Raw genomic sequence first — 288,358 nt, 5'->3', positions numbered from 1 at the left:
TCATGTTTTCATCTTCAAAATGAAGCAAAAAAAAATAAAATTCTCTGTGGTGTCATTAAGACCTGTCTTCTGTCAATCACTGCGCAGTTGAGCCCACACACAGACCCACTTTTCCTGCTGTAGTTCATAAAATTAGCAAGGATGAAAACTAGATTTCACTCAAATAGGATGAGCAGGTTATCATTTTCTACTGGGAGCACCTCTACCTATTTCATTTTAAAAAAGAAATCACGACCAGTAAAGCAGAGCAAATGTGACATGATACCAGATGAAAAAAAAAAAAATGAGTGACGTAAACCAGTAAAAGGAGGCAGGAAATAAGCCAACACTCCAATCACACCGGAATAATCCTTTATGGGAATTTCTGGAGCGCAGAGTGCAGTGCAGATTTCCGCCTCCTTCATCACTCATAGAACTGGAGGTTTTGCTTCCTGAGGGATGCTTCAACTTCCCACTACACACAGTTCAACACTTGTACAACATTACAGGGAAGAATGAAGCTGTTCTGAAGGCAAAGTGTGGCCCCATTCCTCACCAGGTAAATAATATTCAAACAGTATATTGCCTGTGTTTCCATTACTTTTTCTTCCCACCTGCTGTATCTCAATATCTCATTATGATATCCACATGTATACAACCTGGAGCTGTGTAAAACTGCAAAGACAAACGGGGCTGATATGTTATTCCTGCACTGAAAAACTCATGCACTCCTAGAAATAAGGGTTCCAGAAGGGTTCTTTTTCAAGGACTGAGGGTCTACCCAGGTCCATTTGCCTCTGAATAACCCCTTTTTGAAGAAAAACTGTTCTTTGTAAGACTGTAAGACTCAGTGTTCCACTGAGAGCCCTTATTATCCAAATAACCCTTTCTCAAAGAAAGATTTCTTCAAGGATTCATGAAGAACTCTTTCATCAAGGGACTGTCAAGGGTTCTTCATACCACAAAATAAAAGGGTTCTTGGGAGAATCTCCTGTGTGGGTTCTAGATAAAACCCTTAAAATGTAAAAAGATTCTAAGTAGAACGGCCAGGTTGGTTCTAGAAAAAACCCTTGGAATATAACATGGTTCTCAGTAGAACCACCTGAGTGTGTTCTAAATAAAACCCTTGGAATATAAAGAGGGTCTTGGTAGAACCCCTAGATTGGTTGAAAAAAACCCTTGGAAGATGAAAAGATTTTCAGTAGAACAACCTATAGATATCTTGGAATGCATAAAGGTTTTCAGTAGAACCCACTGTGGCGTTCCAGATAAAGCCCTTGGAATATAAAAAAGTTCTCAAAAAAAAAACTCTTGGTGGGTTCTACATAAAACCCCTGGAGTAGAAAAAGGTTCTCAGTAGAACCCCTTGAGTGTCTTCTAGCTTAAAACCCTTGCAAAATAAGTAGGTTCTCAGTAGAGCCACCTGACTGTGTTCTAGAAAAAAATCCTTAGCAGGGTTCTGGCTGAAACCTTTCACAGATGGTTCTGGTTATGACCCTTTGCTGAATTCTAGGGAGATTTATCTGAAAAAGATCCAAGTGGAGCTCTTACAAAATGTCGTACCAGGAATCAGGAATTTAAGGGTTCTCCAATGGGGAGAAGAGCCGAAGAACCCTTTGTGGTTCTAGTTAGCACCTTTATTTGTGTAGCGTGACGGTTGAAGACAGATTACATTTCATTCCTATCATGTCTATAGTGTTCTAAGCCTCGAGTGTCTCCAGACATTTAGCAGCACACAGCAGCAGCAGTCAGCATGCGTGCAGATACACACACATGAAATACAAACAGCCCTCAAATGTACCTCCTGGTTGAGTCAAATGAAAAATGAAAGCTGTTAAAATCAGCCTCCCCATTCGTTTTATTATTCTGCTTAAACCATGCTTCAATGTGATTAAAATAACACCAACTGCAGAAAAGGCTTGGATAATAAACCAAGGGGTTGTGCGTATGTATCATAATGCTTCATTTAGGCACTAATTCAAATTGAAAAACAATATAGGCTTGTAACGGTGACATGATTTGCTCATGCTTGTTTTCTGCAATGGCTTTGCTTAGAGCTGAGAACCTCTTAATTCGAGGAGCTGGGCCACTTTACATATTTCAAACAAAAACAACATTATATTGTTCACAAAAACCTAAATACAAAGCAAGCAGCAAATGCTTTCTTTTCCCCAGACGACAATTTATCAAATGCTTGCCCGCTAGAAATGATTTCCTATTTCAGAGGAAAGCAAGAGAAAATTATATCTAATTTTTCCATCAGTTCTGTTGTCATATTTAGAGAGAAAACATTTCTTCAGATTTAAATTCACTTGTACTTTGTGTTGAGGCAGATAGAGTTCAAACATGTTTTTTTAAGTTTTGAAACCAGCCATACTTGAATGTTCTGTGTATCATTCATTATTCTATTCTATCTGGCAAATGAAAAACAGAAAAAACAAGTCAGAATTTCATCTTTTTTTCAATTTTTTGCGCATGAAAAAGGTAAAATAATTGTGTGTTTTCCTTCATGTTCAATGGGTAATCAACAGAAACATAGAAAACCAAAAAACAAGATTCTGTTTTTGAGATATTTTCAGATTAGTGGAGTTCTGCTTTTTCCTGACCATGCAAGCTTGCTGGAAGTGATGCACCTCGAAGGAGCGCGCACAGTGAAAAGTGGAATACTATCACAGCTAAATTCCACCAGACGGCGGCTGCGTCCCATTACGGTTGCAACACGTCAGCCGGAGCTGATCGCAGCCATTCTACACAATGCTTGTGATTCCACCGGCAGTGCCGTGCCGGAGCCACATGCCAGACAAACGACACTTCACTTCAGCTCACTTCAGTTCCAACTATCGGACACAGACGGAAAAAAATACCATCCTGTCGCTGTCCTCTGGCTGCTAGACAGAGGGTCCATGTTTCAGGTTGCATTGAGGTCGAAGTGGTGTTTGACACTGAGACAGCGGAGTGGACACACCCCCAGCGGTTCAGAGCAGAAAAAAAAATGCAAATTTTTTCAAGATTTTGAAATCTAATTTTATATACCTAGCCATCAGAACACACATTTAGTGCTGCTTTACACAATCTTTAAAAGGTGAAATACAGTATGAAAGAACTGCAAGATTCTGTCCACTTGTTGAATTCATACTTCAAACAAAAAGAAGGCAGCCTATCACTGAGTAACTGCTAACTGCTGCTAACTGTAGCTGCCATTAGCTAGTTGGTGCAGTAAGTTGTGCAGCTAGTTGCAGCCCTATTAGCTGACTCTGCCTGGACTCACTGTCGCTCAGTATGCACTCACCATCACTCTTTGCCACTCGATCTCTCACGCCCGATCAACTTGTACTCTCACCAAACAGTCTGCAGAGTTTGTCAGTTTACCTTTATCATCTGGGCCCAAAACCGAAATACTCCCAAATAGGGGCAGACGCATTTTTCTTTTTCATTTTTCTCTTCTTTGGTGGTATAAGCTGCACACCACTATACATCAAATCCATACAGAAAAACCAGCAACTGTTAAACCACTAGACAGGCCTCCAGCAAACTTCCCAGCTTGCTTACTATTCTGTTTGGGTTGCCTCCGCGCCCGTCTTTACTGCACAATTCATGGTGGCCCATAAAGGCCATTACAGAGCAGTTTAAAGTGACAAAGCATGTGATGTGAACAAGAAGCAGGGAGGCCATTATCACTGTCTAGGGTAAAGCTGTGGTGCCAAGTCCAGCTGGTACCAGCCGCCCCCCGGCAGTGCCCCCATGGCGTCTGAGCGTCCGCCGAGTAACACTCGGGTCTCACAACTGTCCTGGAATACCGCTGAACGTCATCAGGATTTAATGAGGTGACAGTGCATTGTATCAAAAGCTAGTAGGGGGTCTACTACTGCCTTCCACTCTCCCCTCATTAAAAGCCTTTTAATGGGCTCTGAGGAGGGTGAACCTCCTCTAACTGGCTTAACGCTTGTTCAGGTTGTCAAAGAAAATTATTATTGTTTAAGGATGAACTTGCCATTCAGCTCTGAAATATTGATTTGAGTAAACTTCAAGGGAGTCGCTGGCTGACACTAGTATAATGGCGCAGTGTCTATGGAGCTAATGGCTTTCAGAGACTCAAAGAAAGAAGAAAGAACACAGACTTGACTTTAAATTTAGCAAGTTAGGTGAAAAGTGACACTGGAGGTGGTTGGAAAGAATACTGATATTTGCCTTTTGACACTCCATCATAACTCTGCACAGTCCTGTGAAGGTACAGCATGTAGTCAAGTCAACAAAAAGAAAAGGTTAACTTGAACATTGACAGTCATTTTTGGAGAATTTACAGGCAACCTGATGGCGTTTTCTTGCCATGTGGTTGGTAAACAGATCAGCTTAACATTATACTCTTATATATAAAAGTGCTAACTAGAAACGTAAAGGGTTCTTCAGCTTGAGGCTCCATAGAGAACCCTCTTGGTTTCACCCAGAGCATTCAGGGGAGTCTATCCAGAACTGTTCCACCTTCTAAGGGTGCTAACAAGAACCCACACAAGGGAGTCAACCAAGACTTTTTATATACCAATGGTTTTATTTTGAACATACTCAGAGGGTTCTGCTGGGAACCTTCTTATATTCTAAGGGTTTTAACTAAAACCCACTAAGGGGGTTCTACCAAGAAGAAGATAAAGCCCCTTTCCAAGGTCTTGGTTCTTTGGAGGGCCTTTTTATGTTGCAAGGGTTTAAGAACTTCAACTATCCTTGAAGAACTCTTTCTTAAAAAGGGGTTCTCTGGACAAAAAAATGTTCTTAAATGCAGCCCTTAGTCTCACAAAGAACCCTTGGCCTTATTTTTTGTTCAAATAGGGGGTTTGAAACATAGACTGTGAATTAAATAAGTTGAAATTCTATTAAGTACACAATCTATGGTTGAAGTCACTGTTTCCTCCACCTCCTCCTCTCCAGACTCAAGGAAGATCAGGCAGGCTACAGGAAAGCTGCAGGAACGCAAGACAAGTGCAACACTGTAAACCGAGTATAACAAGTGACGAGTCCTCCACTGTAAGCTGATCAGCTGTTTGTAACTGACAGTTCTCTGTCAATGTAAAGCTGAGCCTGTTATCCTGAAAACAAAAGCCCACTGCTCTGAAAATAAACACTCTGGAGTTTCAGTTCAGTGACTGCCTGAATAACTGCCTGCCAGACTCCATTAAAATATTGTCCAATTTAAATGTTACAAACATCTACTCCTTCTAGAAAATTATTAATGATTTTTATTTTACAACTCATAAATGGACGTTTAGTCATTCGGCAAACATTCGGCATTAATTTGACTCTAATTACCGTTAAACAGGCAAATGATGACAGTTGGAATATACTTTTCAAAGGTGGACACTGCAGCTGTAACGTTGCTGTCAAAGAGGTAAGTTTTTCCTAATTTCTGATGACATATCATGGTCATTTTATGATTTATTACAGTAAATATATAACAGATTTCTCCATTAAAGTGAATGCTGACAGTTGTTTTTGGAGAATGGGTGACATTTACAGGCTCTGTCGGCAACCTGATGGCATTTTCTTACTGTAACAGCATAGCATGGCTGGTAAACAGATCAGATCAATCAAAGTATATAATATGTTTAAAGAGCATCCCCCAACAGTGACTTTTCATGTTCGTGTTGATTATGTACTCTGCACTTTTCCAGTTCACGCCTTAAAATCGAGCCTCGAGCCAGTCAAGATGAATATATTCTCCACTCGGTGTGACAGCTTATGGAAATCAAACAGGCACAGGCATTAGAGCCCTGCATGTTGAGTGTTTTTTTTTTTTCAAGAAAACTAATTACATCATTAACCACATTAAAACGACTTTGCATTTCAGAAAAGGGCAAACGACTCCTATAGTATAAAATGTAATCTGTTTGTGTGTCATAGTAACGTGGAAATAAGAGATGGTGCCTCTTTGAAAATTAAAGACTGGGCCAAATGACACATTAATTAGTATGCCAGTAATTGTGTATTTACTCAGTTAATGTGTGCAGATGCTTAAAAGTAGATAATAGACCAAATGTCCTTAAGGTGCTGTGATTAACATAAAATGAGCTTTCATGTTCCAGTCAGGCGTGGTCACGCTCCTAATCAAGGTTTACGACGCAGCCATGAGGCTCAGTGGTGAAAATGAAAATGTGCGTCTGGTGATGCTGAGGAATGAAAACCTGTAGTCAGAGTCTTAAGTCAAATACTGTACAGATGTGAAGAAAACTGATGTAGATATGTTCAGATACCACTATTGTTGCTGTCATTCAAAGGTCTGGTGTGTAGAATTTAGTGACATCCGGTGGTGAGCTCGCAGATTGCAACCAACTGAATAAGACATAAAAAAAATATGCTTAATACAACAGAGTACAGTGGAAAGATACAAAAGAAACAAAAAAAGAAAGAACTGCAGCAGGTACAGGTTTGAAGAAGTGACTGCAACCACTTTTTTTTGGATCAGCAGTTTTACATATAATTGAGTAATATTTCAGTACTGTAACAGTACTTGTACTTGAATACAGATTTTCAGTACATCATTGACCCTTTTTACTTGTTACCTTTATGTTTCAGCTTTGTTCTCCTTGTTCTTAACTGTTATGCCTATTCGTCTCCTGTGTAAGTAAGTGAATCGAAAGCGATGAAAAAAACAAAATCAAATTCTTTCTATGTGTAGGCCTATACATACTTGGCCAATAAAGCAGATTTTTTTATTTTAATTCTGATAACACTGGCTTTGCAACTGTAAAGACGGCAGCCTACAGTTTGTTCGAATGTTTTTATGCTTTATATGTTTTTATCCAATTTGTCATACATGCCTTCATTTTTTGAGAACATATTAGGGTTGGGAGATGTCTACCGAGTTGGCATATGATAACGTTCACGATGAATCATCGACGTGGACAAAGATATTGTTGCTGGGTCTAAAAGGTCTCACCACCACGTCTGTAACTTTGTCGTGTCGTGGAACTTTGGCAACAGCTTTATGGCAACTCTGCAGGGACACCCTACATCAAATACAGAAGGCTGTCAATTCACGATAGTACGATGGTAGAGGACTCGGTGGTCGACGACTGTGAGCCGTCACGATGGACGACGGCCCAACCAAACAACATACAATTCGGTGTAAATGAGAGGTCAATTCAAGCTGTTACCAATAGTTATATTTCCTAAGTTTCGAGGTGAACTGCAGTTCTACAGATGGATGTGTGAGCTCTCTGCTGTCAGCTGACCTCTGGACAGCTCTTACAGATAATGCTGAGAATGCAAAGACTTTGATGGGATTTATGCTGCCATTACAATTTCTGTCACTCTAAAATAAAAAAAAAAAGGTTCAAGAGCATGACCTCCATACTAGTGATTCTGGTGACAGTGAATGACACTTCAGCTGCTAATCTTAAAAAAAAAAAAAAAAAGAAAGAAAGAAAAAAGTAATACATGAATCTTTTTTTTCCACTGACTGCCAGACTCTAGTGAGGACTGACATTCAGACAGCCTTGTCAAAAAAGTCTGGAAACAAAGTTTAGGGCTGTGTTTTTGTTTCTTCTCTCCCTCTCTTTTTTTTTTTTTAAATGCACATTTATCATGTGTTGTGCACGGTGAAATTGAGAGACAAACCTGAAATCCCTGAATGATTTTTGCACAGAGGCACTTTCTGCGATGTGAGGGGAAAGCTATAACTCTTCAAAACAGCAGTTATCCCCGCCAATCTATAAACATACATCATTCGGCAACAACACATTCATCACAGGATGGCAAGAAAAGAGCTGAGGAAGGGAAGGTTTGCGTAATACCTCTGATTAAATCTCGGGAAGGCGGCACAAAAGTTACATTCTCAAGCAAAATCATTTGTTCTTGGCAAATTAGTGTGGGCAGGTGCTATTATTCTCGCATGAACTCTTTGGCTTTTGGGAAAGAAATTCATCTTTTCAGAAATAGGAGAGAGCAAATCACTGTGAAGTTATTCAATCACTACCTAGTGATTCAAGTAAAATTACCTTTTTGCTTTGTATGCAACTACTGAGCTTCAGTGTGGATGGCATTTAGAACAATGATAGCGACTGTCAAAGAGAAGTCGTCCTGGTTCACAGCACCCAGGGACCGAAGGAATAAGAAACTTACTGAACTCACAGTAACTGCACAATTTCACTTTAAAGCTTCATTTACCCCTCAGATGAATAACCTATTGCTCCCCCTGCAAGGGCAAAACGCCGCTGCCCGAGACCCTTCCTTTAAACTTGTCAAACTTCCAGCAACAACACCTCGACGTGTTTAACTGACCCTTTCTTGCAAAAGCGCTACTGAATGCTGCTGCAATATGAATAAATAAGCAAACATACGCTCATCTTGTGCCCCCTCACACAGCGTACAGTTCTGAACTCAATTTCACACTCCACTGCCTTCTCAGACAATTTAGACAGGCTGATGCCAACAGCAGAAAGTGAAGAGACAATGCATTTATTTATCGACTTTTTGGCAGAAGGGAGGATTTGTCAGACTCAGTGTGTGCGTGTGTGTGTCTGTGTGTACGTGTGCATGTGCCCATGCACCTATATGTGACAGAGACACATTGGAGGGAAGCAAGAGAAATGTGATTCAGCCCCGGAGAGACGCAGAAAGAGCGCGCGGGAGAGGAAGAGCGAGACAACAGGCATATCCAGGGGAATTGTTTTCTTAGTCACTCATCCGGTGTTTGTCCCAGCGCTCCCTCAATGTGTCTGAGGAGGACATGAAACGCTCCGCGTCCACAGAGAGACAAACTCCACCGCGAGAATGCTGACAAATAAAAATGACTTGCATGGAGTTTAAATACAAGTAGGCCAGTTGTCACAACAATTCAACGCAAATATTGTGTGTTCCTTGTATGTTTTATGCATTATATACACTATACAAGGTACATTAGTCCAGCTGTCTATACACTGTACAGTAGCACTTTTATTTACATACACTTAGGGACGAATAAATCAATTAATCTTTTGTACAATCATGAAATTTTGCACTTAAACCAGGAGGATATCACGCAAAGAGGTGTGTATATGCATATGTCCTCATTACTAAACGACAGAATAGGTTGATTGTCAATTACCTCCAACACTAGATATATTACTAGTGGAGAGTTCCGGCAGCAGCAGGCTTACCAGACCTTATCTATGTTATGTAAGTCACATGACATAACTCGCATGACATTACACACATGGTTTATGTTGTAAAACAGTCACATTTTGCTTAGGTTGAGGCAATAAGACTACTTGATTAGGATTAAGAAGAGATTGTGGTATCAATTAACTTTAAATGACTCAATGTTTGCTTTTCATTTCACACAGGACTTTAACCCCTATCTCTTGGTTATCTGAAACATCCAACCAACCACCTCCGCCAAAAGCGGACTTTCTTGCTCCTTATACTTCCCCTGCAACCACCAGGGGGCATCACCTAACATAAAATGGACATATCGGTTGGAATAAGCTGCTTGCTGCTTTGGACAAACGCACATTTTTCTGGTGAGGATAGGCTGGTGCGTGAGTGATGAACAGGGCTGGAGTTTGTCCACAGTTGATCTCTCAAACCACTGGACTCATCAGTCTAATACTTTTTGTGCACATTTATGACTGTATGCCCAAGGACTTTTTATGGCTGCGGTAATTCACAATTTCTGAAAAAAACTTGAAAAACATATTTTAGTGCCTGCTGTGTTTTATTCAAACTGCTGACTTCTCACTAATCTTAACAGGTGGCAAAAATCACCAACTGCTAGGCTAAAAACAAGCCTTACCTATAGTCTGTTGCAGACACATTGTGGTCTTTGTCATGGCTCAAAACCACAATAACAAAAACAGACAAATAAGAAATTATTTAACCAGTGTATATACTTAGAAGCACAAAAATTAAGGAGAGAGGAACAAATCAACAAAATCTGAGCAAATCAACATTATCAGGAAGCCAAGCCATGTGGCGGATGGATCAAAACCGTGGCGCAGACGTGCCATGCCCAGTGGAATCAGTGGGTAAAACCCTGCTGTGCATCTGCACAGTCACTACTTTGGAGTGTTCAGTGTCCCCTAACAAACAAATGAGAGATGCAGAATTCATCACAAAATCAACTGTAAATCACTTATTACTGAACCAATTTTCATTAAATTTGGTTTTCATGTAGAGATGCACCGATACCGATACCAGCATAGGGTATTGGTCCGATACTGTCCTCACGTACTTGTACTCATTAAACTACTCTGATACCCCACACCAGATACCACGTCACAAAAAGTAGCCGCTCGACACAAGTAAACATCTGAAGAACCGCCACGATGCAGAGTTCAAGGAGTTTGCTGATGTATGTATGAATTTTAATGGAATTATTAAGTTCTTATATCGGTGCTCGGTATCAGCAAGTACCCAAATGTAAGTACTTGTACTGGGCCTGAAAAAAAGTGGTATTGGTGCATCCCCAGTTTGCTGTGAGAAATTGAACATGACATTGGTTTTGTAAGTTTCTCCAAAGATGCACAGCTTTGTCTATAATATTGTTTTAAAGCTCCCTGGTCTCTTGTAATGTTCTAAATAAATAACAAAATGCTCTAAATAATAATGTTTAAATTGAGAAGTTTGGACTTACTGTGCTATTTATTGTTTTCTTATTCAGCTTATAAAGTTAGGTGCACCCAGGGATGCTCAGTTACAATACCATTATAATATTCTATGCATCTTAAAGAAAACTCAGATGATACTATATACATAAACTTTTTAAAAAACTTTCCACATATCTAAGAAAACTTACACTACACTTTACTACATGAATAACTTTATTCAAAACATTGTAAATCTCCGCTTAATGGGTGTATGCAATTTTTGTGTATTTTCTTTAATCAATCATTGATAAATCATTAAAATCAACAAGACACAAAACACATCTTTTCACATCTAAAGTTTTATTTAAACAAAGTGGCACAAATGAACAGAATAATAAGGCTCTCAATCAATCTGCTCTTGCCTGTGAATAACCGATTAATGGTCAATCATTAACATCCTTACTCCATACAGAATCTGTCATTAGTAGTTCAGGGAGTTCTTGTTGCATTACAGGAACTGTAGGATCCAGTGCTTTCTGAGTAGGATTCATGCCTCTTAAACAATGTGCACAGCTAAACTGTGGGAGTAGTCCTTTAAACCATGAAGAATAATTGCACAGTGTGGTGCCACCACGGAATAAAATTTGTATTAAAACAGAAAAGGAAGCCTACAAAAGAAATGCTTTTTGTTCTGTTTAAAAGTCATGAGACCATTACTCGACTGCATTTTTTTGCCTCGCCCTGTCAGCCTCTTTATGCTCGGGGTCTAGAAAAAGCAGCCGAGGCTCCTCTTAAAACAGATCTTTAAGTCTTTATTTCATATCACTTGCACACACTTTGCAAAGTGACGTCAAGGACAAAACCTTTAAGCTGGCAGGGGGAAAATAGGGTGCCTTGCCAAAAGATGAATTTCTGCCTGGAAATTATTCAAAGCACCGCCATGTATAAAATATCCAAGTGTTCCCCAAGTAGAACTGGGGGTTCGGGTTCAATGAGCAGTTCCTTATCACAAAGACTTTGGGTAATTGACTCAGACATATCAAATAAACTTTCCACAAAATTCACAAGTAAGCAGGTATGACATTCTAATGGACTTCTTCATTAAGTCTTTCGGCAGGGGGTAATGTGTTTGAAATTAATGTGACATTTTCGACTCCAAAGAGTTTCAGTCTTCAGTTATTTCTCCGCGCCTAATGCTCACTGCGGATGTAATTTATGCACAGTTGTGATCTAATACAAAGCTGTGTTTTCTAAGCTGCCGGAATCCGACATCTAACACTGAACAACACGCACATGTGCGCGCATATCGGCGCGGGGAAAAGAGCAACGGAGTGCCAGTGGGGTTATAACAGGTATCTGATTTGAGCAGAGGTTTCTCACTGCAAGAGGAGTCACGGGGTCAAACAGTCTTTCAGGCTGTGGCCACTACTTTCTAAGACCGCTGTGTGAGCAATTGTGCGTAGATATTTTTTAATTTGATTGAGAATTTCCAGCTATTTTCATCAAAATGTGCAGCATCTGCAATGAAGACACATTCTTCAGTGTGTTGGTCTGGATATGAAAAGGTCACAGAAGCAGATGCTTATTCAGTTACTGTATTATACTGTACTTTTGAATAGGTGAGGCTCCAGAGGCTTGTATATACACTCTTAGAAATAAAGGTGCTAACTAGAACCATAGTCCCTATGGAAGAACCTGTTTTGGTTCATGGTAAAACCTTTTCTTAAGCTTCCACTTGCAACCCTGTCAAAGAGTTCTACCTGAAACCCAACATAAAGGGTTATACCTAGAACTATCTGTGAAAGATTTTACCCAGAACCCCCAATAAGAGGTGCTACATAAAACCTTTCCATGTTGTCAGAGCTCCACCCAGAACAGTCTATGAGGAACCTCCCCATATTCTAAGGGTGCTATCAAGGATATACTCAGAGGTGTTCTACCGAAAACATGGGTTTTATCATTCAAGGGGTTCTACCAGGAAACTTTTTTATATTCCAGTGGTTTTATCTAGAAGTCATGTAGGGGGTTCAAGCAAGAACTATTTTATCTTCCAATGGTTTTATCGCAAACACACTCAAAGGTTTCTACTGGGAACCCCTATATTCCAAGGGGGTCCCACCAACAACCCTTTATACTACAGGGGGTTTATCTAGAATCCCTCCACAGGGTTCGACCAAGAATCTTTTTATATTATGATACAAAGAACCCTCAACAAAAGAGTTTTTCAAGAATTTCAACAATCCTCAAGGAACTTGTTCTTTCAAAGGGGACTCTTTGGATGAAAAGGGTTCTTAATGGAACCTTTAGTCTTACAAAGGACCCTCTATGAACCTCTACTTCAAAAGAGGGTTTTTCAGAAGCAACCTGTTCTTGGCAGAACCTTGGGACCTCAAGAAGAACCCTTCTGGAACCCTTATTTCTAAGAGTGTAAGGCACTTCGAGTTCTAAAAGAGCACTTTTCACAGGTCTGACAGTAAAAACTGTCAAAAAGAACGTAAAATCACCTGAGGTTTGACCAGCACTACCGTGTCTCTTTGTGCTCTTTATTCTTGAAGAGTCACTTTCCCTGTCAGTCAAAGTGTGATACATGAAATTATAAAATGGTGAACATGCTGTAGTACTGTAACTAAGGACACCATTTTTAAAAAATGGCAGCAAAAGAAGATGAACATCATCTTCTTTCCCTGCAATATGAAGGGGTTAGTCTTCCCCAGTTGAGTTTTATCCAACACTCTGCGCTATTATCATCATTTCCCACTAAGCAGAAGCTCCCCGGATACTCCCCAGAGAGCGGCATTGAGCTGTACTAGCGCCTTTGCCATGTTACCATGGAAACATTCCCATGGCATAGCCCATTACAGAAACAGACACTTACACATCATTTCGGAAAAGCTTTCCGGGAGGAAGATTTCAACCCCAGTGTGAAGACGCTGCGATTGTCTTTTGCTCAAAACTTTAAACCTGAATCTTGCATTACCTGTGCAAGAATATGTGGGGCACTTTTTTTAGGCTCTGTGCAACATTTAAAGGGACAGTGCACCCCAAAATCTAACAAATACATATTTTCCCTCTTACCTGTTGTGACATTTATCCTTGATTGTGTTCTTGTGAGCTGCAGAGTTTTGGAGATTTCAGACATAGATGTCTTTCTTTTCTCAAGGTCTGTGGATTATCTTGAGTCACCAGTTTACGATATCTGTAAAGAGATACTGCTGTGGAATTTTTCAATTTTATTTATTTATTTTGGTTCTTTGAGCAACATAAGTGCCATTCAGTAGGGCTGGGTTATATGATTCATAAATAATATATCTTGATATTTTTAGGCTGTGTTGCAATACATGTCGAAGTTAAGTTTAATTAAGTTAAACTTGTAGTTTCTTTCTTCAAGAAATCGCTCCTCCAGACAAAATAATGTCAAAGGGGGGAGCAATCAATGCATTTTTAATAGGCGAAATTCTTAAAAACAATTAACTGATTAGTAATATTAGTATTAGTAATCCTAATTCCTAATTTTCACTAACAAACTGTAAATTTCAAATGTATGATCTTATAAAATATGATGCATTACTGTCAATTACACTACTCAATAGCCACTCTTAAAGGCATACAAAATGCAAGCTTTCACTGATGAACAGTTTACTTGTTTTGTGGGCAACAACCCACAATAGCCCACATTAAACAATCTGCCCACAATAAACAAGTAAATTGTTTATCAGTGACTGCTGGCATTTTGTATGCTTTTGAGCCTCACTTCAACCATGGACATACACCAAAACGATCCAGATGGATGAGTAGCACTAGAGGCCAGAGAAAAATAAGCATTTTTGATTTGGGGGTGAACTGTCCCTTTAAAGTTGTTTAGTCAGTTCGTAGCAAATGCTGCTGGCCAAAACGTTTAAAGAAAATGCACCGAGGCATCCCCAAAAACATTCAAAACAAATTACACAGAACTCTTCTTTTAATCCAGAGGAAGAATGCACCGTATAATAAAATGTACTGTAATCATCTCTAAAGTGCTGACTCATTTCATCAAGCCTAAATTGAAAATAACAAACAACCCCCTAGCAGCCCCTCGCCTCAGCATCTGTGTCCTCCATCACCTAAATGAGGACCTTGATGAGGTTAAGTACAACAGTAGCCCCTGCCCGATTGTTCCACATATTCAGCTGTGGGGAGCCATTATTCTGGAGGCCTGCTTGGTTTTGATTAAGTCACGTTTTATTACGCCGTCTCTGCACCCGTGTAATGAGTCTGGCGTAAGGATGATAAAGCTTTGATAAAACATCCAACATGGCTGTTATGACTTCTCAGCTCTCTAAAATAAATAAAAAAGGCTTTGGTGAATGCTGAGTCTAACTCTCAGTGGCAGGATGTTGTTTGTTTACCTCGGGGGAACAGAGAGAACAGAGATAGGGTGGGCAGCTTTTTGGCTCCAACTGCAAACACCCAACCTACACTCTTAGAAGAAGAAAGTGCAAACTAGAACCAGAAAGGGTTCTTCAGCTTGTTCCCAAAAGGGGAACCCTTTTTGGTTCAAAGTGAAACCTTTTAAAAAGGTTCCAAAACACTTTCAGAGAGTTCAACCTAGAACCAACATAAAGGGTTATACCAAGGATCATCTGTGAAAGATTTCACTCACAACTCTGTATAAGAGGTTCTAAAGGAGAACTCTTGTAATGGTTCCACCCAGAACCCTCTCTGGGGGTTCAGTCTATAATGTTTCCACCTTCTAAGGGTGCTAACAAGACCCCACCAGGGATGTTCCACCAACAGCCGTGTAATATTCCAAGGCTTTTATCTAAAACCCACCCAAGGAGGAACCCTTTCATATTATGGTACAATGGTACCTTGATAAAAGAGTTCTTCAAGGAATTCAGCAACCCTCTCAGAAGGAGAAAAGGTTCTGGATAGATCCCCTAAGGTTCCTAACAGGAACCCACCCAGGGGATTCTACCAAGAACTCTTCTATATTCCAAAGGTAATATCAAGAATCCAGCTAAGGCGTTCACTTGAGAACCCTTTTTTGTTCCAAGTGTTTTATCTAGAACCCACCCTGATAAAAGAGGAATTCAACAACCCTCTCTGGGGTTCTAGTCATAATCTTTCCACCTTCTATGGGTCCTAGCAAGAACCCTTTTATACTCAGATGGTTTCATCTGGAACTCGTCCACAGTTCTACTAACCCTTCTATATTGCATGGCATTTATCTAGTACCGACCCAGGGGGTTCTACTCAGAACTTTTTTATATTATGGTACAAAGAATCCCTGACAAAAGAGTAATTCAACAACCCTCTCTGGGGTTCTATGCATAATCTTTCCACCTTCTATGGGTCCTTCCAAGAATCCTTTAATATTACGAGTGTTTTATCTAGAACCCACCCATGATGCTCTACCGAGAAGTCTTCTACACTGTGGTCCAAAGAACCCTTGGCAAAGCTCTTTCTTTCAAAAAGGGTTCTTCGGAGGCACATGTTTCTGGGTAGAATCCTTTTGAAACCGTTGTTTCTAAGAGTGTGCTCCAGTCAGACGTGTGCTACATCACAGCGTGCATGCCTTAAGCCACTGTCATCACTCACACCCGGAGCGCTGATTGCTCTATTATGACATATCATTACTTGTGTGACTAATGAGTCACCTAGGAATAGGTTGAGGTGAGGTTATCAATATTGAGGAGCACTATAATAGGTGGACCTTTGCTGTGAATACAAGATGACTCATGATGGATCTTTTGGTGTTGCGATGTTGATTTTTGAAGTGACTCATCACTTCCATATGACCTTTAATTGCACAAAGTGATAGTCAATTCATCTTTGCAGAAAAAATAGCAAAAAAGCTCAACTGTGAAGTCTTAAGGGGGCTGCATTGCCTGCTGCTGATTAGTTTGGGTTGGACCAGATTAAACTGAATGGCAAGGGAAATGTTGATTAATGTTAGAGTCACTTCAAACTCACCTTGATTAATTCCACAGAAATCGTTATTAGTGCTGAACTACTTTAGCCCCTGACAAACAAATAGTTCATTTCCTAAGCTCATAACCACACGCGCAGCACACAGTCATTTGACAATGACATTTCTGCTCATCAACGCTCCACCAAATTGTTGTGTTCCCATTTGTAATCAATACATATGCCAACACCGCTTCCCACTGAATTATTTGCAGAGGGCATCGACAGATGAATGACAATGTGTGCAGCCACATTTTGTGCAAACTTACTGCTCCAGGCGGGCCGTGCGGGTCCTAAGGAGTTGGAGACGGTCCAGAAGCTTTAGGCGCTTGGACACGGAGATAAACAGCCACCTCTTCTCCTCCCAGCATGCCACCTCCATTTACCAGCAGGCCCAGTAACACCTGTTCCTGCTGAGGTGCGCATCAGGAATGACATTTTAACATCTGTCCCCGAATCCCTCATTGAATCTGTGCTCACTTTTAACATTACAAATATGATGACCTCACTTTCAAAGGCAAAATTTGAGAGGTTCATTAATAAAGCGAACAAAATAGCATCATTATCCAACTACAAAAACTCCAGTTACAATGAAGGGCACACCAAGTACACGGGAAGTATGCTGCTTCCCTCATAGAGATGTTCTGATATCATTTTTTCTTTCGAGATAATGATTATGATACTTGAACTTTGTATCTTTTTAACAGCTGCAGACCACTTACCCTGTATGAATATATGATGGGCATGATATCAGATTGTGCATTGATTTGTGCTCATGGTCCAGCATTTTAGGCTGTATTGGATGCATTTCGGATAGTGGTATCATATTCGGAACACTTACCAAGTTTTCAAAAATGGGCTCTCCCACTGAAACTTGTAGAATGAAGGGGAAGCATGCCATTTTTACACCAAATTTAGCACGTATATGCAAGATTTTTTTTTTAAAAAAAGGGCACATCTGCCAAAATAGGCAAGTGGCTTTCTTCCCTTCCCCCTCTTCTGTCACGTCTGACGTCACAAAAACATTATCAATGAAGCTGTCGAGCCACAAAAGGGGCGAATATTTGCTTGTCCGTCCGGATGTCATGTTTCCATCACTGCTGATCAGAGCTGGACCCAATAAATAATGGTGACTACTGCAGAGTCATTTGACTGGAGAATGAATGCAGATTGTACCTTTTCCAGCTGAAGACAAAAGCCAGGTGTTAGTGGGTGTTAGTGGGTTTTTTGTCCATTGTAAACTTTGTGGTGGACCCTTTAATGAAACAGCATCAGCAAACAAATAACATAACATACTTAAGTATGCAATACCTGGTGAAAGTATTGACAACAATTCTTTTAACTTCAAGATGAAAACTTAGCAGAAACCATTACTGTGTTGAGCTGATCTTTGTAAATGTCTTCCTGATCTGATTCAAAATAACAAAAACACCGGGGGCAACGCTTTTGAAATTCCGCTGCGACCAGTAAAACAATTTCTCCTGATTGTTTTCACGTCAAAATGCCATTTAAAGTGGCAAAAGTTCTCCTTCTGTGTAACCCCTCACAATCAGCGCAAAGGATGAGCAATCAGTTTTGGGGGAGCGTAAAGCAGACACTGGCTGCTTAATTGGCTGTCAAGAAGTCCGACTGAAATAGCACTCCATTCATATGATGTGATGAAGAAGAAGAGGAGAGTATGGATGCTGGGACTTGAAGTGGCGGTGTGGGGGTAAAGCTTTTGTGTGGCTCAGTTTATTGGTCGGATGACTCATGCCTATTGTATAAAAGTTTGAGCGACTTAGACAACAACTTCATATGTCTGACTTATTATCCTCCATAACTTTAGAACTTATAGAAATCTGAAGGTTGCTGAGCTCTACCAAGAATCCTAAAAGTTATCAGCTATCAATCAAAAGTAATAAATGACACTTGCCTACTTCTTATTGTGAACCATAAAAATAAGGCTAATAATAAGTGACTGAGGCTGTTGTCACCAAACCAAAACCAAAAGGGACATGCAAAAACTAAATGAAAAGGTTAGTGTAGACTCTTGTCTCTAAACTATGGCCTTACCCCGGAGAGCTACATACTGCAATGTAGTTAAACCACACGACAGGGCCATTAAACTAAGGCAAGGAACATAAAGCCCTGATGGAAAGACAGAAAGAAACTCACTGAGCAGTATACTCCTCTCTTGACATTCCTTTTGACAATTACTTATGTAATACAATTGCTTGCCAGCTGATGGTGGGAAGCAATTTGACAGTTTTATCACAACTTTGACAAAAGTAATTTACTCGGCTCAGTCCTTCTGTGCTTCTGTGGGAAATAAATCATCCAAATAAAAATAAATAAAGGGCACCCCACCAGGATTTGACAGTTCAATGTCTTCCAAGCCCGGCACAAATGGTGTAGTCTTCACCTAGCATCATAAAAGTGTGAGTTACCAGGCCTGTGTGCTGTGATCCATCATCTGTCTGGGGGACACTTTGGTGGTCCATTGCTGTTCATAGGACAGCTGGGACTATAACCATGCAGCTGCTTAAAGCTTAGCTTCACAGAAAGTGTGATTAGTTTAAAGAAACTGGATTTAGAATGGCTTTAGAGTTTATTTTTCACATGTGTAGGTATTTTAAGCTGTGTGTTCGGTGCCACATAAAGTTAGGATCGGTGTGTGTGTTCCACCACAATACAGTGGCTACAATTAGTCAATTAATCGATTAATCGATTGAGAAAATTAGTCGCCAACTATTGTGATAATCGTTTCCTTGGTTCAATCATTTTTCAAGTAAAAACATCAATTTTTTTTTGGTACCAGCTTCTTATATGTAAGGATTTTATGGTTTTCTTTGTCATTAATAATAGTACACTCAGACAAGTAAAGGTTCCACAAAGGTTCTTCCTGAAGGGCTGAAGTTCCACCCAGAACTATGTGCTTATGACCCTTTTTTGAAAAAAGAGTTGTCAAAGGTTAACCTTAAGCCTTTTCATCCAAAGAACCCGTTTTGGAAAAAAGAGTTATTCAAGGATTGTTGAAATCCTTGAAGAAGAATCCTTTGTACCATAATATAAAAGGGTTCTCAATAGAACTCACAGGGTGGATTCTAGCGACAAATCTTGGAATATACAGGAGTTCCCAGAAGAAAACCCTCGGTGGGTTCCAGTCAAACTGTTGGGATACACAAAAGTTCTCAGACGAACCCCATGGGTAGGTTTTTGTTAGCGCGCAGAGAGGTGTTGGCAAGGTGGAACGGTTCTGGACAGAACCGTCACAGAGAATTCTGTGCGGAACCGTTACCACATAGATGGATTCTCTGCACAACCTCTCAAAGAGTGAAACCTTTCATAGATGGTTCTAGGCACAGCCCTTTATGTTGGGTTCTGAACAGAACTCTGAAATTTTGACTTCTCTGACATTTTAATGCAGAAATGTTACACATTCCTGAAATATTCTAGATATATTAAATACTTTTGGCCACAATAATCATGTAGTCTAGTATCGTGACAGCCCTACCCCAAAGATGTGATCACGTATAAAAGTTAAAGTTGTCCATGTTTGCAAAAATGTTTGTGTAGTTCTTCTTTTATTGAATAGTCAAATTTAAATAAGTCAGAATTAGTGCACATCCACATGGTAAAATACATTTTTCATGTTCTTTCATCAAACTTTAACAATTGCACCAGTAAGTTATTACTTCAGCACTTTAAGATTCATTTCCACTGGGTGTGGTGACATAGCATTTTAAAAAATAATGTGCATTTCATTCGACGTGAAAGCTCTTTTTAAGAGTTATTATATTCAAATTAGCCTCAGTGTTTTGCGTTATTGATGCTGAAAAATAAATATAATCTGATGCACACATAATTATCTTGGGTGCCATCATCTTTAATTCTCGCAGGAGAGCTAAATCTTTGCATACCATTATAGATTAGGGTTGCTGTCTGCATACTCATTTCACTGGGAATCAGTCATGTTTACTGATTGAAGATTAACCATAGATCACATGAGCGTTTATAAGCCACACAACATTACAGATTTACAGAAAGACGACTCCATTAGTTGTAAAATATATTCGGTTCATGCCATCCAGCACAATATTTCTGTGAGAAAGCATCGATACCCCCTGGATTGAGCTTGTTGATCGTGTTGCAGTTGCTGTCGCAGTGGGAGCCGGCTTTGATGTAATATTGTGATATTTCATTTGATTATGCTGATTTGATTGTGCGAGGTCATCCATCCTGCCTGATGTCTCCGATATCCTTCAAAAGCATTTTGCTTTATTGGCTTGCTGGTCTACACACTAGAATTTCAATGGTTGTTTGATGGTATTAATGCACCATTTAAATGCAGACCCCGAAGTTGGGGGGGGGGGGGCGGGGGGGGGGGGGGGGCATGCGAGGAGAGCATGCATGGAATCTGAAAGTCAGATGTCAGAAGAGTCAGTGGAGGGGAGGAATTTTCTCAAAATGCAGACACTACACTGGAGTGGAATATCAAATGTTCGAATCTCTTTCACAGATTTTGTAGTGTGGCTAAAAAAAGGGAATTCTCTCTCAAATAGCACCAAACTTACAATCACCCACTTCACAATTTTTTTTTTTTAAAAAAAAGGGCTCAGCCAGGCTTATGCCTCTTTGACAAAAAAAAGCCAAGCTTTTTATGCACGCAAATGAAATGAATAGGAAACAGATGTGTAGCACACCTGAGATGAAACTACAACAGTCATTCTTTTCCATTCAAGGCAACAAAGGGATCAATTTTTCCAAAATTCCTACAGAGAACCAAATTATATACAACACCTGCAACGAAAAATCTAAAACATCAAGGCCAGAATGAAACACAGATTCATGAAAAAAATTATGTTATGTGGCAGGGTTGGGTGCTGTTCACATTTGAACGGATACGGGTACCCAGTGGTAACTTTCTTCAAAACTTGACTCTTTCTGTAATAAAAGAAAATGTGATTTCTGATGTAAAAAAAATAATACCAGACTTTTCAATTTCAACTTTGTTATAATTTAGAAAATGTTACACACCTCATAAAATAAAATCTCTCTCTGCCTCTCACAAACCCATCCCTACATCCTGCAGCCAGTGATCAGGGCAGAAACAACCTGCAGCCTGTCAGTCTGTCACCAGGGCATTTAACAACTTTTTTTTTCAGAATTAGCACATATACAGTATAACATATACAGCTCTAGAAAAAAATTAAGAGACCACTCTCACAAATGTTTCTCATAAAACTACTCCGATACCCCACACCTGATACCACGTCACGAAAAGTAGCTGCTGGACACAAGTAAACATCTAAAGAGCCGCCATGATGAGAGTTCAAGGTGTTTGCTGATGCTTACCTTCATTCTTTGGACGCGTCATCATCATCCTCAACATCATCCATTAATGACCGCAGAGACTTTGGAAACTGTCCATAAAATCCCATGTAGGTCCATGTAAAACTGAAATAGATGCACAGAGTCCACCTGTAGACCGCAGCCAGCCGCTGTCCAATAAACTAAATAGGTGTAAACTAGTTGAATGTCTCGGTAAATTAATCCGAACACGAAGAAAAAACACTGCCGACCTTTTCTTCGTAATAAACTGCTACAACTTCTCTTTGTGAACTTATTCTTCACCAAAACGTCCTGACAGCTCAGGACACGCAGCTTCACTCTCTGGGGTTCACAGCGGGGTCAATAAAACTGTTGCACACATGGCCCCACACTCATACCTGTCCCCCCCTAAACAATGACAGGTAGGAACTAATTAACTCTTAGACAAGAGGGACATGAAGAAGAAACTTAAATACTACACATGTAAATATTAAATTAAAATACTAGGTAAAATGCTGTAAATGATAATGAAATAATTATCATATATAACAGCATTTATAATAGTAAACTTAATTCTGCAAGTCCATAATGTTGTGAAATTATTATACTGAAATATACACAGTAAAGTGCACAGCTTACTAAGGAACACAAAATCAGTAAAGTAACTTTTACAAATAACCTAAAAATGTAACATGTATAGTTAACTATGGTTACACTTGTAGCACAAAACAGCAACAATGATTTGTTACATTTAGAAAGTGAGCATCTAATGAAAATAAAACGTTTTAAAAGTTGAAAGAATTTTAATGGCATTAAGTACTTGTGTCTGTACTTGGCATTGGCAAGTACCCAAATGTAAGTACTTGTGGTATCAGTGCATCCTTAGCTTTTAGTATTATATATTATATTATTATATTATATAAGTTTAGCTTTAAATATAGGCTACTGTAGTTTGTTTGCTTGGATGTGTTGCCTTCCTCAGCTTTTGCACGTCACATTACAAATATTGGAGTAAGTGTTGTCTGCATCGAGTTTTGGAAAGTATAATCCTACTTGTGTCTGTTTTGGGCTCACTGCGACTTGAGCAAGCTGCAGGCTTAACATTGTTCTTTTTCTTTCTATCTAAACACAATATTACTCTCACAGATACGTACATTTGATTTAATGTGAACCTGTACCCAGTGGTACTGATGGAATTCAGTTGGTACCCTTGTCTGGTACCCAACCCTATAGCCACTATTTTTCAAGTAATGTCTCCATTTGAATATAATCAGCACGTGTTCACATGCTTACATTTACTACAGTGTTTTAGATGTCAATTACGATTATTGCCAATGCAACAGCAATTAGCACTATTACTGGAATTGGACGTTTAATCAGAACAAACTGCATTTAATATTAAACATCTCCTCTTTCTGCTTTGTTAAGAAAAACGGTGTCTGAAACTTGGAAGAAAATGAAATGTGTCCGCTGAGTCATTGCTTGGGGAAATAAATTCATTTAGTCATACAGAGGTGCTAAGTTATTTATTGCCTGTCAGCATGAGCTGTTAGTTCAATTTAATTTCTTGCCGCAGAAAGAACAGAGATGCTACAGAGGAAATTTGAAGAGAATTACTTTATTTATGCAAACAGGATGTGTTCTTTTAAAAAAATGACATCAACATTTTTCAATACCTTCTTTTAATCCCTACAGTGTTTCCCTGTAGTTCCACAGTAACATCTAGAGTTTGATAATGGACTGACAAGATATCTTTTTCATAAACAAACTTGTGTTTGCTCTGCTATTTTGACCATTTGCAGTGGCTACAAGCAAAAAACATTAAGAGAAATGCCCCCAAAATGTGAAAATACTGCAAACACTAAAACACATGAGTGAAAGTGAATTTAAAAAACACACACACAAACAGCAGACACCAAAAGAAACACAAAGAAGAGAAGTGGGAGCCTGAAAAAAACGATGAAAAACACCACAAATACTAATGAATATGTAGTTTGTAATTAACTACCTAAAATACATGACAAAAAGTAGTTAAACACTGAAAAAGCTACTGAGATTTGAGTTAAACTACCGTCCAGCTGAACAGCTTGTGGTTATCAATACCACAACACTGCTATTTATTTATACTCTGAGGGCCATCGATGTTTAATTTAATGGTAATCCATTCAGTACTTGTTCAGATATTTTATTCTGGACAAAATTGCTGGTCCAACACACTCAAAGACGAACAAATCAGACATCCACATTACTAGAACCATGCAGTTACGAGCTGCTAAAAATTCCCTCATGTGACAGAGTGTGTTCCCGTTGTGTTTGCACCGTTGCTTTCTGTATTTGTTTTGGTATTTGTAGCAAGTCTGGATAGCAGTGCATCCCTAGAAGATTCTTTACAGAGTGTGTATACACTGAAAAGTGAATAAATGCACAATATATTTTTTTTTCTTTTAAATTGAACCTTGCTCCAAGTCATTCCACTAAACATCTCATGGATTTGATCCAGAATCCTTGACTTTGCAGTCCAGCGGTTGAAACTGATGAAGATGTCTAACAGGGAGAGAAAGTTATTGCAGACAACTGGCATTTCTTGACACCCATGAAGTATTTATTACAATATAAAATGCACCAAATCTACTAAGTATGTAGCATATAAATTCCTCCAGAAAATCTAGTCCATAACTAAAGTACCTGGAGTCAGTTTTAATAAAAACAGAGAGGGATAACATTATGTTTAGTGTTTCTTCCTAAGCAGAACATAGAGTCTCTTAAAGTTTTAAGAGGCTGTTATGTAAAAAAAAAAAAGTTAAACAAAGTTAAGAAGATAAACCACAAATAGCTCTTGAGAAAAGTAGTGTAATGAGCATCGCTAACCCGAGACTTGGGCTCAACGCTGAGGAAAAATGACAGGTGCAGCTATTAAAACAGTAAACCTGTGGACACAAGAACTTTTGTACGACCTTGTTTTTGACTTTCATAATGGCACCATTCATAGGAGCTTCATACCTCAATATCTTAGCATGGTTCGTGAAGCTAATTTAAAATCTAAAAAGTACTCCCTCAACAAAACACTATCATCTCACCTCCATCAATCCATTTCCCAGCCTACTCATTTTGAGGTCTGCTTAAAAAGCCATTTATCTGCTCACGCCAAATCATAATTGGCATTCTAATAGCAGTAAAAAATGACACCGATAAATACTCACCAATCATAGTCACCACAAGCACTTTAGAATCGTTGCATCCCTTTTTACTAAAGTGGACGTTTTCCTCTTCAAATCATCAATGAGCACAAAGATACCTGCACATAAATGCATAGAGAATGACGCATTTAACCCTCCCCACCCTCGTTCATCCCATGAAATAACCCTTTTAAATGCAAATACCCAAGAGGCAACTGGCTTCTTATCGTACATTTCACTGTCTCCTTTGGGGTTGCTGGGGTAGAGAGCTGTTTTGCTCTGCATCTGCATGTAATTGCACACACACACACACACACACACACACACACACACACACACACACACACACACACACTGCAACCTTACAGTTTATACAGGAACAAAGCAGCTTCAGAATAAATTACAGCCAAAACAATGCAAGCCGAGAGGATGCTATTAATTCTCGCCGCTGCATAGAGGTACAGAAAACAAAAAATTAAAGTTACTCTGGTGGATAAAACTGGCAGGTTCTTTAACTTGATGTATAGGTGAGGACAGCTGGTCTAATTATCTTAGATTTATTTCATTCTCTGTCTTTTGCCTGTAATGCCATGGGGAACAATTTTTGGTTCACTTTGCCTCACAGGTATCCATTTAAACCTGGTGTTAAGATGGCAGCACATGGTATTAGTACGCATACTTCAGTCAAACAGGTGTTCAGTGAGGAAATGCAGCAGGCGTGTCTACTGTACATGACACACAGCGCTGCTGCCACCTACTCTGGTTTGCAAACCTCGACCTGCATCCACAATAACATCTTTCTGATATTTTAACATTGACTCAAGTAGACCCTCCACCGCCATTTTTCAGCCTTCTTACTAAATAACACCATTACTAAGAAAACTTGACTTTCATGCTGCTTTGACTATTGTGACTTGAATGTGAGCAGATAAATCATCTTTTGCTTCTCCTCTGCACAGATTAGACAAATCACCATGGATGTACTGCGGCAGGTTAACACTGCCATCTAGTGACCAGAGAGAAAAATGCATTTGGACGTACCATGATTGTACAGTTTTTCTCACTTTCTCTTTGAAGAATTATTTTGTTGTTTACAACAGATTTGAAGCTCTCATTCTTTCAAGCCAGCTGCACATGTTTTGGCACGTGTGTAAAATAGTAAATACAATACAATCTTTCATGGTTTGAGCTGTCAAATGCAAAATGACCAGTTCAGTTATCAAAATCTGTCAGAAATACATGTATATTCCATGAATATCTGTGATATCAAATGTTTCTGATGTTTGCTAAACTGTCAGATGAGCTGTCAGGTGACATAATGAGGCAGGAATCACATGGAGGTTATTTTGTGGCAAATATTTTTTTTTTTATAAAGGTGAATTTTCTGTTTATAGTGTAACACGTTGCTATACAAATAAATTGATTGTGTATACAGATGTGTATATCATTTTCCTGTGCACTGCAGTAATGTTCAGTCTTTTTTTTCCCAGTTAACTTTTTCCAGTTTCTGTATCAGATTAACAGAACTATTATTTCTGTGAGTTCATATCTTGCAAAACTGCAAATATGTTTTTTTTCACATGTGAAATGTTAATATTAATTTCCCCTGGTAATTATATATATGCATATATATTTCATTTTACTTTTTTGCACCAAATGCATGACAGCCAAGCATTGTGGGTGATCACTGCTGTTGACTCCCTCAGCCCTGCATGGGTCGATCTCAAAGTTCACTTCAGTTTTTCAGACAAATGGAACGACACTTTACTGACAGTGGGGATTCCCCTGAGGGCAAGTGCTGAGAGCACATTGAACGACTACTGAAACGCAGCGAATAACTCGGTTTTGAAGCATGAATGAAATGTTTTAGGTGAGTTACGACCTTTTGCAGACTAGAGTTGTGATTCCCCATGAAACAGCTGCACTTACAGTTGAAAGAATTTTAAAACGGTTTCAAAATATGAGCCAAAGCGACTGAAAAAAAAACTGTCATCCCAGAAGACATTCATTCAGGAGGTGTAGGACAGGCTTGTATGTGTTTAATTTTCACATTAGTCATCATCATTCCAATATGGAGTAATAACACAACATGGTTTGAATGGTTCCCTCACAGATCAGTAAATCAGGGGATCAAAACAGAAAATCAGTTCTATGTTGTAACACAAAAAATTACAATAAACAGTTTGCTGAATTATCTCAAGAGTATAAACCATTAAACCATAACAAAAATAACAAACAAATCATGCTAAACCATTTTTGGTACACAAGGCTTTTTGCCATCACTTGCTTTCATCAGGGCCTTGATGGCCCTCGCCCTCATTTCCAGCTCCAGAAGTTCCAGCTGCTGAATAGACGGCTGACATACTGCAGGAGCACGACTCGAAACAGGTCCGCCTTGAAGAGGTGAACCAGCATCTGCAGACTGTGGGGGTGCGCTCTGTAACTCCTCCTCTTTGCTCGGAGCGGACGAAAACGCCAAAATCTCACTGACACTTTTGTCTATGTCGCTTTGGATGTCCTTCTTTGCCTCTGTTGGTTGAGTGCCCCCGGGAGGTTCGGGATTTGCTTGGTCAGGGTTTGCACCTTCCCTGCTGCTGTCTGCTGCTTTCACTGCACCGTCCGCAGCTTTAACAGTCTGCTCCTCCTTGGGTCCCTCTATGTCGCTGTCGTAAGTGTCTGCGTTTATGCTTAGAACGTCACTCTCCTCGCCTGAACCACCTCCCTCTGCAAAGAAAATTAAAAAGACGTTCTAAATGTAAAATGAACCTTTTATAGCCATTTTCTTGTCTTTTAAGTCTTTGACTGAGCGCCTGGGGATGTTCTTTGTGCAAATTACATATTAATTACCTTGCTTAGGGTCCTCAGTTTTCGCAGTTTCTTTGAGGCAAGATGTAGAGTCCACATTATTGTCTTGCCTTGATGGAAAAAATAAAATAAACACATAAAAGTTAAAGGAAAAGCACGAGAATACACTCTACTTCCATGCTCAAGTTTTTTTTCCCCTAAATGAGTTGTTCACTCACTGGCTTTCCAAGGTCTCGTTTGTGTTTTCGTCAGCATTTCCGGGTGTCAGCTCTTCCCCTAGACACAGACAACAGCTTTAAGTGAATGGAAATGTTTGTTTGTTGTACCAGATTGCTTTAAGCACAGAAAGTCCAGCTGTGAAACATTTGCCAAACTGGCCTCAAGTCTTACCTGCCAAGATCTGAGTGAGATTTTTCTCAGAGATTGGCTCCAGTTGCTCCCAGCACAGCTTTTTGATTTCCTCTAAACTGCAGTCCTGTGAATGATAATGTGTTTAAAAATATCTTTGATGATGGATTGTGTTAACAGCCACTCAAGCAAACAGCAAATTAGTCTTATTCCTCTATATGTATATAGATACAGATATCTAGATATTATTTCTTTTTAAAGATCCAGCTTGCAAGATTTATAGTGATTTATTGGCAGAATATGGCATGAAAGGAAGGGTGAGCTTAGGCTAACAATAGCCCTTTAATCAATAGTTATTACATAGTTTTGTTATCAGTAGAAAACATCAGTTTTAAGTGTGAAAACGTTTAAAACAAAGACAGAATCTTATATAAAACTGGCATTTACATGCAGCCCGATGTATTCCAGGCGTACAAAGATTATGAGTTTACTATTACCTTGAGTTCATCTGGCAGCATTTTCCGTAGCTTCTTGTCTCCCAGCACATGGAAACACTGCTCCAGCATCTCCCTCTTGTCAGTGACATAAGCAGTGATGGGCTGGAACGGCAGGCTGAGGTCAAGTCCCCCATCCTCGATGTCACTGCCAATCCTGTCCAGCTCAGGGTCAGCGAGTTCATCCTTTGAGTCCTGCTTTAAGAAAACCAAGATCTTACTGAGACACTGTGACTAAGGTAAGAGAAGTTAAGAGGAAAAACTCTGTAAGCATGACTAACTTAAAAGAATTTAAGTTTTTGAACACTGTAACATTAAGTTTAAATTTAGTACTGAAGGCCTAGAAGGTTCTCCAATTATTTGGAGTGCTACTTTGGGGAATAATACAGGAAATCAACCAATATTTAGACTTGTGTTCTGTGTCAAAATCTTTTTATAACTTCGTGTTGTGAAAGTTTGGAAAAGTTTTATATGCATGTCACTAGGGCTGCCCCTGAAAACTCGTTGATTTGAGTCATACGTCAAGAAGACCCTGATTCAACTCACATTTTGTCAGTCGAATCTCTGCACTTTTGTTTTTTAGCTGTGTCACTGTACAAGGAGCAATGCAGGAGTTACAGCTTGGCAGGCTGTAAACTTTATGAACCAAGTGTCAAAACAATCACAAACCAAACTGTGATGTAAGCAGAGAAGGGTGATATAAATGAAGGGCAGGGACACCAGACAGTGTGAGGCAGGGCAGCATGACACCAGTCTGCTGGCTGCTGATAGTGCTGTCAGCAGCGCGGCAGGAGAGATGCTCAGTGGTGCGCTGAGATTTTATAACCTAACTTTGAGGAGGACGCACACTTTCACTTTGTCTGACCGTGTGGCAATCTGATGTTTTCACATTACAGATGATGAAGAAAGGCATGAAAACATAGGACAAACCTCACAGACTCATGCAGGCTGATATATCTCATCTTCATATTGAGCAGCCAAATCCAATCCCACTGACAAAAATCTGAGTCAGGCACAGCCCTACAGGACACACAGATCAAATCGACACTCAGCTGAGCATCTAGCTAAAAATAATGCCATAATGCAAGAGTGCTCCAGTAAATTCCTTTTTAAATAAATGTTCAGGTTTTTTGGAAACCATTTTGGAGAGATGTTAAATGTCAAATGCTCAGTTTTGGGGCAAAAACCCTAGAGTCGTGTAGCAATTGTGCGTGCAAAAATAAGTACAGTAGTCCAAATAGATAGAGTTGGAGCAATAGATGGTATATGAAAGAGATTAAAATCGTATTTAATATCCCATCTGTGGTTGAGGGGAGTTGTTTTGCCCCGCCCTCTCCTCCCCAGATATGTGCAACATCATAAACTGACTATAAGTAGCGACAAGTCCTCCACTGTAAGTTAATCAGCTGTTTATTCCTGTCAGTTGTCTGTCAATGCAAAGCTAAGCCCATTATCCTGAAAACAAAAGCCCACTGCTCTGAAAAAACACACTCTAGATTTTGAGTTCAGTGACTACATGTCTCACTGCCTGCCATACTCGTAACATATTGACATATTAACATATTAACATATTGCTTAATTAACCGTTATAAACATCCATGCCTTCTACAAGATTATTAATGATTTATTACAACTCATAAACAGACACTTACTTGTTTGGTGTAAATTCGGCATCATATCATGGTCATTTTATAATTTATTACAGTAAATATACTTCAGATTTCTCAGCACATAACTATATTGTGCCAAAACTGTGGAGATGACTATTGCTGCTTTCACAAAAAAATGATCACAGTGGGAATTTTAATGATCGTCAGTGACTGAGATGACATCACTTTACTATTATGCCCCCCTTAAAACCAGGAAAAGACACCACTTATGTCAGATCTATTGCAACAAATCACTATAATTGATCGTTGACAGTGATACACATTACCAGAAATTAACGCAGCAAAACATATTTAAAAGAGAACTGTACAACAAACTGCAAAAGCCAAAAGTATAACAACACCATCTGCCAGTGTCAACGTCTATCAAACAAGCTCTTGACGAACAAACATCAAGTTGGATGGCAGAGTTTCTGCACCGACGATATCAGACCAGATTATTGATAAATTCGTCTAAAGAATTGAACCCATGTTACAATTAAACAAAAGAAGAAAAGGCGCGGCTACAATGTTGCAGTATTAGAACGTTGGAAAGTTCGATTGTATCAAATTAGGAAGCGAACACTGACGTCAGAATTCTTCTTCTACTGTCTATATAAATGAATAACAGCAAACAACAGAGACCTCCATTATATCATTAAAGCTAATAAAATAATTTATTACGTTCTTCCAGACTGATTTAACATCACAGTTTGTGCAACATCAAGAACGCGTTTCAAACGGTACACACGTACCGCATCTCCATGTATAAACAAAACATAGCATTAGCATGAAGCTAGCCTGAACGTCTCACCTCCAAGTTGGATTCCGTACTTCTGCGTTTACCGCTGTCGTGTCGCTCTTCAGACTGCGAGTGTTTCCTTTTCTTCTCGGTGCTACTTGATTTCTTTTTGAGCATTTTCGATGTAAGTGTGCTTGTTTCTCTCTGTGGAGCTGTTTACTCGTAAGTTCACCGGCTAAAGTTGAGTGTCGCGGGTTAAAATGCGTCAGCAGGAAGCGACGACTTCTTCTTTTAGGATCGGCGATAAATCACCCTGTTACCGCCACCTATCGGGTTGGAGCCGTCTGTCTTTTCTAATCAATATTTTGCCGCAATTTTTGTCCTGTTTCTGACCGTTTTTACATATTGATATTTATATTACTTTAAATGTTTAGTTTTGGCTTAGTTTTCTATTAGTTTTGTTATTATTATTTTTATTACTACTACTACTACTACTGCTACTACTACTACTACTACTACTACTACTACTACTACTACTACTACCACTATCATTATTATTATTATCATTATTATTATTATTATTACATGGGGGGTATTTGTGCAGGGCAAGATTTATGTATTACCATACAAACACAACACTTTTTTCCAGCCTAAACATAGACTACTGTATGCATCAGTGCCTCCTCATGCTGGTCATTGTTGACCAATCTGATTAACTTGACTAAAACTAAACATTTTCTGCTACTTTTCTTCTTCTGTAATCTAGTTTTTATTTTTATTTCCGTATTTCCGTTAACTAAACTGTTTTTGCACACCTAGTTTTAGTTTAGTAGCTGACTATAATGACATTGATATTTACCTTACTATTTCACATCAAATCGGCTGCTGTGAAAAAGTTACAGTAGAGCCATTAATTTACACTTGTTTCAAATGTGATCAAAATTGCTTTCAAAATGACTTGCATTTAATTCCAAGCATTTAAAATGAGCATTGCAATGTTAGACAATAACCATATGTCCATAATACACCTTTTTCACATCAGCCATTCTGACATGAAATAATAAAGTAAACACAGGTGTTACCTATGATATTAATTAAGGGTCTGTTCCATTCAGGTCAGATGTCTGCTACACTAAATGCAACGACAACGAACTTAATGAATTGGTTGATATAATTGGTAACACTTGTGTTTACTTTTTCACGTAAAAATGGCTGCCATGAAAAAAGTGTATTATGGAAGAAGAACTATATGATGTACTTTGAATGTTACAGCTGCACATACCGCCTGTATTTTGACTGAACCTTTCTCTCACAGCGAGAGGTGCCGTTCCTGTGACCTCTCAAGCTGTTGATGGAAGTGCAAATACATTCAAACTGTATCCCATCATCATTTTACACTTCAAAGCTTGCTCGGATTACTAGTGACAGTCAATCACAAGTCCCCCCCTTCCTGTATTTCACACGGTCTCGCCATCTCCCAGTTTCCATCTGCTTCACCATTTCATCAAATGCTGTGTATCGGATTCATTACAGCAAAAAACCTTCAAACCTACTGCCGCTGCTCATTTACATCATTCAGGGTTTCACATTTTAAATCAGACAGCACTATCTTCATTGGTAACATATGTTTCAAAGGAATTTACAAAGGAATATGGGGTCGCATAATAATGACACATAGGTCAAAAATGTTTACAGAACTTGGGCTACTAGAGAAAAATGCAAAACAGACACTATCTATGGCTATAATGTGTTATGCATGGCTTATAGAAAACACATTAAACTGTGAAACTAAACATAAAAAAGTGCATTTATTATTCTACATAGGTAAAATATGAGAGAGATGTTATTCTGCACTTAAAACTCAAAGTGAAGCGAGACATTATCCTCAAAAACAAATCCTATTCTCTAACATAATATTCAAGGTTGAATTAGATGCGCACACACTGTAAAACATCATACAGGAAATTACTGGAATCAACCAATCATTTAACTTAACATAAATACATGTTTAATCAATTAAACATATCTAGTTTTTACTTTCAAACTACTTCAGAATTTATAAACACGAGTTCTTCTGACTTGAAGCCTTTTGAGTTGAATTAATGTACTGCTGTCACTTGAGATCATTTTAAAAAAGTAAATTATCTCAATAAAATATTAATAGGTCAGCAATAACTTAATTTATTTCTAAACTTCAGAGTCTGAGTTTGAGTCAGACTTCTCAACTTTTCTTTTTTTTACAGCACATGTTAAGCTAAATCACAATTTCACAATAACGAAAACAAAGTTAACTGTGATTCAGGTCAGTATCAAATTCATTCCTCACCCACACTTAGTTGATTCAACTTAATATGTTGGGCTTATTGAACTTGATTTCTTTCTGAACTTCACTTAACTAAATTAGTTTTAGGGCTGCAACTAACAACTATTTTCATAGTCAATTAATCCATTCATATATTTTTTAGCAATTATAAGCATTGAAATTAGAACATTTTGCCTTTTTTTTCTTAAAAAATACACTCAAACCAATTAATCAGTTATTAAAATATTTGGCAATTAAGTAATAGATTAATAATAGGTTAATATAGTTAATTATTATCTTATTAGTTATATTATGTCAGATTTCAACCTATTTAATACCACCTATGGCTCCAACTCAATATTTGGACTGCAGTGCTCATTTTTGGACAAGCAAGTGTCACACATATTATTTAAAATAATTATACAGCCTCACACTCTGAAAAACAAAATCTTAAAAGCCATAGGAATAAAAAGATCAACAGCAAGATTGATAAATATACCTTCAGACAGGTGCATGTTTTATGTCAAATATTTGTACTGTTCATAGTAAATATCCATGGCTTTGTACGGAGGAAAACACAAATATTATATTCCTTAAAAAGTTCATTAACTTCTCTGAAAGCGTGGGCTAACATTAAACAGATCTCCCATTACATTTCACCAGTAAACAACTGTGCTGCTCTCTTCAGCAAAACCTCCTTATTACCACTCGGGTAGCCATGCATTTTCTTTAGCTGGACCGAGACACAGGTTTCAAGGTGGTGACGACACGAGCAAGCTGTAAATCACTCTAATTGGCTTCCCTGCCTCTGCCTGAAATAAGGCGGGAGCCAATGCGATGGCTGCCCAGGCGCCATGGCGACAGCTGTCTCCACATAATGCAGGTTGTTATCCTGATGCCATCCGCCAAATTATGCAGTGGATATGGTGGGAGGTGCGCATCGATCACAATCACGTCACAATGTGTTTTCTTTGCAACATCTGCTCCCATGTGTCTGGATATCACCTCGTTAAAAGGGCAATGATGGAGCTGGCACTGTTGAAGGGGACATTGCATTTGGGAGCCATGAAAAGAATCAGAAAAACAACCACACTCTGGATATGAGTGAGTGTAAATTCTGAAAAGTACAGCCCAACTAATTCTCAAAAGTTGCAGTTTGTGATAAAAAAGACAATTATATTCACAATAGCACATTACTGCATTCTTAAATTAGAGGATTCTCACAAAAATACTGTTTTATGATTCTCGCTTTGTCTTCAAAAGGGCAAGAGTGTTGAATACACATCAAGGCTCTGTTGTCTAATGAGGAAATTTGCCTAATCAAGAGATGTATAGCAGTGAAATGAATGTTTTTTGCCACTCCTCTCATTTAGCATTGCTGCATAATGCATGGGAAATAATGAATCACAAAGAGGAAGAGAATATTTAAATGAGTGAAAGTTAGATTAAAAAGCTAGAGGAGTTTATGAGAATGTCTCACCTCAAAGGAAACAAAGAAGAAAAAAAACAGGAACATAAGAGGATAAAAAACTCATTGAAAAACAAAGTCAATGTGGAGGAAAAAAAAAGGTATGAAACACAATATAAAATAAATCCAGTTCAATCTGTTGCAGGAAAAACAATGAAATTGAAACTTAAAGTTTGAGGCCCTCCTATTTTTCTTGATTTCACAGCTGAAAAGCAGCAAGTACATTCATATATTTCGTCTCTAACATTCTTCTGTTTGGAATTTGCACATTATATATAAATACATCATACATTTTTGACAATACACTTTGATTGGATTCAATTAGCCATATCTGGGTCTGTTTACACACACACACACACACACACACACACACACACACACACACACACACACACACACACACACACACACAATGCCACCTCCACATGTCTTGGTGTAGCATAATTACATAAACTAATCCTAAAATGTGTGCTGTCATTACAGATTACTTAAACAATTAGACATTTCAAACAAGACCTTCAAGCTAATTGTTGCTTTCCACAGAAAACGGTGCAGATTTACCTTGGAGCACACAAATCAACCCTATCCTTGGTTAAATTCACCCATCAGATGTGCACATTTCAGTACCTCTGGTATTTATGAGCACCTTTGTTGAAACCATACACGTTTCTACGTGTGAACAGACAACACTGCAATTAACACCTGTCCCTGACAAATCAACACATATTGACAGTATGTGCAGAATAACAAGTTCTCTGGTAGCAGAGATCGATGTGCATTTTTTTTTACCTTGATTGGCTTGAAACACACCTGAGACTCAGGCTCAGAAGCTGCGCTTTGAGGCGTTTTTGGATCATCTTTACTGTCTTTTTTCCAAGGAAACTCACTGTTACAGAGCCTCACATAAATACATGATACACCACAACATAACCACATGAGAGACATCAGGTAAATCCACATTTACACACATATACTGATATACTTCTAGCTTGTTGAGCCTCAGTGCTGTGACGTATTTCCAGGTGTACAGTATGTGGGATTTCATTATTAGAGAGGTTTAAATCAAGCCCTTATCGAATCTAGGGATGCAGAGCTGTGGAGAGATACTGGTTTGTTTTTAGATCAGGGGTGTTCAATGTTTTTATCAGGCCATGGACCCCTAAGTCAGCAACTGTTGTAGCATGGCTAATGTTAGCAGTGTTAGCCTCACCCTCTGCACTTTTGCTGGTGGTTTCTGAGGTGGAGGGTAATAATACAGCTAACTTTCTTTATTGTGCATGCATTGTAAAAACTAATTATGTTTCACAGTGTGACAAAGCTGTGGTTAAAATCTGCTTTAAGGACAAAGAACGCTTGGTTGCAGTGAGGGAAATATCATGGTTTGGGTTATAATAATCACTCACACAAGATCTTCTGTGAGCGTGGGGTTACCAGCCAGACATGACCGAGGTAATGAGCTGTAGGACTGTTCACCTCCGCACACACCTCCCTCAGCTGCTGTTAGAGCATGAGGAGGAGGAGGTTATCTGTTATATTAATAAATTAGACCTCAACCACATTCTTTGGAAATGTCAACAAAGCTCTTGCCAGCTGAAATCAACACCCACATTGGGGTCAGCTGGTCACCCCAAATTACATTTGGTTTATGTAACCACTGCAAAGTTTAAGATGAGTCATGAAAAAAGTCAGATTTGACTGGCTGTGTCTTTAAAAGCAGACTACTTCTAGTGATCCAGTGCCGCAGGAGTACAGCTAGAAGTCAACTGACCAACCTGACACTCATCTCTCCAGTTAAAGTGGGAGAAAAATCTAACCAAGGCCACGTCTGAGCCTACTTAAGAACATCTCATGTCTACTATAAGAGTCCTTTGACACTGAGTCTTTTGATAGACCATTGACATTGAGACGCCTTAATATTACATCACATGTCCAGAGACAGAGCTGTACAGATAATGGTCCTTCACTGAAGGGTTTGGAGAGGGGTCTTCCACAAATCTCCTCCTGTCTTCCACAAATCTCCTCCTGCTATGGCCACACAGTCAAAGCACCCCCACAGCGAAAGTGAAATAATGCAGAAAATAAACTCTCTGCGAGCAGCAGGGGTCTTAATTCAGAGCATTTTTAATGGCTGTCCACACTGTCCCTAACTATGTTTTCAGTGAATATCCTCAGCTGTCATCCCTGATAACACTCTGCTCTATAAGCTTCATTTATCCTTACACAGCTTTGTGCAGCAGGCTGACAGTTGTCACCAATTAATTTTAACTAATGTATTAGTTGTCAGTAGTTGTACAATTATAACCAGTGGACAAGATTTTGTCTTAATTACTACTCTTGTCCACGCTTTAGAAGTGTTTCTTTACATTTGAAGCAACGTATCTACCACTAATTTGCCTTGTCTAAATAACATTCCAGCTCCAAAACTGTAATATTCGAGGCAGGTGAGGCAATAGTGAATGGGTTGCTATGGTGGTACAATGATAACAAGGGGGGAAAAACACCTTCAAAAATGCAACTGGAATACATCTGTTTGCTTGTATATATAGAGATTTCACAAGATGATTAGGGACACAAGAGTTTAAGGTCAGAATTCTGAGAAAAAAAATCAGAATTTTAAGTTTAAAGTGAGAATTGAGAGGAAAAAAAAGTAAGAATTCAGAGAAAAAAGCAAAACAATCAGAGAAAAAAAAAAACTGAATTCTAAGTTTGAAGTGAGAATTCAGAGAAAAAAGTAAGAATCCAGAGAAAAGAAAAAGTCAATTCTGAGTTTAAAGTGGGAATTCAGAGAGAAAAAGTATGAATTCCAAGTTTAAAGTCAGAATCATGAGAAAAAAAGCTTCAAAATTTGGGGAAAAACTGCAATTTTGAGGGCCACATGTGAAAAAATTATCCGAATTCTGACTTTTTCCTCAAAATTCTGACCTTAAACTTAGAACTCTGACTTTAAACAAAAATAATTTATTTTCACATGTGGCCATAATTCAAATAAAGTTTTCAAAAATGGCTGTGATCCTCTTCCATGAGAGATGACTAATGAGCCTGCGTCACATTAAAAAGATGAAATGGTTGAAAATAACTCTGATTTATAAACAATACTGACTAAATATTCACATTCAACAGTTTAAAGTTATCTCCTTAAAAACAACTAATGGCAGCCCATAAAACACTGAATAATGGCGCTTAAGTACTAATCACTTTCTTTTTGGCTCAGGATCACAACACAACAGCTCTCCTGCTTCGCTCATTCAGCATGGTGTTAACTTAAATATCAATTGTTCTCACTTAAGCAGCAGCTTTTCTCCACGGTGCTGCTAGGCAGCTTGTTAGAGGACTGCAAAAACAAGCCAGTGTGTACGCAGTTGCTGCCTTGAGTAATGGAAGCCAGAGATGTCTATTAAAAATCTATTCATCCCCTCGCACCGCCTCCTACAGTAGAAGAACTGTAGCTCATCAGCAGCAGCAGTCATTGAGGAGGGGAGATGGTTTTGAATCAGGTGGGGATTCAAAACAGGCAAAACAGGAACAGAGAAACACTCTTACAGTGTTGCCTTTTCGCTTATTCCACAGCAGAGTCATCTTTAAAATATTCACGAGCCCGCTGAGGTTTGAATTAGACATGTTTAAGTGCACCAAGTGTATAGCCTTGTTGGAAAAAGACAAATACGCAGGAGCTTTGGGGGATCATTATGATAAAAAAAATGTGTCAGACAACACTGCCTACAGAACATTTGAGAAGCTATGGCTGCAGTTAGAGTAAATGTTGAGCGTATAAGACACTTTGAATTTGCCCTTCTTGGATGAAGTACCCATCTGCAATAAATAAATGAATGAAGAAATGATCTTGCGGTGACCTAAGGCCTCTGGCTTTAAATAGTAACGATGCATGTATGATATCTGAGTTGAGTCTCTCACTGAGCCTCCACAAAAATCTGAGTGAGAATAAACATTTGGAAAAACAGTTCAAAAGAAAAGAAAGCAAAGATGGCAGCTTCAGTTGGAAAAATCTGTCTGAAGGCAAAGTAAAGTAGTGCAAACATTCTAAATACAGTGCACAAATAATCTGATTCTGATTTCTGCATGTGAAAATTAATGTTTTTGTCCAAGGAATCTAATGAAATATAACCATTTCAACTCCTAGCTGTTGAGTTGACTCAGATTAAGAAAGGCAGATTAAGCCAGCAGGAGCCGAGAAGTCTCGTTGCAACTATCTGAGTGTCGCAACTAAGCAACTGACATGGATTTTTTTTAAAGTTTGGTTTGTGGAATCCTTGGAATTAATTGCACATTTTTGTAATAAATGTCAGAGCACAAGCAGGCCCAATTCAAACCCAACATCAGGAATATGAACAAAATTTTGAAAGGCAATATTTGGAATATGTATTAAAACTAATTTCTATAACTCTTGAGACATGAGACCTCAAATTACATGGTTAGAAGTTCATTGTTTGAGTTTCCAGTGGCTCTAAAGAAATAAAAGAATATTAATGAATAAGTTAATCATAAGAAAAACAAAAGAAACATTGAATCCACTTAAGATACTCAACTGTTGCTATATTCCCAGTAATAGCCAGTAAATGCATTTACATTTAGTAATTATTGCTTTATATATTGTTTTTTCCCCCTGGCAGTTCCTGCACTTAATTGTAATTGTCATATTATGCACAAGGAATTCACAGAAAAAGATGTGGCATGTAATCCAGCGTCACTGCTTTTATTTTATTTTGCAATTTCCAGCAGTATTGGCTGAGTTTGTTTGGCTGCACTATAAACCAGTGGAGTCTCACAGCATTTTGTGAAATAGTGACAAAATAAAATTTATAGATTTGTGTACATGGACACAAGTCCTCCATTTTTTGACCTGTTTCTTTCAAACTGATAACCACAGATGTAGTACAAAGTGTGAGAAGCCAAAAGTCAAAATTGATAGTTTTAAGGAAGTCATTTTAACCCGAATCATGACATTTTCCTAAACCTTTATCTGTAAATGTATTTCAGCAAGCTTTATTTTGAAAATGTAACTAGATGTTGCATATTTATTACCACTACTAGTATTGATTATTAACTGTGGATGGTACATTAGTGTTAGTGTCATGAAAAAGGGACACTTTCTGCCAATGCACATGAAACCAATGCACATGGAAACAACTTTAAGGTCAAGAACGACCCGTCAAGGTTAACTGTTGCAGTACATTAACATAAATGAGAGCTGCTCATAATCATGGAAAATTTCAACATCTAAATTTCCATAGCAACTGAGCAAAGCCAATCTGCTGATTAGGGATGTATGAAAGCTCCAGTACAAGTGAGTCAGTGGACCTTGAGTTGAGATCGTCTTGCTAATGGATGTTTCTAAGGTCAAGAATGAACTGTGAAGCTCAGTACTGAATCATATTTTGGGTTGAGAGTTTTTTCATATTGTCATTGTTCCTCCTCGTACCTCAGAGAAAACAGCAGTGTTATTAATTCAAGTGTATTAGTAACAAGACAGAGGGAAAACAGTAACCTATATTCTAGTTTAAGGTATTGTCATGACATGCTTTTTCTTTCAGAAATACTATTGACCTTAAACGTATAGCTAACAATACCTGACAGATAAATGAGGTAGCATGACTGTGCATGTGCATGACCTTCCATAATGTTCTTGCTATATTCTTTATATGATGCATTTCTTTTAAAGGTTTGTTTGTTTGTTTGTTTGTTTGTTTGTTTCTCATGAGAACTGGGTCCAATGCATGCTTCATTCCTCCATCCCAAATCATTTGGAGAATATTAGCCTTAAATACCCGAGGAAAATTTTAACAAGTGGCTTTTTTTTCCCACAGCCGCTGTCTATTTCACGTAAACCAGTCAAGTGATGTCACTCATCTTCAAATTCCAGCTGTCGCTGCAGTCGTTTTTCGACTGGCATAAGCCCCTCACTACTTATACTATAAGCCTTTGTGTTTAATAAATAGCAAGATTAAAAAAAGTGCATTTCTTCACAGGACAGGCAGGAGATAACGCAGTGGAAGTGGGATGAAAACGACACTGACGTTTCTCATCTGCACACATTCATGTGGGAGCATCTTAGGAATAAGCAACATGTAAAGGAGTGGGGGTGGGGGGGTGAGGAGATATCGGCAACTCACCCCATCTGTGCTCCTGCCAAGAAAGAGCAATGAACTTTGAATCTTCTTTGGAGCACAACCAGCAGCTCACTTGCGAGGTTCCCAGGAGCGGTGCTCCGTGTGCGTTCCAGTTAGACTGAGTGAACAAGCAGGCAGAGATAGCCTGTCTGGTCTAGCAGGGTGAGATGAGGACCAGGCACAGGATGGGATTTGGTTTCCCTCTCTCCTTTGATTCAGTAATTGAGGGCTAAGATTCGGAGAAAAACTGACAGGGCTCTTGGCCCTCAAGGGCCAACCCCTAACCTCCCACAATCCTCTGGCACTGGTTCATTCCCAGAACACTCAGTCTGGGCTGGGTCCATACATTTCTCATTTAACAGGGAACAGAAACGGAGTGAGATGAGTTCATTGTTATCTGTTGGCTAGGGGATTGTTTGAGACTATACTTACCACCTGGCTTTCTTCTGCAGCCAAAGTCAGATCAACTTTCCAGGAACTGAAGTATCTGTAAAGATAGCAGACTGCAGGGCGGAAAGGTTAGCTGAGGTAAAGGATAAAGTGGCTTAAGAAAAGCCACATTAACATATGAAAACATTTACAAATGTCAGTGTTTCACCACATGTGAATATGTCCAACATGTTTACAGTGTATCATGTCCATTCTACATTAAGACATTTAATTTTATCTTGTTTCTGTGCAAAATTCTTGCTAATTTTTACAGAGGAGCAACAGAAAACACCCTGACTCACAAACTGACATGAGATGTACACGGAAAATGACAGAAAGATTCTGTAATGGGTGTTTAAAAAAGCCCAGAATATCATTGGTACTCATCATTTGAGCGTCAGTGAAACTGGGGAGGTGAGGTACCTGCGCAGGGCCCAAAGGACACTGAAAGACTAGAATATCCACTCCAGCCACAGTCCTGCTGCTAGCTGGCAGGAAATACAGAAGTACCACCAGACTGAAGAGCAACTTCTTCCCTCAGACCACTTTTTGTGATGTGAACTTTTTCGGCTTCTGAAGGGGGCACAACAGGAAATGGAGAAATTTGACTGGGGTACCAAGTTTGCCCAACTATTATTAGAGCACAGAACTAAAAGGGGCAAAACTTAGGAAGGTTCAGTTACCACTAAACCCAAAGTACAGCTGACAGATGGAAATGCCATGACTCATTTGTTTTGCATCTTTGCTTCCACTGAGACTCCTTGCTCTAATATGAATATTATGACATATATGTCACAACCACCTTTTGCTTTAAAATGGGCTCTGCATTCCCCTAAAAAAATAACATACAATATATCCTCATGTGCCCCCTACAAATTCAGTGGCAGGAATGCTGGCGAAAACAGAGAAAAGTTTGATGCGTCCCAAGGTAGCTTTGAAGGGACAAGCCTTTGCAGCTACCTCTAAGTATGACTGACAGCAGCCAAGCCTGACATATTAGTGCCATTTCCAGCTGTCACAGAGATATTTACACTCACATAAGCCCAGGGTTTATCCATGACTAATTTTTGGAGCAATTTCCCTCTCACGCTCTATGTCTTTAAGGCTTTCTGTGAGGAAATCTAAATCAGGCCAGATAAAAAAAATATATATACAGAAAGACAGTCAAGGAGCATCATTTTTAAACATTTGTTAGCAAATATAAACTGCTGGTACATAGAGTATATATCCTGTTCAGTATTTCCACAGAGGGGGATGTGTATTAAAAGGTTTGTCTGCATTAAATACAGGCCTGACACTCTGTCTTTCCATAGATGGCACTGTTTCATTGCAGAAGAGACAGACGGGCTCTTTGCTGCCCAGAAACAATGATGCAGCGGCAGACTTCAGTTCAACACAAGTATGATGTCATGCTGTCACAAACATTGAACCAGTGCTCCATTATAAATATTGTTTAAATTAATTTAAAATGGAAAGAAAACGTAATATGTTTATGAAAAGTATTTTAGTGAATATTTTAGTGGTTCTACAGTTTTTGTCCTGTGTTCCATTCAAAGATGTAAATATGTTTTTATGTCTTTCTTGTGCAGTAAATTTTATATATAGGCTATATATGGTGTGATTCCTGTTTAATAATCTTAACATGTCATAACCATTCAGGCGGTGGAGGAGAATTAATTATTATTCTCCCATGAGGCTCTGAAGAGAGGGAGGAAGTAGGAGTGACTACTCAGGAGTCTGGACAGCGTCTGGACAAAAAAATGTCTTTTGTGAGTCTCAAGTGTATATTAAAGCCCCTCTATGCTGAATATTAACTTCAGCGTATCATTCTCTATTTAATTTTGATTGCACAGAATGGCTGTAGAACAATTTTAATCATGGTGTAATTGATTTATTCTGTGTGTTGACTGTGGCTGACTCATGGCAGAAAAAAAGAAACCTGAATGGTGACTGATTTGCTGTACTTCAAAACTCTCAAACCTGATATACAAGGTAAAGGTACATGGTAGATTTATTTAGCATTTTAGAAACCGGGGTTGTATAATGAGAAGTTTTATTCCCTTATTGCTAGTCGCAAAAACCAATGTTAAATGCAAAATTTATATTAAGTAGTTTGGTTGAATAATAATAAGTTACAGAAATAAAAATAAACAAGCTATTTTGCACAGTGGAGTGTCGAGGGTGAATTAAAGAGTTTACTTACAGCCAGAGAGAAGAAACTTTTCTGTAGTCGTATACAGAGTGATAGTATATGAGTATATGAATCATGGATATCTTTAGCCATCAACTTCTGCTATACTTTGTGTTTAGTGTGAATTAGCAAATAGCATGCTAACATGCTAAACTACAGTAAGGTGGTAAACATTACAGCTGCTACATGCATCAGCATGTTAACATTGTCATCATGAACATGTTAGCATGCTAACATTAGCATTTCTTGTTATTGTATGCTTTCACACATTACGTAGCATTAACATTAACTCAGTTGGTCCCAAAAGGGAAAATTCACCACTTTTCATGTGGGTGTCCAGTCAGTGTTGATTGTAAATGTAGTCAATTGAGGCTCATGGAGCCGTGGTTGCATCGCATGTACGTTCCCGTGTTATCACTTCTACTGCTAATACTTTATTGGACAAAACATTAGTGTAAAGTGACTCATCTAGCATGCCCCCTGGCCGTCTAGAGAAGGAGACCAGAAGAAAAAACAGAATTAGCTGATTATAGAGTACAAAAATTAGACACAGAATGATATAAAATATGATAAAATTCTACATTTTGAGTGGTAATTGTACATGTGTTTGATGGAAGCAAACTCCTGCCACATCGTGTCATGCATTTTGTACAGTTTTTGGCAATCTCATTTTGAAACATTCTCTAAAATATGTGGAAAAACAGCAGACTCAGTTCCAACAAATTTCTGTTTGGTGCTGCTCCAGTGTATTCTGCTCCTCACCTATGATGGCCTTTTGCTCTGCGCTGACCGGAAGACGTATTTTGTTCAGATGGAAAGATGCTCTCCCTCCAACATATGGCCAACGGATTAGAGAGGTCATTTGTTATATCCACCTAGAAAAAAAAAAAGACTGAATTTGAATGTCACTTAGCAACTTATGACCACTTTTTACTGTTGTACATTCTGAGAAGGATTAAATTGAATTTGTCTTATTTTGTTTGATAGCAAGAATTTGAAAAAAGTACTACTAAATGTATACTTGCACCTAAAAATCCTGATTTCAACAGGGGTTGTCAGTGCAGGAATAAGTGTCTTGCTTTGCCGCTCCAAAATGAAATAAACAATTTAATGCTGAATTATGAAGGACTTTGACCCCCTCATCAATGACTGTTAAGGCGCCCTTGAGCAAAGCATCTGGGTCGTTTGGAGCTGACAGCAGCAGGAGACTGTTAAAGGCTGGAAATGTGTATGTAAAGGTAAAACAGGGCGTTGTACTGAAGGAGTTTGCATGCTGAGCAAAACTTAACAGGTTATGTTAAGGTTATAAACACAATCACACACACACACATATACACACACACGCACATTATAGCGCAATATCAAATAGGCAGGACCTGGGACTTTGGCTTACAATGTGAGGGCCTGTCATGCACTGTCAATCAGACGCCCTTCAGCTCTTTGGTTGGAGGAACAAAAAAGCCTCCAGTGAGCAGGCTGATGACTGATTATGCCTGACAATAACGTTTCAAAAGCATCACGCCTCCTAAATATGACAAAGCAAAGCGTTGGGTGTGGGCTGCTGCAATCCCCAAACTACTTTCAACTTCAACCGACTGCTGCAAAACTACAAAATGCAATACATCACTGATGCTTTAACTATTGATGTTCTCCTGTCACCGGTCCACTGTGTACCCTCGTCATCCATCACAAGTTCCTACCTGTCTCTTCTCCTTCTCCTTACACCTGTACTCTTTACAAATGAGCTCCCACGATGCAGCCTGTCTATCCCACCAATATCAGCCGCTCCGCACTATTCTTCACAGTGGAGATGAAGTGTTTGCCTAGATAAAACAGCTCTATATCTGAGCCCGACGGTCAGATCGATAACTGGGATGGATATGAATGCAGATCATGATTTTTTGCTTCGCTGTGAAAATAAAAGGCTTCAGAAATGAGGGAAAACAAAGAGTGGTTTGGCTCAAGCTGGACCTGATATAGCCTGTGTTGATTGTTTCCAATCAGAATTGCAGATTAGAAATTTGCACTTCTATCTGAGAGAAAAACATGCATATTAACAGTCACATAATTACCACATATTGGCAGATTACAAGGGCAAAAGTTAAATCTGTTAAGAAACCAAACAAAACTTCACCGCGTGTGACCTCCTGTGTTTCTGCGCCTGCATGCAGCCAATCAAAGTTTTAATCTGCTGTAGTGACGGATTTGGAGGCCCATCCGACTATCAGTAAGGTGTCAAATGCAGATGTCGAAGGTGTGAAAATGTTTCCTGGCAGGGATACTCCCTGTGGAGTTTGGTGTTAGGCACACTTTTCTGTTTTTCACACGCAGAAATGGTGCCAATTCTGAAAATCGAGTATGTATCCAGATAAGTAGAAGGTAAAGTTCTGGGCTTTGTTGAATTTGACTCTTTTTCTCTCATACTCTAACAGATACTGTAGTTTTCTTATCACTGTCCATTGAGGGACTGCACACTCGAGAGCTTTCCTCAAAGAAAACGTGTGTTTTGATGGGATATTCTCATTCCTTGCTACGCTTTCAGGGCTTTACAGGATTATAGGTTAAAATCTCTCCAAGCAATTGGTCGATGTGGTCATACCTTCTGTTAATGCTGTCCATGAAGAGATCCTTTCCTAAAGCGACTATCACATAAACAAAATCTACATGCAAAATGTACAAATGTTTTCATCTGAAGTCTTCAGATGGGGTCAGAAAATCAAGTTGGTATTTTGAACAAGACAAGAAATGTATGCAATATATTTTAATCATCCAAAGTCCATTGTAATTCTTTCACTTTCAATAACCTACATTTAATATACTATCAGCTACTGCTGAATTCAATACTCAAGGAATTAAATATTAAACACCATTATAAGACCCAATCCTACATCAAGTTCATTGGTTCTTGTGCAGCACTCAGTCATATGCTAGCTCCGTATATTGGCCCTCAGTAATCAAAACTTATTAAAACTTTGAGAGCCACTATCTTAAAAGACATCTCAAATGCGAAGTAGGTGGGGTTTGTGGTGAACTGCTCGACTGTAGCTGGTGAGCTAACTGTTAGCTCAGCCACTGGAGCTTCTCTCCGCTGTTCTGATTACTTTCTTCTGGTAATTTGTTCACAATTGCAAATGATTTTGTTCAACAAAAAGCTGTTGGAGAGGGAAAATAAAGCTCTCTCAGATAAGAATCAGCTTGCAAACTCCTTAGATTAGTTTGGTCCCTAATGGGACGATAAGTTCACAGTTTATCCAAGAAACTTTATCTTAGAACACTCTGTAAAACATAGCTATTTTGTAGAACAGTTTATACCCCAACAGAGCTGAAGTGGACGGTGCAGCACAGCTAATAAGCTACAATAGCTGCCTCTCTTTTGGACACTCCGGACCTTCATCTCCACATTACGTCAGTCAACCTTGTTACTGGTCTAGAGCACAAATTTGCAAGGGAAGGCAAATTGTTTTATGTGTCTTCAAGCAGGTCCTCTGATTCCATGAAATATTGCTGTTTCAAATAACAGAATAACTTAAGAGCTTACACTTAGAGAACAAACTCTCAATAGAAATTGATAGAAACTGGAGACCCCTCATTAAGTACCTTTCATCTTGAATTTATGAGATAATCTACATTTTACACCCTTGTAATATTTCAGTATCATAAAAATGCAGAGGAAGAATGTGAGTGAGTTAAAATATGGGTTTGGTTGAAATTATCTTTTGCCTCTTTCTCCTTTTGTTTTCCTCCTCAGTTTATTCTCCAGTGTTTCTGAGAACTGACTGAATATCAAGTGAATATCTGTATAATGCATCCTTTGGTGTTATAATTGTTAAACTGAACAACTAAGTCACCATGTTTTAACCAAACTGCTCAATAAAAATATGAACAAAATTCCCTTTGTTTCTTTGCAGAGCTACAAAAAAGAAATTTAGTCTAAAAAACATCACTAAATTCAGCGTAAGTATGACAATCTGCTTTCTTTTTTAAGTTTTTCAAGAACAAACTCCCACTTGGCCGTTAGCAAACAGCAGTAATTGAAGTTTAAATGCTGATGCCCTCCCCTCACTCAGTCTACAGGGGTTAAAACCTGTCAGGTCATGTCTAACATTTGTAGAAGGGCTTGGGAAAATAGCATTTTGGTGCTAAAACATATGTACTTTGACCAAAATCTGAATGTTCAGATTGAAATACATATGGAACATTATTATATTCTATATATTATATGATATAAAAACCTGAAATTCTGAAGTCTTGTAAAAATATTGCAGAACCTGATGACATTTTAGTATTAAAATGTTGAAATTATAGAATGTTTCACTGGGAAAATAGTGTGATTTTTAATGAACGAGCACAAACCTTGGACAACAACCCATCATTAGCTGCTGTACTGCATGTCACCACCAGCTAAGCAGCTGGGCGTGGCCTCACCCCACTGACCACAGCTTTGATGGAGCAACCTAACCTATGTCCTTGTGTCCTACACCGCTTGGCACGACCTGCTCATTAGCAAGGTCCAAGGGTCCAAACCTGCCATCTGTCCCAAGGCTAAGGTTCAGAGCGGCCCCCGCTGTGCCCCATTGCACTCCCCGCGGCCCTCCCAGTCGAGATGCCAAGGAGCAAAAGGTGACATTCCAACTTTCTGTCTCCCTCGCTCTCGCTCAACTCCAACTCCAGTCAACTCCGGGGTTAGGTTTATTCTGAGAAAGCTTGGATCCAAGTAAGACTGCCACCGTTGACTACAAACAGAGGTAGAGAGAGTTTGGTGTGTTTGTTTACAATGTGGAGAAGGAGCAGGGGAGAGTGTGCCTGCATGAGAGTCTCAAATCAGCAGCATCTGGCTTTGAACGTGTTGCTGTGTGTTTGTGTGCGCGCGCACTCACTCCCTGCACACATTTACTCGTACCCATTGGCAGCGTGTGCCAGGGGGAGATGAGGATGGGCAGAAAGATGTTCAAAATAAACAGGGTTTTTTTCTTTTTTCCTGTTTTCCCTAAAACACTTCTCCAGGGGGCACTGGTACTTGATAGAGATGTGCAAGCCGAGCTCAGCATGACAATGTTCCCTCGTCTGCTCTAAAAGTCGCACAGACAGACCGCGGAGCCGTATAGAAAGAGGAGGATCAAGAGTGGTGGGAGGAAAGAGTGAGAGACAGCGCTGCAACTCTCCTGTCAGAGCCTGAAGCCCTGACTAGTGCTGACGCTCATCTCATGTGTCACCCAGACTGAAATTAGGATGGGCTTCGACAGTCATAAATCAGGGGCAAAGCCTTTCGCAACTGTTGCAGCTATAAATGAATTTCACCGTTTAATCACTTGAAAACTGAAAGAATGTCAGTAAAGGAAGTCTGTTAAGGAAGGGTACAATTTATTTTCCCAGGTAATACATGTGGCGAGTACTTTGAAGCAATTTACTTAAAGGTAGTAAGTGTGTGCTGTGGCGAAATGGAAGGAATCGATATATTGACCTGTATGACTCCAGTAAATAATTTCCAGCAAGAAACTGCTGTTTTCACCGACACAGTATGTTTCAGAGGAGAAAAGAAGGATTGTGCAGTGATGTTACAGGGAAGTTGACCTTTGACCCTTTGGATATAAAAAGTCAGCACCTCATCATTTTATCCATGGCTCACTGAGAGGGGGTGGTGGAAGCCACACCAGATGGAAAACTAGCACCACAAGTAAGAGAGAAAATCTGTGTTTTTGATTTTGGGGGTGAACTGACCCTTTAAAGACAAAGTGGACAAAGTGGACGTTTGTGTCAAGTCTGAAGAAATTCCCTCAATGAGTTCTTGAGACATTGTGTAGTAAGGATCTTTTACAAAGTTTCAGTTGTATTCAGTTTAGTTTTTTCCCCCCACAGAGCAAATCACCTTCCCAACAAAGTTAATTAGACATCTCTGGCCAGGTTTCAGTTGTTTTCCTCACACAGAGTCAGAGATAGCAACAAATACATCAAAAGTATCTGGTCGGGGCACCCTGGTGGCTCTGTTAGTGGAGCGTGTGCTCCATGTACCGAGGCTATAAGTCCTCAGCAGCAGCCGTGGGTTTGATTCCAGCCTGTGGTCCTTCGCTGTTTGTCGTCCCTCCACTATCTCTCCCCCTTTCCTGACCTCACATCACCCGTCCTGTCAATTAAAGGCATAAAAGCCAAAACATATATATTTTTTATAATTAGCATCTATATAGTATCAAGTATCTTGTTAGCTCTGCTAATTTCCTACATTGTAGATTATCAAGGCATGTTGCAGGTGGGAGGCTGCGGAGTCAGGGGTGCATGATGGGTAGTTTAAGGCGGTAAGTGTATTACTACTGGCCTGCAGCACATGTGTTTGCTAACTGTTCTTTTCTTCATTTGTATTTTAGTGTCATTCAGTAAACTTGCTTGAGAATCCTGTAGCTTGAGGAAAGAAGCCAAAGGTAAAGGTGTTAAATCAAAATATGATCAGATATTGCACTTTTGTTGCTGGAAAAAATATGTCTGAGAATGAAATGCAGCTTGACACAATGCCATCTGACCACATTTGACTTGGATCTGGCCAGCAACAGCAACTTCCTGTTTCACGGTGAAACATCAAAATTCAACACCGTGCCACGGTAACAGAGAAGTGAAATCTTTTTGGATCCCACATGCAGATCTTGAGGTAGATCTGACTGATTCTGTAGGAGGACTTTGTTAAAATGCAATGTCTGGAAATCACCAAAAATGATCATTAAATTCAGAATGGATGACTTCCTGTTGGGTTCAGGCTGTGACCGAGGCATTTTTGTACATCTGAGCATGATACATGTGCCTACCAAATTACTCAAGAAGTGTAATAAGTTACTTTTTACTTATCACTCCTTTAAAAAGGTTTACATTCCCTTAGCTGGACAATAACTGCCGCAACTCTCTATATGTACACACACACACACACACATATATATATATATATATATATATATATATATATATATATATATATATATATATATATATATATACATATATATATATATATTTAAAAATCATGTCACATGATCTTTCTGACTGTACAGCAGCATAAAGGTGACACACAGTGTATCCACAGATCCTGCAATCTTATTCCTGACCTGAACCACTAGGGGCCAGTAACAGAACATCTGATCAATATGGACACAGCAGTTCAACATGTACCCTGACACTGCTCACAGATGGACAGCTCACCAAAAAACATGCTATTTCCAAACCACTTTATATGAAATATACAAGAGCACACTGCTGATGGGTAATAAGTATAATGTATTGTGTAATTCTGTTTATAATTTCATAACAAAAGTGACAGCGTCTACCTTAATATTTATGATATGCTCTCCTGCAGGATACAGAAAACGCTCCTCTCAGGTATCTAAGCCAGGCCTGCAGCAGGATGGTATAATTTCAGGGAATATTGCAGCGAGGATGCACAATAGAAAAGAAGAAATAAAACATGGCATTAATGTCGTGTTGCAAATGACTCCACCTTTGATGCCTCTCCAGTGAGCATTCAACACAGCCACCTCTTTGTCTTTCTCTCTCTCTCTCCTGTTTTCTCTCTGGTGACAAACTCCAGCCCGAGTCTTATATGTGAAGTTTCTATAGCAACCCTGTTGCCAGCATGAACTCATCAGTTAATTTCCCCATAGGCTGTCTGACAAAGAGAGAAAAACAAAAAAGACTTTGGGCATCAGGTTGACTTTGCGGGGGTGAGGTGTGCTTCTTGATCTCCGCTTGTGCTCAATGTCTAATCTGCCACTGCTGAATTGTAACCAGTGGGAACCAATCAGAATCAGGTTTTTAATGCACTGGACAGTTTTGCCCAAACATTTGTCTGCGAGCAGAAATAGAATTTACCTTAATAAGGCTGCTGTGTTTAGTTGTCTGCCTCAGCAGTATTTTAGCTGCATGTGACAGCACCTGGTCCACTTGACCTAAATGTTACATTAACAGCCACTTGCACTATTTAGACTTGAATTAACCGACTTACTGTTTTAACTTATGATCACGACATAAAGTAAAGATTGTTTTCATGGATAAGGCTGACCTTTTTTCATTGGAAATGAAAATAAACTGATCACTTGTAAGTATACTTCGACTTGTCTCCTTTTATTCTTGCTTTTAGAAATTCTGCAAGTTTGAATATTGTCCTGCACACAGAAATGAATATAAAGCCAAGAAAGTATAAAATAAATCAAGACACTGTAGCACTTTGTTGGTAGTAATGCCCATATGAGTTATAACAGAGGGGGAAAATGCAGAAGCACTTCTATAGTATTTTATAATACATAACTTAAATTATGGGGTACACTAACTCAGCAAAGAATTATAACTACTTAGCATGTTGGATTGATTATACAACCCAATGTGCAAGGTCAAACAAACAAACAAACAAACAAAAATATTGTTGGGTTACTTTTTCTCAGCATATTAGGTAGTAAAATCAACCCAACCCAACATACTGGGTAGTTAAAATTCCTTGCTGAATTAAGATAAACCATAGTTTATGTTACGTATTGGAGGATGTGTGCTACAACTAACTGTTAGTGTCTCTCTAAACAATGCCATGTGCGTCACCTCTTCCCAGGAAGTGCATGACAGAGTAAACAGTCAACAGGAAAAAGCTGAGTTTGAGAGCAGAGGACAGGGCACAACCTGCCTTGTTAATGTCTCCCTGACAGCAGGAGATGCCTAATGTGGGTGGAACACACACAGCCTCGGCATTGATGGGCATTCGAGGGGGCCGCTCACACGGCTGGAGATCCGGCAGCTTTTAGGCTCTGGCTGTGGCTCCAGAGGTCTTTGGAAATGTCAATCATGTGCCCTTGGACCCACATGCTGTGGCCTGGGCTTTACAACTTAACTTGGCCCTGCGATGCTCTTGCAATCACAAACAGCTCAATAGAGCTTCATGCATCATTCTGCACAGTGAAGCCTTAAAAATCCAAGTAAAGTAACAATAAGCAAAACTCTTTTTGGGTGCAGGGGGTCCTTAAAGCTTATCTAAGGAGCGTTTAACTGGCTATGAGACAGTCTGAGTACTGATGCCTCTATATGACCTACATAAGCACATCTGCGAGAAAACTGGCTATTTCTATATGGTTAATCTTAATGCCTGCCGCCAGGTCTGATTCTCTGTGAAATCAGATGAAGCAAGCCTGTGTTTACATTTTTCCCAGGCAGAGTAACAGCGAGTAGTGTGTTAGCCGGTTGAAATGAAGCAGAGTGAGATTTTTACTTGGGTAAAATAATTTTTGGTGTTGTATTTTGCAGTTACAGTGGTGTAAACACTAACAGTTTTGTTCACAGGGGCACTGAAAATCAACACAGTATTGAAAGTCCTTGTAGTAGCTTTAAATTAAGCTGTTTTTCAAAGAATTTCCTCTGCTTTCAAACTAAGTGATTAAACTCCAGAAGAAGTTCACCTATTTTCCCTTTAATTAGTACCAAATCAAATAGCTCTCTCTCCCAAAAACCTATAAGGAAATTATTGGAAAATTATTGGCAAACCGAGCCCCCTCCACCTTACTACACACATTTTTAAAGAAAGAAGTAAGTGCTTTAACAGCAAACCTCTGTCATAAACTAAAATCAAAAACGCTGTAAAACTTGAGAAAAGTGGCTGCCAGGTTGAAATGGTCCAATAATCCAAAAACGAAATGCAAGGCAATATTTGTCGCGTTATTGATTTTGGCCTGCTGTTTATTTTTTATGAGCCTTCTCATTTTCTAGTACGTTGACAAGACGAAACATAAATTTGGCTGTGTGTAATCACTGGCGCATCTACTCGTTTCCTCAAATACAGCCTAAAGTAATATGATTTACAACAACTCAATCATTTTATCTACGTCTGTAAACATTTTAAACACAAGTCTACCACTTGTCATAACAGATGCAGCCTAATAAGTTCAGGTAGAGCAGCCAAACACTCACATAGACATTGATTTGCAGTTCTAATAAACAGCATGGCTAAATGTTTGTGCAAAAGTTATTACTGCTTGCTATGCTGAAAGCTGGAAATACAAGCATCCAATAGTAGAAATGAAATTTTAATATTGGAGGATTAACCAGGGAAATGTTGTGCGAGTAATAAAAATGTTTTCCAGGCCCTGACTGAGGACTGGACTGCAGACGAGCCAGAAACACTTCCTACAACAAAAGTCTGATCTTTCAGCTGACAGTGACATATTTTATTGATTTAAAAGTTTGCTGTATCAATACAGAAGTGATTTTTATTTCATTTCTTTAAGTTTTACTCATTCTCAAGGCCTTAAACGTCGAGTGTTTTTAGCACACTCTTCCAAGTTCTTGAGAAACTCAAGAAGTTCGTCCTCACATCGCCAATGCCACAAAATCTCGCCATCCAAGAGCTTTTTACCTTCTGACTGAATGTGAGGACAAAGACATTTTAGCCACCTTGCTATTTTGTCCTTGTCAGAGTAAAGTCAGAAGAGAAACAGCCACCTCAGTAGCAAAAAGCTCTGCTATTGCACAATGAATGGATTTCAATTTAAAAGGAAAAGTTCACGCCATGAACCATTGCCATCTACTTCCATTATATTCGAGAGAAAGCAGACATCTCTACAAGTGACATCTCAAAAACGCTGCAACTCACACCAAGACAATCTAGATGGATAAATACACTGTAAAATAACATACAGAAATTTAGTGTAATCCACAAATCTTTTCTCATTAACTGAGATTAAGGAAACATGTTAAGTTGAAGTATTGGCTTCTCTACCGACTTAGTTTTACACTGATGACGACTGACTGCTATAAACAGCTGGTCAACTTACAGTGTAGTGCTAAATGTAGCTTGTTAGTGCCAAATTATAATGCTTGCACTCCTGCAGTGCTCCTGCAGCCTGCCTGAGCTTCCTTGAGCCTTTTCCCTGAGAGGCAAAACATGTATTTTTGATTTTGGGGTGAACTATCCCTTTAAAGAGTCATAAACCTTTTGGGGTTGTTGAGTAATCATATAAAATGTCAAGAAAACGGACAAACAAAGTGTTTCTTGGTAGAAAGTCAAAATTCAGCATGTTTATGCCGTGTAACTCCACCTGTTTACGAATGTAAGAAGCGTCCTTTATAATGTATGAGCTGCTGTCAAAGAACACCAATTAGTAAAAGCTGTGGTTCAGAAGGAGGCTACGTTCGCCATTCATCTTCATGATTGCTCTCAGTTGTAACACTTTTTGGTGCACAGAGCAAAGTCCCCTGAAAGACTGCTATATTTCGAGGTATCTGCCTAAAGTGCTCTCTCCTCTGCCTGTGAAAAGGCCTAATATAATCATATCGAGCCATGACAGTACTTCAAACCAAGCAGAACAGACAAGACTAAAATGGCATCAATAATATTCCAGCGCAAGTTTGGTGGGGGGGGGGGGGGGGGGGGCAGGAAAGCTTCTTAAACTTTTACATAAAAAGCCAAACAATTTTGTCAGGAGTTTCATTCGGATGGCTCGGTCACGCCAGGTAAAAGCTTTGACATTGTCACTGCCACATCATAATATAAACTGCGTTTCTGCCTTTGTGGCTGTGACACCGCCGTCTCTATCTTTTCCCGATTGTGGATGGACCCGCCACTCAGCTCACCTCGCCACCTGTCAATCACACGTTTCACCGACACATTAATGACCCTCATTATGTAGCACGGCCATATGGCACGCCACTACCTGTGTGTGTGTGTGTGAGTGAGCACGTATGCCTGCGCCACCGTCGTCCTGAAAGCAGATTGCGCTGGAGACGAGGCCAAGCTCTTGGTCACCTCCCTCAGAATCTCATCGCCGTGGCTACGCTGACAGAGGAAATATGGCCGCGGAGCCGGGGGGGCAACGGTAATGGACTCTTTGCATCTGCTTCAGAGTGTCATCCCAGATGTCCCCTTCTGTCCGGCAAGAGCAAGAGAATGAGCAACGGGCAGAGTCGAATAATCGCCGTGTGAGGCCACCGAAGGGTGACAGGGAGCTTCTGAATGGCACTGAGTGTGCAAATCACGGTGAACTCCTCACCCTTTACATATTAAAAAGTGTCCATCTTTGTGACAGTCATTTCTGCATCGAAAGGGGTTCATGTGGGTTCTGCAATCAGAAAATAAACCCACTGAAGTCAGTCAAAAGAATTTAACCTCCAGCATCACAATTATTTACAGAGAAGATTAAAGCTGATATTGATTTGAAGATCGGTCACCAACATGGAGACCCCTCCATCTTCTGGCTGTTCAAGCAATTACCAACTTTAACTACTTTGCAAAAGCAACTGATCTTCTTCCTAGAAACTTTTGTATAAGTTTCACTCAGATGAACTTAGTGAAATGAAAGGCTTTCCTGGAAATAATTCACACATTTTCACATTTTCCTTCTGTAAAGCAAACTGTCACAAACCCGTACAATGAACCTCATTAAAAAGTAGTTGAAGTAGCTGTACTTGAATTGAGAAGATCTATGCCAGACAGGCTTGTCAAGTTTTGAATTTCACTCTGTGTTGATGTGGTGCGCAGGAGGCTCTGAGACCGGTGATGATCAGTGACGAGATTAGACCTGCGCCGTGGCGTCTTTTTTTGTGGTCTTTCAAAAACATAACACACAAGAGCAGACATGAGCAGATTTGATTAAACTATGTCTTTATCTGCTCTAATGTAAGCTATAAATGTTAGCATGTCCGGCTAACTAACGCTATCTAACAAGCTGTAGTAACGTTATCTCCAGCTGAACTTCTGTTACCATTGCATTTGCCAAACTCATGGATTATACCTTGGAGTTGCATTGTGATTTGTTATTCGGGGAGTTTGAGGAGGGGGACGCAAAACCTTTCAGAAAGTAACAGTGAGGAAAAGATGGATGAGTAAGGTGTATTTGTGTGACTCTGTTGTTGAAAATGTACAGGAAAAGTGAATTCACGGTAATATTTTGCTTTTTGTTGGGCTTCTTTTTATAGTCATTATCAAGAAAATTGTCTCCGTTTAGTGCAGCAGGATTCAGGCTTATTGTGGCCTAATGTAATAACTGCATTGGTCAGGCTGACCTACGCCGACTGACTTCCTGCTCTCAAGAGGCTTTTGCCTATTTTTCATCTGCTCTTATCCAGCAAATGCTGCTCCCACATTGTGATGGCATGAAAAAAAAAGTAAAGCAAATACACATACAGTACATTTGTGCAAACTGGGACTCATTTTCAACTCAAACACAGTAGCACACAGCTTTTAATTTTTTTTTTGGTGAGAAAAAAATTACACAGGAAATTTTTTGGCAGATTTGGCAGAGCTGTTCTAATTCCCTGATTAGGCTTCCCATTGATTCACAGCTAGACTCGTATTTAAGTCTCTGCAAAATATACCCAGAGATTTTTAAATCAAAATAAACTGACAATTAACATTTACACAGAGATATTATTTAGGGTTGTTATTGACTGATGCCTGATGCCACATTCCCGTTTATTTTTAGACCTTTTTAGACCTCAGCATGAACGCTACACATTCCTCCATCTCCCTCCTCAGTCGGTCCCCGTCCTCAGAGACGACTGCATGCAGAGGAGCATCGCCTCCTCCTCTCCACTGTCAATGTATTCCAGTGATGTGGGACGCCAAATGGGCTGGAGCACGGTAATCAAAGCTGCTGGAAACACAAACAAGCAGCTGCAAGGCTGGGACCGAAACACACGTCGCAGAGCTCCCTTCCCTGGCAGCCGAGAGCCGTTGTGCGCTCGGTTTTAGGTGATCTATTTGATAAGTAAAGTGGTTTGATTAACTGTCTAACGGCGAGGTTAAGATAAGAGCATGCACAGCTTGTAACACTCGGTGAATGACTCCAGAAATGTGGTTTTGGTTGATAACGAATTACCCGACTCTGAAAAGCAATCAATTACTGATGATCATTTAAAAGCAATTTGTTGCTAATTACATTTTAGCTCATTTCGTCTATTTTTGTGCACCTACACTAGAAGGAGAAAGTGTATTTGTTGACTCGCTGCCCTGCAACACATTAAAACTGTGAGGTTAGATTTTTCTTGGTCACACTGTATTTTACAGTATTAAGTAATAAAATGTGCTGAGCCACACTTTGTATTAAATTAGACCGAAACAAGAAATAATGTTCCTTATTAGACCTTTATTAGACACATTACTACAGAACTCTACTGTACCTTTATTAGACTTTATTAAAGGATAATTAGGGACACATTACAACTGAGTTTTTGTCAGATCTGATACAAAACTAGAGAGCTCAAAGGCTAACTGAAAATAAACACAATTTTCTTTTACCTACAGGCACATATGAAAACTTTGTAACTTCTATAAATAAATCAGTCACTCAAAACACAACCTGTCAAGAATAAAAACATAAAACTCGTCACTCCGACTAATACTTGGATCTGGGGCACGAAGCTAAAGTCACTCGCTGGAGCTGTGTCTCTCCGCTCAGGCCTCTCGTTTCCTTACGGGCTTCAGATGCAGTAAGACAACTGGAGGGGGTGAGGAGAGAAGATGTGCTGAATCCAAAAGTCCACACTCGCCCAGACTTGCTGACTCGTGGGCTTTGCAGAGGGGTTACGGCAGGCCTTTGCCAAAATTCATCTAGTCTGCGAGGGCTCTCATGCGAATATTTGGTGTGGGCTTTGTGCAGACTTCCACAGGAGTCTGCTAGCCTTTAGACTGTACTAGTGAGATTTCTCACGGTTCACCGCTCTGCTGATGTGATCATAAAAGACATCAGGTAACAGAGGCTTGTTCTTGTCTTTGGAATAAGGTCTGGAACAAGGCCTTCAGCTCCTGGTGATAATAGCAGGGGGCTAATAACATCCATCTGGTGTTTGTCTGTTGAGGAGTGACAATCAAAATGTCTGGGAAGTCGCCATCAATTCATTCATTAATGTTGTCCTTGACAGCTTTGTATAACTAAAAACCCCAGTTCCAAGACAGTCGGGTTGCTCTGTAAAACGTGAATAAAAACAGAATGCAATGATTTGCAAATCCTTTTTTACCTATATTCTATTGAATCCAGTACAAAGACAAGACATTTAATGCTCAAACTGATTATCTTTATTTAATGTTTTGTAAATATACACTAATTTTGAGTTTGATCCCTGCAACATATTCCAAAAAAGTTGAGACTGAGGCATGTTTGCCACTGTGTTACATTACAGTCATTGTTTGGGAACCGAGAACACTAACTGCTGAAGTTTTGAAAGTGAATTTCTTTCCCTTTCTTGCTTGATGTACGACGTCCGGTGCTCAACATCTGCAGGCAGGTCAGTCTAGTACCTGCACGCTTTTACTAAAAAAGCCAAGTCGTTGTAACTGAAATGGGCGTCATCTTGATTGGCAGCATATGTTGCTCCAAAGTCTGCATGTGCCTTTCAGCATCAATAGGACCTTTGCAGATGTGTACAATTAACTTAATTTACCTGTGGAATGTAGCATAGGTTTTTTACCAAAGGATCAAAAAAATAATATTTGGGCGTGTATGTCAGAGTGTGGTGTGTTCAGGGTGAAAAGGTTTGTAGGCCTTTTTTTTTTCTGCCAGAATGACTCCAGTTTAGTTCCTTTTAGGTCATGAATGTGTAACTGTGTGTTTGTTTGGTGTTGTGCAGTTTGGTTCAGGGGAGACGAGGGGTGAATGACCACATGCGCGTGAGAGAGCTTAGCTTTCAAGGACTCCTCAGTTGTCCCAGAAAGTTCATGACATCCCGCTTGTTGGTTTACTTTCACATAATTCTGTTTTTCCTTTTCTCTTTGTCCTGAAATTGGACATATAGCTTCTAATTCTCCTCCTTTTTTTACACTCCTCACTCGGTCTGTCCCCCATGTTGTCTATGTTAAATATTCCCTCCTCTCCGGCTCACAGGTGTGCCCTGATTTATCTCCTCCCTTTCCCCCTACCTCCCCCGTTCAGGTGGAAAGGTTTTTTTTCATGCATTTTCTTTTCCTCTCTCTTCCTTTCTGCCACAAGGTGATTTTTAGCAACTTTCCCAGTCTCTTGTTGTTGCCCTTTCTCCCAATTTTTTTTTGAAACATCTTGCAGCCATCAAATACAGAATCAGTCTATATTTACAAAAAACAATAAAGGTTTATCAGTCTGAACATTAAATATCCTGTCTTTGTACTGTATTCAGTTGAATACATGTCAATACGCATTTGCAAATCATTGCACTCAGTTTTTATTTTTGCTGGGTTTGTGTTGAAATATGTTGAATTTCTCTCAGGGGTACAAACGTCACAGAGGGGAAAGACAAATCTTTTAACTCCGCGACAAACTCTTGACCTTCATCAAGGCTTCGTTTGTCCCATTCAGACTTTCTGGACAGCCTCGCATCCCTGCAAACCCACGTATTCACGATGAGTACTTCACTCATTGTCAGATTCCCTAAAATCCGGGTCCGTTAGGGCTCAGTCTGGGCATTTGATTTCACCAGTAGAACAAGCGTGGCACAGGAAGCCCACAGAGCATAGAGCTGCAAGCCGAAATGTGCTCTTTGACTAAAGCTGTTAAGCCCCTGCTGATCGATTGGTCTGGCCTTTTACTGGCACTGTATACACACACACACAAACACACACACACACACACACACACACCGTAGGACATTGTTCTTTCTTGTCCATACGTTCATGAACAGACAGAATGTTAAGTCACAGCAATATATGCTGTCGTATTGACATCGCAGTATTCACATACTATAAAAAGGTTATAAGCAGCTGTCTTCTTCCTTCTTACTTTCGTACCTGCATCGCCTAAGGACCAAGCCAATGACACTTGTTGCTATGGATACCATTCATCACTGTCACCACCACGTCTAGTGCCAGTTAATCATACATTCAAGTTAATTCGTCTCAGCACAAGACTCAGTGGGATTTCTTGCCGAAGGTTGTGTAGTGGAAACAATGGCAAGGCACCTACAGACACGATGACAGGCTATGAACTGTATCTAGCCTTATAGCTAATGTAAATCCATAGTCTTTCCTATGTTCTTTATAGTCGCTCATCAGGAGACATAACTAACATGATTCATAGTGCAAATACACAGGAAGCAAAAGTGCCCACGCAGCTTGAACACCTATTTCTAAGAAACCATTGACAAAGAAAAAGAAAAAGTCTTACTGATATGGAATTGAAATAAGAGGTTTGCTCACTGAGTTTATGTTGAAGCAAATGCCTACACTTATGCAAAAGACATAAAGACCACTGACATATGACTACAAGAACAGCACGGCAGCATAGTATTAATTCGATGGCCGCAGATTACTTTTTCTGGCTTAATGGGGGGGAATTTTGCTAACTACGCCCTCCTCCTGACAATACAAAGTACAGTCGTGAGCAGCGTTTCTCCAAAAGGATCATGACCAAAGAATGGGTTTTTGTTGGATCGCCAATTGGCAGGGAAAAATTCATAATGTATTTCCTCAAACAGTGACAGGGAGCACAGAATGACTGAAAGAAGCTTTCAGCAATGTCAATCATAATGTGCAACACAGGGACAAGAACTCTAAAACACAGTGGCAAATATTGCAGTAAAACAAAGTAATAACATACAGCTGGGGTCAAGAAACTTAACAGCCACCGCACAAATGGCTAAAGTAAAAAACCAGCACAAAAATGACAATAAGGCTATTAACATTAACCGCTATGTTCTTAACAGATGCACACTAACAAAAAGTGACATTTTCCTTTTTGGAAACAGCAGCAGACTACTCAGTACAGCACTGGGCATGGTGGGAAATTAAATGTGGGCTGTCACTACAGTGTTTTAGTACAAAGCCTCATTTTGATCCGCTCCTGTTTGCTGTATTAAATTAACCGCATTACGCTGTTAATACAAACTCAACAGCCTCCACAGTGATGAGGTGTGAGAAACATTACACTCAGCAAACTTGATTATTTCTCTGATATAGGGGAGACTGGGGACGGTGGCAAACTATTTTGCATTTCTCTCAGTTTCTTGGAGACTATTTGGACTAAACCAACCAAATCTTTATATATTAAAATTATATCTGTCTGCGCACAATATTTATTTGAAAAGAAGAAGTCAGACATGGAAACTGACCCAAACCTTAGGAACTGTAGCAACATGGTTAAGGAATAGTTGCAAAATAAAAATACGTCAAATTTCCTTAATTAACTTTCACTGTTTATCTGAATAAAAAAAGTATTAGTATTATTTATTTATACGACAATGGGCTGAAGAGGCCGACCTTGAGTCATTGTGCTGATATTAAATATGCTTTTTAATCTCTCTCTATTCCAGCGTGAGACAAAAATAACTGGACAATTGAAAAAGCTTTTATTGAACATGTATTTATTGTGCAAAACTGCAGCAATGACTAGAAAAATTAGTGATGCATGGTCTGTTTTGATACGGATATTTAGTTTGGGGACACACTGACCTAGATGCATGCTAAACATGTCACTTAGAAGTGAAGAACTCAGCAAGTTTATTTCATATAAAAGACTTGTTGCAACCATCCCTGTTGCAACCATTCCCACACTACCCTACTTTTAGAATGAAATAAATACATTTCATACACATTTTAAATGCATGTTTTGTTTTGTTTGAGACGTCAAACTTTTCTTTTGGGTTTTGAGTTGAAAAAGTTTGGTCTTGACTAATGTGATGAAAGTCGGTGTAGGACATGCAGCAATATTGGAACTTAATAATAAAAAGTTTAAAGCAGTGGGATGTCTGGAGAGAAAATGATTTTTTCAGAGATAGTTTTCTCTGTTGGAAAAACCAATTGTTCAATCATAATGTCTCAGGAAAACTCCTCATGGGTTGACCTCTAAAAATTTACTGTTATAAAGCAAAATAATCTAACAATATGACAAACTACGCTGAAATTTCTTGATCAGTTTTATGAAAACATCAATGTTAGCTTCTGTCAGATCAGATTTTGTTTTCAGTGATCTCATAAGAAAACAAGGATTATCTGAGGGGTTTGTCCAGCTGCTGCAGCATTTTGAAGGTCAGTCATTTTGTGTGTCCTTAACATTTTTCCCTGATGCAGCGAAGTATAGGGATGGTAAACATATGTATCTCTTTCTTTTTTAGCCGACTGAGCTTATCTGCGAGAGTGCAGGGTGCTGATACTGTTAGTTTCCAAGCTGTGGCACCCCATTCAGATCTGGCTTTAAACAGGGCCCCTCTGTCTCGCCTACTTTGTATTCCAACGACGGTAAGGTCAAACCTCATTTGATTTAAGGGAGGAGAAAATATATTAGAAAAAAATAGCCCCCCTGCCTGTGGAAAATTTAGGGCTTGTGTTGCCACAGGCCTTAGCAGCAGGCTGCTGCCCGGTGTTTCATGAGGAGGCTTGCGACCAAAGGGGCGGCAAGGTGGCTCTTCAAGTGAATCCCTGAATCGCTCCATCAAAATAAAGGCCTGGGTAAATCACCCTGTGCTCAATGAAGCTTTGCTGATCAGTATGCACCTGCAGGCAGACGTGTGTGGTGCATTAATGGGTTCTTTCCTGGCTTTATTTTTAACCCCCAACCCTGCACTGCATAACAATTCAACTGATAATTAACCTTTTAACGTTTTTAAACCAAAATTAGCACGTATATGCAGATTTTTAGAATGCAATAACTTGAAAATAACTTGAAAAATAAGCAATCGAGTTATTTTCTCTTGCCAGTAGACAGGTTTTGCTTTGATTTTTTCCTGATGTGCACCAAAACGCCTCATGTCTGCAAAGGACAGCAGAGAGAAAGACGTTTTTATAAGTGTCTGTGTTCAGCTCTTAGCATGTTTGCAGCTTCTAACTAAATCTCTGTGGTTTGAAGTTTAGTTTCTCTCCTGCATCACTGCTTTGTACTTGCAGGTATCTGCTTTATTTTATGGCTTCATGTTCACTTTCAGCTATAGGACCCCTGTAAATTCTGCATGACCTTACTGACAGGTACTGAAAAGAAGTTATTGTTAATGATATTAACCAATGCTCTGTGCACCACATGCATCACAGTCTAGAAAAGCTGTTAGGCTGCAACAACCCTTAAAATAAGCTTGTGAAATCACGTAGGACTGTTTAAATATCAAAATAATGGGGGCAGTTTCATTGCGGATAATCCATAGGATGTTTATTCTCCATTTTACACCAACTCAAAGACAAGCGTGTGTCAATAACATACATACCTTCAGGCGTGTGCAACCTCTGCTGTGCTGGACTGTCGCGCCAAACCAAATCGTGTCAACTCAAGCCAGCATGTGTATGAAAAAAGAGCAAAAGAGTTGCAGAAGTTAATAGCGGAGGCAACAAGCCTTCATTGCTTCTGCTGTAAAAGGGGCAAAAATTAGCATGTCCACCTGGGTGTCATGTTTCCATCGCTGCCAACTGGAGCTGGAGCCGATAAATACCAGCGACTGCTGCAGTCATTTGATCCGGGAATGAAGGAGGATTGTACTCTTTCCCAAAGCAAAAGTCAGACATTCGTGGGTGTTCGTGAGCTGAGTTTTTGAATTCTGGCTTGGCTGTTGTGTAAACCCACCAGCTATGATCCCATACAGATAAACACAGATCACAACCCTAGGTAACCTGTTTGTCTGCCAGTTTATTTACTGTGTTTTAGTAGAAGATGCTTCCTTACTCAGTTGCAGTTTGATAACAGTGCCATAGCTACACATTCAAGCATCTGCTCATGCTCCCAGAACAAGTCTGGGCATAGCTGCTGGGTCATAAAACCCTGTCAAAGTGAATAATGAGGCGGTCTCCGAGGCTGAGTCTGTGCCAGACCAGGTAGGTGACGTGCTGAGGGCAAAGCATGCTGGGAGCCGCGTGGTTCTGCCGACAGGCTCCGCAGCGCTTTGTCATCTGCCGAGTTGGCTGGTGTGTGCACTCTGAAGGGTTTGGGCTGTCAGCGGATCGGGGGAAGCCGAAACCCTTCATGATGTCAGATAAACACTGGGAGTGGAGTAGCATGCCCGGCTACAAAACAGATTGGAAAGCGCTGGGAGGCATTAGGAGGAGAGAGAAGAGAAACAGCCGGGCATGAGAGTGTCTGGGCCGTGAACTCTCCTTCGGTTTTCTTTTCCTTCTCTTTTATTCCCCTTCCCCTCCTCCAGCAACCTTGTTGGCAAACCGAGCCTCTCCACCAACCCATTAGACAGTGAGGTTTTGAAGTGGCAAGAGGCAGTGAGAGCCTGCTCGTTATTTCGCCTCTATTGTCAACGAGGTCAGTGGTGCCCTTTCAAGCGAGAGCATCACTTTCCAGACAAGATTACATAGAAAGTCATGACCACTGTTGAGACTTCAAGGCACCCTTTAATGGACAAGGCAACATGATAAAACAAATCCAACTAGTTGATGGAGGAGGATTCAGGGAGGTAGAACAGATACAGCTGTCAGAGGATTCTTCTCAGCACATGCTTGCATCCTCAAAACACTGCTCGAATCTGCAAACCTGCCTGACTGGAGGGATATAAGTAATATATAATTATAGTGTTATTTCTATAGTGTTAAATCTTAGGAATTAGAGTGGTAATATTAATAATTTTAACAGGGTTTTTTTGATTTGTCTGATTTTTGAAGAATGAAAATTCATTTTATGGATAATTAGCAGAAAGATGCAAGTTTATTATATAGAGATTTTTTTGGTCTCGTACAAATTGTCTCTGAGTAACTGTGATAAATGCAAAAAGTGCTGCAACCGACCCCACTCTCCTCCACTCTGGGTCTGACATTAACATACATAAGTAATTACAGCTGGGGTTGGCATTGAAGGGGGGGTAGAGTTCAAAGAAAATAAAAGACAAAAGAAAAAGTGTGGATTTATATATTAATTTAGTCTCAGATCAGATTTTTTATGGTTAAAGCGAGAGTTAAAGCAAACCAGTCTAAATGCAGATGGTGTCCTTATTTACATGTTAGTTAATGCTTATTATATTTATGCTAATAACATCTTCATATACTATTAAATACTATATGAATTCATAACATGAACGCATTAGTTGACTATTATTAATGCTTATTACACCATTAACTAATGGACCCTTGTCTATCTTAAATCTCTAGCCACTATAATATGTAACAACTTAAATATTCTCATGCATTCATGACACATTTCTTTATTATGTTGGTAAAAATGTGATATGAGTGACATTAAATGTATTTGAAAACATATTTGCTGTTACCTAGCTGACTTATCAACTAGTCTAAGTGTAGAATGCAATGAAACATCCTCCACAACGCCTCATAAATGACAGAAAAAGCTTTCGCCAACAGTTATTCTTAGATAAATCAAATATATGTGAAGGCAACAAGCCTGTATCGATCAAGTGAAACGGCCTTGACATTCACTTACTCTCATACTGTATGTGTGGTGCATTTTGTGTTGCTGACTACAACTTTAAGTCTTTGATGAACACTTGAGTGACATAAAATGGAAGGAAAAACAAAAAAAAACAAAAAACTGACGAATCATATTTACTGGGTACTTGTTGCACAAAAAAGAGGAACTGGTTAAGTGCTTGGCTTGATTCAACTGCTGATCAGGTTTGTCCTCAAGGTGTCTGTGGATGATTCATTGTGATAATTGTGGAAGTGTAATAATCAAATTCCCCTCCAAAAAAGACAATAGCAATTTGTATAAGATAAGGAAGTCCAAAGGAGGCTTAATATAATGAATTGGGAAGGAAAGTAATTCAGCACTGATTGCAAAGGTGACTTAAAGAAAGCTAAATTATTAAAATGGCCATAATCAGTCAGCCCACCAGACAGTTCTTGCCTGACGGTGCCGTGACAGTGAACCCCTCCCACCACCTTCAAAGACAAGCAGCACTTTGGAGAACGGCGGCCGGACAGGAAAAAGAATCGCTGGAAGGCGCTGAGAAATGTCTCTGACTTCGCAGCGGTGTTGCAGCATTCATCGCTGCAGGAGATCTTAAATGAACACCAATCAAAAGGGAATCGAGGCCCACGCGGCGAGCTCGAACCCTCATCATCCCTCAGCATGAAGCCCCAGAGAGGTGGGTGGCTGTTAAAAAAAAAAAAAAAGACGTCTGGTGTAACTTAAATAGCCCTGGACAAAAAAAGTGCAACAATACTCAGCCATCACGGCTATTTCTGACTCAGTCTCACCCTGTTAAAGATTAGGGACTTGATTAAACTGAAGCCCGTCACAGAATGTGTCATCATAACCCCCTTGTACGTCAAACACCAGCTTCCACTGGGGTCATTCGGCCACCTATTGTAGGCAGAATGAAGCTCTGAACTTGCTCAAAATAGTCTAAAGCAGTGCTGCATACAAATATACCCACTCAGAGTGAGCTTTGCTGCGTCTGCTGCACGTCAGAGGGGAGCAAGAGGATTAAAGAAATAACTTTAACTTAATAAAACCAGAAATATCTGTGACAAACACTCAGAACTGGTGGCTACCCTCTCAGAAATAAGGGTTCTTCCTGAGGGCTGACGTTCTACCTAGAAACACTTACATCTGAAGAACCCTTATTTGAAAGAGGGGCTTATTGGGATATGTGGGATTCAATACTTTTGCTTCAGCTGTCGAATACAATGTGGTTCCTCATAGAACCCCAAGAATATAAGAGGGTTATTGGTAAAACCCTGATAGAAAGGCTGTTTTGGGTGAGGAACCCCTTGGAATATAAAAGGGGTTCTTAGTAGAAGTCCCTGGATGGGTTCTAGATCAAACCATTGGAATATAAAAGTGTCCTTAATCGAACTCCCCTGGTGGGTTCTAGATGAACCCCTTGGAATTTAAAAGGGCTCTCAGCAGAACACCAAGGCTGAGTTGTAGATTGAACCCTTGGCGTATAAAAGGGTTCTCCCCAGGTGGGTTCTTACAGACACCCTTGGAATATAAGAGACTTCTTGATAGGACCCCTCGGATGTGTTCTGGAAGAACCCCTTCGCATATTAAAGGGATATCAATAGAGGGTTTTTGATGAGTCCCTTAGAACATAAAAAGGTTCTCAGTAGATCCCTGCGTGGGTTATAAATACCTTTGGACCATAGAAGGATTCTTATTAGAACCTGCAGGGTGGATTTTAGAACCCCATGGAATATAAAAAGGTTCTTGTTAGAACCTCCTGGGTGGGTTCTAAATGGGTATAAAAGAGTTCTCAATAGAACCTCCCTGTAACCTTAACACTTGGAAGGTGAAAAGGCTCTGGATGGAACCTTTCACAGATGGTTCTAGGTATAACCCTTTATGTTGGGTTGTAAATAGAACCCAAGTGGAACCCTTATAAAAGATTCTACCAGGAGCCAAAAGGATTCTCCTATGGGAACGAAATGAAGTACCTGATATGGTTCTAGTTTCAACTTTATTTCTCAGAGTGTGGCTAAAGCGCGGCTGTGAAAGAACACTTGTGGAAGCAGTTATGTCCTCTCATGAGCTGAGAGAAAGAAGAACAAAGAAATAGTATTTTCCATCGTCTAAATCAAACCAGGAGACAAGATGGAGAGTTTAGCGTTGCGTGTCTACATAAAAATGTCAACAAAGGCAATTAACTGGAGGAGGAGGGGAGCTTTTTCAGCTTTTCCACATGTGATATTTCACACCAGGGTCACAAACCAGGGATCCGTTATGTGAGAAATGTGTGGCAACTAGTTCGGGCAGAAAGATAAAACGCACACCGCAGAGTCTAGCATTTATTTTCTCCTTTTTTGTTTTGTTTGCAAGAAGCCGCTGACATTCATTTCTGCAGCAAATATTCTGCCTGCACACGTACTCGACTATGCTACATGCAAAACTAAGTACATGCCTGATTTCCATGAGAGGGTTTGGTGATGCAGGAAATATTATTCATTATGAAAATTATCTTCTATCTGCGTTATGCAAAACTGAGAGGAGAACACACCTGATGTGTTGAGAGTGTTTTTGTAACAAGCGTATCATAATAACAGCTTTATACTCACATTAATCTTATATTTTTGAAGATTAGAGATGTGCATTAAAGGAGCTGCATTCATACCAGTCATGAGTCGTAGTGATGCTTCAGTGTAAAAATAAACTTTTTTTAACTTTAAGTTAGTGTCTGAGGTGCCTTTGAAAGTTTAAGTTATTCATAAATATTTCCAGTGATTCAAAACAAATAAGCTTTTCTGGTCAAATAAGCTTGAATTAAGTTGAACCAACAAACCTTCAATCAAACAAACTTAAACTTGAGAAAAGTCATAATTTCAAGGTAACTGCTTTCACTTGACTTTTGAATCAAATTCAAACTCTTAAATTTTGAAATAAACCAAACAACCTTTTTGCTGACCTGTAAGTTTATCAACATTTACTTTTCTTTTTTTAGATAAAATTGAGTGTTAGAGTTTTATAAACCCTCTAAAAGTATTTCAAAATTTGTTCACAGCGAACTCTGAACCTGAAAATTAAATGGTTGCAACTGAAAATATTAAATTATTAATCATCATTCGCTTTCACATCAATGAGTTTACTGTTTAATTTTTGAAATACAAATTTTGGGGGGTTTTAAACTCGAAAATGCAAGTTTATCATAAAGTAAAAGGTAACTTATCTAAACAAAATAGTGTGACCTGGGTAAACTTTTTTGCAACTTGAGTGTTTGAGTTGAGATTAAAAATTTAAAAAAATCTATTGAGGCAAGTTGTCTTGAAATTTTTAATGTTTTTTACTGTGTGCTAACCTCCATCATGGTTCAGAGTGTTTTCATTACTGTGAAAACAAGCCAATACGACCAGTTTCTATCAAAGATGTTTTCTTAAAAGTATAAACAAGTAGGGTCTCGAGAGAGACTCTCACAGTGCATGCTGGGAAATCTGCTAACACGCTGGTCATGTTTCTTTTGAAATGTAATTCAGTGAGTTGATTGAACTCTGCACAGCACATTTATCTGGCTCATCATTTCAAGTTAAAAGGCTTCGTGTTAGAAGAACTCATGTTTATAAGTTCTGAAGTGTTCGAGAAAATTTTGTTTAATTAACCCGAATAAATAAAACTTGTATATTTAAGTTAAGTTAATAAGAAAAGATTAGTTGATTCCACTAAATTCCTGTTTGATTTGTTTTCCAGTGTTGTTGCTCAGCGCTCAACGAAAAGCAACAGATTTTGACATTTTGACTTGATATGACAGGAGAAGCACAGGTGGTGCTAATAACATTAACGAAAGCTCTGTTCTATTTAAGTGTCCCAGTCAGCCATGACAGTGTGACAGTATGACAGTGAGGCAGCGACGCTCCACGACCCTGCGACATGTCAAAATGTCTTCTGTCGGAGTTTCTGAAGAAAACTACTTTCACTATTCTCCACTTGAGATGCTTGTCACTTCTTTTTCGTTCTCATCAATACTTTTCATTTATTGTAGAGAGAAAATGGATGATGATAGAGCGATAAAATGTTTGACCCAGGCTGACAGCTGAATTTGCAGCACCGCGGGCGACCGACGTGACTTTCTTGTCTCTTTGCAAATGTAAAGTTTGGAGCAGCAACTTCAAAAATAGACTTTAGTCCACCACTGTGACAAACAACTTACTTTGTATACACTGAGATTTTCACTGTTCATGTGCAACTCAGTGGTGTGCCAGTGATTAAAGCATTTCCTGTGATGTTACCTGGAGTCTTTGGATGTGCTTGTGTTTACTTCCATCTCAAATTATCTAAATACAAAACATGTTTAATATTCAAATCAATTCCCTCCTGGTGTTTAAGTCTGTCCCAACATCCTCATTCGATACTAGAGAGCATCACATAAGAAAGACATTTGATGAAACCACATTAACCAATAACACAGTTCACTAAACACAGAATATAGAACTCCCCATGCACAGCCAGTATAACGAATCAAGTGCTGATTGGTCGGCAGGAACATCTTAGGTGACTGACTTTACTGTGAATTTAATAATCTTGATAAATTCAGAGTAAAACCAGTTCAGTGTGCTGTGGCTTATTTAGATATTTTCACTAAATATAGCGTTTACTGTAAAAAGAGAGATAGAAAGAAAGAAAAGCTGAGAAAACATAAAAGTAAAGCAACCAGGTGCAGAACTTGTTGTAACTTAGGTTAAGAAGTTCACATACAATCTTACATTTGTCAAAGTTAAGATAACACTTTGAGTGAACTTTTTAACTGGGTTTACACAACCTTAGTTGCTCTTAGTTAAATAAACTCGGGAGAGCTTTGCAGCTCTACTCTTAAGTTTCCTCAACTTTTCTTTCTCTCTTTCTTTGTTTTGTACAGTCGCCTACCTCCCTGCTGCAGGAGGAAGTCTAGACACGCTTTTATGGAGATAACAAGTAAATAAATAATTTCATACATAAATAAAACATCAAACAAAAAAAATACTTAAAGTAAGTTCAAAGTAAATATAAAACAATCAGAACCATAATTAGGATTCAAAATAGATTTTAGATCAGAACCAAGACTTAAAAGGGGCAATTTTTCAAACACTCAGATTTAGGGCACTTGTTATAGCAATCCCCAAAAGTCAGCTTCTTTCTTTTATGTAAAAAAAAAAAAAAAAGCTTCAGGCACGACATTGCTGCCACAGGCCATGTGAACTTCACACGTGTTTTAGGTTTTAAACCAGTAAAAATATTAAACAAATGGTTTAGTTTTGTATCCTGCAAAGATTTTCCACCTGGATATTGGATTAAGTCTCCTACTTTAAAAAGCCGAGTGAGTCTCACTACATTAGCGAGCTACCCACTAAAACAACACCGGCAAGGATGGTATTAAAATCCACATGTCTGCTTAACACCTTAATCTGTAACAGCATGAGACCTGTTGAAACATCAGCCCACCGCTGGCACCGCAGAGACCTTTCAGTTATTGAATCGCAGAGATGTTTTCATATATCTTCTTAAATGACTGTGCATGCAGTCAGTTCAAGGACTGTGAGTATGAGAGTTAGGTTGGTGTTCAAGCTTTACAGAGCTTGAAGAAATGCGTGTGGCATTTAAACGCTGTGGAAAATTACACTTTTACTGTAAACGTAGAGGGATTCACTTTCGTTTACGCAAGTGAATGTAGGGGAGACTGGGGGTGGTTGCAACACTTTTTGCAACACTTTGATTCATTCGTACAGGAAATCAGTTTGACAAAAATTCTTACCTCCAAAACTTTTATTTTTCAGTAAATGCAGCAGCAGATGTTAAATGCGTCTTCTGTCTTTGGTGTTCCTCCGGTCTTGTCTTTCTTAGTGTTTGCTGCTGTTCTGCTTCCTGTCTTTATCCCTCCTGTTTTGAGGAATGGAATCACATGGATTTTGGATTTTGCCTGTTGATCTGGATTTGTTTGCCTTTGGACATTTTGACCCGGTGCCTTTCTTCCCTCCATAAGCTTTTGTTTGTGTACTTTGAGTTTTCTTTGAGGGTCTAACTGAGCATGTGCAGTATGAGGATCATCACTCTTGAATGTTCCTGATTGGAGGAATAAGACTGTTGGAATTGCCTCGATCTACAGACAGTGCCACCATTTTTAATCTGTGTGCTGTTCTGTTACATAATGCAGAAGAAAACAAAATAAGTAATGAGTTATTTGTATGTGATTAGCAGACTGACAGTCACATACAGCCACTGGCTCTGTCCTGTTTGTCATGACTGACAGATGAAGACTGTGATGAAAAGTGACATTATGAGACGAAACGGTTATTATGGAAAATTATGTTGTGAAATTATAACTTTGGAACTTTGAAAAATGGACCTTTTGAAATAATCATGTTTAATCTTTCCACATTCGTCTTCATTTATTCTCACAATTTTCTTATTTCACGATGTCGCATTTATTTATTGAATAATGAACACTTTGGTTCTTCATATTCCAAGCAGCTTTAAGACCTTTTGCAAGAACTAATATTTTAAAAAATTTATGATACACATCTTAATAATGAATGGATGGAAGTTGAGTTGAGTTTATAGTGTCTTATCAGCCCAGAGACATCGGCAAAGAGCATGAAAACAGTGTTATTAAAAATAAAAAATAAAACAAAAACACTGGATAACTTTAAAAATCACTCTAGACAGACAAAAAGTACAAGTTCCCCCGAAGTGTCTATAGTAGTTTGACTGCAGTGAGATGAACAGAGACGTTGTACCAATTACTACCTATTCTAGACAGCCTATAACAAGTACCCCGAAGCAAGAACAGCAAACTCACAGTACAAAGGGTGATTACAGTCTGAAAGGGTGGCAGGAGCTTTCTGTAAAGCTCGCCTGTCGAGCAGATCATTGAATCTCCTCTAACTCCTGTAATCTTCCCATTCCGACTGACAATGCCTTTTATTGTATTCTTGTACTCGGCACCAAAATCGGCAAAATGTCGAGTCATGGAGAGACACTGTTATATTTACTGTATGAGCCACATTATCAGGCTGATATGTTTGTCAAATTATCATCTAAAAGCATGAGGGCGCTGATTTTTACAAACGCTAAACTGAAACTAATTTGATGACAAAACGAGGGTTCTCCCACAGAAATAAGGGTTTCAATAAATGTGTTCTCAATAGAATCCCCTGGGTATGTTCTAGCTAAACCCTTGGGATATAAAGATGTTCTTGATAGAAACTCCTGAGTGTTTTCTTGTAATACAAAAGGGTTCTTGGTAGAACCCCCTGGGGGGGTTCTAGATAAAACCCTTGGAATATAAAAAGGTTTTTGGTAGAACCCCTGGGTGTGTTCTAGATAAAACCCTTGGAATATAAAAAGGTTCTCAGTACAACCCATTGGGTGGCTTCTAGATAAAACATTTGGAATATGATACGGTTCACGGTTGAGCCCCTTGGGTGGGTTCTTGATAGCCTCCTTAGAAGGTGGAACAATTACACAATAGAAAGGTTATCTAGAGAACCTCTCATAGTGAGCTACAGGTGAAACCTTTCACAGATGGTATAACCTTTTATGTTGGGTTCTAGGTAGAATTCCTAAATGAGTTCCTAGTGGAACCTTTACAAAAGTTTCTACCACGAACCAAAAGGGTTCTCTTCTGGGGACAAGCCGAAGGACCCTTTATGGTTCTAGTCAGCACCTTCATTTCTAAGAGTGCACAGTCCTTCCAGGAAATGTATTTTATTTTTTAAAAGGAAGCGATGACATCCTTCGCTCCAGAGAACATACCGGTGCAGGATTGAGTTCTTTGAAATGGAAGATATCTTTTCTGTGTTGTTGCCTGGTGTTCCTGGGCGTATTTTTCCACACTGTATCATTTCATGCCAAATAATAATGTTCAGTACTGCGCAGACAGCGGGCATTTTCTTTCAAAAGTGGTGGGAAAACGAGATAAACATTTAAAGAAATGCCTCTCGTATACATACACAGGAAAGATGTGGCCTGGCTCTGCATGTTTAAATATAAAAATCTATACTGAAGAATCAATGGCTCAGACAAATTAATAGCCTGCATGCTCAGTCCTGCACACCCAACCCTCCTGATGTGTAATGTAACCTCTGCTCATAAACCTCCTAAGTATTACACTGGGACGAAAAGTGCGAGGGAATAATGGTGGGATGTGACAAGTAATCTTACCTTAAGACTGGAGTTTTATCGCCTCTGTGAAGTTCCCACCTGACTGATTGCCTCTGGCTGTGTGCCCCGGAGCTCGCAGCTCTAATGAGTAAGAGAAAGACAAGAGGTGTGATACATGCAGAAAGCCCGAACATCAACTCCAGATGCTTGAGTTAAAAACTTTGCCGAGATTAAGACTCCTCGCTGTTTGTGGGAAATATGAGTGTTGTGGTGGACTGGAGGGAACCACTGAATAAGTGTAGAGATCTACTGAGAACCATTAAAACTCACATGGATAATTAAAGGATGTGCTAATTCTCATACAGACATGTAAGTCACACATCTTTACAAGATCATCTTAAATGAAATTAACTGAAAGCGTGTGCAAAGACTGACATTAAGTGATGTAAGTGATATTAGTTAGATATTAGATATTAGCAATTAAGCGCCAGTTGGACAATTACATCATTTGAAATGCAAAATTGGCTGTTTGAGATGCCCTTGATATAACAAGTTGACATTAATCAAGCTAATAATGTGTTTGTTATTACAACTTGACATTATCAGACGGTTTAGCTTTATGTTTTTAACACTACATTAACTTTCCATATGTGGTTGGTTTTGACACTGGCTTTCATGAGACCATCATAACGGTGTCATGAATATTTTCCTTGACCTCAAGTGAAGTGGCAGCATTTGGACTTGTCATGAAGACGTCATTAAATGTCATAAGGACAGTTTGACGACAGAGCACAGAGCCGAGGTGATTTAACTTACAGAGGTAGCAGAAGAACAGAGAAAAGTTAGCTGGTGTACCTGCAGACATTTTTCTTGCTTAATGTTAAGTTGTTATAACAGGCATTATTAGCTTGATTAATATCACATTTACAAAACAACTACATTTTATCTTGGTTTATGTCAAGTTGACATTAAAGATGACAGTCTTATGCACAACCCTTAAAATAAAGTGTTACCCATAATTGATTAAATTTCATAATTACACTGTATATATAGGTTACTGTCTATGTAATTGAGTGTATTTATATCACATAATCAATATCACACTTATTTTTTTCCTTTCAGAATGAACATTAGTGCACCTAGAATTTCATCATTTTGTAAAATTAATGAAATTTAGTTAATAAAGTGTCATACCTTGTCAGAAATAGGTGAAAAACATCCACTGGAGTTTCCTAGAGCCTGAGGTGAAACTGAAATTGTTTTTTGTCCAACTATCAATCCAAGTCCAGATATTTAATTTCTATAATATAAAACAGAAAACAGTTGCATTTTTTCACATTTGAGAAACTTGTACTTGCAAATATTTGTCTTTTTTGTTAAATTAAGAAATGGCCATTAACTCATTATTAAAATTGTTGAACTGTACACTCAGTTTGCAGGATTAGACAAAACTCCGATGCTTCTGTGGGCCAATAAAAAAAAGAACACAGTAAATATTTTACCTAGGTGTTAGAAAGGTGTTAGAAAGCAGAAACTTACAGAGGACTGCAGCTATTCCCCTTTTCATCTGACTGCCTCTCACAAGCAAAAACAAACAAATACATTTGCACCTGGGAAACTGAAAACTGAAAATCCATATCCATTCATCTCTATAATTTAGACTTAAAAGTAGAGCAGACAGTCACGGTTTGATTGTCTAATCCAGAGGGGGAAAAACAACAGGAAATTGGTATTGGAAATGTTTGGAATTACATAAAAAGGAGACGTCTTAATGAATTATTGGAGGACAGGCTGTTCCAAAACAAGGGTTATATATTTTGTGGTGCTGAAATGAAATTGAGAATTGGTTTAACCTTAAGGCATACTTGCTTTGAATTTGCTGGGGAAAAGCACGACATAAATTTAGAGAAAGCACACATATACTAAAAGTGTGATGGTTTGACAAGGAATTTCAAGACAATTCATTCTTAGGCATCTGGCAGACATGGTCTCAGTCAAAGAATGGACGAATGACAGGCTCGACAAACTGAAAGCTACACTCGAAACAAAAGACACGACGAACAAGACAATAAAACAGCAGGCGGAAAGTTGAACTAAAGAGTCTTTCAAACATGAGAGCCAATGAATCTGCAGACGTACATGGCAATGTGCAAACATTAAAGTCAGAGTCGCATTACAATTTGTGCAAATGTTTAATCGTTTGTCTTGGCATGAAGCAATATTCAGTACAAATAGGATTTATTATTCTTTGCAGTGGACATGATAGTAATGTGAGGACTTAGCACAGCATACAAATTATGTCAGGCTCTCAAAGTAAACCAGAGTGCCTGTGAGGGCTGAATTGAAGACGTATTTACATTCTGAAGTAAGTGCCAAGTTAATGTAAGAAGCATAAGTAAAGAGCTTTAGGGGGGTTTTAATTGTCAGGACACTTGTTGTACAGTAGGTTACAGGACAGACAGTGGAAAATAATACAAATGTAGCTGTGAATAACTCTGTTCATTTACATGTAGACATTCATCAATGAATCAAAACTGCACATAAAACATTCCTGAGTGATACAGATACAGAAGACGGTATAAAATATAGACCATTTTACAGTTTGAGAATTTGTCAGTCCACAGTTTGCAATACAGTATCAGTGCTACATATTGAAGCTGTATTGTTCAAGTTAATTCAAGCATGAATGACATACAGACAGTATAACGAAGCAACCGTAACTATGGTGGGCACAGCAGGTCTGTCAAGCTCTGGATTTTCGAGAGCGATATTTGGCATGTAAAAGGGTGGGGTCTTTTTGTCTCTCCTTGCCAAAACCAAAAACACAAAAGCAAAAGCGTAAGGAAGGGATTGAATAAATAATGCATTCTTCCGATTGAGTGCAATTGTTAGCAAGTCCAGTTTACTAGCTGCTGCTAGAGTTATTCCTAAGAAGGCATATCATCAGTTAACTCCACAGTTTGTTACAGGTTGCTCATGAGCATATGCATTGTGTAAGCTAGTGCTTCCCAACTGTCCTGAATGCTATCAGAGTTTAGGCTAACATTAGCAGCTGTACCCTGCTCTTAATTGGATTTGGGGAAGTTTTCACTCCGGCAACCTCAGCTAATGTTACCCAACATGGTGTTATGTGTTCATCCTAAAAGTGGTCTGTCTTCAACATTAAGAGATAAAACATATCTGGCCATATTCATAAGCTAGCAGCCAAACATGGTTGTGTTCAAACAAAATAACTGATCTTACTTTTTTTCCTATCATTCTTACAATTCTAGGACTAACTCTTAACAATATACTTAATTTACAGTCTTCTACATGATCATGACAATAAGTGAGAACGTTAATTGACAGATTGTTTAATTAATGGAGCTACAGCCCATGAGGATGGCTGTCATTTGGGTCGGCCAACGCTATAATTTTACACTGCATTAAGAGGTCAAACTTGACAGACACAGCGACAGTAACTGAAGGGGGTGGGGCTTAACAAATCGTCAATTACAAAATGGTCTATATACCTGTATAAAATAACATAGCTTACATCGGGTGTTTAAAAGGCACATTGTGATAAAATGTGTTCACTTTAACAGCAGAGTTGTGTGCATGATAAGGAGTGTTTTATTCTGTGATATTGACACTAGTCAATACCCGCATGTCCTTTAACAAAAAACAATCTCAGTGACACAGTTAATTCAGATTCTGCAGAAAGAAAACTGATAAATAAAATAGATATATTTTCACAAGGCAATGCATTAAAAATCTTATAAAATATAAATCTGTTCTTGCTCATTAATAATTCTGGAAAGATCTTTCTGATGTGTGTCCACTTACATTTCTGATTGCTGAGTCTAAAGCAGTTGTGTGGAAGCTGTGGTTGGTGCACACATGGGGCGTGTTGTCTCGCTCGCAGACCCAACATGTTTGACAGCTGGTTGTCTCCGAGTGACTTCGAATTGTCCCACAGCTGCAACCTCAACGTCTTTCATTAAACGCCGTCTCCAGCTGACTGGAGGCTCGCTCAGACATTCAAAGTCAACACATCTGACAGAGTTGTTATTATTAATTTCTTATCAGTGGCAATCATTAAAGAGCCTGTCAGCGGCTCACAAGTAAGAGACTGGAACTCACTGCGGTTCCACGTCTTTGTGTTGACAAAATATTCTCACACTAGTCGATTGCTCGTAATCCTTAAAATAAGCTTTTTTACATATCATCATTATAAGCAACAATAAATGTAAACAAATCTGCAAGCCAGCAATATCCTCCGAACAAAACTGAACCGGTGTTGTTTCAGCTGTTGAAATGCAGTATTTTATGAAGTCATTTTTGTCTCTAATTTAGTTCTTACAGTTCATATTTTTTAGATCAAGTGAAAAAATCTGCCTGTGCAATTTCTGCCTTTTTCAAATGCAGATTGATTCATTTCAAGTACTTTCTAAAACTTGGTTTCATTTTCTTGCTTCTAATGCAGTGACCCTCATTCAGTCTTGTATCAAGACACTTAAAAATTAAGATAACTTTTTTTCCCTTCTGGAGAGTTATTCTTTGTTTTACAGAATTAATTGTAATTTTTAAGCTTTGATTACAGACAGAAACAACTCAATGAGCTGGCATCTTTTGCAGTGTAAATTCACTGACTACGTTTACATGCACACTAATTTTCCACTATGATTCAGAATATGACAATACTGTAAATTTGATACAGGTCATGTAAACCGCATATTCTGTTTGGATATTCTGATTAATGGCTTATTCTGCCATGTGGGGTATTTCAACATTATTTGGGTTTTAGCAGCATTCTTTCGACATGCATAGAGTGCATTCAAAATAAGAGATTTAACTGACCCTTCCTAAATCCTGCTCCTTTTCACTCCATGCTCTGATAACAGTTGAGCAAACTTGGTACTCCTTTCCTGTTTCCTGTATGGTTTGTGTTCAGGTTAAGGAAACCACTTTTCTGAAATGAAAAAAGGGAACATTTCCAATTCAGTGGTCAATATGCTGCATTATTAAAATAGCCAATTTATATCTATGACATTAAAGAGGGGGGCAATTTCGGCTTAAAGTTTTTTGACCATGTTATAAAATATGTTGGGCAACTGTGCAGTCCATGTCAGAAAATCATAGTTTGTAGTTCCATGGTGAGAGAGCTATGGTAAATTATGCAAGACCCAATATAGGACGTTAAACTACAACAGTTCTTGTCTTTTCTTCACTCATCTTCTTTGTCTTTCTTCCTTTCCACTTCTTTATGTCTCCACCTTAATATTCTACACTCTCTGAGCTTCACTGTTTTACTCTCTTAGTTTTTCTTTCTGACTCACTTGTCCTTCCTCTACAGTCTTTAATAATGAATAGTACCCTATTCAATAAATTACTTACCTATTACCTACCACTATTAGATAAAATACACCCTCTGTTGGCTGTAGACGTCAAACAGCAGGCTCTGCTGTCCAATATTTCTTGCCACATAAAATATAATTTACTTTACAGTCAGAGTTTAAATGGGCTTTTTACCGTGGTTTGCGACTCACATCCTTTTGATTGTTTAAGGTCAGCTCTGAGGAGTAAACAAACCAACTAGTGAACAGTTTGCAAGGCTGCGGTGGAGATGCATAACTGGTGGGAAGGGGATACATGTACTTTAAAACATTACGAAAGGGTTGGACATCAACAGGTTTTTTGAAACGCACTAATGTCACAACACTGACCTTTTCAAGACTGATTGAATCTAAGCAAGAGGGAGGATGCATTCACACTGGAAACTGGAATATTTTGTGCATGTAAACGTAGTCACCAGTCATTCAGTTTGAAGTTTTAGACACTTCAAGTCGAACAGATGTAGAGTACTTAGGTTGCAGATGGTGAAGCTTGGGTAAAAATAGTTACATAAGACATCACAAACATCTAAATGTCACTGTTGACCAAAACCAGACACTGGTGTGCTTGGTGACTGAATGTGTGCAAAAAGTTTGACGCGTTTAGGAGGCTAGCCTAGGCACGATATGGTGATTAAAAGCCAAATACTGCGGTTTGTTTTGCTTGTGGACCCGTGTGGGAGTGGGCGTTACACCTTTGGGTCTTGAGAGGTCTCAACGGTCTGTAATGGCAGCTCATCCGAGGTGTCCACCGGGTTGTCATAGGCCTGAGGGTCCTCCGCATGCTGATCCTTCGCAAAATTCACAAAGACCTGGAATATCAATGAGGACAAGAAGGTGCTTAAAAGCAAATGCAAGATAAAAAAAGAATTATAATACACACAGTACTAAAGGGCCTGTGGACATCTCTCTACCCATCTCATTTTAACTCTCCCCCACCCTCTGCCTTTAAAACAAACAGAAATAGTGGTACAGACAACGGGGTGCATGTGAATGAGTTGCCAGACAAGGGCTATGAAGCATCAAGTAAGCGTCTAGGCTCACACAGTGAATGCCAGTTTGACATCTTTGACCAGCTGAGAGAGAGAATAAAACAATCATTCTTCTCTCTGTGATGCCCATTTAATGTCAGAAGAAATCAATCCTATGGCGTTCATAAAAAGCTGTGTGTATTTCATTGTGCTGTAAACTTCACTATAGTGCGGGCTTTTTTATTCTCTTAGCATTAGCTGTCTGCTGTGGTAAAGCTACACAAAGACTTTTACTCTGCAGAAAAAAAACAACAAAGAGGATCACATAAAATGATAAGAGCATTGCTTTTTCATTAAAAGGTTTTCAGTGGCTGTGCGGGTATAAAAGGATATGTGAATTACTAGATTGTATTTAAAATCTTAATGGGGGGAAAAAATAAATAAAAAAATCAGAGCAATTCCATCAGAAACTACTCAGACTCCCTGTGAATTAAATCCTCCTTCACAGCTACATACTCGCCAATAAATTAAACGGGAAAGAGAGTAAATACATGGGATGGAACGTAAACAAAAAGAAATAAACAACAGTGTCCTTTAGGGGTTTTGTTTTTGAGAAGCTCAGATAATGCAGACAGGGTAATAAAGATAAATACCGTCTTTAAAGCTTCTATTTTCAATTAGCCAAAATATATATAATCTGTACCCTTATAATTTAATGTTAATGATAAAGATTATTAACCTTAGTCAACTCCATTTTTTTGAACAAAGTTAGTTTGCCCATTACTCTGATGCATTTACTTTTTCACAACTGTGTAATATTTTATGTCTTGAAAATGTGGACAGGGGACATTCCCACTGCTCGTGTAATAGGCTACATTAATTAACATACATTTAACCTTGAAAAAAGTAAGACACTTTGAGAAACACTTGTTCATTTTCTTGCTGAGACTTAGATGTGAAGATCAATCTAACTCTAATGTCTGCACATTAAATATGGAGCTTAAGCCCTGAAAAAAAAGATGTATTTGTGTAACAAAGGCGAACTAAAAATGAATAAGAAAGTTTTAGAAGTGCTGGTGTGCAGAATTTTGAATTTTGGACATAACTGGGCTAACAGTTTCCCCCAGCTTCCAGTCTTCCAGTCAGAGTATCTCCAACGAGAAAACGTAAGCAGTCGATGTCTCTGCTATAAAAACTTGACATTAACCAAGACAGCGTAACCTGAAAATGTGTAAGTTATGCCAAAAATCTTAGGATCTTGTTAGGAAAACTTGACATTAACTAAGACGTGTCAGAAATGCCATAGCAACCCTAATTATTATTATTAAACTATTTAACTTTATGTGTTAACATTGCATTATACTGTCATGGTTGGTTTTGACATTGGCTGTCATGATACCATTACAATTATATCATGAATATTTTCCTTAACTATAGGGATACATTTTGGACTTGTGATAATAATGTCCTTTTAGTGTCAAATGCTTTTATAAAGGCGCTATAAATAAGTAAAACTATAATGTAGTTTTACAGAGGTTTGTGTTGAGTTGCAGCTGATGTCTCCTAAATTTCAGTTTTTTATTTGTTATTTATCCAAGATAGGTTTACTGAGCACAAATACTTCTACACCCTTCTCCAAAGTCACTCTTGGAAGCAGCCCAGTACAAACACAGCTTTACTGTGTTTGTCGGCGTCAGAGCAGCTGAACAGCTGGGGGTTAAATGCCTTGCTCAGGGGCACATGGGACAGCAGTAATGAGCTGTGGCAGAGTCTTCTCTTGAACTGTCCTGACCTGGTTTTAATGAAGGAGTCAAACTGTTTAAACCGGGGATTTCATGGAATCAAATTGTTATGCTTCCAGTAAGAAACTGTAATTCGACAAGAGAGGATTATGGTTCTTTGTTCACTCCAAGGTAAAACAGGCTTTTGCTACTTCATATTCTGGATTTCCAAAGAATGAGCGACGATTCTTTTTTCAAACAAATAACACTTTTTTCTCAACTGTCACATTATTGAAATTCGGTAGCTACGTATGTAAAGCGTCTTGACCTCAAAGCTCGTGGAGCTGGTGGCCAGTTGGGCGGGAAAAAGCAAAACAGCAGACTACCTCGTAAGTGAGGAGCAAGCTGCGCCTGCAGAACGCCTGAGGCTAAAGTGTGCTTCTGTGTGTGTGATGTCAGGCCATCAGCAGTGTGTATCAAGGTCACAGTTGTCAAAGCATCTTATCAGGGCAGAATGAATAAGAGAATAAGAATGACAGTAGCAACAACTGCACCCTGTGCCCGTCTCTCTCGGCCTCTGACCCTGCCACTGGCTGATACTGGCTTGATGTGCTGAGGCTTGCGCAGCATTTCATATTCACAGTCAAGGCTGTATAGCCCTGCAATAGAATTTCTAAGTGCTGTTATGTATTTAACTTTCTGTAAGAATCCTCACATGATAAAAAAAAAAAGTGCTTCAGCGTTGCAGCTGACAGCCTTCTCCACTTAGATGACCATGTTAAATTCATTGCCTGCTTTGTGATGTGACTTTCTTTGTAATAATGCACACTTTCTGTATTTAGCCAACCATCCATTCATGACCTGAATGTCATGCACCACTGCCGTTGAGTGGCATTTTCTTAATAACAGATGGATACAGGCATTAATTACATTACAGAGGGTACATTTGGGTGTTTATTTGATGCCCGTTGAGGCAGAACAGAGGAGGGGAAGGACGTGAATCACCCAATTAACCTCCCCGGTATATCAAAGGAGTCCTTGCAGAATGTAAAACGGCTATTTTTACACACATGACATCCACATGTCCATGCCCTGCCATGATGCTACACTGACTTTGAAATGTTCTTCAGCAGTGGAAAAGATTCTAGCTCGTGGACAAAATATTGGACTTTATAAATAGATAATATGGAAGAAAATACAAATAATAACCTTTCTTTATATTAAGGCTGGGGCAGAGACTTAATTTTTGGTATCAGTTGGCAAAAATCCCACAATAACCTTCCAGCAAAATGTAGTTCAATTGGTCTGAGGGAAGACTAGACTTCTGCTCCTCCTCTTGTTTTCAGGCAATAAAAAAAAAAATTTCGCCGGTGACAGGAGACTTCGGCCAATCACAGGTCGGGAAGAGTCTCATTCCCAAAGCTTCAGTAATTTACTGCACCTTTAAAGTAAAGCTGCCCTTGTAAGGAATGAGCACACGCCCTGAGAGACATCATTTAATAGGACAGAAAGTTATTACGTGCAATTTCAACCTGCAAAAATCACATTTTTGGTCATTTTCGGGTGGTGCAATAAGCTTCAAGCACAACAACAAGCATGACGTATTATCTTAAACAACTGAAAGAGTAAACATGTTTGAAAACAGTTGCCTCATTATGTGCACGAAGCAAGTGGAAATATCATTCATTTGCGTTGTGTTCCAGGAGACAATAAGTTGAATATCCACTCTCCTTTGACAGAAACTGTTTTGATCTCACAAACTTGCAGGATTTAGCAATAAGAGTGAACTGAAACAGTAAAGTTGCAACCTGTCAACCCAAAACAATCAGCTGAAAGATGATGAAAGATACATTATTATTTACCTATAATGTCTATTTTTATAATTCATTTTACCTGTACAATCTATTCATTTGGCATCTATAATAGGGCTAATAGGGCCTAAATGTACTATAATTAAGAAGTAATAGGATGGACTGTAAATTACCTTGGCAATAGTCACAGTGTTTGAGAGCATGCAAGCTTCTGCTGGGGGAAGGAACTAAAATGGAACTTTTTTTAGCCAGACAAAATGACATAGAAGTATTTCACATTTTTAAATTAACTGGTGAGAAGAGCATCAGTGTTTCTTTAGAGGTCAGATGACTTTAAACTGTTTTTATCATGATGTGTATAATGAAACTAACAAGTCTGCAGCATATACTGAAGAATAAAAGTGTGTGATAATTAAGACTGTATGAAAATGAAAAGCTTCTGTGATGCAGTAGGGTTATTAGTGCTGCACAAATAAATGAAATCTCGATTCTGAGGTCGCCTTTCTGCAATTAAATGAACATGATTGACAGCGATATTGACGTTTAAAAGCGCGCTCTGCTCAAAGAAAATGTACATCGGATCAAGTGCTTCCAGCCACCCTGCTGTGGCAGCCTGTGCAAAATTTCCTGGATGTTGCACCTGCAGTCCAGAGCAGAAGAGTAATATACAAGAGAGAACAGACGGGCAAAATGAAAATGAAACGGAGCTGAAGGTGGAGAGCTAGTCCCTTGAAACACATCATCATCCACTGTTTGGAAGTATTCTGGATTGAGGGCAAATAAGAACAAATCACATGAGTGCGTGAGACTTGTGTCTGCGCTGCACTGCAAAGCAACACAACTAACTCCTTCAACCACCTGAAGAAACACAACAAACTGCAGTCCACTGAATGCACGAAGGCATGAAGAGTGTTGCTAACGTTACCTCACTGAATTCCCGGCCCTGTCCAACGTCTAATCAGACATCCATAACAGTGACACTGTGCAGTGCGTCATCGTATGAAGGTGACACAATGTAAACGTGAAAGCAGTTCTCTGATTTCATTTTGGGTAACAACTTGCTGCCAAAAAGATGCTTGCTTTCACGCTGGAAACCACCACACACAGTCACAAAAACTCAGTGGATTAACACACACTGTATATTGATATCATCAATATGGAGCTATCAGTGGCGAGGACGCATGGTGCTGGAGTTGGCACTATTTCTGCATGGCAAGGGACAGAAGATAAAATTAAGGAACTGCTGTAATCTACACTTCTCAACTTAAATTTTGGCTTCTTATATCCTGCACATATTACTGGGTCTATAGTTTTGTTGTTTGTTCTCTATTTAATGTACTTGCTGCATTGTCTTTAGCTACACCTGGAGCAAAATACAATAAAAAGTTGATCACAAAAAATGATTTAACATGATCAAAATATGTGTGATTGTTATTTTGGCCATGAACTTGCAGTCCTAAGTGACACTGTTGAATGTGGACAATTGTCCACAAATTAGCAAACGCTTCACATTCTTACCACACAATCAGCTTCCAAAAGACAGTTTAGAAAGTCACATTTTCCTTTCAAATGCTCAGGCTGCTCTGCACCATCTCGACCACCACTGTTAACGCCCGAGCTCCAGGCTGTGTGGATCAATATTAATTGTAGTGCAAGTCGGGTGTTATACTATAGGTCAAGGCTCTTCTCTATAAATCACAAGCTGAAAGGTGACAGTCTGGGTCTCCACAGGTTCTCCAGTCCTCCCCTCTGTGTTTTAATACTATGACCTCCTCCTGGTCCACATATGATTTATTTACTGGCTCTGATCTGGTAAATATTGACCAGTGTAGAGTGTGGGGCGAGTTGATGAAAAAGTTAAAACAGATATAACACAAGATTGGACACCAGTGATCTGTGAAGTGCTAAAAAGCCTTTAGGAGAAATTAAATTTGACTGTGAACTACACTAAGTTGAAGCATTCAGCTTTTCATAAAATCCTTCCCTGTCATAGTGATAGGCTAATTGCCCCCTAAAGGGCATATTTCACTTAAATAAAGCTGCAAAAGATGGTTTTATCTTGAATTAGAGGTTATCCACAAGGGGATCATGTTGATAATGAAATGCCTAACATCCCTGTAGTATTCTTTAAATCACATAATTTGATTTAAATACAACAGTGGCACAGTGCAAATGAATCCACAGACAGTTTTCTCACATGTCACTCATTCACATCCCACGTCTGGATTTTTTTTTCAAATCCAAGAAGAGGCACTTTCACCCCCACGGTGGAGAGGACCGGTGACCTTTCTGGACCGCTCAGAGGTCATCCTCACCTCCCACCTGATCATCTGCTGCTGAGCTAATGGCGGGCTTGCAAGACCAGACACACTCGCGCTCACCTCTGAGTGCCTGATTGCATCAGGTCCCCGGGGCCATTTGGAAAACACAAGGTGAGGCCAGTCCGTAACATGCAGAGCTCACTTTATCTCACCAATCAGGGGGTCCATCTAGTGCACTCAGGCTGGAATAAAAAAGGCACTAGCTGGAGGAGTTTTCTATATATATATATATATATATATATATATAGATATAAAATTCTCAGTCCAGATTCTTGATCAATACTGGGACCTGGCGGCTAAACTATCTTGGCTACACAAACTCAGTGTAGTCCTCATTGGTCAGTCTGACAGCCTAAATGGGAGAAGACAGTGTGTCGGCAATGATAGATCTTTAAATCTTATCCTGGCCCGTGCACACTAGCATTAACTCAGAGCACTTAAAATGCTGAATGCATTGACTGATGACCTAATAATCTGTTAAACTGAGTGGGCACTCCACAGAATTACAGCAGGACAATAGAACGCGGCCCCGGATGCACTACAGCCTGCCTGAAGTTTGCTCATGTCAGAAGTGAAATCTGGAGTCAAATAGTGAATCCCCTGCGACCGTATGAGCTGAAACCAGCAAAAACAGATGTTGAAACAAGAGCATAGCGCTTAATTTTGTCTTCTGGTTCTGTCTGGTTTAGTCTTTTTTTTGCTTTTAAACTAATGTGAAGAGATTATTGTTTATATTTCTAAGTATACCTTTAAATTATTATTGTTTACAATGCTAAGTATGCATCTGAGTGTTGGGAATGATAGATCTTTGAATGTTATCCTGGACTGTTCACACTCGCATTAACTGAGAGCACTTAAAATGCTGAATGCATTGACTGATGACCTAATAATGTGTTAAATCGAGCTCGCTCTCCACAAATTACGGCAGGACAGTAGAACGTGGCCCCATACCCTTCTGCTCTGCAATTAGCCTAAACTTTGCTCATGTCAGAAGCGAAATTTGGAGTCAAACTGTGGGTCTCCTGCTACTGTACAAGCTGAAACCTTAAAAGCTACAACATATGTTTTGCCCTCAGGAACGATCACACAAATCATCGAGCAGCTCTGCTTCATGCTTTTTATGTCAAACTACAGAATAGCTTCCCCAGCTAGATTCAAAGTGACTCCAGCATTGATAAAAAAAAAATCACTTGGATAAAGGAAAATGTGCCTTGAACACATTATGGAGCCTGTGTGTAATTACTTATGTTGCTTTTTGCTCCAGATGACATTAGAAACATGAGTTTTCCAAATGCATAGCCACAACTCGGCAAAGCATGTATGCAAATGAAAACAGCATGTGAGTAAAGCCATGTTTGTTACCCATCTTTTTCTTTCCTGTTTTGCACATATATTGCTACTATTTCTGATGGTAGAAATGAAGATCTAGAGATTAGAATAAATGTATTGCTGGCTTCCTATGTTGGTGACAATGGAGGAGGAGATGAGGAGATTACAGTTGATTCTGTTTCGCCTTTACCTTGGAGAATGACACTATTGAATATTGATAAAAGGGACATATTCACCTCTAAAAATATAATGAATCACTGCAGACAGAATACAGGCCTGAGGCAAATTACCAGGTTCAATTCAATATACAGTCACAACTGGTTATGTTAAGAACAATGTACAACCTCGCCCACACATGGTGACGGCTTCCCATAAAAAAAAAAAGTCTTAAAGTCTCATGTGTAAGATGTCTGCAAAACTTAAATGTCTAAAAATCAAATGGTGAAAAACAAAAAGTGAAATAAATCACATACGTTCAGCTGAATAAGCCAACTGATTAATAGCTTTAAAAGGTTTCCTGGCCCTGTTTTTTTTTAAACATACCTTGGAGTCTGTATGACTTATAGTTAATAAAAAGTTTTGAAATTGGTTCAGTAGATTGCACTCGGCCAGCAGCCCCAACTTAATCCTTGGGGGGAAGTCTGCCTGTCAAGTCTCATTTTGCAACATTATGGAAAAGATCCCAGCAGTGAGAGACCTTTTCAGGCAGCCCTTTCCGACAGGGAACTGAAGCAGTTATATCATCCTCGAAACCGTCATACTCCTTTGACAAAAACAGTCATCTTACCTTGCTGAACACAAAAGTTGCCGGTTTCTCGATCAGTTAGTTTGTGTCATTGTGTGACTTTGGTGGTTTAACACGTTAGTTCGGCCATAACTGAGGCAATCTACTGAACGCATTCCTAAATTTTTTGTACCTATTAATCATTTAGATGTCAAAATATGTAACAAGTAAGTAAAATAAGTAGTAAAATACCTGATCCAGAGTGGTCTGGGACACGGAGTAGTCTTCCACACCCAGCCTCTGCTGGTGGCTGGTGAACTGGCCGAAGATGTTGGCCAAAGCCCCCTGTGTGTACGGGAGCTGATACTGCAGCGTGTTGTGATGTTTCTCCTTCAGGACGCTGCCTGGGAACGTCTGCTGGACAAAGTCCTCGACTGGCTTCAGTGCAGGAGGAGAGCCACCAACCCTCACAATCACTGTGTATCCATCACCAAACCTAAAAAAGAGAGCCGAGCATTCAGTCAAAAAAAAACAGAACCGCAAAACAAGCATGCCAGTGCCAAATTGAGCACGGCTGGTCATCTAAATAATGAACTTTTCCTTACCGCTGTGGTCAAGGCATAGTGTGATGGATAATAACATGGTGTACTGGAGGAAAGAGTCAAGGCAGGAAGCAAAAGAGATGGCAAATATAATTGGTCTCATATTTCCCACCATTTCAATCTGCCTAGATGTGGCGAGCTGGAGGAGCAGGTGAGTCACTGAGTGCAAAAGCAGCTTGACAACACTACAATAAAGTCGCCTGCTGATGTTTAAACTTTTTCAAGTAATAGTAGGTTTCAACACAATCTTCTGCACCAAATGTAAAAGAAAGTAGCAATCTGAGTCGAGTAAGAAAGCCAAAAGAGACGACACAGGAATTACTTTTAGACAAGGACGGGAAGCTTTTGGGTGGTTGAAACAACTGAAGGCAAAAAAGGATGCAAAAACAAGTCATCTTGTTTTTTTGACAGGTAATGCTATAATAATTCAGGCACACTAGCGTCTTAGCTTTATCTGACAAACAATGAATTGTGTGAGATGATCAAACAAAGGTAATTTTTGTGTTTGCAAATCCATTTTAAACATTATGTGGAAGGGACATGTCATGTAAGTTGCGAAGGCAAGGTGGCTACAAGACCGCATCCCAAATATGACTTTGAATCTATTAAAACATATAGATTTCTGCTTTGAAGCTGCAATTATATAGATTTTTATTTACAATGGATCAAATGATGTGTGGAAGAAAAGGAGTGGCTAGTACTGAGAAATGCACAGAGAATTATCACACAAATCTGGAGCTCCCCTTAGCTCTACGGAGTATTTTAGCGCTACAGAGCTAAATGTGTCTTTTAGCTCATTGATTGACTTTATGAAACTGTTTTGGTTTAGTCCTAACGCTCAGTATCAACCACAAAGCTGGGGGTAACGCACTTTTTTGTTGTAATGAGTACTGTAACATGCTTGTTTGGCAATTACATTTTCAAAAAGGCAACCCATTATGGGCACTAAATAACAACCAACACTGATAGCTAGTGAACAGACTGGAGCATCTGGCAGCTAAAGAAGTCCCTCAGAAATCAGTGGCGACTAGAACGGCTAAATGGAGAGTGAATATTGGATTTACATCGAGCTGCCTGGGAGAAGATTTCAAATCAATTATAATATTGCTCGGCGTCTGGTGGTGTGAATAGCCAACTGTTTGCTAACAATAAGGTGATAATATGTCAATGCTGTGTTTACTGCATATTCACAGCACTCAAGTGGAAAAAAAAATTAATGCATAATCTGAACATAAAAACTTGGTCTGAGGAATCTTTAAAAGAAAAGCAGCTAAATTATTCGTAGTGTATGATACACAAGCTGGATGCATCTCAAGTGCTTGCTCCATTGAGCAGCCAAGGTTTTAAAAATATGTCAGCACGCTCTGCTAGTTAAACTATGAACAATATCCTATACATAAAATATTGTCAGAGATTAAAATGGCCCATAGCTAAGCTCTAAAGCTAATTAGCATTCTGCATCTTCCTAGTTGTATGCTACGTCTGGTGAGCACCAAATAAGACTCTGTGCCTTGTTATTCTGTCGTTAGCACTCTTATGACCCATTGTTTTCTGCCTAATTAATTCCCTAATGTTGGATTTACTCATGGAAATGTCCATTGTGGGCTAGTACAGCGCTACATGCAACGAGAGTCAGAGGCTCCCTTAGTGGCAATTAGAGATATGGTGAATAAACTGCAGGCCTACATGATCCCAAAGGGAGCGAGGGAGGAGGTGAAGCTCTGTGCTGGTGCTGAAATGCACAATCAATGTACTCCATGGGCAGCAGAGTCCCTTTAGTTAAACCATGTCTGCTTGAAGTTGATGAGCCACAGTGCAAGAACAGAGCAACTTTGCATAAATTGTGTGTGGGACTGCTTATTTAATACTCATTTCCATTAAGAATGCATAAGCGTCTTTTAATGCTACTTTTAGAATCAGATCATGCCAAGGCAAAATCCCTCGCTGCAATTTTTCAGCATTATTTATGGACAAGCCAGAATACATCTTGTGATCATGTCAGAATCATGTCTGGGATCTGTACCATTTACCTGCTACATCATTATAACCACACCCCATGGCCTCGGTTTCCCATTACACAATCCAAAACTGCCGAAAGATTGATGTTGCCCCAAGGGAGCAATGATAATACTTTGACTTCTTGCATGAAATTTAATATCACAGTCTTGTCACTTTTGGTGAAAATATAACAGTTGCATTATTAATTAGAAAATTAGAAAAATGGTATTTTGTGAGTTTATTTTCTTTATTTATTAGACTTAAAAAGCTAAGACAGCTTGTGAAAGTAGCATACTTGCAGCTTGCATACATCTCCAAGCTAAAACTGCAAGGGGGTATCAGATTATAGTAAGACACAAAGTGTTATGACGAGACAGGAGGGGCCAGGGCTACCTGGTTAGCATGCTAACTTCAGCAGATATCTCTGCAACACTGCACATAGATGGCTTTGATATAACGTCATAACTGTTATTTCTTAACACTCCGTTGATGATTTACTTCACTTTTTGGTAACACTTTACAATTGCATGCATTAAAAACGATATAATTGACCAAGTGACACTTTTGATCACCCGCAACGACCGACAACTCCTTTCATTTTCATAGTTTTGACAGTGCAATGCTCACACATTCAAATAAAGAGATCCCCGTTTTTTGAACAGTCAAAACTAAAATTCTGGCCGTACTTTACACAATGCACAATGGCTGTAATGTTGCAGTGTTAGGGGGGAAATAAAATGTGCAACAATGTCTGGATTATTTCCCATTTTATGATAGAATAGAGTGGGTGGCATGCTATCCTGCCACAACCACATCTGAATCAAACCTACTGTATATAGGGAGGATCTGAGAGCTGTGCCTGCACTGTGATCTCCTCAGGGGCTGCACACCACGGGTGATCAAAAGCATCCCCATGAAACTGTGAGACATATTATGTAGTACACATCATGTGGATACAACTATGGGTGCCCTGCAAGTATCAGCGTGTTAGCGCTTAATTAAGCAACTGCCCTTTAGACAGCCCTTCAACCGTACCAAATTATACTCCTATTATACTGACCTGAGCCCTGCTCAACCTCACTATGAAATACTGCGAGGTGTTCATTGAGTACGTAGGGCTTCATTAGCTCAAGGTGCAGAGGAAATGTAGGATCATGATGAAAATCAGAGGAACAGGGGTCTCAACAACGACTCTATTATTATCTCACAAAACAAATTACACCACTTCTTTAAGAAGCTCCGTTCTCAAACTCTTTAATTTCTTATTTCCATGACTACATTTCAATGTAATATGATTAAGATTCATATTTGCCAATGAAATTAGGCATAAAATGACTATAATAATCAGGGATATTACAAAGCAGGACTTGGTCCTTGTTAATGGGTACTTGTTAATGTAATATGTTCCTTTGGCTAATTTCAGTAAGAAAGGTTCATGAATAAAATTGGGTGTTTAATACAACCAGTGTGAAAAAATGCACATCTATCTTGGACAGGTTCTCAGTCCAAAAAAACTGGAACTATGAATTCCTCCCATTTATTTCTTTATGTCAAACATTATGATCTTGGCTGTACTGTAACCAAAGTAGGGGAAACATTGCACCTTTCACAAATGGTTCTAAGTATAGTCCTTCATGGAACCTTTAGGTTGTACCTCAAACCAAAAAGGCCTCTCCTTTAGGAACAAGCTAAAGAACACTTTATGGTTTTAATTAGCACCATTATATCTAAGAATGTTCTTTGCATTTTAAGCACCCTCTCCATGACCAAAGCACACATTTTATATTAAGTGCAGCCAGAGCACATCGCATGATTTGTAAAGATTTTTATAAGATGCAACAGACGACAGTCTGTAATCAGACACCACAGCTACAACATCACAGGCATCCCCTCACATCAAGCTTAATTCATCATCCAATCAAGACTATGACCATAATCTCCTTGTGTTTATTATAGCTGCCGGGCTCAGGAAATGTGCTTTGTCCAAAGACTGCCAAGCTCGGCCAAGATGCAAAAACATTTTTGCAAAAATCCAATAAGGCCAGCAAGCAATGTGGCGAAAGGGTTTGGCGCGAGGGTTTGGGGCGTATGTGGGTAATGAAATGCTCCTTGTCAGTGACAGTAAAAGGGCTTATCAATTAGCTTCCCTTCATTCTTGCTCCCTGCCTACCTGACTTTTATTTCCCTCTTTTCTGCAGCTACACAGGGGCTTCAGGCAGCACTTTGGGAGAAATATCTTTCTTTCATATTCATCATTTTTACTCCTCTGCCTCTGTATTCAGAACAAAACAAGTTCTTTCATCTTTGATACACCATCGTTCCTGGCTCTCCTCAAATAAACTCTGCCTGTGTAGAGACAAGTAGGCTTAGATATGTTTAAACAGAGCCTGCACTACACTGCATGTTCAAAATATTAACGTGACATTCCTGAAACTATTAATTAGCTTTTAACCACTGATTTAAAAGCTAAAAAGCTCGATTTTTGCAAATTATAAAACTAATGAATGGATTATGTTTAAAGTCATAACTGCACCACATTGTCACGACTAATCCTTTCATAATATTTTACATTTGAGATATGATACAGCGGCTCGACACAGCATGGCAGAGACGCTGTAATGTCTGCGCTGCTTCTTCATTTTCATTATTCTGCCTCAATCCTCTCCTCCACCCTGGTCTGCTGGAAAGTCGTTCTTCCATGTAATTTAAAACAAACAACAGCCAGACACAGATAAGGGCATGACAGGCAGAAAATAATTCTGCTGCCTTCCTTCATCTGAGGGAGTCTAGAAAGGTCACCCTCACCACTGCCAAACCTTGTATTTGTGTCCGCAGGGGAGAGGCGGGACGTGGGGCAAGAGGTCACAGAGTGGCTTGGGTGGTCTGGTGCTTTGATCAGGCAGGAAGTCATCCAAAAAACTTCCTTAGTTCCTAGAGGGGGAGCCAACAGAGCTCTGGGCAGAAGCTCCGCAGGCAGCATGAGGATAGACAGACAGATGACTGGGTAGAGGGGTCTTTGTCCAATCAGCAAAGGACAGAAATGTGTTGATTAAAAATAATAATGTATCTTCAAATTTGCAACCTTTCATCATTCTTTTTTTGGGCACACTGCTACCGGTTGCTGGGCAAATTATTGATAATTATCTGTCAAACTGATAAAACATTCAGTGACAACACAGTGGCAGTTTGTCACCGCACTCCTTCGAGAAACTCAGCTGGCTCAGGGTGTGTAGTAAACCTTTGTGTTAAGATTGTCAAAAGTATCAATACTTCGATACTTCTTCAATACCACGTTTAAAATATGCATTACTTGTAGTAGCAGTCATAGCAGTAGATAAGTACCCAAGCTATAAAAGAATGATTCAAGTGCTCATTCAAGAACTCAGTTCAGTTGAGTCATTATTTTCCAGCCTAAAATTTGGCTTCCAGCATTGTAAAACCAGCCATTGTTCATTGACTTTTCTGCCTGATATGACTCACATTTTCTGTAAGTGAGCACTTTCAAATGCTCAAGTCATTTTACAGTGTCTACCAAATGCCAGGTCATCTCTAAGGCAACTAAACTGTTAAATACTCGTGGTGACTCAGCTGATGATGAGTTTCCCCTACAAATATTGGGAATGATGTTGTTTTTTTTATGATTTCACTTGATGTATTCATGTTTTATATATTTCATTCTGTTTTATGTCTCTCTGTGTTCTATGTTTTACCAAGCAGCAAGACAAATTTCCCATCTGTGAGAATAAAGTTAATAACATTAATAATAATGTTTCCTGACACGTGTTTGTACAAGTTGAAAATTACCCCCACAAACTGTTATTCGGTGGAATAGCATGAAACTGTTGGCAGAAGTATGCATTCTGTTAACTGCACAAGCATGTGCTCTTATGCATCCTTGTACATGTTCTAGTGGAGCACAAGATACAAACAAAACAGGGATCTGCTAATCAAAAACATTGCTCCATACTGGATCTCCACTGCAGAGTACTTTTAATACAATATAGTGCAAGCTCAACACACTAAATGTACAGAAAAATAATGTGAATCCAACGAACCTGACATGACAAGTGCTTTCTAAAGACTTAATTCACAGCTTCTCTGGTCTTCCCCCTGACTGAGTGCCTGTGTTTCTTCACCCCTTAACCCCAATTATACACAAGTTACAACAGTTTTTTTTTTTAAGTTTATATTTTGCTTAATGTTTTGTATTTTGTCTTATTTTATTATCGGTTTTGTTGTGCAGGGGTTGGGTGGGTGGGGAGAAGAAAATATGAAAAGATGGTGACCTTTAAATTTTGTATTGTGTCTATTGAATTTTATGCTTTTCACCAATAAATACCTACTACAAAAAAGATATTTGGTGTATTATTGTGTTGATACATCTGAAACTGATGAGTGAAAATGTGCTATTGGTGGTCTCTGTCAATAGAAAAAGTTAAAAAATTTCATTTCAAGTTCAGCGAGTTCAGTGTAAATCATTATGCTTGGACAGAAAAGTGCCTGAAGTTTATCCATGACCTTGGAAATAGTAGTTTGACAAATCAATCTCAACTCAAGGTCCACCATGACACACTTGAAAGCTTCAGATAAAAGCTGGTGATTGGACCTTGAGTTAAGATTATTCTGTCCAAATAAAAGGGTTTAATCTGTCCAGTTTTCAGTGATCGGGAGTGACAGTCCACTTCTGCGTGAGGACGTATTTACGAGGCGTTTGCATGCTTCAAAAGTAATCTCACATGAAGGCCGTCATCTGGCCTGTAAAGGCTATTACCGCAGGATATTCAAACATGCAGAGTTCAGCACGGGTGTAATAAAATATCTAGAGCCATGCAGCAATTTCTTTAGACCTTGAAGAATCAAATGTAGATGTGGGTGCTTGTCTTGTTTGTCAGCACAAAAAATAAGCTATGATAAAAACTAATGTGTGTACAAGAGCCATATAAATTAGGATTCTCACCAACTATCAAGGGTAAAGATGTTGTATATTTTGAGTGCAGACAGCTCTCAGATGCGTACAGTACAGATACAGTACAGTACACCATCTGTGTCTGTCAATGTTCTTGCAGTCTTAATTACACCTACATCGCTGATGCATTGTAAACCGTAAAGAGAATTATTTTGTCATCCATCTCCCCGGGTGACACGCACTTAAAAGCCGTAAACTATTTAGTTAATAGCACACCTGCAGAGCTGATGCAGACTGAGTGGGAAGTGAGTTTATTGGACTTCTCGACGTCAACTTCAGGGGGATTGATCCAAACTTTTAGACACCACTCTTGTAAAAACTCTCCAGCGCCCACACCGCATTACCTTAATGCATTAAAGGCACTTTACCCCCCACTTTTATATCACGACGTGCTTTAAGCAAGGAGAAAATAAGACTCCAGACCGTGGTGTGTGTACTTACTGCAGGTACTCTATGAAGAGGGGATATGAATGATATCAATCAGTGGAAAAATCCTGCATCGGCTAGTGGGTGTCCTTCCTAACTGACAAGATTATAGGGGAGCTTTGAAGCTTCTTTTATTGGTTCCTCCACTTCATTTGGGTTTACTTAACACCTGGGAGCTTTCATACCAGCACACTGCTGTACTAAAGCACTATTTACAGCCTCTTGCAATTTTTTTTTGACTTATTTATTTTCCCCCTTCCCCATCAGCCGTTCATAAATTCCTCGAAGTGTGATTGATTGGAGGGTCTCAATATCAGGACAGGTAAGGAGGATGTTTTTAATGGCCGTGGAGGAAGATAATGAAGGGGGCTTCTTAAAATGGCCACCCTACTGTTCTGAATCCACCGCCCAAATGAAATCTCCAGCCCCCTCTCGCATACTGACCACCTCGCTAGCAGTTTAAATGGGCTATTTTGGCTCGTTTGGGCTTGATTGATACACAGAGGCGGGGTTGTTAAAGCAGCAGAAGGGCATCTCAGTGATAAAGACAGGGTCACCGCTGAACTAAAGGGGGCAGCACTAACAAGCACTTGGATGGCTGCGTTGGAAGCCCTGCCACCTGAGAGTAGCAGAGGGAGGAATAAATAAGGGTAATACGGCGAGAGGTTTTTGAAGGATGGCGGAGAGCGAGGGCTGCGAATGTGGGAGGGTGAGCAATAGGGGGTCAAAATGTGAGAGCTGCCCCCGCGGTGAGATTCTGCACTCCTTTCAGGGCCTTGTGATGAGAAAGAGATGGAGACGTAGGGGTTGGGAGGGATGGGGGGGGCGGGGGAAGAAGAGGCAGCCCCAGCTTTGCAGGTCAGCTGCTCACGCCGTGTGACAATGACGTACACTGCCTGCCTCCATTGCCATGCCACCCCTGCTGTCTGATGGAACTCTTCCCATCTGCGAATGGGCAACAGCTTGTGCATTTGTGACAATCAGCCCCTTCATTCCCACATTATGGACTCAGATGTGGAGACGAACACAAAACACTGGATGCTCAGTGTTTCACCCTGTAAAGCTGGATTGATGTTTTCTTGCTGAGACTTATGCCTCTTTTACGTATGTGCTGGCTTTACTTGACACGTCACATCAGCCCAGCACAGTGCCAAATTTGCTCCTCGATTACAACAGAGCAAGCGCTTGCAGGAGTGTCTTGGAACTGAAGACAAGCTCAGCTCGAGTGGAGTGGCTGTAAATGGCAAATAAAGACTATTTTCTATAAATTCTTCACAATAAAATCCTCGCATTATTTTGTTATTCAAAAGCTTTGAAGCAGCATAATCAGGTGATGTTGCGTTTTCACCAGCAGTAACTTAACATGAAGATGAAACAGTAAAATAAAGCAGATACCTGAAAGTACAAACAGCGACACAAAAGAAAAGAAACTTCAAACTACAGAGATTCAGTTTGAAGCTACACAAGTACTGAGAGCTGAACACACAGAGACTTTTACAAGTGCCTCTCTCTCTTGATACCACTCTCATGTCTACACTAAACATGAAACTAAAGCAAACCGCTGGTTAGCTTAGCTTAGCATAACAGCCTGGCTCTGTCCAAATTCAACATGATCTATCTACTGGCATCTCTAAACAGTGCTGCCAGCTTAAAAACTTTCTTGCTAAATGTTCAGAACCTCTTAGACACTTTTTTCCTATAAAGTGATTACCAACTAATTTAGCAACTTATAGCCTGTTTCCACATGGTGTTTTTATCTGAGTGCTGGTGTCATTTTTCAATAATCCCCAATAAAGAGAGAGAGAGAGAGTGTGTTTACAGCATGCAGCAATCTAGAGAAAAGTAACTGTGCTCGGCATCGATTTCCAGAGTGCTTTGCATGCTTCTAGTTGAAAATGTTGTGACTTTTCAGAAAGGCAACTAGTCATGTATTAGATGGGGACTTGTCACCCTGGTAACCAAGAAAATTGTGAATGTTGTGCTTTTCATCACTATATGTGTTGTCAACGCTGCATCAAGTAAGCTTCATAGCCAATGTCAATCATAATGCAGTAGTTTGTTTTCTCTCACTGTATATAAACTTAATCTCACTGCTCCACAGCACCCTGCCAGTAGTTTTCTGCCAGAAATAAAAAAAAATGCTGTATGGACACAGGCCTTTATTCACACAATCAGGGAAAAAACAAGAATTATATTCAAATATATTATATTGATGAGGCTCACAACAACTAAAATGGCAGTGGATAAACCAGGGGCAGGAGGGGTGTGTGTGTGTGCAGGGGGGATGTGTAAGGCAACATGGCAGCACAAACATGTGGCGGGATAGTGACGAGAAAAGAAAACAGAGAAGACAGTCCTTAATTGCCTTTTCAGTCATTAACAGGGTCCCACACCTCATGAAACATTAATTACACCAAGCGCGGCGGAGATAGGGATGCTTAATTAGAAATTATTCACTGCGTGGCGAGAACTGAGCGATAGCATTTCAGCAGCATGTAAATTGTCCGTGTGAGATCTAAAATAAGCTACCGCAAAAAATCGGTGTAGACGTCATGCTTATCTGGCTTCCTCTCACTTGACTGTCTTGTGAAGTGTGATTCCCTTTTACCTGATAGCATGTAGAGTGAAGTAGGACATGTGTTAACCCTCTGTTCTCCTCCTGGCTGATTCTCCCGTTCCCCATCCCCCACCTCGCTCCTGTGACTGTTACCTGTCCTACACTCTTAGAAATACAGGTGCTAACTAGAACCATAAAAGCTTCATCTGCCTTTCCGCTTTTTCATTCCAGGTAGAACCTTTGATAAAAGTTTCCACTTGGAACCCTTTCAGAGAGTTATTCCCAGCAAAAAGGGTTAAACATAGAACCAATTTTTGAGAGGTTTCCCATAAAACCCCACATGAGAGGTTCTACAGAAAACCTTTCTATAATGTAACGGTTCTACGCAGAACCCTCTCTGCAGATTCTTTCGACCCACCTTCTGGGTGCTAACAAGAAACCATCCAAGGGTTTCTACAGAGAACCTTTTCATATTCCAAAGTTTTTCTCAAGAATTCACCTTGGGGTTTCTACTGAGAATTTTTTTCCCAGAAGGCTTTATCTAGAACCCACCCAGAAGGTTCTACTGAGAACCTTATTGTCCCTTTATGAGAGCCCTTTTTGGTTCATGGTAGAACCCTTTATAAAAGTCCAACTTTGAACCTTTATAAAAAGGTGAGGAACATTTTTTTTTATCAAGAGCACATGCAAGGGGTACAACAGAGAACTTTTTCATCTGAAAAGTTTTATCAACAACCCACCTAGTTCTACAGAGAACCATTTTATGTTCTAAAGGTTTCATCTAGAACCCACCCAGGGGGTTCTAACAAGAGCCCTTTAATAATCCAAAGGTTTTATCTAGATCCTATACAGGGGGTTTTAGTAAGAACCCCTTTACATTCTAAAGGTTTTATCTAGAACCCAATCAAGAGGTTCTTCTGGAAACCCTTTTACATTAGGGCAGAAAGAACCCTTGGGGAAAACGTTCTTCAAGAATTTGAACAATCCTTGAAGAACTCTTTCTTTCAAAAAGTTTTTATTTTGATGGAAAGACTTCTATGTTCAAACCTTCAGAAGAATCTTTTCTTCAACAAAAGGTTCTTCGGAAGCAAATGGTGCTGGGTAAAACCTCAGCCCTTCAAAAAGAACCTTCTTGGAACCCGTATTTCTTAGTGAGTAAAGCTCCTGTGTGGTTCATAAATTATTTACACCACCCTGCTCGTCCCCCTACAGACAGGATGTAATTGACACAGAGGATCTGTCAATTACCCTAACATCTGGGAGGGACTGATTGGTACATCGCTCTCCCGCTTTAGCCCTTTGCCTCTAAACTCTCCCTCGTCCTCACTCTTTTTTAGCCCCATCCACAATCCACCTCTTCCCTCTCCGCAGTGAGATGGTAACCAATGATATGACATTAACGCTCTTGATGTGAAATACCCTTGACACCGTTGCCCCCTCCTTGCTGTTCCAGGCGTTTCGTCCTAATCCCCCTGCACGACGTTAAAAATGGTCTGCTCCACCCCTCATCCCAGGTGTATTGATCTTTCTCTCCACCCAACGATTGCTGCCACATATTCCTGTCGAGTGTGTGTAGCTCTCGCGTGTGTGGAATGTCCTTCCTCTTACAAGATCACACAATGGAGTGGTAATAATGTCACTAGACTGTTCCTAAGGTAATGGATGGGTCTCACTGTTACATGCAAGGCTCGGGGCATAAGTGCCGGCCTTGGGAAATGTCAGAAGAATATCTGAGAGCCGGACCTGAGTGCTAAGAGTTAAGGGCAGAGGATATCTGCAATCGAGACGTAACAAAACGCATTAAGAAGCGTGTACAAAGCCTATTAAGGACAGGGATGGTGGGGATAGAATTTATGGGTCTGTAGAGAAACAAATGTGAAACTGAGATAATGGTTAAAGGCTTGGGACACTAACCTGACTGTCTGCACATTTGCCTCATATATGGATCTTTTCATGTGAAATCAATACAATCATGCTGATGAGTCTACACTAAAAAGAATATCTTTAGCTTAGTGCACCAAAGTACATTATTAAGACAAGAAGCTTCCTGGTAAGCAAAATAAATGAACACATTATTGTTAAATAGCCACTGAAACTTTAAAGCATATAGAATTGCGAGGTGCATATTATACCAAAGGAAGAGTTTCACATTTTTTTGTTTTAACTGTGCATGTGCAAATATGTTAAGATAAGAGAAATGGTAAATTAATGCAATTCTGACGTGTGTACCGGTGACTTATGCTGGTAAGTGTGAATGTACATCTGGGCCACCCCAGTCACAAAAGGCTGGACAAGCCCCTGCTGATTAGCACATTATATCCTGTTTGTTTGATAGTACAAAACCAAATTGTAAAAACATTCCAGGCTAGGTGTTTCCCCCTGTTTTCAAACTTCATGCTAAGCTAAGCTAATCGGCTTCTGACTGTAGCCTTATTCTTTACAGCAGTGTTAAGGAAACTACTTTAAACTGTAGTTTACCAAACTATGTGCTACAAAGTAGTTAAACTACATTTGAATTATATCACATAGGATGTGTTTAAGGAGCAGATAGGTAGCAATTATTGAAATGGAATCAAGAAAATGCTAAATTTCTAGGGATATTCATATAGTATTCAGTCGCAGACATCTTGCAAACCAAAAGTGACTTTAACAACAAACAAACGGCAGGTGATTGTCATCAAACTGTGGCCACTGAGACGTGGCATTGTGCCATATTGTATGGGGAAAAGGTCATGAGAATTCTACAACCTAAACTATATGATCCAAAGTAATTAATTACTGAAAAATCTACTGATTTCTTAATGGATAAACATATACCAAAATGTTGAAGTATTCCTTTAATAATAATAACATCTTGGAATTTATGTGAGGTTGTAATGCTGCAGTAATAAATCATAAAAGAAGAAAATGCAGACTTTCTTTTTCTTCCTTGAAAGAAATTGAATAATTTTCCTCTTATTGCCCATATACATTGTCTCATGTTATTTATATATACAGTATAAATAACAGAAGGGCTCACTGGGATACAGGGATTTCTTTCATCTCATTTCAAGGAGCTTCAAAGATTTTTTTTTATTCTGCTCTTGGTCTAATACACTCTGTGGTAAAACAAAAGAAAAAAAAAACACCAGGACCCTTACCTGTTCTTCAGATGCTGGATGCTCCCGAAACACTTGAAGCGACCGTTTACCATGATGGCCATTCGTGTGCACAGTGCTTCACACTCCTCCATACTATTGAAAGACAGTGGGGGGAGAACATTTACCTGGGTAAATGATAAGCAGAGACAATACTACCAGATGCTCGAGTACCTTATTTTCCAGATTAAAAAAAACCCTTCAACATCTTACGATAGGTCTCTTTGGTATAATGGGGTATTTCAGGGGGGTTTGTAATGCCTTTCCCTCTCATTCGACTGCTAAAATGCTCCACACAGGTTTTAAAGTTTGATCACAGATGGTTTTTAAAAAGTCGAGAGCTCGATCAATTTTAGACCTTGTCAACCCGCGTCGTTTTTTCCAAGGTGAAGAAGATCTCTACTGATTTACTGAAAACTTTTTTTTGGAAAGTTTTTCTTCTTCATTTACTCTTAAAGTTTTGATTAGCGCAGAGGTTGTCAAAGTCTGAGACTGAGGGCCTCCATTCAGACAAAGCTTGGGGCCAGAATCATAGGTGACACTTTATTTGACAGGGTGTGCATAAGGCTGTCATAACAATGTCATAACAATGTCGACATTATCAGACGTAAAGAAATCGTTAAGTTTTAGGTTTTAAAATAAAGTGTTACCTTACTTACTTTTGGGGGTGGAAAAAAATAGTAAGTTTCCCAATAAGTACTGTATTTTAAAACTTTCTCATCATCAAATCACAGGTTTATGTAATTCTATGAGATCTCCTTCCAATAACTAATGCAATATTTTTTCACTTGCCTGAAGCTGTTTGGAGCCCCCCCCCCGCCGGACAGCCTGCCTCCCACTTTGAAAACCTCTAGGTTGGATCACTTTTACACGTCTACTTTGACATCTTAAATGGACGACAAATTTGGTAATTAGAGGGAGAGGGAAGGGACCATCTGTAGTTCTTATTATCTCATTTTTTCTCTTTCGGTGTTGGGCTGGAGCAGGAGTCATTTGTAGTTGAGGCGAAACCTGTGAAGCCTTTCTGAGGAATGGTGCAATTAGGATTATGACTTTGTAAAACCTGGTGAATCTGCCACTTAACAAAACACAACCACCTGGTCATGCCATGGACGATTGGATGCAGCTCAGCCACATTGCCTGGGACAACAAATGCTTTTATTCCTCCATGAAGGCAACACATGTAATAAGAATAATGTATTCCAAAAGAAAACAGCAGCACAGATTACTCACCTGCACCGCCAGGAGCACAAATGAGTCAAAAACCCAGGCAATTTGGGAAATGGGGAAATGAGTAGACTTTTTAAATGTTCCATATCGACTTGGGCCATCAAGTTTTAGTTTTCACGAAAAATGAGGCGTTTAGTTTTTTTTTCTTCCTCACTAGAAACCATGTCAAAATCTAGCCGACGCTACAGAAGAGAAAGTTGGGAAAACTAACTTTGCTCCAGGAAGTCTTGGATAATAAAAAGATTCTAGCACTGATATTGACGGTTTCCCTTTTCATGTCGGGTGGAAAAAAAAAGCAGCAGTCAGTCAATATGCCCTCGTGTTTCATGAAAGCTGTATAGCAGCCAGTCTGTTCGCGGCAGCCATGCAGGAAACAATACCTTTCAACTAAAGTGTAACTGCAATCAATTATAATTACAATATTTGCGGCTCGCGTTCATTTTACGGACAATTTGGTTGATCTGCTTTCCCTGGCGAGGAGTCAAAATATTTGGACTCCATCATAGCGAGCGAATCCATCAGAGGAAATCAATAGATAAAGACTGATGTCTCACCTGTGTGATGTGAGAATGACTGAGCGTCCCTCTTTGATGATACTCAGGATGCAGTCCCACAGGAAGCGCCGGGCTTTTGGGTCCATCCCAGTAGTCGGCTCATCCTGCAATAAACATAACCTCTTTAAAGCGGTTTCCATTATATTCTACCTCAGCACATCATTTAAAAGGATGTCATAGTTTACCATATACAGCATAAATGTACTTTTAACAGATCATTTAATGATGTGTATGTGAATAGATGTGCAGATGGGTGACAAATGAAAGGAAAAACCTGAATTAATGAGTAGAGAAATGTAATAACAGACCTGAAAACTCCAGACAAGTGAAAAAGTTGACATGATGCAAACTAAAATCAGGTCCTGGAGCATTCTTCCATGGAAGAAAATTTAACTGATTTTATTGCACAAATGAGGCTTTTTGAAGCCTTTTGAGATTAACTGGAAAATAACATCTTGTTTTGATAAATATGTTTTAGAAGAAGGAGAACATTATGCTTTTCTTTTTATTTTGTAGTTTTCTTCTACTAAGTACTAAGGGTCCATGATACTTAAAGGTGCCCTAAGTGATTCCGGAGAAAGAAAGTTAATTGTTTAGTCTTATTCCCAGGTCTGCAAATTACAGACGCTTTGGACTGGTGGTGGTCATAATACAAGATGCTTGACTAACCTTCTTTCCCAGACAAAAAACGACAACATGTTAAAATGGGTATAATGGGATTATTTTTGCGATGGCTGTCCTTCTCACTCAACTGCTACCAATAACGATCCCTTATGATTTACAGAAACTTTTTCTTCTCATTTACAGTTAATGTTGACGAACCGAACCGATGAAACCTTACTGATACAATGTCCAACTGTATTTATTAATTATAGTATTTTGAATTGTTAGGTTGGCACTATAAATGCTGATTAATGCTGAGAGGCGACAAGTTTGCAGATATGAACAAGCAACAATTAGCAACATCAAGCAGTTATCACATCTCAACCAAACTGAACGGCTATGGATTTTTGGACTGACATGTGAGACAGCTCTCGATAACACCATCACCAAAACAAGCGATATGTTTTTGAAGAATAGTGTTTCATCTGTTCAGCAAAGGCTAAGAGATTTGTTCAAAGCATTTCATGGTGATTTGTCCTTTAGTCTGTCGCACACGTCTACATAAACACACAACTATAAAGACAAAGGAGACATAAAAACACAGACATGCCTAGGTAAAGTCTGGATGACCTGTCACTATACCTGTTTACACATAATGGAGACACATAGTAAAGCATTCTCCAGCACAGCACAAAACACATTCTCGCACACACACCTACACACACACACACACACACACACACAGTCTTAGTGACTTGCTGTTTCTTTTTCCTCAGGGCTAGTCTGTCCATGCATGATTAGAGAGTGACAGTACTCAGTCCATTGGCTGGTTTCGTTCCAGGCCTGCTTCTCCCTCACTAGCAGCAGAGTCCTACAAATCCCACGGGGCATTTCCATCACCGTGCCCAAATGTGTCCCTGTGCAAACCCTACGTGGCACTGCCTCAAGGCCCGCCTGGGCTCCCCGGGCTAGCACACAATACTGAAACTGACACAGACACTGACAACACATTATCCCACTGCCTCAAAGTGAAGGCTTGCCTGGCTCAGGCGAGTAAATAAGTAGGTTTGGAAGAGTGCAGCTCGATGGGTTGAAAGCACTGAGCCAGAAAACAGGAACGGTTGGAGAGATTATTCTGTAAATGTAATTTATTATGGATTACTCATTACCTGACTGATTACTCATTAAATTGTTATTAGCAGCATAATCTGATAGATTGCTTGAAATCATGCAAAGTAATGCATTTATTACACTTTACAGGCAGAAAATTAAACTGCATGAACTGGCATTTAAATTTATTTATATAATATAACATTTCTGCTTTATTAGACCATGTGATGTGGTGGGTGGGACATGGGATAACAAGTCAAAAGCGCAGAAATCTTAATGAAAATGTATACTTTGGTGAGGCCCCTCAGGGAGTCCCCGGTGTGATTTAAGGTCATTAAAGTTTGTCTCTCATAAGAACACGGCCACAACTTCCTAATGCACATTAAAGCCGCTTAATTGAAAGCATGTGATGCAGCGTAGTCTGAGTCATGCCTTCATTAATCTTCCATCAGTGAGAAAGTGCTTTTGCTCTCAGTTTTAAGTCCTGATGAATGGGAATTTTAATACGTGCAAACACGGTTCTGTGTGCTCTACGTTTTTCTAAAGGAATTGGAAAAAAGAATTAAAACATGACCACCGAGTGACCCTTGAAAAAAATGCTCACTCACATCCACAAGTAATGTACTTGAAATCCTTCGGGAAATTCAGAAAGGATTTCCGACACTCTTAGAATTAAGGATTTCAAAGGGGTTCTGCCTGAAGGGCTAAGGTTCTAACCAGAACCATTTGCTTCTAAAGAACCTTTTGTTTGAAAAAAGGGCTTGTCAAGGGGCCTTTTTAAGACTAAGGGATCCATTAAGAACCCTTTTCATCCAAAGAACCTTTTTTGGAAGAAAGCATTCGTCAAGAATTGTTGAAACCCTTGAAACTCTTTTGTGAACGGTACTTTGTTATATAAAAAGGGCTCTCGGTAGAACCACCTGTGTTGTTTCTAGATAAAACCCTCGTATTATAAAAAGGTTCTCTGTAGAATACCCTGGGTGGGCTCTTTGCAACCTTAGAAAGTGGAAAGGTTGGGGATAGAACCCCCTGGAAGGCCCTCTCCACCAACATAGAACTGGCAACGTTCTGGTTTATGCACCTAATTTGGAACTGTTTGGGCATTTCCACTAAAAATAAATTGGTTCTGAACCTTAAAAGTTGGATCCCAACTGGAACCAATAAATAGCAGGTTCTCCTTGGGAACCAAAGTGGGTGTGTCATTCTACAGGTCGTTCAGCAACGCCCTCTGTTGATGACATCCTTGATTACAATAGATCTGCTAAAAACTGATGGAAATGCAGGATAGTTCACTAGAAGAACCAGAGCTAATTTGGTGAAAGGGTTCAGGATGGAACCATTACACCATAGAAGGGTTCTCTGTAGAACATCTCACATGGAATTTTGAGTGAGGTATAACTCTTTATGTTGGGTTTTAAATAAAACTCTCTGAAAGAGTTCAAAGGGGAACCTTGGGAAAAGGTTTGACCAGGTCCAAAGAGGGTTGTCCTCTAGGGACAAGCCAACAGACCCTTTAAGGTTTTAGATAACACCTTTATTTCTAACAGTGTAGATTAGTCCAAATCTTTTTTTTGCTCCTCCTTACTGTTGAAAGCATACGTTACCTCAAATTCCTACAATCTATCATCCTCCTACTACAGTCTGTGTGTGCTTGTAAAGAGAAAAAGAACTGATCTGCTGTAATCCAAACATCTGCACAGCATCAATATTGATTTAAAGTATTACACCCTTAAGTCTTAATGAAACACCATGTACAACACACCAATAAAGATAGACTGTATCTCACCAGGAAAATCACAGAAGGACATCCGATCAGGGCTATCGCTGTGGAAAGTTTGCGTTTGTTCCCACCGCTGTACGTTCCAGCTGACTTCCTGGAATACTTGATCAGCCCCAACTTCTGGATCCCCCACTCCGCCACCTTTTGAAGACAGAAATCAGAGTGACCAGACCCATTATGGTGTCAGCAAGAGTGTTTGTATCATCAGACCCTCAGTGATGGATGATATTTTGGCTTGGATCTCTGATGTATTTATGCTCTGTGGTTTTCAAGGACAAGGCGTGACAGCTGGCATCACTGTTAGACCTTAATCACAGGCTGCTGAGGTACTTTACTGTTCTCCTCGCTATTAAAACAACGTCTCGTCAAACGGCAGCAATCACATCACCAAAGTGCACAATATGAAAGGAGATGTTTAGGTGTCGCAATAAAATGCAGGCTGTAGGAGCTGCATTTTCTCAACATACACGTGGACATTTTTTTGCTTACCAAATATGCAAATACGACTACACAAAGGCTCAATCTGGATTGAAGATTACTGCCAAAAAATACATATCACAATGGGCCACAGCAAAATTAAGACTTATTCTCGCAGCGCAGAACTGGGTCCCTTTACGCTGCAGCTAAGAGATCAAAGCCCTGGCGCCGGGTCTGAGGCCTATGGTCGCCGCCAGCCTCTTCCTCTTTTGATCTCACTGTTGTAGAAGCGGGTGGTGCACGAGGAGTGCAGGGAGGCCGCACAGGGCCGGCCACACCACTGGGCATGGTGAATAATGTAGAGCCATAACCCACAGCTGCTGCTTTTCTACCACCGGCCATTTTTCATTATGTATGGCTTCTCCCATAGAGGTTATCTATCACTTCGACATGTACTTCAGCTTTGCCCTACATGCATTCCGGCTGAAAAGTATTTTGATGGTGAAAATACAATAAAAACATTCTGAAAAGAAATAAACATGTCTGGAAGTGGTAGAACTTTTGAGGTTTTTACATCTTTTTTGATTTTTCAATTAGGAAAGCTTGAATATGAATCAATGGCTCTTTATGTTAAGGATATAGTCCTTCACAACAACAGCTATTACTTAAAAGGATAGTTTGGATTATCTGAAGTGGGGCTGTATGAGGTACTTATTGTTTGGAGAAGTGGAGAGGAGCTCCAGCACAGAAGCTGAGCAATGTACTGCTATATTCTCACCACTTCACCTTACTATCAGGTACATGTTTTCTGATGGGAAACCACCATTACATAAACCAAATATCACTCTCTCCAAACCAAACTCCACTGGCAAAATCAGTAATTTTACCTCACAGGACATGTGAGTTGCTAATTTACCATTGCCTCGATCTGTTAGTTTGTTTGCATTATTGCGTGGGTTTAGTGAATCCAAGCTAGCATTTTAAATCACCAGAGTCACAAACAAACAAACAAACAAACAAACAGACTGAGGCAGTGGCAGACCAGCAACTCCCTTGTTCTGTGAGGTAAAATTACTGATGTCCCCAATGGAGTTTGGTTGGTCTGGAGAAAGTGACATTTAGCTTATATAATGGCGGTTAATGGCAGAAAGAGGCTATCTGATGGTAAAGGAAAACAGTAAATGTATTCTAAACGTAGCATACACTTAAACTGATATTGATTATTTTAGGTGGACCTACAATTGCAACCAGAAACCTATTAAACTTTGGTTATTGGAATATTTTTTTTAATTGTAAATAGAATAATTAATGGCACCAGGTAAAGAGACATAGTGAACTAAGAATTTCATTGCACTGATTGCAACTTGATAATAAAGCTGACCCTGTCCATAGCAGCTTCCATGTCGGTGCCCATCTTTGCTTCTCCAAACTGTCAATCAACATCTTCTGTAGGTAATGCACTGACTATTGCAAAGTAACTCATGCAACTCCCCTTCAAATAACCCAAACTATCCCTTTACCTCAGTTTTTAAATGCACAATGACAAGAAATAGAAAAGGATGTAATGGTTACCATGGTGACCTCTTTTTCTGGTACCCCTCGTAACCTGGCATAAAACTCCAAATGCTCTTGACCAGTCAGCAGCTCATCGATGGCATCAAACTGGGGACAGTAGCCCAAATTCTGGTGCACGTTCCTCATTTGTGTCCGTATGCTGGGAGAGAGAACACATGAAATATTTAGCAATGGATACCATTAATGTTTGAGATCACAGATCTAAAGATTATATTTAATGTCTAAGCAAGAGAGTATGATATTAAATATACCATGAGATCAGTTAGAAGGCTAAGAGGCAAACATTTCATTTATGTCGTCTAATGTATTTTAAAAAGAAGAAGGACAAAATCAGAGCTGAGTGACACAAAGCAGCAGACTGGTTCATTTCACATTCTGTACTCATGGTCTCAAGTGAGTGTCCCCAAAACTTTCTTGTCTTCAAATCAAAAAAAAAAAAAAAAAAAGTCTGGATCTACAGTTCTAGGCGTACCAACATGCACCCTCTAGAGGCAGGTGAAATAATGGCAGCAGCAGTTCTGGATGTAGACATGCTCTTTCTGCAATCTATAATATTAATACTTTCACCACCTGCAGGCAACAAATGTTACGGCTGATTTTCTTTCTTCTTTTTACAGCTGCTTTATTTTTTGGAAAAGATAATATTGAATGCATTTTTCCCCCTCAAATGTTATTTTCCAGGAGCGATTGTCAGCCTGAGGGAGGCTAAATGTGATTTGATGTGTCTGGAGGCTGCTGGAATGCCATAGTGAACTGAGAGCTTTACTGATCTAATATTATGTTTAGTTTTAGCTTTGATAAAGGTTCATGATAACAGGAGGTTATATAGCCTTTGGCTGTCCCACCACAGGTTTTTAAGCAGCTCCACCTTTTTAGTTTGTTAGCACCAGCTGGGCAGGTTCTGCCACTGCGTGCCAAGCTAGGAATTAACCTTTAATACAGTCGATAAACATTTCACAAGGTCACTGCCCTCAAACTAGAGGCATCTGTGTTCTTCCAGCCACACAAAAAGCCCTGAAATCATCATGAAACTGTATCTATAAGCATGTCCATGGCAAAAACATGTTTTAAAGAAGTTTTATTTAAGAATGTCAGCTGTGTGGCATTCTGTATGCTATTAGTTAGAAAGTTAAATTTTCCAGAACATAATTTTGTTAATTAATAAACTCTTTATTTTCTGAATGCTTCTATTCAATTTTGATATGTTCGGTAGCAACGATTTTGATATACTGCATCACAGAATTACCTTTTTAAAGGAGGATCTTGATATTTTGTCTTTTGTCCGTATATGTTCAATTTTTATAAAAAGGATTAGTTATGGCTCTAAGAAGGGTTATGTGCTGTATTATGCTAATTAGTGAGCTTTAGATGCGCTAATAGGTGGATTGTCTTTATCTTTTCAATGTTTGTTGACTTTATGCTAAGCTAAGCTAGCTGTCTGTGTTTTCATATTTAATGTACAGACATGACACTGCATATTTACCAATATATCGAACACCACACAAACAACATACACACAAAAATGTTTTTTTAGAAAATTGATAGCTCTGGTCCTAAATTAAGATTGGCTGGGCTGTGTCTGAAGCCTGTGGATGAGAGGCTGAAAGAGATGGAGGAGGAAGATAAAAGGAAGAAAGGATATAATTGAAATTAGTGATGGAGAAATTGAAGAGCTGGAAGATACAAGATCAAGATACAAAGCTGGGATGGTTATATTGACTATTTGGTCCTTTATCTTCAGCTGGGACAAAAATGATGGGGACAGTCAACAAATGCACAAAAAAACGTTATCCCCTGTTACTGCCGGTCAATCCACCAGCCATTTATCTCCATCCAAACTACTCCAAAGACAAAGTTAACAATTTAACTTTAGCTAACTTGCATGTAAGAGAAATCATGTAAGTGACTGGGCATAAATGTGAATCATTCCTGCAATCTTACTGCTGCCAAAATTACAACGAGAGTGGACGATAGAGCAATATCTTTGTTTATGGCAGTGTGCAATTAAAACACACCTCCCTGGAGTCAAACAGCAGCTGAGAGGAAGGCTAATAATTGGACACTACTTAAACAATTGCACAGTTAATAGCAATACCCAGTTAAATGCTTCTCTTCAAAAATTCTTTCCACTGCATCTTTATGTTGCTTAGCTAAGATCTGTGCTGTCAGGCAACAACGCCCCTTAGCTGTTGTCACGATAAACCATGCCCTCTTGGGGCTTATTGCTTTATTAAAATTTATTAAACACAATCACATCCGAGGTAGTCCACTGCTATACTATTAGTTCTTCTACAAGAGACGGCCAGTGAGTACTACTGACTGTTAGCAGGCTAGCTTTTGCAAGAAATTCCTTGTGAGTGTTATAAGCATACATTTGCAGATAAGAGAGACAATCATCAGGAGAAATCTTCCATTTAAGAGATGCTGTTTCTCCTTTTCTGCCGATCATTTTTCCTGCCAATGCACAGAAAGCATAATGAGCTGAAGACAGAAGTGTGGGCGTACTCACATCTGTTTTTCTCTCTTTTCAGTTTTTGTTTCCCCTAAAGGTCTCCGGGATTTTTCTTTGATCTCTGTTACTCACATTAATCAACATTAACACTGCTGTGTTAGGCCTTGCTCTATTCAGCTCTCCTTCTTTGTTGAACACAAAGTCAATTACCAGATGTATAAACGAACACCTATAGCAACCGCCGTGACGCAGAACCAACCACAGCTTACACTCAGCCGTGCTCGGGCTGAGCTGCCTTGTTGTTTGTTCCTAAAAATAAGGAAGAGCAAGCCTTCTTTCGCTCAAGCGCTTGAGCACTCATATTGCTGGTGTCAAGGTACTTTTTTGGCATGTACAAAGATTTCTTATGACTGATTCTGTAAGGCAGACACAAAAAACACAGCAAGGTACAGGGTAAGGATGTGAAAAGGAATGAAATATGTGCAAGGAGGCAGGAGGAAAAGGCGAGAGCACAGAGTCTTCGGCATTTCTGAGAATATATTGCAGTGAGGAGACATGAGAGAAACCACAGTTGAAAAGGCAGAGACGGCAGAATGTATAAGAGATATCGAAACTACCTAGCCAACAAAAAACAAAAGACTGCGAGTACGAGAGATAGAGAAATAGAAAGATGTGTTACAGAGAACAAGAGAAGCTGAGAACGGGTGTGAGCTATAAAAAAAAAAAAAGAAAAAAAAAAAAAAACTCCCCACCTCAGCTCGATCCCCATCTGAGCAGCCATCTTGGGTGGCTAATTATGATGAGTTACTCGGTGCACTAGTGGGAGTTAGCGCCTCACCTGTATCCATTTACGAAGGCCTCTCCACTGGAGACTGGGATGTCTCCTGTCAGCATCTTGAATGTGGTGGTTTTCCCAGCTCCGTTGATTCCCAGCAACCCGAAACACTGATGGAGACAATGGGGAGGCCTCCATTAGGAAAACAGTGTTTTGTACATACAAGCCTCATTGGAAAACGGCTGACATTTCAAATATTCCGTATGTAGATGAGCTTCCTATTGAATAAATATCCATTAACTCCATTAGTGAAGTTTATCTATAGACTGTGTAAATATTTGTTCACTGTTAGCATTTTTAAGGTCATGTTACAGCTGTATTGAGAGTTTTTTGACCAGTTTTTGGGAAGGGGAATAACCTTTAAACACAAAATTACTGTGATTGCTGTAGTGGGAGTGCTGGAAATAGGGTTGTAGCGATTACTGCAATACCACGGACATGTGATGTCTACTGAGGGATTGATTGATGTCAGAAACACTGCCTCTGATTGGTTTACAAGTCAGGAACATAGCCTCTGATTGACACTCAACCCAAGGCACCATGGGATTGCCAGTGGGCAGCAAACAGCATGCTAACAACAACACAACTTTCAACACAGAAACATTGATTTATAATCACAGAAGTTATCACCAGGTAGTTACTAAGTTTGTCTCTAGGTTTATCAGAGCTTTTCTGCTAAAAACAGCTGAATGTTGATACTGTAAGCGACACTGTTAATAAGAATAGTAAGAATGAATCAAAACAGTAAAACAATGGGCAGACAGAAGCTACAACTCAGGGTGCAACAATAAGAATTGGCCGACGGCCCTGAAACAGTTGAAACTGCAAAATATCATTCATTGTGTCTCGGAGAAAAAGATATGTCTGGATTGAGAGTGATATGCCTCAATACATTTGATGCACTGTCGGATTTGTCGTTTGTCGTGGTGGGTTTATAGCCCTGTTGATTTTCAGCAACCTGAAAAATTGATGGAGACCACAGGGAGGCCTCCATTAGGAAAACAGTGTTTTGTAGATACAAGCCTCACTGGAAAATGGATGACATTTCAAATATTCTGTATGTAGATGACTTCTCTTTCGAATAAATACCCATTAACCTCTTTAATGAAGTTTATCTATAGACTGTGTAAATATTTGTTCACTCAGCACAATTTAAACTACAGTGTATACGGTTTGCATGACTGGTTCAGTGTTTAGCAAAATAAGAAATTGATATTTTTCTGCACACAAACAAAACAACAAACACTAAATCAACACGGCGGGCATGCAGCAACAAACACTGTAAAAACCAACTATTCCCAACAGCATTTCTTCCTGCCTCTGTAATTTTCTACAACAAACACTATCCTCTTTCTGTCTTTTCTCCCTGATGCTGCTGATTTTACTTCCCTCTGGAGGGTATGTGGCAGGAAGTTGTCTCTGCGGAGCCCCACGGTCATGTGACCCGCCTTAGGTGTTCTGGCTCTGGCATAAATATTTGATTTCTGTCATTCATTGATCCCCGGCTTCTTTGTGACCTGTGCTTGTGAATGCATATAAGAGGGCTAAGCTTGATGTAAATAATGCATGGAAATGCAGTGTGTGATCAGCAGAGCCCTGTGAATGACAATATTCCAGTGGCATTTACATTGGGCTTTGAGTAAACAGTGGCAGCATGGATGGATACCACCAGAAAGCCCACCTTACACGAGTGCCTGTCAGCATTTGAGATTATGTTTAAATCAAGCTGCAAGCGGTACAGTGTGTATGTGACAATCAGTGTGTGCGTGTGTGTGGGAGGTATGTGTAATGTATAACATCTAAGAATAAGTAAGGACGTTTTACACTGACAATATACTCTTAGAAGTCAAGGGGCTAATGAGAACCATACAGGGTTCTTTGGCTTGCTCCCTTCAAAGGATGCTTGATGAAGTAGTTCTTCAAGGATTTCAACAATTCTTAAAGAACGTTCTTAATAGAACCTTTAGTCTTACAAAGAACCCTTGAAGTGCCCTTTCTGGGTTAGTTGTAACACTATCAGACTGACCAATTAGAAGACTGATGTCATCAATATGACACACTCCCATGTCCGTTTTGAGCTCAGGGAGGAGAATTGTCACGTCTCTGTGAACAGCATTTGGGATTTTATGACCAAAAAACAGATTTTCCAGTAAGAAAGTAATAAAAAAAACAGAATTATTGTTTTGCCTCCTGTCCATTGTATTTTAGATACAATGGTTTGACTTACATAACCTAAAGTATCAGTTTCTCTGGTTTAATTTGATGTTTCGTATTCATGCTACCTTCAAGCCCACACGCTGAAACAGTTAACAATACAGTGGCTGATTGGGTTGGGGAGAGTTCTTATTATAATCTGCACTGTGTGACTTGAACATTGCACACTCAAGGCAAAATTGAATGTGGATCAAGTGTGTACATTGTTATTTTACCACAATGTGACAACGACTGAACCCTTACATTACACATGCACTCCACGCACACATGAAATCTTTTAGTCACTTTAAACTGTTCACTTTCTTCTTCACAAAAGTTCTTTCATTAAGTGGAATCAGCCAATTACCTCTCATTGTTACATTTATCGCCAGCTAATGCTACATCTCACCTCAGTAGTCCGGTAGGTTGTAAAAACAGAACTTTTTGTGTTTGACATTTACTAACACAATCCGTGATTGGATATGGGCACCAGGGCTGCCCCCTAATAGTTGACCTAAACTGTCATTGACGATAGTCTTGGTCGACCACATTTTGAATTACAGGAGCTGCACCTTTGGTGTTTGTTTTTGCAACACAGACCTTTTCTCTTGTAACACTAAAGTCACTGTACACTGCTGCTGACTGTGCTGTAGCTGCCATTAGTTTGTTAGCTCATTTAGCGGGCCAATAAGACCGGTACACAGCCTCCAAGACCAAAGGAGGCCATTTCGATGATCAGGAATACAGTACCGAAGGAGACTTAATGTTACAGCGGCTTCAACCAGGACTCTTTGACACGGTGGATTCAGGTAAGGACAGGAGGCATGAAGTGGTTGAGGAGTGAGTTTGTATCCATCGTGCTGATAAGTTCGCAAGTATTTGTTTTTGTGAAGTTGGAGGTTATTTATTCCTGTGTTTGGAGCAACAAGGTCATTCACTGTTGAGGTAAATTAACTAAACACTCAGTCTCCTTGGTGGGTGTTCCTATCAGTCAGTCAGTCAGTCACTACCCTTTTAGCTCAATCTGTGCTCAAAATTATGTGCTTAAATAATTCAATTAATATCACAAACTTGCGATGACTTCTTGACTAATGGCTTGAACTGATGACTGCAGCCCTAACGGTTACCAACTATAAAAGTATGAGAGCTCGAGCACGAGTAACCACTGAGCAACTTACTGATGCTAAAATAAAGTGTTACTCCCATCTCAACTCTTCCCTACATCAATTTTATACAAATGTCTCTTTATCAAAAACTGTGTAAAAGTTCACTCTGTTGTATTTGGTTAATTTAGTTTCCCTCTGCTTATCTACTGAAGTAAACATCACTGAATCCTCGTGCCTTCGCTTCACAGGCTCCGTTGCTCTAGCAATGCTCTCCTCCTCGCCTGCTTGTGTGTTTTCAGCACACACATGCTTGGCAGTAGCATAATGGCAGGAAACAAGCCCGATAAGGAGATTAGTGTTCCTCCTAACGCCTTCTCTAAGCAGTGTTTGGAAGATATTTTGATTCGACTCAGTAAAAAAGAAAGACAGAGCCAAACACCAATTCAAATCTTCAAGAAATAAAAATCAAAGCCCAGACAGAGAATCGTTGCTCATTGCTCCTTGCTCTTGTGTGTCAATATTTTGTAAATATTATCATTAATATTCAGATTTTAGTTGAATGTGTATAATTTAGTCAATTCATATCCAAATGTTATTTTCACAGGCAACAGAGAATGAAATAATTTCCCTAAATGGATGAATTTTGAAAACTAATCAAATGTGCGAATGCAATAAATGCCTTCAAATAAGGACTAAAGCAAACAGACTATAGGCTTGAAAAGGTGCTTGTGTGATTCAGCAGCATTTGGCTCACCTCTGCGGCAGGTACGCCCACACATAGCCTGTCCACAGCAGGAGTGCTCTTCCGAGGGTATACCTGCAGAGAGCAGACAATAAAATGAATCAACCAGCCAGAGAAAGAGAGAGAAAGAGGGAGAGAAGGCGAGAGGCAGGGGAGGGTGGGGGGAGCAGACAGTGAGAAAGATAGCAGAGAGGATAGCATGAGAAAATATGGAGCGATAGACCCGAGCAGCAGGGAGGAATAGAAATGGAAGAAGCAGATGAGAAACGAAGGAGGGAGAGGGAGAGGGAGAGTGAAGGAAACAAATTTTAACAAGAGGGGATAATTTGCAACATTTAGAGCGTGCCAGATGGGAAAAGGTATTAAAAAAAAGTTAGACACTTCCACAGGATGGGAGAAGAGGAGGACATGAACATTAGTATTTGTGACTGCGGTGACAGTATTCATGAGGAAATCTGTCTCCACTTTGAGTACCACTTCAGAACCTTCAATAACCTTCGACACACTCTGGAGTCATCCAGTATTTCATGTATGGACACCATATTTCAGCGCAGCTTCAAAAGCAGGAAAAAGCACAAAGTCCTCAACCAAAAAAGCTGAAAAGTTCACAAATCTACAGCCACAGCAGGGGGCATGTATGGACGTGATGCTCGTTACCTGCTGGAAAACCACATTGTTGGATGGATGAAAAGTACAAAGCACTTTAGAGTGATACAGCAGCATTAACCCACTTTTGGGGAAGTGGAACAAGCTTAAAAACACCTTAAAAGGCCTCCTTCACTCAAAAAAATGTTTTTCTTATTCCTGCAGTTGAATTTTTGAGCTTCACTGTGCAGAATGACATATTTGACACCACAAGGCTTTTTCATATTCATTTGTTAAAAGTGGAAAGTTCACTTGTACTCTTGAAAAAATCTGATTTTAAGGGGTGGGCTCTGGTCCAGTCTGCAGTTTAAACCAGCGTGAGGTAGAAACTTAAAGCCATCCATGCATGTACAGAGAATGGGCTTTACAATGAAAGAGGCAACGCCTGGTGTCCAGCAAGAAAACCTGAGTAGTGTGAGTACTGGAACGTGTTAGTGAACAGTTGCCTATTCACATGATGAACTGGCACAGAGCAACATTAGCATTTGTCTGGATTTGTGTCTCTTGCAACCTGATGAGTCCAGTGGCCAATGTTTACTTTCCTTTTTACCTCTGTTTTGGTCTCCACCAACTCCTGAGTGGGGCTATAAGAAAATCTCAAAAATATCAAGTATGGCGAGATAAAATTTTGTGATGCTGCATCAACACTCAAAACACTGTGTCATGATATTGTGTTACATGCAAAAATTTGTGGCAGTGTTTAATTTTGTAGATCTATCTACACTGTTATGATTCCATAAAACAGTAAACTATAACTAAAATGTTAGACATATGGTAGTGTTTTCTTTAAACTATGACAGTTTTCCTGAAATTAGATTAAAAAAAACAGCACTATATCATCTTATTTACAGAATTACAATAAACTGAATCGTATCACGTATCTTGACATGTGTCATAACACTACATCCCTGGTTCATTAGCCACTAAATGATAATAATAATATGTTTATTCACCAAAATCCCTAACTTCTTCTCTGGGTATGAAAAGAATGGTACGAGTGAATCTAAACAACAAAACAATGAGCTGAAAGAAACTTAAACTCAGGTTCCAACCATAAGGATTGCAGATGGCCCAGAGCCCAGTAAAAAGTTATACAATCAGCAAGTTGCCTGACTGAGCCAGAGTTGGAAAAAGTAAACAGATACTTTAGTTTAAATAATTTTCTAGTCAGTAGTTCTTGGGTGACATCACTACATCTGTTCTACCCTCTGAGATCGTTTAAGGCTGTGCCTGTGTCTGTCCTCACCCAAAGGTGAGCAGAGCACCGACACAGACAGGCTTGTTAACTTCATAAATGAAATGGACCTAAAGAAGTTAAAAACCCCAAATAGCAATCAGAGAAAAACATATAACTGGGCTGAAAGTGATGCACTAACATAGGTGTCCAAAGAAGTTTGACAAAAAGTTAAGACCATTTTTAAAGGGACAGATAATTATCAGAAACTGTAGAGAAAAGCTGTCAACATTTGCTGTGTGTGGTGGCAGAGAAGGCGACCGAAAACCCTTCAGCAGCGAAGTTACTCATGAAGATTCAGCGTCTGGTGACCATGAATATTTATCCCAAACTTCATGGCAATCAAGTCGATAGTTGCATGGAAATTTCACTCTTGACCGAAGTGTCAGACTTACAGACTGTTGGACGCACCAACAGTGCCATGCCTCAAACTCCAGCCATAAAAGAAAACAAGACCCCGCGGGACGCAGAATCCAATCTCTCAGGACAAAGACGAGACTGAAACTTCTTACATTCTGATTGTGTAGTCAGTATCCTGCTAAGATCATGTAGCGGTGCTGGAGATGAGAAGGTGGTTGATGTTTTTCACATCTCGCTCGAAAACTTTCCACGCTTCATCCACATCCTCCCCCCGCTGATCAGCCTCATCTGCGCACATTTGCATTCCAAGTCTGTATCGTCTGAAAATTCACCAGAGGAGGTAAAGAAAACCCCCCACATGACATGAACATGATTTGTTACAGTCTTAAAAAAAATAAAATAAAATAAAACAAAAAAATACAGCAGGTGAACATTCAGCAAAATGAGGTATTTAGCGTGTGAGGTTTTTTTCCACATCCAAGACTATGTTGGGGTTTGATATGTTTTCAAAGTGGTTTGAAAGCAGCATTGTCTTGCTCGAGCACAAAAAGACAAGACAAGGCCTTTGTTGTTGTTGCTGAGTGTGACAGTAAAGACATTTAGCATTCAAAATCAAGGACGGCACTGTGCCCCTTTGAGTTATGAAAAAGTGACTACTGTTGGTTGTTTTTTTTTCCAGCTTTTAAAAGTTAAAAACATAGTTCTCGACAAACACTGTGTGTTTCGCGTGCCCGTGTGCGAGTGTCAGACCCTGAAATGGTGCACGTTCATTAAAACAGAAAAGTGACAGTGTACGTTGCTCTGTATGAAGGATACATTTCCTGTATAGAATCTTCTAGACCAAATATCCGCCATTAAAAACAGTCAGCCGTCCCAGCTGCATTCAGAACGCTACCGGGCAAATGTAAATTTAGAACCGCCACTTCAAGCCTGACAAACAATGACATTGCATTTATTTCACAGTTGGCACATCAAAAGCATTTGATAAAAGCAGGAGTTGCCGAGATCCACCATTCTTCCAGTGCCATCTGGCAGCTGCACTCAGTACTTATCAACCTGGATTACACATACGACTTTTTAGTGATAGTTTGCAGTGCTAACGCTACATCAAAGCAGCAGATACATGTAAGGAGGAAGGCAATTAAAGGATAATTCCCCTCTGACTCGAGCGCCACGGCAGCTGTCACGATAAGCAGGCTGATGTCTAATCAGATGAGACAGTTGTGAGAATGTGACGGCGGCGGCGGCTGTTCAAAACCGAAAAATATAGATTTAGGTTGGAAAATCACAAGCTTCCAGCGCTGACTGCTATCATTCAAACGGGGAACCATGACACTGACACTGCTTCATTAGAAAGGACCCTCTAGCATATGGTCCATTCATTCCACATATGGCTTACAGCAGTATTAGCTGATATCCTGAGGTACCTAAAAGCAACACACAGTATTTTCTTGTCTGTTGTACCACCACAGCCCTATCATATTAGTTCAAGTACCCCTACATCAGCACTATTCAATTGTCCACCCGTGGGCCAAATCCAGCCCTTTAATAGCCTTAATCTGGTCCTTTGATCATTTATAAATCTGGAAAAAAAAAGCATATCGTTGTAATTTCATTAAACTAACCTAATCACATTCTACTTATGGGTGTTTTCACTGTTTATTAGAAGATCATCATTTCATTAGGAAGGTAATAAGCACATGCATTGCTTTTGTCTGTTGTTAAGTGCAGAGACACTGCATTCAAAAGTTTGAACTCTGTTTAAGCAGAGGAAATCTAAGAGAGTCAAAGCGCATGAAAAAGAAAAATATGACTAATAAAACAACAAGCAACGTGCTTTGTTTTTTTTTTATCTGTACTTTTGTACATAATATTTCTTTTCCAATTGTTAAAAATAATAAAGTGGAGAAAACATAAAAAGGTGCATTCGTTCATATATTTATACATGATGGGAAATTTAAACACTGGCCCCTTGGCACTTTTTAAAATCTGGCTCTTCTACAAAAGCAATTGAGTCGGCCTACCATATAGCAACACCATCTGTCATGTTTTCATTAAACCAGAGGTTATTTAACACTGGTAACTGTGTTAAAAGTAATATTGTTATAATATTTTTTATACTATAATTGTCAGTGTTTTGGATGAGAATCTCCTTTTCTCTTCATTTCAATACCCTTTGTCAAGTTCTACTTTCACTTAATGGGCAAATTTATTTATAAATCACATTTAAAAACAGACCAGCGCTGAACAGACCAAGGCACGAAGAATAAGTCACAAATATTATATACAGGCACAAATATTCAACTCATAGGCACAGGCACAAGCACTCAAATGTTAGCGAGTAAAAGTAAGTTTTGAGCCTGGACAGCAGGTAGAATAAAGGGTCTGGAGGTCTATTGAAGTTCTCTGTTCACTTGTTAAATAGTTTCCATGCACTCTTACTATAATCGAAGCATGTGAAAGCTGTTACAACTGACCGATTCAGGATGTAACCAGTACATCCTGCATACCGTAGCGCAGCAGTTTGTTGGTTATTATAATACGGTCAGTACAGCAAAGATCGGCATCACATTTATTTGTAATCCTACATAAAATATGTGGAAACTGTTAACTGAGCCACTCCACAATCTTTCCAAAAACCCTCTAGCAGGTGCACAGGTACCTCTGGATGGGAAACCCAAACGGATTGATAATATTCTCTGATGAGGGAAGGGAATGAAAGAAAACAGAGCTGCTGAAAAAAATATAATTTCTAGAAAAAAAATTTAAAAAGCTAAGGTAAGTAACCACTTAAAATGCGATATAAAGGTTTTTAAAGATAATTTGGAACAGAATATATGTGTATAAATATTTGCTAGACAAAGGCAGCCTTTCTGTAGCCATTCAACCCAGAGCTTTTGTCGAACGAGTCTATTCTGAACCACTTGTACGCCTAGAGTGCATATTAACACATGAGCATACTTGTAGTATGCCAAGGTGCCACTCATCACTCATTAGTCTCTTTAATTCAAACAGCTGTCACAAGGTTCTTTAAAACTTTCTCTGTCAACTTAGTGAGTGACTGGAAGGTTAAACTGACAGCGCTGGGCCTGGAACACGCTCACAGACAGACACTCTTCCATTACAGTCTCCATCGATTACAGAGCCGACGCTAATGCAACAGCTAAGTGGAGGCTAGCAGGTGGGGCGAATAGCAAAGCGCTCCTGTTTAGAGCAGCAGGAAAAGGAAGGGGAGGAGCAGGAATTTGACACATGATTGATGGCCTGTCGATCGCTTCAGAGGCACGTTCAGATTTATGACAGGGCTCAGCCTGTGGCGCGTGGCCACCGGAGCCACGCGCTCATTGATCAATTTGTTATCTACACCCCAAATGGATGGGGCACAGCTGTGGTGGGAGTCAATGAGGGCACTGCAGGAAGAATCCTGATGCCTTCTGCCATTGCACTGCTGTTTTTGTGCGGTGATGGGCCACTGTGTCTCATCTCAGAGAAATATTGTCAACCGTGAAGGCAGTGGCGGACTCAGGCTGTCTGAAGGGCAGGGGTGAAAAAAATAAAAAGGGCACCAGCTGTGTGTGGTGGGGCACCAGTCCAACAAAAGGGCATTCTAGAGGGCAAATCACCATGTTTTTTCCCACTGGAATTGCACCCGTGATGGCACATTATCACGTTGTCTGAGGACAACCCAGAGGGTACTCTGTCATCTTTTGTCCACTGGACAGCCACTAAAGATGTTACTACACCATGTCTTTGCCACAAGAAGGGCACTTTAGAGGGCACTTTATCACATGTCATACACTGGAACAGCCCTTCAGAGAACGCTTAATCATGTTTAGTCCACTGGAGAGACAAACTAAAGAGCACTTCACGTTTTTTCGACTGGAATGGCACTTTATCATGTTGTCCTGCCCCAAGAGGGCACTCTGTCATGTTTCATCCACTGGATGGGCAGTCCACAGGGTACTTCACCACATCTTAGCCACAAGACGGCCACTTTAGATGGCATTTTATCACATTTTGTCTACTGGAAGGACACGCAAAAAGGCACTTTACCGTGTTGAAGTGACTAAAAGGTTACTTTAGAGGACACGTCGCCAGGTTTTATCCACTTGAAGGGCATGTTACCATGTCTTCTTACATGGACTCCCTTGACTTCACAAGTGGATGGCTGCTTGTCAACAGCAGACAAGATTGATCAAATCTAATCTAAAACGTTTGGTCTTGTTTTTGCTGTATTTACAGTAGAGTGTTTTGACAGTGCATTAAATAGTTATTCCTACAAATTTTTGCTGAAAAAGGAACATTCCTCTCCACGCCTTTTCACCTTGCGAGATGATTTGCAATACATTTCCCATCCAACTGTTTTACCTGCCGCTTGTTCGGTAATTACCCCAGGGAGTGTGGTGTGTGTCCGTGAGCAGTGAGTGAAAGATTAAGTACAGTGAGACTGAGAAGACCGAGCGAGTAAAGGAGCGAAGAAGGCTGGTAAGAAGCGAAAGGCTGTTAGATCGTCCAGCTGTCGGCACTAGAGCAGCAAAGCAGGCTGCTGTGGTGACACTTCCTGCTGCTGCGCCGCCCGCAGGGAGGGAACATCTGCCGACGGAGGAAGCGTTAATCTCGGCGGTGTTGAGGCACGCACTGTCACTGCACGCCTGACTTCACCTAATGCACGGAGGGAAAGGCCAGAGCTGTACAGGAGTGCAGACCTTTACACCCTAAAAAATAATGCAATCTTATGTGGCTCTCATGCCCACTTATGATGTTTGTGAATGTTCACAGCTGCAGACTCCCAACCCGTCTTTCCCAATTGCCTTGCTAACTGAATAATGCAGGTGTAAGTGGAGGAAAAAAAAGTTTGAGAACCCCTCCCACACACAACACAACAACATCAATACACACGAAGTGCATTACTGCAGCTCAAAAAGTGTTTTTTTTTTGTAATAGTGTGGATTATTTCTGTATTATGTCAGAAAACAATAAAATTAGAACAGACCAGAGAGGTAATACGTGAAAAAATATAAATGTAGCACCTTTGTTTTGCTTCCATTTTTCATGAGTTGAAGATCTAAGACTTCTTCTGTACATGCAAACATTTTATATCTGTCAAAATTTGTTCAAAGATTTGTTAAAAATCTGTGAGTGAGCACCTCTCCTTTGCAAGGAGAGCAAGTCCTTGCAAGTCTTTTTTCAAGATGAGACTGCAGAGTGTGACCAGTCCGAGACACATTTCTGCAATTATCATGCTGTTCAATCAGCATCTCTGTACACCACACCTGTCAGGTGGATGGATGTTCTCGGCAGAAGACATGCAAATTTGTAAACAAAATTTGAAAGAAATACACCTTTTGTGTTCAAAGAAGAAGTCTTAGATCTTTTACTTCAAGTCATGAAAAATGGGGACAAAAACAAGTGTTTTGTTTATTGTTTTGTTGTGGATAACTGCAAGAAAAAAAATGTGTTGTTTGTTTCTTTGTCTCACATAAGGCTAGTGTGTAATAAATAATAAGAATTAGAATATGATTATAAAAAAATAAGCATATTTATAGGGTAGAATAGGCAGATAAAATAAAAATAGGTACTGAAATTCTGAAGGTGATATTGACCCAGTGTCAAGGTGGGGGTTCAGATACACAGGGCAAAGGAAAGGATTCACAGAGGGCAAGACAAAGTCAAGGATATACAGAGGTCAGAGGACAGAGTTCACCGTCCTGATGGCCTGAGGGGAGAATCTTTCTCTCTGTGTGTTCAACTGGTAACTTGTAAACAAAAATTAAACAGTACAGTGCACTAAAAGATTGAGGGAATAACACAAATGAAGCAATCAATCTGTGTCTGATCCAAAAAAACATAAGAAATGATTAAAATAACAAAGCATATAAAAGCATATAATGCACTATGCACTGCAATCAGAGCAATACTTCGGCAGGAGCTTAAAAAAAAAAAAAAGCATTACACAATACCTTCGTGAGGTCACAGATCTGCAGTAGATCGTTCTGAGCCCTGCCTCCATACACCCGCTCACGTTCCCGAGCCACGTCGATATCCTCTTCCTCCGCAGATAATGACTTCCCTGAAATATGCCTGGCAGAGAGAAGTCAACCACAGTTGGCATAACACCCTTCATTAAAATTAACATGAACTCGCATGACAAATTATCTCGGTCAAAGTTTAAGCTCAGTGAAACAATCTCTGCAATTTTCATAAGTAGTTGAAGCCACAGGCATTAGTTTCCATGGCAACCTCCTTTTGGAGTAAGTAAACACTTAAAAAAAAAAAAAAAAGGAAGAAAATCGGGTAGTTTTTGAGTCACTGTGCGACAGATGTTTTATGTTTAAAGAATATGAAGTTTTTTTTATTTAAATGGGGGAAGCAATGGTTTATCTGACTGAAACAAATGCTGGATAGACAAAAACTACAACAGTAAGAAGGTCACTTTCAGGTCAGAAGCTTTTTCTGGCCAATTTTGTGTCGATTCACTTTGAAATAACAGATGTGGACAGTGGCTTTTACCTCGGTTTGCAGAAGAACTTATACTGTATGAGGAGTGTGACGGCAAACATGACAGCTCCCTGGATTGACATGGCGCAAAGGTTCTTTCCCACCATTTCCCAGCTGAGTGGGTCCTTAAAACGGTCCTCCCCTGATGAAGAAGGAGAGAAATGAGTGAAACACTTAACTAGAGTTACCGTCTCACGGTTGTATGCCTCCACCAGCCAGTCAAGTTACCGTTTACATCCATGTTCATCCAGATTCATATAAAGTTTGTATTAAAGGAATTTGAAGGAATTAAGTAAATGGTATTAAGTGTATTTTAGGTGAACTATGCTGTCTTTACGTAGAGACTGTGCTTACACTGGACTACAGAGGACTGATAGAGTGCTGAACATTAGGATTTTACAGTGAAGTTGACCTTTGACCTTTTGGATGGATCAGTCAATTTCATTTTTATCACTCACAAATAAAAGTCAGGCTAAAAAGGAGTGTTTCAAGTTTTCTTTTAAAAATATCGACATGGTCTGTCCTCATTTTATCGAATTAGACATTTGTGTGCCATTTTGTCATAATTAGGGTATAAAATCTTGAGTTATGGCCAAAAACATGTTTTGTGAGGTCAGAGTGACATTGGACCACCTAATTGGTTCATCCCCGAGTCCAAATGAACATTTTTTCCAAATTCGAAGAATTTTCGTGAGATATCACGTTCACGAAAATAAGACAGTCATGAGAACACAGTGACCTTAAACTTTTAACTTTAAACATCAAAATCTAATCAGCTTTTCTTTGAGTCCAAGTGGACATTTATGCCAAGTTTGGAGAAATTCCTTCCAGGTTTTCTTGAGAAATCCCATTCTTGTGAATGGGACAGAGGGACGGATGGATACGGCTGTTGCTGGTACAGATATGAAAAACATATGGTGATAAACAAAGTAAATAAGGAGAAAAAGGTAAGCAATTAACACATTATTACTGTGTGTCATTTCATGCTAATTTCCAGCCCTTATCTCCAAGCTCAGGGGATGATTTAACAGAAACATCTTCAAAACAAATTACCAGATGTGTGTTTTCTTTCATGGCCAGCCAAATACATCTTTGTCAAAAGTTAGTGGAGAGCTGGAATTTGTCAGCCCTTTGAAGTGTTTTTGAGACACATTCAATGGTGAAAGCCAGCAGTTTAAAATGCCACTTAGCCTTAAAAAATAAAATTTGCTGTCACCTTTGTCATGTGAGAAAATCACTGATATCCTGCACTTTTCATGTTGAAGCCTCTTTTGGCTAATGAACACGTAAGTAAACCGCTGACAGCGCCCACACTCCAATCATTGTCAATTCTCCGTCTCTCTTTCCTCCGTCTCTCAGCTTCTACAACCCTCGAGCCCGAGGGGGCAGAGTAAGGAGACAAGAAAAACGAAAGCGCTTTCAGTCTCATTCTCTGGTAAATAGCCCCTCTCCACACTAGCCCTTTTAGCTTGTGATTGCTTTTCTCTTCCTGCTCTCCGCCACCGCCGCAAATGATTCCTCAAACCACTATTTCCTGCTCCATCTCTCCACAGATAAGACTCCTCTTCCTCTTTCATGGGCCTCTTTGCCTCTTGATGGCCCCCTCTACCTCCTGGCTCCACCTCTACAGCGCCCTCATCTCTTTTTCCTCTGTCTAAATTTAACACATGTAGAGAGTAGAGCTCTAGAGGTGGTTTGAGAGCTCCGTTACTGGTCAGACATTTTTTTTTTCCTGGTGGGATAAAGGACTAGAAATGTGAATGAAATAGTGAAGTGTCACTTTAAAGGAAAGGCATGTCATTAAAGTGTTACAAGGTTTAATACGTCCGACACTGTATGAAAACAGAAAACAGCATGCTAAAGGTGGCTAGCTACCGATATGTTCGGGCTACTGAAGACTTATTAAGCCTGCACACTACTCCACTGATCTGCAGGTGGTGCCATGATGAGTCAAGAAGAAAACTGCTAGAAGTTTCCATGGATTTAATCACTCCATTTTTCCCCCCAAAGTAGTTTTGCAAATGATTTGTTGAAATGCTGCAGACACTGGGGAATATTTACCAAAGTAATTAAACTACTTTTTTATGCGCTACACAGTCAAACTGCTTTTGTCCTTTGTAAAACAACAGAAAACCGCTGAAATTGTGTGTTCCAGCTCATGTAATATCTAGTTTAATAAATTTATGTTCAAATAGAAGAAGGGGATGAACATTTATACAAATAGCTGCTGGACCTAATTTATCCCCGCAAAAAAGACCAGTGAGACTGAGGTAATTGCATCTGATCAATGGGCCTCATGCAAGAACCACTGGAACAACAGACAGACAAACAGATTCATTCTTAAGTGGTTTGTACAAGTGGCTTAGGAGAACTTGTTGCATTCACCAATTTTCTCATATTTTGAATTTTCTCCAAGGTACGAGCACAATTTATGTGTAGGTCAGACGCGCAATTTGTCCGTTGCTAGTTTTTCACCGATGGATTTCATTACTTTTAAACAATTTTGTTTCGAAAATGTTTTAAAATTCAATATAAATTACACTTCAGAATTAAGTTGATCCTTTTCACTCTGTAATTCAAATTATAATATAATTCTGAATTTATTCATATGGCCGAATGATAATTCAGTTTGACTATTATATTGCTGTCAGGCGTATTGGCAGTGCAGGTTTTTTGCAAGCTGCTGTCCAGGGGAACATCCTCTTCTTCAATGCTACATCATCTAATATGACATGTATTCTGTTGTCCATCTCTGTGTTGGAGACCTCCCGTTGACCCCCTCCTCCTTTTGCACTCATCGATTGCCTTGGCTTTTTTTTTTTTTCTTCTTGAAAACCATTTCTTCTTTATTTCAGAGACAGTATGACCCTCGGGTGACTCGGCATTAACAGCACTAGTTATTCTTCTCCTGCTTTAGCAGGTCCCTTAATTCCAGTGCTGACACTGTTAAAATGCTCATCTTTCCTTTATGGATCCACAAAAGCAGGACTTCAGTCTCAGAATGAGCAAAGTTCTTCTTTTTACCCTTTGGTGACATTTTCATGAATGAACACTTCCTGACAACTGTGTTTGTGTGATGCACAATGTCTCGTAAACGCAGATGGGAAAATCTTATTATTGGACACATAGTGAGAGACTACTACGCATTTGAATGTGTGCGAATGAGCTATATTCTGATGGAATAGTGATGCGTATTGTTTGACGGTAATGTGCATCAGGTTGTAGAAATATCCTCCACTGTGTTCTTGTGAATAACACCGAATATTAACAGAAACTTTGTTTGTTTACAAGAAAACTCCACGGGGCACCTTTAAGTGCAGACCTTCACAGTCAAAGTCTGTTAAAATCGCGTTGAAAGCTCCATTTGAGAATGAAATTACTGTCAACAGAGTGAGACTTTCTGTGAAAATGTATCAGCGTCACCTAATATCTTAAAATGAGTCAGACAGCTGCTGTGGTAGCGAAATATAGTCGCTTGAGTCGAGAGAGGTCCAACATGTTCGTTTGTACTGTATTACTTCAAAATGTATCATCTCATCCACTTAGCAGATGTTTTCTTTGGTTTCAACTTGAAAATGATTCACTGAAATGAGGATTTTTACTCATAGATTAGTCACACCGATGGGGGACTCTTACCAAAACTGCTGAAGAGGGTGCCCATTGCCTGGTTCTTGGCCATGTCAATTAGCCCTCTGCCCAGACAGAAATGTGGGAATATCAGCAGCACCTGCTTCACTATTTTGTTGATGCGGGAAATGTTCTGTTGAGGAAAATACACACAGACACACATCAGTTTTATTCTTATTACCTAAAACTAAACATAGGCATGAAAACATTTTAGCTGACTACAATGACAACTAAATTTCAGAAAGAAACAAAAAATAACTGAAATGACATTGTGTTCACACAAAACTAAATCAAATAAAATAAACATGTAGAGGAAATGTCTTCAGTTTTAGTCCTTGTCAATTTGGTCAAATGTGTCAAGACAACAAGCAAAATGAGGCACTGATGTTTCTTGAGACTGGCAATATTTACATAATTCTGAGTCAAAGTCCTTTACAAAGTGTTTGTGTTTGTAAGAGCTACTCTAAACTTCTTAAAACTTGCCCCTGACAAATACCCCACATATTATAATAATAAAAAAAAACAAAACCTAAAACTAATACTGAAACTAATAACAACAAAATCTAAAACATTTTAAACTTCAAAACTAATCTGAAACAAGCAAACCAACTCTGGAAACAAACCAAAACTAAACTGAATAAAAAATAAGAATATTTGGATACAACCCCTTTGTAATTACCAACATTTTGATAAGTAATAATAACTTAATTAAATATTTTTTTAAATCAGTAACAGATTACAATTACATTTATTTTGTAAATTAATTACATGCAACTTGTTACTCTCCAGAACTGCTAGTATCCTAACAGACTTTGTGTAAAATTTTCTCATAATTGGAGTATGATTTCTTGACTCATGGGAAAAAAAATTGGTTTGAACATTCCTGAGAAATAGTATTCATGAGTTGGACGTATGTGAGGTTACGGTGACCTTGACCTTTGACCACCAAAATTGAATTAGTTCATCCTTGAGTCTAAGTGGTATTTGTGCCACGTTCGAAGGAATTCCCTCATGGCATTCTTGAAATATCACGTTCAAAGAATGGGATCACTCAGAAGCATAATGTCGTTGGCAACGGCTATTACTGCCATGGAGGCATTAAAGGTTTTTTTTTTTTTTTTTTTTAATACAGAGGTCCTTTGGTATACAGTCATGAATGTGCACAAGAAATAGAAATTGGCTGATCAGTCCAGTAGATGAGCTGCAGACAACCTCCAGATCCCTTGACTGTGCACACACACACACACACACACACACACACGATACAAATTAGTGACATGTAAAAAATTTGAATATTTAAGCCCAATATGTTGACTCGCCACCTTGACTCAGCAGGGCCAGTGGCGTGAGAGTTTCAGAAGACAGTGTGTACCTCCCTGACGCAAGCGTGGATAATTAACAAACATCCTGCACTCCACTTCCATGCTGCGCTCCGTTATGTTGCGGGGCGCCACGCGGCACGCCGAGGGAGCACGGAGCGTCTAAGTTCATCTACCTTTTTGCTGTCGGAAATTTAGCAAACGATAGGGAGCATGCTGTGTGATGTGTGAGGTAGCACGCGTACAGTACGTGTAAACACAAACTGATGAGATGGTGCTCAGGTGAGCAGATGTTCGTCCTTAAAATTGTAACTAAAGGTAGAAGGAGCACACAGAGACCAAAGAGAGACAGCTGAAAAAACAATGTGAAAACACCCACAGGCGCTCTCTGTGTGTCTGTCTCTTAGTCTTTCTCTTGAAACTCTATACAAGAACAAAGAGACATGCGAACACAAAACCAAAGCATATTGTTTCACTGTTTCACAAGGCATACATAAAAAGCTAGTCTCATCTTGACAGGGCATTTCCTGGCTACAACGTGTCTTTCTCCTCAAAAATTGTACTGTCCCTTTCTCCCTTTCCTCGTCCCTCAGGCTGCAATTCAACGGCGGCCGAGTAAAACACAAAAGAAATAATGAATTAAATGAAGATACAATGGACGGGGCTGTAACAAACTGTCTCAAATAAGGAGGGAAGTACAGTAAGTCAGCAAGGAAGGAGGGCAGAGAGAGGAAGACAAAATATTACTACATTTGGCGCGGCATGGTGTTCAAAAAGAAAGTTCATGCATTATGCATGCTGCTTCATTGCAGCATAGTCTTCAAAGCACTTGCATACATGGAGGGAGACTATAAATTCATCATTTCCGTTCTTTTGGGCGAGCCCGAGCAAAGAGTAGGTGGGGCGGGGGTGGCAGTGCATTTTGTTAAAGCTGTGTGCAAGATTTCCAGATGATGGCCATTATTGTCGCAGAATTTATTCATGGATGTTTGTGTAACTGCTCTGGGATTTATTAGTTTCAGAGTAAGCTTTCTATTGGCGGTCGAGGATGAGTGCATGAAGGCTTAGTCTGTCAGCTTTAAAAAAAACAATCCAAAAGCCAGATTTAAAGATATCTTTGTCAAGTAAGTTTCCTAGATTTCTGTCACTTTATTAAAGGAATAGTTCAAGAATAGTGGGAGATATGCTTGTTTGCTTTGTTGCAGAGTTGGATGAAAAGACTCATAACAAAATCCATCATTCAGTTGTGATTCTTCATGTGACATCACACAATCAGAGACCTCTGTCCCCTCTGATCATTTGGAGATTTTTAAATGTGAGGTAACTAACTGAACAATGACGAGTACAGCCACTAACAAACCTACGCACCTTACCTTTTTTCAAGGACATGGCAACAAGTGTTTTGTTTTTTTTTTTTAAATTCTCCAATTGTTTCCACCCAGTTTTAACAAAGAGACTGCAAAGCATTTAGAGACTGACCTGTGGGTCTAAGTAGTGAGAGACGATTAATCAGTCAGCTGGTTAATCAGGCTAATTATCTGGGATTTTGAGATAATCAGCGTTGGTTAATGTCTGTGCTCATGAGGCAAAAAAACAAAAAATGTCTGCAGACACATCTGCAGGCAGCCTTATCAAAGCAGCCGGAACAATGTTAGTGCTCTCCCTTGTGAGTTTTGGGACGGTGGTGAAAAAGTGTAACTCTCCCAGCATCCTGCTGTAAACACTTGCCTACATTTACTCAGTTATCATAGGCTTTTGTTAATGTTGACACATTTTCCATCCTGAATCATGGCAGACATTGATGGAATGGAGTTGCATTTACATGAAACTTCTTTTGACCACTCAAAGCACTTTACGCTACATATCAAATTAACTCAGTCACACACACATTCATACACTAAAGGCTCCTCAGAATCCAACTCATTCGCACATATTCGTAGACCTTCAGCACAGTCATTGGAAACAACTTGAGGTTCAGTATCTTGCACACGGATTCTCTAACATGGAGACTTGAGATCTTCAGATTGGTGGAAGACGACCCTGCTGTACGTCAGACGCTTCTGACATATTGTATACAGCTCGCCCTTAAATACCAGTCCTGAAAGTTCTGAAATCTACAGAATAACCCAGTGCATTTTTCTATTTCTCTAATTGCCAGAAAATGATTGTGTATTGTGCATGGAATAATGGAATTACACAACTCTTTTTTGTTCTGAATCCGACATTATATATCAACCATTGTCCCCCCTGCTCTCTAAATAGTGGTATCGGCCATTGAAGACCCCCTATTGGAGGACCGCTACCCATGAGCACCTCTAAAGTCCTAACTAATTAACTTGTTATATCTAACTTCCTGTCTCTGCCGGTTCCTCAGCAACTGGTTCAGGCCAAGAAATAATCTGGCACTAACCCTGGTGAAATAGCTAATTGCTGTTTTTACACCTCAGGTTTAGCATGAAAAAAAAACAAACAATATATCAAGTGTTAATTAGAGAGCTTTAGAGTGATGGATTTTGGTACATCTGGACAGAGTCTTTCCATTTTTAATGCTAAGCGAAGCTAACCACCTGATGGTGCTATATTTAGCGCAGAGACGTGACTGTAGAACTGACTCCATCTTGGATAAATATTTATCTGGCAAAGACATATAAAAACAATCACTGTTTTATTTTCCCTACTGTGGAAAAACATACAGTAACGCTCAAGATCCAAGAGTGGGTACATGCATATGTGAGAGGATCTTTTTTTTTTGCATGAGTAGGTGGTCACTGGCCTAGTTTCTCTGAGGCAGATATGAGAGCACGATGAAAAGGCCTCATTGATCATGATGTCAAAGCAAACCTTCAGATGTCCGGCAATGTGTTGGACAATAATTCATCACTCCTTTTATCTACATTTACACATTTGCTTGAAGACTAAAGGGTACAAAGATTTGCAATTACAATACAGAGCAAACAGTAAAATCCACTGTGAACGTGGAAGGGAGATCAAATGTATCCTTTTAATCAGTCAATACATCAGTTTTCATAACAGTCAAAAATAATATATTACTGATCATGTTAATAAAACACAATAGTCAGTTTACTCTTAAAGGGATAGTCCGGATTATTTGATGTAGGATTGTGTGAGGTTGCTATTAATTAACATAAATGTATTAACATACATACTGTATGATACCAAACACGCAATTTTCAGTGGTCTACTTCTGTTTTATCAGTGCAAAACTACATTGTTGTACTTAAAAGGATAGTTTGGAACATCTTAAGTACTAATCCACAGTCATGGTGGTCGACACACACAGCCAGCTTGTGGAGGTGCTGGTGAATAGAGCTAAACGATGTACTGCTGTGGACGGCGTCAGCAAAACATATTTTAGCTACCGAAAAACAAGCCCACCAAAAAAAAAAAAAAAACAGTAAATATATATATAAGTTTAAGTGCTTGCGCTGTAATTAGAATATTTTCATTGCTTTACATTGCTGTCAGTAGGCCTTATCTGCCAGGAAAACACTGTTATATAAGCAAACAATGCTCTCCCCAAAGCAACAAAACTAAAAAGTGGCTAAAATATGTCTCGCCGCTGACCCTGTCCACAGCAATTCATTAAGTCTTTGCTTTAGTGCTGGTAAAGTGCTAAAGTGTACTGCACTACACTACAATTCCACCTCAAATAATCTGAGCTATCCCTTTTAAGTGTGTATCTTGAGCCAGATGTTTAAGTAGATTTTTGTCCAGCTGATCTGTCTGGGTGGATTTTATTTAAATATGGAGATAAGGACGGTTTTTGCAGCTGCAGTTCAGTGTAGCACAGGAATTTATACTTAGAGATGACATTAACACCATCTCTCCTTGCTTACATATTTTTATACCAACGTTGTTCAAAAACATATGTAAATGTTCAAACACACACGTCTTAGAATTTTCCGAAGGCACCTGTGTTCTTTACATTCAACAGTACGCTTATACGGAGATAAAGAAATTCAAATAAATAAACAGCAGCTATGACCTTGGCTGAATGCAGCCAATCTGTCTGGCAGACGAACGCTTAGAAAGCGAGACCTAATTTGAGATCAATACATGAAATAACACATCTTCTCTTGACTGGGTGTTCATCAAGGAGATCTAAGAGTCTCTTAGTCGGGAATGATGAAATGCTGGACAATTTTCCCCCTTACGTTTGTGCTATATGCCCATAAATCATTTTCAAATGGTTTTGAAGGTGGTATAGTCTGCGAGGCGCTTATCTGACCCATATCGCTACTTGTGCTTATTCCCACAGCATAGCTTCATTCATAATGCTGGGAATCACAATGAGAGCAGACAGACAAAATATATGACTCAAACAGTCCAGTTAGATATTTTCTAGAGATGATATTCATAGTTTTTCTGAGCTACTGAGTGTAAAGGCGGGAGCGCTACCCACCAGCTAATTCAAGACTTTTTGTTTTGTAATTTTAGCCCTGTTTAGTTGTCAGACTGTGCAAATGATTAAATCTAGAATTAGTTTAACATTGATGTCTGCCCAGACTTATATATTATGTAGTGAAGAAGGAATTTAATGAAAGGTATTAGTAAGAAACATGCTGTCTTCATTTAGAGAAGAGTACAGAGGACTGATAGAGAGCTGCAAATGTTTTTGCAGAACATTATCATGTCACAGTGAAATTTAAGTGAATTAATTTTTGAGTTATGGACAGAGACATGTTTTGAGAGGTCACAGAGACCTTTGACCTTCAAACACCATCAGTACAAGTGGGCATCTGTGCCATGTTCCCGAGATATCGTGTTCAGGGGACAGAAGTGAGATAACAATGACCTTGACCTTTGACCACAAAATTCTAATGGGTCAAGTTTTGAGTCCAAGTGGATGTTTGTGCCAAGTTTAAAGAAATTCCCTCAGATTCACAAGAATGGATGGGACATGAGGTCACAGTGACCTTGACCTTTGACCACCAAGTTATCTAACAAATCAGTTAAGTGGATGTTTGTGCCTCAACTAATTCTCACCAGGCATTCCTGAGATATCGCGTTCATGAAAATGGGAGGGACGTGAGGTCACTGTGACCTTTGACCGTCAAATTCCGATCTGCTTATTCTTGAATCCCTGAGGATGTTTGTGCCAAGTTTGAAGACATTCCCTCAAGGCATTCCTGGGATTGTATTCATGAGAATGGGACGGATCAACGACCTGAATCCATAATGCCTCCAGGCACAACTGTCGCCAGCAGGGAGGCCTAAAGAAGGGGGTTGACAGAAAACTGAAGAATGCACTATGCAGCATAAAACCTGCCTTTAATGGCCATTTTAAACATTGTGCCAATAAAGGCTGCTGGACCTCAAACAACGCACTCCAATTATACTACATGAGTAAGGTGCTACCTGGCCACACTGCTACACCTTTACATTTATCCTGAAAAATTCTATCCGTGCTTGTGGTTATCTGTGAGTGGCACGTGGTGGAGGTATTGACTCAGACTCTGCTTCAAGCTTACAAGGCAGGCAGGGATTGATGCAATCCACAGGGAGCTGGATGGTCCTGAGGGGAAGAAAATCTCCCATTGGTTTTGAGACAAAACTGGGGCACAGAGTCTGCTACACCGCAGCTCTGCTTTCCTGCTCTGTTACTTTTTCTCTTGGAAAAAAAAAAAAAAAAAGCAGTGCTATGCCCAAAAGGGATCTAGATTCACCCCGTGCTTGAAAACAGAGAACAGATTGGAGCCTGTAGCTTTACTTTTGAGCGACATTGTTTAACTAATGCCACCGCTGAGGAGCCTAAAAATGATAAGACGGAGCTTTCAAAGAGTAGAAGTCGCAGAAGGAGAAGACTGGATTGAGCTGTCATGTGTTGGATCTACCTTTTCTGCCTAACTGGGGCACACCGGGGCACTGTCGTACCTACCTTAGCTATTTTGTGAAGAGTCTGTTCCGCAGAGATATCTGCTCTAAACTGGGGAGTCATGGAAAGCTGGAGAGTTGTAACATCTCTTGATTGATGTTGACCCATCAGGCTCTCTTATCAGCAGTGAAATCAAGTCAGATTAGCAGAATTATCACGGACCCCTGTCCCCGTCGAGTCTTAGAGAAACCCTATCTCTGTCCGTAATGCCTTGGACTAGAGCAAAGCGCAATAAATCTGTCCCTTTACGTTGCCAGTGGGCACCATGCTGTCCATTAAATTACCACCAGTGGCACCCTTTATGAGTTATACGCTCCACTAACACTGTATCAATAAATAAAGCGAACGCAGAGACAACAAAATGGCAACCGTGACATTCTTTGAGGAGAGACGCGCCAGCAGAAAAATACAAATTGATAATGAACGCTGGCGATAATGAAATCACGATGCAAATGAGGCAGCCTCGTTAGGAGACAGGAAACATCCCATGCCATAGCCGAGCAGCGCCAGAGGAAACATCAAGTCAGAGGCAGGCGTGTCGGAGGGGACAGAGTGTGCAGAGGCAAAGTCTCTCAGACAAACATTACGCTCCGTCTGAAGTGTCGGCTCAGAGCTGTGGGAGACGTCCTGATGAAGCATCAGATGTATAAGCAGCTTGTCAGGGAGTGAAGCGCCGTTATGTCTGTTGACAAGGAATGACTGATCAGCGCGAGGCTAAAAATGTGACGTGAAAAAATAAGTGTGTGGGGGCGACGTATGCTAATCATGCAAATAACAATTAAGTCTACAAATCAAATTAGACATATTTAGTTCAGAGGAGAAAAAGACATCATGAAGAGTAGATAATTTTCTCAATCGTCACCACCTGTAAGGGACTGAGGTCCTGCTATTGACAGTTCTGGCTGTTACACAAATGGTGTAGTCAGAGGAGGCCAATTTCTCTCCCTTTTTTTTAAACAAAATGTGATTTAAATTATAATCAAAAGTAAAAATGACTGACAGTCAACACCCCTCCGCTCGCTCTCCTCCTAAGCTCTCCATTTCTTATGCCGTTCTTTTCTGGTGTCTTTGTCTTTTGATTCCCCAGAGACTGAAGCAGCTTGCAGTTAAAATGAACACTTGCTGAAAGATGGATGAGGAAAGTTCTCCGAAGACCCAATTCTCACCAAACGATTAAACATTAAAGAGAATAGGGAAAATAACTCCTTTGAAAAATCCTTGAGAGGATAAAGGAAATATATTAAAAGTTATACCAGGTGGGTACACACTCCACCCACATGCGTATGGAAGCCTTTGCTTCGAAAACACAGAGCGTTTATCTATGATTCATGTCAATTAGCCATCCACCGCTATAGCTTCCAAATTTATTTTTTATGTAGCGGTGGGAGCTTGAATATCTGTGCCTGCTGTTTCGCAGTAACTGTGTTTTCCATGGTGTTAGAATTGCGCATATATGTATGTGAGTCTCAGAATATATGCATGTATGTTCGTGTTTGTGTGTGTGGGAATGGCACTTACATCATCATCAAAGAGCTCCATAACAAAGGTGGCCACGCTGCCGTTGATGCCAATGAAGGTGTTGATGCAGGTCAGAACCACGTAGGCCGTGCTGGGCACACTGAAGATGAATGACGCAGGGTACATCATGGGGGTGATGGACCACCTGCAGAGAACGAGACACGAGTCACACAAACAGACAGAAAGGGCAAACAAGGACCTCCTGACCTGATTTGGTAATACTAAGAAAACAGAAACAGAAAAGTACTTGGCAAGGGTTCACGTTCAGTGTCCCAGTTGTGGCCAGTTTCATGTTAGCAGAATAAATATCATTTTCAATTCACCAATGCAGATTAGCAGGTCAGCTGTAGCGTTTCATGGTCTCATCCACCTCTTTTGATCATTTGCATGTGACCCATAAAAACACAGCTGAGCAATAAATGCCACCCACACTTGACCTGCAGCAGTTCAAGTTCAGCGTTCGAGAATGAAAGAGTAGAGGTGAGGTGCTGCGCAAAGTAATCTCTGAAACAGTACAATAACAGTTCGATATCTCTGATAACATTTTATTGAATTCATCATGAATAATGGACACGCAGGCAGAATTTTAAAAATTCTAAAAATATATATATTTCTAAGTTATATCAGAGTTTTAAATGTTTAATAACAGATTTTTATCAGGGGTTCTCAAACTTATTGCTCAAAGGTGTGCACTGTTTTTTATTCAAGGTCAGCGGTCCAGAATGATTAGCGATAACAGAATAACATTTAATCAACTCACGTGTAACTTTTAAGCAACATACATTCAAGTTCAAGACAGTCAAGAGAGCCAAAGTACATCAGAGCCCAGTGGGACAAAAGGTGACACACAACACGACAACACGGTTTCCAGCTGTTAACGTCGCCATGACAATGTCATCAATAGGGAAATAAGCCACATTAAAACCACACTCATCTGTGGACAACATCCCTGTGAATGAACACCAGCTACACAATTTATTGATAACAGAAGATTTATTTGGTGATGCATGGCCCGGGTCCAGGTTGACTTACCATATGCACTTTGAGAAGCCATTATAAATTTCAGATCAATTTTTAAATGTCAGATATCTTCTATCTGCCTTTAAAAAATAAATAAATAAATAATTGACACTGCGTGACCCACTACTGTATGCTTCATGATGTGCTTGATCACGTTGGGGGCTAAACATGTACCACCTCATTAACTTATTGATTTTCACTGGCTTTCACTTGGGAACTCAGACAGACAATGATGCAACAGCCAGTACATTGCACTCATGCTCTGATCACAGCGCCGACTTAATGTGAATCAGCTTAAATCAAGGTGATGCAAATTTTGCCTCAAACACTGCACAGTAACAGATGCCCCTAAATTTGAGTGTGTGGGCAAATGTCTCCAAACTGTGGTAATATAAAGATGTAGGTTACCCGTTATGCCTGTATGTATGATAATTGTTTACAATCACTTATTTGATTGGTGGTGAAAGAATAAACTTCATTAAACTTCCCAGAAAACAAAACCAGCATGCATCCGCCGTGGCCATTAAACAAACTGAAGTGTTGGCACACACAATAACATTAAAATGATCTCAAGCAGGATTGAAAAAAATATTTCACAGACTTTACTAAAACCTTTGAACATGAGATTTTCTATCATTGCCAACAGTTCAGAATAAAGTGTGAACATTTGTGGGAAAAGTCACCCAGCACAACTGCAGAGCACAATATGCACAAAATTAAATATGTGAAACCTTTTAAACCATTATTACCACATCACCACAAAAACAAACAAATGACTGGTAAGGTGCTTGACCTCAGCTTCGCCAAATGTCTTTCGAGAACTGGAAAAGGGAAAACAAAACACAACAACGGATCCTCACAGATACTCTAAAATAACACATCTGCTTAAAAACTTCTGTTTCTTCTGATATTCAGAAGATCCACATATTCATTAAAAAGCATTCCGGATAAATTCATTTAGTAAAAAGAAAGCAATCAGCACCTCCTCTGTTGCTCAGCAGTAAATCTAATTTTTGACATATTTTCACACAGCACCTCTAATACACGGTGGAAATGTCTCAACATTCTGAGTTTTATAAGCAGCGTCTTTATCTGCGGAGCTGAATTCTGCAGGCCTGCTAATAAAGAACAATTCAAACCTAAAGAGAAAAGTTTAACCCTATGACCGAAACTTTACCCACAGAGTTAGAACCTGCTATCACTCCTAAACTCACTGAGCTGAACATCGCCAAGAATTGAGTTTTTAAATGTCCTCACCCATACAAAGCGAGGAGCAGAATCAAAGCCGGCAGGTTGGGAGGTGAAACATAGGCTTGTTGTTGGAAGCAGAGGAAGATCCCAATCACAATCAAGCACGGGATGGCGTAGTTACACTGTCAGAACAAACAGAAACAAACAAACAGAAACAATGAGAGGCCAGTGGGGCATAAATGACAACACAGAAAGACTGCTTGCTTTTGCTCTTGGTTCAATTTTCTAGACAAACAGAACATGTAATTATGAAATCTGTAGATTACTTTTTTAATTAGCGCTCAAATGCATCCATCTTTAATTTTCTAATTAATTCACTGAATAACAGCCTACCGATATTCCTCTATTTGAGGCAAGGTTGCTCAATGAGACATTGAACTGAAATGTGCGGCAGTTTTACAAAGTTTTCAACTAAGACACCAATATTTATTTGAAATTTGTTTAAATCCAGTAGAAATCCAAAATAAGCCTGGGAAAAAAGCTTTTTCTTATAGGTTTAATATTCCTTTTGGCTGCGGAGCTCTTTAATAAAACAAGTCACAGTGTTCCCACCATGGAATAAATAATGTAGTACTGATAAAATAAATAGAATGCATCAAGATAGAATGACACGTTTATTTACAGTTCACAGAAGAAAATTTGCACAGATATATTAAGGAGCTTTCAACCTGGATTCCCTGTAATATCCCTATTGTTGATAGAGCATGCATGCTAATGCAGAGAGCTCCAGGCTAGAATCATTACACTGACTCCTCAGGTGCATTTGTCTTCCACTCAGACAGCATTTATCCACCATAATGATGAGCGTCCTGATGCCATTTCTTTAGCAAAGGTAGCTGATAAAATGTTTACTTCAATTATGCCTGAGGGAAACTGCCGGTAAGCCTGTTGAGTGTAACCAGCGGGGGCAGCCGCTGTCGATAATTACGCCTCAGCCAATAACTGTTGCTCCGCTGAAGCTTTTCCCAGAGGCCAGCAGTGTCAAAGCTACATTATCAATTACAGTAGATGGATATTGTTTTTACATATAGCCTTAGGTGGAAAACAATCTTCAGGATAGTAGAGGAGTATAAAACCAGGGTAAAATGAGGCCCACAGCACCGAAACCTGAGTGAATCACATTATAATGAATCTCTATAGTTTTTTACCTCGATTTCAGTCAGCATGTAAAAAAATAGAGTTGATGCTAAGTCATATCTAAAAAGCTATGATCATTTAAGATGTGAAACAGCAGTGTGATGGAGCTGGTACTCACCATGTCCCAGGCAAAATTGGCCAACCAGTAGACAGCTGGGTTTACTCCACTGACAAATTGCAGGTGCTTGGCTTTGCTCACCCTCTCTTGGATGAGGAAGAGGACAAAGCTGGCAGGGATGAAGGACATGGCAAAGATAACGCAGATGGACACCACCACGTCAGTGGAGGTTGTGGCCCTGTGATTGAAGAGAGCACAGCAAACAGGGTGTTGAGTAGAGAGATAAGCTACATATGCTAAAATATGTAAGCCCTGACTTCAGGGTGCTTTGGATAAAACACAAGATGTCTTTATGAAATGCAGATCATTTAAGATCTAAATTAAATATTGCTGATGCAGACTAAGGCAGAAATATAGGACGCGTCTCACACATGCACAGTAGATTGGCGTCTGAAGTGGCCACAATGACAAGTGCACGCTGTCTCAACAAATTAGGGGTACATGAATGTTCGCACAGAGCACCTCCTGATGAGGAAATTTATGTCACACAGACCCGAGAGGACCCTCGTGCACTCATGGACGTGCAAAGTCTAATTTTATCTGAAGGACGTAATGCTCTGTGTGCTACCAATTTCCTCAACTAGCTGAGAAGGCTAGCTCATTTTTCATTGGAAACACTTGACTTTTCTGTATTATGTTTACATAGGTTTACACTTGGGGCACCAAAAATGTACTTTGATCGCTTGGTGACCTGTGAGGCCAAAAATATTAGTATCTACTCCTGGCACGGGTCGTCCTCTTCCACGAGGCAGCACCACCCTGCATCTACAGTAGCCCATAATGGGCAAACCAAACATTGGCTCTAGTATTGCAGCCGCCGTAGTTTCTCCAACTCTTTTGTAAGAGGAGGGTGAGGTGAGCGGTACTCAGTCATTCCTAGACACCACTAACTCCGACACAATGGTCCTTTTAATATATTTTTTTTTTCAGGGACTCTGACTCATTAGATTTCCATTTCAGTGGGGACTAATCATTGCTATATACACCTGCATTCATATATATCGCCTCTGCCAGCACTTACAAGGCCAAGAATATTACTAATCACCACACTGACGTCAATGAGAACAACAGAAAAGGTTAGAGAAGGCAGACTCAACACTGTGATGTCGAAAAAGGTGCGTGCAAGATTTTCACTGCATAAAAGTCAAAGAGATCTGAAGAAAAGAGAACAGGTTTGCTGTTGGTTCTCTTGTGACCAGAGAATGAGCCAGACGTCACTCTTCAACGTTGAAGTAGCATTTGGCTCGTTTCCTGTAATGCGATAAAAACATTACGTTTATTACTTTGCAACGTTAGGATGCATTTAAACACATTTTGTTACTTGTTACTAATGTCTCAGGCGTTTGCTTGTTAGTTTTGATGACTTAATCTGACAAGTATTACATACACTAATGGAAAGCACTGACAATGCTGTTTGTACATAATAAAAAAGCTTTTAAAGATGATTAGCGTTCTGATAGGCCACTATGCCAGGTTCACCTTCAATTCATAGTTCATGTTGGTCTCTTGGCAACTCAGTCAGTGTTTTAAAACCTTGACCAGACTTCTTATATGTAGGAATGAAGAAACAAACTGTTCCTTTCTCCTCCAAGACACTGACCTTCACTTCACTGGCGCCATGCCTTCGTTTATGCCATCCTAGCTTTGAAAATGTCCTTCATTGTGCCTGCTCAATTAGCATTGGATAAAATTGTGGTGTATTCTTTTAACCCCCATCGTCTTCCTCACCCTCGGCCCGCGATAATCTCTCACAAGACTTCCTGTTGTGTAATTAGCATATTAAAGAAGATACCCCGTGTGGCTACGTGGCTGTATTTATCATCGCCAACCAGATGCAATTAGAACACATAAATAAAATAATTTACGGCAGTGGGTGCCAGCCCACATTTCAACAGGTTTCAAGGGCTGTGTGCTCTGGTTGGGTGGGGGAGATAATGTAGGGGACAGAGCTGTGAATGATCTAACCCTGCATGCTTGAAGCAGGCTAATTGCTGTGAAGAAGAGGACAAGCAATCTGCTAATTAACTAATAATGGAAGAGCAAGGAAGATGAGCAGTGGGAGTAAAGCCTTACAGGATGTATTGCTTTCCTTTAGGCTTTTTAAATGACAAGGGCTGCAGGGCACAGCCTTAAATGTTAAAGTGTAGGAGGCCTGAAAGCACAAGATAATTATCAGATCTGACGCTCCAGGCACAACATTTGGGTTGTTATTTGCATTATGCAGTATTATAATGCTGCATAATACACCCTTAGAAATAGGCATTCCAAAGGGTTTTTTTTTTCTGAAGGGCTGAGGCTCTAACTAGAACCATTTGCTTCTGAGGAACCCTTTTATGACAAAAGGGTTTGGCAAGGGTCCTTTGTGAGTCTAAAGGTTCCATTAAGAACTCTTTTCATCCAAAATGTTTTTGGAAGAAATATTTCTTCAAGTATTATTAAATTTCTTTAAGAACTCTTTCATCAGATGTTTTTGTTGTATCATAATATAAAAGGGTTCTTGGTAGAACCCTTATATTGTATTGTCTCTTACTATTCTAGAAAAAAACCCTTGTTATATATAAAGGTTCTTGGAAGAACTCCCTGAACTTCCCAAGGTGTTCTGGGTAAAACCTTTCACATATAGTTCTTATGTTAAGTTCTTGGTAGAACTCTCTGAGAGTTTTCTAAGTGGAACCTTTATAAAAGTTTCTATCAGGAACCGAAAAAGGGTTCTCCTATGGGGACAAACTGAAGAACCTTTTATGGGTCGAATTAGGATCTTTCTTTCTAAGAGTGTACAAATAACAACCTCTTTTTTCAGATCGTGTCCATGAACCAGAACCAGTTTTAATTCGCTGATTGCAGCTGCATTACACATCAGATTCAACAGGATGGTAAGAACAGAAGTCAGCTGCCAAATTGATCGTCCTCAGCAATTAAGAAGCGAGACATATATCTCCATAATGAAACACTGCCAAACTCTGACATTTCTGAAGATGGTAGAGAAAATTGGAAGGGCCTATTTTCAAGCCGGCTGAGATGAAACACGGGGACCTCGCACCAGTGAAGTGGTAATTTCGATGGGTGTAAGCGTCGCCTTTCTTTCCATCTGCCTACTTTCACAATTTTGGGGCTCATGACATCACTTGCATTGAAATTGGTTGTGAAGTGCACTAGAGGGGAGTGTCACTTCAAATTAGATGGTGTGGTGCAATTTTGGTGTCCAAAACCTGGCAAGGGAACAAGTCATTAGTGATGAATTTTTATCGATGGAACAGCTCTAGCAATTGTCTCCCCATGACATTAAGGAGGTGTCAGTGAGAAATATAAATTCATTTTTAAAGGCTGACATTGCCTTAAATTTCAGATTGTTTTTACAGGGCAGAGAGACAATTCTTGTTATTGGTGGTTTTCGTAGCTCTCTGTAATTCAGGGACTTTGCTTGGGCTGGTGACGAGCAAATTATAGTAGACTTCACAACCACACTGACAGCTACCTAGATCAAATTGACTTTGAGACCAAAATAAAAAGTGTGTTTACCATTTATCAACTTTGATAAAAATGTCTTTTGCAACCTAGAGTTCTGAGACCATTGTGCTAATATTTTCTGTGAATTCATCAATCTAACATCTGAGATAAATCCAAGCACCCTTCCCACCACGCTCAGTTTGTAATATTATCCCCTTTTAAATGACAATTAGTGAATTATGGATACCAAAATTCATGTACACAAAGCTGCACTGTTATCTCCCTAAAGCGTAAGCCTGGAGGGTGTTGTGCATTGGGTCTTGTGTGTGTTTGAGTGTGCGTATTATGTGTCCATCTTTCATAGGCTGTTCTCAGTTTTGAAGCTAGAAGCTTGAAGATACTGGTATCACATGAAACTGAAAGAGCTAATGCATTCATTGGTACCAACCATGCCATGTCAGTTCGTCAGGAAAGGGGCTAAATAGCACCCAAAACTTAAAAGTTAAATTTTGGTGAGGGAAAAACTGCCATGGGGTCTTTTGACATCTCACCTCAAGATGGGTTCTATGGATAGCCAAGAGACTCACTTTTTTACCCACTTTATGCTAATCTCATGCAGTTTTAGGGCAAAAAAGATTTGTTTTTTGCAATAAAAATTGTGTATATAAATATTTGTCCATACTAGGCTCCTTAAACAGTATTGGAATCACGTAACTTGGGTATGACTGGAAAGCTGAGACTCTTGTGAATTCAACGAGCCCATTTGTATTCATTTGTGATGATGCTGGTCCCCAGAGTAGCTATGTCATTGTAGTGACACATTTTTTGGAAACTTGAACATGATACTGGCTTACTTGTCGGAATAAAATTAAGTTCAGTTCAGTGGGCGACCCAGGATGCTACAATATCATTACACTATTCTGCGCATCTTTAAAGACAGTTGGTACTATATGAACTATAAACTATGAAAAACCCTTTTCTTAACTTTGCATACATCTAGAAAATTTACACTATACTATTCAAAAAAACTTTATTCAAACCTTGGTCTTGCAATAGGTGCTTCACCATCCCATTTCCTGGCAGGAATCTGCACAGTACTGAGTGCACTCTTCCAGTTTTATTCACAACAGTTGAAGAGAAACATTAGCATTAATTTGAAGGTCTGTTTTTGTCACCTGGTGAACAAAATCCAATAGTTACTCTACTTTTAGCTCTGTTTTGTTCTCCACCAACTGCTGAAAAATGCCTGGGTCTTAAGCTGCTAGACGTACTACGTTCTTCAATAGCTAGTCCAGATGGAACAGCATGGTAGGTGGAACATAATGTTGGGAGGAATTTGATTGGAACATTGAAAAGTTGGCAAGTCAACCCAACATGCTGTCACTAGCTAGCTAACTAATGAATCATGTCATATTATTGGTTAAAGTAGATCATATTTTGTGCTACACCAAGAAAAGATATCTGGATGTTTTTTTTTTTTTTTACAGAAAAATAAAAAGAAATTGATGTTTTTGTTGTTGGAATTTGTTGTCAAACAGGTGCACAATATGAGTGTGGATGTTATATATAAAGGTTAAAAAAGACATTTTTCATTTCATATCGAGTTTAACTTTGTCTGTTGGACAGGAAGCTGTTTTATTAGAGTTCTTTCACTACTGAAATGTCTGACACTGCCAAAAACGAGGATTGTAAGACTGTCATTTGCAGGTCTTAAAGTGAAAACACTAAACTAAAAGAGCTTAAAACATTCTGTTAGGCTGAGAGCAACTGCAGAGCAGAGTGATAATTCTTTGTGGGCTCATTTTTTTCACATTATACATTTGTCATTTGATCCACTGTTCATATAAAAAACATTTAAGTGGAGCTTTAAGAAACCTGCAGTAATTCCATAGTGCTTAGTCATCTCCTCAAGAGGTATCTGCCCTTTCCCCCCTATTCTTGCACACTTATTCAACAATGAAGGAGCGTCCGAGCTAATCTGGAAATCATAGTTCATAAATTGTAGTCGTCACACTGCACAGAGAGCTTGGAGGGGAAAAAAAAGGCTCATTCTGAATCTACTGTAGGCAGGCCATCGTAATTATCTCCTAACCCCGGCGCGGTCTCCCTCTCTAACTCAGGGCTGTCGTCAGCACCTGATCACTACATAAATACCTGCTGGAAGATTGGGCCCGAGCAACAGCGGTGGATGGAATAAAACTGCTGCTATGTGGTGATTGGTGGCAACCACTGAATTGCCTGTATAATGTCAGGAGTTGTGGTTATGGCGCTGCATGATAATTTGCTGCAGAGCGATGTATTCCAACTACTTTCCAATAAAAAGTGTTGATCACGTCTCCGAACAGAAAAAATGTAAAATATCATGAAAAGATAATGTTGGGGGATATGCGATAGCTGAAAATCGGTGGTTATAATCACAGAACAAAACAGTGCACAGTACACAGAGAGCAGTTAGATCCATATGTTGTGATTTAGCACGTCATTAATCTCTCACTCTCATGGGGAGATAGCTGTAGGATAAGGCACGAGGAAAAAAAATGGTATATCCTCATAAGGGGCTCCCATGGGCCTCCAAATCTGTGCATACTCAAACAAATCCCTCATCTATCTATCTGTCTTACGCTTTCCATTGTATTGTCTCTTACTCATCTGTTCTCCCTTTGTCTATTCCGTCTCCGCTCCTCTTTCTCCCACTCCATTGCTCTGTCCCTCTCACTCTGCCTTATCTCTCCCAGCTCTCTCTTCTGCATCTTGTCAGAAAATAAAAAAAATCGTGTCTTCCAGCAAGAGGCAAAATGCAATGCAGCGGCAACCCAACATGTTGAAATTGGAAGGAAGAAAACTGCAGACAAGGTTTCTAGATGCAGTTTTCTGAAATTATCACGGCAAACGTTGTAAACACCATTGAACATGTGCTTAGATCCTCAACAGGCCCTGCACATGTTTTCCATATAAATGTCACAGTCACACTTTCTTATTTTACTGTACACTAGTAAGATGTGACATGCTGTATTTTCTATTAAATTAGACAAAAATCTGAAATAATATGTTTGTGATTAGACAGTATTAGACCCTTTACATGTCTTCAGTAGAGGGTAACTAGGGACACACTACAACAGACCTGTACTGTAAACTACAGTGAATTATTTTCCAAAGTTACACTTTTAAAGATCAGTTCTGTTGTAATATGTCTCTAATTACACTCTGAGGAAGTTTAATAAGGGTCTAACAGTAGGAAATGGTAAACTGTAGTTTATAGTGCAATTCTGCTGTAATGTGTTCCTAATTATCCTCTAATAAAGTCTAATAAGGGTGTAATAAGGGGCCTTGTACTGTCTAATAAAGAACATTACATATAATTTGCTACAAAGCATAGCTTTTTATGTCTTATTAATATACCATTAGGTGTACGGTGTTTAATTAGTGTAACTATTGTCTATTAAACAACATATTTCTAGTTTGTGTCCAGTTTGATAAAATGCACAGCTTGTTACGTCTTATTAGCGTCCTGTAAAATAAAGCGTGTCTGATCTAACAGTGAAATGTTCTATATACATTATGCTGTCAGCATTTTAAGCTAAATAGCTAACACTATATTTTACATTTCAGAGGCCATGTTCCTGCCCTGTTTTTTCTCATCTGGACCACTATGAGGCACGTCATAATGACTACAAGTTAGGGAATTTTAAGTTGCACCTTCACTCCACAAAGCTAAAGCCATTTTCATTTGTCCGATGACTCACATGGCAGCATAGGAGAGCTGCTCCTTGGTGAGGTTGAGGGGGTGATTGGACACAGAGATGCCGTACTGTCGGGGGTCCTGTCCTGCCGGCAGATTTCCCCTCAGGATGGCGTTGTTGGCCACACTGAGGAAGGACACCACGCCGTGCCATGCCTGGTTGTAGAACCACACCTGCCGAGGTAGAGAGGGGTATTAGCACCGAGAGCAGCATGTGGAGGCTTTGCAGTTGCTTCAGATGTCTCCTAGCAACTACGTCTCACACCGCCATTGTCAATACATTTAGTGGTGGAGAAAGAATTAAACATGGAGGTTATGAAAGAACTGGCATTTTAAAAGACAGAACTCATAGAGTTCCAGATTAAAGCTGGGGTAGGCAGTTTATTTTTGTCATCAATGGGCACAAGTTCCATAATAGCCTTTACACATAATGTAATTCAAGTGGTCTGACTATTAAGTTTATGGGTTTCTATTTAACTAAACTACTGCATTAACTACTACTGCAATTTTTTTCAAGGACAAACGGTAAAAGATTCTGATTTCAGCTTCTTCAATGTGAATATTTTTTGGTTTCTTTAGTCCTCTGTGACAGTAAAGTGAATATCTTTGGGTTGTGGTCAAAACAAGACATTTTGGAAACAGTGAAAAACATTTTTTTCTTTCTGTAGACCAAACAACTAATCGATTCATTGAGAAAATAATCAAAAGACAAATCAACAATGAAAATAATTGTTAGTTGCAGCCCTAGTTCTGGGAGAAAACTAGACTTCTGCTCCTCCACTTGGCTGTTTTCAGGATTTAGAAAATCCAGCCAGTGACAAAAGACTCTGGACAATCACAAGTCGGTAAGATAGTTAGTTGTTGGTTGCTGTTGTTGTTGGTTGAATAAAACTCAACAATCAACCGCTGTTCAAAGTGTTCTGACAACCTGAGAACAAGACTCAACAATCAAATGTACCATTTCCTGTGAGCTAGTTCAGGCAGTCAACACACGCTGCACTGTCATACACACACAACGTGCTTCACTCTCCATAGTAATATACCAAACGCACCCTCCAAATCTGGTTGTCTATTTAAAAAAAAAAAAATTCCCATCTCTCCCTCTGCCTGTCAGTGCCACTGATGCCTTGCATCAGTATTGCTGCCTGTTCTTCTGTGTTCTGCTGCTGTAATAAACATCTTGAATATGTGAGCTGTCTGACTGAACTATCTTTCTCCAGAATTATTTACAGTGCCTTTAAACAGCCTTATCATGGGATGAGTTTATTTCTCAAAGGTTGTCTTATTTTTAGCTTTGCAGAGTTGCAACTTGTGCCAACCCAGTCTACTAAAAGAAATGTTTTACCTTTTTAGGGGCTTTTTTTAGTGCATTAACTAGCCAGAAAAGTAGTAAAGAAAGGTACAAAACAAAGGCAGGACAGAATCTCCTACTTGTGCTGTAACAGCTGAGTTGTTACAATCAGCTGTTGTGAAGGGCTCTTGTTGTGAGAGTGGTGCACCACCAGTATGGCCACCAGTAATTATGTCAAATCCCTCAGAAACCAAGTCCACAAGTGAAGAAGCTGAGAAATGATTGCAGGTGACCATGAGTAGTTTTGTGTCATTTGAAGACACACTAAAGTTCTTTAAGTACAGTATTGTGTTACTCCTCCCATAGATATTTCTTGCTCTGTATTTGTGTGTGTTTATATATCTTGTGATGGCTTGAATGCAGTCAGAGATAAAATAGATTTTTGTCCACGTATAAAAGGAGTTCCAGTGAGAGGGGTCAAATAATCGCTCAAACATTTTCCAGAGCAACATAGTGTTCTATAAGAATAAGCGACACAACTGTCAGCCGTTACTTTTTCATTTAATAGAAGATAAAGGGGCTGCGATGACTGCCAAACCCCCGATATGGCAGAGCATGGCAGCCGCGGAGACGGAGCAGAAAGCATTTCTGCACACTTTCTTTTAAATGTAAGTGATTCTGTGAGTGTGTGGCTGCTGGGGTGTAGAAGAAAAAGAATGGATGAAAGGGAGTAGGAGTGGGAGAGGACACCCCGCTGATAGTGCAGCGCTAATTAAGAGTGGATGGGGTTTGAGTGTCAGCCTAACATAACACTGCATCACAGAGGAGGATATGGAGAAACTCGAGTGCACACGCGGACGTGCACGCACACACATGCTCGCGTCTCTCTCGGCTTGTTTGTGACTCACTTTCTCTTTGTTCTTACTGTATCTCAAACTCACAGAGATTGATATTGTTTTCAATATTATATTTCCTTCATCCTGCAGTTTCCGGAAGATCGGCAGCTTTGATACTGTTTGATGTATTAACGATAGCATATAGTAAAGAGCACAAGTGTGTCTGTTAAAGAATAAGGGTGGTATGTGGGTAGATGTGATGGCAGGCAATGATTTAATTTCCACTTCTGAAACTACTTTAAATATCAACCTGTTTAGAGGAGGAGCAGAACTGTAGTGAGATATTTGTATGAGATAATAACTTCAACAGTAAATACCAATCTATTCCAGTGGTGGAGAGTACAACTACACAGTTAGTATATTAGTATATTATAGTAATAGTTAGTAGTTACTCATTCAGATGAAGATCTTACATAAACAATTAAAGTTAGGGTTGTAACATTAACATACTTACATCATTTTGACATAGCGTGCTATTGATAGGACAACTTTTGACTTTTTGAATGAATAGATACTTCCAAAAAATCCAACAAGCAATACAAGGGCCAGTATCTGTTCATCTGTTTTGTGGTTTAACCTGTTCGACTCTGCCTTAGCATGTGGCTACTCCCACGTCTTTGGACTGATGTTGTAATATTGGCAGACTTTACATTTGCAACATTAAAGCTCATTTGAAGCCAATTAAATAAGGAGAGCAGTATGTTGGACTCTGGTAACTGTTTTTTCATGTTGCTTTTCGTGAAGGTTTAGACTGTGGCGCGAACAGTGTTAGCTTCGGCGTTGTGCAGAAAACCTACTCTGTGATCCTCCCATCATTGTGTTTGTGTTTCTGCTCTATATAAACGGCCAACAGACAACGCTACACATACCGTTACTGCACAAAATTACTTCACTTATCATAAAAAAGAAAAAGAAAGAATAGTGCTACTAATACTGCGTGCTGCTGAGCTTACTTAAATATCTGCAGGGGTCATTTGCAAAAGATTAAACCAGTGGTTCCTGACTGTTCTGTTTACAAGAGTGTAACTGTGTCCAGCTGAGACCGCTTGCCATCTTTCTGACGTCTTGTTGGAGAAGTTGAATCTTTCCCATTAATCATGTCATAACTCCTCTGATTTATTTTGTGATCCTTTAGATTGGGAACCGTTGGATAAAACAACCTAACTATATATATATATATTCATTCATAACATCAACATTCATCAGCTCTTTTCTTAACATCTGTTCATTCTATTGAAACAAGGCATTTCTGCACAGTTGTAGATAAAGATTAGGCCACTAATATTATGTGTGTAGGACTGTTTCAGACTAGAGTGATCCTTCAAAGAGCTGCAAAGTCCAAAAGTCAAAATCCTTGGGCAAAACAAAAGATAGATGTAACGATTTCTAAAATGGTCTTAGCTAACAAAATATTCTGCTTCTTCTATATATTTGTTGCCTTTCAAAAACATTTTCACTGCGGCCAAAAAACTGTTTGTTCTCTGGCTTGCCACACACAAAGAGAGGCACACACTCGTAATAAGAGGACGATCTCTCTAACAGAACCACAAATTATGTTTATATTGACAAAACTAACACGTTATTTTCTCTTTTTTTTTAAGAATAAAAATGCTGATTTTGTTTGAGGATTTTAAATTGTCTTTAGGGGGATGACTACAGACATTCAAAGCTTCATTTGAAAACCTCAGTAGAAGCTTTAAATAGATATACTGTTTTTGTTTTTGTCCTTGATTTTATGAACACATTCTAAGCAATATGGGTTCTCTGTAGATGCCTTTGGTCTATTCAAAAAGTCCTGTGATATCAACAAGTTTGCCTCTGAAATATATGAGAACAAATTACCTTAACTGTTAGCTGGGTTTGCACTTATCGAATTTCATTGAAAAAAAAGGCTTTTAATTATTGAGTTGACTCCCTTCTGCATTCCCTGCAGCAATCTAATATAAAGCCATCATCTCTTGACTTTTATCACCAGAAATAATGAATGTTTATGTGGAATTCATGGATTATAACTTATCACTGAGTAACCTGCACAAGTAAAAAGGTGAGTAGACCAGTTTTAGGTAGTACGCTCGTGTCGTTTCTCTTAATTTCCTCCGTACCTGCCGTATTTCCCTGAGAGAACATTAAACTTTCATCTCATTGGATCAAATTGAACAGTCAGGCAAAGGGAGACATGGCAATTAATATAATACCTTTACGTTGTCCCTGGTCCCAAACTTCTTGAGCAGCATCTCAGCCTTCGGGAGGATCTGATCAGTCACATTATCCTAATGAAGATGAGGAAAACAAGAAAGAAAAAAAAAGCTGAGTTGGAGACTTAATTGGATACACTTGGAAAACCACTACTGCTCTTTGAAATGCAAAACATGAGGCAGAGGCAGACAAGAATTAAGACTTCCGGAGAACATTTGCGTGTGCTGAGCCACTTATTTCCCACAGACTAGGGGAAAAATGTGTCCCCTGTTATTCTGGCTACTTGTGAGTTTTTTCTTTTTCCTCCTCTTCTGACGTTTCTGTTTTATTAAATAGTGTGAAATAATTAAAATCATGAGAGGAGGGAGAGGACATGAAACAAAGATTCACAAGCAACAGAAATTGCCTCATTACCAAATGCACCAATCAGATTCAAGTAGTATGACTGGATTGTAGTGTTCATGTGAGGATAGAAATGAAAATAACAGCAAAAAAAAAAAAGAAGTATTTTCTGGAGTGTCTGCTGGGTTTTGTATTGAGGAGAGGGAATGAAAATAGCGGTGAGAGGGTAGACTGGACAGGTTGCATTAAAAATCTGCTCTATTCCACTCATGTTTCATGTGAAATGAGCCCCGGGATGAGGGCTTGAGATGACAGGCATGTGATTTCCAAAGTGTCATGTTGATACCATGCCGTTCAGCCCAGCCATAAGAGTGCTGAGCACATTACATGTGTGATATAAATGCAAATGGACCTCCTGCTGGACCCTGCCTTCATCATGGGGTTCTAGCAGAGGTGAGCAGGGAAAGGGGGGGGGGGGTAAGAGTGGATGTGGCGTGGAGTGAGGAGAGGTCGGCGGAGGAAAAGTGCAAGTGACAACTGGGGAGCGAGGCAGAAAAAATAAGAGGAGAAAAATCAAGAAAGACATCTCAAGAATGCAGGAGTGTGCTCAGGTGCGAGTGCTTGTCTGCTCTGAGAGAGCGAGCGTGGAAAAGAGTGGACACGAAAGATATCACAAACACCCAAGACAGTTACCTCCACTCTTAGAAATAAAGGGTTCCAAAAAGTTCTTCCAGAGGGGCTGAGGTTCTACCCAGAACCATTTACTTCTGAAGACCCCCTTTTTTGAAGAAAGGGTTCATCAAGGATTCTTTGTAAGCCTGAAGGGTCCGCTAACAATCCTTCCATTCAAAGAAAGAACCCTTTTTGAAGAAAGGCTTCATTAAGTGTTCTTCCTAAGAATAAAATGTTCCATTGAGAACCTTTTTGTCCAAGGAACCCTTTTTTGAAGAAAGTAGAAAGACTAGCGGTTCCTTTAAGAATCCATTTCATTCAAAGAACTCTTTTTGCAAGAAAGAGATCTTCAGCAATTCTTGAAGAACTCTTTCATCAAGGTTCTTATTAGCATCCTTAGAAGGTGGAAAGGTTCCCGATAGAACCCCCAAACAGGCCTTTTCTACCAACATGGAACCCGCCCCGTTCCATTTAACCACTCAGATCATAATCATAAATTGGTTTGGAACCCAAAACGTTGGTACCAAGCTGGAACCAAAAAATAGCAGTTTCTCCTTGGGAACCAAAGGACTCTTGAACAGAACTGGTTCAAGAAGCAGAATGATTTTGGCGATCGTTCTGGATGGAACAAAAAGGATTCTTCGAAAGCCAAGCCAAAGACCCCTTTATGATTCTAGTTAGCACCTTATTTCTAGAGTGTAAGAAGAAGGTTTTCCCACAATCCTTCACTCAGCCAACTCCACATTGTGACATTCTTAGAAATTTGGACAAATTTCAAGAATTTATTCACAGCCGATGTTTGCCGTGCCACAGATCAAGCCTTCTGCTTTGGCATGACAAAATGTTTACACATCATTTCAGGAACGCAGCATGAACTCTTCATGTCTTTCCATATCACGGTGTGAAAGAGGAGGGGGGGGGGAAATGCCCCCCTCGACGCTGACAGGAGTATTTGTGTTAAATAACATCCCCCTGTTCCAAGTCATTACCTATTCATACACCGGGCAGAGAACAAGACTCCTACTCTTGTCCATAATGCTTCCTGCAGAAACAGCGAGGGAATCTTAACAGTATCTGGTGTTTTTTTCTTCTTCTTCACTCTGGTTTGCATCATGCCAAGCAGCGACGGGCAGCGCCAATAGGCGGCCTTCCTGAGGATTAGTGGTGGCTGAAAACGAGATGAGAAGTGGGCCAGCAGCTGCCTGGGTCTAATCCTTGACAAACTCCTCCCCGCTCAAGGACAATGACAAGGCTGGTTTGGCCAGTGGGCCTGCCGGTGCCACGGCTAACGACACAGCAATAAAGCCACTCGAGTGTGTGGCGACTTTTTTGGCGAGTATTCCAAAGTGGCCTGCACAGTTCAGCGGTCAAATGGTCTGTGTGACAGTGTGGTCATATGGTCTGTGCATGTGTGTGTGTGTGTGTGTTCAGAAGTTGCCAGGAAGGAGTTTATGGTTTGCTAAATTAGGGGCTTATTTCTCTGAATAATATAAATAATTCAAAAAGAAATGTTGTTTGAGAAGGTTAAATAAACATTTCAGGGAACAGTAGTGGCATTAACACATTTTGTGGCGTAATTAAACAACTTCCAGCACGCAGGCTTTTTTTGTTCCCGTCGTTCCCATCACCTCTTGCAACACCGAACCCTATCCCTACCTGCTAGACACAGCAAATGCAATTAAACAGACATTTCAAAGCCCGCTTCCCAGTCAGTGCAGGTGGCTCGGAGTGCAAAAACACGCTACTTTCCCGTTAACGTCTCACATCACGATGCCTGCCGAGCAGGAGAGAGCCAGACATTTCCCAAGGACGGTGTAGCACTTTAATAACAAGGAATGCAGAGCTGGGACGGCTAATGCCCGGCCATTAGGGTTACATCATCGCCGCTGCACGAATTAAAGTCACATTAGCGTCGAGATCCGGGAGACAGAGGGAGCCTGGGTAGGGATGAGACCGGAGACGCCTGAGGGCGAAGCAATGTGCTGATCTCAAAGTAGTTTGAACGTCCAAAATTTGAAATGTTAATGAGAGACTGCGTGCATGCAGGAGAGAGTCTGAGAGAGAGATACACGGAGGGGACAAGTGAGTCGGTGAGTTGTTCAAGAAACGCCGCCTGAGTAAAAGTGTATAAATGTATGTAAATCACCCATTCTTGAGAACTGGAACAAATCATGTCCTATTAAAAAAAAACTTTATAATTATTACTATTACAAAATCTATAATACCTACTGATAACACTGCAGTAACGTGTTATTATAATCACCTTTGTTATACAATATATTTTTTATGAAAATGTTGTGTCCCAGATTTGCATCAACTGTCAGTTTTTAAAACCACATGATTTATTCAGACATTAAAAAGGTAAGCTACACCCTATGGATCCCTGTCTCACTTCCTGTTCAAAAAAGGCGAGAATCCTGCTCAAGCGCTGCTTAGCTTTCTATTTTTTGGCAAATTCATTACATAATATTGCTATCAGATGTGTCTCAATCATAACAAGCTAACTCTATAGCCTTTCTTAATCAAAGCTAAATGAGAATTATAGTTTAAAAACACGTATTGATCAGCATCAAGAGGTCTTTTTGCAACTTTGAAAAATGGCTACTCAAGACGACGATGCTGTGCAATGAAAAGAAAATTTTTTGTCAACTTAATAACTGGATGAATTTGAAATTTTTACTTTTTCAATTTCATTAAAAGCAAATTACTTAATTTTGAAGAAACACGGTTAACTCTGTCATAGAGATGTCAGAGGTTTTTCTGTTATATTCATTAATGAGATGTGTTTATAAAATGAGTCTTAGTCAACTAAAAAAGTGGGCAACATTATATTGACATTTATTTGTTCAGTAAACATGTAACAAACTTTTTGTACAGTTAAATCATCTTGTATTTCTTGCAACAAAAATCATTTTTCAACATTTCCTACATATTTTCAGGTGTCTGACAGAGCTGACAAATTCAATTAAATTAAAAAGTTAAATCACTCGGAGGCTGGCCCACTACAAGGTTAAATAGACTCGAATTGGATCTTTAAAAATATATTTTCCCGGCATAACCAGAAAGTAAAAAATCAAAACCTCCTCAACATACGGTTTTGTCCCAGTTTTGAAGAATGAGTGAAATATGTAATTATACTAATTGAGGTAGTTGAAGTAGATTGAGTTAAATAAATGTTAGAGTGAAAAGGTTCGCAGGGTTGTGTGAGAATGTGTGTGGTCTTGTGCAGCGAAGACCCAGATTCCCTCCTTGTTCAAAGCAACGCACACACAGTCATTGCCTGTTGCCATGGACACTCAACAAAATGGACTTGAAGAACCTAAACCTCCTCTTCTTTTTGCTTTTATTCTCTTTTCTTTTTTTCTCAATCATTGAGAGAATTCAGCAGAGGTCCAAAAGTCCACGATAAATACCATCACCTGCACCCATGATACAAAGCCAACTGAACAAAGGACGCCACGCTCCAAATAGGAGCGGCCCACTCAAAAGACGAGTGGCAAACTGCAGCCTTGACAAAAGCAAATCAGTTTCTGAACTTCTTCTTCAGTCACAAAACCTCTAAATGTCTAAATATTCGGTGCTGAACACGAAAGTCACGAGCCTGATGATGACTCAGCGTTTGATTTGTATGATTCACGCAGGATAAAGTACATCAAAGCAGAGCCGGGCCCGTTTGAATTACCAGGACAAAGAAGACATTCTTACCTGAATGGACTGTCTTCACCATCAACACATTTTAAACATAATAATACTGGTTACATAAAGATAATAACGTGTGAGAACATCTGAAAATGACAAATGCAGAAAATACTCTGACATCACTGAATAATGTCTTCTTAAAATAGTCCTAAAAGACTGTGGACTCTCAAAAGAAACATGAACTATAGCTAAAGATGGTAATGTTATTAATTTTGCAGGTATTTCTCATAAACCAAAATATTTGACAAATTAAGATCATTTGCAGGATAAAAAGTTACAGATCACCAAAGTGATTATAATTCATACTGAAGGGAAGCTAAATGTCTGTGCCAAACTTCATTTTTTGATGGGAATCCATCCAATAGTTGTTGAGATATTTCACTCAAAACAAACAAACAAAAAAAAAACTCCAAAGACGGATCAGGATCACAAAAGACGGAAGGACTCATCATTCAAAAAAATCATATTGAGATTATTTTGACTGATATTATGATTACAATAGAATTCATGATTAGTGGAAATGTTCATTTTTGCGTCACAATTTTCAAATTTTCACTGAAAAAAAAGATTAAAATCATGATGATGTGACATTCGTTGGGGTCTGTAACCAAACAACAGATCTGAAACAAGTAAATACTAAATTAATAAGTTGAACAAAAGACCAACTCTTAATCAGGTTATCCTTCTACTCATTTTTCAAACCAAAATTCCAAACATTTTCTGCTCCCAGCTTCCTAAATGAAAGACATGCTGCTTTTCTTTATCATTCATTTATCATTTATCACTTTCTTTATCATCGTGATGTTTGGTCTCACATCTGAAGAACAAGATCAGGAGGCCTGGGCATCTCTGCAGTATTACAGTGCTTCATTTTAAGGCCGTTTCATCACCCATTTTTCCTTTATCAAAACATTGAAGCTTCTGTGATTTGGATACTGCACTTGGGCTTCTTGCGATTTCAATAAAATTTAAATTAAGGGAGATTTAGAGATAGAGATTTTTCATTCTGGAACAACTGCTGCAAGAATAGCTGAATAGCTAAAATTTAAATATACAAAATTTATACAAGAAATATTGTATTATCTTTATCTAAGCGGTATTTGGCCAAAATGTGGTTTAATTTTTAAGATATTAAACTCGAGAGCCTCTTTTCTGGTTTCAGAAAATAGAACTTTTTTTTTAGAACTATTCAACATTTAAGGATCGGTACAATGTGGGTTTCGTCCTTGGTTTTATGAACACATTCTAAGACTTTTGGTTCTTTGTAGATACTCAAACAATCCTGCAGTGTCGATGGGCTTGCCTCTGTGAGATATTTATTACATACCTGAAGCGAACTGAGCAGTTTTTCGAGATCCCTGAACACATCTTCGATCTCTTCCTCGGTCAGGCGGACTTGGGAGTTGACCGCTCCGACAGAGATCCCTCCGTACCTGGAGAGGCAAAAAAAAACAGGAGAAGAGGGAGGTTCAAGTGGAGGTAAGAACATGTGAGCAAATGATACACACACCCACACACATTTTTACACACAGACACACACACACAGGCACTGACATACAGTAAAAGCCGTCATTACAGTGAAAACATGGAAATAAACAACATGTTCTGGTAACATGACCAAACCTTCAAACGGATAAACAAATACATCAATGTAATGCTCACAATTAATCATTTCTGTCACCGACAGTGTGCTCTAAATGTTTTCATACAGTAAAATGACAGGTTAAGGGAAGCGTATCAAAGAGAGGCCCAGCAGAATTTGTCAAAGCATGACAACTGCATAACATGTAGAGATGGAAATGGCAGCACAGTGTGCAGGATTTTGTCCTTTCATTCATATTACACTCATCTGACCTCCTAAAAGTGGATGTACCAACGCCAAAACAGCATCCCAGGTAGTACTTTGGCTCTTTTTGTGTCAAAAAAAAAGAGAGAAATCCGTGACCAAAGCCAAAGCACTGGAGGAGAAGCACTAGTCTCTGAAGTGCTACCAGATACATGAATACACTGCGATGCCCCAGTTCACAAACAGATGTGCCTTACCTGGTTTTACCAGAGTGCTCGAAAGTCTTGATCAAGAAGTCCGTCATGTTCCGTCCAGTTAAATTCAACAACGTGTCTGTTGTGTTCTGGATCCTCTGTTAAAAAGAGAAAAAGCCCCCAAAAATTGAAGCGTTATTAGCTGTAAAATAAAGACACTCAATTGGTTTGTCATTTGTTATTTTGACCTTGAGCTTAAACCTGCATAACTGACTTTTTGGCCAACAAGCTGTGAACACAATACAGACATGTTATTACCTTTTACAGTTCATATGGTGAATTTGTGAGGTCACAATGACCTTGATCTTTGACCTGCAAATTCTTATCAGTTCAACCTTAAGTTCAAGTGGATGTTTGTGCCAAATCTGAAAACTTTCCATCAAAGCGATCCTGAGATCTGAGGAGGTTGTAGTGACCTTTGACCTTTGACCACCAACATCCAGTGAGTTAATCTTTTAGCCCTAATTTGGGGAAATTCTGTGATGGTGTTCTTAAGATATCATTTTTACAAGACTGGAATCGACGGGCGTAAGTGCAGATGTACAGTTTGACGGACAAACAACCAATAAAAACCGGCACAGAGGTATAAAAACATCCAGTTACTTTGTTATTGGTATTGGGTAAGTAGCACATGGTGGGTTTTTTAGAACCTAACCAACTTTGACTGGAGCACAGCATTAGTGCAGAACAGTGAGTGATGCATTTCACATTATACACAGTGAAGTCACTAATTGTTAATGCAAAAATATTAAGTTGCAGAAAACCGTTTCCAAAACCTTTTAATGTTCTGTAACGTGAGGTTAATCTGAAGATGTTTGAGGACGCTTCACTTTAATGTAAAAGAGGTTCAGCGCCTTTTCTTTTACTTATGGAAGATATAAAACTTTTGCATATAGCATTTAACTGTGTGTGTAGTGGGGCATCATGTGCTGAATGGCTGACCACAGAAAGACTCAGGCAGCCGCAACAACCCAGCCACCCACTGGAACTCACCCAGTACATGCAAAATCAACAAAACTTCAAGAGCAGGAACATTTCACATGTGATATCTGTTCACAGCACCATAGAACACGTTCTCTCCACCCTTACCATAATAGTCAATTAAGCCCGGCTATGGGAAGCCCGGCTGAAATCTAGACCCCCGCCAAAGCTACGAAAGCTGTGTCTAATGTCAAAGGACCCTAATTAGATGCCCTTCTGTGGATAAATGGGTACATTCAAACATCCAATTAGGGAAGGGTGCGACACACCACCATGAATACACTCCACAATGTGTAGACTGATACTTCCCAGTACACACATACTCATGCCGACGCCAAGCTGCTTTAGCCCTGCTTGTTTAGAGAGGTAACACTATGCTAATTAGCAGAGTGATCCTTGATAAAGTGTAGTTGAGACCCCTGACTGCAATGCAATTTACCAACATACTCCCTCGTTACGCTGGTTATCTGCCCTTCAGTACAAACAGCGTGAAGTGCAAGCTTTGGGCACACATGGTGTGCTGTTTAATCGCTTCTCCTTGTATGTCAATTACCCTTGTATGCCGCCGTTCTTTATTACTTATAACACACAGCAGACGTCACTGGAGTGGTCGTGACCCCTGGTAACCCCACATTAAAAAAAAGAAAAAAGAAAACAAAACACCACATTAGTGCCTTCTTGGATGTCCCTATGGTAAAAGTGGCTCAAGAGAACTCCTTCCAATGGAGGAAAGATGATATTGTGCCCTTGAGGGTGCCTTTCCAGTGGACAAAACATGACAAAGTGCCCATATGGTGGTCCAATGTCCAAAACAACATAATAAAATGCCCTTTAGGGAGACATTTCAGTGGGCAAAACATGGTGAGTGTCTTTCTAGCAAAAAATGTGCATCATGACTTGCTGCATACTGGAGCCCCACAGCATACCGCTAGTGCTTTTTTATTTTATTTTTTACCCCTGCCCTTCAGACAGGAACACCGGTAGACGACTATAAAGGAGTAGATGTCCAGGTACCAGATGGAAGGACCTTTTTTGTCATTCTTTTCATTCCTTGGTCCAAAACTCCCTTTAAAAGATAAATCACTGTTTGTTTGGGTTTTGCTCTACATGGTACTGCCATTCCATAAAGGATAGAGGTAGCAGTAAAAGGAAGAGGAAACGAGGGCAAGTTGAGATAGAAGGAGGAATAGATGAATAACAAGATATTAGCAAGATTAGAGAAATCAGTAAAAAAGACAAGCAGGAGAAGAAAACAGAGCAGGAGGGGACAGAGGATGGGAACATAAGTTAAAAGAGCAGAAGAGAGAAGAGAAGAAGAGGAGGAGGAGAACTCGAATCACAAGGCAAAGAACAAACAGAAGGAGAAAGCAGAGGAAGAAGAGGACCCATCTGGCTTATGAATCAGAGATAAGGAGGACGAACGGCACAGCAACCTTGGCTTATCTCTGAACAAACATGCTTCTCTTTCGAAAAGCCACAGGAACTCGGAAACAAACAAAACCAAAAATAAGAGCTTTTACACTCCACTGTGTGTACAATGAGTTTATGCCCGAGCATACAGTCAGTGTGGGTCTAATTATTTTGGCCTTGGTCCATATCCCCCATCAAAAAGACTGAAATGGGAACATTACGTGGCTGCGCGATACCTGGGCCTGCATCTCTTGTTCATTACCTGGGAACAGCATCAGTGTGCTTGGCATTCTGTACATAACATCAGTCCTCCACCACACAGTGGTAGCTTGATAGCTGGGGAAGCAAACAGGGGTGAGGGAAATGTAAACTAAGGAGTAATCAAATCTGTGAATGAGCTGGCATACTCGAGCACTGGGGAGATAAGACGCTGCGCTGTGTTCATATTAATCTTGGCACTGTTTATATCGTACTGTACCTCTAAGGTAAAATTCAAATTTTATCTAGTGTGGGCAAAGAAAAGCAATCTCTGGGAAGCAGAATCGTCTATAATTAAACATGTTGGTAACACGTTATTTGAGGAGGTGCACGTACAATTTCATAACCACATGAAATGTTTATGACTGATGTGAGTTAGTGTCGTTGTCATTATTGTTGCTCTGACAACTTGACATTAACCAAGTCAAGAATTCATTTGTTATGTCAGCTTTACATTAACCAGGGCAGCATAACCCTGGCTTTATAACATTTAATGTCATCTTTATGACGCATCCAAATGGTACCACTTTAGTTGAGGTGAAGGCAATTACTCATGACACAACAAAAGCAGTGTTATAAGATGGTGGCAGTTTGGCAGTGTAACAAAACACAATACTCTCATGATGGCCAGTGTCAAAAACCAACCACATATGACAGTTTAATGTCATGTTATGACATCAAGTTAAATAGTTTAATTAAGTTTAATGTCAAGCTGTTGTTACAGAAACATTGACAGGTTATGTTGTCTTGGTTAATTTCAGGTTGTCATAACAAAGACATTATCAGCTCAACAAATGTCAACTTGTCATAACAAAGACATTACTGGTTTGATTGGCTTGTCAAGTTGCGATAACGAAGACATATCAAGCAATGTCAACTTTGCAAGTGACATACTTGACCAAAGGACAGTTAATGACAACAGTCACATATTCATAAAGACTCCTTTGTTTTCATGACTGGTGTCATGACATGGTTATGACAGTCTTATGCACACCCTTTCAAATTCAGTGTTACCAACATGTTACATCAAATTGTGGGTGATGATTTTGTTTTTGCAAGTGATGATCAGGTTAATTGTGTTTTCATGCAAAACAATATGTTTCTGTGTGAGTGAGGTTGTTTTGAAATCAATTAACTGGTTAAACATGATGAGTTGGTTGTGGAAGTGACAGGTGGCCTGTTGTGTAATTGTGTGTGTCATTTTGCATTTCAGGAGCTGCTCTTCAGTTCAGCACATTTCATTGTTTTGTGTGCGATTACGTCCGATACAATCTCATCACAACAATCATTTTAAACTGAGCCAAACAATACCATTAGGTAATGGCTGGTGTGGCGTGTGAGGCACTCGTCGGGGTTACAAACAGGCAGGTACAAGCTGCTCTGACTATTCTGTCCCAGAACATCATGAGAGATTGAGCTGCACACATAACACGCCGGATGGCAGATTGTCATCCGGACCCCCTTCTGTTCGGTTTAGCCACAACAAAGGGAAACCACTGCCTCATCCACCATTTGCCTCACCTCACAATTCAGTGACCTTTCTGCTCTGGTTTTCCAACATCTCTTGCCTTCTGCTGAGAGCGTGGCTCTGGACAGGTCGTTTTACACTAAAATGGATCTGCGGGTGTTGGGAGTCAAAGTGACAAATCAACGGGGCCCAGCAGAGAAAGGATGTGTCAGCCTGTTTGTTCGCCAGGTTGAGTATGAACTGGTGGGATGCTGGATTTGTTCTTTGCCAACAGCTTTTGTTGGAGGAAAAAAAAAACCTGCTCACAGACGTAAAGTTTACAGATTAACTATGGTTTTATTAACCAGCATGAACCAGTTAGCCGTGCTGATTTTATCTTCTGCAACAAATTCTTACTGAAGGACTTTTTTTCCTCTCAAACCAACAAGCTAAACTAGATAATGGTGGTCGTATTTCCCTTGCAGAACTCTTTTTTTTCCACACAAATGGTAAGCCAATACCCAACTTCAATAGCCTGATAGATGAGGCCAAGGAGAGTAATTTGCAAGCGAGCTGTAGTTAGGCCAGTCTCCAAATGATAAAGACATCAATCGTAATTCGGTGAACGTGGCGGCTTTATCAATTCCTCTGCACGCATGACGTCCTATTCATCTATGAAGGTTAAATATCACCAGTGAACGAGAGTCAATACCTCAGAATTGATAATGGGCTTACTTTTGCCTGCCATTTCCATGGAAACAATGATTTCACACCACCTCCTGTGGTGATGTGTCCATGTTTTTTTCTCTCTCGTCTTTTCTGTAGTTTCTCAAGGGCATATTCGGAGGATGGGCAGGATAAAAGATAAAAAAGAAAACTGGTGTGAAGCTGGTACACTTTGTCATGATTTATTCAACAGGGGAAGCTTTCAGGTCAAAGGGAATACATCCTCACAATGTGCTCAGCTTCTGTGGGTGGTCTCTGCCTAGGACCTGCATTAATTTGTGGCTCCCTGTGATGGACCGCGGTCTACAGGTTACCAATGGTGATAAATGCATATGGACATACACAGTCCTAAGTGCATATGTGTGTTTAGCAGCATGTCACAACATTTATTTTGCCTCACCACAAGCAACAATTCTGTCAACTGCAAAAGTCCTCTCTCTTCAGACTCCATACAGTTAACTTGAGCATGACGGCCACAAGGATTGCAAGAAAATGTCCAAATATTAAGGTATTTCAATATTATGGTCTGTGACACTGTATTGATTCTCAAAAATACTATTGATTATCAACTAATGGGTTACATGCAAAGATTTATCGAAGTGTTGCAGTCTTTCTTCGGCCATTTGACTCTTGAAGTCAAACATAACAACGTGAACTGAGACAAGAAGTAAACATATATCTTTCTTTGCTAAGATTGCACAAAATGTAATGCAGTGATTTTGGATGATACAGGGACTGTGCTAAATACAAATGTAGATCCCATTGTTCTGAATCCATGAAAAAGTAAACTTTTTCTGCTCAGATTTTTTGCATATGGTGGTTCTTTATACTGTGACAGTTTTCCTAAAATTACTTTCGTATTGTAGTATTTGCACTGTCATTGTTTGCCTGCCTCATCCAAGTGCCTTTATTTATTATGCAGATAGAGCAGACAGAGGTTGCAACCACATAATTATTTATTATGCGTGTTTATTCTTCTCATTTTATTCTCATTCCTTTTTTTTTTTATCAGTTTATTCTAGCTTTTTATCCTTCCATACCTGCTTTTATCCCATCCTTTGTGCTTTTATCCTTTAACTTACTCTCAGTTACTGGTGGTCTTGGAGAGCAATATATTGAATTCTACACTTTATCATGATCTGTATAATATTGCCAGATTCTTGCCAATACACAACCCTAAAAATGATGGATTATGGCTCCTCAGTGGTGGACAGGAGTTAGGCTGCAGCAGAGGCAAAGAGGGTCGCTGACGTGTGCAGGGTTGTGGGTTACAGTCACATACAAAGGTGTAGTGCTGCTGGAGCTCACGGGAATGATGCCATGCCACTTTTTTTTCCTCCAAATTTTAAGCGCTTGAAGATCGAATCACCACTAAAGCATATGAGCCCGATCACACAGAGCACAGCTTTTGGCAGTAAGTGGTTTGCGCCCTGATATTGGGTCCTGGGCATCTTGTGTTTTAGACAAGGGAAGAAGAGAGACAATAAAAACAAATGGGATGGTCAATATAGTCAACTTTTGCCACTTCTTTTGCCTCCAAATTTTAGGCACTTGAAGACTGCATAATCACTAATATAACCTATAATATGACCTTAATTATCATGAATAATAGGTGCATTCTAGTACTTCAGGTCCGGTAACAAACAGCACCACATCTCTGACAAAAAAAATTAATTCTCTAGAAAGAAAGCAGACTAGTATGTTGGCAAAGAAGGTTCTTTTCACTAACATTGAAAAACAGGACCATGACCATCAACCACTTTACCTCAAAATCCCACTATATTACACCGTCTTTCTACTGTATGAACTCACACACTATCACAGTGTTATAAATCTTTCAAGATCTCAGATGATGAAATAAAAGGCTGCAAAGCTTGCTGGCTTACTGTGCTATAAAAACTGACCCCTGCCAAATAAATAAAGTGTTGCATTATGCAAAAAGAAGGTGATGAACAGAGAAATGTGACTGTTTACAGCATGTGGATTGCATATAAATGCTCTCCTCTTGTAGCTGCGCTTCTTATCCTAAATTTAAAGTTCTTTTAGCCACAGTGGGAGATGACTGGCAATAATCTTGTTGCATGATAATAACTCTATGTCCTCAAGGTTGTTTCCATGCAAAAAATGTGAGTCCATTTTAATATCCTTTTACGGGATCTGGATAGGAACAAAATAAGATGTTGTAAATAAAGGAGAAATGATGCAAGTGAATGTAACAAGATGTAGGCAAGAATTGGCCTTTATAAATGGTCTTTTTAACTGAAAGTACCCACCACTTACAGCATGACACGATAAAGGAGAAATCCAGTAAAGCAGCAAAGTAGCAGCAATTCATAAAATAACAAGAAAAGATTCAGGCTGTTGAGTGAGGCTGTTTTAATGGAAGGAGCAGGTGTAGAGAAGGAAAAGAGTAAAATAAAAAAAAGAGGGTTAGAAAAAAGGACCCTGATGGCCTAGCAGGGTACCAGATACAAAGATACAAGCATCGCGTCAACAAATGGGGGAGTCCGTGACAGTGCTGTCATAAGCCAAGGCCGCACGTCAGGGAAGGGAAAAGGTTACACAAAGGGCACTTCTCTTGTTTAACTGTCTCAACAATCATCCTGTAACATGATACCTGGACAGTTGCTCCATTAATGCGACCCTGGATGGCCTTGTCAGAGGAAGGAGCACGCAGAGAGACTCTCACAAGTTCAACGAGGCATTACAGATCTGTGGAGAGTGTGAAATGGCACATTACATAGCGTGGAGGATTGTATAGGGGAGGTATAGGGGAATGAAAGAGTGAAAGAGGAGCCCCGCAGTTTCAAACTGTGCCATTTCATGTCCTGCCTGTTGGACGTCATCGACTTTGCAGAGTCTCTTTTTCATGGATGTCTCCTTCGCCCTTCCAATATGACAAGAACGTTAAAGACTGATGGGGTAAATGCCATGGCAATTATGAGAAAAATCATTCTAGATATATCTGTATGTGTCTCCGTATGTATTTTTTAAACTAGGCCAGAATATCTCTTCTTAATAATGACTGTTTGTACTGATATCATTAACATATAAGAACTTATGTTTTTAAAAAAACTTTTTAAAACATTTTCAGCCACTGAGAAGCAGAAGTTTAAAACTATGTATCTGACTGAATCCCAATTTAATATACGATATATGGTTGAAGTGCGTTGTTTCCTTCTCCCCCATCCTCCCCAGACTCACAGCTCAGGCAGCTCGTCTACAGGCTGCAGGGGCTCTGAACCTACATGAGCCCAAGACGAGCACAGCATCATACTTGACAACCAACGACAAGTCCAACACTGTAAGTTGATCAGCTGTTGAGCCAGACTCCAATGACAGATTGCTAAATTTAACTGCTATAAACATCTGCTCCTTCTAAAAGGTTATTAATGATGTCTTACGATTCAACAACAGATGTTAACTCGTTCAGCGAACGTTTGGTATAAATTTTAACTCTAATGAACATGAAACAGACAAACAAAAACAGACGTTCTGGACAGGAAAAGAAATTGCTGGGAGAAAAGTTGACAACAAATGCAAGATTTCAACTTAGCATGTTTCCTTAATCTAAAAATGACTAAATAACAGTAATTTTTTTATGAGGTCCAGTAAATATATAACATGTTCCTCCTTTAAAGCTATGGAATTAAACAAAAGATTTATTTTCTCAAACAGTGTCACTGGAAAGTCAGCATGTTTCAGTTATATATAATGTACATTCTTAACACTAGACACTAAGACATTTTTATTACCGTGACTGGAATCTACAAAGGCTTAATTCTTGAAACTTATCATACCTTTTCCCCTGTTTTCTAGTTTCTGAAGGAGCTCAAGTCATTAAAGACCTTAAGACAAGCTGCCACCTATACTACAGCTGCTATGTACTGAATGCACATGTGCAATAAAAGCAGGAAATTATATTAACAGTAAGTGTGTTTTTTTTTTAAAATCATATCATTATAATGTTGAATTGGTGAAATTATGCGCAGGTTAAGTGTGAGGTCAAGAAGTGTTGATAAGGCTTTCAGCTCTTTATGTGCGATCTCGAGATAAATGTTCAATTTCATGAATATGCTATAAGTGCTAAAGATGACTACTGAAAGCTGTATAACGAGCCGTCAGACAGTTTGAATGTATATTCTCTAAATAAAGGTCACTACTGTGATCATTGTGTTTAGAGTGAATTCACTCGAGCAGAAGATGCATGGAACATTTTTCTTTTTAATTAATAACTGATAATGGCCAGTCAAAAGTCGATGAATATTAAAGTGTTTTTGTTAATCATCATGTTACAAAACACTAAAAGGAACTTATCTGTGTATTTGTCTGTGTTTAGGTGTGTGTGTGCTTTTGTAGATTATGTTTTCTTTAATGCTTTTTGATTACATGGTTAAGTCACTGTGTTACTATTTTGTGCGTCGGTGGACTTAAGACTTAATTAACGTGCACTGGCCCTTCTTAAATGAATTAAACATAAACATGAAGAGATTTTGACCGAATGAAGATCTAACATTGTACGCTTATTGTACATTTTAACATTGATGCTACCTAACATGATATAGATGTACAGTATCTTTGTATCTTTGGTCTTTTTCACACCTGCTTCATTTGGTCTGGACCTTTGAGTCAGATTCAAAGCAAAATGACAGGTGTGAAACCTCTCCAGACCACGGCCCAGAACAAGAAGATGATCCTTGGTCTGAGTAAAAGAGGTAGTCTTGATTCAGATCAAACTGACCCATGGTTCAGTTCATTTCTTGTGTGAAAAAACATTTTTTTTAATGGCTGAGATTTGCAGAACAGTTACAGGAAGTTCTGGCAGGCTATTATCAAAACTGGAAAGAAAGGGGGGAAAAAAGCAACAAAACAAAATGAGCAACAGTTGCACATGTGGAGAGGAAGAGACCAAATTGAAAACTCAAATTACTATTCGATCCAGTGACTTTATAAAGAGTCAGTTGGAACACAACACGCCAACGTCAGAAACACGCCTGCAAGCAGCAGCAGGGAGATGCAGCTTACAGGCGATGATGACAGAACATAGGTTTTAAAGTGTGGTTTCAGTGCACATGCAAATTTGCAATGTGAAACCAACACTAACTGGATCGAATGTACACAAGTGTAAAAAAAAGGCATTTTGTGTGTAGCCAGCAAGGTGAGGGGTTGATAAGGAAGATATGGATGTTGTTTGGAGGGCAGGCATGGGCACAAAGCGATGTAAGCCCTGTATATATAACTGCCATTTGGCATTTCTGTAAAAAGAAAAACTTCTTCTCATATTTGGTTTTTGTTTAACACCTGCCTACACACAGAGGATTTTCTGCCACACCCTCCCACTTGTGCAATCCAATTAAACACACCAACCCACAATCCAGTCAGTGTGAGTTATCACCTCATGTCCCCAAATGATTTTTAAGTGCCGATTGAAATAATCTGGAGAGATTTCAATTAAGTAAAGTTTAGTGATGATTTAATCAAATAGAATTGCATCAATATGGAGATGTTTGCATAGCCAAATTAAAACAAATAAATACATAAAAAATAAATTTGAGTGCTGTCGAGACCTTTCCTGCTTTATTCCTTCCTTCCTTCCTTGCTTACTAGCTAAAAAGTTGACAAAATACAATTTACTTTAATTATTTTGTGTAGAAGTTCATCTTAAAAAGGCTGCCATTTCATAAATTGAACCTCCTCAAGTGTAAGTTTAAAGTTAATAATAGATTACATTTTAAACTGGAGAAATAGAATGAAATTTAATCTAGATTTAGAGTAAGTTAAACTGAGGTTTGTACAGGTTTAAATTAAATCTTTCATTTTAACCTAGTTTAAGTTTTTGGTGCAACATAATTAAAAGTTAAACCATGATTTCATTGGGTTTTAAAATTGATCCTTGTTGGTGCAGGAAGATATTGGCAGATTTGGGTGGGGTTGGGAAGGAGACATTCAAATTCAAACCTCTTAAAATGCAGGTACAGACCACAAAGCCTGAGTAAACAGACAAAGCCATCTCTAATAAAATGACATTGAAGTGGAGGTGGCAGCTTCTCCATCTATCCTCTCTCGAGCTTGGAGTTCTCATTATCACTGGGAGGCAGCAGTGCGAACCAGTTAGCCCCAAATGAGACACCAGTTTGTCTCGTTATTGTGATTGGTTCAGTTTGCAGGTGGCGGCTGGTAGGCAGGCATGCACGGCCTCTCACACGCCCATCGATCCCGAGCTGGATGCAGCCGGTTCAGGTCAGACGGTGCAACATTTGCCCAAGCTGCATTTGGTCATGTATATTGTTAAAGTAATGGCCTATAAAGGATCGGCATTGACTTCTGGGGCATGAGACACGCCAAACCTCCCGAGACTCATCATGCGAGCAGAAAATCTGAGGTCTATTGTAAAGTCTATACTGGCAGCGCAATAAAATGTCCTGAAAGATGCAACACAGTTAAAGGCTGGCATATAGATGAAGGAGTAAAAGGACACACTATGGGTGTATTTTAACAGAATTTTTAGCAGGTGTGGGGAACAAACCGAATCATCCTCAATGGGTAATATTTTCAGAGGAATCAATTTTGGCCCTGCTTTCATGCATGCAGGCTAGTTCACAAAAGAGAGCCAGCACAAAAGGCTGATTTACATTTTGCAATGCAACGCAAATTCCTTGTTAGTAAGTACCTTTACTTTTTCAAATCAAAATGATGCTGACTGGGACTTTCACACCGCAAGCCAAAAGCTTCCATGACAAGCATTTTTTATTGTACTGTCGTGTCTATGATTTATTTTTTATTTTTTAACATTTAGACTGGTCCCCTCTCCTGCTACAGTTTATAGCACTGTGACGTACATATGGTAAGTGTAGGTATTTGAGTCCAGGGGACACAGGCAGCCACGAGCAGAACCCCAGGTGGTTTTAACTGTCAAGGGACCTCAGATGAGACTGACACAGTGCAGGGCATCAACTCTAACTTTGGTATTTTTCAACCATTTTCCCATGTTTTTGTCCATGTGACTAATAGGGACAACAACTTCTGAAATTGGTCCAGTGCTGGGGAAGAGCACGGCAGCCTGCAGAAGCGAAACCAAGGCACAATCCCAATGTTCCCCCTAAAGCCTTAAATTCATGTTACCTGGTAGTGCTTCTGTGCTACAGGGGTTTGAAATGGTAAAAAATAGGAATGGGGCAGCGCTTTGCAACATATCAAACTGACACAAATGACACAAATACATTATGGAAAGGATCGCTACTGTGAGAGACTTCTTTTAAAAGAGTAAGATTCATTTTTGTTTAACCAGAAAAAAAAATGCTTTTATTGTTCTTGGCAAACTAACTCGATTCCCTTTGCAAAACTGTAATTGTAATGTTGCCATTTTCATCCAAACTCATTAGAAACAAAATAAAACTGCCTTATCTTTCCACTGCTCCTAAAATTACCAACTCTGGCTTGGTCAAAATGAACTGTATTATCCTACCGCTAATTCACAAGTTAAAAGAAGGGAGAGGGAGACTCAGAGGAGAGAAAGAGCATATACAGCCACAACATTTTCAAATCTACCTCTGGGAATAAAGGGTTTACTTTGACCAAACAACCAGATTTGGTGATTTTAGAGCAGTGGAGAGATGAGCTGCAACATTTCTAGTGAGTTTTATTTTGTTTCTGTTGACTCTTGTTTCCCCTTTAAAAACAGATCTTTCTCTGTCGTGTTTCCATAATGCTGTCAGAGACTACGAATAACAACCTAAGCCTGTCAGTAGCAAAAACAAGCACTTTTAGTGGACGTACTTTGACAGTCTGCAGTTGCCTGTGGAGATTATGTTGCAGCTCAGTTTCCCTTCTGCCAGCTGCAGCGCTCTCCCTCAATACGGGGCCAATTTCAAAAATTATTGTCCCCATTAGTCACTTAGACACAAAAACATGGGAAAATAGGGTCCAGATTGAAATGCAATTACCGCCTTGTGGTCATATGGCAACCTCTCACGTTGCAGTTTACATTCATGCCTGTTCAGACCCACGTGTTGAGACAGACATGGATGTATATATGAAGATTTTAAAAGAATTTAACAAAAGGTATTTAGTGCATTTTTTTACAAATTATTTTCCAGTGAGAAACTTACTGTCTTCACTCAGCGACTGTTTTTACAGAGGAGTACAGACAACTGTTAGAGAGCTGAACATTATGATGTCACAGTATTCACATGTTCTGCATGTGAAAAGACGTCAGCTCATCCTTTTATTTAATTAGAGTATTAGAGTATGATTCTTAAGGTATGACCTTGACCTTTGACCTCCTAATTCGAATCAGTTCATCCTTGAGTCCAGGTGGACATCAGCACCAAATTTGAAGAAATCCCGTCAAGGCATACTTGAGATATCGCGGTCACAAGAATGAGATGGACTGACAGACAACCTGAAAACATACTGCCTCTGGCCATAGCTGTTGCTGGCATGGAGGCATTAAAGTACCAATGTCACATAATGTTGGCACAGGCTCCACAGAAAGAGACTCACCTGAGGTGGAGGGAGCCCTCCTGCACCGGGTGGACAGTCGGGTAACATAATCTGCCGTTTCGGCGTACTGCACTGACAGGAGGGGGAGGGGTTAGACATGCTCCAGTTCCCATTGAGGAAGATGTCGGTGATGGACTGATCCACGGATGGAGTGAACCAATCAGAGCCACTAGGAGAACATGGCAGCTTCCTAAACCAGAACAATGGAAAAAGTATAAGTTCTTAATCTGCTGGGAAAAAAAAGCAATATGTTCTATCTTAACTCTTTCTCCACCATGTTTTGTTTTGTTACATATATAATATGAAGTGATACAAAACCAACAATAAAAACATGAAGTTGATATTCTGCTTAAAAATGTCTCTTTCACAAAAATGCTGTTTACCGTGTTTTTTGTCAAAAAAGTGGAATTTTTTATGCAACCAACCAACATTCAAGTGCAAATAAAAAAAAAGAAATAATGAAGCCAGAACAAAACGTTTTCTGTGTCTGAAGCTAGAAGATTTTTTTATATAATCCATTTTAATATATTGATAGAAATTCATATTCTGAGGATGTTCTCACTGAGAAAATCAGTGAATTTTGTCAAAAATGCTGGCACTGGCTGGCAACTTCATTAAAAAACACTGGCGGGGAAAGAGTTAACAACTAACAACACACAATTGACCCTCCCGAAGTCTCGCTCCTTTTCACTTAACTCACAGTTCTGCAAACTCGGTACCCCATGTCAACTTTATCCTTCCCTGTTACCTAGCATGCTTAGATATGCTATGTGCTCGCTAAAAGCGACATATATATAAATCTTAAGCTAAGTTCCTGGCTCATCTACATTAACCACTAGTTAGCTCATTAGCTAGCATTTTGCAAGTATTAGCCGGCTAGTTAGCATGCATTTAGCTAACATTAGCTAATATAAGATGTGACCCTATATGTCGTTTTTATAGGAAAAGGAGAAAGTTGACTTCAATCAACTTTTATTGGAGCACAAAGCAAAAAGGGGTGGGACTTAGGAAGGGTAGATTTTAGCTGTTGTGTAGCATTGTACAAAATGTGATAAGTAGTGGTGAGAATAAAGGGGCTGAATCGGGATATTACAAGTATGTTACCTGTATATTAGAGAGATTTGCTTTAACCTACTTATTATAAACATGAGTCACAACTAATGTATATTTTAAAGGCTGCAGGACACTACCTCTAAATTAAAATATGTGTGGTCTGTGTTTGAAGAACTTAAGCACAGCAAGTCGCTAACGGCATTTGTGGCACTTGTGAACTATGTGGGCTCCGAGCTCAGTAATAATTCCATTTCATTATTTAGTTTAAAGACGATTCATTATTCAGTTTATTCTGATCAGGATGGCCGTTTCGTTACACACACAGAGCACTCCTATCCAATGCTCTGGTGTGTTTGGCTTTTTTAACAGCTTGTTTTAATTCTGCAGCAGGATTTCTTGAAGGAGCCTCAGACACTCGCTCAGACATGCGTGACTCCATGTATATATATATGAATACACAGGTGTGTGGCTACTAGCCATAGATAAACAGCTTGTACCATATGGCACGACTGCATGTGCAGTCACTAACATTATTCTTTTGGCTTGTGTACTCAAAAACACTTACGGTATTGGGTCTCCACTCATGCAGCGAGTCCCAAAGCCAGGTGTGTTCACCAGGGTTTCCACCACCCGAGAGACCTCCGAATTATTTGGCAGATCATTGCTGTAAATATCAGGTACAGAATCAATACAAGTATACATTCAAATATATCAATGTGCAATAAGGTTTTCAGTTTCTTCTGTCACTCAATAACAGCCTGGACCATTGGCCCTTTTGGTGGAGTCACGATTTAACTGTCCTTCTGAGGACAAAAAAAAAAATGGAATTAGCAAAAACCTGACACAACTGGCTAAAATGTGAAGTGACACTTAGTGTGGCTTATCAAAAGTGCAGTAGCACTGATTGCTTCAAGGAGACCAGGCTTCAACACTAGAGGACGACTGGATTGATTTACATTAGAATTACCCATCGACAGTCAAAATGGAAATACTAATCAGAGTCGTGGTGGTCATGACCAATAGAGCACCATGATAGAGTCTATCTTAAACAGCTGAATTGATTTACAGAGTGACCTGTGTGGCCTTGATAATGAAAATGCCAGGTATTTGCAAACAGACATCTCATCTCAAAAGAGACTACTGCCAACAGTCAATAATTGCTGAGTTTACAGTAAGATGAGGGAGAGTGAGCAGAGTCTTCTACTGTTGACTGGTGACATACTGAACAGCAAGATATTTGGATACTAGAGTGATACCAAAATATATATTTGATATATAGTAATAACAAGCAGAGGTGTGCATTTAAGTGACATGACCTGGACTTGAATCAGGCTCAAGTCACAACTCAACTTGACAAAATCAAAAAGGATTTGCAACTTGACTTCACCCATTTAAATTATATTAAGGCTGACATTTACATATAATTGAGGGCATAGCTGCTTTAAATGAGAGGTGGGTACAGTCGCAGATGGTTAGCCGCTAGGTGGTCGCTTCTGCACCAATTTGTCCATTTTTGGATTAGCAAAGAGTTAGCTGCTGTAGGCACTGGCAACATAGCATATGTCTGTAACATGGGTAATGTTACAGACATTCTGCCTGCCAATTATTACACTGTCCATGCTTGGGACTTGACTGCAAAGACTTGAGACTTACTAATTACGTGCAAAACAACAATGTGAGTAAAACTTACAGTGATTCTGCAGAATTGACCAGTCTGAGTGACAAAAATCTCTGAAATCTTTTGCCATGTTTGGAATACAATTAAATGTCACAACTAGTTAGGATTATACCAGTCTTCTAATCCATCTTCTATCACAATTTGTTAGTCTCACACGTTTTATAATCTGCCTCCTGTCATAAGTGATTAAGACTCTACAAGTTGTCTAATCTGTTTTCCACATTGGCAAAGCACAGGAGTTTAGATGATCATTAATCTTAAACGTATCTTGACACCCAAGAAGGCCCGAGAGGAAATGAGACATGTACACGAGGTGATCAGATGCGGTGCATTTCAAGTAAATGCTAGACAGCAGTGCTGCATGCCGCTGGGGTTATCTTAATCAAGAGTGTGAGAGAAATTATTGAGTTTACCATCTCTTCTCAAAACAAGAATTCCCAGAACAACATTAACTGTACACTGATGTGTACTTTTCCTCTCCAGCTTGAGTCCAGCTCTGTCCTGATGTGTATTTTTGTGCAAGCACGTACTGATACGAGCCCATTGCAGATTCTGTGTACAGTATAAGCTCTTCACAGCCTTTCATTATTATCTGAGTGTCCTGTACATATCTGAGCCCTGTGTCTCAGTTAAACAATCTTCCCATTCCAATTTTATTCTCATTACTAACCACACACACTCTGCCCTTTATCTTAAGGGTACCGGGGGACTTAAAACACAGTGTTTCATAAAGACCATCATGATGGCTCTCTGCCAGCAGTGGCCACAGCCCAGCCAACCATTTGGATTAATACAGTGTTCATTGTCTCATTTAGAGGCGTCTCCATGAAGGTCACACGGTCATTTCCTTGACCACCAGTGAGCACAATCGAAGTGGTCCGATTGTAAAAAAGGATTATGTGCAGCCATCTGTTTTGCAATTAACAATGGCTGGGTTACCACGTTATTCAAGGTAATAAAACTATTGGACGGTTCCAAAATGAAGACTTGTGCATACACACAGAAACAGTGGAACTAATGAATACTTCATCTAGTCAAAATGAAACATTACACGCGTAGGAAGTGAGACAATATTAGAAGAAAGTCAAATGAAGGCTATATTATGTTACAGGTATATGAGACAAAAGGCAGTCTTGATCTATTATATGCAATATAAATATTACCTTTCATTTTTTGACATCTCACTCCATTTCTAACAGAATAAAAACAACAAAACAGAAAAACTTAGAATTACTGCCTCTGCCAACCAGCTGAGCTGCAGTTTACATCCAAATTTCAATAAATGTAGTGAACAAAAAGAAATTTAATAAAAGGTATTAATTTTGGTTGGAATAATTTCCAGCGGGAAACACACATTTTTACTGAGGAGTATAGAGGACTGGTAAAGAGCTGAGGTGTTTCAGATTGCCATTTGTGTGAAATTGTGTCATAATGAACGCACAAATTCCTGAGTTGAGGCCAAAAACCCGGTGGTGCTGTTTTGAACTTTGACGACTAAATTCCAATCAGTTAATTCTTGACTCCAAGTGGACGTTTGTGCCAGATGTGATGAAATTTCCTCCAAGCGTTCATGAGATATCATGTTCTTGAAAATGGGACAGATGTGAAGTCACAATGACTTTGATCTACGTCCACCAAAATCTCAATTAATCCTCGAGCCCAAGTGGACATTTGTGCCAAGTTTGAAGAAATTCGTTCCGGGTTTTCTAGAGGTATGACTTCATAAGAATGGGATGGACTTGAAGTCACGGTGACCTTGACCTTTGGCCACCAAATTCTAAACAGTTCATTCTCGAGTTCAAGTGGATGTTTGTGCCAGATGTAATGAGGCATTCACAAAGTCACAGACATAAGAATGGGACAGACGTGAGTTAACAGTGAACCTGATCTTTGAACTCTGACTAAACGGACATTTGTGCAAATTTTAAAGAAATTCCCTGAAGGCATTCTTGGCGTGGACAGAAGGACAGACGACCTGTCGCCAGCACTAAAAATAAACCAACCAAAATCTAAAAACACAGAGGTTAACTAATCCACATTATTGCCACATTTATACATTACACATAAGTGGGCAGGGGTCAAAGTCCCTTTAACTTCTCAATTAGATCAATCATTGTCTTCAATACTCCAAGGTAAAATGGACGATTGGCGCTTATGACGTATAGGACTGCAATGCTCCTCTGAATGAACTTTTAAAATGAAAAGGCACACCACTTTTAATCACACAGTCACCATCGGGCAGGATGTTTTAAAGTTACTCAAGAGAAAAGAGGATATTTAATAATTGGCCAGAGGGAATGTCAGAGAAATTAAGAACACTGGCTTGTAAGCCTGGGTTTTATTCCCACTTGTCACAGTATTGTGCTGGTAACATTGACTGTTCGGTATCAGAAGGACAAAGTACATACTTTACCGGAGTATCATGTAAAAGCCTTAAGAAAACACCTGACAAAACTGTGTCACAACAATTATGTGATGCATGTTAGGGTGTCACATAAGCATTTTAGGGTGTCACTGGTTGGTGGTGGTTGTATTCTGGGTTTTTGGTAGCGTATGAGTGTTGCTCTGACAGATGTTTGTTGGTAACTGCTAATGATGACTCCACGTAACATGCAGCGGTCACAGAGAAATGAACGACAGTGGTAGAAGCAGCGACAGCAAAAACACTGGGTCTGAATGTTTCAGCACCACGGAAAGAGACGGACCATTTTGAATGTTTCAGCACCATGGAGAGAGACAGACCATGGACAGCGAGGCACAGACAGACTGAATTAGTATGTCTCAGCACTGTGGAGAGAGACAAAGAACCGCATTTAAATGTTCCAGCTGCACTGTCGGCACGAAAGCAGAGTAAAAGTCTGGATGAGAAGCACATCAATGTACTTTTGGACTACTTGAAAAACACGTATTTTTTTTTCAAGAACAAAAAGTGCTGAGAGGCTTCTTTGGTGCAATAAAGTTGGTGTAGGTGTACTGTGAACTGTCTCAATATGTTAGCTTCAAGAGAGAGATAAAGTCATGCTTTATTAAAATTATGAATAAATAACTATGAAAGGTCATAGCACCAGTGTACTTGATAAGATGTACATTGATATGTGTTACGTGTTAGTATGTACTGTATATGTGATATAATACCAGAATTTTAAACCTTGATACAATACTAATATAAAAAGACACTTCTTTCAATGCCCGAGCAATAAAAAAGTCAGAGGCACACAAAATAGGATAGATTTTCTTTTTGTTATTAACTACCTATACACAGTGCTGGTACAGAAAAAGTCACTGAGCACTTGTCTGGTTTTGTTATCCTGCAATCTCAGGCAGGAAAAGAGAGGCTGAACCGAACTGAGGTCTTGAATGAGCACTTAGATGATTTTTTAAATAGCTTTGGTACTTTCAATGCTAGAATTGAGTGATCATTTTAAATGTGTGGCATTGAAAAAAGTATTAATTCTTCTGACAACCTTACAGCGAGGTGGACAGATACTGATACAGTCAAATTCATGAATTAAATATTAAATACGTGTTAGATTTATAGTAGATTTGTCAAGTTATAAAACTTTATCAAATTACAAATGTCAAAGGCAAACAACAGTAATAAATAAAATCAAAATCTTTTTGTCTGCACTAGAATACGTGGTCTCTATTAGATCTTATCAACAAAAGTGTATAAATATGTCAGCAAATTCAAAAAGAGCAGCATCACGCTCTAACCAAGAGCTGAGATTGTATCTTAAATAAACTAGTTTCAGGTAACAGTTAATTGTGTGTTGACATCTTCAAAGTGAATTTCTACAAAGCGCTGCCAGGAGGAAAGAAATACCTGCAGGGTGGATAAGCAATGACAGCTTCATGTCACAAGAACAGATTGTGAAAGCAGAGTTGAGATTAGTTTGATGATTTGGACAGATGCTGTGAACACTGATGCATATTAGAATTCAATTGGTATTTTTTACAGCACTTTTGTTGTTACAGAGGAGGATAGATTCTGTTGCAGAAACTTACTGGGGTCAATATGGAGAGATTTTACCTAAAAAATCATATAAAAATGACTTGAGAAATCCTTTTTGTAAACTCTTGAAGACAAGTTTCATATAAAGCTATTTAAAGTTTTGCACATCCGGGTGTCCTTTTCATGTTATGTGTCCACATCCTCTGCAATAAGTCAAGTTTATTCTCAGCGGGCGCTGACGTCCCACCAAGGCCGCGTCCTGTCACTAAGCATGATTCTCAGTGACAGAATGGCAAGCTGCCGCCGAGGAGGGGACAGTGTCCAGATTGATGACCTCAGCAATGCAAAAATCTCTTGGCAATCAAAAAGGACGGGCAGGACTGTGACAACTTTTTTCCTTTGATTTTCTGCCTTTGAAGTTTAAAGGTTTTTTTACAGCTTACTGTTCGTCTGCTGTGACAAGTCTGCTATCGTCTCTCTTGCTACTATAACAGTTCAGCTCATCTTCAGATCGTGCACACACTTCGCTTCAGTAAAGGTCATTTGGGGGATTTTTATCTGCAGAGTCTTGTCGATTCTGAATAACACAGTTTCAATCTATTGCTTATTACAATTTATTGCAACTAGCAAATATCACACATTGTAAATATAAATTAAGAATCGATGCTGAATTAGGTTAAAATACCATAATAACTAATAAAAAACAAACCTAACAAATCACTCTATGCTATCTCGCATAATGTGGTTACCTGTAAAAGGTGGTTTGAGGCAGACCGTACATCCAGGGTTGCAGCTCCAGGCTCGGATATTCAGTGAATGGTGGGACGATGAGCGAGAAGATCAGAGACAGGCACACAAAAGCAGCAGGCAGGACCACCTAGGAGGACGGCGACAAACCTGAAGTCAAATTACCCCATTAAAGCTCCCCTGTCACTACTTAGGGCATTTATCCTGCTATATCCTGAGTAAAATCTCTAAAAAAAAACTCAAGAGATTTCAGTGAAACTGCAGGTTTTTTTTCAAGTACATGCCAAACAAATCTATATCAATTCTATACACCTATACCAGAATCAAAATTGTGGAAATTTTCTCTGAGATTAAAGGCATGAATCTAATCTAAGGTTAGTTCTGATCATTGGTTAGCAACATTCAGTTTAAAATGACTAAATCCAGTTTTAAAATTATGCTGAGGACTGGTGCATAATTAAAAACTAATTTCTGTTTAGCTGATCCAAGTTTATTGATGTAGATTGAAATTAAATAGAGTTTAATTTATGTGGAGATACTTGTTTACCAATTTAAAATCAATAAAGAATAAATCTGAGTGCTCTCAGGACCTTGTGTAAGTATGAAAGAAATGGGAAAACTGTTGCAACCTGCAACGTCACATTAACTGCAGATCAACGTCATGTTACAACATACAATGACACAATTATGAGTGCTAAAGTTGTAGCTAGACTCATTTCGACAAGACTAAAACAATGCATTATTCTGTCTGGTTATAAGATCTCTATGATGCATGTTAATGTTTGTTAGCGTGACAGCACGAGATTCAGTGCAAGATCAGTTTCATCATCCCCCACTCCGAGCCCCCTCACTGTCATTATGTGCTGCAAAATGACTGATGCAATCAACAATAACACGGGACCGCAGTAATAACGTGTGCACATTAATATGCTCCCCACCAACTTGTTTGGGCTCTTCTGCACGCTTTATGAGTTTGATTAAACACTTCCAACGCTGCAACCATCATCTGGCCACTCAGATATAATTAGTTTCTTGCTATTCTCTTGTCTTTTGTGTTATTTAAAAAAAAAAAAAAAAAACACTACCATGCTTCCCCTATCCTCCTCACCCCACATCCAATCATCTTTTCTCCATCATGGAATTCTCTTTTCATTCCGTTGTTAGAGCTGACAAAAAGGTCAATGGGAAAAATGCAAGATATCTTTAATGTTTAATCACTTGTAGTTGGGCTGAAGCTCGGCAGCAGGGGGAGGTTTGCATATACTTGATTAATTGCAGGGCGTGCGGTTTCCCCGGCTAATTCAAGATGCCGCAATTGAAAACCCTGAATTTCCTGCATGGAGCTACAGCCATGGAAATGTGCTTGAAAGAAAGATAAAGAGCAGCAATGAGACTGAAAAGCTTAATGGCAGACTGCAAAAAAGAAAGAATTCTTTTTTTTTCTGTTGCTCTCTCTCTCTCTCTCTCTCTCTCAACAGTAATTGCAGGTGACAGCTGGTAGTTCTTCCATTGAGAGAGATCTGCAAAAAACAGGGAGAAGTCATTATGCTCACAAAGCCAAAGCACTCCCATGAACAATGCATGAGTTTATCACATTCTCAAGTTTGGTGGGGATTTAAAGAAGGAGGACGGGATTATAAGCAAGCTGGGTATAAACACCAAAACACGATTAAGATGTGTTTTATTCCCTGCAAAGTCAAATGGCTCATTAGATTGAGTTTGTTTCTTCAACAAACCTTTATGTCGAACCAATTTCATTTGGGAATAATAGCTTTATTGCTGCGCTTTGCCTTAAAGTGGATAATAGCATCACCTCGGATGTTTTTACTCATGTGTTAATGTGGCGTTTTCTTTTCCCAGCATTCAGGCAAAATATTAGAAATACTTAAACAAATACTATTGTGTGTTATTTCCAGTGGCAAAATCCTTTCCAGGGAAGAAGACAAGAGTGATACGGAAGCCATGATTAGATTCTAACTGGAATTACCGTGTATGTGTCCGCCAACTGGACAAGTTGCAACTTACATCCATTTCTTCCGAAACTTTTTTAGATAGTGAAGAGTTTGAGTTTTGATAAAAGGTATCAGGAGTATTTTGGGCTTTTGTGGTGGTGGTGGGGTGGGGGTGGGGGGGGGGGGGGGGGAGTAATTTTAAGTATGATTAAAGTGAATAATTTCCTGTGCCTTCACTTAAAGACGATTTTTTTTTACAGAGATATGGCCAAAAACATGTCTTGTGAGGTCACAGTGACCTTAACCTCCTCCAGATTCTAATCATACCATCCTTGAGTCCAAGTGGATATTCGTGCCAGATTTGACGCAATTCCGTGAAGGCGTTCTTGAGATATCGCGTTCACAGACAGACAACCAGAAAAAACATAATGCCTCCTATTACTATTTTCCCGGACACGGAGGCATTAAAACAATGGCGATATTATGAAGAACGTGATGCACTGTGCATCATCTTCTACATAACAACGGGGTCGCCGCAGCTTGAAAAGGCGGAGCTGTCCTCGTTTGAGCTCTGACCACCAGAAGCCTTCAACACATCCACTGCAACATAACCAATAACTGCTTCTCCCTGATTCTGACACTGCCAAGGCTTGCTCGTGCCCAACTTTCATTCCCATAAATCACTCCTTTTGTGTTACATGCCATAATCTCCTTTATATTCCCCTAACCGCTTGTATTCCAGGAGATTACCTCACCACACAATCATATCTGCTGACAATGGGAGCTGTTGACATGATGGGAGGAGAGAAAAAAAAAAAACCTTTAGCCAAATGAATAAAGAGGAAGAGGTAGGAGGTGCGCCCTTGCAGACAATGTGCACCCTTGTACATACACACTCGCACACTTATCCCTCTATCCTGCTCTGCGTCCTCACTAAAGAGGGACGTCCAAGACTGACAGTGACTAATGGGGATTGGTACTGCAGCAAATTACAAGAAGAACCTGCACACCTCACAAAGGTGAAACATTGTTCTCTCCCTCCTTTTTTTTTTTCTCTCTCTGTCTCTCTCACACACACACACACACACACACACACACACACACACACACACACACAACAGTAGGTGGATGAGCTGCACTTCACTCATTTTCCCTTTCAGCATCATGGCAGCTGTCATAACTGATGCCATTACCTGATATTTACATACGCACAGTGAATCGAGAAGGTTGGCGTCAACACAATTTAAGTCACAAAAAAAATCATTTAAGTACCTTGGAAATTGCTACTTACCGAAATTGGTTTTGACTCGTTTAAATTACGCCCGTTTATTGGTTTTGACTTTTGAAATTATGTTTATGCGGGACAAAATAATATAGACGTACACTTAATAGGCTAATAGCAGTCTGTCATCGCCGTAATTGTTATGCAATGACATTTAATACACGGCTAACGAAAACACATGATTAGTGCGTGGTAAAATGAAGGAAAAACAAATCACGGGTGTCACTTTGCCTTTCTGGTGCCAATCACAGCGATCAGGTGAGACTGATAGTACTCAGACAAGCGAGCCAGAACACCCTCCATCCATTCGATCTACACACAGATGTATTAACAGCTCCTTGGCCCCACTGCAAAAATTGGCTCTGTTTTGTGCTGAAACACTTCTGGTCCCAGGTATCGATACCCCTCTGCTCAGAGACAGTGATTTATTCAGGGTGTCTACATGCATCAGCAAGTTAAATGTTAGATGTTTTAGGACTTTTTACTGCCACAGTTTAATTACATTTTAGGCCAATTTTGCATTAAACCTAAACATTAAAATGCATAGATATAAATTCTTCTGAGGAAAGACATGTATGGTCAGTTAAAACCATAAGAAAGGCATAGAACATATGTCAAAATAAGTTTATTAATTAAAAAAAATGTGTTTGTCCTTAATGACATTAATCACCACAGTTGTCTGAAATGAGGTTATATGAAGGCAGAATGCCAGTTTCCATGCTGAAAGTCATTTAGGCTCCTGTATTATAATTGCGGTTCTGTTTTAGAGTCTGGACGTGGATTTTAAATAAACAGGTAAATGCCATCTTGTCTGATTTGGCCTAGAAACAGTCTGTTGTCTAGTCAACTTTATCTGATGGTTGCCCCACTTTTGAAAGCTCGCCCAAATATTGGTGGAGTTGGACAATTATTTAGCAAATAAATGTACATTCTGAACAGTGAAAGTGTGAGGGAGGGTGCTTTGCAAATCACCAGTCACAGTTGATGGGTGCAGTGACATGAATGAGAATTGCTCCGACACACAGGAAGTAAACCCGCAGAAAGCGGCGTGTTTGCAGGTTAGCTAACTGGGTGGCTTCTGCCTGACATCCAGACAGACGCTACGGTGGTCATCAAGGGACAAAGTTTGCCAACACAAAGGCTGTGGCAACAATTTTAGACCATGGTCACAGCATTCAATAAATAGAATTTAAGATAATTTAATACTTATTAAGGTCTTTTATTTGTAAATGTAAGCACCTGTAGCTGCCCTCACACAGTTTCCTGGACACGCCAGTCGTGACTCACCTCGTGAAGGTGAGACCTCATGTTCGTTTACACAATTCTGGTCCCAGGTATGGATAATTTTCTGCTCACAGGAAGTGATTTATCAGACCTAAGCGGCAATTAACACCATGGTCACACCATCTTTTGCCTCTGTATTCCCCTGGGTATTCTTTGGTGTAACATTTAGCTTCCTTTGGGAGGTAAAGATGATAATTATGTGTGCCGTTTAGAGACATGCTACTGCTCTTCAAATTTCTCAGTTGTTTCCTTTTATATATCCTGACTCTTTTTCCACAACTTGCTATTAATCCCACAACTATTGACTCCTTCAAGATGGATGGTGTGACTTTTCCCTCCAGATTTTTAAATGAGCTTTCTCTATCATACGTATGTGTCATTAACTGATTTTGAAAGCCAACATGTATTTCATACAATCCTACCTTGATCCTCCCACGCAACCCTCCTAGTGTAACCCTTCGATCCATCAACATGACAGACTGAGGCCATTACCTGGGCAATGAGTCCCTTGCGGCTCCTTCGGGCGTAGTGGAAGCGCTTGATAAAGAGCGCCAGGAACTGCCGCCTGATCAGCTTCCATCCGGTGATGACCGTGGATCCCTTCCCGCTGACACTGGCGTTCTTCTTTAAGTCTGGAGTGGACATTAACCTGCCGTGTTATTTATCATCTGTGCATATGCAAAAGAGCTGCTGAGCATGCTTTCTGGCCCGGCTAATGGGCTGATCAAATTTAACTTAAGTGTTAAACCTGGCAGCCGCACTAGGTCATGCCTCAGTGTAGCACCTACTTTTTTAAATATATTGCGAATTTGGAAACTGTATTTGGGTGTGACTCAGTGGGGAAGAAGTGATAAACAAGTGCTTTGTAGACACCTTGGTTTTATGTCTCACACTCTCCAAGAATAGAGTTACCAAAAAAGAAGCGCTTTATTTTCACAGTAGTCATTAAGATAATAAAGCGTACTCTGATTGAAAGCCATTTTTATGATGAGAAACACTGCATGAAAGTGAATTTCTTTCATAAGTACGAAATTGAAAAGGCGAAGACACAGCTTAGATAGTGTTGTATGGACTGGAAGGAAAGTCTGTTTGAAAATGACTTATTCTGAAGACAGAGCTCTTGTTTATGCCCTCTTTTCAAAACGGCCACTGAGGTGAAACAGTCGAGCTGAAGCCAAACTAAATGAAGTTAATAACTGAAGAATAAAAGGTGTGAAGAAAAACAGACACTTCCTGGTATAATAAGAGTGAGATAGTCTGAAGTACAACACTTACCTTCTACTTTACTTGTGAACTTTTCTTTCAAGTCTGCACAGGAACAAAGAAACAAAACTCAGTCAGGAATAACAGCTGTCTTGGTTTCTAGGCTCTTAGAAATAAGGGTTCTAAACGGGTTCTTCCTGAAGGACTGAGGTTCCACTTGCGTGTGAAGAACCCTTTTTTGAGGAAGGGTTTGTCATGGGTTCTTTGTAAGACTAGGAGTTCCATTAAGAACCTTTTTCATCCAAACATCCCTTTTTGGAAGAGTTTTTTCCATGGACTGTTGAGATAATTGAAGATTCTCGGTAGAACCCCCTGGGTAGGTTCTAGTTAAAAACCCTTGAAATATAAGAGTTCTTTGTAGAACCCACTGGATGGGAATAAATAAGGGTTCTCAGTAGAAGCCCCTAGCTGGGTTCTAGATAAAACTATTGTAATAAATAAGGGTTCTCAGTAGAAGCCCCTTGCTGGGTTCTAGATAAAACCCTCAGGTGGTTCTACTGATAACCCTTAAATATTCTAAGTAGGTTCTATATCAAACCCTTATAATATATAAGGATTATCAGCAGAATCTCCTGGCTGGGTTCTAGATAAAAACCCTTGGTTCTCAGTAGTACACCTTGGGTGGATTCTAGATGAAACCCTATATAATATAAAAAAGAGTTCTCAGTAGAACCCCTCACTAGGTTCTTGTTAGTACCCTTAGAGGGTGGAAAATTTCTGGGTAGAACCCCCCAGCAGGGTTCTGGATGAAATCTTTTACAGATAGTTCTCAGTGCAATCCTTTATGTTGAGCTCTATGTAGAAAGGATTTTTAGTGGAACCTTTATAAAAAATTATTCCAGGAATCAAAAAGGGTGAAACTGGAGAACCTTTATGGTTCTACTTAGCACCTTTATTTCTAAGAGTGTATTTGAAATAGCAGCCATAAATATCAGTAATTAGCAGACTTTCTGCATTGTTAACTAAACTCGCACACGTTTAATTGTTTCTTTCTTCATTAAAAACTAAATGTTATGATTTTGGAGAGACTTGCCACTCATTCCTGTGTTCGGTTCTGTTGTCATGTGGACGCTGGCGATGCTGTTCCGCTTCGATGCACAGGAGCTTCTCTTGCAGTCTCTCACCAACAGCTCCTTTGCTGCTGTGGGAATACAAATAAGATATGTTGTTTTGGCCTGACCCAATTTAGGGTTATAAATAACAATAAGAATAGCTACCTGCCCTGCACGATGCCATATTATTCCCTGTAAAAGCACAAACCCAGGTGTTTTAGGAACGTGAGCAAATCAGATTTTGAGATTAAATTGAAATAGTAAAATTGTTTGGTGACAGATATAAACAAAAAAGCTGCAAATAAGGGAGTAGTATATGAATGAGTGAGTGGACGGGGTAAGATAAGCACTGAACAAAGTCACTACTGAAGACACTGTCAAAAACGTGACTCGCATTGTCTTGTATGCCACATGTGAGATATTCCTCTTTGCTGAAATGGTCTCTTTGGAGCGACAGTTAATTGTCTCAAAAATGAATTACATGCTGATCATCATACCTCTTTTATAGCTGACAAATGTTGCTACCTAGCGTTCAACCCAATCATATACCTATTTTTGTCTTTTTTTGTGAAAGGGGAGGTCAGGGAGAGATAGCAGATCAACAGCATAATTTAAATTTTAAAGTTTAGAGTACAAGGACTTAGAACATTAAGACATTAGCATGTGATGGCCTTCCCATTCTCGATCATGTCTGCAGTTGTTGGGTTGAAACCATTTATTACACAGATTTGGTGCACATTTTAACATATTTTGACCACTCAAGATTTTCTAAAAATGTTCAAAAATACCACATTAAAAGACTGAGACCTGGAGGAACACCATAGCAAAATGTATGCTGTGATTTGGTATCAAAAACTGAAACAACTTATTGTCAATACGCCGAGGAAAGTCATAGATCCTCTGAATATTCCAGGTCTGTAGTTCGCGTTTGTGATGTTTCATGAGGCTATGATTATCCAAGAGGTCACTGTAGATCATTTTATACAGTGAGGTCAAGTTTCAAAACATGGTCTCGCTGCAATGAAAAGACTATTATGGGGACTAACGTCATTACACATGATGTAGCATCACACAGAGCCAAGGATGTGGACGTCCCTGCAGAGTTTTTAAACAATATCATTGTTAAATGTTGGAGGTCAAGCGTGAGAGGCATGTGTGACTGCTAGATTCTGGCTCCAAAAAAAATTAAAAAAAAACAACAGCTGTACAAGAAAAGTGTAGAATTAAAAGAGGGCAATTATATTCCTTCTGCAGTTTAAGGGTGTTAACAGCTATGCCAGCAATGGTGAGTGTTTCCCATGAGATGTTATGCATTATACCGTTTGTCAGCCTAACATGTGTTAGCATGCATACAAGTTGCCACTTACTGGGTTGTTCTGCATCCACACCAGTGTCTTCTGCCACTTTAAGAAATATCTGTGAAATAAACATAGTTTGTATAAGTAAAGGATCCTATGGGAGCTGCAGCATGTTTCATGTTACCTTATAAGTATCCAGACTAATAGGCACTGCAGACGATGAGTATTAACTCGGTTGTACACAGATTTGATGCAGATGCCAGTTATCCCTGTCAAGTTTCCACTTGGAGTCATATCAGGGTAGTGCAGCCACAGAGACCCTAACCTTTCCTTGAGCACCTGCCAATTGGCCTCTCTTCTAGAAGTGCCCTCCTTGACTTCGTTTATTAATTCAGGCCATATGTCAAAAGAAATAAATCTCCATATTTGTGAAGAATTTCCAACTGACCTTCGCTTATTTCATTCCGCTGTGCCCTGTTTCAACATCTGCCCGCTTAAAAAGTCTCCGCACAGTTCTGTGAAAGCCTACAAAATTTATAATTTCTACTGAGTGATTTAATGTGTTGAGATCCATCAGTCAAAAACGCATAAAATAAAAATCATAAAAAACACTCAAAAATATAAGTACTTAAAAAGAAATCATAAAAATAAACAGAGAAAATGTATTAAATGACTAACTACTATGAAAAATCTATCAGACCTGTTTATTAATGGCGTATATAATAGAAAATTATCCCGTATTTCCACTGAAGTGCAGTTGGACTTCAAAAGAAAACACGGACGGATGAAATAACCTTGTTGTGTCTGAATTTTAGAAATTCAAAAGGAATTATTTACATTGCCTGGAGGCCATGAGTGTCTGATTCATGTCTGAGTTACACGAAGGGCATTAACCAACAGTCACTCAACTTTATGATCCAAGACTTGTCTGGATGCTGAACATACCGCGTGTGAGTCACTCATTTAGGAGAGATAAGACCATGTACTCTGTGTGCAATGATAACAAGGACAACAGTACTGCTTCTGGGTGAGTGCTTATTGACAAATAACATTTTCATTAGTTTAATACGTCACAATGCTAATCGTGTTCCGGATGTCTGATCAAATAAGGTCACATTTCAAGGCACTTTGCAAAAAGATACAGTGTGTAAATTTGGAGGTTACACCTTTAAATATTTAGGAATATTGCTTCCTTTCTTTTTTCTGTTTCTATTTGTAAATGTCACTATCTTGCGAAAGTCATCAGCATCAACCTTTCGTAATCTAAAAAAAACACACCCTTGTTTTCAGCTTTGTCACAACCTATTTTAGGTAATCCAGTGTGATTTAAGATTATTTATTTATCTTAAGACATAGATGTTTCTCAACCCATCAACATAAACTTAATCCCCCAGTTTTTCTGATGCATTCAAAATCAGTAAATTTGGAGATACATGCTTCTCTTTGGACTGCTATTATCAATTTCTTTTGTCCATCAGAGAAAACAAGGGAAAAGAATCCATGACTTAAACATGATGCAAGCAGCCGACACACAGTATGATTCATGTAAAATCTAGCGGAGATTAAAGACACTTTGTAGGATAAATTATTAAATATATCATAGATGCTACAAGGTTGCTCTGGTTGTACCAGCATTGAACATGACTTGACATGTCTGTCTCAATTTGCTGTTTACTTGAAATTCATTACACACTATACGGTTTTCTGCTCTGGAGTTGAGTCTGCTCTAATGTTTCAATGTTTGCACAGCATCCAAAAACATGTATTTCCAAGACTGTGTGTAACATTCTTAAAAAGCCTACAGAGCCAATCACATTTGTTTACAATGACTTCTGAGTAGAAAATTCTTGCATCACTCATACTATACAATATATATATATAGTATGATTTATGGCAGCAACATATAGAGTAAAAGTGCATGCATCTCTTTAATATAAAATGCATGTTTTATGCTTTTGATATCGCAAAGACACTGTAAAGCCACAATAAATGTGTGTTCTGAATTTATCGCACCACAGAAATGTGTTATTAAACAGCCAAACAAATTTGAATGTTAAAAACACTAAGTATATAAAATAAGGTTGCAAAATTAGCAGTTTTCTCTACCAGTTCAACTGCCAGTTGTCTACCCAAAAGTGACTGTTTTGTATCGATAGTGCAGCATCAGTGATTTGTTTTACAGATGCTGTGAGGGACATTAATTTAAAAGTGAAACAACTTTGAAGGAAAAGCAAACAAAAGGGGGAGACTATCATAGTGAAAAATAATACTTGGAAATCAGTATTCTAAGCCTCACAGTTTTAACGTTATTGTCTAAAATGTAAGGTTGCTTGTTGTAGTGCTGCTATTTTTGTAAGTTGTGTCTCCTGAGCTGTGGGAGTGATTTGAAAACTGTCCATCAAAATGTGGATTTTTTTTTTTTTTACCAATAGACTCAACAGCAACAGAAGACCACAAAAAGCAGTAGAGGAAGAGGATATGGATAAGAACAAAAAACAGTAACTACAGAGTCAAGTGTAATTTCAGCAATAACAAAAGAAAAAGGAAAGGAAACACAAAGGCAATATTGTCTGCGCGTGTACTTTGATGTTCCTGTGTGTATGTGGGCAGAATTTCTATATGTTTGTATCTTTTAGCGCGATTGTCAATCCCACGCTTAGTCTACCTCCTCCAGAGTGGTGTCAGAGATGCCATAGCTGGTCAGGCCGAGGTTAGTCACGGCCAGGTCGAGCTCACGAAAGAGCAGAGCAAAGGTCCCATCTCTGGCTCCGCTATAAGGCAGTATGTAGGTGATCTCCTGACCGATGCTCTCCAAGAAGACCGCCTCGGGGACGTGGCGCCGCACTAGTTGACCCACAGCTGTCAAATCTGCGGGACGGACAGCCGCAAAATTACTCACGAAGCAAACTCCAAAGGATATGCACACAAACAGCAGACGTTCGCATGAAATACATTTTTCTTTCCCTCATCCTCACCAATGAAGTTGTTTGTTAGAGTGATATAACGTGCGGAGAATTCAACGCCAACCACACTTTTAAAGAGTCTAAACCCACATGTCAACGTAACAACAACAGAGAAACTTGACTCAAAAAATCTTTTGAAGTCAAAATGAGCAGAGTGGTGTATAGAGATCTCAACATACCTGATGCTGTGACCTTTAAACATACTGAAACAGATCAGTGGACATAATTCTCCTGCCTCATCCATTCTGAAGCTGGGTCTTAGTGAGAATCAATCAGGACAGTGTTGCAGAACGCACCGCATCCATTATTGATCCAGAACCTCTCATACATAATTACTGCAGCTTAACAACCAACGGCCTGGCACTTTATGAAGAAGTAAATGGATCTGCTTCACACCTCAGACTGAATTATTTGTGAAAGTGTGTGTGTGTGTGTGTGTTTGTTTCTGCCTGTGTGGTAATAAAGAGGAATGTGCTGTCACTTGTAGAAATATGATTACTTTTATGTTATTTTCTATCGTATATTTAACCATCATGTGTGTAATCATTCTGACGACATGAGTAGTAGTTTGACTGATTTTCCATGCATAAAGAACTGAAGCCTACCTGGGAGTTTTCTTCTGATCATGACTTGCATGAGTACTTTTGTTAACATGATCAAGGCTATGAATGATCAAAACATATCAACAGCAGCAGCAATCAGCAGCATCAAATGCTCTAGTTTGACAAGTTCTGTTTAGTTTCTTCTCTCTCTCTTTATTCTATAGAATTACATCCAGAAAAAAACTGAAATAAGGTCAGAGAAAGTGAGATTTGATCATTTCTCTAATAAACCTCTAGTCCTCTAGTCAACTTCCTCCTTTTAGATATGCTAAGTGCTCGGCTCATCTATGTTGAAAAGAAAGCCAAATTTTGAAGATGGTTAAAATGCTGGGGGACTAGCTAGAAAATTTCCATCAATCATTAGCTAGCTAGTCTGCTATTGTTTTTCTAACATTAGCTAATTAGCTTTTTTTTTTTTTTTTTTGCTAAGATTAGCTAACTTAAGATGTGACGTTATGTTGCTTTTACAGGAAAAGGAGCTGACTTAGGAACCATGTGTGCTCAACTGTTAGTGGAGCACAGAACAGAAAGTGGCGCAACATAGGTCATAGGGTCATAGAGTCAATTATTAGCAAATTTACATCATCACTCTCTTTTATCTTTGGTCTGTTAGCTGCTAATAGAGTATATCTGCCTTTTGGTGAAAGGCAGCAAAAGCCTGTGCAGATGATGTGAAGATGAAGATGTGCAGCATTAATTTCTGAGGATGTGAACCACCAAAGCTCCAAACAGATGGAGGATATGGAAAGCAGCCATTGTGCACACAAACAAATAGTAAAAAGGAAGTACATCTCCAGCTACAGAATGTAGGACAGGACGATAACGCTGAGGCCAGCATCTTTGGGCACTCATCAAAATGCTGAAGTGTCACTGAAAGGTGATGTGTATATGCACTGTATAGTATGAAGATTTCTGTTTGACAGTTAGGTTTAATGTACAAAAATCCAGATAATAACAGGCATTGCTTGTCCTGTGTCATCACAACCAAAAGCCTTCACAAATGTTACAAATACTAGTCCCCGGAAAATGTTTGTGTTGGATTTGAAGGACCGACTCTGCTGAATGTTTGGGCTCAAAGCTTCTAATGAAGACCATCCATCTCTGGAAGAGTGGACAATAGCCACTACAGCCACTATCTCTCACACAGATGTGCTATCAGCTGACAGTCGGTATTGCTAAGGAGCAACCTCAACTAACAGGATAACACCCACACACACAAAAAAAAAACCCTAAAAAAAAAAAAAAAAAAAAGACTTCTCAGATCACCGTTCATTTGCAGGGAATTTGTCAAAGTGACTGCAATGTTCAAAACACACTTCACCATAGTTTTATGTTCAAATGTTCATCACTGTCCATTTGTTTCCTAGTTTTTGTGCACTCAAAAAGCACTTCTAACTCTTTCTCCATCACTAAAAATCCTACTTTCCCATTTATACCCACGATTTGACTGGGATATTAAAGTGCACTCTACCAGTAGTTAGAACATTTCAACAGCACTCTGACACAAACACTTGGGTGTTTGTTGGTTTAGTTGATCAAAAGGGTGAGAAAAAAATCCATGAGCTAATGGATATACTATTTTGAGTTTTATGGTTCTAGTATCCCTGTTTCTGGAACTGTTCCCAGACTCTTGTGCTGTTTTGAAGAAGGCTGACATGAAGCTGAGCTTCACCACCCAACTCGGAGAGTCTTATGGTAACTTACAAATTTAGATACTGCTTTATTTTCAGGGGTGTACATAAGACTGACGTGACACTGCCATAACCACGTCATGAACATGTAGGGGTCTTTATGACTGTTGTCATTAAGAGTCATTTGCACAATTATGTCATTCTTAATGCAAAATTCACATTGTTGGAACATGTCTTTGTTAGGACCCAAGACAACATAACCTGTTATAAACATGTCATAGCAGGCCTAATTTTTTAAACTTGAGAAACTATTTAGCTCAGGGTGTTAATATCACATGAAACTGTCATATGTGGTTGGGTTTGACATTTTGTGTCATAAGGAAGTCATCAGGAACAAGGATAAATTTTCTACCTGAGGGATCAGAGTTGCTCCAGGTTTGGCTGCCGATGCCATCATCCGGGCTGCTGCTCCTCGAAGGACAGTCTTTCTCCTGTTAATCAGAATTGGATTAGAAAGGCCTTATCATGCATCACCACTTAGAACAACTCCTGCCTTACATTAATGGAATAATGGCTACCATCCACAAGTTTCTATTTAATTGCTTTAAATAAAACTGTCTGCATGAGACACAGGTAATGCAGTCTTTTCAGTTTAAGACAATGCACACAAATGAAGATGATATTTCCAAGGTTGAATAAACTTCAATGCGATTCTAAAGAACTTGATGACATTTATTAAATGGAGGTTAATCACACTGATTGAGATCAGGACGATCAAACTTTGTCCAGCTCTGTTTCCAAGTTATATTGTCTGTGTAATTGCAAAATCTTCCACTGAATTACAAAGTCGTCATCTTGGAAAAAGGGTGCACTATTCTACCTCGCCCACAAAGGTGTTTGCACATTTATTTATTTATTTAAAACAAATGACTCTGTGCACCTCAAACAGCCTGCAGACTAATGGTAATTGCTCTAGCCCTGCTGGCATCAGTGCATCTTGTTCATTTGCTCCTATTGATTAAAACTAAGTGTGCGAGGCACCATTGGCGAGTGAGAGCGAGAATCACCCCTCTCCCTGGTGACAATTAGTATCATCCAGCACGTAGGCGTTTGCCAATTCTCATGCTGGGAGAGACTAAACACAGATCATTATAGGGGGAGGGCGGCAAGAGAGAAAGAGAGCACTCAGGAAAGTCAGAAGGGGCCATGTTCAATAATAGACTAGAGAGAGGTTACTGTTTGTGTCAAAGGGGCGTACAGCTGAAGTTCTGCTCGCGATACATGAAGTCAAAACGAATGATCCCCATCCAATTACGGCATGTAAAGTTATTCTAATAAGGACAGTAGTAGGGTAATTGTGTGGTCAGGCAAGAGTCCTAATCAGTGTTTATCTGAAGATAATGAGATCACACAGCCAATGTTGTGTCTCTCAGCAGCCAGGTGAACAGGTGAAATATCTTTGAGGATACCAGAACAATGTTTTTTGATATCTTACTGTGAGGAATATTAAAGCTCCAGAGATTTACTACAGTGTATTGGCAGAATATGGCAGAAATGGAATTTAATATTCATAAGCAAGTTTTCATCGGTATATAATCACTTGAAAATACGAACTGTTGGCTGCCATGTTGCGCCGCTATTCAGTAGCGTAGAACAGACAAACCAACCCCTGGCTCCAGATAAGGCCTTTCATGTTTTGCGTGGGTTTCAGGCCACCGTGGTTTCCCCTGCACGCTTGGAATGGGAGAATGAGACAAAGGGCTTGCAATCTGCGATCCCACCACTAGATGCCACTAAACTCTACACTGATACTCTAACATGTTATTATGACTTTTTTTTTTATTCAGCAAAAAAAGTTGGATTTCTCAGGTGTTAAATACTAATTAAAAGCAGAGGCCATACAAGAACAAAGGTGCACAAAAATAAAATACTGAATTGTCAAGTGGTCTAATTGCGTGGTACAATTCACCTGATTCAATCCCAGTTATTGATCTGTGTTGCATGTCATACCGTTGTTGCTCCCCATGTTGCCTTTCTTTTCCTATTGTTCAAATAAAAGGCAATTTGACAAAATTAGCTTTTGAATATGTAAATACCTAATTAATGGTAAGCTAAGGAATGTATTCAGACCAATTTATTCTGATGCACACACCTGACTACATATATCAGCAATCCCTGGTTGCTGGGCTGACCGTGGCCAGTTGGAAAATTTAAGTTTCATCATCTATTGTTTATGTTTAAGGAAGGATTAAACTTAAATATATGATGTTAGCCAACAGTTGCCTATTTACAGTATCCAGCAGGCACAGAGAAACATAATTCTGGCCACTTGATAAATGTTCAGCCCAGTATTCTCCTTTTAGCTCTGTTTTGTTCCTACAAACTCCTGAAGGAAATGCTTGGCTTGTGTTCAGCTAGTTTCTAACTTTATACCTTTGTATGTCTGTCGTTTGGTGCTTGGCAGGTGGCATAAAGTGGGTTTATCAGAGTTTTTAAACACAAAAAGCTGCCTGCTGTGGCAAGAAAGAGGGTTGAGAAGAGTGGTGAAAGTGAACCAAGCAGGAGAGCTGCAGACCGTAAAACCAAAACAGTTAGATGAAAGAGGCTAAAATGCTCTTTAGATCTGAAGGAGACTGCAGAGCTGTGTATTATCTCTGCTGATTTGTCACTATGAGCAAGCCCTTTTATATTGGGGATAGTCATTTAATCTATTGTTGATAGAAAAGCATTGATTAGCACATTCATTAGTCTTATTTGACAAATACAATGGAGTCCACGTGGCCAACAAGTGAATGAAAATCCATGAATTGACAACTGCAGTAATGGACTGCTGTACAAGTGAACAATAAAAGAATATGTGATCATGAGGCTCAATCAGCTCATTGCCATAAAGGGCATATATATCCTAAAGCATTTCCTGTAAAATTAAACTGTTTGCTCTCTGTTCATACCTCTTTGTCCTGAATGTTGATGATACCACTTCGCTGAGCGGTCATCTTTTCAGCCCCATCTCGGACCAGCGTCAGGTAGTAGCCACTGCCAAAACATTTCTTCAGGAAGAGCGAGGAGCCGCAGCAACGCAGCTTGCCATGGGAGATGATGGCGATGCGATCGCCTAAGATGTCGGCCTCGTCCATGTGGTGTGTAGACAAAATGATGGTGCGACCTGGGGAGAGACAGAAAGGAAGACTTGATCGATGTCACCCAAATGGAGACAACGAGAGCGTGTGGCCGGTGTCTTAAGCAGTTTGTGTGTGAGACGCAGACAGTGTGTCTGAAGTGAAGAAGAAAAGCACTGGATTGCAAATATAGAAAAAAGTTAAGGCACGGACGGGATATTATAAAATAAATAGCACTTCTGAAGCATTTTTTCTCTTTGGGCCTTGTTTGTTTTGACAACTGTTGTTATGAAAAAGACGTCTGACAAGAAAAGATGCCACAGATCAAAAGTGTTCAAATCAAGCCAATATCACAATCTGTCTCTGCACTTATCTCCTTATTGCCGATTCCACTGTGTTTTTTACCCATGCTTATCCGCATGACAACAAAGCAAACTCTAGAGGAGCGCGTGGGCAGGAATCTGGGACAAAATTAAAATTATGATAAAGGCCAGCCTAAGCCTACTTTCCAGCGTTTCCAGGAGACCACATTTTTATTTCAGCTCTCTCTTTTGTGCTGCGAGTCCTTTGATTGGAGAGACATCAAACCGAGCGCAATTGCAATGACAACTACAGCATGCATTGCAAGGTTATTCACAGGTGTTCTAATCCTTTCATATCATGCTGCATCAGATAACACATATTAATTATCACATACCCCAGAAATCAGAAAAAAGGACTAGATCTGTAATGAAGTCACAGCATGGCCATGTCTCTGCAGTCGGCATGAAAGCGGTATCACAAAGTACCGGGTAACTTTTGATCTAGTCATGTTTTAAAGCAGAAAACATTTAACCCGGTGCCTTCATTATTAAGTGACAAAGAAGGAAACCTGCTTAGAAGTCAGTAACTTTGAAAAGACTCTGCATGCTCAAGAGAATTACTTTTTTTTTTTTCACAGTTAGTGAGGCCACAGGAGTCAATAAATGGTGATTAAAGCTGAGTTTTTAGCCATGCAGTCTTTTGCTTGCGTGATTGGTCCACAACATTGCTCCAAATTAAAGGGACAGTTCATTCGAAGAAGAAAGTTTCCCCTGGCCTGTAGCGCTATTTATCCACCCATCGTTTTGGGGTGAGTTGCTGAGTTTTGGAGTAATTGGCCGTAGAGATGTCTGCCTTCTCTCCAACATAATAGAAGTAGATGGCACTCAGCTCGTGGTGCTCAAAGTGCCAAAAAACTTTTTTTCTAACAAAGAAAGAAGTGTACTATCCCCTTCACAATTACTGAATTCCATGAAAAATAGTGGCATAACAGTAATAACTGTAATGCTGTCCACACGGAAACTTTTCCCCAGCACAATTTTCAGGTCAAATTTTCAGTTTGTCCAATAGTTTGGTTGCAATCCAAGACATTCCCACCAGCCTCAGTTGCACAGTTGTTTGTGGTTGTTGTTGTTAGTTAGTGTTATTGTACTTAGCTTATGTTAGCATGGTACAAAGAGTACAAAGTACTGTTATGTCTAACAGTGTCAGTAGCATGGCTGTAGAGTCGTAAGCCTCTTTCACACAGTTTTCAGTAAATTACTGGGATAACCTTGCAGGCACCACTAGTAATTTTCTCTATTAACACATGCAGCTACATTCAGGAACATTTCCATTTTGTGCCTTTTCACACATGCCATGGCAATGCTGGAATATATGACAGAAAGTCAGAAGATGGAAGAAGGTGGGGCTGGATGTACACCTTTGCAGAGTTTTTTTTTTTTTTTAAGAGCACAGTGAGCTAGGTTTTTGTCCAGTGCACCTTTAATGTATTCAGTATTTGGCGAGTTTGAGAGACCGGTAATGTTATTTGTGATCTACTTGAATCAGAAAGACACTTCTGATATTTTAAGAGGAACATTTAAAGAGCGATGGATATCACTGTGACTGCAGGCGTTATTAGTCTTGTTACTGGTTCACCTGTTCCGTGTGAAACCTGCTTTCATTCAAAACACAGCCGTCCATCCATGGAAACGCGGCAGTATCAGTATTTTCTGCGAAATCTAACGAGGCCTTGAAGTGGGTAATTGGCAGTGTGGATTTCTCTGAATATCAGCCTCTGCTCCCATTCACACATGACCCAAGGGATAAACCGCATTTGTGAAAGGGGCTTCAGTCTTGTTAAGACATAATTTTGAGAGACAAATTTCAGATCACATCAACTCGTGATGGAGGTCATATCAAACATGTTCATCTCAAAACATGGTGAGGAGATGCTGCAGTCTCAGTAAGTAGTCGACTGGATGGAGTTTTCACCCTTTCTTCACTGAATTTGCTGCTGTTTGTTGTGAAAGGTCAGGTGCTCTGCTGAGCACGGCGGCTTTTTTGCACTGAGCTAGTTAAATCTGTATCCTCGCAGGTCACATTATTCCAGGGACAAGGACACACTCAGAGGTCATTAACTGCAGCCCAATGCAGCCATTTTGCTTGGCAAACTATTTCTGCTCTGTCTCCCCCTCTCGGACCCCCCCCCATCCCACCCACACACCCCTTTTGTGCCCTGCCACCAGCTGAGCTGCTAAATCCATCCCTTCTTAGTTAAGTATTGCTGCCTTATGCTATGCCAAGCAAGTCTGGATCCCTCTATATATAGACTCCAACAAAATGCCCGAGTTGAATGAATGCCCACAACCCAGTCAATTTAACATATGGAGGGAAAAAGCTTTGCTTATGAAGGGGGTGGGCTGAGGAGATTGCTTGAGGTTTAGTTTGACTGAGCCAGCTCATTTTGTATGGGATGCTCAAACTCACAGATGATTTTCCTGGGGATTTGTTGTGGTTTACAAGGGAAAAAAAAATCAAATCGCACTGCATCATCCGTGAGTTGGGAGCAAAATAAATGCATTTGGACTGCAGATGGCCCACAAAGGTATTCTGATTTATAGTGTGTTGTGGTGCATTACAGCACAAAGTGATATATCAAATGGAGTTGGGTGTGTTCAGGTAAATTGGTAGTACTCACTCTGCGTACAGGAAAGTGAGGCTGAAAATCTGGTTTCTGTTATTTAGCTTCCTTCCCCCTAAATCAAGTTGATAGAAATGGATTTCACAGTGGTTGAGTTAAAACTGGGCAGATATTATGTACATCGGCAGGAAGATGAATTATTGGACACAACTGTATTAACTGCTGTTTGTGGCGATCAATTCATCCATTAGCTGTACATGCTCGGCTAGGAGACGATCCCAGCTGACAACCTTTCACCAGCAGACAAACATTCACGCCTACGGACAATTTAGAGGCACTAATTAAGCGAACCTTCATATCTTTAGGCTGCGAAAGGTAACTGGAGCAACAGGAGCAAACCCACGCAGGCACAGGGAGAACATGCAAACTCCACACAGGAAGGCCAGAGCCAGATGGCAGACTGGAGGACAGAACGTTCTCGCTGTAAAAGATAAAATGCGCTGAAAGCGTCTGACGTGTGTATTTTAGAGCACACCTACCGTTTTAAATAGCTGAATGTGTAGCAAATGTGCTATGAGGCACGTCAAACTGCCCCGACGCCCCTACTCCAACCTTAAAATCAGTACTGATGCATTAAGAAGAGTAGATTGTAATAAATGATTAAGAATAAAAAAGGCATGGACATGAGAAGTGGGTGCTGACGGGGCTGCAGCACCACCGAAAACCAGGTAACATGAAGAGCAATCAATTCATGAAAAAACTGTGATGCAGACTCGCAGCAAAGAGAGAGAGAGAATATCCAAGTGAATTAAGGGTGTCATGATTTCAAATTCAATTCGATTTCATTACTTGAGATTTTTTTCATACTTACAGCGACGCCATTGTCAGACTATGGAGTCTAAATTTGCAAAGATCCAAAGATCATTGGTTTGATGCCCTGACGAGCATCATTTAAGTTTTCAAATTCTTCTGATATAACGGCCAGTAAACTTTGCTGTGTTGTTTGAGTGTTGTTGGTTTTTTTTTGTTTGTTTATTTGTTTGTTTTGTTTGTTTTTTTGGTCCAGACATGAGCCAGGCACCACAAGTAGGTGGGGTAGAAAGATTTAAAAAAAAATACTGGGAGAACTGTCGATTCTGCCTTTGATTTTGATTGCTGAAAGCTCATTTTGGTTTATTTTTACAGTTACTGTACAGTTCTGTGTTTTATCAGTGAAGTTTCAACACTGCAGACTGTTCACAGTGACACAGATCTAAAAATGAGTTTTTTACCCCCCAGAGAACATTTTTTTCTATTATATATAAAAAAAATACATGAATAATAATACATTAATCTTGTCAAATCCTGCAGTGTGCCATAGGAGCATCAACTGACATGCATCAAGGAGCATCAATTATCACTTTCAGTGCGTTTGGGCCTTGAGGCAACAGAGCAAACCACTTGCTTGCAATCAGTTCAGATCAATACATTTTTAAAATGATCTTGACACCATTTACAGCCTGTCAGCAGGGTTAAAAGAAACACAAATGTTCAAGTTTCAAGGTTTGTTCATTGTTCAAGTTTTACAAAATGCTTACACTTGAATGTATTCTGTGTAACTGGCACAGTTGAAACTCAGACTTAGAGGTTGTTGTGAGGAATCTGTAACCATTCGCTGAAGGTTGCACGGGTTGAAAGAGTATTTTTCTGTGTGCGTTTTGTGTTAAATGTTATATGATGTTCCAAATGTCATAGTTGAAAAGTTTGTAGTTTGCTCCTGTCTTTCCAGCCACCTCCATCACAATAAAAAGGTTTGATTTTTTTTTTTAAATCACATTTGCATTTTATTTTTTTCCTATGTCTTGAAAATGGCTTACTTAAGGTTACACACAAGAAACAAAGGCTGATGCATTCTCATGCCATTTGCACAGCAACGTTGGCTAAGTCTACATTAATTTGTATTCCTGGGGAAAATCCATTATGTATGGTGGTTCAATTTTTCACCACTGCCAGAGAATCTGTAAAAATGTGTGCAACTGCAATCAGAGTCCACAATAAATGTTACAAACATCCAACTTGAATTTCGTCAGTGTGTTTTCAAGGTAAGTCTGGGAAGAAAGGCTTGTGATGATACATTCAAGATAACCTAATTACTTCAACGTGCCATTGACATCTATCTTTAAATAACTTTCCATTCTTATCAAAAACTGTGCAAATGTTACTTTAAGTTTATATTTATTCATTTATGTTACAAGCAGGTGTTAATCAAGTCATAGGAATGAAAAACAATCAATCAATCAACTAAAATTGAGCGTTCTATAAATATTAACTGCCTCCCCACATCTTATTTGCATCCCCTGTTTCTCACAAACTGAATCACCTGCCTGCCTAAGTCTAATCTCAGCCTAAAGGAAGCAGTCATGGTGTCAGTACTCACCGTGGGATTTGAGATGCTCAACGTAATAATACGCTGCGATAATATGCTTCTATAATAAACTGTTTATGGCATTTTGGAGGAGCTGGTTTATGTTGTTTAACTGTGTATCTACTAATTAAATCCTAACAACTAAATTCAGGGACGCTAATGTTTTTACTTCAGATTGTTACATGGTTGCTGATACAAGCTGTGAGAGAAATTCAGTAAGTCAGCGGGAGAACTCCCAGGATAACGAGTTTCTTTAGAGATGTAATATTTTAGCTCGTGTATCACGTGCATCTGGGTAAAATGTCATATTTATGTGGCCCTTTCAGGACACCAAAAAAAAATAGCAAATTGGTGAAGTTATCAATTACAATCGATAAATCAAGCGATATAAAACGATGCTGTCTCAGCAAAATCACACCGGGCTGAAGGCACAAAGCTGAACGTATAAAATCCATTATGGGAATATCATCCTCAAGGGCCATTTTATAGCATAATGAGTGGGGTAATTTAATAGTAATCAACTTCCAGTAATGGTTAATAATTAAAAATTCATAATTTGCTAATTTTTTACTTTAAATCTTCACCTTTCGTGGTAATTTTCTAATGACACATGACAAAGGAGATGATTAAAAGCAACCTTAAATGTGAAAATCTAAGCACTAATCAAATATGATGAACATTCCCTATTAAATACACGATATATTAAGTAAACTCATTTTAAATGTACACTGAGGGTTTAATTTAACCTATTAGTACATGTACACAATGTCTATGCCCCTTTGTACCTTTAGCTGTTTTAAGACCAAATAAGCAGCCACTGAATTTAGTCAAAACAATACTCACTTAAGGCACTCTGGTCACCCTGTCTTTGTGAAAAACCTGCACACTTAATTAGCTATGAAGAACCACGATATTAAGCCCAATTCCAGCCTTCGGCTTTTTCATACAAATAGACGGCCTGTAGCCTTTTCTGCTTAATGACAAACCTTAGTAGCACTGTGGTGCAAATAAGACTGGAGAGGCACAAAACATGACTCATTCAACCAGCCAGAATGTGGGTGTTCTCATTATAACAGAGTTATCTCGGCCTCCCAATTGGAGTGAAAGGACTTGATTAGAGAGAGAGGAGCTAATGACACAGCGAGGGCGGGATGTCACTCAATGCACATTAAACATTTAGACATCTGTTGAGAGAATGTGTTACTATAATGTCCATGTCCTGCTTACAGCCACTAGCAGCCGCAGAGTATATAAGGCCAGGGAGTGACAAGCTGACTGATATGGCAGACAATTAGGGGACTCTGTTAAATAGCAATGTCAATTAAAGCTTCTTGGATTCACTTGTCTTCACTTCCATTTCAATCTGTTCCAGTACATATTATCATTTCTCTCCACCCACAATTGAGTGTCGCAGAGAGCGAGGCAAAAAAAAATAAAACGTGTCTTGATAGTTCATTACCTTAACAGCCCTCATATCGGACACATTTGAGCCACGTCCGTTAAAAGTTTACCTTGAGCACAGCTCGATTCTCGAAACTTTCTCAGTCTGAAGCAGATCAAACATTCTCCCTATGCATCCCAGTCCATTCTGCAAACATACACTTCAAAGTCTTTAGCAGAGCCTTGCTTCTTACCGCCGATCCCATACCTTGTTTGTACTTTAACAGCAGCTCCCAGATACCCCTGCGGGCGTAAGGGTCCACTCCTGCGGTAGGTTCGTCTAAGATGACAATTTTTGAGCTGCCGACAAACGCTATGGCCACAGAGAGTTTCCTCTGCATCCCACCTAGAAGACAGAACAAACGACTGATCAGAGACAGTGATGTATTTTGTCCTGGACGTGTGGTCTTACGACAAACTAGAATTACAGAGGAGTACAGAGGGCTGATAGAGAGCGCCAAGTGTTTTTGCAGAATATTATGATGTCAAAGTGAAGCCGACCTTTGACCTTTTGGATATAAATGTCGACACTTCATCATTTTATCATAACAGATGATTTTGTTAAATTTTGTCAGAATTATTCTTGGGTTACGGCCAGTTATGTTTTGTGACGAGTCCAAGTAGATGTTTGTGCAAAATTGAAGAAATCCCGTCCAAGTACTCCTGAGATATTGCATTCATAAGAAGGAGACAGACATGAGGTAACAGTGACCTTGAACTTTGACCTGTGACAACCAAAATGTAACCAGCTCATCCTGGTGAGATTCAGTCAAGGCATTCTTTAGATATCACGTTCACAATCTGAAGACATGTCTGTGGCCACGGCCGTTGCCAGCACAGAGGCATAAACATGTAATAAAATAAGGCAGCTGACATGAAATACCCATCTTTGTCCTGGCTCGTAGACATTCTGGACGTAAACTGTGAAAAATCCCGCACAACCATCTGTCAACATTAAACGTCAGATGTAAAACGGACACAGTATTAGGAACTGATTGTGGAATAAATGTGTCGAGATGTACCTCTCCAGGTTTTATTGTCTTTTGCGTGGTGTGAAATGATTGATGACGGGGAAGTAGATACAGCCGACTCTGGTTATTCCAGTCTCCGCTCTCGTAGCGAGCTCCTCAGAATGCATCCAATGTAGTGCTAATGTAGTGGAAATGTCAGCATAGATCAACCTTGAAAGTCATATTTCAGTGATTTTGCTCACAAGCAATCCGTGACTAGGGACAATTTATCAAGCAGGACTTGCTCATGCCCCCCAGACAATGAATTACAACCTGTGACACACATGTACAGTGCATGTGGACGTTGAGACAGCCGCCTGCGCATGTGCTGGCAGAGGAACGACATAACAGGGCAGCTTGATCCTGAATAGAAAGGATAATCTACAGATGATATTCCTTCCCAGGGGAAATGAATGCGCCGAGTACAGAAACTGATGCTCACATCACAAACTGAATTTACATCTCAGCATAATTTAAATTAGATGTCTAGATCCAAGGCGTGTCAAGAAACACGCATACAGACGCACCTGACAGGTTCTTTGCAAGATCCTTCCGCTTATGCGGCAAACCCACATCCTGAATCATCTGGTCCATCTCAGTTTTCACCTCATCGCTACTGCGACCTTTCAGCCTGGCGTAGAAGTACATATGCTCCTCCACGGTGAGCCTGCAAAGGTGAAAATCATATCATAACACCCATTTGATTAACACGGTAGGATGTATGAGTGACCAAAGAGGACATTACCTGCCACTTATTCACATGCAAGTGTTGGAAATATCTAATATGTCACATTGAAGGAGTAGTTTGGATTATCTGAAGGGGGGCTGAGTGAGTTACTTATCCATTGTCATTGCATTACCTACAGTAGACGGCAATCAACACACCCCCAGTTTGGAGAAGCAGAGGAGTACCAGTGCATTTCATCCACTTTAAAACAAACCCACCAAAATAAATCAATATCAATTTAAATGTACGCTATATCTGATTTTATGTTTCACTGCTTTACCTTGCAGTCAGAAACTGCTGTTAAATAAGTCAAATATCGCTCTCTCCAAACTAACCAGACTCTACTGGAAAAATCAGTCATTTTAACTCACCAAATATGGGGGGAATATGGGTCTTCCTCTGCCTAAATCAGTTAGTTTGTGTTAAGAGTGACTGGGGCAGATAGACCTGCAACTCCTGTGCTCTGCAAGGCAAAATGATCCTTTTTGCAAGGAGTGTGGATGAGCGAGAGATAGCAATATTTAGCTTATGTAGGAGTGGTTTCCCATCTGATAAGGCTGCCAGATGGCAAGGTAAAGTGGTGAAAATATAATAAATATAGCATACAACTAAAGTGAAACTGTTTGTCTCTTAGATAGGACTCATATTAGGTGGCTAAAATTTGTTTTGCTGCTGACCCTGTCCACAGATATACCTTGCTCACCTTTTGTGCTGATACTCCTCTGCCTCTCCAAAAAGGGGGCGTGCAAACAGCAGTACACTGACTATCAATATGTAGGTCTGGGCAATATGGACAAAATCAAACATCACAATATTTCTAACCAAATACCATGATATTGATATTGCAAGTATATTGTATGGATGATGAATGTTGGTGCTTTCACAAAATATCAACACAGTGAGATTCTTAACAAATATTCATCAGTGATGTGAATGTACTGTAATATCAATATTACATTGATATATTGCCCAGTCCTATTGGTAAGTAGCCTACAACATACAACCCCACTTCAAAAAATTCCAAACTTTCCCTTTGATGCACCTTGCAGGATGATGCAGCTCAATCCTCAGTTCACTTTTGTGAACTGCAAGGAAAAGTCTTGAATTTATCAAAATGTAATATGTCCTAATGTCTACCTCGATGTTTGCATGAATATTTTAACCCTACTTAATATAGACGCTTTGACTGTCTGGGATTAATATTAATGAAAGTAATTTGCAGGTGCTCAGCTGTAATTATGATGTAGGACTTGTGTCGAGTTGCTGGTAATCAGTTTGTGGAGAGAGAGAAATAGAGGGGAATCTAAAGGTGAATTTAAAAAAAACGGAATAATGGCTGAGAATGGTGCTATTAAGAGAAAATTTAGTGGACGGAGTGAACAAAGTTCACTTCATTTTTTAACAGAAAAAGGAAAAGGGATAATGATGTGTTGATGTGAGGCATAAGCTGAGACTGAGCCCTCATTATGCACATGATTAAATTGCACTGTAATGATCAGTTTTTTTCTTTCTTCCTCTTTTTTTTTTTGTTAAATACACCAGAGGCAAAACATGATTACACCAATGACCAGTTGAGAACAAAGACGGATCTGCTAAATTCACTCACTCATTGAATAACACATTGTGCTGCGGGCACATTCCCAAGTAGTTTCGGATGCTGTCCATGTCGGTGTGGATGTCATATCCGTTGATGAGCGCTGTTCCTGATGTGGGTGGAAACAGTCCTGTCAGAATTGACCTACAGAGAAAAGAAGATGTAAAGAAAGCATAAATCTTACAGAGTTGCACCAACAAATATCTTTTTTTTTTAAAGATTAGTTCTGATAAGAATTTAGCAAAACTAGTTTTATATTAGTAAATCCAGATTTAAAAGAGAAGCTCTATGTTTTCCTCCTTTGAGAAAAATTTACTGGTCACATTAAAGGCGAAATAAACAAAGATTAAAAACAGACAACAGCATAGTAAATAAAATCCATCAAAAAAAGGCAGCCGTTTTTAAAGTGAAACTTCCTCGAGTGCAAGTTTAAAGTTAATACTGGATGACATTTTAAATTTAATCTAGGGTTAGAGTAAAAACTAAATTCAGGTTTAAAGATTAAGCTTAAATGTAATCTTTCTTAATTTTAAGCGAGTTTAAAAGTTTGGTAACATAATTTAAAGTTAAGGCATGATTCAATCAGGTTTAAAAATGAGTCCTTTTTGATGCAAACAGCCTCAGAGATTAACTGTGGCTGTTGATTTTTTTTTCTATCCAGGATAACTAATCATATCTAGAATTACAGAGCTGCAGAGGGACTCGAAAAGAGATGCAACTTAGAAGCAGCTGGTGGAACATAATGGTGAATTAGATGTATTCCCTGCTCCATTTAAACGTATTTGTCAATAGATATTATGTCCTACTTCATCAACATGTTCTAATTAAATGCTCATAAAGTAAAAAAGATGTTTTCTTCTCCTTCAAGTACTGATAAATGGAACCATGACTCTGCTGCTGTATCTAAAGATTTGGAGCAAAAACTATTCATATCATCTCCATTAACTTGTAGTCAGTCTCAGGTCATTAATTATGTATTAATTACTTACTAGACTGGGCAGAAAAATAGCAAACACCATGAAAAAAGGGTTAGAATTTAGTGCTTTCACCATGTCCCCAAGAAAACTGCATAATGTTTTTTTAAATCTGTGCACAAACTCAATTGTAACACTGTATCTCACTGACAGATGAGATAGATACTGTGCTCTGAGCTTATGTGTGTGACAGAGTCCTTCCTCTGTCCTTTTCTGTTATTGTGCTTTTCCATGTTTCGTTACAGTTGCTCAGAGCGGATGTCTCTCCTTTCAGCCCTTAGTCTTGCATCAGTTGCTCTCTCTCGCTCATTCTTTCTGGGCCACTGGGTTTCAGTTATTTCCTGTCATCCTAAACCCCTTCCAACCTTTCCACTATTTTTTTTTATAAACAGCAATTAGATAAGTCCCACTATCAACACAACAGCTGAGTCTGTGTGATAAATGTCCTCTCAGAAGACGCCACTCTTTGACAGCAGTGACCACTGAATTAATGTAGCTACAGTACAGTCGGCATTGTGTACAAGTTAGATTAGTTGCACCCTGTGAAATCACATGAATGTGGAGCCAAGTAGCAAAGCATGGGAGAAACAGATAATGCAACTCACATCGTGGTTGTTTTTCCAGCCCCGTTGTGGCCAAGGAAAGATGTGATCTGATTCTCGTAGAAGTCCAAGCTCAGCCCGTCCACAGCGAGCTTCTTTCCAGTCTTGTAGATTTTAACAAGATTGCGGATTGAGACCCCTGCCTTCATATTGGGTGGCGGTCTCTCCAGAAACTCTTTAGAAACACATGCATATATTCATAAACATTAAAAAAAGAAAGAGAAGCATAAAAGCAAATCTATTAAAGATAGAAAAGTCTTTTCGAGACACAAACCATGATTCAAATGTTAACAAAAAGCAAGTTTAAACAAGTTAATAACTTAACTACACCTTTTGCATCAACAAAGATTAATTTAATAAAAGACTAGTTCTGATCAGAGTTTAATGAGAAAAATCCGGATTCAATATTAAGCTGAACCAAATAAAATAATTTAATCAGTATGAAGATGCTTGGTAACTCAAGTTAAAATAAATTAAACTTCAGCTGCTGAGCAAAATGTTATATTGTTTGCTTTGACTAAAAAGTCAACAAAAGATTTTTTTTTCTAGCTGGCTAAAAATATAACATTTGCTTTAGCTAAAAATTGAACAAAACGTTATACTGTTTTGTAGCTAGCTGAAAAAGTTAAAAAATTACTTCATTTCCCATGTAGCTCAACTCAACTAGCTTACTCATTATGGTTCTTTCTAGATGCTCTAATTTATCCTCCTTGGAAAAATACTTGTTGGCTGAATTAAAGTAACTAGTAACGAACTAGTTTACAAGTTTGGTGCCACGTGATTTAAAGTTAAACCATGAGTTAATCAGGTTGTAAAGTTAATCTTTGTTGGTGCAACTCAGCCTTAGTGATATTTATTGAGACTAAAACATGCCTCTTCTAAAATAATATGGTTGACACATGAATTTCCTCTCGAACTCTTTAATTAGGCCAATGTACAGTATATGATTGTTCCTTTTAATCCATATTGTCAAAAATACTGATTGGGCCTTAAAAAAGTGAAAAGAGAACACTGCTAAGCACTGAAAGATAAAAATAACCATCTCGCTCACTGTGAATACTAATTGGAAATTGTTTTTTTAGCAAGTTCCTAACTTGAAACTCACCTTTTTTTCCCCAACAAAGCGCCAAGCTCTATTATCACCCTATGTGACAAATAAGGTGCTAATGTTTGTTTGCGACCCATCCCAATTAACTTTCTCCCCAATTAACTTGAGAATCTGACAAATACATAAAAACTGTGCACGTCACACCACAGTTACACACCACAAGAGAGAAGTGAAAGTTTTATGGCAGTTTACCGCTTTGTATGGTGGAGTCCTTCAGCAGATCGGGGTCTGCGTCAGTCACCGATGCTGTCCCACACCAGTAAGATGAGGTGAACAGGAAGTACCACGGCTTAGGGATTCCATACTGGCCTGGGATCAAGCGTGGAGAACATTATTCACATTTTAATAATAGTTTGGCTTGAGGGATTATGATACTTTGCAGTGTGTGTTTCCTCTTGACAGCCTGGCACAAATCCTGCCTTCTTTTAATTAGAGTCTATTTGAAAAGCATTAAGAGTAGCCTGTTAGGATAACTGCATTGGCTATAAATTTTAATTGACCGGAGGGGATCTCATGCAAGTCAAGTACGACACCAAAGTTTAGCGTTGTTTGATCTAATTTTAAATATGGCAGTGGCAGATGTGTAAAAATAACTTAACGCTATCTCATCTGCTTCAAACTGAATACCTGGAAAGACGTTCTCAATGTACCAGGTGAGCACCCAGTAAAGACCAGCATCGAAGAGCATCATGATGATGGACACGAGGAAGGTGTAGTTTCCTCCCTCCTCTGGACTTTTGTTAATGTTGTGCCACTGGATGCCAACGCCTTGCTGCTCGTACTTGGCAAAATTCTCGCAGCCATATCCAAAAGCCACACATGACAGTAAACTCTGGGAATGACAGATATGCAAGCAGAAACATCCATAGTTAAAGGAGCAGGTAGACATTTCGGGATACATGCTCATTTGCTTTGATGCTGAGAGTTAGCTCGTTAGCTTCAGCGTTTACACAGATGTTTATCTTATTCTGTCCCACTCATAACTACCTAACCCAATATAACTATAAATCCAACACTGATTTGTCTGTCTGTGTGTCAATCACCCAATGTGTTGTTGTCAAGGCTGCAAGCGTCACAGGCTATGACACTTGCAGCTCTTTCTGACAGAACCTGTGAGTATGCTGACAGTCAGCTGTCATGCCAAAGAGAGGGTAGGTTTTATTTTAAGAGCTGCAGGAGGCTTACTCATTCCTTTGTAAAGCACCTGGCAACAAAAATGTTGTGTTGATGGCGTCCACTGTGTTGAAAGGTGCACTCGGTAAGTACGCAAAGCACTAAAATACTCGTAACAAAAAGTAAGACGTTACCTTAGTGAGCTTTGGATGCGCCGGTAGTCAAGTTTTGTTACCTTTGGACAGGGCCAGGCTAGCTTTTTCCCTCTTTTATTTCCAGTGCTACATTAAACTAACCAGCTACTGGCTAGCTGCATTTTTAAAATACTGACATGAGAATGGTATCTTTCAATATCTTTCAATCTTTTCATGAGGGAAATGTGAAATTCACAAAATATCCTTTAAAGCCTGTGAACACGCACACAGGTATTTTCAGTTAATCTGGCTGATCAGACCTCATCTCAGGACTGCGTGGGCATGTACGGTCTGTGATTGGTTGACATCTTGAGTCTCCTGTTAGCCGTGTTGAATCTTTATCATTCTTTTTTGTAGATGAGATTTGTGACCTAATAAAAAAGCTCCAGCCCACCTTCAACCAGAGCAGACGTCTAATTGGCTAGGCTTTAAAATAGACGAAGAAGAATATTTCATCATATTTTGGGGAAAATAATAAAACTGGCTGTGCACTCGCCCCTTAACTGATCAATAAACTATTATTTCAGCAGGCAGAGGAACAATACCTACACAGGCATTAACCGGTGTAATGGCTGTGTTGCCTTTGCAACATCTCTAAGGACTTTACTCTCAGAATGAAGATGGAGACTAAATTGCATGTGCTGAAAACTAAGATTTGTAGGATATTTCATACAGTAGGAAATTGCAGATGATGCTTTGCCCACGAGACATCATCTGCCATGGCCTATCACTGTGTATTGCCATGTTGCCTGCCAGCTGTTTTACCACGCCTCATTTGCTCGCAGCATTCTCACTCCGGCAGAAGCATTTACTGAAGCTTCAGAGACGAACCACCATGGATGCTGTCTTCCCGATGCTACATTACCAGGCAGAGAATCTGAAAAGCTCTGCAGTGACGCCAAATCTCTAGCCCCACTGCTAACGCTCCTGGCAACTTCCTCAGTTGTCCCCAGCTGCCAATCTACTGCCAAACAATCAGCGATGAGACTGTGGATGAGGGGTGACAGCAGGGCTAGTGGGCACCCATCCTTGACCTCCGCATGAACGGCTGACAAAGCGACAGGAACCACTCCTTTGGCTTTTGAGAAAAGGGCAAGAGCTGGGTGGCAGACAAAACAAGCCCCCTCTATTGAACACATGTCAACACTGCAGCCACCATTCAGCTGGCTGCAGACAGAGAGCATTGTTAAGAGGGAAAAGTAATCAGGGCTCCAGCTCCATCTAAGAAGTCATTTTCCAGGACATTTTTTGACAAATAGAGCCAGAAAGACGGGCAGGATCACAACAGAGACAAATGTGTTTGTGTCTGAAGAAGTCTTACATGAAAATGCCAGAGTGCAAACTCTCTCTGTCTGAACAGTGTCTCACACAATGAACTGGATTTTGAAAAACAAAGAGGAGCCTAGTCCAGTAATCAATTAGTCTATCCGCGGAAAACTGGAAGCTGTTTTGATGATCGAGTGCTTGTTTGAAGGTGCAGTAAGGAATTCCCAAGAAAGATAGCTGATTGTTGAATTTCATTCCCCGGTTGTCAAATACTTACTTATACTGAGACCTAACAATCAACTACCTTATCAAACAGTGCTTGGCCAAAGTCTCCCTTCACAGCCTAGATTATAAATGCAAAAAGTCATTGTTAACACTTAATAAGTCTATAATTAAGGATTTATTAACCTCGATAAGTATAGTTCACACTTTTGGTAACACTTATTAATATTCTTAAGTAGTCTATAAACTTAACAGCCACCATGAGTGGTTAGAAATATCTTATAATCTAATAATAAACATGCTAATTAGTGCTGAGAGATGGAAGAGAATCTTGTAAGGGACATATTAAAGGAACCGTAATATAAAGTGTTACTGCTAGATTTTCTAATGGCTGAAAATAGAGCCAAGACAGGGAGCAGAAGTCTAGTTTAATGGTTTAAAGGTTATTAAGGAACTTTTGTCCCCAGCTTTAGGCATTGCTTTAAGGAAAATATGAATAATATAAGATTCCCTTGCATTAGCTTCTCCAATGTGAGAATTGGCAGCTGGAATATATTCGGGTTTTGGACTGTTGGTCAGACAAAACGAGTGAAAATGTGTAGATATTTTTCACAGTTTTCTGACATTTTACAGACCAAACAAAGGGACCTCTGTTACATGTCATCCCCCTTCTCTCTCCCCTCATTTCCTCTCTGGCCCTATACTGTATGCTATTGAATAAATACAAAATAATGAAATAAATCTGAATCTAATCTAATAAAAAATAACCATTATACTGTGTATTAAAATGTCAGAAGAGTTATGGCAAAAACAAGTCTGAACAAAAACCACATGTGTAAGTCAGCTGCCAGATGTTGCAAAAAGCACAGATCAATTAATTGATTTCAACAAGGGAAAGGTGAACGAAATGTGAGAAGTATTAACTGATTTTGCAGGACTTACCATTTTGTCAGGATTTTTCTCCGTCTGAAACACTGACTGAAAGTATTTGTTATTTTCCATAACATAAAAGAACTATGGGTTCTCTCTTGTTTCTACCTAATTTAAACCTGGAGCTAAAAGAGGGAGAAAATAGTCAAAGTACAGTAGATAGATAGTTGGATTACGACTGTGCCCTGTCTTACAGTGGCCCACTTCCTTTGGCACACAGCTGCAATCAAAAGCCATTCATATAAATTCAGGTGATCTTTTGAAATCCTGTTCCGATTAAAGACTTCATTATCGAGGACAACGTGGGAGAGAATTTGTATGCCTTGGCACGATGTAGATTCAGCGGAGCTGGGGGAAAGAGAGAGAAAACTCTGCGTGCACGTACACACTCACACACATCTCTGATAAAGTGTAAGGATGAACTGGATAGCGGTTTGGTCAGAGGAACATTGCTCATGCTAATTAGAGGGCTAGAGGGCTATCCATCTAGCCGGAGCAGGGGAGAAAAATCTGAGCGCCAGGGGAGAACCCAGCAATGGCACTTTGTGTAGAGATTAAATAAGGTTTGCAGCGCTTTATATGTAAAATGCCTACATAACCTGCATGCAGTCTGTAAAAGGAAATGGACTGAAGCAAGAGAATGACATCATGTTAAAGGACTTACTCAAAGACAAGCCATTGCAGCGGGTACTGTATTTTGGCACTGCTTGCTGGCAAAAGCGAGGTTTGCAGAGTCTCCAAGGATGAAAAATGAAAGCAGAAGTGACTTCTGTCAGGTGCCAATGTAAGATATTATTGACTGCCACTATTTCAATTGGGTAAATAAGAAACATGAGGCTGTGTACCTCGGCCAGCCGCACCTGATGCCGCATTGTTGAAATTGACAAACAAGAAAACATGTCCTGATTGAAATTCTGAGGGAGATGCACTCGGGAGCGCGGCAATGAAGATTCAAGATTTTGTGTGTCTTTGTCTGCAGAAAGGACAGCTTGAGGACAAATGATACCGGCACCGTCCATAAAGGTCACGCAGAAAGGCTACACTGAAAGTTGAGCAATGGTGTACTATTTATCTTTATCCCTCAGAGGATAGGAGAAAATCCCCCAACATCCTGGCTGTGTGTCTGTCTAACGTCTTCTTTTATGTAAATGTTTGATGTTTCTGTCACTCGAGTATGTCCGGGTTTAACAGAATTCTTCAGGTTTGTGCCAGAATACGTCAGAACAAATGGAAACAAATTTCGCCGGACCTCTAACTTCATCTTGCAGCCAGACTTCACACCTCATTATCAGGAGAGTTGTGCTGGTATGATAAAGGCAAATCTCGCACAGACGTTATTGACACTGGGAGTGAATTCACTTCTTTTTATAACAGCCAGCACAGATCAAATCAGACTTGTGCTTGTTTGGATTTAAAAGGAAAAGGAAAGGAATAAACGGCTGTGATTGCCAAAAACCTAACCCAGGAATATAACTCAAATTTACAGGCAGCCCAGGTGTATGATATCAGTGGGGGAAGATATTAAAAACCATGTCAGAGCTAAAGACGGACTTACCACAACAACCTTGGCCTGGAAAGCCATGACGTCGCTCCAGGCAAAGCAGAGGACGTGCGGCAGGTAGAGGAGAAAGTAGATGAGGCCACCGCACGCTGCTGCTAAGTTGGCCTTAGAGAAGAAGACGCTAATGAAGAAGCACTGAGTGATGGTGGCCACGCAGAACACCAGGAGGAAGACAAAGATTACTGAGGGGTCGCTGTACTGCAGCACTTTGCCATACTGCAGAAAAAAGAAACAATTTTATGTCAAACAAATGAAAAAAGTTTGAGGTTTGGTAGAGGAGATTATCAGCAGGGGCTGTAGTACAGAAACTTCCTTTTTTAAGTCTTAAGTTAAAAGAGAGTCAGAGGCAAATCATAAATAGATTCCTATCTTATCTCAGGCTAAAGAATCCTAAACACTCAATCCAGCACTTATCAGCTTTCATTACCTAGCAATCGTCACTACTTTTCTCATTTCGTCAAGCTAAACAACTTGTTTTTTTTCTCATCGAAACATGCAAAAAATGGAGCAAAAACAGCGACAGGCACTTAACTTTAACACAGATGAGTTGGAGGTATTGATATTTGTGCAAAAATCCAAGGATCTTCTTTTTGGAAAGTTGACAACAACACAAACTTGGGCGATAACACAAAGAGTGGCCTAAGCAGTGACATGGATAACACAAATTACTAACGCGACAGTTAGCTTCTGTTCTGTCTAACACTGCTGCTGGCTATCTTTATAGAAGCCTGTTGTTAGCAACTGTTAGCTAAGACTTCAGGTACCCACTGTGTACACTGTTGTTTGCTACCTGTTATAGGCTAATATCAACTAATACTACCATTAGCTAGTGTTAGCTAAAACTCCTGTTCCCCACTGTTAGCTAGTTAGTTAGTTAACTACTACTCGAGTTGGAGAAGTAGGACAGCTTCAAGTTCTTCTAAAGTTAATGAGTTTATTTATAATTTGTGGAATTTCTGCATTTTTTTTTATATCGGGCCCTAGTGCTAATTAACATGGTTACCAAACAGTTAAGACAGGATGTTTCTGTAATACAGCCACAAATTATTTATCAAAGGAAACAGGGAGATTCAGAAAACGTGATTATCAGAGTTGATTGTTAAAACACAGCAGGCAGAGTAAAGGAGTTTTCAAAAGATTAAAACATCTGGTGTACCACAGTTTAGGACACACCTGAACATTTTTGCAGCTGACTGGTATTCTTTTATCTGAAAGTCATAAAATATGTCACTCTTTTGCTCTGCCAGATTGAAGGAGGACCCTTCTCTAATTTTAGAAAGCTACTTGTGAATCCATCCATTCTCCCACATTACACCATGATGCTGATGTTCTCTCTGAGCCTAATTCAAAGAGGCACTTGAACTGTTAGGATAATGGTGCTATTGTAATGGATGCAATTATGATTAAAAATCTTATAGAGGACACTGTTACATGGCTCTGTATGAATGTTCATTATAGAAACTCTTCTACATTTGCTGAGACTAAATGAACCCTTCGAGTACAACTGTGTTAGCGTCAAGTAAAATGATCTCATTTTAGTGCTTAGGTTTCTCTTCAAATTAGCATCTTCATTATTTTAAACAAAAGTCCCATTAGTCCATGAGGCTTGATGGCCAAAACTCTCCAAAATTAGTGTCGGGTCCTCCTTGAATCATTGTTAAATCATTTTGAAATCACCTTCAGCACAAGGGAAAGGAGGAGAGCGCTGACAGCCAGCGGGACCACGCTGGACACCGCCCAGCTCAGCCAATAGATGGTGCACCTCAGGCCCATGATCTTCACTGTCTCCTTAAGCCTCGCCTCTTTCTCTACGACGATACCCTTGACAATCATGGCCACTGAGTAGATCCAGGCTAAAGTCATGTATAAAGGGAGGGAGCGAGCCAGAGTCCGGAGGAACCTGGGGGGGGGGGGGGGTTGGGGGAGCCAGACCAGACAGGAAAACGACCCCATTTACATCTGGCGCTAACACGTAATCTGCATCTGGATGCCTTATCTGGATAATGAAACCTTTACATTGATACGATATTAATCAGTATTCACTTAATTTCAACTTTGGCCCCATTATAATTGGATCTCATTATGCAAATTAGGTAGGTGGAGCTGGCAGTCTTATCAGCAAACATCCCAAGTACCAGCTCAGTGGAAGCTTTGGTATTATGGTGCTGCTTAATCTTCCTTTGCCAAAGAAGGGGTCGTCTCGGGTCATCCGTAGCTTTTTACCAGACCTGTTTGAGGTAGCAGCAATGGAAGCCAAGAAAGGCCATACTTGTAATATTTTTTTTAAATTCATTATCTCAAGATCACAAATTAATTACTAGTCTAGTTGATTAGTTGACTAGACTAGTCAAAAAGATATAATCCTGCAATTCTGCCTTGGTTAAAGTGTAACATGATGCATTAACCAATAATAAGTACACTTTGATCTCACATTTTCATATTAAATCTGTTATTAATTTGTTAATACAGTGGTCAATGTGCCGTCTGTGTTGATCTCTGACAAACGCAAAAAATAATAAGAAAACCTGCATTGTTTTCTTGTGACAATGGGCTGATTATCTCATTATCTCAAGATAACAAAGCTCATTTTCTCAAGATAATGAAATAATTGACTCATGATCTCCAGATGATGGCATGTTCTTGTTCTTGCACTCTGCATTGTACTGTTTTTTTTTTTATTATTATTATTATTTTGCTGTCTCGGTGAAAGAATTTGTATCATGGATTTTGAAAAGTGCTCATCAAGATTACTATTTTATATAATAACTGTAAGCATGGCCATTCTCAGCTTTCATAACTTTGAAACTTGTTGGGCTGATTTCTTTTCTTGAGCCAACATTAACTCATCTGGCCAGTTGGTTGCAGCAGAGCCAAGCTGTGAGCCCAGCGAACACTGATTTATTATCAACATGTGAAGCCGATAACAAATATGAAGCAACATTAGAATTCATTTGTAGTAGGGACACCACTGTGGCTTAGAGGTTAACAAACCAACCATGAACCACAGCGCCTCTGTTGCACCGCTTCAGTGCCGTTATCTAATTAATGCAGAAAATGTCCCAAATAAAAAAGTAAATAAATCACACACTCATTTTGAATTTTGTTTCTGATCACCTGATAAACGCGAGTTAATATTCAGTCTTCATTTGCTCTGCTTTGGCTTCCAATACTCCTGAGGGAAACTCTTTAGCTGCTTAACGTTCACCAGCTAGTCAGTAACTGTGTCAGTCTTCTGCTGATACTGGCCAGGTAGCGTACAGAGCTGTGAGACTGAACCAAAACAGTAAAGCAGAAAGTCATAAACTTATATAATAAAAGAAAATAATGAGCTGACGGATGCCAAAACATCGCTGAGGGAGGGGGTGATGATTTAGAAAAGCCTCTTACATGCACATGGTTATCTGATCCATTGTTGATATAAAAATATTGATTATAACTGCTTTAAGAACAAACTGCACAGGCTACAGATCTTATCACACTTCAGTTCATAAACATTCTGGCTGCAGTGCGCTCTGCATGCATTTTCACCTCGCCTTAACATGCTTTTTTTCCCTTTTCCAGAGGAGGTATTCAGATACAGATTTCTTGTTAGTACCGGGAGTAAATGGCGATAAGTCTGTCTGCAACTGATAGACTTATCACTTATAGTTGTGCTAAAAACCACCTGCACTTGGCAGCACTGTTCAACATTCTCACTGTGTGAGTTTACACAGGTACGCCCCATTTTATCAAAGACAAGTAACAGTAAAAACAGGAATTTCACCATTTTAGTTTACTCAATTACAAGTAAAAGTCCTACTTTCAAAAGTTCAAATATATGTATTAAAAAGTACTCATTAAGCAGGTCCTGTAAATATGTTTAATATGAAAATATGAGCAGAAATTTAACATTGTAGCTGATCTATGTGATCTTAATTATCATATTTAATACTATAGCTGTCGAATAGACTTAACATGTTGAGTAACAAGCACAATATTTCCCTCTTAAATGTATTGTAGTGGAAATTAAATGAGGCATAACGTGGAAGCTTTGAAGTAAAGTACAATTACTTCAAAGTAGGACTTGAGTATTAAGGTAAATGCTCCACCACTATCTATTTCTGGCTGAATAATGTCTCCTTTTTTTTAATTTTTTATTCCAGTGTGTTTGGGTGATTGATGAGATGTCAATAGCTGTCTTCCATCTGTGAAGGTGGTCTCTGACGCCGTCATTTGCATTCTTTCCTCAGTGCCCAGTGGTGTGCACAACAAATTAATCAAATTTTAATGGCCAAGTGCAAACATGACAAAACATTTTGTAGGTGGGTTTTCACGTTGTCAAAACAAGGACATACTGTTTGGGAGAAGAAACGTGTATTGATCATCGCCGATCAGTGTTGGTTTTCATGAAGGGGATCTTGTCAAACAAACGCCTTCGCTCAGCTGTTCGAGCCAAGTGTGGGAACGGTGTAAATATATCAGCCTGCCTAATAATACATGCATTAGCTGCTCCATAATGGAGGAGGAAACAAGTGTAAAATGACAGAGGACTCAGGTGCAGATGACAAAACTGGTTGTTGTCACACCTAATCCAGATACAGCCTTATGATAATTACCATTTGATTTGCTATTATTATTAATGTGCTGAAAATGGCTGTGAAATTATCATTTAGAATGGGCCTGTGATCTGAATACACATCGCACTCGCAGTCGCTCCTCCAAGGCACTCAACTAACTCAATTTATTGTTATTAATGTTTACAAATTGTTGATGGCTTGCAAACACATTAGGCTGATGGGAAATTACATTTCACCCAGCTGCTCAAATATCGGTTTTTATTTACCAGCCGCGTTTTCCAATTAAACTGCAAAAATTGATTAGGCCGATCTAAAATAACCATCCTTTTTTATTTCATTAACAACGCCCACAGAACAAGGCGGCGTTGAAGGATGTGCTCTATCTAAAGGAGACCAGCAATAATGCTGCTACGTCGTATGTCACCAGAGGCACAAAGGGTCTCTCTTTGGCGATAGCGGCACTTTGTGCATCTTTCCTAATCAATCTTTAAGCAGAGAATCATTCCAACTGATAAGCAAGTCTATTATATCCTACAAAACTATTGATTTGATGGAGGAATCTGTATATAAACCACCAAAACAATCTTAAAGGGACAGTTCACATTATTGAAGTGGGGTTATATGAGGTACTCAGACAGTCGGTGTGTCGCCTGCAGTAGATGGCGGCAGTCGTGTCACAAGTTTGGAGAAACAGAGAGGAGAACCAGGTCAGGAGCTAAGCAATGACCTGCTGTGTTCAGGGTCAACAAATCACCTAAAAATCAGTTTCCGTTTCTTATTTAGAATATTTTTTACCGTTCAGTTTCTCTTTCTCTCTCTCTCATACATACGTGTGTGTGTGTGTGTGTGTGTGTCTGCTGTTCTTATATCTATATATTGCTGTTACATATTATAGAACAAGGCACATTTTTACATACTTGTTATTGTATATTTTGTTATATTATCTCTCTTAGATATTGCAGTACAATGTATATATTCTTACATACTTCTTATTTTATATTTTCTTATCATTTCTTTGTGTTTGTATATATCTTGAATGGGACCATCTGTAATGTGACCAGCATCCCCCTGAGGATCAATAAAGTATTTTTTGATTCTGATTAATAAATAATGTTGGTCACATTTTCTTTTGCCTCTTTTCTGGGAATAACACCGACTCCACTTTGCATTCTGTTCCAAAGTTTTTACAAATGATTGATGGTGTTAGAGCCATTAGATGATTGTACTTGCAGTGTGTTATACATCATGAGCGCGATGATGCCGAGATATGCTTTGGTTGTCTGAAGTATTGTTCTTTCAAACTGTTCCAGCCTGCCTGCATTATGCATGAATTTGATACGGTGAACCTAAACACTGTGCTTTGATGAGACGTCTGTGCTTCGTTTTATTTCTGAGGGGTCAACATTTGTTTTAGTTAGCAGTTATTGTTTGTTCATATTTGTCTCACATAACCGGAAAATATATTTATCTCACTTTTTCATACAAACCAGAGCAGCGTATATTAAAAATATAAACTTAAACAGGTCTGCAAAAGGTATCTGAGTTCACACAGAGAGCTTGAGGTCTCTGGTGTACCTCCCACTTATAGTTATTACCTTGCAAATTCAATAATGTAAAATAGGGCACAGTGTTCCTCTGGCCAAAGATAATACATTTTCATTGCAATCATGGAAATATACAGTACCAATCATTCAATTCTCAAATTACGTAACAGAAGTCTTCTCTATGTAAAAAGGCACAGAAGAAGAGGTGATGCAATTACAGGAAATAAAGGGCAAATATGACTGGTTGCATGCTCAATTAATTAGCCCGAGAAGGCCGATTTAAGGAATCATGGGTAATGATTTGATTCAGTGCTCATTAACTGGTAATGATTAACAATAGCAAGAATACCAAAACACAAAGCATTGACAATTCTCTGACCTGAATGACCCGTGACAGGCATCAAATTATTTGGTTGGATGCACATTTTCTCGGTCTTGTAAGAATTTGATGAGCTTTGTTACGTTTGCCATTTTGATGTAGGTGAACATAGAATTCTGTTTTTCTGCATTTAAAATACAATTTTAAATATGAAAAAAAAAGCCTACAATTGTTCAAAAATATTCCAATTTGGGGAAAACAGTGACTGAAAAATCCTCACAAATGTCCATTATGTTCATATTGAATGCTTTGTGTTTTGATACTTTCCAGTGACGGACTCGTTTCTACTGACCTTTAGCATGACACTTATGACCACACAGGGAACCACAAGCAGAACAATGTTTTCTGTGAACCTCGCAGACCAAAGGGCAACGTTTCTAATGCCAACGGCACGCAGCACCTCCTTGAGCCGGAGCTCCTTCTCCAGCACCAGGCTTTTGATGGTCATGCTAACGGTGTACATGAAGGCCAGCACCAGGAACATGGGGAGCATGCCTCCGACACCCATCATGAAGCTGGTCGTAGAAGAAAGCAATCAAAAAGGTCAGGACTGCACGATGACAACGGTAACACTGCCAGATGGGTGCCGGTGCGTTTTTAATCTCCTGCATATTACCCATGTGTATACTGTGTGTTTAAATAGCTGTTGCGTACTCAGTGAAAGGCTTAAAAGCAAACTGAACACGCATACTTCCAGTATAAGCACACAAGTACTGAATAAGTTCTCTTCTTCAAATGATTACACAAAAATACATGATTATACACTGATTGTTGGTGACATCTGGAGCTGAAACGATGAATTGTTTAGTCCATCAAAGGAAATTAAAACTGAAAGTATTTTGGGAACTGAGTTTTAAAATTAAAGGGTAACTGTTTTCCCATGTTTTTGTGTCTAAGTGACTAATGGAGGCGACAGTTTTTGAAACTGGTCCAGTATTGAGGGAGAGCGCTGCAGCTGCAACGTTATCCCTCCACTGACAGGCACAGACTATTATTCTAAGTGTCTGACAACATGATGAAAACAGAGAGACCTTTTTTTTTTTTTTTAAAAAAAAGACCTGCTAATAGTTTATAATAACCATCAGTAATAAATGGCAAATTGGTCATTGATTAAACTTAAGTTTATGGTTATTTCACTGTTAACAAATAAGAAAATTATAATTATTTTTTCTAATTACAAGTGAGGCTTTAATTTATGTTATATTATCATTAGTGTGTGTAATAAAAACTAATTAGCTCACAAATTATGTTGTTTCACACATTGTGACATTTTAAATAATATATTAAGATACCAATTGATTTGTTAACCTTTAATTAATCTTTACATAGAGAGATGAACCAGATATTTATAACACTTTGTAAACAGTTAATAAGGTTACAGTCCATCTATAAATATTATTAGAAAGCCATTTTAAGGTTGCAGCTGATGACTATAATACCTTACATACGTATCCTACATACACTGTGTAACATATATCAACTTACTTAAGCAACCTACTTATTTCTACTGCTTTGGTTGGTTCGTTTATTTGTGTTTTTGAGTGACTTTTGGTCTTTGACAGTTAACAGTTGGTAGAGTTCTAGACTGTGGGTCAATCAAAGCAGGCACATTCCTGACATTAAATTGGGCTTCAGGTGAGTGTGATGAGCTTCATTCATTATTTTAAGTTTAATCGTTTGATTCAATTAATTCAAAATAATTATTAGTCATGTGCATTCTCCATTTTAAAGGCTGCCTTTTTGCAGTTTTCATCTGCACTTGCTCCTTTTAAGTAAAAGGCAACGGAGGCTATTCTGCAGATACTGAAAATGTTATTATTGTGAGGGACAATTAAGACAATCAGAGTTCTATTCATGGATTCAATGCCATGGAGGCAGTTTTATTTTTACACTGAGCTAACCTTCATAAATCTGGTGCATCAGCTCAATCAAGCCATTTAGTGCTGCACCTCATGCCAGAGATGATGTATGATTTGATGTTGTTACAACACAATAAGGTGATATTAAACCGGCTTCATAATGCCACCAAAATGCCATGTCAATATCTTCTCCTCTGCCAATATAACAAAGTGCTTCCTCTGCTTTATTAGATGGTGAAGGAGGGATATCAAATAGATTTTGACAAAGTATAGATTTCACATATCACTTATGCTTGCATTCCATAAATACTGGGGGGTATAATGCAAGCAAAGCACTGCTCTCAGCACGGATGTGAAGATGAAGCACAAAGTGAATACGCAGTAATTGGCAGAATGATGCTTTTATTTCGAGCGATTTAACATAAACAATTGATCAAAGTACACTTCCAGCACATTTTCATGAAATAAATTTCCCCATATAATTCTGGACAAGTTATTTTTTAAAGGCCTTATTGAATCTCTGCCAAGTGAGAGCAGTTCACACAAACATCTACTTACCATAATTGCTAGGTAGCCCTGCATAATTGCTTTTTTCAGAAGGTGATTGTGAATCAGTAATTTGGTTTTTTCCTCTCATTTTTTCTTTTCAAATAGCTATAAATTATTGCACTATAATTGTCTTAAAAAGACACATTTTCTTGCCCTCTTTTTATCTCACTGCGACAGCTTTCATTTCAGTGGACAACTTGACATTGTACCAAGTTAACAGGGACGAGGCACGTACGAGTGTGTTCATTTTAAAGGGACGGTTCAGCCCAAAATAAAAGAAAACCCAGGCATATTTTCCCTCCTACTTGTAGTGCTATTTATCTATTTTGTTTTGGTGTGAGTTGCCCTGTTTTAGAGATATCAGCCATTGAGATGTTGGCCTCTTCCTGAATATAATGATGGAAAGAAAAAACGTGAAGAAAGAAAGTGGTTCTGCTGGATCAGACTGCGGGGAGAAAGTAGTTCCAGTAGATTAAACCGCAGGAAGAAAGGAGTTCCTACCTGAAACTGGTCACAACAAGGTCTGTGGATAATGCTGAGTAGCTGGTTCATGATTTCTGGAAAGTGATATTATTGTCAAGTTTTTCACATGTATTTTTTTGTTGCTTTGAGCAACACAAGCTGAGTGTCACCAAGTTCAATTATATTTTAGAGAAGGAAGATGTTTCTATGGTTCATATCTCCACCACTTGACAGCTCACACCAAACCAAAATAGATGGATAAAAAGCAAGCTTCAGTCTGCAGAACATATAGTTTTGTATCGTCAGGTTCGTCAATCAGCCAACTAATGATGAAAGTCTTGCAAACACAACATATTGAGTTAGTTCCACTGAGGCCACCGAGGAAGTTTAGTCATATAAGAACTTGAAGGAGAGTGAGGCTGACTTGTTTTCGAGGACACTTCCCCTGCCCCCGTGGGAGGGATCACTAACAAACTAGGCCTTCAAAGCTGCGAGACGGGATTGGATGACACAGAGTCTCAAAAAGTTGAGACCCAGAGAAAATAACACAGATATCTGTTATGAGATTATATAAATAAAATTGCCTCTTTTGAACCTGGAAATTCAAACTTGAAGAGTTTGAAATCGATACACTTCAACAAATAAAAGCTAACTCGCGCATTTGCACCTTTTCTAGGGAGACAGGTGGCCTCGAGCAGCGAACGCATCAGGTTGAATACTAATTCTGGTATTATCTGCTCCTGACTCTCGCCTAACATCTCTGTAACAGCTGACAGCCTGTGTGAGTTAACTCCTTCTGTGACTTCTAGCACTGGAGGGGGAGAGATCAGTCATGCACACCGTGTCTGACACTGACAACCTTGCCACCAGATGCTCTTGAATTATACATTTGCTGATCGATCAAAGGTGCTTAAGTAATAGAACTCCAGGCGGGTCTGTGTTACAGGGCTCCGGTTACATTGGCAGCCTGACCTAAATTTAGGGTAGCTGGAAGACTGATTTCTCAGTAAATCGAGAGATAGTAGAGCACAGCCTCCCCAGAGGTTGGCGTACCATGCAAAAAAAAAAAGAAAAAAAAAAAGAAGCTTCCTGTCTCATTTTTAGCAAATATACCGTTGACTTCCTTGGCTGGCTGGAAATGAGCAATTCATTGAAGGGAACAGACTTTATTCAATGCGGATTATCACACTGCTGGTACAAATTACTGCTGGAGGAAAAACGTGCATGTGGTTATGTCATAAAGGGTGCTTAGGAACCCATATGTCATGTGGGTTTTTTGTAACAGCAAGATTACATCTTATAAAACAAAGCGTAATTCCTTTAACCGACAGGGAAGCAAAGTTTTAAGAAACAGCTAGAGTAATTTTAAAATTCACATCTCTTCCATACATTGAGAATGAGATATAAAAATCTGTAGTGATGCACTGCTTTCATTACTCCTCGCTTAATACTTTGTGAATAATTCTATAAATATTAAACTAGATATTAAGAAATCAAGACTTGTGAAAACCCAGAAGCATCATTTAATCAGTATTTTTTTTTTCCAGAACATTAGAATACATTCTTTAGCATCAAACTGATGATAAAACAGGCCTCCAATTACCTAAAGTCCCTGAGGTGACAGTAAGATGTCTGGCTTGGTATGGAAGTATCATACGCTGACAGACTTATTTAAAAGTGAGAACTTTGAGAAATGGAAGTGAGAAAGTTTTGTCTTTGTACCTTTACCAGGCAGTTTTACAGACGTATTATAAGGTCGCATATTCTCAAAGTCAACCAAATCAAAGACTGCATTTATATGCATATAAATATATATGCATGGTTTGTCTCTACAGATTGACAATGGATTTACTTTAGAAGACAGGTTTAATCCCTGAATTACTTACCATAAGTTAGAGCTTCATGTTCATGACATGGAAGCGTCTTGTTAATGGTCGCCGTATATACTAGAAACCTGGTGTTTAATATGACTTGATATACTGGAGATGTGATGGTACATGATTTATGGCATTTTAAACACAAGTTTTTTCAATCAGCCATGAAATAAAATCTCATCTTTTAGAAGTGCTTCAAATGAAGTGAATCAGCTATTCGCGTTGCCGTTTTGGAGGCTCTCAAGAAAACTTTCTGAGAGCTAATTTTTTATTTAACTGAGCGCTGATTACTTTTAGATTAAAGAAATGCATGGAGTCATGTTTTATTTACATTATAGTGACAAAAAAAAGGTTTCTGAAAAAGCCTTCCCTCAAAATTGAAAAGATCTACTGCAGTGAGATTAAATTGAATGTGACCTCAAGGTTTTAAAGTTTTAATACCTACCGCTGCACACGTTTAGCCTGGTTCATACTGAAACGTTGTAAATAGGATGGGTAGGAGGGAGGAAAGCACACCAGTACTGGAGAGGTGCAAACCATGAAAAAGTACAGACTGTGGGAAAATATAGTCGCACACTCGTAGCCACGTTGTCAAAAATTATACTTTAAAATTTTACCTATATTTTGATATGAAAATCTTTTTTTAGAGGAATGTCCTCAGTAACATTCACATTATTGGTGAGCAAATGGCTATAAATAAGAAAAGGACGATACATTTCCTAAATATAGTTTTGATTCTTATTTTTTTTATTTCTCTAATTTTTCTAAAATCTGAATCTTTCTTTCTTTGAATATCTTCATCCTAATGACACAATTATTCTAAAACGCCACCCTGTATGAAAAAAAAAAAAAAAATTGTGAAAACGTTTTTACAATTACATCTCAAATGCACAAGAAGCTTATGAGCTTGAGCATTATGTTTCCTGCAGGATCTGCCGCTGGGCCCCCATCTAATGCTATAAAATGTCAGTGTCGAAAGTGTCACACAGGATGAAATGAACGAATAAACACACTCATTAATGCACAGCTCTTACTGCACACTCACCTTTAGCGCTAATCAAACGCTAATGTTGATTGTGACAATTTAGCATAAAATACAGAGCCTTAATGAATTGAATCAATATGCAGCCTGTGCTGTACATGTGTTTGGTCCCCAGCGTTCTAAGCATGAATGAACAGTATTTGGAAAGCTGGAATTACAGTGTATTAGAGGGCCTTTTTTTTTGGCCGTGGCTAACAACGGGGTCTTTAAACGTGTGGGGAGTCACACAGGGAATATTTTCTGAAGCTATTAATACCGCATGTCACTTTGGTGCAGCAGCAGCATAAAACAAAACCAAACAACAGCTGATTTTAGCTTGTTACAAGCTTCAGACGTCCTGAATATGCTCAACTATGTGGCCCACTCTCAGTACTTACGGTGCACACATTAGGTTAATTAGCTACTGTGGATGGACAAAAGCATTTTGCTCTTGCATCCTTGATTTGAATATGCCTCACGTCCACTGCTGGACAATGTTATGTATTGCTGAAAGCAGCCTTAGATCTCACATCAAGCCCATGTGAATGTGAAAGACCTATTGATGGTGAACACAGCCTCAGGATCCGAACAAGAGATGCCTCTGATTCAGGGGCACATGGCGGCGCAGAGGCCGCTGATAAAGGACCGGTTTACGTGCTATCGGGGCCCGCAAGGGTCAAGCTTTATCCCACACCGTCATCTGAGCACAAAGCGAAGACAGTGGGGAGCTAATACAGTTTGGTTATCTCAAGTTCGAAATGCCAGCAGGGTCAGCTGTGGCTGCAGAGGCCCAGATCGCTGCGAGTTCATCAGGTGCATTACAGCAAAAAGCTGTGAGCAGGAAATGAGGAATGCAAAAAAAACCAAACATTATTTGTCAAGTCTGGTGTGAGGAGTGTCGATGAGTGTTGGGTCAGTGCAGATAATACTGCCTCGTTAGCTGAAGTTTATCAGTAAAGTAGAAATACTTTTTTGTGAGATTGAAAGGAAGAGAAAAATGACAAAGAAAATGAAACAACTCATGTAGCTGACAACAGTTTCTGTCAAAATGTATTCTGTTGTTAAATTGCACATTATGTACCAAAAGCTAAAAAATATTATTTCCTGAAATTTACCACCAATATACACAATTAATATCAGAACTGGCATAAATATAATGTTCAAAATATAATGTAGATGGTTTTTATTTTATAGTTTTAAAACCTGGATTTAATGCATAGTCGACCATTTTTCTTAATTTAAGCTGAATATATCAATTTTTTTGTTCTGTTTGTGTTTTTTTTAATATATCGTTATTTATGATCACCATAAGTGTTGTCTTTTTCAATTTTAAAAATTGCATTCTAGTAAAGTGATATAATTTAATTTTATTTAATAAATTAATCTGGAGAATCAAGGGAATAAAGTCAAAATTCGTTGATTCCAGCTTCCTAAATGAATAAATGAATATTTTCTGATTTCTTTACTCCTCTACAGCAGTAAATTGAATATCTTTGGGTTATGGACATTTGAAGACGTCATCCTGGACTTTGGAAAACACTGCTCAACAATTATTTTCCCCCATTTTTGACATTTTATGGACCAAAGAACTAACTGTGTAAAAGCAAAAACAATCAGATTATTCGACAATGAAAGTAATTGTTATATTACTGAGGATTACTGATCAAGATCTCATTGTGTTAATGTTTTGTGCTTTGCATATTTTTAGATTATGTATTTTATTTGATATAATTTCTGCATCAGGTATTTGGTCAAACACTTTTGTCCATACCACTCGGCCCTACTTAAACTGCTGCTGCAGCCACAGATACATTTTATTAGGCCAGCGGCGTACTTTCTATCCATTGATTGTACAAGCATGTACATTATTCATCTCACAGTTCCCAGGTGAATAGTACATCTGAAAGTATTTAAATGCTGAGGGTATTTAATGATGTGAAGTTACATCAGGCCTTTTTCTAAACAGAGCAACAGTTACAGCAGACCACAAACATTTCCATCAGACTGCACAATGTTCTTTCCTTCCTTTTGGCTGGCAACACCACACGCTTCGAGATGAAAATAATTACCACCAAGGTTCTTCCCCTGTCATGCCTCTCTGTGTTGCAGCGCATCTTCCTTTGTGTGATTTCACTCTCAATTATTTATGTATGAAATAGCAGTTTTCAAGTGTTAATAATTTATAGAAATGCCCAAATGGCTAGGCAGGCGAAAGAGTAAATGGTGGAGGGACTGAGGGTATTGCAGTGCTTTATGGCTCCCATTTATCTTCTGTAATTATTAATCCTTTGTTTTAGGAAGATGAAACTGAGGCAACAGGATGGCATTAGCAAACAAGCTGTAGCATGACTGTCTAATTTGAGATCATTATCACAACTACGATGCTGTAAATTAAGACATGAGGACATCGGTGCTTTTCATTTGAAAACCGCTTTTAGAGGTGGCGTGCTGAATATGAAACATGCAACCACTGAAGGCGCTGACCCTTAATATGGAAAACAGAGGTTTACTTAAAATATTCATGTAAGTATTTAAGGCTTTCTCCTTATCTGGGTCTGATATTTAAAGAATTCATTAACTGTTGAACAAAAGGACACTAAGGAGAACAAATTTAAGGGACCTCTAACTCTTAATCACAACATAGCCGAGTTTATGTGGATAAATTAACAACATATGGAACAAATTCTGTTCAAAATTATTTCTTTTATAGCACATTAGGTCAGTGGTTTTCAAACTGGGGACTGTGAACCAACAGGGGTCCCTGAGTGGGTTAAAGGAATAGAATATTTTAACTTTTAGGGATTAGGTTACAGTATAAATGAAAAGGCTAGTTATGTTACTTAGCCTCGTTCATGATAGCTTGCTAGGTTATATTGCTAGCTAAGGTTACCTTCACAGTTTAGTTTACATCTATAGCTTAAAAACTTTAATTGGTAATGAATTCAACAACAAATAAATAGCTTGTTTTAGGATGATGTCAACTTTCCTTCACTGTCAGCCAGCTAATCTAACCTTAACTGTTACTTCAAGTAAGCTCTAAATCAAATTTAAGTTATTCTTGCCAGTTTTGTTAAGATTTCCTCCTGCAAATAGTGACCTGAACAAACAAGAGGCAATAACAGGGATATCACGAATGTGAATGGTGTTTGGTGGCCTGGTAGCTCAGTGTACAGAGGCTGTGAGTCCTCTGCAGTGGCCGTGTGTCCCACTCACGTCTGCAGTCCTTTTGCTGCATGTCACCCTCCCTCTTTCCTGTCTTCACTTCAGCTGTCCTATCGATTAAAGGTATAAAAGTCCCCTTGCTGTAAAATCTCTTTCAATGCAGTCTGTCTTAAGGTTTGTCCTTAACTAAGGAGAAATTAAGCCTTAACTGTCATACTTAAGTTGTTAAATTTGGGTTGTTATTGTACTGATAAATGCAATAATAAGGATGCATAGATTTTTCAATTAGTTCACTCAAAATTTCTCTCTGATGAACATCTCCGCTGGGTACAATAAGCAGTTCAACTTCTTCCCAATTAGTACTTCTTAAACTATTCTATTGCCTGGCATGCAAAAACAAGTGGACCCACTCAGGCTGTTAAAAACAAATTATGAAATATGTGTCTTAAACCAGGTTTACTAGAGCAGCCGTAAAATAAAGTGTGAAACAGTGAAGCCGCATTTAATCTCGAGGCCACGAGGAGAATATAAATCAGAGGGAAATGAGCATTTTAGAAAGTACAATACAAACCCTGCATGATGAAAACCATGTTAATAAAGCCATTACTGACACCTTCTTGTTTCCCAAGTCTCTGAGACAAACATGTGGTACAGAACAGGGCATTATTATTATTAAAAATGTGTGTTTCAACAGCTCCATGCTTGTAGATATTAGCAGCAAAATATTCATAATTTTCATACTTCTTCCACGTTAAGTATGTTGATCCAAACACCCTCTAAAGCTCACTTTACTGTAAATTCTGTGCTATCCAGAGCACGTAATATTTTAAAATTAGATCCCTAATCTCTGGAACTCTGTTTTCCCACAGGGTGCAAATATTTTGTGTGTACTGAAAAGGGCGTATTGTGTTGTTGGACCTAAATCTCCTAGGTAATTATCTTTTTCTCTTGATGGCATCACTGGGCTTTTCCTTTATTAATGGAGATCGTAATGTTGCTCGGATGCCAGTAATTTCCCAGACTCTGAGGAAATCTTGGCAGCGGAAGATCAAGAGTGATACCCCATCATTTCTGTCCCTAGGTGAATGGTCTAACATGATAGAAGCCAGCGCTATCAGTGGATACATGCACAACACAGATGGGAGTCCTGATGTCAATCTTTGCTCATGACGGGGCTGTGTGGGAAGTGGGGGGGAGGTGTGCTCACTTTGTTGCCAGCGAAATCGGAAATACAAGGAAGGGAAAGACTCATGGTGGTTTTCTAAATAATTCAGCAGCCATCAACTATTCAGGAATTTCCTGTGGTTTGTCGAAAATCAATAGTTTTGGCTTTCTCTTTCCCTCTTGTTGTCTTTATTCATTTCTTTTCTGACCCTCAATGCATGGTTGAATTCATCCAGAAGATGTCATATTTTTGTTATCGAATTTTAAAGGGATAGTTCTGATTATTTGAAGTGGGGCTACAGTGTATTAGCTGCAGCAGATGGTAGTTAATACAGGCCCAGTTTGGTGAAACAGAGAGGGGAACCAGCATGGAAGCTAAGCAGTGAACTGCTGCCGACTAAAATAACAGTTTAAGTGTATCAGTTTAAGTGTACACGATATTTAGAATATCTTCAGTACTTTATTTGCAGTTCTGTGAGGTAAAATTTGTGATTTTGTCTATGAGTTTGGTTGGTTCAGAGAGGGTGATATGTGGCTTATGTAATGGTGGTTTAGCTTCCATGATGGTACGCCTCTCTGCTTCTCCAAACTGGGGGCATAACCGCCGCCATCTATTGTTAGTAACACACTGACTCTCAAGAAGTACCTCATACAACCCCACAGCAAGTAATCTGAACTATCCCTTTCAGAGTGACAGTATAAGAGGAGTCCCTTCATCTGAGATCAGTGATAGCAGAAGATGTATAGATATTAAAGAAAGGGTAAGTTAGACAAATAAGAGGGAGCATCTTAAAGTTTCCACAGGGAAATCTGGAGGGCCTAAGTGACTGATAAGACCATAACTCAACTCTGTGGTGGCAGTGAGTGGCAACTCCCCAGAGTGAGCAGAATTTTATTGCTGTAATACCTCCTTCCTCTTCCACTAATCACAAGGCTGACAGATGAAAGCTTTTGTACTCACCCGTCATCCACGAAGCAAGGGTATGGCATTTGCTGGGCAAAAACACCGAGGGGCTGGGTCTTTGACGTTTGTGCTTGTATAATGCCGTGGTCCATCATATCCTGCAGGTAGGCGAAGCCTCCCCATATATAGCGCAGGTCGTTAAAGGAGTTGTCCCGGGCCCCAGGAGCCCATAACCTTATTAAAAGCAGACACATCGTGATCTGTCTTGGCAAAGGGCAAGTAAACTACGACCAGAACGGTCAGAAAAACAGTCAGAGCATGATGGCGGTTTTTAGAGGTCATACTGTTTGACAGTAAACTTTAAAAGACATAAAAAGATCACATCCTTTGGTAAACATAAAAGACAATAAAACTCAGAATCTTCTTCAATCTTTAGGCTTAAAGGAAAGCTTTGACATTTTGGAAAATGTGCTTATCAGCTCTCTTGCTGAGAGTTAGAAGAGAAGATTGGTACCACTCTAATGTCTGTGAAATTAAAGCCAGCAGGTGATTAGCTTAGCTTAACATGAATACTGGAAAGGGGAAACTCGAAGAAGAGGGAAGCAGCTAACCTGGTTCTGGTCTGACTCAGGAAGCAGACTGTTGGTGACTATTTCAGTTCAGTATCCTCCCTTTTCCCTTTGTTAATGTTGTCATAATAACAAGAGCCTATAAGCTAGTAACCTACACACTGTAAATGGCAAGTTACCATAAACGATTCCTTTTTTTCCAGGATGGCAAAGTCATCTCTCTCACTGTCACTGGCTCGTACTCCTCATCTTCATTGGTTTGGGTCGGTTAGGTTTAGGCATGAGGAGTGTGATTGGTTAGTGTTAGGGGAAGGGTATCAGGGTAAGCCAATCACATGCACAGTACCTTGGTCACTAATAGTAAGAAAATAAACAAGCTAATAACTGTCACCTTTTCTTTTCTTTTGCAGTCATTTAGCCATTTTAACGCCAGGGCTCGCTTCCCCATGTGCAAATGTTCCACAACCTGACACTATTTTGCAGGGGAACCATCACTGCATCCTGGGCTCAGTGCCACCCAAGATGATTGTCACTGGTTTAAAGAAATACAAAGAAGACAGAGTGATTTTTTTTTTCCTTATACCAGAATGACAGTGGATTCATTCAGACCCATTTCCAGTGCTGGCTCAGCTCTAAAACCGTATGTTGAGACTGGTCTGGCTATGCGAGTCTGGTCTGGCTCTGTCTAAGTGCTGCCTAGATTTTTTTTTTGTTTTTACTTTCTACAGAACACTCTTGAAGCTAGTGCATGGAGACAGTTAGCTTAAATTTGCATAAATACTCGTTGCAGGGGGACACAGCTAGCCAACTGTCCAAACGTAAAGAAATCTGTGCACCAGAATCTCTAAAGCTCACTAATTAACACGCTTGTTTATTTAATTACAAATATTTATCTTTGGACAAAGCCAGACCAGATTTTTCCCACTATTTGCAGTCTTTATGCTAAGCTAACCAACTCTTGGCTCAAGCCTCATATTTATTTTACAAATATGACAGCGGTATCAATCTTCTCATTATGTCTCTGCAAGAAGGGCACAAGCATATAAACCAAAGTGTCAAACTACACCTTTAAATGCACTGTTTTAACTTTTTTAGGAATGATCAGAGTCACTTATTTGTATTAAAGAGAGAGGCTGACCTTTGTCACATACCTGTCTTTCACTTTGTTGGTACGCTCTGTCTCCTCGATGTCCATGCGGATCTTGTATTTGACATATGGAGGGGGCTGGCTGGAGTTCGGCTGAAGGTTCTCAAAGACAATACCGGCCCAGTACGAATCATTCTCCAGAAGCTTCAGTGCTCTGCTCACCAGATGGCCTTCAGTCGGGGCTGGCTCGAACTTATCCAGCTCTAAACACTGTCAGAAAAAACACAGAGGTATCACAGAAATATCTTACCTTTTATATAATATTCACACAGCAAATCACTTCTGTTTTCTATACATTTTTTAGTGTCCACAAATGTGGCAGGCATGAACTCTCTGACAGCGTGGCAGATGGATATTTAGCAAAAAGTATCACTCAGCTATTGACTAAACCGCGCAGAGTCTAGTTCCAAATTATCTGGAGCTGCCAGGGGGTGGGAAATGTTTTGGGCTTCAGACAAGCAAATGAGATACAGCCTCGCTAGCACTCCCTGTTCTGTAGCCTTGTCCCCCTGTTTCATGAGACGATAATGAGCTAGCCATCCTGGGAGGCAGTCACACCTGACAGCTGTCCACACATCTCAGTGCCGCAATAGTTTTATCATTTCCCCCCAGGATTCTCTAGTCTGTGTTCTATATCAAGCCATGGCGGGAAGCAAAATATCACAGCAGCAGCATTAGTTCAGCACATATGAGTGAGGATATCGCAGCGGTAGAACTGTTATGCGGGCCCAAAGTTTGGACAAGTGCTGACTGAAATATATAGAAGAAAATGCTCTTCAAAATGTCAGTATAGGAGCTACATGTTATCCTCCATATTTAATGGGGCAATAGATTATCATTTAAAGCGAACTAGCAGTAAAGATCTTTGTTCCCACATGTACATTTAAAGTAACAAAACACAGTCTACTGCATTTCCAAACGGCCTTCAGCGCCTTTCATGTCTCTATTCAATCTTTAAATATCAGCACCAGCCTCACCAACCAAGATATTTCTAGAAGGGACAGAGTAAGAATGTTCAGACATTTTTTTTTATTTTTTTGTTGTTGTTGTTTTTCACTGCTAGGCCAGCAGCTGAGGCTAAGCTGTCAGATATGAACAATCTGACTCCGGCTCTGGACTGAGAAACTGGCCCCTCTGATAGCTTGCCAATCCCATCTTGGCCTAATTCAGAGGAACATCCAGGGCAACACATTGAGTTGTTCTGGTCATGGCAGCATCATGCTTGTGGAGACTGTGTGGATGCTGCTGACTGATGGTTAAGTGATGCGTCGGGTGTGTCTGAATGACATTATCAGGCCTGGAATTTCATCATTTTAGGGACAAAGCCACTTTAAGGTCAACAAAGCCACTTTAAGGTCAACTTCTTGAGGGAACAAAGGTCAAATACCAGTGCAACAAGGCCATCAAATAAAACAATGATTTTAAGTCAAAGGAAACAAAATTATACATTTAAATTAAGGGTTATGGATGATTCCTCATTATTTTTGAGATACTAACTCACAATTTTGAGATCATAACTCATGTATTCAAGGAAGTTTATTTATGTAATGACTTACAGAAACTTTTTCTTCATAACATCGGTGGTAATGGGCTTCCACAGAGAGAGACAGCGCATCCATCAGCGCAATAATGAAGAGACGTGCATGTAACATGTGTCTAACTGTATGTCACTGACAACATGATGACCAAGTTGTCAACACTTATGTCCATATTCACACGCTGATTTTCTCGGCCTTGCCCTGACTCCGTCTCCGCTGTGAGTCATCATACTTAAATCGGCTGGTTTCGCCAGCAGTTCATACCGGGCTCGAAGTCTAATCCACCACTCGTTGCGTGTGAAACATTTCATTTAATGTCGCCTCAATCAGAATCTCAACAAAAGACACTGGTGTCTAAAAGCCTGATTTCCAGGGGAAAAAATCAGCTCAGAAAATGGCAAAATGAGCTGGGGGCAATGCAGGCAGTCATCGAGGTCACTGTGACCACAGGGCAGATAATTTTTTGAGAGGCATGAGGCCAAATGGCAGCCACGGCAGTCGTTCTACTCCTGCTTCTACTCTACTATATCTCTACTATGCAGAGTTTGTAACACGTGATGCTTTGTTATAAACTGAACTACTGAACAGTTTTTACAAGTACAGCTGAGACAATTAGTCAATAAATAAATTAGCAGAACAGAAAATTAATTAGCAACAATTCTGATCATCGTTTCAGTATTTTTTCACAAAACATTTTATTGTTCCAGCTTCTCAAATGTGAGGATGTGCAAAGATTTACTGTTTTTCCTCTGATTTTTTTGTTTTAATGATTTTAATGTAATTTGATTAATTTGGAGGCTTGGAGTTCTCACTATTTTAAGAATTTTTACAAACCATAACCATCAATCGATTAATGGAGAAAATCATCAGCAGAATCAATAATGGGAGATAATCAACAGTTGCAAAATAGTTAAAATTATCGCCACCTCAACCATCTAGAACAGTAAAATCCTACTTTTACATTAATTCAGTGTTATGATACACTATATTAGAATATTTTTCTGTAATGAGTACTTTTAAACTTAATAATTTAAGAAGTAATATTTTCAATGTAATGAGTATTTTTACAGTGTAGTATTGGTAGTTTTATTGCAAGTATCCAAATACGTATCCCACTGCTGCTAAATTGCAATGCAGCATTCTAAAAAAATCAACAGACGCAGAGCTGCTGTTTACTATTGTTCATCATTATGCCGTTTACATGAATATTGCTATTCTTACTTATTTTTCATTAATTATACCATTGCTACCGTGATCCTATTAAACTGTGGGGCAGTTCATAAATGAAGCAGGGCAGCAGCAGTTTGTGGCTCTAATTTGGGCCTGTGCTATCAAAGGGATGCAGCCTGATTCTTCAGTGTTTGTGCTGATGGTGGCACCATGGAGAGAAGCCGTGCCAATTATAAAATGACCACAGATTGTTGGGCATTGATCTTGAGTTGTTAATTTGCTCACACAGATTATTATTTCAAGGGTACAAATGACCAATTTGTGAACAAATATTATCAAGGCATTTACCTCTTCAGTGTGCTGTATGTGAATTTGCATATTTGACACTAGTTTGTTTTTCTCCATGTTTGCTTAAAAAAATCTTTCAGAAACATAAAACACATGGGCAAATGTGTGAGGGATGGATTCAACTGCAAGCTGTAAATGTTAGCATGTTTGGCTAAGTAGCTCACTGCTCCCTCCAGACAAACTTATGTTAGATACTACTGCATTTTCCAAACTGGCTTATTTCCAGGGGTTTGGTATGTGGGGGTTTAAGGAGGTGGATGTTGGGTGGAGCACAGTCAAAATGGGCCGACAATAACGCATCTCTCTTAAGGTCACTTTCTTAGCTGTAAGATGGGTTAGCTTAGCTCTTATCCAAGCTCTCTTCCTGAGGTGATGGCAGTCTGGTTTGGTGACAGTCTCAATGTCCGCTGCACATAGTTTGATCCCTGTGCTTCCTTTTCAGACATTAATGAGTATATATCTCTCATCTATTACATACAATTGGCCTCAGTGTTTTAGCATTAATGTTATATCATGTATGCAGCAGTTAAGTAACTTTTTATATTTAGACACTTTCTCTGTGTTCTTGTTTCAAAATGTTTTGGATGGAAACATTAAAAAGTCAGCTGGAGACAACTTCTCAGCTGATTCACGGAGCAGGGCTAAGTCAAGGGTCAATTATCTTATTCATTAGATGGAAAATATGTTTGCTTTGTCATGACTAAACTTGTCTAAAGACCAACTTAACTAATTTTCATTTTCTTTCCAACATGAAAGCAGATTTAGTGTATCATGATGGGAGTAACTCTGTTTCATTATTTGCCTTACAGCAGCTGCACCTGCTGACATTGCCTTATCGATGTTGAAAGTAAAGTATGTACTCTTTAGCCCTATTTCCCTACAGATGTATACGCCCAGACAAGAGGACACTATGGTTAAGGTTGTCTGATAATGGTCCCTATTCCTGGTATCCATTTTGAGCAGTGCAATTTCTATTAGAGAAGAAAATAGATTGAATTATGTTGGAATTTCATCGGCCATGTGTGGCTAACCCCAAGGGCCCAACATGCCATCTTACCTGCCTGTGGATTGATATTGTATGTGTGTGTACGTCTGTGTGTGTGCATGTGTGTGTGTGTGTGTGACAGCGGTTGTGGGTGGGCTTTGTACATGCGTTTGATCACACAGTGTAGAGAAAGAAGGGTTTTGCTGCAAACTGTGCCACAGATCAATATATCAATGTCAGCTGTGTGTGTGTGTTCCTACTTAGAGACACCGCTCTGTCTGATGCCTTTACAGATTTACTATAGTCGGGCCCATAATAATGTTTTTTTATGATTATCATGGAAGCAATGTAGTGACAGATCTCCCTGTGTATTTGACAGTTTGCTAAGTCAAGGATATTAAACTTTAATGAATAAAAAGACCAAAGCCTTTTTTGCTTGTATTCCAAAAAAGAAAAAAAAAAACACAAAAGCTGATAGAGTGAGCAAGATAAAAAACACCGACATGTCATCTAAAAAAGTCTTGATTTTGCTTTTAACAGCAGCAGAGCACAGACACGGCAACAAAAGAGCTGAGAAACAAAACATGCTCAACATGGACACATTGTGTCTTAGACACAGAACAGCCTGCTTACATGCTGTCGCACCCGTGATTTTCTGTACCCGTGTGTCACAGCAGCAATGCTAAAATACAGGAGTAAATTATACTGCAGCAATTATGTCAGGGATACAAGACCTTTGCTAGATTACTGTCATAACCAGAGTTTTTTGAAGGAGGGTTGTATGAGTCACTTTGATAGTACATTACGTACAGTAGGGAGCAGCCAGCACACCCTGTGTTTGGAGAAGCAGCAGGAGTACCGGCGTAGGAAGATAAGCAATGCACTGCTGTGGACACTGTCAGCAGCAAAATGTATTTGCATTTAAGTTGTAGGCTGTATTTAGAATATTTTCACCACTTTAACTTGCCATTAAACTACCTTTTCTGACAGGAAAGTGCCATTATACTGACCAAATATCACCGTCTACAAACCTACCAAACTCCATAGGCAAAATCAGTAATTTTACCTTGCAGAATTCAGGAGTTACTGATTAACCATTGCCTCAGTCTATTAGTTTGCTTGTGTCATTGTATGGTTTTAGTTAATCTGACGTATCCTTTTAAATGACTAAATAAATAAATGAGACAAATAAACTAACAAATCAAGAGAACAATAGATCAGCAACTCCCATGTTCTGCAAGGTAAAATTACTGATTTCACCTATAGAGTTTGGTTGGTTCGGAGAGAGTGATATTTGGAAAAGGCTGTCTGGTGGCAAGGTAAAGCAGTGAAAAAGCACTGGTTGTTTTTCTTAAGTGGCTAAATACGTTTCCCTGCTGACCCTTCTTACACCAGGACCCCTGATGCTTTCCCATCTGGAGGGTTGCAGTCAGCCATCTACTGTAGGTAATACACTGACTGTCATGAAGTATCTCATAGAACCCTTCTTCAAATAATCCAGACTATTCCTTTAGGTCAGTAAGCAAAAATACAAATATGACAAAAATAACAGATGCTGTAAATAAATTGTAATCAACTGTGTATTTAACCCATAAGATGCTGCTGCACTAGCTGCTGCAGATTGCTAAAGTTAGCTCATCTGTATCATGTTTTTAGCAAACTAACAACCCAGAAAAGGAAGTCGATACATTTATCAACTCATTTTTTACACGAAGACTCTTTTGTTTGAGCACTTTAAAGGTCACACAGCCCTTGTTTTTAATGCCAACTCCAACCAAAGAAATCACATGGGTAATATCAGGTGAATCAGATAAATAACAAAGAAGGGAGAGGCTAAAACGGAACTGTGGAGGGAGAGCAGAAAAAACAATGCATTGCCAATTTCCTCGGCAGTGAGAATATGTTTTAAAAAATCCTAAATGTCAGAGAACAGCCTGTTTTCTTGTCTTAAAAATCAAATCTCTTACTTTACCGGAGAGGTCACAGAACCCTCCAGTGCATCAGTGGGCTGGAAGCCAGGTTCATATGAGGTGCTACACATTTAATAAAGGCACAGACAAAAGAATTACTGTACATACACCAAGGAAGTTGGAGAGGAGCTTCAGGGCTTGGGTTGTGGTGTTGTAGACATTCCGCCAATCGTAGGGTGGCATGCCGGGTGGACGATTCTCCGGAGGCCCGTTGTACAAGAAGTTGGCCAGCAGCTCAGCTGACCACCCTGTGCCACTGAGACGCCGGTCGAGGATAGCAGCAAACACAGGATTGTTCAGCAAGTCCTGATTTAAAAAGACAAGAAGACGGGTTTAAAAGGACAGTTTGGATATTTTGAAGTGAGGTTGTATGAGGCACTTATCCATAGTCAGTGCATTACCTACAGTAGATGGCGGTCACCATGCTTCCAGTTTGGAGAAACAGCTGGAGTAACGGTGTAAGAAGCTAAACAATGAACTGCCACCATCTGCACTATCTAAACTTTTTATTTTTTACATTTTACACTTTACTCTTACTTTAGTATACTTCACTATGCTTATTAATGTCCATGTTGTCATACCAGTATTAGTATTGTTTTTTATCATTCTCACATTTGTAGTTTTATTATTATTATTCTTTTTTATTGTACTGTACTCTTTTATTGCACTGTTTAATTTTTTTCCTCTTACTTACTGTTCTTTTCTTTCCTTTCCTTTCATATCTCTGCTGGTGTGAGGCTGAAATTTCCCCACAGGAAAATGTAAAGATCTACCTATGTATCTAGGCCAACCTTAAAAAAAAAAAGAAAAAAAAAAAGAGTTTTTAAGTGTGCGCTGTATTTAGAATATTTTTCACCACTTCACCTTGTCACCAGACAGCCTTTTCCTATGGGAAATAGGTATTATAAGCCAAATAATGCTTTCTTCAAACCAACCAGACTCCACTGGCAAAATTAGTAATTTTACATTGAAGAACACAAAAGTTGCTGGTCTAATGGTTAGTGTTTTAAAGGACTGATTTAGATTCATCCAAACAAACTAACAGATTGAGGCAGCAGTAGACCAGCAACCAGCAAGGAAAAATGACTGTCTGGTAGCTTTGGAGAGAGTGATATTTGGCTTCATAATGTCCGTGTCTCACATTAGCTTCCGTGCTACTGCCTCTCTCTGCTTCTCTGAACTGGGGACATGCTGACTGCTATTTACTGTAGGTCTTATACTGACAATAAGTACTTCATACAACCCCACTCTCTCTACTCTCCTCTGGTTAGTGAGAGGTTTAGAACGATTATGGCATGAATGTGATGGAATTTGAATGAGGACCAAAGCACAGTAAATTGTAGCGTATTATTTCAGAGGAGAAAGCATGAGGGGGGGTCAGCTTCGTTTATTAGCAGCAGTGACATTCATTCTTCTGCAGAATTAATCAGGAGCGTTAAGATAGATGGCACTGTTGTATTTCAGGCTCTGGGATACACATCAACTACTGTATCCTCATGGCCAAGAAGTGCTCATGTACAGCATACATAATGAATGTACGGCACACACACAACATATGCACATTTGCATGGACATACATTGAAGAGCGTGAAAATGTATGCAAATTAAAACGCTGCCTGCGCATAAGAACACACTTACAAGTGCACAACAGAGACATACAGTGCAGTCAAATGCCACCACCCCACCTCTCAATCATCTTTTCTAACATGATAAGAGACACACATGTGAAGCCTCTTTCAGTTATCTAATCATGTGATGAATCAATAAAGGTGATATGCTGATGTGGGAGTAAATATAACCGTGCTGCAGTACTTGAGCCCTCCATATACGCAACACATGAATATGCATCTGTGTTTTTGTTGCATGAAATCAATGGCTCTAAACTCCTCAAACAGTAGCTCTTGCATAATAAGATAATTTCACTCCCACCTGTTGGTTTAAATGCGTTGCCCTCTAGTCAGCAGCCATGACCATTTCCCTTCACTCCCACCCAGTAATCCCATAGTTCCATGCTATTATTCAAGGATTAATATGACACTGTTCCTGTAATGAGAATGTTAATACATAAACTAAAATTAAAAGTAGCAATGATTATATACCTGTCATGTACTCAGAGGAACACTACTAAACCAAGTGAGACTGAGACTAGAAGAGTGCACTGCGGATTCCTGGCAAACAACAGATGGTGAAGCACCTACTGCAACGTCACCACAATGACGAGATGTGTAAAGTTCCACCAACATAAACATGACCTCCACATATATTGTCCTGAGCTGAAACAAAATTTCACACAGAAGCAGTTGTTGATCGTTTGATCACAATGATTTTACATCATTTTAAGAAGAGTGAGAAGTCAGCTGTCAGTGGTCGTATATAACAGAGTAGTCAAAAAATAGAATTACTGCATCACGGTTATGCATCTCCACCAACCAGTCAAGTTTGCATGCAGTCTGTCCAGACTCATATAATGTATGTAGTGAAGATTTTGAAGGAATTTAATATTGAAATTATCACTATATTGATATTATAAGAATATTTTTTACAAAATGGAAGTAATCACTATACATTTGGTGAATAGTTGCCAGTGAGAAACACGCTGTCGTCAATTAGAGGTTTTTTTTTTTTTTTACAGAGGACTGATACAGAGCTGAACATTATTATGTCACAGTAAAGTTGACCTTTGACCTTTTGGATGTAAAACATCATCCCCTCATTATTTTATCCTGTTAGATATTTGTGTGTAATTTTGACATAATTAGCACATTAAAAATTGAGTTATGGACAAAAAAATGTGTATAGTGAGGTCACCATAACCTTTGACCTCCAAAATCTAATCAGTTCATCCTTTGGTCAAAGTGGTCAGTAGTTTGAAGAAATTTCATAAAGGCGTTTTTTTTGAGACGCGGCGTTCACAAGAAGGAGGATGACCTGAAAACATGGCCCTGTGGCTATGGCTGTAAAAAAGCCATAAAAAAAGTTTGTCGGGGTTTTTTTTATTAGAAATTGTGAATTACAGAGGTCCTTCAGCATGTAGTCATGAATAAGTACAAAACAATAGTATTTGACATTAACTGCAGATAAGATGATGGTCCGCTGATCATGCACACACCGAAGCTTCCCTGACTTATACCAGATGAAAATAAGTTATATAAAACATCCATTCAAAAACATTTATAATTTTAAAAAGGCAGGAGAAAAAAAAAAGAAAAACATACCACTACTCTTTCCATACCAGTTACTCTCAGAGTTGAATATGTATGGTTCACACTTCAAAGTGACTGTGTGGACTGGAGAGGAAAGGGCGCTGTATGTCAATCGAGAATTGTGCCTCTGAAGAGCGAAAGTCTGAGTCCAGATTCAGATATATTCTGGCCAGTGCAATGGCATTTCGGTGTCAACACTTCTGATGATATTCTGCTTAACCTTAAGACAAAGTGTCAAATTAAGTAATCTCTATGCCGCATGTGACCTTTAAAAAAAAAAAAAAAAAGTCAGTGTACTCATCTCAGTGGGTGCTACATTAAGGACATGACCCATCATAAATGTGTGTATTTTAAAGTCCGTAAGTCATTTTGTAATTCTGGCAGCAGAGTCACACTGGCAAATTGACCGTAACTGTTTGACCGGCTCAGTATTTGAAATCTTCATCTGGCGACAAGTGCATGTAGCATAATTTGTCTGTGGCATTTGGCCCAAAGAGTTGCAGATGTGCCATATAACCTTGTTGGTCATGTGTCAAATGAAATGGTTTGTCATTTCAGTAAGGAAGTGAAATGTATTTGCTATCCTTTATAAACAGGGTCAATGTCCAGGATATAGAAGCTGATTTCTGCAGAGAGTACAGGTCATATTAAAGGTGCGATTCTGGAGAGAGGCATTGCTGAGTCTCAATCCCATCAATGAATGGGTCAAATTACAGACAGAAGATGGCGGATTCCCATATCGTCAAGCAACTAACATTTTAGAAATGAGACTCAACAGTTAATCTTATCGACCAGTAATTGGCTAAAAAAATCCCATGAGGGACTAGATTTTCTGTAGCCTGAAAACAGAGCAGAAGTCAAGTTTTCTCTCAGATACTTGATTTACATTATATTTAAAAGTTATCACAGAACATTTGCCCACTGACTGCAAAAATAAACTGCCTACCCCACCCCACCAGTGTATAGGATTTAGTGGCATCTCGTGGTAAGGTTGCATACAGCAACCAGCTGAGTACTGTTTGCCTCACCTGCCCCTTCCAGGCATGTAGGAGAAACTACGGTGATGGCAAAAACTGGTGATTAAACACCTAAGACCCTTTCCAGCAACAGTATTTGGTTTGGCCTTTCTGGGCTACTGTAGCTGGGAAGAACCACATCCTCTGTAGATAAATGACTCATTCTAAGGAAATAAAAAAACATAATTCTAATTTTCAGGTAATTATACACTAATGAAAAAATACTGTAAACTATTATATTAGATTTTGCCATACTCTGCCATTAAATCCACCTAAAACTTAAACAGCACACCTTTAAAGTATTGAGCTTAAGTTATAATCCTTTAGATGTTCCTGAAATCAAACCTCAATTTTAATGCCAGAATTCTCCAGAATCACTTATTTAAACTACTGAATTGAGTTATAATTTTCATGGTTTTCATGAAATCAAACCTCAGTTTCAATTATATTAATAGCCAGTCATTTGATTTGCATTAACTTTCAGTAATTACCTCTCTATATGGTGGTGCTGTTTGTGGCGGAGTCTGCCATTCTGGCACTGGAAAGTCACAGGAAACAAGGTATGCATCTAACCAGTGTTGTATCATATTAATGACAGCCTGAGTGTTTACTGTTTGCTCTCTTTACGCTGTGTCAGAGTCGTATTTAGTTATACCTAATGTAAATGGTATGTCCTGCTGCCACTACTTCACATAAACAGCACAAAATTAATCAACTTTCATTAAAAATGCGGCTACAAAACATTTTCGCCATTACTGGACAGTGAATCACTTGAATATTACAGAGAGTAATGGAACAAGAAGAATGAGCCATGGTGAGCTGTTAGATGAAGAGTTGTGTTGGAATGTCACCTCCAACCTCTCAGAAAGGTAATTAACTTTACGGTGGCATGCTGTTGTGTGGAAAGCTACTGCAGGAGCTACTTCCACGTCCAGCATGAAATCAGTTTGCAGCTGCCAATGGCACGACGGGAAAAAGGCAGATCTATTGACAGACTTCTTCATTAAAACAAAGTGAGCCTGTTGCTGCACCGTAAACAGATGCACCAGTTGCTCCTCTGCTCTATTTCTGCTCCAAAAAGACCTCTAGTATTAAACCGCACTGTTACCACGGTAACCACGTGCGTTGCCAAATCAACCAGGACTGAAATCCTAAGGATTACAGCTTTAATGTGTAAACAGCATGTAAAGGCATGGGTACTGTACAGCATGTCCTTCTATCCAGTGCCGCGTCTTCTTTCTCAAACACAGCTGTGGTGGCGATGGTAATTGGTCCATCAACGCAAAACGTGTCTGCGACCTTGAAGGACCTCCGAAGATGACAAACCTCTGAAGCTACCAGCTTCGTAGAGAGAGAGGTGGGGAGCGAGGGAGCCAGGCTGGGAGAAAATGAAGACAAAGGAGGATTGCCGGCCCATTTGTGTAAAGGTTAGGGCTAGGGTAATGAATACCCTGGCTATATGGAGCTCCCAATGTCTGCTTCCCTCCAGCTGCCTATAAGCTCATTTGGAGTGACACCGGAGTAATGTCAGTGTCAAGGAAATACGGCGAGAGGCAAAGAAAGGGAGGAGGAGGGAGAGGGAGGGAGAAGTGGTGGCAGCAAAGAGTCCATGTCCTCTACTTCTATAGATAATCCCTTCTGCCAGGATGAAAATTATCCTGCACTTATCCATAATTACTTTCCTCCCTCGGTTTCCATATCTAACAGAAGGTGCAACAAATTGATATATGCGACACACGTATATTTCCCACCTGCAGTACATATGAGGCGCTTCATTTTCATTTTTTTTTAACTGATTTTTATGAAAAAAAAAAGGATATTTACAAGAAGCTGAAGGATTTCATGTCCCTATGCATTCAAAAGTTGATGATTTTTTTTGTTTTGATTCTGTGAAGGAGTTTGTCAAATGATCAGACTAGCTAGTAAAGTAGTCGTCAAGTAAAGAAAGAAAGGAGCAAATTAACTGCTGATCAGGTGCCAGAGTCCTTCTGCATGATTACAAAAAGGGAAAATGTAAAATAATGTATAGAGAGAGACAAGGGTCAAGATATAGTCCAGCATAAAACCACAGATAAAATCACATATTGTCATTTTTACACTCAAGAATGAAAGAAAAAACTGACTAATTAACAGGCTGTAGTTAATTAGTAAGCTTTACAGGTGTTGTCGTTATTTATCAAACAGATATGAGAGCGGTATCCATAGATATGGTGAAAAAAAGATAAAAAGTAAATCAGTTCATTAATTAAATAAATAAAATGAATAAAAATAAAAATAATTGTCTGCAACCAAAAATGTTCTCTTAAACTTGTTACCTGTCACAATCTGTGAGGAACTAGAATAGACTTTTCTAAAAAGAAAAAATAAACTTTTGGGTAATACCGTCTACTTTCATGAGGAAGTATAAAGCATCTTTAAGGCTTGAGGAAATGTTAATAATCAATCACTTTAACTTATAAAAAGGTTTAGAGTGTGATATAAAGTTCAGGTTTAATAATAATTTATGCGTCCTTGACAAAGTGAAAAACCATGTTTGAGTCCCAGGTTACGCCGCATGTTATCGCTACCATTACTTTAACCAGTTATAAATGCACACAAAAAAATTCAACATTTTTGAAATAGAATCCTGTGAGCTTTAAATAAAGTGCAAGGCAGTTGTAGGAGGTTTTTAAAACGGTATGCTCAATGTACAATCCATAATGTCCACTACTTAAAATACTTTGTCAACCTTATAAATGCATTATTAAGTCTTACCACTGTGCTTATCATGCATAACAGACACGACCTTCATAGACAGTGTTGCCAAATTTTATCATTGTTTCTTACCCGTATTCTGTTGACTTGAGGGCTGTTCTGAAGGAAATCCCAGACACGTGGCCCAAGTTCTTCCCATAAATCAGCGAGCTCTTTGAGCTTAGCCAAGGCGTCGAATGTGCTATTTGCCTGAAACAAACAAACAAAAAAACAAACAATATTTAACAATGCAGTTAACTCACCTTTTCCCGACTGAAAGTGCATACCCACTGAGCCTCTTCAATTCGCTCCGAGCCAATCCACACATGAAAGTACTTCACATCTAAACATTTCAGTTAATCCCCGGAGGAACTCATCACATTGTAACACTGCCGCCCCCTGTGGTGACGAATGTAAATGGGGTTATTTACCCCTGAACATTGACTTGTAAACAATCTGACTATGTCTGGTGTGAAAGGGAGCCTCCTGCGCCGGCACCGGGCCGCTCGCTGTGAACTCATTATGTATTCTCAATGCAAAACCCCTCACTGCCTGCCTGTTGTTTGTTTTGCTTATGCAGTTATCAAAACGATGCTAATATCTTGGAGAAATGTCATGTCATGAAAATGCATTACATTCACCACGCTCTATGAACAGGCCCCTTGACTAACTATTGTATTATTTTTTATTTTCTTTCCCAGGTGGTAACTTTCTGTGACATCCAGTGTTTTTCATTACCACACTGGAGGCTTCTTCAGACTTTTGCAGACAGTTACTGAGACCTGTAATTGGACTGATCCTGTGCAAATATTCAGTTTCACTCACAAGCAAATAAATAAAAAGTGTCTCCAGTTTTCACTAAACTTGCTGGCATAATATGCCCAGTGTTTGGGAAACTACTTTAAAACTGTAGTTTACCAAACTAATAGCTACTAAGGCGGGCCGGTCCTCACTCAGACAGCTGAGGGAGGTGTTTTAAGGAGAGGATAGGGAGCAAATGTTGAGGTGGCAAAATGCTAAATTTCTAAGGAAATTCATAGTATTCTCTTGCATTAATGTGATGTCGGAATAATCAGAAAAATGAGTTCCAGACTGAGCAAATTCACAAGTCAAACCAACAGCTCAGACAGTTGGGAAAAACAGTCAAAAACATGGTGGATGAGGTTCGCTGCTTGACTGATAACTTTTTCTCAATTTACATAGTGTTTAATCAATTTTTTACTCACATGCAATTGCTAATCTGGGATTCGGTTGTAACTGTTAGTTGCTGTCAGTGTAGAGTGACCTGGATTAGTTAGAAAAGTTTTACCACAAACCGAAAATAAAAAACAAGTCAGGAAAAGGTCAATTTTAGTGGTTTAAGGGAATGTACTGATGCAGTGTCCATGCTGAATGCAGTTTAAGACTATGCTCACGATGCCTGCGACAAAGCAAGCAGAAGGAAACCGAAGTGGTGAAACAAAAGCATATGATTGGTTGGCGTGTCACCATGTCACTGGAGAAGTCAGTGTGCATGAAAGTACATTTTCTGTCTCTCTCTCTGGCCTTACCTCTCTCACCAGGAGGCGAGCAGCAGGTGTATCAGGCGCGTAGAGGACTTTTCCTCGCAATAACGGCTTGAAGGTGCTCCAAACGTAGCGCAGACCAGGTGTGTTCTCCAGGGTGTCAACGAGGGTCTGACAAAAGGCATCTATAGCGGAGAGGAAGAGAGGGGAGAAGACAGGGAAAGTCAAGGCAACGCTGAGAAAATGCCTCTATAAATTTCCCATGCTCTTTCGCGGGACGGCGGGGAAGAGGAGAAAGAGGCTGTTAGATCCATGCGAAGTCATGGAATTTGCAGCACCTGAGAAGCAAACAGGATAAATATTGAACGTGAGCTTGAAAGTCATATGTGGTTGCCATAGCAACTCATCTCAACCCAGAGTGTGCAAATATGAACATAGTATGAGTTTTGTAAAACCATTAAACATACATCCAGAACAGTTTATTACATATTTATGACTAATCCAGATATCTGTCTTAAGACTGACATATCGTACTAATTATATCTGAATGTTTTTCCTATGAATCAAATGTTAAGAAAAAAACATTTTTACAAGCAGAAATACAACTAGAATTAACGGTTCTTGGTTGTATGTCTCCTCCAACCAGACAAGTTCCACTTTACATCCATGTCTGGATAATATATGCAGTGAAGACTTTGAGGGACTTTAATAAAAGGTATTGCGTGGATTTTTTTTAACAATACCTTGACATGTACGATTCCAGTGAATAATTTCCAGTGACAAACATGCTGTCTTCACTTTGAGACCATTCTTACAGAGGAGTACAGAGGACTGATAGAGTGTTGAACATAATATAATGTCACGGTGAAGTTGACTTTTGACCTTCTGGGTACAAAATGTCATCACTTTGTCATTTTATCATGAGCCATTTTGTCATAATTCTTAAGTTACGGGCAAAAACATAAGTCACAGTGAACTTTAACCTTTCACCTCCCAAAATCTAATCAGTTCATCCTTGAGTCCAAGTGGACATTTGTTTCAAGTTTGAAGACATTCAGTCAAAAAGCTCTTAAAATATAGATATTTTAATGCCTAATAATGCCTCCGGCCATGGCTGCTGCTGGTGCAGAGGCATAAAATCATCTATTCGTCCATTAATGGAAAAATTAAAAAAAAAAACTCAATAATACTGATGTACAAAATGGGCAGCAATACACACAGTGACAGTAAATATGCAAGAAAAGAGTTCAATAAGTTTGGGGACAGTGTTGATACAATCACTGCACACCAGATCGCCATTACTTCTAACTGCTACTGATGATTAAGGATTGTTCCGTTTTTCTGATGCCACTGTAAGTAGTAAGTGTTACGATGTCGTTCTTTTGTGCAATGATCACTTCGCAACAGTTTTACAAGTACTTCAGGGCAACACCACTAACAGCAATTGCTGGCACTTGAAGACGACGTTTAGGAGCAGAATGGTTGTAAGTGCTGATCTAGTTTATTGAAGCATACAGTACTGTTAGGAAAGCCGTGTAATTGCTAGTTTTATCCGAGAGATGTTAGAGGACTGTCAAACTGACAGTGACTCTAAAACACATCGCGTTCAGACACTCAACATCTTATATTTTATTTTTTTCTTGTTAAAGTATCAGTTATAAGAAAGCCTTTGTGAATGTTTAATGCCTCCTCTGGTTTTACTGCTGCATTTTATATTTTCTTTTACTTCTTTAAGTTATTTTTCTTCTCTGGGTGCTCTGTATTTTATGGTTTGCTTTTTATTTGTTCCTATACATTATTACTCCCTTTAATGTAGTTTGGAATTTTTTAAGAAAAGAGTTCATCATCATTCATCGCTCTCCTTAATTAGGGAGAGATGGGAGTGTTTGAAAGAAACTGGGTCTCTGATGAGTTTGAACAAGTTTTGGAGACACTGCTGCCACTCAACACATGAACAAAAAAAAAAAATCACAAAAGAACTGCACGAGGATCATTTTATGATAGGTCTTGCCATTAACAGTTAAGGAGTAGTTTGTATTTTTTCCTTTACATGTTTGGATAAGTGTTTTTTGCTTAAAAATTGTGTCGATGAGAAAGCTTACTATCTAATTCCATGTGTTAAAACACACCGCTGCTGTCTCTTCCACAGGTTAAAGAATAATCCTCCTACGAATGTCTTACCCAGGTTTATAAAATGAAAAGCTGTCATGAAGCTGATATTTGCTCACTCACTAGTTCTGCTCCTAGAGAGTTGCAAAGTGCATGTATTTACAAAAAGTTATTTAAAGTTATTATTACTTTAAAACACAGGTAGAAGAAAACACAAGCCAACAGTTCTGACCTGACTACACAAGGTAAAGCTTGTGTGGAGCAGAGCAAAAAAGAAAAAGTCAATATGCTCAGCAGCAGTACGATCATTACTAATTTAACTTATCTGCCAACGTGAATATTGCCAGGTTGGGAGAGCGCTGAATAGGTTACATGAGGACCTGCACTGCAAGCAGTGGAGGTGGAGAGAGAGAGCGCGTGCCTGGGTGGAGTCTGTCTTGCTGTGGTTGAAAATATGGGATTCTAGCAGTGTGGTAGTTAATCAGACAATTGATCAATTCAGTGTGTCGTCTGCCAGTCAATCTGACCGCCTGCCTGTTTGATCTTTTGCCAACTGTCCCTTTTTGTTCAGACACCTGTCATTGCATCAGTCCTTTTTCATTTTGAGCCTGTCAAGACCGCAAGTCCTCCTCCGCGTCTTCTCATCTCACCAGGGCAACCGTTTTCCCCATCAGGGAGATTTTAGCGGCCATTTTCAGCACAATTAAATGTTAGCCTTTCTGCCTCCTGGCCATCTTTCCCAGGTGCTCCTGGGAGGTCTGTGCGCGGGCAGCTAATGGCCACCCCTTAGTCTGAGTCTGGCCAGCTGTTCCCTCCATAGACTGCACAGATGCCACTTCCTGCAATCATAACACTTGAAAGACAAGAAATGTGGATGACACACAGCACAGTAGCTCTGCTATCAGGTGTCTCTGTTAAACAACAAGAGTTATTTGTAGCCATTCACTGATAAAGTATTTTGTGTGGCCCATGAGCCCCCAGTGATTTTCCTATTTGGCCGACTTGCTATTAAAGCTGAACAGCCCTGATCTAGACTGTGCTGTGGACCAAACTTCATATACTAATTTTAAAGTAAACTTTATTCCATGCAACACCACTAAAGCTGATTATGGTAAACTAGATTTTTTTAAAAATTCAAAATCTATATCTCTATATCTCTGGACAGTTCTGTGATATATACAGCATGATGCCTTCTTTCATAAAAATGTTCAGATCACGAGAACAGACAGAAATTCAAATGGGCCTTGACCAGCCTGCTTGAGCCAGTCAACAATCGAGCATGAATATAGATGGCAGTGACAAACACTCTTGACAATAAATATCTTTGTATTGTGGGAAACATATACCCGTTTTTGATATTTTATGTGCTAAAGGGAGCATCAGATTACAGAGGTTACACATCCTCAGAAACTGTGAGCTGACAACAGATCTGTGCTTTATTACAAAACGGCAGTATGAAAGAACAAGAGAAGCTGTTCTTTACACCAGTTTTAGCCACAGTCAAATAATTGCTTGGAGCCTCAAGTCAGCCCCTCAACTTACCTGGCAAATTTAATCAATTTGAGTTGCACCCTGGAGATGGGCTCAATTCAGCACTACAGTGAGACGGTGCCGTCCACACACCACAACACACACGCTGTCTCGCACGTGCAACCACATGTGCAGGCATGCACGTGCGCACACACAAATGATATTACTCTGGGTTCACATGACTCATATTTTCAGGCATTTCAAGCAATGCACAATCAGACACAAACACACACATACAGCAGCCATGCCAAGTACACCTAATATGACATGCCAGTCTAAAATAAACTAACCCGTGCATCCATAAAGCGGCGCTTATTTCCAACAAGCAGTACAAATCAAGTGCCGTCTTGCAGCATTCCAACAAGAAGTCAAATAAGCGTGAATAAATGTCATTGAAGTCGCTCTCTCATAAGAGACAGAGAGAGGCCGCTCTGACATTCAGCAATATGAGACGAGCCTCTCTTGCTCCCAACAACCGCCTCGACAGACACGCACTCTGCCTTCACCGGCTCCAGTATATATTAAAGGGATGTGCTTAAAACTTGAAAATAAAGGGTACCAATTACTAATTATTCAAAGAGACACCCACAGGCGAATACTCAGAGGATGACAGTGTGAGTCTCGAGATAATTAGGAAATGTTATGAGCAATGTCAGGGAAAATCACACCAGTGGAAATAGGACAAAGCTAAATGAAAGAGGGAGAGATATTTTGACAGATCAACAGAAGATGCGTTTATTTGGAAGGCTGATGTTCGCCGTGGGTACAAAATACTTACATGTGAATCAAGACCTCTACAGCAGCTACAATTACGATGTGACTTTAAGAATGGTATGAGAGCAAGTAGGGATGTGTATGAAACAGATTACTGATAACCGCCAACGTTATCAGTTCTTTTATCTGTGACTTTTAATGTTTTGGTGTAACTTATCATCACGCTGCAGCCTCTCCACTGCTCTCAAACAGACACACACAGAGTCAGTGAACAGCAGAGCAGAGACACTGTGGTGGAGAGGTCATATAGAGGCATCAGTATTAAATTGAGACTGCTTCATAATCAGTTAAAAGCTCCTTGGGGTAGCTTTAAAATTTGTCACATAAACGTATCTGCTGGTTGAGACAATCAGCGCATCCACCCTCTACCAGCAGTAGTAATAATAATATGATTTAGTTTATTTAAATTTTAGATTTAGTGAGATATTATTGAGTTTATATAGTAAATTCGTTGTTGCACCCATGACTGCTGCTGCTCTTGAAATGTTATATTTAAAATATTCTATTCTAAAAGCAGTTTTGGTAAGAGTGGTAGTATCAATAAAGTAAATATTAGAGCCACCGCTATAATACTAATAGTAAATTCTTTTTCCTATTTCTGTTTGCAGAGAAAAAGGTAGCTGACACATTCAAATACTCCATATGGTACCAAACAACATTCACTTTAACAACAAACAACCTCTGAATGAGTCACATGTACAAGAACCTCAAAATGGGTTAGTAAGATACATTTTCAAAAATTGATCCAACAATGTATAAATGCACGTATCTTACATTGCAGAGCCATGTAATCACTTCTTATTCATGCTAAATTACTGGGCAAATTTTAAAGATGCTAACAACGTAAAATTACTGTTTACTGTCATGGAGGAACAGTTACCACCCCAACTATTCTGTATCGTGACTCAGAAGTTTTCCTTTGCTGTCCACCATTAATTGGGAACAGAACATTATGGAGCAGTTAACAAACCTCAGTGTTGGCCTTTATTATTGCTATTGTACAATTCCTTTGAGTGTACTTTTAAACTTACAAAGGAGTTGTAATTGGCCATTATGCAGACACACTACAGATTCCAGATTCATTTAACTGCTCAAAGACCAACACAATGAAATGCCACGGCAAATCCAAAGCAGCCATTAGCATGCTAACAGAGATGTTAGTGCTTATTTTGTATGGATGATACAATGTTTTTGCTAATTTGCGCTGGCACTAGCACGCAATTCCACTTTACACTGTAACTTTATTCCCAGGGAATGGCGGCTTCTTATTAAAATCTAATTTTGTGCGGTTGTCTCCAAAGAACAGGCACTTAATGAAACAGGAATGCATGGTCTCTAATGAGCATGAGACTGCAAGAAGTTACACTGAAGATCTAATTCTCAAGGATTTTATGGAACAAACATATTCACTGATTTTCAAAGCTGTCCACACCATCAGCTGCAACCCTTATGCTACTTTTATTTATATTTCTTTCTTTTTCATACAGAGCGATGACAGTGATGTCTTTCTATAGTACCAGCCAGAAAACTGTACATGTACATAACGGTTTTGGGGGCAAAAATTGACAGGTTCTTGTCTCTGTTATTTCTGCCTGATTACATTCTTTATTTCCCAAGATGATTATTATGTATGTCTAAATAATAGTACAGTACAGTCTATTCTGTATATATGGCAATATATATAATATATTCAAGGAATTCATTTTAATTATTAAACAAACCTTTATTTACCAATGCATGATTATGTTTGCAGAATTAGGGCAGAAAACTTAAGTTATGCAGGTAAAACAAAAAGAAATGCTTATCCCCATGTGGAAAAAAAAGGTACCATCCCTTAAATGACTAAAAATAACATCAGGTGCACTTAAACAGGTGCAAATGATAAAAAAGATTGTTAGTCTTACGGGGTCTACCCATGCATCAAGATCAGACACATGGTGAGGACTAAACATTAAAGTGTCTGATGATTCATAATGATTTTTTTTTTCCTGTGAGTCCCACAGATGAAAATTAAAAAACAAAACAAAACAGATATTCTACAAAAGCCAATGTCACCTTTTTAGAACACTCCACAGGTAAACAGGTTAATTGATAACAGATTATAATATCATGATTGGGTATGAAAGGGGCATCTGCCAAAAACTCAGACATTCATGAGGAAGAATGGTGCGAGGTTCACCATTTTGAGAAAAACTGCATGGGAAACTAGTCAAAAAGTTTTAGAACAATGTTTCTCAACACCAAACCTGCAAGGAATTTAGGGATTTCACCATCTACAATCCATAGTATCACTAAAAGATTCAGAGAATCCAGAGAAATCACTGCACGTAGAGGCCAAGGCTGAAAACCAGCACTGAATGCCCATGACTTTTGACCCCTCAGACAGCACTGCACTGAAAACCAATAAGACTGTATAAAGGATACTACATGGGCTCGAGAACACTTCTGAAAACTGTTCTTTGAAAACACAGTTTGCATGGTAGAGTCTTGATTTGCATATATAGATGCAGCAACAAAGATAAAACTATATATATCAACAGCATACAAAAAAGCTGCCGTTTTCTCTAGGCCCGAGCTAATCTGAGATGGACGGATGCAAAGTGGAAGTGTGCTGTGGTCTGAGGAGTTGAAATTATTTTTGGAAAACAATGATGTGTCATCTGGGCTAAAGAGGAAAGTGATTATCCAGACTGTTACAAGTACAAACCTCAAAAGCCAGCATCTGTGATGGTGTAGGGGTATGTTTCTGCCCATGGCATTATGGGCTACCCATTAATGCTAATACAGGTTTTAGAACAATATATGCTGCCATACAGACGGCATCTTTTTCAGGGATGTCCCTGCTTATTTCAGCAAGACAATGTGAAGACGCATGTTACATGTTTTACAGTGTGGCTTTGCTGTAAAAGAGTGCAGGGGACGGATTGCCTTGCCGCAGTCCAGACCTGTCTCCCATTGGAAATGAGTGCTGCATTATGAAGAGCAATACACAACAGAGACCCTGCACTGTTGAGAAACTAAAGCTGTGTGTAAAGCTAGAATGGGAAAGAATTTCGCTTTCAAAACTTCCACTGTTAGTATCGCCCGTTCCTAAACGCTTACCGTATCTTATTTAAAGAAAAGGTGATATTCTGAATTTTTTTGGAACATGTTGCAGGCATCAAATTCAGAACATGCATGTGTTACAAAAAATAATAAAGTTCATCAGTTTGAACATTAAATACTTTGTCTTTGTACTGTATTTAACTGAATATAGGTCAAAAATTTGTTTGACTTGATGGGGTTTGCATAAAAAGAGGATTTCAGACATCTGGCAGCCAGTTTAGAAGAGTTTATCTTCACAATGTTAACCCAATGAAAATCCAAAGTAACATGAGGGCTATGCAGGCATCTCTTTCCTCAGTTACTGTCAAAGAATATGAGTCAACTGTAACTCAAGTTTGACCTACATTAAAGCTCAGGGAGGTTTGCCAGACAGCACTGGGGTGAAGAAGAACACTACTACAACTGAACATTCTGGACAAAGTCTGGTGTTTGATAAAACAAAACACTGCCTTTGAAAAGATCAGGCCTAATCATTTGTGAAGCATCATACAGTAGTTTGTGGAAGCCTTATTGCCTCAACAGGCCTCGGGCCACAGTGTGAGATTTTTTTTAAGCTCAGTGATGGAGAAACACCTTTTCTAATTTTGACGGCGAAAGTGCTACGTGTGTAGGGACAGTATACTGTACCAGTTCACACCACAGGCAACGTGGTCAATAAGTAACCCTTCACCTGTTACAGAACTGAGTCGCATGAATCACAAACATCTTTTATGTATGCCTGATATAAAGTCCTCAACCGCTCGACACATTTTGGCATCAGAATCACACTTTGATGCAGTAATGCCAGCAAAGCAGAGTGTGTACTGGGTTAGATCAAAGGGTGATTCATATCAGTACTCGACTCTCGAATCTGTCTTCTACAAATGCTTGTAGAATCTCTCTCTCCTCTTTTATTAATTAAATCCTTGCAGCCATGCAAGTGCTCATTCACCTGCAGCCATACTGAAAGTGGGTGGTTCGGCAGAGATTTTCAAAGCAGTGTGAATATACCACAGTTTCTTTCAATATGGCTACCTGGGATACATATTTCATAAGGAGCACCGGACTGCTGCAAAGTGTTCGACTCTGGTCGGATAAAGCTGGTTCATCAGTATTTTGAAAAACAGTGCACACCACATGTTAGTCAGTCTCTGTGAGTTTTATTTCAGCAGCATCACTGCAATAATGCATATAAAGTAGTAAATACTTCTTGAAGTACACTGCAACATATAGCAACGTCAAGTTAGCAGTTTGTTTCCACGGATCAGAGGAAATACACGCCTAAAAGTATCAGCACACATGTCATTATATGTTAAGCATTTTAAGTAAAATGGATCAGTTGGTTCAGATAATAAACATAATTGCTATCCTTATTTTGTTAGTGCGTTAATGGTAAATCCCATTATATGTTAGCATTGAGCTAACCGACTAATAATTTTTTATATATTTAAGAAATTGATTCAGCTATCAAAAAGTTGATACATAAAAAAAAACAAAAAAACAATCAAGCTACGGAAGAGAACTGATTTTTTTCCTCCCAGCCCAAGTAGGTGGTGCTAATCAAACCCACCTAAAGACTGCAATGGGCCCAGCGATTCAGACACCTCGAGGACATTTTAAAGGCACTGAACTCTATCAGAACTGTCCTTTCCCAAAAATCTTTACAGACTGAGCAGGTTAAGTGAAATCAATATAGCACTGGGGAATTAGGAGTATAAACGCTGACAATATGGCTACCGTGGTTGTATTTCATTACTGAAAAGTACAAAGTACCAGTTTATAACACAAAAAGTGTTTTAGTGACACCATCTGTCCTCTGTGGGAAGTTTGGGTTGCCATATGTTCATGTTTAGGATGTTATGTATTTGCGCCTTGTGCCTCTGCATCACCCGGACAACAACATCAGTTTTCACTTGGGATATGTTGCTCTGGACTTTCCTCTCCATTAAGAAAACATCATTATGTCAGGGTGGGGACTGCACAGCTTCTAAATGGAATGAGAAGAGCTTGATTTGATTGGCTACGATTGATGCCAGCCCCCGACACAGCCGCCGATAATGTATTCCTAATCAAACCCAGTTTCCAGCTCTGGCACAGGTGCCAAGTGTGCCACAGGTGTCTGCTTCCTGCCTGTACACCCTGCACAGTTGACTGCACTGTGTATCATGCACCACTAATTCATGAAAATGGGAAGCATTGTTTTCTCCCTCACATGCATGCATATTCTTGATAACAGGTTTTGAATTGTCTGTGCATTTATTGTGTTACTTTTAAAGTGTGAGACCGTTAGCCTTCCCCAATAGCTGCCATGCAGTTGCCATACCGGTACTTTAACAGCTCAGAAGCATTTATTATTTAAATTCTAAGAATACCGCCCAGCCCTCGTTATGTCTTGTGTCATCCTTTGTCAAACCTCCAGCGTAGTTCCTTTTTCCAAAAATCAGTTGCCATGTCCTGTGATACTGTGCGCTGGTTTCTAAAAACCAATTTTGTTTATTTCCTTGTTACCGTGAATACATTGTGAAGGAGTTTGCTGCGGCACTTACCAGAATTGCTGGCCGTAATAAAGAATGCCATGTTGTTTGGCGTCTGTCTGCGTAAACTGACAGGCCTGTTGGTCATGTTGAAGTCGTTCCTTTTGCACATTAGCATTTTGAAACTGCCCAACATGTCCCTTCGGAAATCCAACGCACTTGCAGCCTTAAAGACCGTGGAGTTCTGCAACTTGGAGATCTGGAGATCAAGAAAAGGTAGGGATTTTGAAAAGATTTTCTTTTAAAATATCATCATGGAGTGTAAATGTGGATGTCTGTCCAGTGTACATGATGCAATAGCAACACTGACCTCCCGAAACACTGGTACCGCATCTTGAGTGGTTTTCGTCATGAGTGTTGTTGCGTCTGATGCACTGAGATCCAAAGCTAAAGGGAGCTAAAGGAGGGTATGAACAGAGAAAGTTAACAACAAAATAATCTAATGAATGGATGTTTGATATTTTGGAAATATTCAGCTGTTTTAAATCTTTCATTCCAATTCCTAAATTCAGATTTATTTTGTCTCATATATTTTTTTAGTATATACACACTTATTTTATCCATTTGTGAATGTACATGAACATAATAAGAATGAAAATAACAAATACTGTTAATTACTGTAAATTACTTAATGAAACAGCTTTGAAAGAAATGTTTTTAAAGTTATCTCTTTTTAAATTATGTCCTGGGGAAAAAAAAAAAAGTTTGTTATTGTGTTGTATAGCAGCAGCTGTAGTTACAGTTGTAATTTCCACATCTTAGCAACAACTTAGCTAAAAGAAATACAAGTTCTCATTAAAGATACTACATGATGGAAATAAACACACTAATTTGTGCATCTTGACCTGTAAATTGTGTCCAAATTATGACACTATAAGCTGCATTAAAGTGACCAGTGTTACTGTGTGTTCCAGTGACATTCTGAGGCTACACAGTATGTGTCCAATTAGAAGAAGTAAATGGCATGCCCTTTTAACCACTGTCATTTTCATGCATCAAGTGACAAGTATAGGCTGTATTAAGAGCGCCTATATTGTCTTATAGCAATTATAATTACAAAGCTTATTAAAGCAAGACATAGGTACAGAAAGACCGAGAATGGAAAGATCAGAAATCTAAGGTGTAAAGAGGAGCAACACTGCATTAGTATTTTCAGATAAAACTCTATTCACAAATAGAAGCTCATTCAAGCATGGTTTGAACAATAACCTGGCTATTGATTGTGACTCGAGCACATTCATTTAGCATCACTTTTACTCTCTGTTTTTGCAGAGCAGACATGAAGAGGAGACTTTGTAAGAAAGCACAGAAGTCTCAGATCATTTCGAGTAAAAAAGATGAAAATTATCTGTGAATAATCAATGGAAGGAGAGATTTCACTAATGTCACATTAGGTTGAAGATAAAGTGGTGGAAAACAGATTTCTCAAGCTCATTTATTAAACTCAATTTCCACTGCACTTTGTTTCTGAAGACTCTGCTAACTGAGTGAGTTGATTAAAAAAATAATTTTTGAAGGGTGGAAAAAGTTAAGATTTGCTGCGTTGTGTGTTAATTTTGTTGCTGAAAATTTTGATTGTCCTTTAATTGTGTCCTTTAATTGTGACAATAATGTAAATGAAAAAAATACTGACAAAAAATTACGAAAAAATCTCTGTTCGTTACATTCTGACGAGTAAAAACGAGACAGAATAGTTGGCTGTGTTTGGGCGGAGGACCTGCTGTAAGTTAGATGCTGGTAATTAGCCACCTCAAAGCACTAATAAATCTAACCAGCTTAAAAAGCCGAACAAAACCATCAGCTGTTGCCGGCAGCTGGCCTGTCACCATCAGCAGCAGTCTGTCAGGTGAGAAGATAATAAAGAAAAGAAAAGAAAAGAAAAGAAAGAGGAGACGAACTATGGACACTTTTCTCTTATATTCAAACTGAAACAAAGACTGTTCCCACTGAGGATGGAGCATTTTATGGAGTTTGAAAAGACACCTGTAAACACGGCGCCCTGCGGCGTCTACCTGCCAAAGTAAATGTCAGTTATGTAAACTGATTCCATAGAATCTTAATTACTTTTTAGGACTAAATTAAATGTTAGGATTGCTAAAAAGTTCTGTGTGGATTCAGGGCGCATTGCCACGCTCTGTTAACATATTGTTAGATTTATAAGAGCCGTGGTTAACATCTACTCGTTCTAAAGATACAGAGAAACAGACTCATTCAGTGAGCATTTAACATAATTCAGATTAATTTCCATTTAGTTTCAATTTAGTTTTCAATTGAGGTCAACGTAAAGAGAAGTAAATAAACATGATTTTTTTCCCGCACGATGCTCACTCGCCTTAATAATACAGTTAACACGATTTAATTAATGCTGATTAATTAAATTAGTTCAACTGAGTACAAACATTAGCAGAAGACCTCAGTGATGTATAACGAGTCTGTTTTTTCAGGTAATAAACACGATCAGTGTCTGATAACCAATAATGACTCATCAATAATGACATAATATATGAAGTTTTATGTGAAAGAAAAAGTGTCAGCAGCACATCCTCAGCCTGCACGACTAAACACATAGCTCAGGGTCTGCTTACTTCTGGAACTACTGGGATTTTTTACAGCCAGGAGAAATATCCTTCAACAAAATCCATTACAGGATCATGAAACTGTCTGAAAAAATTATGACTAAACCATTTACTAAAATCAGACTAAAGGAAGAGAAGAAGAGTGCACTCAGGCTCCGCCAGGCAACCAGAAAAGAATATTTGGATGTAGCCTCTTTTTAATCATTAACATTTTGATTGATTTTGACATCATTAGCATACAATTTCTGGAACTGGAAAATGTGCTGTGTGGATCGTTTGTACCAAATTTGAAGACACTCCCTCCAAGCTTCATAAGAAACCATGTTCACAAGAGTGGGATGGACATGAGGTTACAGTGACTTTTAACCACCAAAATCTAATCAGGGGACATTTGTGCCAAATTTAAAGAGATTCCCTAATGGTGTTTTTGAGACGTTGCATTTGAAAAAATGCAATAATCCCAGAACATAATGCCTGTCGCCATGGTGGAGGAATTTAAAAAAAAAAAAAAAGGGTTTTCAAGGTTTTTCAAAAATTGTAACTCACAGAGGTCCTTCAGCATGCATGAATGTGCATAAAAATGCGCACACACACACACACACACACACACACACACACACACACACATACACAAGCGTTCGAATGGCCCCCTCAAGGCTTTGGCCTGGTGGAGATAATTAAAACGGAGTTCCACTGACTAAATCTCGACTAAAACAAAAACAAAAGTCTAAAATTTGACTTTAACTAGCTACAGTTTTCAATGAGGGACTAAAACTAAAATAAAATTAAGAATTTTTGTCAAAGGCGGCCTGATAGCTCAGTTGGTAGAGTGTTCGCCCCATGTACTGAGGCTGTGAGTCCTCTGCAGTGACCGTGGGTTTGACTCCCATCCATGGCCCTTTGCTGCATCTCTCTGTTCCCCTTCCCTGCCACATCTTCAGCTGTCCTTTGAATTAAAGGCATAAAAGCCCCCCAAATATATATATTTCTTTAAATACTGTCATACTCCACACTTACGCTAAGCTAATGAACTGCAAAGGCGATTACTGTATCAAAGACCAACTCTGACATTTGAATGACCTTTGTTGAGCGCCACCTACGTGTAAATCCTTTTTGTTTACCACCCCCCCCCCCCCCCCCCCCCCAAGTGTATTGTGTTCTGAAATGATTTCCGGAAGCCCAAACACAAACTCGTGGAACCAATGTCTAAATTTACCTGAGATATAAATCCTGACTTCTTCCCTTGTCCTTTCCTTTATGCTGTTGTTGTTATCACAATCATTCAACAACGTCAAGCTTTAAGTGTGAAGGCTTGATGTTCTTTTCCCTCCATTTGCTTGCGGCGCTGAGGAGCTTTTCCACCATATCTTGTCTGGCCTTTCTTTTTTTCCTTTCTGTGTCTGAAAATGCCTGTGGGCTTAAATTGTTCAAATGCTCTCTCCTACGAACTTCCTGCCTTATCACTTATTTATTGGATTTGCTGTCCCATATATTTTCTCTCAGAGATAAACTCAAAGAAAAGTGCAGGCTTTCATCATCCCAAAGGGAACTTGGAGATTTAAAAGAACTCAAGAAAACATTGGTTCTAATAAATAATTCCCACCTGATTGCATGCATTCGAGTAAAATCCCTTGAAGACACAGGGGGGCACACAGCAATGACAATTTTAAAAGCTTAGACCCTATGGGACAGAAATGATTTCTCACTCAAAATGGAAGAAATAAAATACATTAAGATAATGGAGCAGTAATACAAAATAAGCGTTAAGAGGTGTTGCCGGTGGGTTTGGCCTCAAGGTGGATGCATCAGCAGGTTTTAAGTCTAAAAGATATTTCTTCATCTCTGTAATCCACTGAGCCAGACAAGTGTAACATTTAACTTTTAAACTTGTTACTCAGTTGGCTGGCACAGAACAGCATTGTCTTTTAATTTAATTTACTGCAAGCCATGCGAGAATCATAGTTGGAACAGACCAGGCGCCCACAATACTCTCAAACTGTATTACGCTGTGGGGGTTGTTTTATCTTACAGTTTGTAATTGATAGAATCTCCATGCTACAAATTACCTTGTGTTTGCTATGTTTACTTCTTCATCTTCTTCATCCCTCAATTTAGGCTGTGAATCTACCATAACTCCCACACAAGAAAATGCCAGAGAGAAGAAGCTGAAGAGGAAATTTTGGCATTCAAAAAACCACCTACACTACTGTGGCATTTCATTTTTGCTGAGGCGTAAAGGTTTGCTCGGCAGTTTAGAACCACATCTTCACCAACAACCCTGTAGTAACGGGCCAACTCAGTGGATCAGAAACAAAATTGTATCTGCGAACAGTGAATGACAAATTTAATTTGTCCATCGGTGATGAATTTGGAAAATGTGTAAATGTGGTGAATGTTTTTAGCCAAAGCCACACATTTCTAGACTGAAGCCAATTTAAAGCAAAACTTAAGTTCAACAAAAGTGAAAATAACTTTTCATCTTTTGGACGGCAACTAAAAATGATTTGTAATATCACACAAATAAATTAACACTAGGTGGCTGACACGACATTGTCCCATATGTGCCTTCAGCACTACTACTACCTTTCTATTTGATGATTCAAATCATTGGATAAAGTACATAGCTCTGAGCAGGGCTTCATATTTTTCCCAAAAATGACACATTTTCTATCCTGAAAGCAGAAGCACGCTATTCCAGGAATCCTGGAAAATGCACTTGTTTTAGAGGTATAATTTCAGCTACAGTAAAAATACATTAGTCATTTTGTGTTATTATTAGTAAGGATTAAGGCAAAATGATGCCATTTATCTTAGAATGAAAAGAATCTAAACTGTGCATGCAGCTTGAACTTCACTATGAAACGTCAGTTCATTGCCTGTGATCCGTCACTGTTTGTCTAAACAGCCTAATGTAAGTTATATTTTACAATTCTTCATTATTTAAACACATGAAATTCATTAAAGCGAGTCATTTGGCATTTTCAAATTCATTCTGTTAAGCTGAGACAGATTCCATATTCTGTTGGGGTTCAGAGGCTGCTGCTGCTGCTGCGGCTCACTCATTCACTATACTTCTTTCTGAGTTTCTCTGCAGATATTGATATTACATGACCGAAAAAGTAACATGCAGTGCAGTTACAAGTGGAATAGATTTTTAAATGTAAAATGGTACATCCCAAATGCTGGATGCTGTAAAAGGACAGATGGCTTAAATCACTAACAGTTCATATCCAAAGCTATATATGCTTGTTGACCAAAAAAATCCATGTTTGGACTCAGAGGCTATACAGGTCTGTGACGTGCTCCTGTCCATTAAGAGGCCTGAATCTCAGAAGCTGTTTCCACAAAAATGTCCAAAACTTCTCTTATGAATCATGAACAAATAGGCACAAGGGCGGCAGTATCTTCAGTCTGACTTTAAAATGCCCGATGGAGTGTTCAAATACATCTGCCAAGTGATTCCTCAATTGCACCAGTGGTGGCTGAGCCATCACAAGAGTTTCAATTTCACATTTTTAATGGCACCTTCATTAGCCCAGACAGTGCAATTTGTAAGAATGCTAGATGTGGATGACCTTGCCAAGCTGGAATTAGAGCTTTTCAAATGTAGACATTAAGGCCTGTGTTACTTCTGCAGTGTCCCCACCAGAGCTCACTAACGCGCTCACTCTTCAACTTTTATCAAAATTGTGTCTGAATTACAACGCAGAACTCCTTTATGTGTCGTCAAACTCAAATTGGACGAGCTGTGAGATTTGTTCGGTGTGTGTGTGTGTGTGTGTGTGTGTGTGTGTGTGTGTGTGTGTGTGTGTGTGTGGGCGACAGGAAAGAGAAGCTCACCTCGGAAAACACTTTCCTCCTGTCCAGGTTCCGCAGGAGTACTTGCTGGGTGTTAATCAGCTGCTGTGGAGTGAGGGAGCAGCTGACATTTTGAAAAGCCTCCTTTTCAGCTTGGCTGCTAAATTGGACATACTGATCCAGATCTGTCCCCTCACACAGGATGCTCCTCAGGTTGCCTGGCCTCGGGATGCCCGTCATCTGAAAAATAAGCACCAACTTTGGGTAGGAGTTGACAAACAAGAAAACTTTGCATCTGACCATATTTTATTATTCATGTGTTGTGTCCTTTGGGGGTTTGTCATGCAGGCAGCTAGTATGCAAAATCATTATTCAAAATCAGATGTAAAGTAGCGTTTCCATTTTAGTTGAGCCTTATTTTTCATAGATCATTGTCAGTACATATACACAAACAGAAATACTCGTAACAACGGTAAAAAAGTGACAGACAGACATTAACACCCACACACGTAGATGCATACATACAGATAATTTGTATCATACCAGACAGTATACACAGTGACACCAAACATGACAGAAAGCGTGGGCAGAAGACAGAGAATGGACTCATTTCTCTATTTCGTGCCTCCTCTTCTCCTCTCTCCTCCATCATCCTGTCTGTGACCCGGAGGTCGATGTCAGTGCACCATATTGAAGGACGTTTCAAAAACAGAGCTGGAATATACAGACTCCACAAAGTGATCCTTCTGCATTCATAAGCAGAGGTATATTTATTTAAGTACTGGGGCGCACCCATGACGCACTCATGCATGCACCGGCACACGCTAAATGTGGCTAGTTTATGTTCATTTATCCGCTGTTCCTATGGTGGCAACATTAGTCAATGATAACTGACCACCCGCTGAAACGTTAGACTGACTTTACTGAATGGTTTGTCGAGAATAGTTTGTACCTTGTAAGGAGCACTAACCCAATTCTTTAATTTCACCTTGATATTAGTAATGTTTTTAATGTTGAACGTAGTCTACGTTAGCTATTCTCAACCACTGGGTCATCACAGTGCTACTGCCAAATACTAAAATTGATTTTTTTTTTTGACAAAAACGTCCAGTTAAAATGCATAAATTCAGTGGCCACTTGCGTTGTAGTATCAACACGCTGATCAAAACACATCATCAGGTAGAGAGAAGCACGTTAGCTAACTAACACTCCCTCAGATGCAGTCATAAAATAGATTGGTTTTGGGACACTGGTCCTCAGAAACTTTCAGAAGTGGCCCTTAAGTTACAGAAGGTTAAGAACCTCTGGTGTACACTCACACAGTTATGACTGTGCATGAGATAGAGACAGACAGAAAAGAGAATAAGGGAAAACTATATATTTTGTGAGTTTGTGTGGAAATGATGCAATAGTGGGTCATAAGTGATGACTGAAAGGGATTATGTCTCTATATACTGTTTTTTTTAGGAAAATGTTGCATATTATGCCTTTAAATGCCTGTAGCTTCGACTCCTCTCTGTTTGTGTCACTCCTCACCTCCTCCACTCACATTTCGGGTGCAAGGGACTAGGATGCAAGGTGAGGAGTCGAGGAGAGGAATCGAGAATGTACAAGTTGAGAAATGAGAAAGTCCTCTTGGCTCATGAACTTTTACTTCCTGGGCACATTCTCTCGTACAGTTTGCATCAGAACAAGTTGCAGTCATCAGAATGCCTCATACACAGCGGGGATCTTTTAATCAGTGCTCATTGTATTTAAGCATCCTTGTCAGTGTCAGTGAAACATAATTACCTTTTTGCAGCTCATCTGATATTACTCGGTACATACCACAGTATCATTTGGGGAGCATTTACAGACAAGATGTTCTTATTGCTGCTGCAAGTTCATTTCATTTCAAATTACCTACTGTAGGCGGCTTCAAACGACTTCTCCCGTCAAGCAAATACTACAGCTTGCTTTGATTATGACTGTCAAGACAAGGCATCCCAGAGGCAGTTCTTGGCCAGGACATTTTATTCTTAAATGTTCAAGTGCAACACTCCTGGCACTCTTGGTCTTTTGAACATTTTGGCAACATTTAAATTACTTCATGTGCAGAGGGAGGTGAGAAATCTTGTTTCAAAGCAGATGGGATCCTTATTGGAGAGTTTTTTTATGCTGTTTTCAAGATGTAAGCAGGGTAGCGAAATGATACTCACTGGATTGAGTTTAATCTTAGCATCCATGAGGCTTTGGATGACTGGTGGTGGCACCGACAAGTCCTCTTCCAGATGAGTGGAAAAAGTCTCATTGTCTCTGAGAACAGTCCTCAAGATCACTGGTTGACCTTAAACATTAAGAAGTAGAATTACTACTTTCACAAAAAAAAAAAACAGGGACATACAATAGAAAATACAGCAGTACTTGATGTTTACACAAGCACTGACACCTGCTCAGAGATGAAAAACTTGAAGGTAAGTCTTATTTTCATAGTAAATCCTCCTTACTCGCCATCTGCACTGCAGATACTTTGCACCCAACCCTGCAGCCTTTCTGTCTCTGCCTCCATTCTTTCGTCCATTTGATTTCCGCACTACTGTTCACTAATGCGGGTGCTACGTAGAAAAATGTGTGTCATTCACCCTCATGGACACCTATGCCAACCATGCAGGAGAGCCTTCTGTGTAACTAAAGCCTTTCCGCTGCAATGGAAGGTTGCTCTGACAAAAAGCACTAAAGGATTTATTCTGTTGTTGAAAGGACAAGGTTAAAGCTAAAGTCCCTGTCTTCAAAATCACTGTAGTGCAGCTGCTGAGTGTATTGTTATACTAACTGATAGAAACAATGGAAAAGAAATCCTTTGAAGGGATAGTTTGGATTATTTGAGGAGGGGTTGTGTGGTACTTATCGATAGTCACAGAAGATGGCAGTCTACACGCCACCATTACAGAGAAGCAGAGTACCATCACGGAATCTAAGCAATGAACTGCAGTGGACAAGGTCAGCAGCAAAACTTAATTTAAAACACTTAAAAAAGGTCGACCTAAAAAAAAAACCTGTCAGTTTAAGTGTACGCTATATTTAGAATATGTTCATAGCTTTGATTTGCTGTCAGACAGCATTGCTGCTATTATATAAGCCAGATATGCCTCTGTCTCTCCAGAGACTTCTGTGAGACTGTTGTGCGTGTCTGTCAGCAGCTCATGCCCGTCTCTGTGACTCGCTGAGGGGTGGTGACAAAACATCCGTAAACGATGAGTTTGGAGTGAGACTGGGCTGAAGTCACACAAAAATGCAAAAAAAAAAATAAAATGGACTGAGGCAGCGGTAAACCAGCAATTCCTGTGTTCTGCAAGGTAAGATTACAGATTTGCCTATGTGGAGAGAGAGAGCGATTTTTGGCTCATATAACGGTGGTTTCCCATTGGAAAAGGCTTAAACTGAGATTGATGTATCTTTTTAGACTGTTAAAAAGCGTTTTGCTGCTGATCCTGCCCACAGCAGTGCATCGTGTAGCTTCCTACACCTGGAAAGCTGCTGCGTCTCCACACTGGGGGGAATGCTGACTGTCAATCACTATAGCTAATACACTGACTACTGATAAGTGTTTCATACAACTCCATAAGTGTCTCGACACCATTTCAAATAATCCCAACTATCCCTTTAAGTTTCATGCGTGCATATTTTTTTAAAAAAACTGATAAATACATATGCCTGGAGTGGCATTGCACTCTGATAAGAAATTTGATGAATCTGGTTATAAATTATGTTTTTCAGACGGCTGCTACAATTAAATCCTTCATTAGTGCACATAGGGGTTGAGCACTTGAGTTGCATGAGAGGAGATAATTTGTTGCTAAACATGTACCAGATTGTTAACCAGCCATTTTCTCCTGATTAGCTGCCCACAGATAGTCACGATTGAAAAGAGCCGGCTTCAAAAAACCGATCGACTGCTCATTGTTCCCCCCTCACAATGGCTCAGCATCGCAGGGATCCCACCACAGTACATTCACACACCCCTGCAAACACTGTATCTATTCAACATGTGTTTTCTTCTTCTTTCTGGGACTCCTACATGTGCTGTTGAGATGATGAAGGGGTTACATAATTTAATTAGATCAGCCCTTTTTGCAAGTGTAATACATGCAAGTCAGTCAATTATGAGGACGAGGGGAGGAAGTGACTTACACAGGGTTATTCAAGGTTCAATTAAGATAAATGTTTGGTAAAAATAACAATCATTCACCATTGTCTGGAATTAATTATGCTGCTTGATGCCCTGCTTACACGCCATACAACACCTCCTGATTTCTGCTAAACACATATTATTATGCCCCTCATGGCTGCACGAGCCTCACGAGGGACAGACAGGTTGGATTATGGGGAAGCGGAACATGCTCTGGGCTCTTGCTGAACACTTTCTGATTGAAGTGACCACCTCAGTCTTTTAATCAACCGTTGGTACAAAAACAAAAACAGGGAGAACACAATCGCCTTTGCCATCCTAGTCTTTTGATAGTTCTCTATTCCCCATTCTTGTCAATGACCTTTTGTGCTCTCGCGTCAGACAGCGAATGCCATTAATTATGCCCAGGCTTAGATGTTTGATGGATTTAATCTTGTATATTACAAGCCAGCGACCCCAAAATGCAAATGGCCCAGGAGCCGTTTGTTGAACAGCAAATACCCCCCTCTCCTCCCCTCCCTTTGTCTTTTTGCAAATTAGGTGCCGTATGAAAATCTGAATATCATCAGGCTAAATGAGCCTAATGCAAAGCAGCAACTTATCAAGACAAACGATCTGTCAGTCTGCATGGCAAATTGCATCATAAATAATCGCACCATTGTTTTTGAGGGATAAAGGGGAATAACAAATCCTCCAACTTGTCATCCACATGAAGGGGATACTTTCCTTGATGGAGAGTACTTAATAAAGACATAGCAGACTGATTGTTGCTGAGGCTGAGTATTTTCTATACCAATTATTTTTTGAACCATTACTCAATAGCAACAAAACTTTTATATCAAGAAAGACCAGTCTACACTTTGACTGTTGCTTTCTTTTTCTGCCAATTTCTGTGTTTTCTGTAACAGTGTTACACAATAATAATTTCATTATTTTAAATGGTAACTTTGGTATTTTTCAACCTGGATGCTATTTTCCCATGTTTTTGTTTCTGAATGACTAATAGCAGCAACAATTTTTGAAATTGGTTTAGTGTAGAGGGAGAGTGCTGCAGCCAGCAGAAGCAAAACTAAGCTAGAACATACAGTAATTCCTCTGGGCAACTGCGAGCCATCAGTGCACATCCACTGAAAGTGCTTTCTTTTGCCTCTGACAGAGATGACGATAGCAATGTTAAAATTACAGTTTCAACAATATTATGGAAAGGGTCACTACAGGAAGAGACCTTCTTTTAAGAGTAAGATATGTTTGCAAAACCAGGAAAATATCTTTTATTACACCCACAAAACTTACCAGACTCCCTTTGCAAAACTGTAATTTTGACATTGACATTGTCACTTTTAGGACTCTTTTTGATGTTGGACAGCTCTCCCCATTAGTCACTTGAAGATAAAAATATGAGAAAATAGGTTCAGAGGCCCTCATTACAGAAACTTCCTGTGTCTGAAATCCTATCTTTTAAATTTCCAGGACTAAAGACTAATGGGTATGGATCATTGGCCAAGATGATTCATTTTGAAAATGATAAACATGCTGGGCTAATAATTGGCAAGAAAACGTCCCAAAATGGTGTTCCCTCTTCTCCACAACATGATTAATTTCTCCTGACTCATCATAGCTAAAATTGAACACCCATCTTTTGTCGTCCATTCGCAAGTTAGCTAAGCAGTGACGAGTCAAGTCAGACAGCCGTTACCATGGATACAGGGAGTCTTGTGTACTTTCTCAACATGACAGGATGGGTACTGATTGAAGAATCAAGTTTACAGCTCAATTTAAGGTTAAAGATAAAATCTAATGTAATAAGCTTTTAGGATATGATTCTGTAATGAGGCTACAAAAATAGAAGTTACCCTTTAAAGTCAGTGCATCAAGAGTTTGTTATTTAAATCCTCCTACCTTTATCAGGGTCAGACTGTGACATCAAGGAATTCCACTGGTTGATGTCATCTGCTAGCAACTGTGCCTTGCTGAGAATAGATCTGTTCACGACGAGGGTTTGCAGCTCTATCAACATCCCAGCAATTCTGGTTTATCAGAAAGGAAGAAAAAAAAACCCATCATAAATATATATTTACTGAAAACATAACCAAAGTATTCTGTTTCATCCGAATGTATAAAGCCTCGGAAGACAGAAAAGAAAACATCCCAGTACGTACAAGGAGTTGTTGAAGTTGTTGACTTGGCCTGGTGTCTCCCCCGGCGTCGGATAGTTCAAACAGGGATTGTCGATGTTACAGATGATACCTTGAAGCCAGGGCAGCACGCCAGCCGATGGCATGGCTTTATTTGGGTAGTGGCCTGAAGGAGGGGAGGTAAATACTTCCTGTATTAATCCACACAGCTGCATGGTTAACACATACCTTTTACAAGAGCATAAAAAAACCTCTGTTCTAACATGTAAAATATATTTTCCTCAACATTTTGATACATTAGCTATGAGTTATTATGGAAACACATTAAATCCTGGAAGTTGTTCTGTAGGTTTAAATGACTTGCAAAATTAAGTTTAAAGGGATACTTTGGATTTTTTGAAGTGGGGTTGTATGAGGTACTTATCTATAGTCAGTGTATCACCTACAGTAATAGGACTGCTTGTGTAGGAAGGTAAGTAATGTACTGCTGTGGACATGATTAGCAGCAACACATATTTTAGCCACACAAAGAAGTGCCCACCCTAGATTTCAGTTTAAGTATATGCTCTATTTAGAATATTTCCACCACTTTAGTTTGCTGTCAGACAGCTTTTACCAACAGGAAATTAATGTTATATAAGCCAAATTTCGCTGTCTCTCCAAAGCCACCAGACTCCACTGGTAAAAACAGTAATTTTATCTCACAGAAGACTAGTCTAGCAGACAGTCTGTTTGTGTTATTGTGTGACCTCAGTGTTTTAAAGGATTAGTTCGGATTCACCAAAGTCACAAGATAACACAAACAAACTAACAGATCAAGGCAGCGGTGGACTAGCAACTCCAGTGTTCTGTGAGGTAAAATTACTGTTTTTGCCAATGAAGTCTGGTTGCTTTGAAGAGAGAAATATTTGGTTTATATAAGAAAGGCTGCCTCACACAACCCCACTTCAAATAATTCCCTCTTAAACATTAAAACTGGGCTTGTACTTACATTGGCCTTTGTAGGATGGTTTTGTGGTGGAGCGCACCCACACCAGTATGAAGAAGAGAAAGAGAGGCCATAGCACTTCCACGACCAGCCGTACCTGCACAGAGTATTAATATTATACTTATTATATTATACACTTATTATAGCTGGTGTCATTTGCATAAGTTTCTCATGAATTAAAAATGTGTCATAACTCAAAGTCAAAGCAAATCTCTCCAAAGATATAATGAAGATACGAAGATATGTGGACTATCGTTTAAAAAGCAAACAGAAGTTGTGTTTCTTGCATTTCTGCAGCTGAGATATTGTTAATGATTGACTCAAAAGACGTCATGAGACCGGGTGTATCCGTGTGAGTGAGTTTACAGTGTAACCGCACGTGTCATAGTCCATATGTCTTGCTGTTAGTCTTGCCTCTTGAAGCACTTATAGGATTGAGAGAGCAACCTCTGCCTGAGATTCCCCGAGCCAAAGCTATCACACACTCCTTATCATCTCCTCGCCAACCACTTCCCCGCTTTAACACAACCACTACGGTACCTGCCGGCAGGTAGAGCCCCATGTGACGTGCCAAGCTTTTATTTCAACCTAAGGGAATGGGTGAAGAGGGAAAAAAAAAACAAGAAAGCACAAATGGATGACCTCAAGGCAGTGCTTGTTCACCAGGTCGTTTCTCATATTTTCCCTTTAGTTCGCCTTGAGGGTTGTTCTCGAGACAAAGTACTAAAAGACCCAAGAGTTTGGAGGTTTTACATATATATCTGAACCACCTTGGGGGATTCAAGCTTCCACATTTACCAAGGACACCTACATGCTTATTTTTACCAGCGCTGTCACTGTGGAAACGCCAAAGCAAGCGGCGCATTTTCTTTACACTTGAGTCAAGGTAATGTGCACCTCTGAAAGCTTGAGGGCCGAGTAACATTTGTGCAACAGCGGATTTCACTTCATAAAGCCGATTCATCCCAGCAGTGAGTATTTTCAGCAGGGAGCAATACCCACCAGAGAGATATTACTATGTTGCAGCTCATCCTTCCCTGACTCCTCAACCCCACACCCTCTGCCATCTAGGCTTTTATGCATCCCTTGGCACACCATCGCTCAACAACCCCACCGTCTGCACCCCCCGCGCTCACCCACCGAGCCCTCTCCGCTAACCTCAGCTGACCTGGTCCGCCTGCACACTCATCCCTCCCGACATCTCTGGTGGAGTGACCTGCTTAGAGGAACCAGCTGGAAAGCACCAGTCAGCCGATTCCCTGCTCCTGCTCCAGTAACATGTTCAGACACTGTATCAGATGATGCACACTGGCACGAGTTACAGAGCTGAGATGATACACTTATCTCCCCATTCAGTTCAATATGATTTATTGTGATTTCTGTTTGCTTTTTTAACAATAGAACATGTTAGAAACTGTGTGACATTCTTATTTCCAAAAATAAAGCACATTACTTGTCAGTCTGTCTGAGTTTTACTTGAACAGCATCATTGCTATCTGCTTATTAAAACTGTAAATAAAATACTTGCAAAAATAAGATGATAAGCCAAAACGGATAGAGTGCCTGAAAACTGCACACAGCAGAAATGGGAGCCATTAAATTGAGATCCTTCGCATATGAAATGGAACTTAAAACGGTCCTATCAAAACCCTGGACTTGACTGCATATAAAAGTGGTAAACAAAATGTTCGATGGAATAAAATGCTTTTGGAAATGTTATATTTAAGTGCTCCTGCTCATCAAGTTGAGAACAAAAAGTGGAGCAGGAAATATAAATGTATGCACGGCCCTTTTCCTGACACAAAATGTCATGTCGAAGTGGTTGCTGAATTTTTAAACCCATTATGAATTCTTAGTTTGAGTTGTGACCCTTTGAAGTTTCTGGAGCCATTAGCTCATTTCCAAAGAGCACAGGGAATAAATGCCTCAAAAGAAAAGCACGCGTTATTTTCGGTTACGCACGTGTTAAAAGAAAATGGATTCGTTTGTTAAGAAAGCAAAGGACCACAGGTTGGAATCGAACCTGGGTCACTGCAGCCTTCGTCATTCTGGTTCTCAGACTACGAGTGTTTTTGTGTTCATATTTACTGTCACAGCCTGGTTAGGTTTAAGCACCAAAACTACTTGATTAGGTTTACAAAAAGATTGTGGTTTGGGTCAAGTTCAAGTTAAAATGTTAGAACATGATACGAAGACTTTTCTGGTACAACACTGTCATTTCCATCACACACATTTTTTGAAAATATTAAAAAAGTGGAGCCATACATCATAAACTTATACGCAATTTGTATAATTGTGCATAATTTCATAATACAATTTATGTACTTCAAAACAGTACCTAACCAAGCCAATGTTAGAACTTATATGCCATGGAAATTACATATGTTCATTCAGGGTCAAAAATCATAAAAAAAAAAAAAAAAGTTAAAAGTGTAATTTGTGCACCTAGATTAAGAAACCTCCATATATAAAAAAAAATTAACGAATCAAATCATAAAAAAAAGAATCACAATACATAAGAGAAAGCTTTTTTTTCCTCCCACTCCTGACAACTAATACTGAGGTTATTGTCTTCATAATTAAATTGGAGGGCAAGCAGAGTTGAGGAAAAACCACAAGAACCTCATGAATTAAAGGAAGCAGTTTCTGCAGTAGAGACAAGCGGTGGGCGTTGAACACATTTTATTTAGTTTAGCTTGGTATATATGGGCATAAAGTGAATTTTGTGAATGAATTACAGATGAGAAAACTGCAGAAAATCACACTGCATATATTTCAAAGAAACTAGATAGAATTTCTAATTCTGTCCTTTAATTCCCTCCAGTGTGTGTCAGAGAGGATGTAGTTCTGCTGAGAGGGTGAATTATCATAATGTATTCCAAAGAAAAGGCATGGAGAGGGAACACAGAGATCATGGGGACTTTCTCAATGTCTGGCTCCCCAGGCGTTTGCCATCGGACACCAGCGTCTTTGTGAATAGATAATCTCCTCCTATGAAATTATGTGAAATACTGGACCATAAAATCAGTTTCATGCCTGTTATAAAATCTTAAAATGCTTGGTGAGGCATTCATATAATTGGTCATTAACCTCCACGAGCCCTCCAGAATCACCATTGTCCTTGCTAACTCCCACTGGTTTTGTCTAATAACAATATTTCATGTTGACATTGGCCAAATATCCCACATTCTGCGCACAAAACCACCACTGTCCCTGTACATATTTGAGGGGAAAAGTAGGCACATATTTCTTCCTGATACAAAAGATACCACCATGTTCTTTTTTGCTGGCTGAGAAAATTAACAAGGGGGATGTTTCCCAGATACAAAGTTGTGAAATTGCAAATGACTTTGCCTTGAGTTATTCCAAGAAAGTATGAACTTTGATGAAAGCCGATTTTTTTTTGTCTGTGTGTGTGTGTGTGTGTGTGTGTATGTGCATGTGTGTGTGTGCGTATGTGTGTGTGAGGACGTCTTTTGTTCTACTCTGGCAACAGACACACTGCTGCGCTTGAACCCCTAACAAAACAAGTGGGTGGATGTGACTCCTATCATCACTGCGAGGGTATAAATCAAAGAACACACTGCAGCTCTTTGTAACAGCTATATCTGCCTCAAAAATGACTCATAAGGCTAACTAGATTCCATGACAACTTGTTCTGACCCTTGAGATGCAGTCGAGACATATGGTGCAACTGTTATCATCCTGCAGCATGTGACCTCTCGGCCAGTGCGGGTGACATCAGAGGCAATAACATCCTCCATCTATCATTGGCTGATCATGTGTAGGCCAGTGTCTCTTACGAGAATGAGGAAGTCTTGACTGGAGTTCAAGGAAATGGCCTTGACAAAGGGACAATGTCTAAAGCGTCAACAGCAGGGTTAATATGTCCACACCAGGTATGCAGGCTCAGGGGAGAGACATATCTGAGGTGGGGCAAAAACTGGATTGGGAGGCAATTTGGAATACGGTTGCTGATGCTTCGAAAAACCATCAGTATATAGGGACTGTCCCTAACCAACACTGTTCTCTCTGCTCCCACAGAACTGTTGGCTCCTTCACTCATGTTGTATGGGAATATCTGGGGACTTTAGATTTTGGGAGAAAAGTTTTTAATACCTTTGCAGGGCAACTGGGGTACTACTACAAATGGACCCTGCAGTACATCTTCTAAATGACGTTTCCCAACTTTCACTTACAGAAAAAGCACTTTTCTTAAGCCTCTCTTATATAAACACGGTGGCGGGCCTAACTGCAACCAAGATGTTTGTAGTCCAGCGATGGACACTTCCTCACTATATTCCAAGTATTGACTGGCTCTGGAGCTTTTTGGACATTTCTCACCTGGAACTATCATCAGCAAGAATTGATCATGCAGGACCAGACACACTTTTAATGTGTTCTGTCTAAATAGGACTGCTCTGATCATCTGTGGAGGGGGTGTGTTGGCTGTTAGCCTATTTGTTGATGACGCAATAAAAAATGAATAATAAAAAAGAAAAGTTGCATAAATCAATGAGTTGTGCACAGGTTTACATTCAGTTCAGTCTATTACTTGTGTGCTTTGATAAATAAAGTGGCAAAATTCTAAATAAAGTGGTTGAATTCAACCATTTTCCTCCTGATATTCATAAAAATTATAATATCCTTATTGATTAAAATGAACCATTTTAACATGATATATTTTTCAGCTATGACAGCCAGCACGAAAAGTTCAGAAATCTATATTTAAATTGATATATGTTTGGAGATTTATCTGTGCCAAAAGTACACAATTAAACTTGGGCTGTGTGACCTCACACAGCCAATTTTTGGCCATAACTTCAACAGCTAACAATGCTAAAATTTCATATGAATGTCTAATGTGATACCAGCAGTGCTGGGGAGTAACTGCTTACATGTAACTAGTTACATGTAATTAAATTACAAAATAAACGAAATTGTAATCCATTGCAGCAAAAAAATTAAATCACAGTTACTAATCACAATTTTGTGATTGTGATTACATCTACATATTCTTTACAGGTCACCTGGCAGGGATCTGCACTCTACTGAGAACTCTTAGCTTAAATTGTAGTGTATGTAGTTGAATTGTCAGTTTCAATGTAAGTACTTAAAGTAGGTAAACTAACATTTGAAGCAGGAGCAGAAAGCAGTTGAACTGTCAGAGAAAGTGTGAAATATGAAAGCAGTTAAAATTACAGCTGAAATGAAAGGGGTTGAGACAGTTGAAGTACATTGTAAAAAAAAATAAAAATAAAAAATCAAATGTCAGTTGATATACTGTATTTGAGCTTTCAGTTAAAGAGTGAAAATGAATAACCTTTTAATTGCCTGGTGACTTTTTTTTTGTAAACTGCAGAGACACTAAACTTTTAGATAACCCTGCTGAGGACAGGCAGTGAGTTTGTAAGAAGAGCCAGAAAGAGTATTTGCCCTTCAAACAAAGCATTTAACATTCGTCACTCCCTATCCCATTCTATTAGGCCAAAGACTGGCTTTGTTAGAACTAAAATACAGGCAATGTGACATAACGTGCACAAGAGATAGATCTCCAAAAATTGAAGGTGACACTTCAAATTGGTTGGCATTAAGGTAAGATTGTTCTCGTTCTCTTGTGGGAGAGTTAAAGGCGGCTTACTTCTATAGGAGACAATTTTCGTCGTAAATCCCTCCTATTACCTGTCCCTCCCATGAATAACTTAGTCGCCCTTGATGACACAACCCTGGGACCATATTCTCATTTTCCCTCTATCGCAGACCAATTTTAGCAGATATACGTTGATTTGCAAAGGGGGTTGGTGAGCACAAGTGTACCTTTTGTCTCTTCCGGAGAGTGAAGTTCTTCCACAGGAGCAGAGTGAACTGCGTCAGGAGACCCATTATGGCTTATCCTGGCAATATCCTGCCAAAGCGTCGCTATGGCAACTGGCCCACTTAATAAACCCTGGAGGGAATAAAAGGCAGAGTTTGGTTTTAATACAGAGGAGCAATGCATCTTGGGGGAGTGCCACTAATCATTCACTTCCCCAGGCCTTGGGGCTTATGGTGCAGCACCTGTTCTAAGAATTATTATCACCTACACTCAGCAAATCTCCGGATGGGGCGACGTCTCAGCACGTGGATCTACAGTATAAGACTCCTTATTAAAGACCCTGCGGTTGTTTTACTTAATGTACTGCATATAAGGCTATTAGGTCAAAGCCAAAATCTCTTTTCTTTTCCTCTTAAAGGGGGATGAGGCAGTGTAAATGGCGCTCCTTGTCTCATTAACCACCACTGTGCTACAAATTCTCTGTCAATTAATCAGTCTTTTTTTTTTTTTTTTTGAAGTAAAATAAAAGACAAATCCTACATGGGCAACTGCCTCACTTTTCATGTGAGCCAAAGATTGCTGTTAAATATTTATTGGGGGTTTTACTAGCCACTGAACACTGATTACACAGATAATAAACAAATAGATCTGCCTTGGCATTTTTATACTGCTACATCAAGTATGACCTTTATTAAAAACTCCACAACTGACAGTCTCTCCTTTGACTACAGTTCATTCATTGGCCTGCCACGAGGTCCCATTCATTACTGCAGGAATGTTAGTTATTTTTAAGTCTAATTTGTCAAGTCAATTAAGAGTTTTACCAATTTATAGTTGCCGTTTTGCTGTCTCTGACAGTTTCACTTATGAATAGGATAATTCATAGGTTCTGTAAATGTGATGTACTAGATGTTAAGTTAATGTATTTAACCAAAAGTTGAATAAACTGCTGTATTACATATATCAAATTTAGTTAAATTAACACAGATAACTGGGGGTAGTTGGGTTTAATCTATTGCAAACTCACAATGTCACATACCTTAAGTACATATATACAAATATATATTTATAATGTCTCTCCAGAACTGGCGTCAGTCAAGTGCTCTTGAGATAAACAATAGTAAAACCAAAGAAATGGATGTATCTTGTAAATACTTCTTCGAGACTTATGTGAGCCCCTAACAGTCATAGAGCAGGATTAGGGTTGAAAAGGTTGGTTGTTTTAAACCCTAAGGAACATGTCTAAAACATATATTAGGTATGTAGATAACACAACATCTGTGCCAAGTTTACACCTACTCAGGAACTTTGGGGTAGCCAGAATATCCTCTGTGGACAAAGATTTGGTGGAAAGCATCTTGTCCTTTAACATGACTGCAAGGTACGGACACTTTTGTGTTGTGTTGTGTAAAGGAAAACTGTCATGTGTGGTTAATGCAGCCAGTAATATCACAGAGAAACCACAGATGCAACAAAGCAGCAGGCATGTACTGAGCAGCAATAAGGAAGCACTTGACATAACAAGTGCTCCGTTCCATCCTTTGTAGTCACAATTGGAACGCAGGAAGGCACTTCAGGCTGCGATGAGCCACCACAAATGTCTCACAGACTGTCCCAAATGCAACTGAAGTATTAAATTATTAAATACATAATCCCTTGGACAGGACTACTCCCCTAACTTCACCCCTTGCTGAATTTGTACATTTTAATCTGTTTTCTTTATGCCTAATATCAGCATTTTGTACTCAATGCAACAGGCCTAATGAGCAGCATTTGAATTGCCTATGATTTAACTCTGAGCCCTCCCCGTCTACTGTTTTATTCTCGACTTATTCAGACTTAAACGCTCATGCACACCTCCAGGTTCTTGTACATAGTTGCACAGGAGAAGAGGAAGAAGACTCTGTGACTCACGCACTGTCCTTTACTGGCAATGAACTTTACTGAGGATGGAATGTTTCGGTCCTGAGACTTTCATCAGGTAAAAAAAAAAAGAGAAACCAAGAACATTGCAGGCAGATGAAGCCAACACCAATCAGGGACCTGTGCTGAGCTGAGCTGCACAGCAGATGTCCCTGAAAACAAAACACTGTATCCTTAAAGTTAAAAAGTTAAAAGTTAAAAGTTTATTGCCAGTAAGGGACAGTGTGCAGGAGTTCTCTCTACTCTTATCTTATTTTGAAATGTTGACTGTGGTGAAGCTAAAGACTTTCCACATTATGGAGAATAAAGTTCCAGCCTAACCTAATAAGATTACTGTATATGGAAATATACATCTGTTTATATAGACAAATGTTTTATATGACAAAATGATGTAAATACAATAGAGATGCACCGATTTCAATTTTCTTGGCCGATTCCGATTTCCGATTTTTTGAAGGGTCTGACCTGCCGATTCCGATTTTCAGTCTAAAAACTGTAATTGACAGCATTCACAAACATTTTTGCAACTTTTCTTGTAAAAATTAAATTGGATGTTCATAATAAGACACTGACTATTACATATTCATTAAATACTATTTAAATTTTCTCCAAAAACCTCTAGGTTACAGCCAGGCCGATTAATCAGTGCAAGTCTAAAATGCAAAAATTAATATAACCTGCACTAACCTGCAAACAACTATGCCATTTGATATATTACATAATTATCTTAAAATATGTAAATAAATTATGTTAATATTTCAGATTTCCACATCACAAATATATCATCATTGCATTCAGACTGAAAGCTACAGACTGAAAAGATGAATTTCTAAAATTCACATATCGTAAACTGATTGAAGTGTTTGTGTTTGAGTTTACTTTTGAGTACAGAAAATAACAAATGCATGGTAATGCTTTAAAACATTCAAAGTATAGACTTATTGTTAATACCCAAGGTCTTTTTACCTGGCTGTGTTCAAACCAGGTTGCAGAGCACTTCCACTGATGCTCTGTGGAGACTTTTAAGATTAGAGTATGTGTTCAAGGTGGGGCAGGTGTGCATGGGGATGGGCTTTTTAGCCCAAGGGCAGTCCTGACAAATGTGCCACCTTTTAACGCTCCATTTCCTCTTTCTGTACGGGTTCCATCTTCCCTCTGTGTGTTTACATTATTTACTGCTACTTCATGGATGTTTTATTTACTGTCATGGGAAAGTTGAGGCTCCCTCACTTCCAAATGGCCAAATAAGAGCTCTAATGGACTAAAGAATTAGAGCGCTCAAGGCCATTCAATAATCTGCTGCTGAATACTGGTGAGATGGTGACTGGCTCAGCACACCTCACAGTTACATTTACAGAACCATGAAAATATATCGACAGTTTGTATAAGGCCACGACAATCCAGCAAACTTTACTGTTTAATACACCAAATAACCAATCTGTTACACCAAATAAGCTATCCTACTGTTGGTAACACTTTTCTGAAAGTGTGTGCATAAGACTGTTATGACACCATCATAAGCATGTAATGACACTGGTCATTTGAATGAGGGAGCTCCTATGAATGTTTATGCCATAAAGTGTCATTGGGTCAACTATGCAATTTTAATGCAAAGATAACATTGTTTGAAATGCTGTTGCCATGACATGCTGACATTAATTGAGACAAAAATGTCTGTTATTACAACTTGTTATTATCAAACATATTATAGCCGTCTGATGAATATTTTCCTTCACCTTGAGCAAAGTGGTACATTAAATGTTAGATATGTTATATATGTCGTCTTCATTATTGTCAAGCTGTCATAACAAAGACGTCTGAAATAGTGTCAGCTTTGCATTAAAGCATAATCGACCGAATGACACTGAATGACGACAGTAAAAAACATTTACAGTACAAAGACTCCTTGACATGATAAAGTTATAACAGTGTCATGACACCCTCATGCACGCCTCTTCAAATGAAGTAATAACTTTCTCTTTTTATAGATAAAACCAAATATATATTATTTACAATCATTTTTTATTCTTTCACTGTTGTTTGACAGTGAAACTTTTTGCAGAGATTCTATTTTACTTTAAATTCTCCTGACTTATGTTTAGTTTTTGCTGGCAGTACCAATTTGTACTGTGCTGTACTTTGCACACTGAATCATGCTATTACTGATGTTGTTAAGCTATTAAGTGACATATATTTATATTCCGTATTTCTGACATTTACCGGAGAATGCTGTCGCCCAGACTGTATGTCTATAACCACATCACCACCTCCACAGTATTTTTCCTTGTACTCTACAGCTCATTATTTGTTTCATCTCTCAGTTCATGACTTACTTTGTATATCTTCGGAAGGACATGCTAGTTACGGGTAAAATGGTGTGGGTCTTCACGCAGAGGCCTAGTATACGCATGGCCACTCGACTCCATCAACGCTTGTATAATTGAGTATGTGCTGCATTCGCTCGCGCTGCTTTCAAGCCTTCTCTTTTGAAACATGTAATGCACAAGAGAGGGACAGCCTGGTACCACCTCCACTCTGAAATCACGTCAAGCATGAAGGGTAAACAACATCTCTAAGAATATACTCAGCCCATACGTCAAAAAATATGTGTGCGCGAGTTGTGTTGGTATCTGAGAAAAGAGATGTGGCTGTAAAAGATAGTGCGTGTGTGTGCAGGCCTGTGTGTGTGTGGGCGAGTGTTATGGAAAAGCCCAGCTCAAGGACTCTTTTTCAATTCCACATCTAAAGAACAGATAACAAGTAACAAGAGAGGGTATGATTGTGATTTGCATTGCAGCCGCAGTGTTGCAAAACACAATGAACACAGTTCTCCAGAGAACAAAAAAACCATACAGTGTGAAGAGTGTTTTCCAGATCATCATTTTAATCTATGACTTGGAGAGCAGGGAATAATTGAAATAAGTTCTCTTTGCCACTTTTTGGACTCGTTTTTCACAAGACTGTGGCCATCAGGCACTGGCATCAGCGTTTCACGCTATCATTAGCTCCAAAGAAAGCACCATGAAAGGACCAGGGAAGGGGGAAAGAGAGAGAGAGAGAGAATACAAAAAAGGAAAAAAAGTATTGAGAGGGTATAAGTGCTGATGCATGCCTGGCGTTTGGAGACTGGGGACAGCAAAGTGCATTATTTCAGCCCCGAGGATGATCGAAAGAGTAAACAGATATTTGTCATACAGCATGAGAGCAGAGGACAGCGGAGAATGTCTGCGACATCCGTTACAAGGGGGCCGCTATGGCCCTCTGAAGGGTATAATGGTCCCAGTGCTCCTTCATTCAATCTGTCTTTTTTCTCTTTCTAACTCTATCTCTATCATAAGCTTCCCCACAACTTCACTGCAGCAGGAATTCATACTGTTCACTGTGAGAACGTAGGTTCGAGGAGATACTTATGCTATTTGTTTTAATTACAGGTAAAACATCACGATGAACCTCAATACTTCCCTCTCTGTGAGCAGTTGCTTTTCGTGCTCTTTTTTTTTTAAACACCAGCATCATTATGCTGATTTAATTGCTGCACAATTTAATCACCAGCATGACCTCTGATCGTGCCGCTTTACTTCATAGTACAATAATTATCTAAACTGATTAAATGTTCTAAAATGAAACATTAAGAGAACTTCTAAATTATGCTAAATTATAGTGTGTAATAGTGTACAAGAGATCCTTAAAACTGTTACCTGTACTTTTGTGCAAAATTTTAACATCTCAAACTTTTTCATGTGTTGTTGCCATTAAAACATGCAAAGCAGATCACTCACAGTTCACTTTTAATAGCATGATTGGTGGAGTAAATATGGTAAACTAGAGACTAATGTTGCACGATATACAGAAGTTTCTGTATTTTGTTTGAATCATTTTTATACAAAACAGTCCAGTATTAGAAATTCTCAAAGTTTGGTATTTGTTATGGGTCAGTATTGGTCTGCTCACACACTACCTCACACAGTATTGCAGCGTTGTGTCTCAGTTCAGCGCAGCGTCTGACTGAGCAGCACACTCAACAGACTCCGGATATTCCTTTTATTTTCGTCCAGTCTCTTTTCTTTTCCCTACTCTCGTCTCTGAATGGTCACAAAGGTTAGTACATTGGATCAGAAAAGAATCCGATGGCACTCGTGGTTTTTATTTGTCGAGAAGCTCCGCTCTGGCCGGGCTTCTCGCCTCCTCTCAGAGCTCAGCAGCTGTCTGCGGGCGAGCGGAGGCTCTGTCCCGAACTTTTTGCTCAAGTTTAATATTTTCAACTCATGCTTTCTACCAAGACGGCGCTTAATACAATATTGCCTGCCAGACTGTAACAAATTCAGGTTATTGGGGGTCTTGTTTTGGTGCTTTTTAAAACATTTAACAGCTAAAGTGCATAGGGCTAATTGCAGTAGCTGCAGGTAACATCTCAACTACATTGAGTCTGTAGGCACAGACAAGACCGCCAATAAAAAAAGCACATTGACTCCCAATGTAAATTTAGACAACATAATGACGTCCACAGTACATTTAATGCCCCTGAATTGAAATAAAAAAACAAACAAAAAGAAAACGTGATTGGCTTACCGGAGTAATGTTTCAGTGCAAATGACCTGTTGGTAAACTCATGGTTTGTAGTTTTGGGATTATTAATAGAATAATATTTCGGCATTGTGTGGGTGAGGTCTATAATAGATAATATATTAACATTTAACCTATTAAATATAGCCACAGATTAGCAATATGCCCACACATGTATGGAATTAAAATGAAATAGTTCAGAACACTGAATTTAAAAAGGATAATGTTTGATACATCTTAAGATTATGTGAAAAAATATTTATTTTCTGTCTGTTGAGTCGCATTTATGATTTGCCAAAAACATGTTTTAAACATCAATACCTCAGCTATAAGGAGGACTGCGAGTTCAATTAAAGGTAATTACAATGGATTCTACCAGACACCCAGTTTCACGGCTTAAAAAATATCTTAACATCCATAAAAAACATTTCAAACCATTCAATCATACACTTCTTCTCTGTCCATTCATTTGCGCAGCATGTTTCACAACACTAATTCATTTTCCACAATTAACCTAAACTTCCATTTGTTGCAATGTGGGCATGAGAATTACAGACCCGGGGGGCCTGGATACTGAACCTGCACATCTGTCCAGTCTTGATCTCTGTTTTCCAAAACTGGTATTGCAACTCTGTTTGGCACAATGCATCGTCACATTGCTTTCATTTTCTATTCACTGCCACAACTTCCTTTATTCCTGTCTGATTCAGCTGAAGCTTTTTAGAAAAGTTTGTTAGCCCAGACTATGGTCTCGATGTCCACAGGTTTTCTACAGTATGCACTGCACTATCAACAGCCAGTGGGAGCTTAAACCTTACTTATACTGGCTATCAGCACCCTGTTCTCCCTGAGGCACCTCTCCTGCCTGTCCCTGTGCCAGCTCTGCCAAGCTCTGACAGGGAACAGAGTTTATTGACCCAAAGATGGATCTTGATTATCTTTCAGACCCTCACACTGAATTCTCAGCAACAGAAGTGCAGAGTCCTTCTGGAATACACTACCTGGTGTTGGAGGAAGTTCATCTCATATCTCAGCCTTTTCCCCACTATCCACACAGCCTCGCACACAGAACTGCAAGTTTTAAAATGGCAATGTGGCCAGTCTTGCTTACGAAAACAGAATTAGATATCATGAAAGCTGGCCTGACATCAGACACATATTAGACGTCATTACAGACTCTTACAATTAACATCCTAATGAGCACATGAGATTTAATGCTACAAAAAATATGTGAATATATTAATATTTCTCACAAATGTACCTAACTTAAACAAACGTCTGTCTCCTTGGAACACAGTAGGATTATTCTACTGCAACCGTGCTCTCAAAATGCTATTACTCGTTCTTATTTCCTTTTTGTTTTAATGTGTTTTCACTGATTCAAAACTCATCTGTGTCCAAAACAAGAAATAAACAACTGCACGCTGAAAGCAGAATGAGTGAAAAGAAATAATATTACACACCAATCTATTTACTTGCCACACTGACGAGGGCATGCAGCCATAATTGCTTATTTGGACTGGAAATTATGCTTGAGAGGACAATGTGGTGACATTATGCTGCTGCAGTCTGGTTTCAGCTGCAGTGGCACTTGATGCACTTTTTATTGAGAATAAAAAATAACAATTAGTTTATTAAACATTGCTACCCTCACTAGACAAGAAATACTAGTCTAGTACTACTAGTCAAACTATTTATTAATATTTTATTAATATAGAATACCAGTTAACTGTTGGTGTGTTGCAGGTTGCTGGTGCTACACTGGTGCTAATGTTAGCCACATGGATGGCAGCTTAAGATGCTGTAATCCTACTCTGTCTGAAAGAAAAACGCATTCAGTGAGTTGTCATATTTTGCGGGATAATGTGCAATATTCATAAAACTGCATGGCTCAAGTGCCACATATTTGGGCGGCATTTAAAATATTCGGTTATTGAAGAATGTGATTAACAGCTTGAACTGCCTCATAATACACTCAGTATTTTTCAGGCAATGTTTAACCTTAATGAATAAACTCAGGGTCAGGGTTTTTTTTCCCCCAGAGTGAAAAGTGAGCGAGCCTTCTTACTTGAATAATTATTTGATCATTAAATATATATATTAACACAAACCTTTAAAAGAGTGAGGGACTCCAGATTGGTTAACAGCTGGTTTGTAAATCACATCCTAAACAGTTTCTTTCAACTAAATATCAAAATAAAATTGTGTCTTCGTGTGTAAGTGAAACTGGTACATGATATACAGTGTATGCCACGTATCACAACACAAGCCATTAATTCTTATTGTGATTAAATTCAGGTAGTACGAACCACTATCTTGAATTGGCATTGATAAAGTTCAACTCATGTTTCTACTTCTCTTAATAATTCAACTTTTTTGCACCAAAAGGGAGCACCTTTAATCTCAGAGGCCTTAAAGCTGTGATATTGGAGCCTGTCGCTGATATTAAGTCAAGTCATTACAGGTAATTAGTTTAAGAGAAGCCATATTTCTAAGCTCTGGTAGCTGAGCTTCCTGGGGCAACCTGTCAATCACTTTTAGCAGCTAATTTACTCATTCATTAGAAACAAATGAAAATGATAAATAAAAGAAGACAGGATAAATGTTGGCACTAAATGAATCATTAAGACATGTCACTCAAGAAGACATTACAGTGTACAGTACAAAGGTACACAATATGTAGCACCTGTCACATGTTGGTAAAATATGGATGTTGCTAGTAGATTTCAAACACACAGTTCTGATTTATTATTGAGTGGCTGGTGAATTTGAACACTTATCTGTCAGCGTTTGGTATTTGTTCATATTTGAAAAGTTATCTTCCCATCCTGCATCTTTTTATGACTTGTTACATCAGTCCAGGCCCGGCGTAAATCATTTGCATGCAAGTAATGTTGCTCAGCACAGGCTAAAGTTCACTTTCCCCCACTGACTCAGCAAACGAGCTTTCCAATCGGAGCATGTTCAGATTCCCTGATATTTCAACCGACCCAGTCTAACAAAACCCAAAACAATAACTGCTTAATTTTCTTCTCTTATTATGTAACACAAAAGGTATCCTCTGAAATCCTTTAATTCCCTCTCAGCTAGTTTATTTCCATTTTAAAAAGCCGCCAGCCCGGAGACCAGGTTATTAAATGCTTTCAAATAAGATAAGCAGTTCTCTGGGCACTCTGTTTGATCCAGTGCAGACAAGACAGACGGAGAAAAACAGAAGACAAGCGTGCGGATACCCAGGCCTGAGCCCGAGCTAGCCTCGGGAGTAAGGGAGCAAGCTACAATAACAACAACAACAGCAGATGAAGAAAGACCGCATCACGGGAGGCTCAGCTACAAAACATGTGTCCTGTTAGAGAAAACAAACTGTCAAAAACAACCTACCTCCGAGTTGTTTGCTTTTCACCCATCAGCACATCTTAGAGCCAAGAGATGGATCTGACCAGTTGTAACTGCCGGCCCTTGTGACTCACGCAAAAAGACACACTTTTACCATCTTTCTCTATCTCTCTCTATCTCACACACACAAACACCCTGCCTATCTCTAACTCTCGCCATCCCCTTTTGCCTGGAGTCATAAAGTATGCAAATGACCTCTGCTGGGCCTGTCGTAGCGACTGTAGCCACAGTGATACCACAGCCAGAGAGCACACAGGTGGTGTACATTACACAACATGTTCCCTTAAGCTTTAGCCCTGTAGCAGAACACATATGTCTCCCTCTTGTAGCCTTGTCTCCGTCACCTGATGAGGCGAGGAGGGTGAGCAGGAGCATCGCCCTACATTTCTCTGGCCTTGTTTTTGCGTTCATGGGCCACGTATGTTTGTCTCACGGGGTGTCTCGCAGGAAACTTTGAAATTTAGTCACCTGTTGACTTAGCACAAATTATTCATGAGCTAATTAGTCCTAAAACCCTGCTTTTTTTTTAATAAGTGAAGTGTCAATTAGAGAGGTTAGAGACCAGATGGGATCATGGGATGTGCATTTATTTACCGTGAGACAGACCTGGCCTCAAAATGTTGACGGTGTTGTTGATGATCAAGTGAATGCGTCACAAGAGAGGAGCAGCTAAGTGCAGCGACTGGAGG

The 288,358-nt window shown here is 39.4% G+C and overlaps 2 protein-coding genes across 3 annotated transcripts; both read right to left on the bottom strand.

The window, feature by feature from the left end:
- Window positions 1-26,984: 26,984 nt before the first annotated feature.
- On the bottom strand, window positions 26,985-31,260 carry caap1 (caspase activity and apoptosis inhibitor 1). Of its 2 annotated transcripts, none has more exons than XM_084712265.1 (6): window positions 31,075-31,260; window positions 28,618-28,812; window positions 28,163-28,247; window positions 27,991-28,048; window positions 27,815-27,882; window positions 26,985-27,691 (listed from the first exon to the last, which is right to left on the bottom strand). In XM_084712265.1, exons 1-6 carry the CDS (start codon window positions 31,177-31,179, stop codon window positions 27,213-27,215), a joined length of 990 nt encoding a protein of 329 aa, XP_084568391.1. In that variant the 5' UTR covers window positions 31,180-31,260; the 3' UTR covers window positions 26,985-27,212. The 2 variants fall into 2 exon arrangements, with proteins under 2 accessions (XP_084568391.1, XP_084568392.1); XM_084712266.1 differs by having other exon boundaries at window positions 28,618-28,809.
- A 47,535-nt stretch (window positions 31,261-78,795) lies between these two features.
- Window positions 78,796-287,789, bottom strand: LOC146305600 (phospholipid-transporting ATPase ABCA1). The gene is made up of 50 exons (XM_084712574.1): window positions 287,655-287,789; window positions 277,790-277,919; window positions 271,976-272,069; window positions 271,009-271,150; window positions 270,749-270,876; window positions 266,880-267,007; window positions 264,724-264,921; window positions 258,618-258,704; window positions 258,320-258,506; window positions 248,322-248,461; window positions 246,865-246,981; window positions 239,928-240,125; window positions 233,813-234,018; window positions 232,150-232,326; window positions 221,390-221,612; window positions 214,613-214,834; window positions 209,960-210,164; window positions 209,525-209,641; window positions 208,228-208,399; window positions 206,661-206,792; window positions 204,855-204,994; window positions 203,526-203,663; window positions 196,380-196,594; window positions 193,841-193,919; window positions 190,898-191,100; window positions 188,302-188,350; window positions 186,916-187,023; window positions 185,895-185,927; window positions 185,112-185,251; window positions 180,104-180,231; window positions 174,290-174,388; window positions 172,672-172,861; window positions 159,351-159,445; window positions 158,635-158,740; window positions 152,594-152,668; window positions 148,216-148,385; window positions 141,026-141,203; window positions 139,777-139,892; window positions 137,500-137,644; window positions 128,776-128,899; window positions 125,152-125,281; window positions 124,602-124,722; window positions 116,415-116,477; window positions 112,365-112,471; window positions 109,072-109,213; window positions 107,089-107,223; window positions 103,590-103,693; window positions 101,809-101,901; window positions 88,372-88,615; window positions 78,796-80,054 (listed from the first exon to the last, which is right to left on the bottom strand). Exons 2-50 carry the CDS (start codon window positions 277,853-277,855, stop codon window positions 79,932-79,934), a joined length of 6,732 nt encoding a protein of 2,243 aa, XP_084568700.1. The 5' UTR covers window positions 277,856-277,919; window positions 287,655-287,789; the 3' UTR covers window positions 78,796-79,931.
- Window positions 287,790-288,358: the final 569 nt, after the last annotated feature.

This window comes from Lutjanus erythropterus, chromosome 23, assembly GCF_056507025.1.
Source record: "Lutjanus erythropterus isolate fLutEry1 chromosome 23, fLutEry1.hap2, whole genome shotgun sequence".
Lineage (NCBI taxonomy): Eukaryota > Metazoa > Chordata > Actinopteri > Lutjaniformes > Lutjanidae > Lutjanus > Lutjanus erythropterus.
The sequence above is the reverse complement of the archived record's forward strand: the minus strand, read 5'-3'. Positions and strand labels throughout refer to the sequence as shown.

Coding starts and splice junctions, on each gene's coding strand:
- LOC146305600 (XM_084712574.1), bottom strand. CDS start 277,855: ATGGGTCTCCTGACGCAGTTCACTCTGCTCCTGTGGAAGAACTTCACT. Junction 248,462..258,319: donor TATTACGGCCAGCAATTCTG/GTAAGTGCCGCA, acceptor TCTCCGCTATAG/ATGCCTTTTGTCAGACCCTC. Junction 80,055..88,371: donor CCCAGACCACTCTGGATCAG/GTATTTTACTAC, acceptor TTGATATTCCAG/GTCTTTGTGAATTTTGCGAA.
- caap1 (XM_084712265.1), bottom strand. CDS start 31,179: ATGCTCAAAAAGAAATCAAGTAGCACCGAGAAGAAAAGGAAACACTCG. Junction 28,248..28,617: donor TGCTGCCAGATGAACTCAAG/GTAATAGTAAAC, acceptor TATCATTCACAG/GACTGCAGTTTAGAGGAAAT. Junction 28,049..28,162: donor TCTCACTCAGATCTTGGCAG/GTAAGACTTGAG, acceptor GTCTGTGTCTAG/GGGAAGAGCTGACACCCGGA.